This window comes from Magnolia sinica, chromosome 17 (assembly GCF_029962835.1).
Source record: "Magnolia sinica isolate HGM2019 chromosome 17, MsV1, whole genome shotgun sequence".
NCBI classification, from domain to species: Eukaryota; Viridiplantae; Streptophyta; class Magnoliopsida; order Magnoliales; family Magnoliaceae; genus Magnolia; species Magnolia sinica.
The window spans coordinates 876,129-1,117,134 of NC_080589.1; the positions used below are offsets into that span (position 1 = coordinate 876,129).

Consider the following 241,006-nt stretch of genomic DNA (forward strand, 5'->3'; position numbering starts at 1 on the left):
AGAATCAGCCATAAACAGGAAAAAAAAAAAGAAGAAAGAAGTCATTTAACAAAACCCAAATTTAATTTTCAAGAATTGGATTTGAATGAAGTAGAACAAACAAGGCACCTGCTTGTTTAGGCACAGAGCTCCAACAGCCATGGCCATATTTAGTAATATGCCTGAGAAGCTTCTCATCTTCCTCGGGCGACCACAGGCCTTTCCTCAGCTTCTGCTTGTAACAGCAAGAATGCCTCCCCATTCCAAGCAAAACCCTCCCACAGTGCTGTGAAAGGAGCCCAAAAATGCAGTCTTCGTACCAGAATTCAGGTGATTGTCAGCCCAAAGCAGAGAGGTTTTTTCTTTGATAGATTTGGGATGTGGGATGTGGCCTAAATGTGGTGTGAATGTGGGAAAGAGATTGGATGAGAAAATGAAGTGAGAGAGAGATATAGAGAAGGAAGTGAATTAGAGAGAGAGAGAGATCAAAAGAAAAGTCACAGTCAAGAGGGTGATTGGAGCTGAGGTTTTCTCTCTCTTTCTCTATCTATCTATCTCTCTTTCCTTCCTTTGTTTTGGATGTGTGAGGAGAGATGGGGTTAATAATCTGAGTTGCAGATGTCTCATCAAGGTCTGAGAATTAATGTCTGTTATAGCTATGGTGGGCCACTTCTTTCTCTGATATTTTATTGGAGGAAAACAACAGGAGATGGGCGCCATACTTCAAACCCAAGTAAAAACAACAGTAAGAAAAGGCAGTATAGAAAATTCAATAGAAAACAATACAACAAGAAAAACATGGGAATTTCATTCTTTGTATTGTGTCTCAAGAAATCCTTCTTTCCTCTACACTTTCTCTATCTACTTCGTGCAATGACTCTTCACATGCAATACATTGCATGTGAGCTTCACATCGAAGGGATACACACGTGCCGAAATGGCACACATGTATAGCATCCAAGCGGTACAAACTAAAGACATACCCCACTAAAGTGGGGCTAAAGTCAGGGTTAGCCAGCTTGTTACGTGGGCCTCGCTCTATGAAAATGATCAACGGTTTAAATCAGACCTGCCGACGTTCTGATTCAACCTGCATTTGTAGTCTGCCTGATGGGTGGATAGGCCTGATTTTCTCATTGTGTGATCTTCACTGCCGGGCCCAGCTTTCGCCAGGTTTGTTGTTGAACAACACGTGTGCACGTGGGCTCCCGTTGCATGTGATGTTGACATGCAATGCATTGTATGTGAAAGTTCCACCTATCCAAGATTGTAAAGAAAGAAAATACCCCTGCATGGGTATTTTTGCAAAATACGGTGTATTACACATGAAAACAACACAAGCTGGCACTCTCTCTCTCTCTCTCTCTCTCTCTCTCTCTCTCTCTCTCTCTCTCTCAAGTTAGAGATGCTCACATTCAACTGGTTGGACATTAAGTCACCGTCCGACTAGGGATAAAGTCATACCTTTTATGTCTGTGTAGAATCCAAACCATTCAATAGGTTCACACCACCGTAGAGATTGTCTAGGGAAAAAAAAAATCAATCTATTTCACTCGTTACATGGGCCACATCAAAAAAGAAGAAGAATATCCATAAAGTAATATTTGTGTGGCCCACCTTATAGGTGAATGAGACTGACTTTTGCATAAGGTGATCCTCATGATGGGGACAACCTTTTGGACTGGTTGTATGTCAGAAATATAATAGAATGAGGAATATCTACTGGATGTGAGGTCTACGGTCCAACCAGTTCTATGTGAGAATTTATCTCCTGCGCATGCATGAGAAATGTTCACCAGCAACTGGTAGGGGGTGTGGGGTCCAAAGTGGGTTATCACCTCATGCCTTATTTGAGGCATCTGATTAGTCTAACATGGTTGCCTCATCACGAAAATGGAAATGCCCCAAAAATCAAGTGGACCATCACTTTATTTTCAACCTTTTTTTTTGGGTGGTTCTCCGTTGTTTCTTTATCATGTGGCCACATGAGGAATGACTTTTGGGTCTCTATTTTCATGATGGACAAATGGATCAAATGACATACATATAAATACACACACGCACACACAAAGCTTCTCCAGTGTTATGGAGCACCAATCCTTAGTGCATCAGATCGCTTGGGTAGTCTAATCATTGATCTGAACTGGCCATTAAGTCATGAACACATTTCATGGGGATACCATGCAAAGATCACACTGATCTATGATCTACTGTTTTCTTGATTTTACCTTTTTTAACCATCTTTTTTATTGTTTTTACTCCATGGATATGATAGTTATGATTGCCCAGTAAAATGATTCTTTAGAATCATTAGCAATACATTATAATTCTAGACAAATATATTGATCAAATTGTTGATTGGAACTATTTTTATGCGAACAATTTTGATCATCTATAGTAAAGTTTATTATTGATCTATTAATGGTTAATTAGTGTGATGTTTGCTTGGAAAAAAAAAATATATGGAACAACTTGGAGGGTTTATTAAATCACGATAAGAATATAAAGCGTGCAAACTTTTAAAGTCTTTATATATATTAAAACAAGCTCATAAACAGTGACACGGAAAATTCAACCATGTGATGATGTCAAATGAGTTTATGTTTAATGAATGTGAGAGATGTCTTTATAGTTCTAAGATGGCTGATAAATCTAGAATTATAGTATGTTTGTATGTAAATGATCTTTTGATATTTGTTATAGATATTGATGTTATTAATGAAACTAAATATTTTTTGTCTTCTCACTTTGACATAAAAGATGTTAGAGAGACATGTTATTTTAGGGATTAAAATAATTAATGGTGAAAATGGTATAACTCTAACTCAATCCCATCATGTAGAGAAAGTTTTAAGGAAGTATAACTACTTTGATTGTATGTACCCTTTTTAATGCTAGCGTTAAACTAGAACGTAATATTGATGAAGGAATATATCACATTGAAGATGCTAATGTGTAATCGAGCTTGGTGAGAAACTCGGCTCAAAAACCTTTAACTGGGCATATGCACACGTGCACGCCTATGTATACTTATGCGTAGGACGATGCAATCAAACCCCGATTGCTTGTATGGGGCTCCTTAAGTAGAGTCTTGATAGCCCACTTGATAAGGCTCAACCGTTGGATGTAGCCTACTTGATAAGGTCATTTCCATAGTTCGAAATGTGACCATTTCTTCTTAATATATTTATTAGTTGAAATGTTGTAATCGGTTCCCTTATAAAAGAATTAAGGTTAAGGTTTGGCATATTATGGAAAAAATTGAAAAGTAAAAAACCCTTTTCTCCTCGCAATTTTTTCTTCTTTAAAAATAAATAAATAAATCTTCCTACGATTGAATTTTTTGATTTTTCTTAGGCAAAAGAGAAGGTGGTGTGGCATTAGACTTCTCACCGCTTGTGCAAACTGTGGAGAAATCATTTGCTTGATAGTTGTATACTGGGAGATAGCCGCATGGGCCGCCTTCTGCACTGATTCGGCACATCGAGGAGTCTGAACTATCTCAAAGATAACGACTCATACACGCTTCAAGCCAGCGGTTGTTTCGAATAATCGACAATCGATTGTTGCAGACATTTCAAATTTATTTTCAGGTGTAGGGTTTCTTTATTCGCATTATTATAATCAAATATTTCTCATTTCTATTATATAGAATCAATCAAGATCAAGATCATCTTCTCCAAAATAGCCATTAAATATATAAAGGAGAGAGAAACAAGTAATAAAATTGATATTATGGATTGGAAGCATTGCTCATAACATATAAGCAAAAGAAACCTTACACCTTAACTAATACATTTTAAATTAACATTTTAATCTAATCATCAAATGATTAAATTTTACAAAATTATTTAAGATTAATGAACCTTGAGTGATTGACCAAAGTGCGAGGCTTGTTAATAGTTTTTCAACTATATATTTTATGCAAGAAATGGATAATCGAGTATAAAATTATGCCTGTCGAAACCTATAATACATGTTTAGGCCATTTTTACCAACTAACCTAAATTTCTATGATTTCGTCCCTCCATTGAGTTGTCTTTTAATAGTCCTAGATTAGGATTGGACTGAGTCTACCAATGCATCTAGGATCATTGTAGCTTATTGTGATTTTCTCGTGTATGTGTGCATGTGTGTGTAAAATTTGTGTCATTTAGTAATAGGGGTGCAACACATGCAACACATATGGAGGAGACATGAAGAGAAAAAGGTAGAAGAATATGAGGGGAACTTATTTGTTACCCTTGTGGTAAAATCTTAACTATTCTTTTACAAATTTTCCCTTTTTTAAGCAATGAGCTAATTGTAAGGTGAAAAATGCCCCAAGCTAATAGCATTATATGTACTAAAGACGGAGACACGTGTACATGTAACGGGAATAAGGGAGTCGATTAGGTGCACCTGAGCCTCACCCAAGACTGTGTGGCCCTTACCGTGGGGCCCAACTTGATGTATGTATTCTATATCTAAACCGTTGATCCGTTTTGCCAAATCATTTTAGGGCATGAGGTCAAAAACGTAATAGATCTAAGTCTCAGGTGGACTATACCGAAGGAAATAATGGTGATTGCCGATTAAAATCTTTCTGTAGCCCATTAAAGTTTTCAATGAATCTGATTTTTTATTTTTTCCATTCATCTAGGTTGGTGTTACTTTATCAACAGGTTGGATGGAAAATAAACATTATAAAAATAATAACGTGAGCCCTAGGAAGTTTTTAATGGTGGGGGTGTTCATTCACCACTATTTCCTGTAATATGGTCCACCTGAGATTTAGATCTGCTTTATCTCTTGGTTCATGCCCTAAAATGATATGGAAAAACAGATGGCTAGTGTCGATATAGAATATATACATCAGGGTAGCCCCCACAGAAAGGGCCGCATGCACCATCTTAGCTGAGCCCCGCGCCACACCGAATCCGTTCCCAGGGTAAGGGAGGTAGTCCAGAGATGACTTATGCAAAATTGCTTGTCCACAAAAGTTATCAGTATAAGACTCATTTCAAGATGTAGGTCCCACACACAATAGGACACTGAAATAGTTCTCAGGTTCTATAAAAATGATCCTAACGATTTAGAAAGCAGAAGATTTCAATCGTCTATTGATCGAATGGTTAGGATCATTTGTAGCAATCTGCACTTATACTGTGGCCTATCCATGATTGGACCTATCTCTCGAACGGTTTCAACCACCCACGCAAATGGCCCAATAAGAAGACTGAAAATTCACTACAGTAGTCCACATACCACATTGACCCAACTTCATAAAAACCACACATTTTGAATTTCTGACACCTTTGGGGTAATTTTTGGAAATCATGATCACTTTCAAAAGTTTCATCATTATATGGAAAGAACAAAATACGTTTGGACATCTTCTAAAATAATGGGTATCTTTTCTTTCCTTTGAAAAATCGCCGAAAATCTTTGAAACTCCTTTAAACACTTACATTTTTTCTACTTTAAAAAAAAAAAAAAAAAAAAAAAAAACCATATTTAAAAAAAAAAATTTACCTCATTTGCAAGAAACTTTTGGGACACACTTATAACCAAAAGTATTAACCATATAATTACAAAAAGACGCCCGACGTAGTCTTAGTCATATTCTCTCTAAGTTTAAGAAAAATACCAAATAGTCTGCATCATGATGAATTTAAACAGCATCATAATCATGCTTATCATCTTGTGTACCTACTTAATAATAGAGAAAGAGAAATTAATATTAGTTATGTTTTTTTCTTAGATGTTTTTTTTTTTTTTAATCTACCTCCCCTTTGTTATATGACAATTTGATATACCAGCCTTCTATTTACTATTTTTAGCAAATACCTTCCTTCTATTACATAGAACCATTGCAGTTTGTCTCACGTAAGAAATCACCATCTATTAGCACCATTGTCTTTGAGGGAGAACGTTTTACCCTAAGTTTGTTTCCAAATTAATATTGGGACAAAACCAATAACACCCAAGTCACTATACACATGGCCTGCACATACCTTCGATACTAGCGGTTCAGATTGCGGGTCCTACCATAGATGTTGTACAACTTGAAAAATCATATTAGTTCCATCGTTCTAGCCTCTGATTAATAGACATTTACATGTTAATTAAAACTGGGTTGGCATGTTGGTCATCAGGTAAGATTCTTCTAATGCCTTGGGGAGGTATTTACAAAATTGACAAAAAAAGGGGGGGGGGGAGGTATTTGTGAAGTTGACCAAAAACATGAGGGAGTTATATCTAATTGTCATGTAATAGAAGAGATGCAAATGGACCCAAAAAATAAAAATAAAAACATTTTTTAAACACAAATACATGTATTAAAATTCAAAACCATGATATGGGTGGATTAGAAACATTCAAAATAAGAAGAGAAGATTTTGTAATATACAATGTATCTTTGAATTATTTTTGTGTCCTTCAATGATTAGAAGTGAACAATTGCATGAATTCATAAGATTCTCAATAATGCAATCCTTGAAAAATGAAATAAAATGATACAACATGATGTATGTGAACGCTGGAAATTAGCACCCACGTTGATTGGCGTGTTTTGGCTTTGATTTGTGGGGGTGGTTAAGTTGATTTGTGGATCTTGTAGTTGTCATTAGCCACTTAATCTCAGAATCCCACGGTCGGCTAAAACCCACGGAATACGTAAGGTTGGAGAAATCCAAAAACTCTCCTACCTTAGATTGACTCCTGGTCTGCGATCTGTGATTCCGGATAAGGGACTTCGATTACAAAGAGGGAAGGTGTTAGGCACCCTCTCTACCCATACAAATGTACGGTATTTGTTCACTTGCCAAGTATAGGGTTGTGATGTAGTAATAAACTCGGTGAGACCGAGGTCGAATCCCAAGGGACTGATACTTGTACGTTACCTGAAACTAGGTAGAAATAGAACTAGCCTAAGATAAAATCTAAATCTAATATAAAGTGATGAATAATGGTGAGAGATTAATCTAAAACTTAAGAGAAATCAGAGATAAGAAACTAGGGATTTAGAGGATCCACTTGTAGAAATCAGGGAGATCTTATGCCTGCTTCAAAAATCATAAAAATTAAACTGAACTTCCTCTGATATAATTTTAAAGAGATGAAAGGTATATGAATTAGAATGGATTCCATCACCAAACCATGCCCAGGAGACAAAGTCAACAAAAGAATTAAACTAATTATCAACTAATCAGATGATTATGAAGGTTAGGAAGGGTACCGACATCCAACCATGCCCAGGAGACGATGGCGAACAACAGGGCTTCTTGACGTCATAATCAAAATAAGGAAAAAGAAATACTCAAAGCCATTGCAAACCCATTGTAATTTCAGTCACAACAGGCCATTAAAAACTAAAAATATTCTCATAATAAAATTAAATCAAAAACCCCTTCAATCTAAACAAAAGGCACAAGTAACAAGTTCTCCCATCACGCTACAAGCTTCACCTCTTAGCCCTAGCTAAGAGGTTTAGCCTACCATGATTAGGCTATCCTCAAATTAAAAAGATTAAAATAAAAAAAAAAACAGAAAATACAACTAAGAAAAGGGAAAAACTCTCTGTCTTAACTTCTTCAAAGCAACTCCCCTCCCTTCGCCCTCTCTCTCTTTCTTCTTATAGGCAATAGAAAACGGTGCATCTTGTGTGCGTAGCCTTTACGCATAGCAGAAGACGGTGCGTGCGTAACAGAGCTTACGCTGGATGTTGGTGGGCCCCACTTCTTGGTGTCAGGTGAAAGATCCACGCCGTCCATTAGATTCTGCTCGAAAAACTATTTAGAATTGACTGGTTTTGGGTTAGATTCGGTGTGGCCCACGGAATGTTTCATTGCACCGTCCGTCTTCCATTTGGATAAGAAATTCACACGATCACTCGTATGGGACCGGAAAGGAATCATATCCAGTGTCTTGGCCATCCTCTAGAGCAAATGGACGGGTCAGATCATCTAATGGAATGATGGGTGGGGCCCACTGTCAAAACCAAGTGGGAGCACTGGACGTGCGAAACGTCTCTGTTTAGACATTTTGCGCAAAAAATAGGTGGGGTCCACTGTGATGCCTGTCCTAGAAATCCACTCCCTCCATCAACTCTTGTACATAGTGTTGGCCCATGGCCTCTAGTTTAAAGTAGATCTGACTTCAGGGTGGGCCACACTCTTAACCGATGTATGGACAACATTCACCATTAAAAATACAATTGGCTTCACGTATGCCATGCATGGCACATCTATTTACAGATTTGCCCTTCTCTTTTGTTATATCTTCTGCCGTCAGTATCTCTTGATTGCACCATGCAAATGACACAAAATTTCACTAGAATTTGTTATTTTTCATGCTCTTTCTAACGCCTAAGTTTGAGCCTTAATCGCTTATGGATTACCAAGATGCTCTTTAATGGCTAGTGCCCTCTGATCTCTCTATTGGGCCACTTCCATGAGGATCTAATAGCTGAAATTTGACGTGTATGGTTAATTTATGGTCCTCAGGCCATGTATGAAGTTTCGAGCCGAGTAGATGGTGGAAACCCTATGATCTTGCATTCTGACTAACTTTCAGGCCACTTGAGCTTCAGTTTCTCAATTTTCTCAGATCTCTGGCGTGTATATCCATCGATCTCAGTCCCCTAGAGTCCATTCCTTGCTCTGGTGACTTCGGAGCGTTAAATCCATGCTTTTAATACTCTTTTTCAATCAAAGCTCCTTATTACATCCTGTAACAAAAACACGATTAAATTATAATATTAGGCATTATCGTGTACGTAAAATCAGGCAGTAATCGGGGTCTGATATGCAATATTTGACCCTCAACAGTATTTACTTAGTATGGTAAAACAATCTCAAGAGATGGATGATGTGGTCGAGATATGACTAGGCACACACACGAATTTCTGATGCAGCAAGATACAAGATTTTTGGCAAGCCACAGAGCATACGTTCATGGCACATCTAGAAGGCAAATGTAATGATTCTTATGCAAAGAGATAAAGAAAATCGGACTAGATCACTAGGAATTTCTGATGTGATATGATCCGGTGTACGGCAAGTCACAGAGCATATGTTCACTAGAAATCTAGAGGAGCAGGGGGGGTTGAAAAGGGAATAAATGTCATGATAAATGCTTGTGATGCAAACGAGATAATCTTTGGCTTGCTCTTGAGATGGCTAGAATATGGGGTACATCATGGTTAATCCGGGTTGACCTAGGGGTTGAGATGGTTAAGGTGAGGCTAAGAGGTGGTTGGAAAAATCTAAAATTTAAGGCTTGGGAGCTCCCCCTCACCCTCACTCTCACTCTCTTCTCTTCTCTCCCTCTCTTTCTCTCACACTTGAAAAGTGAAAGTTCTTGTCTAAAATGTGAAGAGGAGAGGGCTATTTGTAGCCTTCTCCAATGGTAATGTAATAATTGCTGGGTTTGAGAGGGGTAAATGCTAACATGACAGCTTGGGATTGGTTGAGGAGAGAGGGACGTCATGTGGCATACTCTCATTGGCTCTTGGGTTGGTAAAAAGGTAAATAGTATCGGCTGGGAGGGTAATTTCAGGAGAAAGTTGACTTTCGGGCATAGAGACAGTTGTTGCTCAGAGGACACGTGCGTCCTGCGAGTGGAGGTAATCGGAGTACCGCCGACGGTAGTCAAACTACCGCCCGGGTTGGGATCGGGCCGGGCTTTGTCTGGTGGGCCTCGTTTGGTGCGCTGGTTCGTCTGATAGTCTTCTTTCGGGCTTTTAGGTTCGAATAGGTAGATTTTCATGCTGAATTGTGTGTATATTCTGATTCTAATAGGGTTTAGGTTCAGGTTAGAATCCGGGTTAAGCTAGGTTTAGGGTCTAGGCTAAGGTTAAGCTGGGATTTAGAGGTTCGGATTAGGGTTTTTGGGTTCGGATTAGGGTTTGGGGTTCAAATTAGGGTTTCGAGGTGTGGATTAGGGTTTCGAGGTTTGGATCAAGGTTTCGGGTTCGGTTAAGATCATTGTTCTCGGACTATCTTAGCCTTCTCAAGATATTAACCGGGGTGGGGTGTCTAAAGATGCCCCTCTTTGGCCAAGGTTGTGAGCAATTGAGCGTCAAAGCGAGTAGACACCCCACCCCTCTGGTTAGAAAGGGTAGTGATTCGAATCTATTGCCTACTATTGTATCATTGTCAATTGATTGTTTGGAAAAGAGATAACTTGCACGTATCATGAGGGTTGAGGAAAACGTTGTGATTGTCCCTGCGCGTTCGTGTGGCATTACGGGTCACCAATCACAAGCATTTCACGTCAGATTGTTAATAGCATCGGAGGGTAAGTCTGAAAGTAGGGCCTCTACGTTTACGAAGATTCTTATACTGTTTGATCTGCCGTTTCCTTTACTATGTAATCACCCTAGGAGTATTTGTTCCGTTTAATCGTCAAAGTGGTTAGCTGCCTTGTGCATTCGTGCGGCCTTATGGGGAACTTACTCCACTGACTTGGACTCGATCAAATTTTCTGAACATCTCAGACTAGGTATATGCTGGTAATATTTTGTCATGCAGTCTGCTGATTCTAATACTTTGGTTACAATGGATTGTTGTCACTTCGAGTTTAATTATTCTTTTCAGAGATAGATCCACTCATTTCTATTAGCATTCGTATGACTGTCTAGATATAGAGATCAGGCCAATCGTATATGTATCATGTATGGATTCGATCATCCTCCGGAAAAATCAAAAGGGATTGAATCTCATTTAGCTGTTTGCACTGACCGTAACTAAAGAATATAGAAGATTCCTCAGTGTACTGCGCGCCACGTGCGTTTTTTATTTAAAATTTTTGTTTGAAAACTAATCTCTTTGGAACTAGACTCCTTGGAGATTTTATTTAAAATATTTTTTTGAATTTTGAAAAATATCCATTCGATCTCGCGGGTGGGCATCGTCGTTCAGTTTTTATTTGCGAAAATTACATTGCCTCCACTGATAAGCTGATGGGGCTAATGGTTTGAAATATTTTTGAATTTTTGAACGATCCGTCTAACCTCGCGGGTGATCGTGATCGTCTGGTTTTTATTTGTACGGTTCAAATCAAATAGTCAGATGGCCTCCACTAATAATGGGGCATCCAATCATGATTTATTGGATTTTTGGAATTTTTTCTTTTATTCCTTATATTTTTCAACAATTTATCGTATCAAGATACCTAATTTCTCGCGAGATCTTGAATTTCTCGCGAGATTTTGAGATTGTCTCATGAGAAACAACTTTTATGGGAGGAATCTTTTTTCCTTTCTTTTTGAGCTTTTGTCTAATGGCATCAATGATTGTCCGGTCCTTCCATCAACTCAAGGGAGACAGGCCCGTTGTCCCAAGTGGTTCTGTGCAGGGGCAGCAATCGGATTGCAGCCGGCGGCAGTCCGATTACTGCTGGTCACTCACTTTGTCCGCTAGTTCGGTGTGGAGGCTGGTCCGAGTAATGCACCCTCCTTTCTTATTTCATCTCCATCCGAGGACGTCCAGGGACACCATTGTAGCTCCCTGGAGGATCTTTGGCCATTGATTTTTGTGGTTTTCCATCGCCCTTCTTCCTTCTTCAATCTCGGGGGGATAATCATGAATCATTGTTTGTTTTCGCTTGGAGTTTAGCCAGATCTTCTTTATAAAATGTTTGGAGGAGCCATTTGTAGCCTTGGATTTCCCTTTTGAACTTAGGGAGGTCATGATCGGGATTGTTGATCATTTTGGTCCGATCTCAACCGTTGGATCTTGCTGGATTTTTCGTTTTGGGCCAAAGATTTGGCTGGACTTTTTATTTTTTTGTTAGAGTGGGGTGTGATAAGAAAGAGGGCCCCACTTTTTTATTTGGTTTTTATCTTTCTTTTTCTTCTTTTTGTTTGTTTGTTTTATTTTGTTTTGTTTTTTTGGATGATCTGGACCATAGGAGGGGTGATCTAGAACCTACTTGAGCACTTTGATCGTATGGATCTTGATGGCGGGCCACCACTTATGGAGTGGATCGCACACCTTAGCTTGATTTTTGGTTCCATGTATGGATGAAATCTCTTAAGTGGGCCTCAAATCATGATCCTGATTTGGTCAAGTTGGGATGGACCTTGATTTGGATATGTGAGTCTAGGAGATGGGCTTATGGAAGTGGGCCTGACCTTGGACCTATGGGCTTTGCAAATGGGCCTTGAAAAGGTGAACTTTTAAGAATGGGTCTAGACCTTGGAAATGTGGATTTTAAAGATGGACCTTTGGATGCTGGGCTTGGGCTTCTGGGCCTAGGATTTTTGGGCCTTGATGGGCTCTTGACATTTGGGCCTTTTGACTTTTGGCTTTGGGCTATGGTCTTTGACTTTTTTGGGCCTTGGGTTCTAACTTCTGGCTCTGGGCTTTGTCTTGGGCCTTGATGGGCCTTAAACATTTGGGCCTTGATGGGCTTTGACTTGGGCTTTTGACTTTTTGGTGAGAAGGATACTTACCTGTGAACCTTGCTTGTGCAGCATGCCTGTTGTGGTAGGAATGAGGCCGACCCTTCTCGCCAATCGGTCGATCCCTCTTACGTACCCCGAAAGGGCCGACACTTGTCTAATGTGGCTCGAGAAGGTGGTGCTCCTGCGATTTTGAGGAGGCGTGGAGTTAGGACTTATCGACTACAGCCACGTGACACCTGTTCTGAGCGATTGCATATCTGGATCGAGAGCCTGATCAAGTCCAAGATCTTCGAACTGGGCTCCCTGGGCTTCTGGGAGGTTCTTCACTTCCACAGAGTTCGCCTAGATTGCCGATTGTTGAGTGCGGCTTCATATAATTGGGTTCCAGCGTTGAACCTGTTTTCGTTCAATTATTTGGAGCTGGGCCCATCTTTAGAGGAGTTCGCTCGCTTGTCTGGTCTTCCTCTTGCTCAAGAGCCTTTTGTTCCTTCATCCAAGCCGGTTCATCCCGCCGATCTGGGCCCATGATTCAGATTTTCGGCCGCATTCCCCACCACAAAGAGCGGAGCTGATGAGTTTTCACTCGAGCTTTTGTATGATCATTGTTCGACTGCTCGAGGGGGTCTAGGATCCGATTGCTAGCTTCAGTGTTTGAATGCACTGATCTTTTGCGTCTTGGTAGATCTGTTCTTTTCAAGCTGGTGACAATTGTCTCTGGCGATTATACTTGATGTGTTCCACCGCATTTTAGGTCGCCAGAGCGTTATCTCTGTGATGCTGGAGGATCTCTTTTTAGGCTTGACTGAATGCTCGCTCGGACGTACCCACATCCTCCGGGGCTGCTGTTCATTTCTTCAGGTATTTTTTTGCTTTTCACTGCTCTTTCCTTTTTACTGCTCTGTTATTTGCTTGCAACTTGAGCTCAACTCATACCTTTTTCTAGTTATGGCTATGGGAGCACCTTTACATGACCCCTCCGCTTATGTGGCCTGACTCTCGTCGTGGCGATGTGCTATCTCTATTACTTGATGGCCTTCCTCTTAGTATGGAGGTCACTGAGTCACTGTACCGTCGTATGCTCTCTCAGTTGTGAGGATGGGAGATTAGCTACGAGGTTCCATGGCTCTGTCGTACACCTTTGATCTGTAGCGTATCTCGCACTCCTTTGTTGCTGCTAGGCCTTCGAGGATACTACTCTTATCATCCCACTCATTTTCTCTGGTAGTTTGGCTTCTGGCAGGATGTTCCCGACTTCGCCTCTTCTGGATTTGGACATGCTCCTCTTCCTTCTAGCCTGATTACTCTGTATCGATGAGTCTAGATTTCCTAGCAAGGCTACTTCGATGCGGCAGCCTTGGAGTTCGAGTCTTGAGCTCCTCCTTTAGCGATAGTGCCCTACCGGTAATGGGTGGCAGAGCAATCGCTTTATCGTCACGTCCCTGTTTAGCACTTGGCGGATGAGGCTAATGATCAAGATACGGTTAGTGATACTGCTTCATCCTCCTCAGGCGTTGATGATTCATTTGAGGCATTCGAAGAGCGCCATTTTATTGACCCCTCGTTTTTGCTTGGGATGCACAGCCATCTTATATCTGAGCTTGCCGTTCTTCGTAACTCCTGCAAGGATATGGCCCGTCGACTGGCAGTGGGGAGGCGGTATGATGAGAGCATGCTTACTTTGTAATGCTTGGAGATAATGAAGTCTTCTACCTGCGCATGGAGGTAGAGCGACTTAGGAAGAGATTGTCGATGTATGAAGGGGTAGAGGCTTACCTGGGATCTCTGACTTGATGCTTTTTATTTTTGTTTTTGTAAATGGAAAGACAAATGATATAAAAGACTTTTGAGAAGAAAAGGTTTTTTTGTGTGTGCCAAACTTGTTAATGCTAGCTCATGTTTGGATTTGTGCTTTGGATGATTGGGATTAGAATATTGGGCTCAGCACATGTTGTATTCAGTAGCCTGGGTTGTGTACTAGAGATCTTGGTTCCCTGTGGGTGTGTCCAGGATCGTGTCCTTCGAATCTGAGCAGAGTCTAATAGAATACTGATCCATAATTGGTCCTTTCCTTGTACCTCATTGTTGCGCTGGCGGTTTTAGCTTCTTCTATAGCTGCACTTTTATTTTTATTTTTTTGCTCTTTATTTAGCCATTTTTACTCATTGCGCCCTTTCGGGTTTTCACTATGACTGACTTTCCAATCATTTTTACCCGTAGCGTCCTTCTAAATTTTCACTATGTCCTGAATTTTTTATCTTGCCTGCCCCTTGGCAGCTGTGCTGTTTTTACCCTTGGCGCCTTTTTAGGTTTTCACCAAGTCCGCTACATGCCCGCTGTTTTTACTCGAGCCGTCCTTTCGGGTTTTTAACTCGCCCTTTTTACTTGGGCATGCTTCTCTCTCTCTCTCTCTCTCTCTCTCTTTTCTTTTTCTTTTTTTTGAAGTGCTAGAAGAGACAGAGAGACTTCCTTCATAACTGGCCGACTGATTACTTTCTTATCCTTGTCTTTAATTATAATCGTAAGCTGTTTGATGTTGGTCGGAATGTTTGGGAATATGGGATGATCTAATTTTTCTTCTCCCTTTTGAGGTTTTTCTTCTCTTTTCTCTTTTTCTTTGTTTTTTGTTTTTTTTTTTTTTTGCGGTAGAAGGGATGGATACTCTTCTTCCTTTTTTTATTGGAGAACTGACGGGTATTCTTCTTCTTTTTTGATGGGAGAGATGAAGGGTACTCTTTGGTGGGAGGAGTGATTGGTGTGTGTGTGTGTGTGTGTATTATAAGTTTAGGAAAAATGATGGATGTAGCTTTGCGATTGTAATCATTGATAAAGTTAGGTATGGTTACCCATGATAGATCTTCACATTGTTGGCGTTGATGGGCTTGGGAAGATCTTCTCCTCTCAAACTACTGAGCCGAATAGCGTCTCCTGGGAGTACTTCCCGAATGATCAGCGGTCCGTCCCACAAGGGTTTGAACTTTCCTCTGGGATCTGGCAAGTGCGGCGGTAAGATACGCTTCATGACCATGTCACCGACTTTGAAACTTCTTTTTCGGACCCTTTTGTTGTAGGCCCGTGCGATCCTTCTTTAATAGCATTACGAGTGGCTTAGTGCACGCATGCGCTTTTCATCTGCCAGGTGCAATTGATCGTATCTTGCTTGTTGTCACTCAACTTCACTTTCCAGCAATATCTGAAGTGATGAGATTTCAATTTCGACTGGCAGCACTGCTTCCAATCCGTATGCGAGTTCAAATGGAGTTGCGCATGTAGTAGACTGAACAGATGTCCGATAAGCCCAGAGTGCGTATGGAAGCATCTCTGACCAATCGCGATACGTCTTAACCATTTTCTCCAGTATGCGGATGATAGTCATGTTTGCAGCTTCGACCCCACCGTTCATTTGAGGACGGTAGGGGCTTGACCGATGACGTTGAATTTTGAATTTGTCAAAAAAATTGCCTATCCTTTTATTGACGAAGGGAGTCCCGTTGTCTGTAATAATGGCATAAGGAACCCCATACCGGCTGATGACGTTGTTCTTCATAAACTTGATTACGTGAGATGCTGCGATGGTGGTGTAGGATGCTGTCTCTATCCATTTGGTGAAGTAATCTACCACCACCAAGATGTACTCATGCCCGTTTGAAGCTTTAGGGTTGACTTTATCGATGATGTCAAGTCCCCATATAGAGAAGGGCCATGGTGTCATCAGGTTGTATAATTCGGAAGCAGGCGCATGAATCTGGTTTGCGTGTTCCTGACACTTGAAGTACTTCTTAACATATTTGCAGCACTATCTCCATTGTTAACCAATAGTAACCGAGCCGTAGGATCTTTTTTGCCATCATATGTTCGTTCATGTGTAGGCCGCATAGTCCTTCGTAGATTTCTGACATGATTTGAGCTGTTTCTGTTTCATCCATGCAACGGAGAAGGACTTGATTAAAGGATCGTTTATAGAGGATGCCCCCGGTGATCGTGAACTGGGCCGCTAGCCGCTGAATAGTGCGACAATCAGTTGATGTCACTCCTTCCGAGTACTTCTAATGCTCGAGATATTCTTTGATGTTTGTGTGTCACGACTGATTGTTCGAAGAGGTTTTGGCTTCGTCGATCTACAGGCAGAACGCGGGTTCCCCCTGGAGTTCGATGGTGAGTTCCCATTCAACAACTCATTTTGGAATTTCCAGCATCGAGGCAAAGGTAGCCAAAGCGTCCGCAAATTGGTTCTTAGCTCGGGGCATGTAAGAGAATGAGACCTCTTCAAATTCCTCAGTCAGGTTCTCCAGATAGACGTGATACCGGATCAGCTTTTCATCATTGGTCTTCCAGTCGTCATTTGTCTGATTGATGATGAGTTTTGAGTCTTCAAAGACTCGTAACTTCTTCACGCTGAGGATGATGGCTTCTTTTAGACTAGCGATGCATACTTCATATTCAGCCACATTGTTGGTACATTAAAACGCCAATCGCCTGGAGATGGGATTTGGGACATCGTCGGGAGAATAGAGTATTGCTCCTACCCCACTTCCTTTTGAGTTTGCGGCTTCGTCGAAGAAGAGTGTCCACTCTCCTGCCTTTCTTTCTTCTTCTTCCTCGATTAGGAGGATATCCGAAGAAGGTCTTCAGCAGTTGGTAGTTTGGCAGAGAGTGTGTTGCTAAATGGTCGGCTAGTGCTTGCCCTTTGATTGCCTTCTGAGTCACATAAGTAATGTCGAACTCGGACAACAGCAGTTGCCATTTTGCAATCATGCCTGTTAATGTCGGTTTCTCGAACAAGTACTTTAATGGGTCCATGCGAGCGAGCAGAAGGATTGGGTGAGCGATCATGTATTGTCGTAACTGTTGCGTTGCCCAGACTAGGGCAAGGCACGTTTTCTCTAAGCTAGAGTATTTGGCTTCATAACTCGTGAACCGTCAGCTTAGATAGTAGATCGCTTGCTCCTTTCTTCATGTATCATTGCGTTGGCCGAGGATACATCCAATTGCTTCTGTTGCGACGGAGATGTACAACAGTAGTGGCCTACCTGGAATAGGTGGCATAGGCACTGGAGGATTTAGCAGGTACTTCTTGATCTTGTTGAAAGCCACTTAACAGTCGTCATTCCATTCCTTTAGCGGGTTCTTCCTTAAGAGCTTGAATATGGGCTCGCAGATAGGTGTGATATGTGCGATGAATCGGCTGATGTACTGGATCCTTCTGAGGAAACCTCGAATCTCTTTTTTGGTACTACGCGGCTCGTCCGATAGTCTTCTTTCGGACTTTTGGGTTCGAATAGGTGAATTTCCATGCTGAATTGTGTGTATATTCTGATTCTAACAGGGTTTAGGTTCAGGTTGGAATCCGGGTTAGGCTAGGTTTAGGGTTTAGGCTGAGGTTAAGCTGGGATTTAGAGGTTCGGATTCGGGTTTAGGGGTTCGAATTAGGGTTTTGAGGTGTGGATTAGGGTTTTGAGGTTTGGATCAAGATTTCGGGTTTGGATAGAATCATGGTTCTCAGACTGTCTTAGCCTTCTCAAGGTATTAACTGGGGTGGGGTATTTACAATGTACTATAATATGGGACCTGTTATTTATACCCCCCTAATTTTGATACGTGTTATATCTATCTTTGGTTTGGTGCACCACAATCATGATAATGTGTCTACAAGAGGGTGTGTGTATAGAAAAAGAGAAGTGTAAATGTCATTTGGTTATTATAATAGATATTAACCATGCTTTTTAGTATATTTTAGGAGAGTAATGGCCTCAATAAGATTTTCACACCTATGGTCAAGTAGGTATCTTTTATATTTATGTTGGCATTGATTGCCAAATACAATTTAGAACTGGAACTGTTTGATATAAAGATTGTTTTCCTACATGAGGAATTGAAATAACAAATTTACATGAAGAAACGAGAATGATTCGAGATACAGGAGTCAGAGAATAAAGTTTGCATATTGTGGAGGTTATTGTACGGTCTGAAACAGTCACCTATGTAGTGGTATAAAAAGTTTGATTCTTTCGTGTTGAGCCAGCGGTTTACTAGTAATGAATTTGATCACTATGTCTATTTTATAACACTAAATGATTGGGAATTCATTATTCCGACATTGTATATTGATGATATACTTATTGACAGCCAAACATGTCTAAGATCAACATATTGCAAGCTCAATTATCAAGGACATTCGAGATAAAAGATCTGAGGGCTACAAAGAAGATTCTCGGTATTGATATACACAGGGATAGGGAAAAGAGTAGACTATGATTATCTCAAGAGGAGTATCTTAATAAGTTCCTACTCAAGTTTGAGATGGACAAAGAAAAATCAGTTATCACTCCCCACACTGCTCATTTCGACTTTCTTCAAAAGAATGTCTTACTACAGTGAATAAAAGTAGCGTATATCTCATGTGCCCTACTCGAGTGTTGTTGGCAATTTGATGTATGCCATGGTATGTACAAACTAGATATTTCACATGTAATACGTATTGTGAGCAAATAGGTGTATAACTATGGCAAGAAACACTAGGAGGCAATCGAATGGTTAGTTCATTGCATATAAGGTACAGCGAACTACGTCTTGACATTTGAGAAATTTGAGAAGAAAATAGTAGCCTATATAGACGTCAATTATGCTAGAAACGTGGATGATAGAAAGTTGACTTTTGAGTACTCGTTCATGCTAGTTAATGGAGCAATCAGTTAGATGTCAAAGCTTCAGTCAATAGTTACTTTTTTATGAACAAAGCGAAATATATGGCAGTAATGTAAGCATTCAAAGAAGTGATTTGGTATAGATGTATGATGAATGAGTTGAGACTTTAGCAGGAAGTCGTGTCTGTGAATTATGATAACGAAAGCGTGATCAATTTGGTGAAGAACTCAATATAATATTCTTGAACTAAATATATTGATATACGTCATTGCTTTATCCGATATATGCTAAAGGAAGGCAATGTTACTTTTCAGAAGATCTATGAGAGCATGAATCCGATAGATATGCTTATGAAAGTTGTTCATGCATAGAAGTTCAGATTATGTTTAACTTCTTTAGGCTTGGTGAAAGATTGAATAAAGACAGAGCATGCATAAGAAGCGATGTTAAAGCTATAATGGGGATGATTGGAGATGGAGAAAGTACTTTTAATAATGGAGTAAAGAGATTGAAGCCACAGTGGAGATTGTTGAAATTGGTGCCTTCAATCTGTGCCAAAATAGGGGATTTTAATCGATCGATTCTACCCTCAATCAATCGAGAAAATTCTGAATTTCCCAATTAACTCTCTAGATAGATTTGGACATGTTCGATTGATCGAACATGAAGGATTGATCAATCAGGATAATTTTGAAAATTTAAGTTAGACTCTCTGAACACTTTTGAGTATGTTCGATTGATTGAATATTGTGGCGATGATCGATCGATGGTTAAATCAATTTCTGTGTAAGTGCACGGTTTTGCTTTTGATTCCATATCCGAGGTTATATAGACAGGTGTAAAACAAAATTATGGTATGGGAAACTTGTTCTAAAGAACAACTACATTTTTTAGAAGGTTTTTAATTGAAGTTTTGCATATGTTTTTTTTATTGAAGTTGATCTCATATATTGTAATTTGTTTTCATAGTGGATTACTTGTCACTTTATGCAGTGATTTTTGTTTGCATGAATTTTTTTTCATGTAGAAATGCGTGTTCTCTGAAGTTACTTCCATGCCCCAAACAATTTAGAAGAGAAATTCTCAACTCCTACAAAGACAACTACATTCTATGCATTTTCCAAGTGGCCCATATGATGGAACTTTAGGTGCCGACTCCAAATTATGTACATGTGAGGGCCATGTTTCAGTGATCTAGATCACCGATTTGTTTGGCCATTCTGTTGATGGAAATGCCCCATAACCTTTAAATTTAAGATCCTAACCCTTCAATCAGTAGCCTACGGATAGAAGTAAAAGAAGGCAGGAAAAAGTCGGAACATTCAAGACCATCGATTATCCAAGGTGATGCCAATGAAGTCAACGGCCAGGATTACTGAACGTGTGCCATTCATGTGTTAAAACTGGGACCTTTGCTGAGGCTCACTGAACATGCTGCAAATGTGAATTTCAGGAGCAGAGAGAAAGCGCAGGTAATTTTTATTTTTTTATTTTTATTTTTTTAAAAGGTTATCTCTATCCACAGATAGAGGTCCACAGAGTGGGCCGTCCAGAGCTGATTGGAATATTTTTCGTGTACTTCTCCACCGACAGCACAAAAGAAAAAGGCAATCCCATTTTTTTGGAAATGGCCAAAATGCCCTTAGAAAATTTTATTTATTTATTTATTTATTTATTCTCAAATATGCATTTTTGAGACCCACTTCATTTTGCATTGTAAAAGGGATTTGCTACCTAAAATCAGCCTAATTGATAGATATTCATTTTCCTCTATTTTTAGGTACTTAATGGTACAACCCTGTACCAATTGACTAGCAATTACAGGGAAAAATATTCCTAATTCGCATTTTTAAGACAAAATAATTAGAAATTTGTGGATAAGAATAATGAATTTTCTGAGGTGATGGTTTCTTCTGTTTGAGAAAAAGAAAAAAAAAAAAAAAAACAGAGAGAGAAATTAATTTCCTTTTCATAACTTTTCTTATCAGTTTAAGTAATTTTTTAAAAAAAAAAAAAAGAAAGAAAGAAAGAAAAAGGTGGAGTTATGAGAAATGGTTCCAATGGTTTATTTATTTATTTATTTATTTTTCTTGAACACACTCACACCACATGGGCACTCCGTTCCATGATCTCAATGTTGAAGTAGGGTCTATCTACCATTGTGCCATGGGGTGAGACTCAACTCTTGTGTTTTTGTTGTTGGTCTTTTTACATTTCTATAAAAATAATATTCTTAGCGAAACAAAAAAGAAAGAAATGCTAATGGATCATGCAGTATTTAGTTTTTGCAAATTATATAAGAATAAAGTAGAGCTCTTAGTTATGATAGACGAATTTTGTTATTTCGTTGTTGGCCTTTTAACATTTCTATAATAAAATAAAAAAATCTATTCGACTATGTAATTTTTATTTTTACAAATTCTTTAGAAATATTTCATTTTCATTTTTTTTTATTCTCTCAATCCAAACTGCCTTTTGATGTATAGCATTGCTGAGCACTTGATTTTCACAGAGATTTAGAAGCATTTGACTCAATTGGAGGAAATAGTGTCATTGTCTTGATATCACTAGTGGCGTGATAGTTCTTAAAAATCAGTGATCTCAGCTAGCACTGGAGCTTACATGGGATCTGTGGAATGCCGGTTTCGATATGGTTTTGCACGACATCGCTACTAAATGTTACGTTCGGCATTGCATACTAGAAATGGATGCCACAGCTGTTTATGTGGCGGACTGCACCATAATTTTTATTTTTAATTTTTTTTCTAAAATGTTCAAATTCTCAGCCATCACTATATTTTTAATGATCTTCGTTTAGTTGTTTTAAACAGAGTAAGGAAGACTTTTATAAGCAGCCACCAAAATTTTGTAATGATAGTGAATTTGTCCTGTGGTGTCACTCTTTTTCACGCATGTTATGGGGACTGGCTTTCGGTACAGTTGGTCAACGTGCATGAGATCCATCCCAATCATCAGGTGGCCTGCACCTTAGATGGGCCATTACCCAAAAATCACAATTGCAATTCCACCTGTAGATTTGGGTAAAGATGATAGAAGACAAGTTCCCCTGTCTGTTTCTCTCAAAAGAGAGAAAATCATCCATTCCCCACTGCATGTGAATTTTGGCATGTAGCCCATCCAATGTAGGGCCTACTAGATGACTGGCTAGGATTCTCTGCAGTTTGGCAAAAGGAGAATTCTCTATGATTTCACTTGGTGTAGAAATTTCCAAAGACTTATCTTATTCTTCGAAATAGTATGATGCTTGATACACAGGCATTCAAAAGTTGTACAATTTATAGATATAACTCTAATTAAAGCAACTAAATAGTATAATCCATTGTCACAAAAGGTTTGATTGTTTTTACTAATTTTCTTCATAATGCAAAGAAAATATTTCATCATTATAATTCTACTACTGTGAAATTAAGCCTTGGAACAACTAGTCAAATGTGTATGGGGTTCAAGAGATAAATAATTTGTAATTATTACATCTTTTTTATATAACTATTGTAAAATTTTGAATTCAAACAATGGCATCTGTATGTTTTTTGATGATTAGATGTTAAAGTAATATAAATATATTATCAATAAAATTTTACTACCGATAAATTAAAAATTAAAATTGATGGTCAAATATAATTATTTAATGGAAATAAGTAATTTGTAATCATTGCACATTTCATTTACATTATCATGATAGCCGATGGAACAAACAAGCCCTAAGTCATAGTCTCACTTAAGATTAGTTTAAAAATCCTTACCAATGATTTATGGACACTTGTTTGTTAAAACAAGATTATTGGATATTTTTCATTGTAACCATCCAATAGTTAGATAATTACTAAGCCTAATTTTTTTGTTCATAACACATTTAATTGGGACCCATAACTTGGACAGCTTAGTTTGAATTACATGTACACTACATGCAATTTTAAATAATTTCAAATCGCATGCACATGTGTATCATCCATCACACTCTACCAGAGTACCAACGTTTTTCTCATATTTCTTCCATTGCCTTAAGAAATTAGAAGCATGGGTTTATAAAATAGAAAAGATGCCTTGCATTAAAATAGCCATTTTATAGAGCATATGAAAGGGCAAATATTCCATGCAAGGGTGTGTATGGAATCCCGACAACACAGCTTAGAAAAGCAACCCCCCTTTTTAATTCGTTTTTCACATATTCCCAGCTTTAGAAAATCCCAAAACCCATAAAAAAATCCACCCCTTTCGGATAGCTTTTGTCCCTTTTGCTCATGTATCATGAGGCGTCTTTGACATTAGCAATGTAGTTTGTGTAAGTATGTTCACAAAATAAAATATTATAATTAATTAAAATAAAATAAACCATGAGATGCTCCAAACCCTAGAAAACGAATCACGAATTCCTGACCTTGTCATATGGAAGCACATGACCTCTTTTATGAAGTCAACCATGGATTATGGGCCTGTTTGGGTGCACCCTTAATTGAGAATTGTGTAGAATTCGGTGCCAGTGGGGCGTTTGGCGTGTCCGGTTAAATACGGATGGTGGAATGGGCTGTTTGTTCTCCTGTCTGGAAATACATGGATGGATGGATCAAATTCAAAGATGGAAGCTATGGAATTTGTTCCGATGCCGGATCCATCGCTTAACTTTGTAGGTTAACCTTCACCTACAAATTAAGCGATGCATGGATCACACTTTCATGTGCTCATGACATCTAATTTGTCCATCATGTGTGTCCCTTCATGTTCTCTTTAGACACCCAAAATCAAGCATACCCAAAATTCAAGAGTTGGTATCAGGACGCGTACAGTTAGAAACCTTCCAAATATTTCATGAGCCCCACACTGTCTAGTGTATGTCATTCAATCCATTCAGAAGATGCATCCCACCAAGATAAATGGACACTCTAAAAAACTAGACCATTTCAGAACTCAGGTAGCCACCCTATTTTAAGTGGTGTGGCCCAGCTGAGTTTTGCATTGGTCTGATTTTCTGGTGGCAAGTAGAACATAAGCGAGTACACATGATGGATGTATCGGATGCCTTACACACAAAATGTCTCGACCTAGCATTAATCCGATCGAGCTACCTACAAAGATCTATATAACATATGTAGTAGGTGTGCACGCGGGTCGGTTCGGTCCAGTTTTGGGGTGAAACCGGAACCGAACCATTCCTAACGGTTCTAAGATATTTGAAACTGGAACCGGACCATTAGAACCCTAGAACCGAACCGGAACCAGATCATTAAAACCGGTTCGGTACCGGATTGGTTCCACAATTCTGGGCAAGGACCAATGAGAGAGAGAGAGAGAGAGAGAGAGAGAGAGAGAGAGAGAGAGGGCAGCCGCATCAGGGTCGGGCAGTCAACGTGAATAGGGTTTAGGGTATTAGTTTTTTTTTTTTGTTAATAAATGTTTGATTCCAGGCTCGGTTCCATAGTTTAAATCCACGGTTCAGTTCTACAGATCGGTTCACAGTTCGGTACGATTCTACATACCCCCAAATTGAGAACCAAACCGATGTAATTAGTTCTTTGATTTTTGGAACCGAAACCGGAACTAGTGCACTTTAGAACTGGACCAAATGAAACCGTTTGGTCGGTTCCAATCTGGTTCCACGATTCTAACAGTTCGATGTGTACCCCTAATATGCAAGGTTTTAAGCATAAATGGACTCCTTTCCGTCGAATATTTCAAGTTTACATTTCTAGTATTTCTAATACTCTACACATCGCATTGTAGGTTAAGCTAACCTACAAAGCTTTATAGTGAATCATGCATAGTTAGCTTTTATCTTGCTTATATATGGTTTGCTTGTGTGTGGTTTGTATTATTCAACATTCATGTAACTTGTATTCTTGAACATGGTAAATGTTACTAAACGACACTATTCGAGGTACAGCTGGCTCAAGTGTGAGATCATGGTGGGGCCAGCCCTCTGATAATGATTTGGCCCACCGACAATCGTTAAGATGAGATTATCTAGGATCGATTGGATAATTGCCTCGAAGGATCGTTAGGTGTCTATGTTCATTGCTTTTCTCTCCTCAGGAGAGATCCGTTGCATGAGTGTCCGGGGGCGTCCACCTGGCAATCAATGGCGACGTGGTCCACATGGATGCAACTTGCGATTGGACCATGATTAGACCTGATTTAAGGCTAATGTATGTGTCATGTAGACGATTGAACCATGACCTGATGTGAAGGCTTCTTCTACAACCTAACATGACCAGATGATGGTCTGTCCCTTAGCTCATCTCCAATATTGTGGGGCCTACAATGGTGTCTTACATGTTTCTCATTGGTCCAGATGTACACTTAAGTGGGCCCCATTTCCCAATTATTCATGATCTATTCATCCATCCAAGGATAATGCCAAAAAGAAGCTATTTAGATTGCTGTTTGAGAAGTGAAAGTGGACATAGCCCATGAAAAACCTCAGTATACGGCCGGTGAAAACAGATGAACCCTATGTAATTAACCTCAGTCAAGAGGACTATGTGAGGTACTTTCCATTTTATTAAATGGTGGAAATTCTTCCCCGGTAGGCATCGCATGCATGTAAGTCAATCCAGGTCGTACAAATCATGGGCACTATCATGAATGGAACAAAAATCATAAAGATTGAATGGTCTCGATTATCTGATTTTAGCTTGACCCCTTAGTTTTAGCCGTCCATTTGATGGTCACCAGTTGGGATGGTTAAGATCATCAAATCGGTTGCAATCTTGGGACATTCTCCATCAACAACAAGGCCCAGGATTTGGACAGTGTAGATCTATGAATGTGCATGTAGCAAGCTCTGAAGTGGATGAATCACCACCATTTAATAAACGATGAGAAAGCACAAGTTGAAACAAGAAAAAGACTGATATAGACACCCAATGATATAGGCCATTGTCCTAGCTACTTCTTTCATGGGCCTCCCAAAATAGCCTTTTCTAAAGTGGGCCCCACAAGAGCAGTGCCAATCGAAAAAAGGTGACCCATTCACCATTCTGAGGTTATGTCAATCTCTCCAAAACCAAGTACATTTGCCAGCATACACACTAGAGAAAGAGAAGGAGACGGGTCCATAGCCCAAAAGTACATACAATAATTCCATGACAAGCCAACCCTCGAGGGTCAAGGAACACATCTTGACCGTCCATTCAACATCTTTTTAAGCAACCCATAGCTTCACATTCCCTTCCCTTCCTATTCAAAAACCTCAGACCTTACATAAAACCTCATACCTTACATAAAGTATCAAAAAAACAAAGGCTGTAATGTGTGGAGTGGGGCCCATGATGGGCTAGACATATGGTACATGTCACATGTGTTGGCCACGTTAGTGATGATGATAATTATCGTCGAAGTGCAATGAATTAGTTTGAAGATAAGCCCATGATTAAGTCTGAGATGGAATTATCACCCCAAAAATTCCAAAATCAATACATAGTGTGGGATGGTACCAAAATGATGTTGCTCTTGAAATTGAAATTCATTTACTCAACTTAAACTTGAGTTGGGTTATAATAGCTAGGTTTCATGAAATCTTCGTTCGGGGCCACCATATATATAAATAATTTGTAAATTTTTTGTTATGTCTTGAATTTTAAGTTATTAGTAGTGGGTCCCCCTCGAGGGGTCCGGTAATGGGTTTATATGTACCTTCTAGAGCGTAAAACAAGAATATTTTTATCATGCATATGGTAATTTTTTGTGGGTGAGACTTTTTTTCTTTTTAAGTGAATATATTTATTTTTATGAAGTGTATATATTTGTGAGCGAGACTTGTATTTTGTTATATTAGGGTTTTTCGAATTTGAAATTTTGTATTATGTCATGAATTTTATGTTTTTCCTAGTGGTTACCTCTCGAGGTCATTCATTGCTTTATACACGCCTATCAGAGCGTGAAACAAAAATATTTTTATAATGCATATAGTTATTTTATTTTATTTTTTGTGGGTGAGACTAATATTTTGTATTAGGGTTTTTTTTTGAATTTGGGCCAATTTAGATAATAGGATTTTATAGTAAAAGAAAACAGATCTTTAATGATTATAGAATCCTTTTTCCATTATGTTAGAAATGTCTTGAAATTCCTTTATTAGGATTCCTTGGAGAAGATGGCAATTGTGGTTGGGATAGCGGAATACATAAAAGTATTTATTAAGTTTATTTACAATTAGAAATTTATGATCTAAGAAATAAGGTTCCTGTTGTCTAATAAGTTTAAAATTTTTACTTACCATCTAAACATGATCTCCATTTTAGTATCCTAATGTTTAGGATAAAAATGCAAATAATCATGTATACTCATTAAATTTTCATATCCTCATCGAAAATCACATAAATCTGGTGTTGTTTTCAACTTTATTTCTTGCTTTCATATTTCCATTACTTCTCACCACATTTTGGGATTTCCACTCTTGGTAGATTTTTTAAAATGACACGGAGGGATGCTTGTGAAAGAATTCTTGAATCAAATATAATGCCAAAATAACCTTACCTTAACATTTTAAGAAATTTCACCAAAAGTATAAATATCAAAATAAAAAATTCATTTAAAATATTTTGCAATACCCTTTTTGCCTGATATGTATTCTATATAACTCAAGTAATTTTTTGTTTTTAACACATATGAAAGTCTAAGCAAAAGAGTAAACCCTCCTACATGATATAGTACCTCGTTGTAATCTTTTACCACTTATGAATATTAAACCCCAAGCCCCCATGTTGGAACTCATGAGAAGCTACCACCGAGTTAATGATAAAAATCCAAGTATCTATAATTAGTTTTTTCAATACAAATATTTAAAGAATATGAAAATATATTTTAAATAAAATTGACAATAATCTAATGATTATAAAATAAAAACTCTTACCAGCATAGGGTTTAAATTTTAGCTACACAAAGTTGGAAAACTACTTAAAATTTACCTAGAGTAAAATTCCAAAATCAAAATGGCCATGATCCAAATCCACCATGGATATGTGCCACGTGGAAGGTGATTTTTGGAAAGCACCTTTTAACCGTCATTTTCCATTCGAGGAAAAACTTTTGCAGAGTGGAGTGGATGACATGCAGGCACTTACGAATAATTTAGAAATTGCATATGTCATGCATATGTAATTTAAAATTAAACTATCCAAAATTACGGGTTTTAGATGGGATTGATTGTCAGACTCTGGATTGGACGGTTAGAATTATTCGATGGCCTTATGAACAAGTGTCCACTAATCAGAGGTTTAAAATTAATCAATCAATCTGATTTTGGGATAGTAAGTTAACAACAGTAGTTCCCACTGTTTAATCGGTTTAATTTCACTTCATGCATGCCACGTGTACAATTCATTAGTGCATGTGTATCATGCCCCATATGTTGGCAGAGTATCAAAATAAGTTCCCTTTCACACCCTCCTCCACCACAAAAGAGTTTTTACTTTAGGAAGTCAAACTCAGGAAATGATTACTAATTCCAGACGCCCCATCGCGTAAGAAAGTCGAACCACACGTGCCAATATGGCGCGCGTGTGAGGCATCCAGGACGTCCACAGGTGCACCCCAGTCGTGCATCGGACCAACGATTAACAGAAAAAGTTCGCCCACTCAGCACCTGAACACGTGCATTGATAGAGCATTGGTTATAATTCTTTTCTTACAGGATATTTTTTCGTACGTGTGTGGTCCACCATATCAACGTACCAGATCCATCATGCATGTGCCACGTCAGCAAATGTGATGCCGTTTTGTTTGGCGATTGAATATGGTGCGTCTATAACTACAATTCCTCAACTGAAATATCTTCATTCGAGTTTCTTTTCTAACCCGTTTAAAATAAAATATAAAATAAAAACGAAAGAATAGATATGCTGCCCGCTTTCTGCCTTAGATGCGATGATCCGGAGCGTTCATCTGGAAGCTCCCATCATAAGTGGGCCACAAGGCAAGAATCTCGCTGATCAGAGGATTTCTTCGGTGAGACTTTTTTTTTTTTTTCCATGCAGCACTTAGGATGATCATGTACTATACTAGAATAATCAATCTGGTCCATTCATCAGGTGGGCTGCAGGCGCACCTTTGTGATGGAGTCTTTTGGAACCGTCCAACATTCTCAGACAGTGTGTACTATCTAATGAATTGACGCTTATAAATTTTTCCCAGAGCATGGTCACATTGAAATAGACCTGATGAACGGCAGAGATTAAGTATAATCTTGCCACCTTGTCAAGTATCCCGCGGAGAAAACTTTCAAATCTCACGCTAGCGAGTCTACCAAGCGAACCTGTTAGGAAACATATTCGTGGCATTGAATGCGTTGAGCTGGCTGTGGGGCCCACCTCAGAGGATCCCTGAGAGCATTGTAACGACTCAATGATTGCCGACGGCCTGCTTTTTACCGCAACGTTGGCCGTTTTAACAGTTCTCGCATCCCAACACGTGTGTCGGAGACGTGGCCCACTGTCATCAGAGACAGCCATCTGTACGCTTTCAATCCCGCGTCAAATCAAGTCCGTACGCCACGTCGGACGGAACCACGGATTACTGTCGAATTCTCAATGGATCTGTCCGCGGCTGGGGCCCACGCCCAGCTTGGATGCACCACCACCACACTTTTCTCATCTGCCACGTGGCAGACTCTTGTCCGTCGAAACATCTCCAGACTCGTACGCCAGGCAATCGCTGTCCGCAAATCCTCTTCCGCTTCTGCGCACGTCGCCATTAACGAGGAGCTTTTGTTCCTTCTCGGTAACATATCGTTATCGTTAAATTGATAAAATATCTCGATAAATATGAAAATCTCTTTTAAATATCAAGATATATTGCCGTACGAGATATTAATTCTTTCTCGTGGAGTTATTGTATCCACCCGAAGATGAGCACCGTATGCTCGTGCTTTCAGTTTCTACGTGTGGGGCCCATGTTTCAGTGAACCAGACCGTGGTCTGCTGGGCCCACAACGTGGATGGACCATGCCCCGAAAATATCCTCGACAAGAAAATACTAACCTTCGATCCATGCCCTGAAAATAGACGGTTATAAAGAGATACAACAGCGGTCTGCGTGCAACTGGGAGAAGCCCCAGCCTTGATAGCCTACGATCCTCCTATCTGGGAGATTTTTACCCGAAGGTGCATCCACCGTACGTTTCATCTGATCAACGTTCTGGATTACTAAACCATGGGCCCCACTTGCAATAACTGAGTTCCTTATACCTAAAGGCAGGAACTTGAAACTAGAAAGAGACCGTTCCTTTGATAGAGGAATGCACAAGACAACCATGTGCATTTGCCACATCTCTCCAAAAGTTGGCCCTGCGCATTCAACTTACAGGTGGCCCACATACACTTCAATCTGGACTGTTCAAATCATAGGTCCTAAAATCAATGGAGCAAAGACCCAAAAATCACATTGACCGCCCACTAAGTTCATCCAATTGATGATCACCAAGTTAGACGGTTAGGATCAGATTCCATCATGGGTGGGCCATATAGCCAAAATATTCCATTGGTCGGATTACCCTCACAAAAAGATAGGACTTTTGCTTAATGAATGTGGATAGTTGCTTATTTTTTGTATTCAATGGTCCATTAGTAGGCCATGGTATTAACAGCAATGTTGTCTACAACAGAGCATCTTTCTATGCAGTGGGTCCATGGCATCTAAAATGGTGGGGCCCACCGAATTGGGTTTTCTTAGAACGCAATTAAACTGTCAACCTCCTATTCCATTTTTAAATACAGTGTCATTACAACCATTTGATATTGTTGTAAGATGTTACATATACCTTATCAGGGAATTATCCTTTCAGCTTAAAACTTGTGAAGTTAAAACAATCTCCATTGGGAAAAGAAAATCTAAGTATTGAAAATCAATGGTCCATATTAGGTGATATATACCAGTTTTGGGCGATATATACCGGCTTCATGTACCAATGTGGCACACCTGCGCATGAAATCCATGCCATACACTAGATGAGCCCCACCATGTACATGTCTAGCCCAAGAGGATTGTTACAAATGAAGAGCCCTCCTTATATAAGGTAAGGGAACTTATAATTACTTTACGGATTTGGGAGCTTATAGACTGAGGTAAATGAGAAATGGGATTGGAGGTAAATGAATTGGAATAAATGACTTACTCAATTATGTTTGGATATGAGTAAATTAAATGCATTTGAAATCCAAATATTTGGGTTAGATAGGGCTGTACACAAACCGAGTTAGCTCGGTTAGCTCGCTCGACTCGGCTCGAAAAAGCTTGATTTGACTCGGTTCGAAACTAAGTTCGAGCTGAGTTGAGCTGATTTTTTTAACTTGAAAAAATTTCGAACCGAGAACGAGCTTACCCAAGCTCAACTTGACTTGGATCAAACCCCAACTCAAATCGAACCAGTTCTATGACTTGGTTACTTTGATATTGATATTGCTCACCAAGTGTTTGATGAAATGACTCAATGAAGTGTCAGCTGATGGCAAGGAAGGTATGTATATAAAATAAATACCATTTTTTCTTGATTTTGATGTTGCCTACAAGATATTTGATAAAATACCTGTAAAACCGTTGCTGTTGTTTTACATACAGTGAGAATTTGAAAGTACAGTCAATGTATATGTGAAAATGTTGCACAGGTGAACTAGGCTCGATCTTGGCTCGAACTAGCCCAATTTACTGACCGAACCGAACCGAGCTGGCCAGTCAGGCTTGAGGATCGAGTCGAGCCGAGTTCGAGCTGGGGTCAGCTAGTGGCTGAACCGAGTCAAGCTATGCCAAGCTCGACTCAGTTCTGTTCGTGTGCACCTCTAGGGTTAGATGGGAATAAAAGGGTGGAATTGAAATTGTTGATGCAGAAATCTGCTTAGCCTCATCGGGCTTCATTTTTACCCATAACAGGAATGCATTGGAATTTTTCAATACATTCACAGGAACATATATGATATCACAAATCAACTTTATTATCCTAAATTAGTGTACATATGTAATACTTGAAAAAATAATTGCAATAAGCTCATTGAAATATATGTGTTAGAGAGAGAGAGAGAGAGAGAGAGAGAGAGAGAGAGAACAAGTAATTTGTCAATGTTTTTTAATTATTTATTTAGATGGAAAACCTTTGAATAATTTGAATCATTCTATTAGTGTGATTTTAGTAATGTAGCCCATAGTTAAATTATTTTGGAGTATCATCAGCAGACCGTGTACACACGATGGACATGTGTGTAGAGACACCTTTGTTTACTCATGTGACTCTCCAAGAGAGTCTGAAATGGCATTTCACTCCCATTAACTGACGCAGGGGAGGACATGAGGTCAAGCACCGTCTTCCTCAAGAGGATAATTATTCCAAATCCATGGAACTTCTCTAGACTCCTCACAGAGACTTCTCGAATCCATGAGGAAAGAAAGCAGAAAATAGAAATAAATTCTAATAAATTCAAAATTGATTAATTGATGAACAAAAATGAGTTCACAACCATTTAAATAGGGGTACCAAGCAATGGGAAAGAAATCAGACTCAAACTACAACTCAAACTCCTAGAATCCGAGACTTACTATAAATAGTAAACTTACTATTTATAGATGGTCGTGATGCCTACTAGTGCGCGAGGTTTTTAGCCAAAAATAGTAAGTGTCCTATTTGGCTTCACCAAACCATTCTCCTAATTATTCTAAGCTCTTTTCACGTTGGGCGCAACTCCTAAAGCCCGACGGATGAAGAGTTATAATTAAACTAAAACTTACTATTTATAGTAAAAACGAAATTAAAATAGGGAAACGACTGTTGATCCAAGAGTTTTTCACAATTCCGGGCTGCATAACCCGACATAGCGGGGTTGGTTGGCTAAAGTAGCTCGTTCTACCCCAAAATCATTTATTTTCCGTCAGATAACTCATTCCAGATTGCGAGATACGCCCAATCTAAAGTCCGATGGTCCGGATCACTTCTGTCGTCGATCGGGCCTTTTCTGATCCATCTTGGCCATGAAACTGTCCGCAACCTGCTCTACATCATTAACTTTCAAATCCCTATTCTATAAAAGAGTAGTTCGTTTCTAGACTTATTTACTCTCATTTTATTTTATTTTCATGCATTTACTGCCGCTCAAACACACAACCTCCATTTACTCCAAATTCATCATAATTACCTTCAGTTATTCCCATCCAAATTAATAACCCCCTTATATGAATAGTTAGGATGATGCCTAAGTAGTAATCATCTGATAACCAAGAACACTTTAAAACCCTTGTTGAAAAGTCCATATAACCATCTTCTACCACAATCCACCGAAGAACTCTCTGAAGCTGATGAGGATCTGAACACTATTCTGCATGCTTCTACCACTCTCTAGATACTTCTAGCCTAGTTTAGAAGTCTCTACCTAGACTAGAAGTCTCCACACATCTAGGTACATAGCCTCTAGCTAACATTAGCAATGGGCTGGGTTTGGCCTAGCAAAATCAAAATTTTAAATAGGCCTGGCCTGATCTGATCAGTTCAAAAATGTAGGCCTGGGCCTAGCCCATTGCCAAGCCTACCTCTAGCAAGCAAGAAATGCAATGAATTGGTTAAGTTCCCCATCTAGCCTCTTGAGATTGTATGGTATGTGTGGAAAGTAAAGGGATTTATGGGATTGAAATTCAGCATCTATGATGATTTTCAGCCACAACTTTTTTTAAGATTGGTTTTTTTTCTTTTCTCTGCGTAAGGCTCTCAGTCACATGTATCCACTCATCTTTTTCATAAAGCAATTATATTTCCTTTTTTGATAAAAAGGAATAACTGAAATTTGTGGGGCTAAAATACCAGGATTAGAAGAAGAAAAGCTCTTTTGAAGGATGGTTAAGACAGGGCATGTGATGGGATATTTGTGGGTGAAATTCAGGAGGATAAGGATTTTGAAGATCCTAATCAAATGGTTCTTTGAAATTATCAAGAACCATGATAAAACTGTCTTTGAATAAAATCTGGCTTTATTTCACGATCTTTTGCCCCCATCTCCACAACTAGTATCAGCCCTTAAGGCGACAACTAATTGACAAGAAAGCACAACGAATGACCCGATAATGAGATTAGACTTTAAGTTAAAGTTGTCACCCAGATGGCCCTTAATTCACTAGTGGCCCACCACACCATAATTTTATTGAACTCTACTTACCCATAACAGCTACTAATATCTATACTATATTTAACACAAGTAGCTTTTGGACATTTTTGCCCCTATCATTAGTAACGGGTTGGGCTGAAAGTCTGGAGGGTTGGGTTGGTGCTCAACCCTAGCCCAACCCAAGGTTCTTGTACCTCAACTCTAACCCAACCTCGGGTTGGGAATTCTCAACCCAAGCCCAACCCAAGAAGGTTCGGTCGGGTTGGTCGGGTGGATACATGCTAATATTTTAATGATTGCATTAGTTTATTATATTTTAATACACATCTCATTTTTATATTTATGATTTTATTAATTATATATGTTGTTATTTATCGTAAAGAACTTCATTTATTCTAAACAAACAAGCTAAAATATAGGACAACTACTCATTTAAAAGTCTATGTTGTGTAGCACACAATCTATTTGAGAGAGAAATCCAACATTTCTTGTTAGCTTGAGTCATTGGAAATGATGTGGACCAATGAGACCCGACAACACCAAAATTTCCTATGTCTTTAACACATACGATCCACACTCAATTATATTTTATAAGTAACTTATATATTGATTGGGTTCAAGTTGGGTTGAGCAACCCAAGACGTCAATTCGAGCCCGACCCAGGATTTATCGGGTTGGTGTTTGTATAGCCCAAGCTTGAGATCGGACTCGATACATCTTGCCCAAGCCCAACCCAATGTCGGGTTGGTCATGGGTCGGTCGGGTTCAACCTCCCAACTTTCAGCCCTGGTAACGGGCATCCATGTATTCCTTCAACCAAAGGGTATTTTTGTCATTTTAAATCTTATATAGAGTAGCCTACACTTTTCTTCTTTGAAATGTAGTGCCAGGGAGCCCATGTGACAAAGGCTCAGTGGAGCCCATGAATATACAACATCTACACTACTAGCGTATGTTATAATGTCATCCTATAAAGAAAATAGATCTAAAGCTTGAGTGGGTCACAACATGGAAAAAGTAAGCGTGAATTGCCCATCTTTGAAACATCTTTGTATTCCTCTCATGTGTTGCCCACATACATGTAGCTGCACTCTTTCCTTCAATCTCCATTCTCTCCACGTGTTGCGTGTGCCATAACCCTAGTGATGGTTACCAAGACCACATCCTCGTCGTTTGTATTACTATCATCTAATCCAATACCTATCAACCTAAGACTTCCGAACGATGCAAGGACGACGGCTTTTACCTGTTAGAAACATGACTGCGTGGGGGTTGAACCATGATTTTTTTTAAAAAAATAAAAATAAAATAAAATAAAATAATTGGGACATGAGACGTGCCCTACGGGGCCCAAAGCCTACAACCATAAGGTTTTCCCCTTGTGTATGGGATCCTAATGTAGCATGTAGAGAAGAAAAAGGGGGTTAGCTTTTGATTGATGTGAAGTAAGAGGGGATGATGGGAGGCCCAAATTATGATGGCAATTGACTTTAATAAGAAGAAACACAATACTTGAAGAAGGTTTTTAAGCCCTTTAACCCATCAATTATCAAAGCTTTGTCTGGTTGAAATGTTCATTGTCCCCCGCCCCTCTTTGAATAATTACATTCCTCCTTTTGCCTATAGTGGGAAATGATAGCCACCTTTCATCACACATTACATCATTGACTTGATTTTTTTAGGGGAACTTAGCCCCTAAAACCCCCCCTTTTTTTAATCTCTATTATTTAGAGATTCCTATAGACAACTTTGGTCTTCCCCATAAATGATTATTGTGGGTGTCGAGCTCTCATTCGATCACGATATTCAATTTAATAAAATAAAGGTGTCTAATCAGATGCAAGATTATTAACAGTCCACATAAGTAATTAGTAACTTTGATTATTTTAATCATAAAACATCCCTGTCTCCTTGATTTTTAACCACTCAGATACAAGATTATTAACAGTCAACAAAAGTAATTAGTAACTTTGATTATTTTAATCATAAAACATCCTTGTCTCTTTGATTTCTAACCCCTCCCACATTAGAGGCTGCCCAAAATGCCCCTGATGCAGTATTTATGTCTGTCTGATTAGTTGTGTAATTTCTTATGAGAAAACCTAAAAAACGGATACCCTTCCAAGATGTTTCCAGAATGGGCCACGATCGAATAAAATACCATGGGATTCTTTCCTGTAAACTGTACATTCTGTTTCTAATCCACCTGTCTCAAATGCTGAAACGCGGTAGAGAAACGCACTTTCGAATCCATACACTCTGAACTGATATGGAAGCACAATAGCAAGACAAGATCCAAAGTGGGCGTCCGTGGTATCTCTTTCGGAATGTTACCACAAGCAATGTTTTGAATGTCAATATGTAAGAATTGTAATACGATGTTATGTAGAAATTCCTGAAAAAAAAAAAAAAATCAATAAAATCATGCAGACTGTTTTAGTTTTCTTAGTTAATCTTGATCAGTGACGGTTGTAAAATCCACACCAGTTACAGAACAATACGCGAAATATCTACTGCACTTCCTCTCTATCCCTACAGCAATTTTATGATCGAAACCGTGCTCCCAACTATGAAAATATTACCTATTGGTGCAATCAAAGCCACATGGTAACACCTTGTTAACATAAATTGAGTGAACAGACGAACATATATAAAATATCATTAGTGGTACAATAATAGCATGTGAAATGGAAGAAGCCATCTAATTCTACTGCATGAAAGTGATTTGAAGTCGAAGATAAGAGTGTAGAAAAACCAAGGTGCGTTTCTGAAATACCAAAATGAAAATGTATCTGATATATTTCAGCCAAAAAGCTAAGAGTTTCTGTTGTTGCGTGAGGGGTTGCTGCTTACAATTTTCCAAAAATGGGTGACAGGTGAGGTGAGATACATTCCATTTCAGTAATTCATCTTTGCCCAAAATAATCACCACATTCGAATGTTTTTGTTCTTGCCTGACAAATCGAATCATTCAAGTCCTTGATGTGAGCTAAAAAAACCTCAAAGATTTCCAACCGACTGTGTTTCTTTAACTTGTCAACCCAAAAAAAAAAGGCTCCAAATCTTATAAATCAAAGAAAATATACACGTCATGCTAGAATTCTTTTAAATAGTTATCACAGTCATGGTTTGAGCAGAATTCACTAGTTTCTATCACAGATGAAGGGGGTGAATACTATGATGGAGATCCAGAAAGAGCCTTTATAAGACTTTCCACAAGTACTCTATTTTTACAAGGAAGAAAGAAAATGATAAGATTCAAGGATTTTGGGTGCAATGAAATGGGATTTAGATGTGTACGGGTATCAACCAATCTCTTAAGTGTGACAATCCCACTTAGCTTGCATAAAGGATGTGATTGATATGGGGCATGATAATGGGTCAACATCATTATCATCCTACTAACTTCTTCACAAGCTGTCATTAGTGGTTAAACCATAACTATGACTTCTATATAAAAAAAACTCTTTACTTTATAAGATCCGTTATAGACGAATAAGGATGAATTCAGAAGTTCCTGGTTCCAACGGTTGGCAGAATAAGGGGTGGATTCACAAGTTCCTGGTTCCAATGGTGGCCTAAATGCAAGTGGGTTATGTTGAGGACCTTCCAGTACAATGCCAAGTAGACAAACCACATTAAAATGCGAGTTATTTCCAGTAAATGTACATTTCTTCTTGTGGCACCAGCACAGACACTAGTATGAAAGTAGAACGATCAAACAACTCCCCTTCAACGGAAAAAAAAAAAAAAAAACATTCCTTGCCGTGTAATCTATATTCAATTCACTGCATTTTTATATCTATATACATCCCTAGCATATGTAAAAAGAGTGATTTCATATTCAATATCCACAGACTACTGCTTCATATAAGCTGTGCCCATTTGTGTGGTCACATTTCCAACGTACAGATCTCATTAACAGAGGTGATCATATGAGGAATTTTTATTTTTTATTTTTTGGGAACGAGCAGCATGCTGGTTGGAAGTTATACAAATTCAGTTGAACAGCATCCTCTCAAGGACTAGAAATGGGGAAACATGAATCAAAGATCCCATATGACCCTTTCAAGAAAAAAAATGTGTATATATGGCCATCATCATCATCATCAAACCTTGTCTGAGCTATTTGTGGTACATAAAACTACATATCTTTCAGAAACTGAGTTCCACAAGGTAATTTAACTAATTTGGATGTAACTGGTAAGCCAGATAGGATGGTTTCTGTAGTATTGGATCCAAATTCTCTTGAATCATAGATTCCATCAAGTGATTTATCTACCCTCTTGAGAAGGGTGTTGTACAAGAGACAAGTAACAACAAACTGTTATCTTTGAATATCAAAACATACCAACAAATAGAAAAAGAGAACTGCTCAACTACCAGAAACTGCGCAGAAACTTATAGGCTGTGGTACCATCTTTTCAGCCAACATGCTGCTTATGTAGGACATCTGTATCATGAAAACGGTAGGCCCCACCATTAAGATCACTCTTCACAAAAATCAAATGGATCCACCATGTAGGCCACACCTGTACGTTGAGTCAGATCGATTGTCAGTTTATTCGTTGATCTTAACAGTGTGAGCCATCTGATGAGCAGACCCAGACCATCATGATTTCAAGGAGGGTTATCTTCATGGTGGGACCTACCAATTTCATGGTGCAGATGTCGGACTCATGTGGCATGTTGGCAGAAAAATGATATGGCACCGCCGTGCCAGTAGGTGATCAGTTCTGATAGTAAAAGGGCATCCGCATGAAGATGTTCCCAGCTCACGACCTAGCTGTGGTACCCTCAACGAAAGATATTTAAGCAATCAGCATTAAAAATGGTTTGTTGTGGAACAGATGATGCCCACTACCTTAATTATCGTGCTAGCTAGTATGTTGGACGCGGATTAGCTGAAACGCGGATCCAGCTATGTGGGTTTGATCCTGACTGTGGGGCCCACCTCGATGTATGTGTTGTATATCCATGCCGTCCATCCATTTTGCCAGCTCATTTTAGGGCATGGTCCAAATTTTGAGGAAGACCACACAGTAGAGATTGAATTCCCACCATTAAAAACTTCTTAGGAACCACAAAAGATTTGGATCAAGCTGCTATTTATGGTTTCCCTTCATCCAGTTCTGCCTCACATAATCAACAGGTTGGATGGCAACTAAACATTACAGTGGGCACTAGGAAGTTTTTAATGGTGGGCATTCAATCACAACTGTTTTCCCATGGTATGGTCCACCTGAGATTTAGATCTACCTCATTTTTTGGACCATACCATAAAATGAGCTGGAAAAACAAATGGAATACAAGTCATACATGAGGTCGGCCCCACAGTCAGGGTCGCACCCACTTGGCTAGATCCAGGGACACATCAAATCCGTCTCCCTAGTATGTTACCTGGACGCATGAATACAAGACCAGCATGCAGAAGCAGCAAGATAATCTCAAGGTCTTAGCCACACAATCACATAAACCTCTATTCTTCTATCAGCTAACGAGACTTCATCAAGAAGCCGGCAATGAGCAAGACAACAACAGCCCCTTCTAAGAGAGGGAGAGACCCAAACATTAAGGGTAGGAAATCCTACTCAAATGTTCCATCCTAAAATCCCCCAAATTCATTCAAAACCATCACCTAAGCAACCGTTGTTGCTCACCCCCTCTCAATAACCTGATAAACATTAGCAGGTCTATTCCCAAATGCAATAAGACGAAATCACAACCATAAAAGTCAGCTCTCACAGGATCCACCTCTTACACCCGCAGCACCCAAATCCCACGTTTCTATCAAATTACAAGCCACCCAAGGCATTGCTTAATATAAACCAAATGGGCTTGAAGCAGCAGCACTACACTGTGGCAAGAGAGTGGATGAGAAGATGGTCCACCATCTCCCTGTTCCTTGGACATGGACTTCTAATAAAGAGTTAAAAATAAAAGGCCAGGATTCTATGCAGCACAAGGTTCTTGTTTTCAACTGTCTCAGCCTTCAATAATGTATCAACATGTTACTCGGATATCCATGTGATTGCCATAATTTTGGAAAATGCTATTCTCAGAATAACTAATGAGAAGATCTGATCAGAAAGAAAAGTATGAAGAGACGGTGTCAGAAATTAAATCTCAGTTCTAGGGTTACCATGCAATCTATTTTCAGAAATTATGAAGAAATGGGTATCAGCAAATGAAATCTCTGTCATAAGGTTACAATGAAATCTATTTGCTATTTCAGATTTCAAAATTTTAAACAAGATACCACCTTTGCAACAACCAGATACTTTTCCACAAGCCCAGATCAACTGCTAATGATATGTTATTCGAGTTAAGCTTTTTATTCATAATCAGGGTCTTGGAAAGAATAAGCTAATTGGAAGAGAAAATGAAGATGGTGCATGCAGAAATGACCCACCTCAGATGCACATGCAAGATGTTACAAGCAAAATACCAACAGGATAAGGAATTAAACAACAATTTGATATCATCAATGACTCAATAGGAACAAGCTAAACAGGCATGGCTCCTAAAACCAGTCCTAATAATATTTTGTACATATTTATTTTCATCCAGACCGATCTAAGTTGTAAATACAACAAAATGAAGAACCCCAACAAAGGAAGCTTAAAACACAGAGCTGTCTTCAATGGAGACTTGCTTTCCAAAGGATCTATACCTACCACAATATCAAAATCAGACGTGAGTGAGAACATAAGATGGGAAGACCTTTTTTATGAACATTTTCATATGGTTCCCAGAGAGAATCCACATATTGCAACATAAAAATTATTTCTCACTTGTCAGTTATTGTGTGACTGATCGTTTTGAGGATCAATACTGTCATCAACCTTTGGCCTCGTGTTCATGAGGACCTGTCAATCACGAGATAAATTATCAAGTCACAAAATCAAGGCCAATTAACTGAAAATGGAGGGAATGAAGTGTATCAGTGGAGAATCCATGTGCAGAGCAAAGATGTTTGGAGTTCTTCACCTTCCGAAGCATGGTGTTTTCATTGATCAAAGTCAAAATTTTCTCCTCTAATTTGGCATTCTTGTCTTGCAACTCCCTGGCTTTTGATTCCAGATCATTTACATAGACCTTCTTCCTTTCTCGAGCTTGTTGTGCAGAGACTCTGTTTCGCAGCAACCTGTTCATAGATGCAACTTTTGTCATTGAATGCAAAAGGTTGCTGATGATGATCATCTGAAGGAGCATCAGGCACAGGCTGCTTGAATTCTAACAAGCCATCATGCTAACTAGCCATCACGTAAGCAGAAGTTACCATCATTGATCAAGCACAATGCTTTCACAAGAAAAGAAAAGATATATCTGTTGGTATGTTGGGAGACATAGTGATTATCTAAATTTATGTCCTCAGCAATTTTTCTTTAAAGATCTGTTGGTATGTTGGGAAACATCGTGATGATCCAAATTTATGTCCTCGGCAATTTTTCTTTAATGTTCTGTTGTTACATTGGGAGACATAGTGATGATCTAAATTTATGTCCTAAGTCAATTTTTCTTCAAGTGAAAGAGAACCACGGAAAGTGTCCCAGGATGGGAAATGTCACACATATTTGAGCAGTGTCCAAACAACTCAGCTCAGGAATTGGCTCCTGGCTCCAGCCAAAATGGATTGATGCTTCCTCTTTTTCTTTTCTTTTTTTCTTTTAAAAAAAAAAAAAATTATTTATTATTATTATTATTTATTATTGTTTTTCTGTGTGTGTGTGTGTGTGGGATTTGGAGGAAGGCATCACCAGATGGTTTGGACTTTGTTCGCAGGTGTTTTTGCAGAGTAGACCACTCCTTAATTAGTGTGCCATTCCTGCAGGAGGTCAGGAAGCTGAAAAAGAAGGCTGCAATATGCACAAGTAGACACGCAGTTAGAATGGAATGTCAATTAAACATGTTGGATAACTAAATTGGAATGCGTCCCGGTAGGAAGCTAAAAGGAGGCCACAAAAACATTTTGTGGATTTTGATATAGCCATAATTAGACGGTTGGAGCTTTGCTCACAGTTTTGCCCGCTTTCACCATGTGAAGGTCATGGGGTGTCTTCTAAAGTTTCATCCTAAAGGGGTGACGGTAGTTCCTTGAACATAACTGTAATTAGTGTGCAGCATATGTCCTTTCATGTGAGAATCTGGGGTTCTCTTAGGAGACAGCTTGCTTTAATTTGGAACAATTTAGCAATTAAGAGACTGTTATTGCCTTCAAGAAACCATAGGCTCCAGGAAATCACTTGGGTCAATAGATGATATTCATCATCCCCATCACCATCATCATCTAAGCCTCATCCTAACTAGGGGTCAGCTACATGAATCCTTCTCTGCCATTCCACTTTATCGAGGGCCACAACTTCAGTTAGACCATAGGTCATCAAGTCTTTTCTTACAACCTCCACCCACATCCTTTTGAGCATTCCCCTTGCCCTTTTAGAGCCTTCAACTTGCACCAGCTCACTCCTTTTAACTGACCCAGCTCTTGGTCTCTGTTGCACATGACCAGAACATCTAATTCTACTTTCCCTCATCTTATTACGCATACCAGTGCTACTCCTAAGTTCCCTCCTCAACTTGCCACTCATCCTTCTCAATATCCTCATTTCAGCAACACTGATCTTATGAATATGTTGTTCCTTTACTACCTGACATACTGTCCCATAAAGCATGGCGGGTCTTATAGCTATCCTATAGAATTTCCCTTTCAGTTTGACTGGTACATGGCAATCACATAAAACTCCAGAGGCACATCTCCATTTCTTCCAACCGGCTTGAATTCTATGGGCAGCATCCTTCTCGATCTCTCCCTCTCATGAATTACCGACCTCAGGTATCGAAAGTGGTCATTTTGGGAAACTTTTTGGTCAGAAATCTTTTAACTAATTCCTCAATTTTACTCCTATTATTACAAAAATTGCACTCCATATACTCTATATTTGTCCGACTAATTTTAAATCTTTTGGGTTCTAAAGCAACCCTCCATCAATATACATTTGGTTTCACACACTCCATCGTTTTGTGAATTAAAACAATGTAATGTGCAAACAAAATACACTGTGAGAACTCTTCTTGCAAATGCCTTGCTAACTCGTTCATAACCAATGCAAAAAGGTACAGACCCAATGCTGACCCGCCCTCTAGTGCAAGCCTCCAATACTTGGGAACTCACTTGTCTCTCCACTAGTGGTCCTTACGTTTGTTATTGCTCCCTCATATATATCCGTAATCATGTCAATATATCCTCTTGAAACTCCCTTCTTTCCAACACCCACCAAATTAACTCTTTAGGGACCCTATCACATACTTTCTCTAAGTCAATAAAGACCATGTGGAGACCCTTCTTCCTCTCTCTATATTTCTCCATCAATTGTCTAAGTAGGCAAATAGCTTTGGTGGTAACATCCCAGGCATGAAACCTAACTGATATTCTGATAATTTCGTCTCACATCCTAGTATTTGCTCAATCACTCTCCCAAAGTTAAATAGTATGGTTCAGTTTAATCTCATGATAGTTAGTGCAGCCCTGTATGTCTTGTTTATTCTTATAAATAAGTACTATGATACTTTTCTTCTAATCATTTGCCATTTTCCTCGGTCTAACAATCTTGTTGAATAACTTTATCAACCAAAATAACTGAGTATCTCCCACACACTTCCAAACCTCTATTGGTATACAATCTGGTCCGAGACCCTTTCCTGTTTTCATCTTTCTCAAAATTTGTTTTAGTTCAAATATCCTAATCCTACAAAAGTATCTATGGTCTGCAACATCATTTGAGTTTATGGTTCCTTTTATCCCTATGTTCTCAGAGTGGTGGTCATTCAACAAGTTCTGAAAAAAACTTCTCAACCTTTCATTGATCTTATTATCCTTTACTAGCACCGTTTGGTACTGCATCTAACATGATCTAGGTCCTCACCCACCTCCTCCATCATTTTTACAAGTTTGAAGACATCTTTCTCACCTTCTCTCATCCCCAATCTATTTTAAAGACTATCATAAGCCTTAAGTTTAGCCTCACTACTTTCTTAGCAATCTTTTTGAAATTTCTATATTTTTCAAATTTTTCATTGTTTATAGTCCCTTGCCAAGCTTTGAAACGTGAACATTTCTCGTCAATAGTTTTTTGTACATCATCATTCCACCACCAAGTTTCGTTATTGGATTTTCCCTCTAAATACTCATAAAACATCTTTTACCACTTTCCTAATACACTCAGTCATCTTATTCCACATGACATTCACTTCTTTCTTGACATCCCACTTTCCTTTTTCCATCAATTTATTTGTGAGAAACATTGTTTTCTCCTTTTAAACTCCACCACCTAGTTTTTGGTAACATTAATTTCACTCCCTTTCTTTTATTTTTTAATGTAAACATCCATAACCATAACCTATGTTGTGCAATCAAACTCTCTTATAGTATAACCTTGGAACCCGTACACGTTGATTGTTCCATTTTCCTAATTAAAAAGATATCCATTTCGCTTGTATATGATCCACTTTTGAAAGTTATTAAATGTTCTTCACTCGTTTTAAAGTATGTTTTTGTTAGAGCAAGATTATATGCCTTAGTGAAATTAAGGATAGCATCCCGCACCTCATTTCTTCTCCCAAAACCATATCCTCCATGTACGCTCATATCCTCTATTTCCTTTTCCTACATGATCATTCAAGTCTCTTTTATAAATATCCTCTATGTTCAGAATTCCTTGCATTAGTTCATCCCAGTGTTTTAAATAGCGAATAGCAAAGAGCATAGTGTTCACCCCTTTGAAGCATGAGGCGTAAGCTACATAGCATGTAGCGTAAGCTACACACAACTTCTGGATTTTTAATCAAGGTGCTTCGTTGCACCAATGTCATGATATTCTATACCGGATTAGACTGATTAATAATGAAATTTAACAAAATTTCATGATATTTGGTGCAATAAAATGCAACCTAAAGTAATAGGAAAGGGAAATGATTAAGTATAAAGGCAAAGAAAGAGCAATGAAACTGATTTAATATTGTTATTTAGATTATTTTACTGAAAGCATTAAAGAGGTTAACTAATTTTTATTGGAAATGGAAAAATGTAACAAATCATTGAAAACATCATGTGAGCTACAAAGCGTGTAGCATAGTCTACATAACGTGTACGTATGCAAATTATGATGTAGCGTAGGCTACATGCGACTTAAGCTATTTTCATGAGCTACATAGCGTTAAGGCAATGCTACGCTACGTAGCATAAGCTACACGCTACATAGCATATCTATTTAAAACACCGGTCCATCCACATCCTCCTCGAATTGTCTCTTAATTATATCCTCTTACCCTAACTGTGGCACCCATGCACTAATAACATTGATTATCTCCTCTCATAACACAAGTTTTATTAATAGAATCCTATCATTTACTCTCCTACATCTACAACATTATCCTTTAAATCTTTATCTACCACTGTCCCCACCCCATTTCTATTATTGTCATTTCCCATATGCCAAAGTGTATATCCATCAATTTCTCTCACTTGGGCCCCTTTTCCACTTGGTCTACTAAACACAAGATATGTTAAACTCTCACTCATTTCATCATATCTACTGACTCCATACTCTAACCTATCAATGTTCCTATATTCTATGTGGCAAGAACAACATATTCTCTTGGTCTAGCTTCTTTACACAGGCACGTCCAGAATGGCGTGGAAACTCTTGCCTACATCTCACAGCAACCGGGAGTTGTTGCCACACATCACTTTCGGGGGACACTCTAGCCAACCCCTGCCATTTCTCACTACACCCAGGTTCCAATACAGTGTATGGCTTACACTATATGCCTTAGCATGAGTTTGAAATGTCATATTGTCCAGATGATGAAAGTTATGGCATAAGTTTTATGGCAGCTGCCAACCTGACACAATCCTCCTTTATCCGGGGTGGGGATCGACAATGAGAGCACGGAACTCCCACAGGCGCAACCTTCCTTTTTTTAACCCTTTCTTTTCCCTTGGATTCCACATATCTAACATGTCCTCAGAGTGCAATAGATTTCCTGATACATGTGATATTCCCATGATACCAATATGTTCCCATATCCCAAGGATGTGATACATCGTGCAATACCGATACATAAACTTGGAGTACAATCATGTAAAAATACTACCTAACGATACCTAAGTTGAATTTGTAGCCCAATTGGTATCAATGACTATGAATTGTAATACCTAACAACTCTAGGTTCAAATCCCAAAAAATTTTGAGCACCAGAAAAAGATTTCAGATTTCAAATGTCAAGGGAGGTCCCTCACCTTATACTTTTTTATTGATAAAGAAATTGCCTCGCAAAAGTCTAATGGCCGAAAGAAGTACAAAGATCAATCAAGGCAATGGATTAGAGCCCCCTATACATAAAGAAGATCTATCAACCCCTTAGTTTTTAAGGAAAACAACAATATACTTAGGCTCTCTAGGGATATGACTAAAGCTAATATTCATAGAGCTCGAACATAGCTTACACTCTTGAGAATAAAGGTGATGTCCATGGGCAACTAGATCTCCCAAAAGCCCAAGCAATAGCATTGCCCAAATCACCTTCCACCATCAGAGTCCCTTTCGACCAATTATAAAGAAATTTCCAGCCCTGACTTGATAACCAACAATTCCCCTCTATTATATGCACTATTGTCGAAATCCTATGATCTATTATTCAAATTGAACGATTTGAAACTGCTCAAAATTGCAAAATCTACAATAATTGTATGACAATCATAGGAATTTTATCGAATTGTACAATAACTGTGCACTGTTTAAATAGGGACCAAATTACATTGTTTCTTCTTAGAATGTTGTGCAGTTAACGAACAACTTGTTCATAGGATGAGCGTAGCTGAAAAATGAGGATGTTGAAATGGATGAGTGGCAAGACAAGTGTAGAATTAGAAATGAATGCATTTGAGGGAAAGTAAACTAAAGTGGTTTGCTCATGTGCAGCGGAGACCAAGAACTACACCGCTTAGGAGTGAGTTGGTAGAAGTTAAAGGCTCTAAAAGGGTAAGGGAAGGCACAAAAGGACATATGTGGAGATGTGATGCAAGACAATTAACCACTTGCTCTAAAAGCTTGAACTGTTAGAGTATGGCGAATTAACTTCTTTATCTCATAGCCCAGGCCCTACATCGCATGGGTTAGGACCTTGGCCGAACCCCTTTCCTGTGCCCCAAATCACATGGACCGCACACCTCGAGTGTGTCCCCGCATCCTACGGGCTACCCCACTCGAGCCCGGTGTGAAATGCACATTAATCACCCCCAGTGAGGAGTCTCGAACACGAGACCTCTCCCGTGGGCCCCAAATCACATGGGTCACCCACCCTGAGTGTGTCCCTGCATCTCACAGGTGACCCCACTTGAGCCCAATTTTATTTTTTTTTTAAGATGACTTGAGCCCAGTGTGAAAATGTCCCTGCATTAATCACCCCCGATGAAGAGCCTCGAACACAAGATGTCCCGCTCTGATACTAATTTGATGTAGGACAATTAACCACTTGCTCTAAAAGCTCAAACTGTTAGAGTATGACGAATTAATGCCTTTATCACATAGCCCAGGCCTCACATCGCACGGGTTAGGACCTCGGCCGAACCCCCTTCATGGGCCCCAAATCACATGGACCACCCTCCCCGAGTGTGTCCCCACATCCCACGGGCTACCCCACTCGACCCCGTTGTGAAATCGGTATTAATCACCCCCAGTGAAGAGTCTCGAACACGAGACCTCCTTCATGGGCCCCGCCCACCCCGAGTGTGCCCTTGCATCCCACAGGCGACCTCACTCGAGCCCGGTGTGAAAATGCCCCTACATTAAGATGGTAAGAAAAGACTTGATGACCTATGATCGAACTAAAGTTATGGCCTTTTATAGTGGAATGGCATAAAAGAATTCTAAGTTATGGACTTTTTCCATTCAAGCATAATATGGTCATAATCTTCAGGGTTTTGGCATGAGAAGTGTTAGGGCGTTATGACAATGATTCCGAACCTTTTAAAAAGTGAACATTCTTATATTTTCTTATTGTTGTTCCTTTATATATATATATATATATAAATAATGAATATTCGTTAAACGTAAAGTAAAATTACATCAATGGAAAGTATCTATCTACAAAGATGAAAGTCAAGCATCCTCTATTGCTAGGATATGGAGGAAATGAAATGATTAACCTTGAATTTGAGGTTCTAATCCCATCGAGAACAAAAACCAATCCCCAAGACCCTTTCCTTATGAACCCAAGAGGGAACGAGTTTGGAGCTTCACCTTTTCCCGTTATTGTAATTTTTCTATGATCCACATAGAAACATAGAATGATTGAAATAAGTATCCAATAAAGTTAGAAGCTAAGAGCCAAGCTAGTAGCATGAGCTATGTGTGGTGCAGATCACAAGGTAAAGCATATGAACTACATAAAAAGACAAGCCACAAGGAAATAAATAAAAATGATTTTCCATCATCACAGTTTAAAGTTAGCAATTTCTTCTTAAATTAGGCAGGTCAATTCTTTGAATAGTTTGATTTCTTCGACATCTTGACTCAATTAGAAAGATATGAAAGACGGAACAAAACGCAGAATATGGATGCTAATAAGAAAAGAGATTGTTCTAGAAATGAGAATACAACCAATATTGTCTGCCCGACGCAACCAAAACAATCTCTAACACAGACACCCTTAGTCAACCCTAACAAAACATGTCAAGAGTCCAAATAAAATCAGTGTAGCTAAAGGCACTAGGAGCACGTCATGCAACTACTTTGAACCACCCAAAATGCCCAGGCACTCTTAAATGCATGCCTGGAGATTCCAGGTGCAGTTATCTTTATCACTTGTATGGTAAATATTATTGTTATACAATGTTAAATATATTGATCTTTTAGTAGTTTTAGCTCTAAAACTAATTTTAACACAATTAACAATGAAAAGCAACTAAATGTCAAATACTGAAATTATTAAGTACTTTAGACCGTTAGAGAGAGTCTAACAACCCAACTATCCACAAATTATTCCAACTTGAAATCAATCAAATACAACACCATACAAGGGAAAACCAAAAAATTAATCTAGCAACTTCGTCTTTGATCTCTTGTACAAATGGAAGCTCAAATTACTGTCAAGGAATTTGGCTCTCTGACCTATATATATATATATATATATATATATATATATATATATATATATATATATATATATATATATATATATATATATATATATAATGATTTCTTGAGTTTAGTTAAACTAAGAGAAATTCGGGATAAGAACTCAAAGCTTCGATATAAATAAATAATAGAGAAAAAGGAGTAAGAAATGATTTATAAGCCCCTCATGTGTTTCATGGGTGGTCAAAAGCAGCAATGGGCCATGTTGACACTACAGGGTCAAATGGGCAAAATTAGACATAAGCCCCTCATGTGTTTCATGGGTGGTCAAATCGCCTCACCTAGGGCCTAGGTGAGGCGCAAGTAGGAGCAGCAATGGGCCATGTTGACACTACAGGGTCAAATGGGCAAAATTAGACCAATCCACTCATTAGGTGGGCCACAAATGTCATTGATTCAAATCACCTATTGTCTATTAATTTCAATGAAGCTTGCCCAATTATTGGACCACCCTGATTTTTGCACCATGTGGTCTTTTATGTTGTGACCCACATTTTGCATGGCTAGAAAATTCTACAAAAAAGTAGGCACAAACAAGTTTAGGCCAGTAGTGCGGGCCAAGCTGGGCCATCCATCATTGCCTCAAGCCTGGCCCTTGGGACAAGTTTAGGGGCCCAGGCCCTAGCCCTAGCCCTAGCCCTAACTACCCAACCCATCGTCAACCCTAGGCACAAGTGCCTCAAAACACCTATGTGTGCACCTAGAACACATTTGACTACACTAAATAAAATAACTGTTAACACATTAACCTCTTACCAGAATCTAAGCTACTTCCTACAACTCCAAATTCAATTCCCATAATGATTTTGGTTGATAAAACGGATGTCATGCCACTGACACATGACCTCATACATGGATTGAAATATGATTCAAGACAAGACATATCATATTCTTCACCTAGCAATGCAAAACATTTATGCCTTCCCCATGATGACATTTTACCACAAAAAGTTCATGATCCATTGCTTGAGACTTGCATGTCATCAATGTATGTACATCTCAATCTTTAGAGCCAAAATAATACATGCTAAATTTTAATCATTTGACTTAGCTATGAAAAACCATGCAAAGCCCTTTCTTGAAGCCAATAACTACTCCTAAGTGCAAATAATTATCAACCCAAGAGAGAGAGAGAGAGAGAGAGAGAGAGAGAGAGAGAGAGAGAGAGAATGTTTAAATGACTTGAACTGTTAAACATGACAACCCCTCTTCAGAAAATGTTTTAATAACTTAAACAAGACAACCCCTCTTCTCCCTCTCCATGCCTCCAAAGCCACTTAGATCCCTATTAATATCCCTAATGTGATGAATCCCAAAACCTCCACCTTTCCTATGCCAACAAACACCTTTCCACTTAACTAGATGAACTTCTACACTTCTCGCTGATTCTAGAAGAAGTATTCCTAACAACGTTTCAAATAACCCACTAGAGCCACCACACTTCAGTGGTAGTTAAAAACTGAACATGCATACAAAGCAAAATTTGAGAGGACAGTCATCACAAGGGATATATAATCGCTAAAGGATTGCAGCTCAAAGTTCCACCAAAAAAGAAAAGCAACTTTTCAAGTCAACCAATGTAAGGAGCAACCCACACAAAGAAGGAGACCAAAATAAGGGATAGAAGGAGCCCATATGGCAATTGAGAAACTCCACTAGTTGATTGCAAAATATGAGATGTGGGAAATCCTCGGGTGTGGGACTGCAAGGAAATGCCTGTTTTAAATGTCAACAATCATAAACACCTATGAAGCACAAGAGGAGTAGAAGAAAAAAGGCATAGCTTGTACTTTTGTAATACCAACTGTCATTTCAATGATCAGAGAGTTTAGCAGTCATTGTGAAAATCCCAATCTTGCTGCGGTTAGTATATTACATAGAAGAAAAAGAACTAGCAAAATCTCATAATTTACTATCTACAATCAATCTTAGTACCTATCCATAACGATCAAAGTCGAACCGTGAGCCTATTTATGAAGAAAGGGGTTCTCACTTTCAAATTTTGTCTACAAAACCCAACCTCATAAAAATTTACTCCTTGAGTTCCCAACAAGGTCCAATGAAAATTTTCCGGTTTCTTAGACCAAGCTTCTGAGAAACTCATATTTTCAGCTAACCCGGGACCAACCCGTTGATATATTTCTAGCTCATAGGCCTAGCAATGGGCAGGCCTTGGGACTGGATTTGAAACTGATCAGGCCAGGTTTACTAGGCTAGGCCTATTCAAAATATTGATTTTGCATGGCCTAGGGTTGGCCCCCTACTTGCTGGAGTATCCCTAATCCCACTAATAACGAGCAGGACCAACCATCGTGGGAGTGGGAGTGGCAACATGTGTGGAAGCCTTTGCAACTTTGTGAGGTCCTTCAGCAGATGCATCCATATCCATTTCCATTACAAACCTCTCCATAAATTAAAATGTTGAAGGTATGTACTGCGAAAACATAACATATAAGCAACTCAAGTGGATTACCATAAAATCCAAATGTGGTCGTAATCACACTTATCATCATCATAGCTATGTCCTAGCTATTTTGGTTCGGCCCACTCTAAAGCCTTCAACAATCTCATAAGGGCTGATCTCCAATAAGCATTACTAGTGCCTCAAAAACAATAGTGAATATGAAAGGTGGTGACAGATCATCTCGCCCTAGTTTGAATGAATTGACTGGGTTAACCATTCACCAAACTAAAGCACCACATGGATGAAATGCACAATCCATCACCACCAATTGTGAACCAATCATCCTAACAAGTAATCAGCGAATTAAACTAAACATGGGGGTTCCGACCCTACGTCTAGCATCCAAACCCTCATGTGAAAATGAAGCTTAGCACCTCCCCAAGAATTGCACAACTAACATCATGAGATCTCATTAGCATTTTGTCTTCACTTTGTTTGCACCAAAAAACACAAAGATTAGCATTGTGGTAGCCCTTGAGGTCAAGAATACATCCCCAATAACATCAATCTCAAATTCAATGAATTGACATAGCTATTAGATGCATAATTGAAGTCCAAGAGGTTCATCTTTCAACAATCATGTCATCTGCTAAATAAAGTATCTTTACACAAATGGCACCACCAACTCTATTTTTCTAGGCTACATTTGAATGCACCATCACGCTGAATTGCAAAAATTAGTTTGATAAAGTAGAGAGAATGCAATTATTTGTGTGCAAGCGCACCACGTGTGTTCATGATGCAGCAGCAGCAGCCATCAAATTGCACTGACATTCCTTCCACCTTCAACTTGAAAATAGCATAATTTTAACTTGAGGCACTACTGAATTGAATTGCAATAATTGGTTTGTTAGGGAGGATATGAGAAAGCTGTAATCGCCACAACAATGTTTTCATAACAATTAGCCCTCTAATTTCACTTAAATTCCTTACAAGACCAACTTGAAAGTGACATAACAGCAATTTGGAACCTGGTTCTCAATATCAATTCGAAGAAGCTAATAGCAGTTCGTTCATTTCCACTTCACTGAACAAATTATTGCGATTCAATTAAACAGTGCATCCAAACACAGCCTTGATTTTTCCCTCTAGAACTAAACATTTCTAATTACAAAACAGCATGTCCCAGATCTTCTTTCGATCCATCTACTACTAATACAATATTTGACACGCATCCAAGCCCAGCTATGCAACTTAGAATCCAAACACTATATCTGCATATGCACGTATATATGAACCAGCTTTATTCTCGGGTAAAACGACAATGTATCTATGTAAGTAGGTTATCATCTATATGAGTTGGATTACATGAATTAAACAATTCCATGACATTTGAACGAAAATTCAAAAATAAAGAGAGAATTTACCTCTTCAGCCTCTTGTATTCCTTATCCGCAGGGTTCCTTCCTCTCCGACGCTTCCCGGTAGCAGCACTGCTGCTAGTGCTCTGCTGAATCACCGCCGATGATGCATTGGTAGAATCGGACGGTCGAGATTCCAAGTCCGGGACCGTGAAAAGATCTTCATCGCTCTCCTCTACAAAAAGAAAAGACCTCAGAAACCCTAAACCCTAAAACCCGACGAGGATGGAGAGAGTTGAAAGAGAGAGAAGGGTGCAAAATCACCAACCTACTTTGTTCTTCTGTCGCGACGGAGGGAATGGGTTCGGCCAGAGCGAGCTCGACGCCGCCGGGTTGGAGTCGGGAAGTGACATTTCTCGCCGGGAATCTGACGGACGCCGGAGGATCTCCAGCCGGAAAGATCTGGAAAGAGGAAAGGGTAGGATTTTGGGGTTTTCCTAGGACTGAGATGTAAGAATGGAGGAAAAACGAGCCACGTGGCGTTTTTCATTCTCTTTCTCTTGGATGGCAAAGATGGCGGGTGAGAGAAGAACACGTCGATCTATAGAGACCCGCCACTTTCCGATACTGACATTCTGGATATCGAGCAAAACACCAAAAAAAGAAACGGGTACTTCGTCGGGTCGGGTTTTATGAGAAATCGAGTTCGGGATGCAAATAAAATTCGAAATGCATGTGAAAAAATTACACGTGTGAGGGATCCGAACCGATCACTTGGGCCCTTTTGTGAACATGATCTAGTCCAGTTAGAGGGTAGATTGCAAGGAAATGAGAAAGAACGGACGGATATGTGATGAGTGAACAGATCTATTTTTTTGTGATTGGTGCTGAACCCTATCTAATGAACGGCACTGATCTAAATACCTTGGTGCGAATGGTCTTATGAGGGTCTCAGCTCACTGGGGCCCACGTTCCAAAATGGTCCTACCAATTGAACTGTTCATATTCTCTGTGGTACTAAATCACGCTTCATTTTATAAGTGAATGCGAGCCATTGATATCTTCCTGTCCATTTTTGTAAATCCATCTATAGAGGGTGATGTTTACATTCATCCGTTCAGTTTAATTTTCCTAATATGGCTGTTACTACATGAATTCAACAAGATGGACGGTTCTGATCATCCAAGCACTCAGCACGGGCCCTGCGTACACCGACTGACAGAGGCGGCAGGGTGTTGCTAGTGCACTCGCGCGGGTGAAAATTGCTAGTGCATTCGCCAATACAATCGCACATATGTTGATGAGATCCGAGCCGCTAATTCAGTGGACCAAAAATTTCAGTTTCATGTGCCATAAATCATGCAAATCTACTCATCTAGATGGAAAACTCATTAAATTTGGACCAATGGACGGCATATGTAGACCATAAATATCGTTTGTACATATGGCCCACTGGATGAGCTGTCCAACATGTTTTCTGACGCCGGGAATGTCCGTGCTGGGCTGCACCCGAAAAGAATCTTGGATTGTGCACCTTTGCACGTGAACGATGGTTAGTGCACGTAGCAGGCCTCGTCTTCTTTTATGAGACTGGATTCAATGCACTCAGTCGGGTATCTCTAACACCTCTATATCTAGACCCTTTCTAGACCGTTGATCTAAACCACTTTGATAGGGTAGCTAGGCGTGCCGTTCAACCAAGCGCCATCTTACCGACTGAACGGTACTGAGGACACTGGTGGAAGCCGTGTTCAGGATCAGGTCACTAAGTAGTGGGGCCACAAAAGCATACCCTTGCCCAAAAATCAACATGTTCCATTCCCTCACGGGTCATGTCTGGACCGTTGTCATCGTTTTTGTAGTCGTTGATTATTTTTTCCTTCAAAGTATGGCCCACCAAATCCCTGATCTAGCCCGATTTATGATTTGGGGAATATTAATGGTGTGTTCCACCCGATGACTGGTTCAGATCACGCACGCATGTGACACGACCGCACGTGTTCTGCGAATCGTGTTTTCTGCCTCTCTGTGATGTCCTGAGAGACTTATATTGTTTTGCCTGTGTCGCGACTTAGCATCTAGCGTTTGTCGCGTCCTGCTGGGGCCCACGTGCTGAGTGGTCTGATGATCGGAACTGCCCATTGTATAATATATGCGATACGTGCCATCTTAAGGAAATCTGAACGGACGATTATGAATCTCTGGCTGAATTCATAACAAATAAAAGAAATTTTGCTATGATGGCCATTTGACTCTAAAGATCCATACTTAGGATCGTTACTTAAGCACGATAATGATATAAGAAATTTTATATAGTGTTAAATAGAATATGGACGGTTCAATATATCAGATCATATCATCATGTGGACCCCAGTGATGTGACACACGGTGGATACTAAGTCGCGAAAGAGGCAAAATCAATTCCGTGTTGAATCTTGAGATTTCGGGATTTGCGGTATATCGGATCTACCTCCTCTCGGATATTTTTATGAGGGCCGGTACGGTGTGTTTGCCACCATCCCTTCAACCATTTATTATATGGTGGCAATTCTTCCACCGTTGCATGCATGTACGTCAATCAGAATGGCGCGGATTAGCTACTGACATGTTGAGTAGCGAGACTCGCTACTGAAGTGACGTCACCAAGTTCGGTGGCCCCCACCATGATGTATGTTTTGTATCCACACCTTCCATCCATTTGAAGGGATCATTTTAGGGCAATATGCAGAAGACTGAGTTAAATCCAAAGTTCCAATGAACCCCAACACGGAAAATAGTGGGGTCAATAACGCCCACCGTTAAAAACTTCTAAAGGCCACAAAAGTTTTAGATGAAGCTGATATTTGTGTTTTCCCTTATTTAATGTCTTTTTAAACTTTCGAACAGGTTGGATTTCAAATAAACATTATGGTGGGCCTTAAGATAATTTCAACGGTGTGAATCACTCTCCCCACTATTTTCTGTGGTGGGGTCCAGTACAAATTTGTATCTGACTAATTCTTTGGATCATGCCCTAAAATGATATCTCAAAATGGATGGACAGTGTGGATACAACACATACACTATAGTGGGCCCACAGAACTTGATGATGTCACTTCGGGAGCCGACTCGCTGTTCAACCTGTCAGTATTTAATCTGCGTCCCAATCAAAACTGTTGTGGGTCCCTTTTTTGGGCGGAGAATGATCCTAATATCTCATTATGGAACAATCCTCGCGCATCTGATCCATGGCTAATAAATGAATGGTTAAAAGAAAATGTCAAGAAGACTAAATTAAGGATTCGGGATTGTTACGAGAAGATCCGAGCCACTTACAATTTCGAGGACCGACTTCTCTTTGATTCGATTGGACTAACAATAGTCAACCTAAAATGATATGATGCTACGAAGGGGAAGGAAGATTCATGGCTAGGTTACAGTGGTACTCCCACTCTAAGGCTGACAATTGGCTCGGATTGATCTGAAACCGAAATAGTCGGTGTGGAGCTCGGACCAAATACTCCGGAGCTTTCCTCTATTGCCTGACTAGAAACGAATAACTCAACCACTTACATCAGTCACGAGAAAATTCAACTTGACAGAACAGACCCACCGCCCGCCTTGAAGCTCGAGGAGAAGACTTCTAGAATGCTCAATAGATAAAGCCAAGTTCACATTCCGTCCAGACCAGATCTTGGCTCAAACTCATGACACAATCCGCGTTTTACAAACCAACAGTGAAGGCCCATGTGCACACTATTCAGGGCTTCTTCGGCTAAAAGTCTCGAGCCGAGGCCAGGGAGGAATGTGGACGTTTCATGCGCTAAAACAAGAAACTACCTTAAGCAGACATGATCGATTACCTTGCCCACAGATAACACACGATATGCTGCACAATCCATGGATTACGGACAATATCTCCATGATCCGAAAATCCCACTAATTGAGCAAATCGTGCCGAGATTAACAGATCCAGTCCGTCCGATGGTCAGGTATAATTACAATGAAGACCTCATTATTACAGGTACGCAACATTTCACACCCTCTCTCTACGATCAACTTAAACCTAAATTCCATTGACCTGACTTCGGCATCGGAGGGTTCCTTGGCTTAGCCAGGGGTATCCTTTGCTAACTCTTTATACAGGACCAGGGTTCCTTGGAGGTTCACCACGCCGAGTGGAGGGTAGTCCAAGTTTTGTCATCAACAGGGATCAAGAGGATTACACATGCTTGCCAAAAAGGTAGATACATTTGAAATCTGAGTCATGTATAAGGTGGACCCCACTATGCAGATCAGTTGCGCTCACTGAAGAACGCAACTTGCCTGCACGAAAGCGAATTGGCTGGGTACCTCACACCAGCAATGCAGCTGCTGTATTGACATCAGCAAGTTTCGTCGGTCTGATCATGAGGTATGTGTTACATCTAAATCGTCCATCCATTTGGCTATCTCATCTTAAGTCTTGAAATGAAAAATAAGATAGATCTAATTATCAAGTGGACCACACTGTAAAAAGCAATGGGGGATTCAATTGTCTACCATTGAAACCCTTTTTAGGGTCATAGAAGTTTTGGATCAATATAAAATTTGTTTTTCTCTTCATTCATGTCTTTGTAACCTTATGAACTAATTGGGTGGGCCCTATGAATTTTTTTTAATAGTGAATATCATTATCGCCATTGCTATCTTTGGTGTGGTTCAGATATTCTTTGAATATGATTTATTTTTTGATAATACTATAAAATGATCTTTAAAAATAGGTAAACAATGTAGATATAATAAATACATCACCGTGGGCCATGTAACTTTGATCTCTATAAACTGTTCGTAGGACGTGCAGTTTGAAAAGTGTCAGTGCTCACCTTGGCATGACATGCATTTATCTTTTTCGCTTCAAAGCCTTAAGAGGAGTTCACCAAATGGATGAACGGCTTAGATATAACATATACCTCATGAGTCAACCATACTATTTTCTTGGAGAGCCCACACTACAAACGGTTATGCACACCCAGATCCATAGCTCAACTGGCAGACTGAGCGAAGATACCTCGTTTCAACACTTGAGGTCTTGGTATCGATCCCCAGCAAGGGTGGCTAACATGGAGTTTTCACTTGGCAGAAGTGGGGGCCATGGCTCATTCATCTAGACCATACATCTGTTGTCCCTTGAAGTAGATGGACGACCCCTCGAAAAAATCTCATAGTTTCAAAATTCTTAGCTAACACATCTCGGGCCTTTCGTCAGTTTGAATGTGGACTGATTTCCAGGCCACTATTAGGATTGTCCTGTTACAGAGATTTTTCAAAGCATGCACTGCATGTACTCAGTTCCAAAGAAAGAAAACCAATGGTCTTGATCACTGAAAGTGAGCCCCACTTGTTCAAACTGAAAACTCGAGTACAATTTCCATATCCTTGGGCTGAGGTCAATGCAATTCCTACTCATTAGTACTATGATTATTAAGTGGGGACCTTGATACTGGTCCTAATTAAAATGCGACCACCCATGATTGCCGTATTCCATTAGGCCAGCATGTCCTCTGTTCTTCTCGGAGGTTTACTAATTCCACACGCTTGTTGGATCCGTACACATTTACACCTGGATGCAAGTGGCACGTGTTTGGGATCCGAGACTTCCATCAAGTGAGCTATATTGTTTACATCTTCTGGCATGAAAATCAGACCATTTCAGATATAAGGTGGGCCACAACATATCAAAACAAATTGTAACTGTCAAATTTACTTAGCACATTGTGGCCCAAACTGAAGAGTAAAATTATCTGATCTTTTACAGTGAAGATCGAAGCATTATTACCAGACTTATGGAAAGTTCAGATCTCCCACACACGTTTCATGTTCGGCTGTCTTCCTGCGTGTGGAATTGGCAAATCTATGCATTATCTTTGTAGCATTTAAAAAATAAAAAAAATTTAAATTTTTTTATTTAAAATTTGAAAAGAAAAGAAATTTATAAAAAGCAATCCAATAATAATACACGTCCTTTGAAGACATCAACAACATTAGTAGGATAGTAGCTTTAACTGATTTACTTGTATCCCATAAATAGTTTTACACATAGTTGACTAAGATAGTTTAAGGCCCAAAGTGCACATGATTATTTGATGGTGGTCCACTAAGAAAGCTGCACAAACAATATCTTATTTTCATATGTTTTTTTTTTTCTATTTTGGACCCACATGTAATGGACACTACGTGTGGAACACAGAACCTTGTTCGATGCGCTAAAATTCTAAAATGTGCACATGACACTTATTAGTAGGACATGTCGATGGGTGAGCATGAGTCAAGCAAAATCTAAATTTTGAATACGTCTGGCCCATTGGGCAGAACTGACCAGTTCAATATACGGCCGATGCCGACCGTAGGCTTGCCTGTTGACAGCCTGATGTGTTAGTGAGGACAGCTGCAGATGGGCCAGTAATCAAATGGGTAATTCAGGCCTAGCCCATGTTGTGGGATGATGTTGCACCTAATCATGATTCTAAAAGAAACTGTTAATGTTTTCAAAGGGAAGTGAATTTAAAATAACAAGATAATAGTTTTAAAAGCAAGCACTAGGGTTAAAATAAATAGTTTGTTACTAAGAAGAAATTAACTTCTATACTCTGGAAATGCGTTATGCATCATGCTCATACCCTAGAAATTCTGCACATGGCATATGTTTAATTCAAATTAGACCAAATCGGGCCCACTTCATATGGGTCAATCAAACAAAATAAATAAATAACACTAAATAGACAACCTAATCAGTCGATAAGTTGGCATTTAAAGGACAGTTATACAGTAATCAATGGTCGGGATCAGACAAACATGTGTTTAATCAGAGGTTAGGTTTACTCAATAAATCTGATTTTGTGGTATGATCTATCCACGTCGACAAACGATTGTCCACGAATCAGAGGTTAGGATTGTTCACCTAACCTGATCTTAGGACTCTGACTTTATGAAAATAAGCTCAGCAATTTAGTCGGTTTAACATGAGTTGATGCATGCAGCGTCTACATTTTTTGATTGCCCGCGTATGAAGCTTCAAACGCTGCCTGAGTATGTTATATAACCCCTCTCTTCTAATTAGTCATCAAAATCAGATTTAATAGATCACTGTATTTAATTTCGATGCATTTACCTTCTCACTTAACACGTGGCAAACATTTCAAGTAATCTTAACCGTTGCTGTGATCGGAAGATATGCAGATACACTGTATCTCAGAAAGCAGCCGGATTCGAATTTTATCCGTCCCATAAATGGGAACAGTTGGTGTAGCAATCCACATTCAACCAAAAAAACCTTAACAAAATAAATGGTCAGAGTAGTCCAATTATCGAAGAAGAATTTATATAGTCCATCCAGATGGTGGTCCACTGTATCAACGGTTCAGATCATGAATTAGTATTTTCAGTGTGTTGTATAAAAAGGGAACTGCATGAAACTTCCTACAGCAACTTTTCATATCAGCATTCCTGGTTTTTCGGAATCAACACGCGCCAACGGCACGAGGGAGATACACGACGCCGTCCAACAGATCACACGCACCGTCCTTTGGGCGGCAAATTTGTCCGTTGGTTTCCCGCCAAACTACAATAGTCGGTGATCTTGATGCAGCTCATTCCTCAAAGTACACGTGGCAAACATGTGGGTTGATTGGGACCGTTAATCTGGTGGGTCACAACATAGATGGGCCACCTGCCAGATATCACAGTTATGGGAACTCTTACCATTAAATTATTGTGTTTTGCTGAGCCGCTGATCAGATGGCTACCACAATACTATCCTCTTCTCTTGGCCTTTTAGCCCATGGCATTGGTGGCCCACCAGATTTAAGGCCCCTATTTCTGCACGTGTTTGCCAAGTGTAGCGATGAGGGTACTACGTGGACCTAACCATAATACATGTTGGAATGATCGCATTTCTCGTTGTGGAGTGAACTGACTCGTACGTGTGAGTGAATAGCCCGGTAGATCCAGCCATCTTAACCATCCGACCCACGACCGAATTTGGATCAACGGCTATTTTCCTTTCAGCCGTCCATTTGATGTCCACCAAGGCCAGGATCATACTATAGTCTGATATTTTAAATGGGCTCCATCCATGATGTGGCCCACTTCTCTGGAAGGTTTAGACTGACATACATTTAACCGAGAGTGGTCTATTGGAAACTCAACACATGTATTTCAGTTTTAGAGCGCTTGTAAGGTGCGGCACGTGTGGTTACACGTATACACATCCCGGCACACGTGGCAATATGGTGAATAGGCACGATTTCCGAGATCGCCATCAATTGGGGTCCAATGATTATATCATTTGGAGTGAGAATGGGACTGTTTCACTCCTAAAAACCAACGGCTAAAAACAAGTTTTTCAAGCCATCGACGGCTACGGCATTGAGGCCATCAGAACCGTCCAAATATCCAGAACCACTGTAGATTGGTCACTTCCCTAAACGCAGATTGATTAGGCAATGGTTACCTGTTATTGAAGAGCATTTGTACGTTGAATATGTACCGTTAACTGCCATCTCATTTGTATCGTCCATCAGATGTCCACATACACTCCAGTTAGGATCAGGACCATGTTTCCAGTGTATTTTTGGGAAACGGATTGGCTACTCCCCCTACGACCAGCCAATGACTGATGGTTGGTGCTTTGTGGGCCCCACCATGATGTATGTGTTTCATCCATGCCGTCCATCTACTTTTCTAGATCATTTTTTTATACAAAGCTACAAATGAGGTGTATCTCAATCTCAACTGGACCACATTACATGAAACAGTGTTGAATGAACTTTGACTATTAAAAACTTTTTAAGAGCCATAAAAGTTTTGGATTAATATGATCTTTGTTTTTCCCTTCATCTGGGTCTTTATGGCCTAATCAACAGATTGGATGTCAAATAAATAGTACAGTGGGCATTATTTTAATGGTCGATATCTAACTACTACTGTTTTCCTGTGTCGTGGTTTACCTGAGATTTATATCCCTCGCAAATTTGGTTTCGAGCCCTGAAATGATCTATAAAAATGGATGAAACACACACATCATGGTGGGCCCACAGAGCACCGACCACCAGCCACCGGGCTGGTGGCAGGGGGAGTAGCCAATCCGTTCTCGTATTTTTGCGTCCATATTCCATCTACAGCGTTTCCCAGAATATGGGCGGTTCGGACATGAGCTACAGGCCACGTGTACATTTGGAAGAGAGGAGTTACATGATACTCGGATAGCGTTTGACGCTTGATACGCAGGCGCTCAGAAGATACACGCGTGGCATGCATTTTCGTTAATCACACAGACTTAAGTTTTGGAATCAACAAGTAACATTCCGAAAATAAGATTGTTTGATCAATCCTAACCTTTGATTCTAGGACAATTTTTTTCTTGAATTTGGGCCATTGTATATATTTTATTCTTAACCGTCCAATAACTGTCCACCAATCCGATATTCTATAAAATAATTGTTATGGTTAATGATACAATTAAACATGGATCATTATTTTGGACAGTTTATATGTCGGGCATGTAAATTACAAGCGCCTGCGTATCATTCATCATACTTCCAGAGTACCATAGTTTCTCTTTGGCTAGCACCAATTTCTTTGCCCCTCTTTCGCTGATCAGGACCGTCAGCACGTGTAAACGCATGATCTGAACCGTCCGTGTTGTAGACATCTAAGAAAAGTGGGCCGAAGTCCGAACAGATTCTGACCATCATTGTATGCAGAAAGTTAGAACATTGAAACGGAAAATGTCAATGGATCATATTCATCTCCGAAAATCAAATGTCACAATAGTTTCTTTAGAATGATTATTGAACCGTGAACCCATTCTTGATATTAATAAGAAAGTGGACGGTTTAAATCATCACAAGATCTCAGCATGTGGGCCCAATGGGGCGAAACATGCTGGCAGCACTTTGTCGCGGGACAGGGAATCGCTACTCCCCACTATAAGTTCTCCCCCTCCGACCCTTAAAATACCCCTTTCTTCTCTTTTTTTGTTTTTGTTTTTGTTTTTTAATTTTCCCGCCTCTTGATTTCCCTTCCGGGCCGGCTGCCAAACGCTCTCTCCTTTCCCTCTCTTCTCAAAATCGAACAGATCACGATCGCAGTTCGCAGAAAATTCCGGAATAGCATCTTCGAGGCCAAATCTCCAGAGATGCCAGGTGAAGATCGCCACGATCTCTGTGATACTTGAAAGATTTGGGTTTTTTCTCCCCATTCGAGAGTAAATTCTCCAAAATCCGGTTTTCTTCGAAGTTCTCCCACCTCTTTCCATAGAAGATCGCAGATCCGCTCTTTGATTCTTTAATTTCAGCGGTAGCAGGTAAAAATCATCGAATCTTACGATCCTTGCATTTCTATTGTCGGAAATTCTGCTTCGAAACCCTAATTATGGTCCAAAACATCGAAATCCAATCTCGTTTTGTTTTGTTTTCCTTATAAGATCTCTGTATTTTTCTCGTTTCCAGGTCTTTCATTGCTTGATCTTCGATCGGACGGCAGATGGCGTGCGTTTGCAGATCGGAAGATCCAGATCCGTCCTCGAAACTCCGAGAAGGTCCGGGAGAGAGACGAGAAGCGGTAACCGTTTTCTTGCCTAACGAAGAAGAGACGGCACCAGAAACGGATGCGGAGTGCTGCTGTACGCCAACGGCGAAGGAATGCAGGATCCCTGAGACGGTGACGTGTCCTCCCGCGCCGAGGAAAAGGAGAGCTGATCGGTTTTCGAGTCTTCCATCCGTTCGGCCCAAGGAGTATTTCGTGCCGCACAATCTCGACGCGTTTTTCACTTCGGTGTCGGTCCCAAAGGCGAAGTATTTTCGGTAATTCTCTAGAGTTCCAGGGGTATTTTGGTCCGTCGGTTGCAGAGAATGTCGCAGTGCAGGAGGTGGGGAAATGAGGATTCGGAGGGCATTTTCGTCTTTTCAAAGGACAGATGAGGCGAAGAAAACAGAGGTTCAAATGGCCGGTAGTTGCCGCTTATGTCAGTTGAGTTCGTGTGGCGACGAAGCATGTAAAGCAACACATGTGAGGCATTCCATGTAATAAACGGCGCTTATATTGCACTAAAGTCTGTTGTTTGAAAAAATTTTATACTCTGGCAAAGTGTGTTACATGATACGCAGGCACTTAACAAATTACTTATACATTACATGTGAAAAGCAAATTATTCAAATTGAACTATGTACATTTTGGGTCGTGTGCGTAATCAAAGGACAAGTGCAGTCTTGCCAAAACTGAATGTGCGGCTCAATTTAAATCAAACAACTATGACCCCAAGCGCGAAGATAGGTATTTACGTGATATGTGACCGAAATCGAATAAGATTGGTTATATGATAATCAAAGGATAAGGTTCGTCCTCTAATAATGAATTTATCTTTAAATTCCATACAAAAAGATTTTTCAATACAGATAAATGAATAAGAAATGAATTCTTATAATCAGTCATGGAGTATAGGTATAAAATACCTTTGTGGATGGAGAATTTTGATTGATGCTCGAACTGAATCTAGCATGTGAGCTTAAATTCTAAATTACTGCTAAAGTTAAAGCTACTTGATTAATGTTACGAATCATACTAAAGAATGTAAACAACAAGCAAAAGTACATGATTACACTTAGAAATATAATTAACTAGCAGAAGAGTAAAGAGATTACATTAAGGAATGTAAATAATAGATAATTGAAAGATATATTTGGTTTAATTGGGGTTGGTATGAGATGATTGTTTTGCTGAGTTACTTTATTATTTATAGCTTTAACTCGATCATCTAGATGTTTTTCACGTTTTGACGGTTGCTATAGCTATTTCAACACTACTGATCTTTTGGATGCTCCACATGTTTTAATGGTTGTTATAATTGTTTCAGCACTACATGGCTTTTTGAAGATTTCCTTGTCACATGTCCTAGTAATCACTCTGGGCCTCATTGCTGACTCAAGCGCATTCCACCTGGCCGCTTGATTAAGCTCCTGTATGATTATCGGCCACTTGATCAACCTCTTAGATATCTTTCGGCCGCTTGATTTACCTTCTAGATAACTATCGGCCACTTAGTTTGCTTTTAAATTCCTCTTAACTGCTCCATATTTTGTCATCATATCAGTTGTAATTCCGTAAAAACACTCCAAGCATATATAAAAATCTTTAGCATATAATATCTTTTCCTTCCTATAACACGTGTCTTGTTTAATTGAGTTTTCCAAGAACGGTAAAGAATACGGTACAACATTGTCCCCCCCATATTGCTTCACCTTTAGTCAAAGATAAATGCAATGTTAATTCATTATTTGGCGTAATAATTGTGATTACTCAGTCATGTAAAAACATTGATTTCAGCTATATTAGTCAAACCCGCACATCTTGATCGAAAAAACATAAAAATTTGCTAACTTAATCGAACTCGGCCATCTTGATCGTAAAACGGCAAATTCGGTTGTCTTAGTCAAACTTAGCAATCTTGATCGAAAAATAGTAAATTCGATCATCATGGTCAAATAAGGCCATCATGATCGAAAAACAATAATTCAGTCATCCTGATTTTAAAATGGCAAAATCGGTCGTGATAATGGAGATTGTCAGTCAATCCATTCCAAATAAGGCTTATGGTTAATTAAAGGAGTAATACCATTCCGAACTTAGCTTGCTACTTCCTCAAACATTTGAATAATTTGGTCATAATTCAAACAACGTGATTCGGCCATTAGATGTGATTTAGGGCCTACCTAGTTTTGTCTTAAGGGATAAAATTCCTAACTTATCGCTCTGGTCACCTAAACTCGACGAACGAATGTTCTGTATCTCTTAAATTAGAAACGGATGAATATTTTATAGTGGAAGATGCAATTGTGGTGTTTGCGATACTGACACCAGATTTTTGACATAACTAATATTAACAATTGGTTGAGGCATATTTTGTTGCGACACGATAAGTGTTTTTTCAGAAAACATCTTATTCAGACTTTTGGCTTGGTTAGCCATCCATCCGTCGAAGGTTTCGATCTGAATTTGTAATTGCTTGGCCTGAACTCTTAATTACTCTTTTATATGCTGATTCACCATTTGCATATCACATAGCACAACCATCATTTTCTCAAAAAGATCTGTTGGCCATCTCGCTTTCTCGTTACTTTTAAACTAATTCATGTGATCTATTCCATCGGGTGTGCCAAAAACCTATTGTGGTTTGATTTGCAGTTTCTGTCACATGATAAATGTGGGTGTGCTAGAATTAAATGTGCAGTTCAATTCAAACCGAACAATTATGATCCCAAGCGCCAAGATAGGCAAATACGTAATATGTGACCGAGATTGAATAAGATCGGTTACCTATTGAGTCACTTGCATACTATGTTAAAATGATCAGGTGATAGTTAAAATGATAATAGATGGAGAACTTTAATTGATGCTCGAATTGAATCTAGCATATGAGTGTAGATTCCAAATTATGACTAAAGTTAACAAATACTTGATTAACGACATGGATCACACTAAGGCATGTAAATAATAGGCAAAAGTAAAGGATTACACTACGAAATATAATTGACTGATATAAAAGTAAAGGGATTACAATAAGGAATATAAATGCTGGATAATTGAAAGATAGATTTGTTTTGATTGGGTTGGTATGAGACGATTTGCTTTACTAAATTCATTTGCTATTTATGGCATTAATCCGACCATCTGGATGCTTCACATGTTCAGACGATTGTTTTAACCGTTTCAGCACTACTGATCTTCTGGATGCTTCTCACATTCTGATGGTTGTTGTAACCATTTTAGCACTACAGATCTTTTAAATGCTTCTCACGTTCTAACAGTTGTTGTAACCGTTTCAACACTACACAACTTTCTAAAGACTTCCTTGCCACCTGTCCTAGTAATCATTCTAGGCATATGTGCTTACTTGACCGCATTCCACTTGGTTACTTGGTCGAGCTCCTAAATGTCTATCTGCCACTTGATTGAGCTTCTGGATGACTATCGGCCACTTGGTCGACTTATTAGATGACTATCGGCTATGTCAACTTCCTGAATGACTATCAGTAGTTTAGTCTGCTTTTAAATTTTTCTCAACTACTTTCTACCTTATCATCATATTATTTGTGACTTAGTAAAAAGTACTTCAATCAATTTTAAGGATTTTTAACTTGTAATATTTTTCTATTGTTATATCACAACACATGTCCTTTTCAATTGAGTTTTCCAAAAACGAATAGAAATATGGTGCAATAGGTTCCGGTTTAGATTTAACTTGACCCTAAAGTTACAATTATTGGACTAGGTGACCGTCCCTTTGGTGGCTTAGGAAGTGTGACACTGCTACTTGCTACCAAGCTATACTAGACAGTGATATGTGGGCTCACAATGATGTATGTGCTTAATACATGCCGGCCATTAATTTTGGATCATTATTTTAGGGCATGATTTTAAAAATGAGGCTGATCCAAATCTTAGGTGGCTCGCCTCAAAGGAAAACAATGTTAATTGCATGCCCACTATTAAGAACTTACTAAGTTCCACTGTAATGTTTATTTGCACCTAATCTGTTGATTAGGTCACAAAGACATGGATGGATGAAAAACATATAAATATGAACTTAATCTAAAACTTTTGTGGCTCCAAGAAGTTTTTAACGGTGGACGTTCAATCACCACTGTTTTCCCATGGTATGATCCAACTGAGATTTTGATATAGCTCCTACGTCAATATCAAACGGTTCTACTTCAACTCCATTCAGTTTAGGCTTTCTCGACCAATGTGATTTTGGGACATTGGCTTTAACGAGCATGCCTCATGTACAACTCCTGAGTGCCTGTATATCAAGTGACATAACAGTCAAGAGTATAAAAAACTCCCTGTTGATACTGATGTGCAATCAATTTGATTGGATCTACGTATTGCTGCTAATGTAAGGTTACAAAGGAGGCAGATTGGGTGGTGGGGAGCCCATCTCTGATACCATACAGCCCCACCAATCAAATCTGGCTACATCAGCCCATGAGCTTATGATTTGTGTTTGTTATGGGCCGTCCACTCAGTCCATGAGCTTATGATTTGTGAAGGGAAGCAAATGCCCAGCCCAATTAGTAGTTCTGAAACTCTGGCCTGTCCAATATATCAGCCTTGAGGTTAGCTTGAACTCAACCCATAGTAAGCTTAAATCAAGCCAGGCCAGATCAATTAGCCCAATTGCAACCTAACAATGTACAATTGTTGCATTTAAGGGTGCAGCTTGGTTTGGGTCAACTGGAACTTTAGGGTGGGGTGGGCTTGGGCTGAGATCTTGGGCAACTCAGCCCAACCTTATATGTATTACATATCCATGTGAGCTATGCCTTAAATACATTATATGGACATAAAACTATGATTGGAACCATCAATCCATGGGGTCTACGCTATACACGGTTCATGGGTGGAACCATCCATACGTAGACCGGGCCCACATGCTGAGTAGTTTGATATTTTTTGAACAGTCTATCAAAACATTTGTGGGTTTTTTTTTTTGTTAATAATCAATTTCTTTGATTTTATTGCTTATCAGTGGTAATCTTACCCAACCCGAACTGAGCCGACTTAAACCTAATTATCTTAGGGTTGAGTATTCAGTACCTTGGGTTGGGTTGGGCCTTGGACTAACTCCTCTTGCGCTCGGGCTGGAGTTGGGCACCTCCCGAGTTGCACCCAAAGTGGGCTAGAGGAAGGTCAGACCTGTTCAATTCATGGAAACATTACCTTTAGACACACACGTGTACTTGTACGCACACCAGTTGGCCTCGTCTATGGCTCAAATAAACTATGTGACCAGGACCAAGTAAAAGCAAAGCATGTAACTTGATGAAATGAAGGTTTTAAAAGTAAAAATCAGGTGGCTGATGATGAACATGTAAGCTTGCATTGGCAGATGTCACTGTAATATTGCTCATGCAACATCTCTTATATGGGTGGCAATGGGCCAGCCCAATTCATACAGCCAGAGGTCGGACCCCTAAACTTGGCTTGAGTGACAGGCTCAGACTTGAAATCTAGGACTGGTGTTTGTGCTAGGCTGGGCATGGGCTTATGATGAACTGCCCAGCCTATGGCCCAGTTCAATCATCAAAAGCATGCAGCTATAAAAAAATTTTTAAAAAAAGAAAAAGAAATAACAGTTTAAAGAAACTTCTAAGTGGTTCTCATTCAATGCAGGCATGTGCAGAAGAACTCAATGATAAAGCTATTTATATGATGTGACTTGTCATAAATGGAGGGAATACCACCAAAATTTCTTAGATAGGACTATTTTAAACTTTTAATTATTCTACTCTTTTCCTCACAAGGTTGGCCAGGCTGTCTTAGGTCTAGGGCACTTAATGGAGTAAGTTTGGCTTGCCACCCTTATGTTGAGATGTGGAGTCACATCTAGGCAGCGCCACTTTACAAGTCGAGTGTTCTGCTCGACCGGTCGAGTGGCCCACTCGACCAATCAAGGGCTGACTCGACTCAAAGTCCAGCGATATATGATTTTCTAGGTCCATGGTGCTCGACCGGTCAAGGCTTATATTGGTCCGCTCAACCAGTCGAGGTTACGCAGATTTGGTTTGCGGATTTGATACGGACTGTGGAAATTTGAGGCGATTTCACAAGGGTGCAAAATAGAAGTTGCCTAAACTATAAATAGGGGTCCCTAGGGCTATTCTAGGGTAATGAGAGTTATTCAAAAGTGTGGGCAAAGGGTTTTCTTTATATATTTAAAGGGAAAAGGTTAGTATATTGCTTGTACGTAATCTCGTTTTCTTCATAGTGAAAGTTTTGCACCGTGATTTTTTACCCTTATTGGAGTTTTTCCACATATATTTTGTCTTGTGGTTTGTTTGGAATGCTTTGATTCTACTTCTAGATTATATTTCTTTCTGTTTATCATTTATAGGTGAGACCGGAAATTGGATCTCGGTTCACTAGCGTTGTTAGCGTGTTGCGCAACAACTAGTATCAGAGCTATTGGTTTAGTTCAAGTGGTAGCGATGATGGAAGAAGGGAAGCCTAGAATTGAGAAGTTTGATGGTTCAAACTTTACCTTCTGGAAGATACAGATGGAGGATTATCTGTATCAGAAGGACCTCTATATTATTCTAGGAGGAAAAGAGGAGAAACCAGAAAAGATGACAGATGATGAATGATTTTTTATTGGATCGGAAGGCTTTAGGAATGATCTGACTCTCTTTGTTTAAGAGCGTCGCTTTTAATATATCTAAGGTAAAAAATACAAAAGAATTAATGGAAGCCCTAGCTACGATTTATGAAAAACCCTCAGCATCCAAAAAGGTTCATCTCATGAAATGACTATTCAACAAGAAGATGTCAGATGGTGAGAACGTGGCTGAACATCTAAATGAGTTCAATACAGTCACGAGCCAGTTGGAATCCGTTGACATTGTTTTTGAGGACGAGGTCAGGGCGTTATTGATTTTGTCTAGTTTGCCAGACAGTTGGGATGGTTTGGTAATTGCCGTGAGCAATTCTTCAGGGTCGACAAAACTAAAATTCGATGATGTGGCCGGTCTAATTCTCAGCAAAGAATTTAGAAGAAAGACATCAGGAGTTTCAGGGGACTCGGGGAATGCTCTAAACGTTGAAGAAAGAAGAAGATCGTTGAACAAAGGAAGCAATAAACACGGACATTCTAAGTCGAGGAAGAAGTCCAAAGGGCTGAAAGACAAAGACGGATATTAGCATTGCGAAAAAAAGACATATGAAACGTGATTGCAGGACGCTTAAGAAACAAGAAGGAAGATCTCAAGGCGGGAAGGATTCAGTGAATCTATCCGAGGAGAGCGACACAGAGGCGTTGAACTTGTCTCTTGATGCGAGGAACGAGTCTTGGGTCATAGACTCGGTGCTTCATTTCATGCCACTTCATGTAAGGAAGTTCTGCGTGATCATATGTTAGGTGACTTCGAGAGAGTCTACTTGGGTGATGATGAGCCGTGCAGTATTGTTGGAAAGAGAGACGTTCATATAAATCAAAAAAATGGAACGGTTTTGAAATTGGGGGATGTCAGACATGTACCGAGTTTGAAACGAAACTTGATTTCAGTGGGACAGTTGACCGATACCGAATATGTGATGACCTTCACCCGTGATTCTTGGAAGATCACAAAAGGTGTCTTGGTGATATCTCGAGGCAAGAAGGAATGTACTTTGTACGTGACTTCAGGATAATATAGTTCACTCGCAGTCGCATCAACTGGAGTGAACGTGCAGTTATGATATCAGAGGTTGGAACATATGAGTAAGAAGAGGATGAAAGTACTATTGTCAAAAGGGAAGCTATCAGGACTGAAGTCTATTGACTTGGAATTCTGCGAGGACTGCGTATATGGCAAGTAGAATAAGGTAAGTTTCAAGAAAATAAGATGCGCTCCAAAGACGCATCTATTAGAGCTTGTACACACTAATGTGTGGAGACCGACACATGTATCATCTCTTGGTAGCTCACGTTATTTTGTTTTTTTTATTGATGATGCTAGTAGAAAACTGTAGGTCTTTTTCTTAAAGCATAAATCTGATGTATTTGATGTATTTAAGAAGTGAAAAGTTATGGTAAAAAATGAGACATGTAAAACAATAAAATATGTCAGATCAGATAATGGGGGAGAGTACTATGATAAGAGGATTGAGGAGTATTGTGCAGCAAATGGACTCGACCACCAGAAAACGATTCTAGGGACACCACAACAGAACGGTGTGATTAAGCACATTAACAGGGCCATTCTTGAGAGCGCTCATGAGGCTACATGCAGGATTGCCTAAGACGTTTTGGGCAGATGCTGTGAATACTGCCGCATATCTCATCAATAGAAGTCCCTCAACACCATTGGAAGGTGGGCTACCAGAAGAAACGTGGACTGAGAAAGAAGTAAACCTTACAAATCTCAAAGCATTTGGTTGCACTTCATATGTTCACATTGATGCAGAGCAAAAAAATAAATTGGATGCGAAGTCCAAGCGGTGCACGTTTATAGGCTACGGGTAGCATGATTTTGCCTACCATTTTTGGGATACAGAAAACAGAAAAATCATCAGAAGCAAAGACATAGTCTTCAATAAAAAGGTGATGCATAAGGACAATGTGCAGCAAAATAAGGCCGATGAGAAAGAATTTGTAGAGTTGGAAGAGTTACCGGACACGGGTGTTATAGTGCCACATGATGATTATACATAGGAGCATTATGAGGCAGAGCTACAGACACCGGTTGTGAGGATGTTTACTTGGGAGAGGAGACCCACGGTCCGATACTCATCCTCCTTACATTATCTACTGCTGACAGATAATGGTGAACCAGAGTGTTTTGAAGGGGCATTACAGTCAGATACACGGGTAAAGTGGGAAAGTGCATAGATGATGAGATGGACTCTCTTGAGTCTAATTGTACATGGAAGCTAGTCACTTTACCTAAGGGTAAGAAAGCTCTTCATAACAAGTGAGTTTATAGACTGAAGAAGGAGCACGATAGTTCGTAACAGTACAAGGCTAAATTGGTTGTGAAAGGGTTTCAACAGAAGGCAGATATTGATTTCACTGAAATATTTCACCGGTAGTGAAAATATCTATGATTCGCATGATTTTGAGTATAGTGGCTACAAAAGACTTACATCTAAAGCAGCTAGATGTTAAGATAGCCTTTCTTCATGGGGACCTTGAAGAAGAGATATATATGCATCAGCCGACAGGATACATGGCACCAAGAAATGAGAACAAGGTGTGTAGACTGAAGAAGAGTCTATATGGCCTGAAGCAGGCCCCGAGGCAGTAGTACAAGAAGTTCAACAGTTTCATGCCAGAAAACGGTTATAGGAGATGTCATGCAGACCACTGTTGCTATTTAAAGAAGTTTGATATGTCATACATCATCCTTATTCTGTACGTTGATGATATGCTTGTGGCCGGATCAAACATGAAGAATATCTCAGATCTCAAAAGACAAATGTCTAAAAAATTTACCATGAAGGATTTAGGAGCTACAAAACAAATCTTAGGCATGAGGATAAAGCGTGACAAGAAAAACAAGAAACTAATTTTGTCACAGACAGAGAACATAGCCAAGATACTTGATCGATTCAATATGGGAGGTGCTAAGCCGGTTAGCACTCCATTAGGCAATCACTTCAAGCTTCCTAAGGAGCAAGGTGCAAAGACGTAGGAGGAACGGGACTACATGGCTAAAGTCCCATACGCGTCAGCTATTGGGAGTCTCATGTATGCTATGGTGAGTAAGAGGCCAGACATTGCTCAAGTAGTGAGAGCTGTTAGCAGGTTCATGAACAACTCCGGGAAGGAACATTATGAAGCTGTGAAGTGGATCCTTAGATACCAGGTAATTACTGTGGATGTAGGGTTGTGTTATGGAGGATCGTAAATTAAACTACAAGGCTACGTAAATTCAGATTTGGCAGGAGATATCGATAGCAAAAGAAGCACTACAGGTTATGTCTTTACTCTGGGTAGTGCTGTAGTCGGTTGGATTTCTTAGTTACAGAAGATAGTATTTATTAGTACAACGGAAACAGAATATGTTGCAGCTACAGAAGCATGCAAGGAGATGGTATGGATGCAAGCTTTCATGGAAGAGTTGGGTAAGAAGCAAGCAGATTGCAAGTTGTACAGTGACAGTCAGAGTGCAATACACTTGTCTAAGAATTCAGCATTTCATTCAAGGACAAAGCATATTGACATCAGATATCACTTCATACGTTCGTTACTGGAAGATGGATTGATTGCTCTTGAGAAGATTCATACAAGTGAGAATCCTGCGGATATGCTGACCAAGGCGGTCACACGGGAGAAGCTGAAGCTCTATTCAGCTTTGATTGGTTTTCAAGCTTGAAGACGGGGAGGTGGTGCACTTTGGATGTAGAAGATGAAGGTTTATGACGATTATCTCAAAGTGGGAGATTGTTGAGATGTGGAGTCACATCTGGGCAGCGCCCTCGACTCAAAGTCTAGCAAACTATGATTTTCTGGGTTCATGGTGCTCGACCGGTCGAGGCCCATGCTCGACTAGTCGAGGGTCTGCTCGATCAGTTGAGCAGCTTGCTCGACCAGTCGAGGTTACACAGATTTGTTTTGCGGATTTGATACGGACTGCGGAAATTTGAGGCGGTTTCGCAAGGGTGCGAAAGGAAAGTTGCCTAAACTATAAATAGGGGTCCTTAGGGCTATTCTAGGGTAATGAGAGTTATTCAAAAGTGTGGGCAAAGGGTTTTTTCTATACATCTAAAGGGAAAAAGTTAATATATTGCTTGTAATCTCATTTTCTTCATAGTGGAAGTTTTATATTGTGGTTTTTTTACCCTTGTTGGGGTTTTTCCACGTATATCTTGTTTTGTGATTTGTTTGGAATGCTTTGATTCTACTTCTATATTATGTTTCTTTCTGTTTATCGTTTGTGGGTGAGACCGAATATTGGATCTCGGTTCACTAGCGTTGTTGGCGTGCTGCGCAATACCTTAATCTCTAATTGCGTGGGACATCATCACATAAGATTGTTAATGGATACCCGAACCAGCAAGTTTATAGTTAATGCAGCTTACTGTTTATATTAATCTTCTATTTCATGTAATTAATAAGGAATAATGTAATAATACGTAATGAACTAAAAATCACCAAGGTAATTAAATTGGCATAATGTAGGGTATTTGTGTCAGTGTGTCCATTCCAAAACACCATCTATTAAAGTGAGAAAATCCAACTACACCCATGATTTGTTTCGATAGTGGTATAAATTGATGTAGAGTGGGTCACCGACAATTTCATGGCCAAGATGGATCAGAAAAGGCCCGGTCGACGACAAAAGTGATCCGGACCATCGAACCTTAGATCGGGCGTATCTCACAATCCGGAATGATTTATTGGGAGTAAAATATATGATTTTGGGGGTAGAACGAGCTACTTTATCGCAAGTCGGATTTGCGAAATACCCCCGGATTGACGGTTATTTCCCTATCTTAATTTCGTTTTTATTATAAATAGTAAGTTTTAGTTCGATTATAACTCTTCATCCATTAGGCTTTAGGAGTTGCGCCCAATGTGAAAAGAGCTTAGAATAATTGGGAGAACAACTTGGTAAAACCAAATAGGACACTTATTAATTTTGGCCGAAAACCTTGCACACTAGTAGGCATCATGACCATCTATAAATAGTAAGTTGCGAATTCTAGGAGTTTTAGTTGTAGTTTGCTTCTAATTTTTCTCTCATTGCTTGGCATCCCTATTTAAAGGGTTGTGAACTCGTTTATTTCATTCATTAATCAATTTTGAATTTTATAGAATTTAATTTATTTTCTATTTTTCTTGCTTTCTTTCTCGTAGATTTGAGAAACCTCTATGAGGAGTTTAGAGAAGTTCCGTGGATTCGGAACGGTTATCCTCTTGAGGGAGACGGTGCTCAACCTCATCACGTTCATCCCTGCGTCATAAATGGGTTCAGGTTATTGGGGGGACCGCGGAAGCACACAGAGATGAATCTACAATAGCAATCCAATAGCACCAAGTAGACATAAAGAGAACACAACGATTTAACATTGAAAAACCCTTTTAGTAAAAAATCCCGTCACAAAGCAACAGATGATCACTATGAAATTAGAAATTATAAAGGGAGAGCTTACCCGATTTGAACAACTTCGAATCTCACCATTGCTACACCCTTTGAAACCCTATGACAATTTATAAACCCTTAGAATACCTCCCAATCCCGTTTAAACCCATATATATAGCCTTAGAAAGAATCTTAAATGAAATTGGAAACAAATTCTGCAAAATCGCAGCTTTACGAAAAAATCTATTAATGCCATGGAATCCATGTCGATGACATTGAACTAATCTTGTCAATGATATTAAACTGACACCTCAACTGTCTAGAGACAAAACATGATTTTTCAGAAATTTTCAATTGCATCGAACGTACTCATTGATAGCATTGAAAAGTGCCCAATTAGTCTAACAACTAACTGAAGAAAATTCAGGAAAAATGTGACATCGAACAGACTGTTGATTGCATCGACAGACCCAGTAACATATTCGATTTAAGACATCTATTACAACACAGGTCCGGTACTGATGTATGCTTATTAGGACCTAACTAATGCAGCTCACATTTGGGCCTAGTAAGAAAAACATGAATTTTTCAGTTTTTTCCCAACATACATAAATCTATTAAGATTATTCAAATATGCCTATTATTCTTGTTCTAACATGCGTGTTGTAGGGTTGTAATTTTGGGCATGCATTGGAATATGAAACGAGATTTGCAACGATTTTCGATCGACATTTGGGTCCGTATAAAACATGCACTCCGCATAGTTTTTAAAAATAATAAAAGAATAAAATCAGATAATAGGATACAGGTCCAAATTTTTATTTTTCGAGCATCCATGAATCGGGCTACCCATTGATTGACAGCCCCAAAAACAACGTGAATAACAGCTTGAGAAATCCGTATCATCTCCTATATCATGTGATTCTGACACTTGAACCACAGGCCTATAAATAAGTGGCTGTGGATAAACACATCAACGGTAGAATCATAGATGTCCATTCAAATAGGTCATGTCTTATCAATGGTCCAGTCAACGGGACGGGCCCCACTTGTATAAAATAAGATACATCATGATACTATTCACGTCTTGAAGCATCTGGATCTTATAATTCCCTTGTATTCGATTCATGGAACTTAGAGATGTGGAGTCTTATTAAAATACAGTTGTGTTAAATCATGACTAAGACTTGCTACCTAGCAACTTCAACCGAATCTTTCAGTAATTCTATTTATACGTACTCTTGCGTCATGTTAAGGAATGGTTCCAATTTGGTACGTGTGGGACTTGTGCTTCAGTGATCCAAACCGTTGATATGATGTGTTAATCATTGATGGAGGGTCCCATCTTTCTCCTTCTTTTAGTCTCAGATTATTTTGGGTTATGGCCCATACATTGCAAGGCCATTGGATCAATGGTTTACATTTCTAAATTATGTTTTTATATGACCCAATTGGAATTATAATAAGTTTATGCAACAACACCTTTCCTCTTTATTTTTCTTGGATGAAAATTGTGAAACCGCCATAAGCCTTTCCCTAGCCTAATGAGAACACTCCAGGTGCGCTTATTAGGTGAAGGGTTCGTGGCGAAAAGGAAAACTCTTATGCTTAAAAGGAAGACTTGACTTTTTCATCGTGGGCCCAGCATCAGACAAACACACGCAGACTCTTTCATTTAATTATCTTTGAATTAAAAGAGATTCCTTAACTCCTGGTTCAAGGCATCCACTTTCTTGCAGAGGATTTTGATCTTCACTTGAGATGTGTGGACAGCATGATGTTAAGATTTAGCCCAGCCCTAGAAGGCTCCTACTCCGGTTTGGTTGGACTTGGGTCTAGCCGACACCACAGTTTGGCACTCTTCTAATTGAACCTGACTCAAGTTTGTGTTGGTTGAGACTCGATCAATTGAGTGAGTGAGACAGATGGGACACATCAGTATATAAAAACCTTTTCATTTTTATTATTTTTGTGATTTTATTTTTTTTTCCACTTATTTTTATCTCCGACTCTTAAATCCATGCTATGTAAGTCTTTATAGATGATTTAGGAACTTCAATTGTCATCAAATTGAAGAAAAGCCCCCCCCAAAAAATACCAATCAAAGGTGGTTTAAAAAAAATTGTTATATATATATATATATATATATATATATATATATAAAGAACTCTCAAAATTGAGAAAATTTTCATTATTATCTAAACATAGATCAATGTTTTTCATGTTGTAATCATAAATTTAGTTTCATTTTTAAAGAGATTTGAAGAAAGGTAGTAAAATATGTGAAGCAGCGAATTTCTATATATTCTTTTAAATGATTAAAGATATTTTCAAGGAGTTTTCTTTGGAACAATGAATTTCTATATATTCCTTTAAATGATTAAAGATATTTTCAAGGAGTTTTCTTCCACATACTTTCCAAAAATAGATCAAGGGGTTTCTTTATTTAATCCGACAAAATATCAATTTACCACAAGAAATTATTCTTTTATAAATAAAATGCATATTTAGCACAATGAATTAATATTTATTTCATTGTTAGGTCACACGTTAACTACACGAGAGAGAGAGAGAGAGAGAGAGAGAGAGAGAGAGAGAGAGAGAGAGAGAGAGAGAGAGGATGTGTGGTCTACTCATGTAAAAAAGAGCCTTTTATTAAGGATGTAAAGACATCCAAACTACTTAAATATATCAAGTCTAACATTGTTCATAGCTACTTGCATTTTATCAAATATAGATCCCTAAGAATTTTTTAATTTTATTTTAAATTTTTTTTTTCCTTATAATTTAAGAAAACAGAGCCCACTCAGCCTGACTGGTCCATATGACCTGACTCAAGATCAAACAAGTCAATCCAAGTCACAAATCTTAAAACCATGATCAAAGGGTTTGTAGTGCAGCTAAAGTAGAAGACCTTTGAAGATAGCAGCTACTTCAGCGAGCTCTTTACATCCTTGGACTCTAGCCCATGTCAAGAAACATAAGCCCCTACGCAAACTGGTTAAGCCACCCACATGATAAACCCGGTCGCAACCGGGCTCAAATGGGTTGGCCTGTCATAAAGCTCACCTTTCTTTGAAATTCATCTCAACTAACTCTAAAAACCCATGGCATAATCTCAGCTAGCTGTTAGTTTTCAGACCCAAATATATTTTATATGCGTCTGGACCTATACCCTTCCCCTTCCAACTCAGCTTATCAAACACTATCAAGTCTACAATCCAGCCGGCCTGCATTGCCTAGTTAGGCCTGGTGTGGCCTGGCCCACTCATGTGAAGAAGCCAGACACAACAAAGAGAGAAAAGAAAGAAAGGAAAAAAATGGCAATTTATATAAATGCATGGATGGCCCACACACCAGACACCATGACAAGCACCCAAGACAACATAGCTCCACAAGACAGATTATATAATTAGCCCGAGAGCGATGGGCAGTGTGGCCAACGTGTGAGACTCTAGCCCATAAGCAGAGATGGCATCCAGATTGACCGGTCAGTCATTGTGGGCCATGCCACTTGTGTATTTCGTGACACCCATAAACCGACGGTCAGCGATGCACGTTGGCCATGATTTTGACTTGTCATGGGGGCCCATGAGTCATTGTTATGACATTGGCACGTATACTAATTGCATTCCCATGCATTCAACCGGTTACATTTCTTTTATATATGTATGGTCTATGTTAGGGTCATCACATCAGCAACCATATGGATTTTTCAGTGGTGCGGGATTGCATACATGTGGGGCTGATGGTGTAAGATGGCTGATGTTGTAAGACTCTTACCAGGTGGGTCACACATGATCAGCGGTTTAGATCTGACCGTTGGATTATTTAGATTGAGCGATTAAGTGGGCTTCACTATAGCTGTGATAATTGTAAATAAGTTTGGAGCGAGACACCTGAACTGTGGTCACTATACACGATTATTAAGCCGGATATGGAAACCTATCATGTGGAGACTCCAGATGCGAAAAGATACAAAAAGTGTGATGGGTAAGCTTCTAACCGTCTCTCTAATAAATGAATGTCTTGATTCCTCACCAACACGAGATAAAGCACTAGTCTTTTTCTGCGACCCATCTTGGCCATGTAATTTTCTGCGACCCACTCTACATCAATATCTAAGAATCAAGAATGTCTTTCCAATCATATATGCCTTAAGATTACTGTGTGAAATCTTCATTATTGATGCATGGACAATCCAACAATTCTGTAATACAAATATAAAAGATGATCCATATCTAGACCATTAATAAAATGGAATAATAGACAAAAAAAGGAACCTCAAAACAAAACCAAACAAAAAGAAGTCAAGATCATCTAATTCTAATTAAGTTGATCTTCTATCTGTAGGTCACTGATCAAAGGGTTAGGTTTATGGGAAGATATCACCCATCTAAGGTTAGCCCCTCAGATCAACGGCTGGGATGGTCCCAACATGGATTCCAAAGTGTAGCTTGTACACTACAGTTGGACTAAAGATATATCTTTTGGAGACAAAAAGGTCATGAAACCTGAAGGTGGGTCACATGGGCAAAAGGGCCAGACACATAACATGGGCTCTTACACCCCAACTCATTCTACAACTGTTCTGTGCTTGCTTTTAGCTTAGAAAATAACCTCACATTTCTAAAGTTGTTATTATTTTTTTATTTTTATTTTTTATTTATCAAAGTTGGATGTGGACAGCCATCAACTACAATGTTAGGACACAAGCTGTATACATCATAGTTTAAAAACTCGGCCTGACCAGATTCGGTCAAGACTCGAGAAAAACTCAACTGGTCACGACGCGTCCCGAACTTCACTCGACCGGAAAAACTCATCGTAGTTCAACAAAACTTGAAAAAATACTCGATAACGGTCCACTCAGCATAACTCGACATTGTTTTAGTATGAGTTCTTGAGAGACTCGCTGAGTGGACTCGTCGAGTCGAGTGAGTTTTCATGTTTTTAGACCATGGTATGGATTTGAGAAATGATCATATAGGGCACTGTATTTCTCGCCAGTGTGTCACTTCTCTAGGACATCCGAGCCATGAAAAAGGTGGGCCACCCAATGAAAATCACTGTTGAAATCAATGGACCACTGGTGATCTGACTCAATGTACAGGAGTGGCCCATCTAATGAGTAGATGCGAATGATTCTCACGGCAGAAGATCTTCGTGTGTGGACCATCTTTTTGCACGGCTTGGATGTACTTCCTGTGATCATTTGGCCGTAGATTTATAGATAGAAAACTTAGACAGATCACTGTCGTTGAAATTATCCGTTTCTAACGAAACCAATTATAATAAGATAATCTGTAACCGACCAGTCAAATAACAACTTCGAACGAATCAAATACTAATTTTTAAATATGGTTAGCCTACATGCGTGTGTAAGGAAGCTCGTGTGCACGCTACCACGTGTGCTACTTAATCCAATCCATTCATCACATGGTTCCAGCTACATAGAGACTCTGGCCCACCTATTTCTAACATCTGAGCCCACCTGATGACTGTTGCATATTGATTTCTGTGAAAGGACATCCAAACGGTCTGACCCAGCTTATGGATGGCTTGAATGTCGTACCTTATAACTGACCGTCCGATGCACTGTGTAATGGGCCATGCTTTAATCTAGGATTTATTATGAGGCTTCAGGCAGTTTTTTTGAGATAACCAACCCAGGAAATGATACGGTAGAGCAGGAAGAACAGGAAGATGGTAGAGTGATCTCGCTGTGCTACACGTGGCAAGTTGATGTACAAATCAGATCCGTCCATCTGTAGTTCCCTACCATGGATGGTGTATATCTCAAAAATCAAACTTATTAGACAATCCAACCCTTCTGATCAGCGGGCTTTAACTTGATGGTGCTAAACAAAATAAATTAACAATCAAATATAGAATGGGATAAACTATGGAGAAAGTAAGGGACAGGATTATCTCATGGGTTTTATTTTTAAAATTTAAGCCATCTGTCCTGATTGCATGTGTATGGGTGGACCCGATCGATACATCACCCTGCCACGTGTGTCCCGTGTCGAAATGGATGTACCGTATTCCTTTTGGATTTTGATCTTGAATGGACGGTTGCATTATATGTTGATAATTTCATCAAATGAGTATGAATATTTTCTCTAATTCTCTCAAAAATCCCAAAAGTAGATATGCACATCTGGATAGCACATGTAGATGTGGGGCCCACTAAAGACTCCACACAGTGAGAGTTTCCTTGAAGTTTTCCAAAAGGTTAAAAGCATCAGGCTGCTGAAAGCAACTCGATGGGCCCCCACAAGCTCCACCTCTCTTCTCCAATATCTCCATCCCATCATCTATTCATGTCGTGCCACGTGTATCTCCGTGACAACCCAGACCCTGAAAAATTCTCCCCAAAAATTCTAGATCATAGAGAAAAACTTTATACTCTGACAGACTGTGATGGATGATATGCGGGCACTAATACATGGAACAGAGTAAATCAAATTAAACTATCCAAAATCAATGATCACAATTTACATCTATCAGGAACCAAACATTAGGCTTATTGGATTATCAGACTATCATACTGGCAGACATTTATTGGACGGTTAAAAATGAAAATAAAATAAAATTAAAAACAACGGTCCTATTTCAACAAACAAATGTCCACGAATCAGAGGTCGGGGGTACTTCAGCCAATCTGATTCTTGAACTGTTCCTTAGATTGATGACACGTGTAAATTTTATGAGAGCCTGTGTACCAAGTATCACATTTCGCCTGACTATCATACAAGTGGTCTAATTCACCATTACGTTTTCATACCAAGTACTGATCACCTGCAGGCAATGGTACCATAACCTGTGGTACCGTTCCATTTTTTTTCCTCCAAACCACCTATCTAGGAAATCAGTACCATGAAAACTATAGGCCCCATCATGAAGATTACCCTTGTTGAAAATCAGATGATCTGATGACTAGGTGGGCCACAACTATATGTTGAGTCAAACTATCGGTTTTCCATTGCTTAAAGTGGTGCGACCCACTTGATGAGCGTTCCAGCCATGTGATTTTCATAGAGGGGCCTATTGATGTTATGTAAATGTGACATGTTGGCAAGAAAGATGGTGGGGTACCCCAGCTTGTGGTACATTGTCTGTAGGCTTTTTATTTTATTTTATTTTATTTATTTGGAGGGTTGATGGAAATGGAATGCATGGGTCTCCACTCATATCAGGTCATGTGAGCAGCTGGTTGTTAGTCTTTTTGCTTTTGGGAATGTGGGCTTTTGAGGTTTGAATAGCTCGACATCTCTTCTTCTTATCTTCTTCTCTTGTCTTGAATCTGAAGAAGAGGAAGCTGTTCTTGAATCCATGGCCTCTGAGACTGCACTAATTGATTCTATTACTGTTGATGTAAGTATCAGATTACTCCTATGCTCTTCATCTGTCTTTTTTTCCCCCCTTTTCAAGTACTAAGGACTATGAATCCTGAGAGGAAGGATGCGTGAATTTCACCTCATAAAACCAGGATAGATTCAGTCTTTTTGGATTTTACTGCCATGGATTAGAGTTTTAGCAGACCCAAGTGAGATTTCCTTCAGATTCTAAGTGAGTTTTTTTATTAGAATTATCTGATTCAAGTACTAAGTAATATCTACTGCATCTGGTTAAGAAATTAATGAATCATAAGAAGAAAGGTTCATGACACTCACCTCATAAAACCAGGAAAGATTCAGTCTTTTTGTATTTTACTGCCATGGATTAGAGTTTTTAGCAAAACCCAGGTGATACTTGCTTTTAAAGTAGAAGAAGAGGCATGGGGGAGTACTCTTGGGAAGAATCAGGAGTTTAACCTGGTAGAACAAGGAAAACTTCTTTCTTTTTTCTCGTCTCTTTTTTTCTTTCTTTTTTTTTTTTTAATAAAATTATTTCTTTCATGTTTCCAATATGAATCAGGATATTTTGCAATATCCATCTCAGGTTTGTTAGAATTACAGCAACTGGGTTTGATATTCATGAATTTCACGTGGTATAAACAGGAACATAATTCATATTTTTGTAATTTTTTGGCCATATATAAGGATTTTGAACCATCTTGTAGTTTGATTGAAATACCAGTCTTCATCTTATGAATTCAGAAGTTTCTCCTTGAAAAACAAGGAGGAATCCTCTCTGTTTCTCTCTGTTTTTTATTTTATTTTATTTATGATTCTTATTATTATGATTATTATTTTTGCATTTGGCTGTCATCAATAGGGATTTTCTGCAAACACAGTTGAGATTTGCTTGAAGTCACAGCATGAGATTCTTTAATATGTCGTATCAAGAACTGGGAAGATTCAAACATCTCGCCCTTCTCTTGCATGAATTAGGATCCTTGAAAGCTCAATTGGGGGAGAGATGCAGGAAGGGTGATTATTATTGTTCTGTGCATATGATTATACTGATGGGCCATTAGAATATAACCATCTCTCTCTCTCTCTCTCTCTCTCTCTCTATTGTTTATTTATTTATAACTTATTTTGTTGTGTTTATTCTTGTTTGTTTCCCCGCTGGGTTTCATTGATGGCCTGCAATTCAGAGGCGCTCAGCTGCTCTTATGTTTAATATTCAATTTGTGTGTGTGTGTGTGTGTGGGTTTTTGTTTCAATTTGTGGGGTTTTGTTTCCTGGAATTTGTTTTTTGTGTTTGGCCTGTGTCTCGGTCCCTGCTCATCAATATCTGCAGGGCTTTCTTCTTCTTCTTCTTTTTTTTTTTATCCTAATCAGATGCTTTTATAGATATCTTTAAAAAATTTAAAAAAAAAAAAAAAAAAAAAAAAAAAAAAACTTGGATTTGGAATTGATATCCAGACCTGCCTTGGTCCATAGCAGCACCCTCCTTTATTCTACTTCTGGTGATACCGAAGTTGCAAAAGAGGAACTGCTGTCATGATCTAACCTTTGTAATTTCATGGAAGATAATGATATAATAAAGAGATGTTTTATCAAACGTTTCTTAGCTGACAATCCATTTTGTTGGTAGCTGACCAATTCGAAAATTTGCAGCATGTTGAGGAGAAAAAAGCAAATGAAATAAAAGAAAATGCTCAAGAAGAGAGGGTTTCTCAATCCGATGAAAAAGGGAAGCCTAAGGTTGAGGAATCACCAATTGTTGAAGCGGTTGTAACTGAGGCAAAAGAAAAGACTGAGGACCCCAAAATTGAAGAACCACCAATTGCTGAAGCAGTTGTAACTGAGCCAGAAGAAAAGGCTGACGACCCCAAAGTCAAAGAATCGCCGATTGCCATTGCTGTTGTAACTGAGACAGAAGAAAAGGCTAAGGACCTCAAAGTCGAAGAATCTCCAACTGCGGAAGCTGCTGCAACTGAGCCAGAAGAAAAGGCGAAGGACTATAAGCAGGACACGCCTGCAGTTGAGGCAGTGGAAAAGGTAGAACAGAGTGATAGGGATCCTGTTTCAGTTGGTTCGGTTGATGGTTGCCTGAAAGCGATAGAGAGTTCCGAGCAGATTCCAGTTCCATCTGCTGTTCCAGAAACAACAGTTGAAGTTTGTGAAAAAGGACTGGAGGAACTGCCAAAGATACCTGATGCTGCTGAAGCATCGACTGAAGCTGTAGTAGAAAAACCAGTGGAGAATTCAGAGGTCTGTCCTTCTCAGGAGCCAGAGCTGGAAGCAGGAAAAGAAGTTCCAGAGCCAGCGATTAAAGTGGTAGAAAAGGCGGAAGAGAGTTTGGATATTTCTAATGTTGCAGAATCAGCACCAGAAGAACAGTTGGCAAAGGAAAAACCATTGGAGCAATCAGCAGTAGCTGTTGCTGAAAAGTCAGCATCTGAAGCTATCAAAGAAGTTGAGAAGAAGATTGAGACGCCTGCTGCCAAAGAGAGCGTGGAGGGTGAAATCCCAGAAGATGAGAAGGCCTCAGCAGATAAGGTGGAGGCAGAAACTGAGCCTTTGAAGGAAGAACCGTCTGCAAAGGAGGATGTGAGTTTGGCTGCTGTTTTGGACAAGATCGAAGATGGAACGAGTAAAGTTCAGGAGGATGTTGCACCCCAAAGTTCGGATACTGTTGTTTCTGCCGACCGGGAAGTTCCAATAAGCCAGGCCTGTGCTGAAACTGCTGAAGATGATAAGCTAAAAGAAGCTGTTGAGGCCAAGGTTAATGAGAGTGTGGAGGATACGAAGAAAGAAGAGAGCAGTGTTGGTGTAATTGAAGGGTTGGTGAAGGAAGCTGCAGTAGAGGCAGGTCTGCCAGACCCTTCTACTGCTATCGGTGTGGTTAAGGCACTCGAGACCACTTCCATAACTGAAATTGCTGAAAATTTGGTAAAGTTGGAGGGCAATGCAGAAGAAGAGAAGGAAGTGGAGAGTGTGACGACCAAAACTGTGGATGTGGGTGGCTCTGATGCTGTTGCTGAAATCACTAAAAGCTCTTTTGAGGGAGAGACAGCTTCTAAAGATGTTGAAATTGTTGCTGAGGAGAAAAAGGAGGAGATTGGTAAAGAAGATATCCCATCTTCAATTGATGCCCCCAAAAATCCAGTTGTGGATGAAAATATCGGAATATCAAAGGAGAAAGGGTTGGTAGCGAAGGTGGAGGAAGCTGTTCAGACTGTCATAGACAAAGTGGCAAATGTTGAGGAGAAGAATGAGGAGGCTGAGAAATCTGATGTTCAAAAAGACAGCAGTGACTCGAAAAAAGAAGCAGACGCGACGAAACAAGAGGTGTCTGTCAAGACTGTGCACCGTCAATCGAATAACATAATATCGAAGGTGAAACAGTCAATTGTGAAGGTGAAGAAGGCGATCATTGGGAAATCTCCAAGTTCGAAGACACTCTCGTCAGAAGCCAAGGATGATATAAAAGTGAAATAATGCAGAGTGATACAGTTAAAAGAACGGTTTTCGATTCTGCTTTCCGTGTTGATTTGGTGTGGGGTGTTTGTTTCATATATGTTGTAAATGTTGTTTTTCTGAAGTGCTGGGTCCTCGATGTGCTGATGTGTCTGCCACATGGTGACCGTTTCGGCCCCATAGGGTGTATATAAAAAGATTTCGTTGTTGATGTAGGAGTTCCATTGCTATTCTATTTGTTGCAGGGGAAAGAAAGATATACTGAAGGTATGGGTCAAGCTCTTTTCTCTGTATTTGTGAGTCTTTGTAAGAGATTTATTTGTTTTTCTTCTTATTCATTTCAGCTGAAGTGTATGTTTATTTTATCAGCACTATGTTTTGTTTATTATCCATCTTTTTGTGGGTTTGGTTTTGGCAAAGTGATGTATTATTATAGATTTTGTGTTTTTTATTTTTTGGGTTTGTATTTATTATATGAAATGATGTCATTGAATTTTAAAGAAATTGCTGAATTGTGGTTTAGTTCATTATCCATTTGGTATAGCTAGCTGTTTGGCTCTTTTTTGGAGATAAGAACGACAGATAGGAGTCTACAAATACTTAATGACATTGATAGCATTTATCTTTATCACTAAGGATATGTTTGGATCCATTATAAATGTGAAATGTAATTGTTAGTCTGATAAAGTAGAAATAATCAGATTGCAATTTCCTTACTATTCGTATTGAGTGTATAAGCTCCAAATTGCAATTGGGTTTATTGTCATGTTTGACTTGAACAGAACATAATTGCAATTTTGGGGTTCTATATTAGTACTAGGAAACATCATCTATTCTTGATTAAGCTGAATGTTTGCGATGCAATTCACTTTTGCATTCTAATGCGGCCTAAATGCACCCTCTCGAACTCCAAAGTCTTTATAGTTTTCGAATCCTGAATTCAAAGAGTGAAGTGGAGAATGAGGCCCTTATCTGGATGCAGCATTGGGACCTCATAGGCATGTTTAAAAATTGAATGTGTTGGAATGAGTAAAATGCCCATTTGAAGTGTTTCACTGACGAAGGCTGAGGTGTCAAATGATAACAAGCTGCAGGACTGCCTTGATCCATCGTACTGGAGCAATTCGAGAAGAACGATTAGGGTTATATTCGATCCTTTCTACAATACCCATAGATGAAGTGCTTCGTTTCAGATCAATTCTTCACTGCAATCGCTTCGGTCAACCCCCTCAGTGAAAAACCGTAATACGCCCAAGGAATTCCTCCCAGCGGACTTCCCTGTACTTAAGGTGAAAGTAGTCTAGCCCACTCTCAAAGTCATCAACGCTATAATAATATTTTCGATCAATCAACTTATTGAAACACCCAACATTCCTATGATCCTAAAATGAGAGAATGATGTTGATATGCAGTCTTTTGGGTTCATGGCAAATAGTGAAAGAGATGAACAGTCCCAAATCATTTTAGAAATCAAGGAAAAGGAGTAGAGAGCATGTGTATTTTCTCCTCGAGAATCTTTTATTTATAATGATGATTAGCTACAAGGGATAACTCCTCTAACTCTAACTCGTAGCGGAATAAAATACAATTAGAAAAGATATACCATTATTTTTAAGGGTATGGTGCTCCACATGACCACTGAATATGTGTGTACTCTCACACTGAAATATATTGTAAAAGATGCACATCAAAGACTATATATTATTACACCCTCCCTCAAGTTGGAGCATGGATGCATTCCCTTCTTGCCAATGATTTCAGAAGCTATAGGGGAGAGTCTGATTGCATTTTTTGATGACTTATAGAATGTGAACTATGTCACTTTTGGCTATTGCCAATGGATCTAGTGGCACTTTTGGTGGCCGGGATTTAAATCGTTGGCTCTTCTAGTGGTTAGAATTTGAATCATAGGCGCTTCTGGTGAATGTATAAATGATCCCACAACAAATTGGTGGTGAAAGTGAATATGACTAGAAGTCCGAGGGATCTAAATTAGAGTAGTCCTCTAATAATTTAGTAGTAACCACGACGATGCAGAGGATTGGGATGAGACTTGTATGATGATAATGAGTGTAAATTTATTCATCCACTATCGTACAGGGTCTAAAAAGAGAGGGCAAAACGATAGGCTCTTAAAACAGAAACTAAAAATCAGCCAAAAGGCTCCGATAGCATGTAAAAAATAAGAAAAAGAAAAGAACATGCATATTTTCTCCTCAGGGGTCTTTTATTTATAATCTAATTAGCTATAACAGATAAATCCTCACTAAATAAAATAAAATATACACCATTTTCTCCAAGGATATGGTGCTCCACATGACCACTAAATATGATGCAACCCGATGTGGTTGTAAATATATTGCAATGGATAGCTTAAATATGCTATTAGAACTAGAAAATTTTGCAACCACAAGTTGCCGATGAACCGGGAATCACACGACCATTATGATTGGACTTACAATCAAAGAGAATCACTCAACTTTCTCTTTTGTTGAAAATTTGCAGGAAATAATATGTTATTTTTAAACTCAAAAAATGATATATATATTTTTTTCTCATTGCAAAATAGGTCCCTATATAGATCAATTACAACCAACTCTCTTATAAATATATTAATAACAACTATGGGTTTCATGCATGGAATATCTTTCTAATATAAAATAAAACAAGTTTCAAAATTATGCAAAAAACCTTTCCAAGGCAGACTTAAATTTCAAATTCTACCATTGTCTATGGATGCAAGTCCCCAAAGTCATGTGTCATGAATGAACTTGTGTTGGAAATAATGAGCTAAATTTTTGCTGGCTTGGGCCTGATTCATGGGCTAGCCTTTTCCCTTGAATTGGGCTAGTGGAAGGTGCATCATTCTCCCATTCTTTAAAAAAACTCGTCCTTGAGTTCGAACTTGATCTGATACCATTTTGATGCAACCCAATGTGTTCACAAATAGACTGCAATGGACAGCTTAAATACATTGTCAGAACTAAAATTTTTTGCAAGCATGAGGTGCTGATGAACTGGGAATCATTCGACCGTTATGATTAGACTCACTCACAACCAAAGAGAATCACTCAACTCTCTCTTCTACTAAAAATTTGTAGGAAATAATGCATATATTTTTAAAAACTCAAAAAAAATATATATTTTTTCTCATTGCAAAATAAGTCCTTGCATAGACCAATTACAATCAACTCATAAATATATTAATGACAACTATAGGTTCCCCAATCCATGGAACATCTTTCTAAGACCAAAAAAAAAAAAAAAAAAACAATTTTCAACATGGTCCCAAATTCTTTTCCCTTTTATGCATGCAAGATGGTCCCAAAGCCATGCATCATCAATGCACTTTGGTTGGAAATGATTGGCTAGAATTCCTGGCTTAGGTCTAATTCATGGATTAGGCTTCTCTCTTGAATTGGGCTAACAGAAGGTGCATCAAAATAAATTTGTACTCTTACACTCAAATATATGGCAACATACTTATTCCAAAGATTGCATACTTTAACAATCATTAACAGGACAAGTAGCTTGACTTATTGATTGGAGATTACATAATACTCTTAGGGCGTGTTTGGACGGGCAGCGTGTGTGGGAGTAGCTCGTATTAGGTTGGATAGGGCACTTGAATCCCACAGCGTCAGAGCAGCCGTTTGTTTGGACGGGCAGTGGATTCGCACTTGGAGAGAAAATCCCCTGGATTGCGAGGGATTTCGTCGCTGGATTGAGGGGGTTATCGCCCATACGGTGCAATCCCGCTGGATTCGATGCTGGAAATGGGTTTTTTTCTCTCTGCCTTTCTCCTTCTCGATGTCCATTGTACGGCTGAAATTTGAATCAGTTTCAGGCGCTAGGATTTGGCAGGAGGATCAGGAGGATATGGTGGCAGGAGATGATTACAGATGGCATGAAAGTGGGGTATAAGAAGCCGATTCAGGTCATGATGGCCGTCACCAGTCGAGTCGGCGCTGCCATCGCGAACTGACGGTCTTCGTGGGCGAAGGTAGGCCCTCTTCCTCGCCCAAATGCTATGAGTAAACTCCGATTTTCATTGCATGTTCGATCTTACCCTGATCTGTGTTGTGGTTGAGAGGGATGAGGTGGTTTTGCATGCATGTGATGTATAAATCTTCATCACAGGCGAGACAGGCCCTCCGATATGGAGTCGGCCTGTGTCGTTGGCTGCGACGGCATTGAAAGGCATTCAGGAATATGCGGGGGTGGATTTTCAGATAATACGTCATCTACCCTGATCTTTCGCTTTCTATTGTTGTTGCCTTTCATTGCATGCATCTGATTAAGTAAGGTTTCTTGCTGGATTTTCTGTTGTTGGTATATCTCAGATGGGTTTTCTGTTGTTGGTATATCTCAGATAGTTTTGCATAGGTCTATCTCAGATACTTTTTTTGTTGTTGGTATATCTCAGATGGGTTTTCTATTGTTGGTATATCTCAGATAGTTTCACATAGGTCTATCTCAGATACCTTTTCTGTTGTTGGTATATCTATTGCTTGATTCTCTATTTTGGGTATATCTGAGAGGGATTATACATGATTTCGGATCTCTGAGATGGATTCTCAGATATCCCAGAGGTGGATTTCCTATTGTTGGTATATCTAATGCTGGATTTTCATTGTACATCTTTCATATCCCCTGCGAGTCTGCGACCTGAGCGTCGCATTGACTGGTTGAAGAAAACACTCCATGACCACTTTGGTGATCGAGGTGTTGGATCCATCTGAGGATTTGAATTTCTGGGTTTGCTGTTTTGGCTGTTAGTTGTTGGTCTGTAATAACTTTGAATTACAGGATTTTCTTGGATGATTTCATAAATTGCTTTAATTTTTGGGACTGACACATGGTGGTATATACGAATATGACAAATATGCTATGGCCATAACTTTTATGTAATTAACATGTTTTTTATGGTTTCATGGTTTCACATGCATCCATTGGTTAGTTTATTTTCTTAAGACACTCGAAAACCATACAATCCGCTTGCTTGGAAGGGTACGTATATACGACTGGTTTTTGTTTTCACTTAGTAAGTTAATTTTGTACTTTCTGATGCTATTCGATAGGAGAATACTGCATGTACACTTAGTTTGCGAATTTTTATTCCAACACACGAATCTCGTGCCAATTACGTCCATGTCATTGCAGATGGGAAATGATAAGTATTACGTCATCTTAGTGGGGCTAGGCCTGACATATACATATGTTGGGATGATGCTTGGGTGGAGGTGGAGGGGTTTAGTGGAACGAGACACCGCGCATTCAGGAACTGGAAAGAGGCAATGGCATGCTGGGACGAGCACTTCAGCAAGGCATGTGCACCGTCGAGACCTTGCACGACATCTCAGGCAGTTCAGGTCGCCGCATTTTCAGATGAGCTGGACATCCGCCATTTTTCGTCTTCTTCCATCGACAGACGATGCTGACGGCACAGGCGTCGATGGCCATGGTTTCTAGAGCCGTGTCGACTGATGATCTTCCCCCATTACCTCGATCAGATGGAGAGATATTTTGTGCTCTTCTAGTTCGCGTCGTAGTTCTTTTTCTTGCTTTCCTTGTGTTTTTTAAATTTTAGCCCTATTCAGATGACTGTCACTGTAATTATGTCACTTGTTACTTTTTCTTTCTTTTTCCCACATAGCGCTGGTTCTCATGTTTTCATACATCATTATTCTAGCTTGCCATATATTTTTTGGGATCTATCTCTATCATACCACTGCCACATGATGTGGTCCATGCAGATACGTGGACATGTCCCAAATGTTGATTGAATTCACTAGATATTACCAATTTCATGAGACATACATCGGTAGGCCCCACACACTTTTATGACCTTCGACAACACCAGTGTGGTCCACGTGCAATTCGATATATATTGATATCTGTTTTATATCTCCATCTGGGCCTGTATGGCAGGTATGAACGGATTTGATGTTTTAGTAACTGGTAAAATAAAAGGCTGGGTGGCTATATGTTGAGGTGTTGTGGTTCACCAGAGATATATAGCCCTCTCATTTTTGGAACAATGGTGTAAGATGTCATGTCAAAGATGATGAAGGGCATGGATGAAACATTTTCATCATATAAATACGCAGAAAGCACGGCCTCCCCTGCCATGGAGTTGATGGCAGGACTCCACTGCTAGGGAACGGATTGGCTACTCCCCCTGACTGCAGTTTCAATACTGGTGGTCGGTGCTATTTGGAAACCATGATGTATGTGTTTCATCCTTTCCGTTCATACATTTTTACCCATCATTTTATGGCTTGATCCCAAAAATGAGAGGTATATACATTTCAGGTGGACCACAACATCCGCAAAACAATAATGATTGGACATGCATCATTAAAGTCCTCGTAAGGCCCACTGCACTGTTTATTTGACGTCCAATAGGTTGATTAGGGCGTACAGCCCCAGATGAATGGAAAAAACAAAAATGAGCTTGATCCAAAACTATTATGGCCTGAAATTGTATTTTAACGGTCCACGCTCATTCAAAACTATTTCCTGTAATGTGGTCCATTTAACATTGGGATATAGGAATATATATTTTTTCTCCAATCTTAAAATGATCTGTTAAATTAGATGGACGGCATGGATGAGACATGTACATCATGGTGGGTCCCACGGAGCAGCGACCACCAGCCAAAGGCTATGTCAGGGGGAGTACCCAATCCGTTTCCCCGGTGCAAGCAGATCCATTGGCGGGAGACGGTTATAACCGTCCTTAGCACCTGACATCGTATTGTTGTAGTAGAAGTGCATGGATGGCAACCAATCCCACGCCTGTCCAAACACGCCCTCACTCAACCCAATCCCATCCAGGCCGCCCGTCCAAACAGGCCATAGCTGGGACGCTGGATACAGCAATCCAGTGGGATTGCATGTAATCCACTGTAACCTTATTGGAAGGCGTACAATCCACCCTAATACAACCCAATCCCATCCAGCGTGCTCGTCCAAACACGCCCTTAGAAACATACCATCTATTTTATACATGAATAAGATGTAGAAGGATAGGAAGGCCAAACTGTGCCTGCAAAGTAGGTTTGTTGATTGGCGCATGCTTATATTGAGGAGAAAGGGTGAAAGTAAGCCTCTGAAGGATCATGGCAATCACCATCTTCGCTTCCATCATTGCAAAGTTCTGCCCAATGCATACTCTTGGGCCCATTGAGAATGCCAATAAAGCATTCGGATGCCTCGCTGCCCTCGCGATCCCATCCACAAATCTCAATGGTTTGAACTCATCTGCATCCTTGCCCCAATACTTCTTGTTCCTCTGAATCATCAGCACTGGAATTGATATTTCAGTGTCCTTTGGGATCGAAATATCTCCCAACTTGATATCTCTAGAAGCCATTCTCGTCATTATGACTACTGGGGGATATAGCCTCAGGGTTTCTAGAAGAACCATAATGCAAAATAAAAGCATCATCTTAGGTTTGTAATTTTCAAATTATATAGATTTAGTCTTCATTCATTTTTTATGACAAAGAAAAGAGATTATCATTTGTAATGTAGTTTTTTTTTTTTTTTTATTTAAATGGAGGCATTTTAGTGTTCTTCAAACACTATTCCTGATGAACAATCTGAATCTCATTCATTGACATTATAGAGTCCATGCATATGTTAGGAATGACAATATGGTAGGATATCTTTTAGGATATTAGGATCTATTTCTCTTTGATTTGATGCTTAATTGACTACATTTTGGAAATTTTCTTTTATATGCCATTAAGGATAACCAGAATATATAGTAGAATCATGTATATGAATAAGCATCAAACAAAAGCTAGACATATCCTAATATCCCAGAAGATATCCTACCATGACTCTGTTCCCAACACCATGGTTGTAATCATCATCATCATCATCATGGAATGTGTGCATGATATTAAAATTAAGAGGAAGAAACAGATGTGTCTCCTTACCAATTTCAGCTTGCTAAGCTTGTCAGCATCTGGGATTTCCATCCCAAATTCCCTTAACACTCGCTGTGTGAGCTCAACAATAACATAGTCCAAGTTAGTAACCGAGATATGGTCTCGTGTCCGGCCACGAAGAATGTCTTGCACTCATCTATTATCTCATCCATGTCTAGCCGATCGCCTTGCTTTCTACCGTATTTGGCCATCGGCATTCTCAACAACAATCCAAGTAGGTCATCCCCATAGCTGGAATCTAAGCTTTTTTTCATCCTCTGAATTCAGTTTACTATCTATGATGTGCTTAAAAATATTGCTCGCTCTTCTTTTGAGTTTCCATGTACAAACATTCCACCTAGTAGGAATATATCTGTAAATAAAAGTAGATACATATCAGAAATATCATGAAATATTCTTCTAAAACTGAATGGAATGGTCATTCAAGCCCCCCCCCCCCCAAAAAAAAAAAAAAAACGGAGAAAAAAAAAATCAAGGCCAAAAAAGAGAAGATAATCTTCTCGATTGGGTTTCTTATCCGTGCTGCCCCAAACACTTGGGGAGTTTAAAATGTACTGTTCGTACAGGACAATTCAACAAAATATCAATGTGGGTACTTCAAAATTTCACTTGACATGGACCGTCCTGTTTCCATGATACAATCTGCAATATTGGTTTCCTGAGAGGTGCCATGTATGTCACTACGATCAGCGTTTCATTGAGATTTGTTTGAAAAAATAAAGATTTAAACTAGTGAAAAGAGTTTTAAAGTGAGGTAATTACTCGCTACCAGGGATGAATATATTAGTACTGGAAGCTGCAGCCCGTTGTAGAAGCTCCTTTTGAATTTCAAAGACTTCCTTCCCTTCTATGAAACTACTTCCAAAAGCTGTATGGGCGATTATATCTGCAGTAAGTTGTGGAAATTCTTCACTCATCTCTATTTCTTTATACTTGTCCTGGTTTGAATCACCTGCTCTTGCCACCCATCAAGCTTGGATAATGTGCAAGCTGCCATTTTCTTTGTCATCCCCTTTCATTATCCGATGCCACAGATAAGAACTTCATGTTAGTTCAACTATGCTTTAAACCAAACAATACGAGATTCAAAACAAAATATGCACATTCAGTGTTCTCTGCTATTACTTTGACATTATCATCCGAGTGGTAAGAACCAAATGCTATGAGTAGAAGGGAAATAGGTATCTGTTTGACATCCGAACGGTCTCTGAATGCCCAACACTTAGTGCACGTTTGGATGCACTATTGAATTGAATTGCAATTTATAAATTTACTATAGTGCAACATCACTGATTTTTGTCATGTTTGCAAGTCGAATTCACTTGTGCATCCAAACACGGGCCCTGAAGTAATCAATAAGCGTCCATGATGCTCATGAATGTGGTGGATTGTGTATGTCTCTCTGGGATTGCGGTTAGTATAAATACTTTTTTAGAAGTTTTGCTCGGCGGCTTGGATGGACTTGTTCAGTCCTAAGTAACAAAAATTTACTTTTCTCAGTAATGAATAATAATAAAAAGGTTTCCTTTTTTTTCCAAGATATATCAAATTGATGGGAATGTATGAAATCTGATGCTATCCTTTAGTACTCATTTTGTCAATAAAGACACTTCCATGTATCCCTATAAATGGACAATACTATGCTATTTCCTCTACTTGTATTGGTTCTATTTACTTTGCTCATTGGGTCCATAGGAATTCCTTTCGATCAAGTATGAATGGATTTTGATATATTATTGAAATGGTTAACCCCATTGATAAACTTTTTACATCAAAATTCAAACTATTTTGTGGATTGGTATGAATTTGTGACAAATGCAATTTATTCAGTCAGTGTTGCCTATTCCAGAATATTCATAGCATCTCTTTTGTATGGGTCTCACGACTCACCCAAGTCAGTAGTCGACTCATCTAAGTCAGGCCGAGTCAGTCGTATATGCAGATATGCACTGCTGACTTGTGGTGTCAAAGCGGATTGACATAACTGAGTCGAGTCAACTCGGACAAGCATCCATCCATGATAACTACATTCAACACAGGATTGCAAATGCGCCCAGATAGGAGCCAAGCCATGTCCAGGTGTGACCCATCGGCTGAGAACCCATTTACAACCTGATTGCGGCTGGGAAATTGGGTCAGGATGGTTTGGGCTGGGATGAACTTTTGTGCCTTTACATAGAGCATTTGTGGGTGGGTTTCAGGTGAAATCATGGTGGACCATTTGATAGGAGGGGTGGACCGTTGATTTTATATGGCCCCAATGTCGCTCTGATTGGATGATCATTACCATTCAAAAAAGGGCCTGAAAAATGTATGGTATGACTATTTTTACACTTTCCATCATTTTTGAATTCCCTTGCTTGTACTTTGTGAATAGAGAAAAAAATGGGCCAGGCTCGGATGGTTTGGACCCACAATTTTAACAGATCACGGTCCAGTTTGGTCGGACCCATCCAGATTTGCTTAACGAGGAATGATCATGTACAACCATTCCATGCTAAGCTTACGATGTGGGACCTATTTTCAACGGCCAACATGTGACATGGCCGTTGAACATCCAAGCTGTGAAATATGTGGGTCCCGTGGCATGAAGATTGGGATGATCCACTCATCATGTGGGCCACACATTTCTTCATCATGTAGATTTGGATATTTTTGCCAGGTGATCTTCAGAAGGGGGTCCACCTTTTCTGATGTCCTACATGTCTTCAGAGATCCTGGTGGATGGGACACGTTTCAGAGATCAGGACCGTTCATCGGGTAGGGGACAATGTGGACTTAAAAAAATAAAAAATCAGGGTAGTATAATTCATCAAGTGATCCACACATTTACGATGAACATGGACTGTTGGAATTTTTTTTTTCCCCTCTAACCATCCATTTTTGTCATGTCCACACAGTAGATGAGTAGCCCGGATATCTCACACGTGTGTCACCCGACAAGTCGGTCGTCCTGATTTTCAGGTCACAGCACATGTACAACGTGGTCCACCTTGTGAACGGCCTGGATTAGATATAAGTGGGTTTCGTACCTTCAACCTGTCCACGTTGAAAGCTGGGTTGACAGCCCTCCGTTGCCTGACCCAATCAAGACCTTCGGCCAGAAGCAAACCCTCGCCAACAGTGGCAACTATGGAAGGGCGAACCTTGGACCTGACGTAACCGAACCTGTTAGATAGGACTTCCTTGGCTAGCTCTGGCTCTGATATGCACACATGGTTAGCTCTCAAACCAATACAGGAACATTTCTCCGGTTCAACATTACATTACAGTCGTTTACAAAATCATAATATTGAGAAAAGAAAAGGAAAATAAAAAACATAAAAAATTGGGGCCTGTTTGGATGACAATTAAAAAACATTCTTACTCTTTTTGCCCGAGATACGCATGATTTATGTATCAGTGTCCATTGGATATGTCAACGTGCGGTTCAGATTGACCGCATTGTTCTTGCCACCTAATCAATGGATGAACATGATTATTCATTGAGGGGCTAGTCACGTGATGTTGTGATTAATGGACGGTTTGGATCATGTGATCTGCGATCGTACAATGTGCTGGCACGTGTGGGGGTTGGCAGTAAAATTGTGCCATTAAGACGGGGATTGACAGGAAACTAGGTGGGGCCACCTTGATGTTTACGAGAAATCTACCATTACTCAAGCATGTAAGTACGACACCCAGTCTCAAGAGTTTGTGGTAGACTCTCGGGAGTTTCACCCGATCAACGGTTCGTGGCGTGAGTGTGTGTTAAAAAAAAAAGAAAGTTATGCAGTACGACAATAAATAAAGAGGATCAAAGGTGAATCACTGAAACATTTGCCGGGTTAGGAAAGTTGTGTTAAGATAATATATATATAGGAAAAGGTATTATGCGCTCGACCTCACGATAAGCTCCCGTGAGGTCGAGCTGTGTGGGCCCCACCGTGATGGTTATCGACCATCAACACCGTGCATTTGATGGCTCCCCTCTAAATTATGGGATATCCCAAAAATCATCCGTATACGGAACTCAGGTGGGCCATACCATCTAAAATCATGTGAAGGCACCGTTAAAACATATAAAAGCACTTGGTGGGGCCCACCTGAGTTTTTAATGCTGTTGAAACTTGGTCTGAACCCTCATCCAAGTGGGACACACATAATGGATGGGCTAGATTTGCAAAACACATCTCGGTGGGCCCAAAAAACTGATTATGAATGTTTTAATGGTGCACAGTCCCTCCTCACTTCTGTAAGTGGTGTGGCCCACACAAGTCACGGATTAACTTGATTTTTGAGACCTAGGCCCACGATGGAATGGTGCATCTGACTGATGGGGTAAATGTTCGAAACACATCACGATGGGGCCTACACAACTCAACCTCATGTGATGGACTCGTGAGGTTGAGCGCATAGTACCTTTTCCCTATATTAATTTTCAGTTCATCTAAGTAGAAATGACTTTATGAATTATATGGCTAGTATACATACATCATGGGACCGACGTAGGTTTCAACCATAGGCATTTACCCATCCACTATTTCTCCTTACCTAGCCCACTTGAGTTTTTGGACTGTAGTTGCGTGGGCTAACACACAACACCAACATTGTTACCGTGTGGTGCTGGAAAAGCTCTATGAATGGGGTACAATATACTTTTGGATCAAGCTAATATTTATATTTTAGCTTAGCCAGGCCATGTGACCTTATCTATAAGTTGGATGGCAAATAAATGTTACAGTTGGCCCCTAAGAAATTTTTAATAGCGAGTATTCAATTGGCTTTCATTCTTTTTTCCCTTCTTTCTTTTTTCACGAGGGTAATTTTGGGGGCTATATCTTATATTTATTGGAAAAAATATATAATATTGATGGAAAAGTCAGAAGCAAAAAATGATTTTGGACGAATTATTACCCTAAATCTGAAATCATACATCCTTTTAGGTTTGTTTGTTTGGAAGCGGTGACCCCAACACCACCAATATCCCGGTTGATCAGATACATACTGTGGGACTATCCATGATGTATGTGTTTTATTTGTTCATTTATTTTGCGAGCTTAGCTTAGGGCATAGCCCCAAAATTGAAGCATATCCAAAGCTCAAGTGGACCACATCACAGGAAATAATAAGGATAATGACATTGTCATTGAAACCTTTATAGGGCCCACTGTGATGTTTATTTTATGTCCAATCATAAGGTCATATAATCATGGATGAAGGAGAAATAAAAATATCAACTTGACCCAAAACTTTTCATGGCCCCAAAGATGTTTTCAATGGTAGGCATTCAATCTATGTAGTCTACTTAGGCTTTGGGTACACATTAATTTTGACTCATGTCTAAAAATGAGTTAATAAAATAGATGGATAATTGATGCAGGGATGAACACGATGAGGTCAACCACCGCCTTTCTCAAGGATAACTACTTTGAATCCACGGAGCTTCTCTGTACTCCTTACAAAGACTTCTCGAATCCACGAGAAAAAAACAAGGAAAATAGAAATAATTTCTAAAGAAAATTTTAAATTGATTGATGATCTAAATAAATGATATTACAATCCTTTAAATCGGGATACTAAGCCATGGAATAAGTTCGGAATTAAACTACAAATAAAAATAGTACGTATCCTATTTGGTTTCACGACGATATTCTCCCAATTATCCTAAGCACTTTTCATGTTGTACTCTTAAAGCACAACTGATGAAGAGTTATATCAAACCAGAACATAATATAAATAGTAAAAATGGAAATAAAATAGGAATTCTACCATTGATCCGATGGTATTTCGTAAATTCGGCGTGCACAACTGTAATAGCAGAGTTGGGTGGCTAAAGTAGCTTGTCTTATTCCAAAATCATATATGGCACGTCAAATAACTCATTCTAGTTTGCGAGATACGCCCGTTTTAATATCCCGACGATCCGGATCACTTCCGCCTTCGATCAAACTTTTTCTGATCCATCTTGGACATGAAACCGTTCGCGACCCACTCTACATCTCATGGCCTCATCTAACCAAAATTTTTTAAACAAAAGCATGGAAAGGAAAATAATGGGAAACACTATATAATATATTCTTTTTCATATTAGGTACGAGCATGTCATGTTAGTTGTGTATGATGCTCATCAGCTTGATTGATTTGACAACTTTAACCTCATAAAATTTAATGATTCTTATAAATGATCGTGGTGTATATCACCAGAAATGCTCATACTAAACTGGTTGCACGACCAACTAATTGACATGTGCGGCCCTATTTTGCATGTGTGAAGTCTCACCCATATCACAAGGTTGCCCTATTATGAAAATGGGATGCCCCAAGCAACAGGCTCCTTTAACTATCAGGTGAGCACACCTTAGAAAACCATGAACAAGCATCTCAAAAAACTCTATATTCATGATATAGGAATGACCTGATTTTTGGAGCATCGATCCTATTTTCTATTTTCATGGCAGGATTAACTTATTGGACAGGCAAATTATTTTACAAATATATTATGGTAGACCCCACATGCCCTAGTTGGACATGCAACTAGTTATGCATGGTCATTTCTCTATATCAATTGTCATTTTCATTGGTTTATTTATAAATTACAGAGGGTAGAGAATCCTCACTGCTGGGTAGGCAATTATTATATATGACTGATATAATCTACCAAATGCCATCTTCATGCACACTATAAAACATTTGTATGTAGATTGGGTAATGACTATCACCAACTTCTGTGGTGGGAGTCTGTGGGTCCCACTGTGGGCCCTACACAAAACTATGGGTAGACATACCATCCTAATTGTTTCCTATGGTTTGGCCTACCTGAATTTTAGATTCCAAAGCCAACATGAGTCATTGTATCGGATGGATGGGATGGATCTAATGAAAGTTCCACCCACGTGCCGTTCGACTAGTCGGTCGGAGTGCACGCTGGTGCAGTTCACTTAGAAAGAAGGTAGTGCTATAACACGTTCCTAACGGGCCCATTGATTATTAGATCAATAGCTACCTAAGTTCCTGATCGTAGTCGTAACGATTCAGACCATCTAACCACATGGAGCGGATTAGCCGTATGGGGCCTACATTGATAAACTTGTTTCATATCCACCTCGTCCATCTGTTTTTTAAGCTAATTTGAGGACGTTATCCCAAGATGTTATCAGATCAAAATTCTTCGGTGGATCGCACTATTAGAAAAGTGGTAAATGATCATTAAAAGCTTTTTTAGTCCACAAAATTTTTGGATCAAGCTAATCTTTATATTTTCCCTTTATCCAGTACTGTTGGACCTTATTAACGGGTTGAATGGAAAATAAACATTACAGATCTGCTTACAATAAACCTTGGGATGTTTTTACTAGTAATTGTTCAATTATCACTTTCTTGTAGTGTGGTCCACTTGAGATTTGGAGATGTTTAATATTTGGGACCAGGTCCTAAAATGGGCTGAAAAAATGGCTGGACGGAGTAGATATAGAACTCATCATCAAGGTGGGCGTTATGGCAAGGGTAACACCCTATGTTTGGAAGCGGATTGCTGTTACACACCACAGACCTCCTTAATGTGTTGACGTCACTAATTCTATTACCGCATCTAATGTATATGTATGTGTGATATCCATGCGGTCCATCACTTTTGTAAAACCCTTTTAGGGCCGGCATGAGTGACGCAGGGATGAACGTGATGAGGTCGAACACCATCTTCTTCAAGGGAGTAGCTATTTGAGAAAGAAAGTAAGCAAAATAGAAAATAAATTTTATAAAATTTAAAATTGATTAATTAATGAAATAAACAAGTTTACAACCCTTTAAATAGGGATGCTAGGCAATAGGAGAGAAATCAGAAGCAAACTACAACTAAAACTCTTAGAATTCGCATCTAATTATAAATAGTAAACTTACTATTTATTGACAAGGTTTTTGGCCAAAAATAGTAAGTGTCCAATTTGGCTTCACCAAACCGTTCTCTTAATTATTCTAAGCTCTTTTACATTGGGCGCAACTCCTAAAGCTGAAATTAAAATAGGGAAACAATCATTGATTCAGGGGTATTTTGCAAATCTGGCTTGCACAACCCTGCGTAGTAGCTCGTTCTACCCCAAAATCATATATTTTATGCCCGATAACTCATTCTGAATTGTGAGATACGCCCGATCTAAGGTTCGACGGTCCGGATCACTTCTGTCGTCGACTGAGCATTTTCTGATCCATCTTGGCCATGAAACTGCCCGTGACCCATTCTACATCAATGAGCCAAAAAAAAAAAAAGAGGCATATCTAAAGCTTAATTGAATCACTTAATAGAAAAAAGGGTGTAGGATTGATCTTCTACCATTGAAAACTTCTTAAGGGCCACAAGTTAGGGATCAAGTTGATATTTGTGTTTTCCTTTTTTCGTGCTCTGTATGACCTTATGAGTAGGTTATATGACAAATAAAAATCATAATGGGCCATAAGAAAGTTTCGATGGTGGGCATTAATGTCTCATTACTTTGTAAGTTAAGCTTTGTATTTGACTCATTTTTAGGCTCATCAGTCTCACGAAATGGAGGTACGGTGTGGATATAATACATACATCATGGCGGGGCCTACAGATCTTTGTGAAGTCAACACACCACTGAAGTTGGTGGTCCACTTCCCATTTAAATTCTTAGCAGCCGATTTAAAATAATAATAATAATAATAATTAACGGTCTCAATCAATGCAGGAAAAGTGAAATGAACCAATTTTTAGATTATCAACAACGTGCGACTCTTGAAACATGGTCACTGAAAACATGACCTAAGTTATTGACTGCAGCCCCATGATTTGATTGTGATTCGATCCCGTTTGTGTTTTTTTATACTGGAACTGTCGGGAGGTCTGTTAAGTGATAACTGAAGAGAAAACGTGTTTGAAGTCGGTATCGAACCCTACAGTAGCGCGTCGGTGCTGAAAAAGCTCCATGGGCTCATCATGAAATATTAGTTTTATCAACACCGTCCATCTATTTTTCCAGCTTATTTTTGGGATGAGGCCCAACAAGAGGCAGACTTAGATCTCATTTGGACCCACAATGGAAACAACCGTGATTTAATGGTCACCGTTAAAAACTTCCTTGAGTCACTGTAATGTTTATTTGCCATTTAACTTGTTGATTGGGTCAGACCTAGATGAAGAGAAAACACAAATAATAGCTTGATTCGAAACTTTGGTGGCCCCCAAGAAGTTTTTAATGGTGGGCATTAAATCACCCCTGTTTCCTATGGTGTGGTCCACATGAGACCGTGATCTACATCATTTTTGAGTTCATGATTTAAAATGATCTGGTAAAATAGACTCACTGTGGATAAATCATATACATTATGATGGGCCGTAGATCTATTCCAGCACTGACTAACATGGCCCTTAGTACCGGAGGGGTCATTGCCGAATCCAAGTCGGAAGAAAACGGCTGGGTCCTTTCTCGGGTGGTAGACTCTTGGGAGTTTCAACACCCAGTCAAGTCGGAAGAAAACGGAAGCAGATTGCACTCGGATTGCAAAGAGTAAGTAATGTGGCAAAACTCCGTGGGCCCACTATGATGTATTTGTTCTTATCCATACCGTTCATTCATTTTGTCTATTTTACGGAAACAGTCCAAAAATGAGGCAGATGCAAAGCTCAAATAGAACATTCCACATGAAGTGGTGGGATTGAATGCCTACCATCAAAAACTTTTCGAGTGCCACAAAAGTTATGGATTAATATGGTATTTTTGTTTTCCCTTTGTCCGTCTGTGTGACCCTATGAACAGGTTGGATGTCAAATAAACATCATGGTGGGCCTTAGTAAGATTTCATTAATGGGTGCCTACTCCTTCCTCTGGCGTGACCTGCCTCATTTTTGCCTCAGAGTTGTCAATGGGCGGGGCTCGGCCCGAAAAATCAGAAATTTAAATAGGGGTGCCGTAACAATGTAAAATCTGAGCTGAAACCTACCTCAGGCCTGTCCCATGATAGTGTTATATATTTTAAGTTATTTTAAAATAATTTAGTGTTTCAAACTATGCATTGAGACGGGCTATGGTTGTGGCCATAGGTGTCCTATGGATGTATATTTTCACTTAAGTATGAAAGGTTACATCATTTCATATTTTGTTTTAAAAAGTTATGTCTTTTGAGGCCTAAGGGTTGCACCACTTGAGTTTAAACCCAATAGTCACAACTCTTTGTGAAAGGGTGTCTCTACACCCTTAAGGATATGTCTTCACAAAGTCTATAAATAGACTTCTGATTTTAAGTTTTGGAATGGATTAGAAATTTGGTTTTCTCTTAAAAAATTTTGTTTAAATATTTTCTAGTTGGGGTTAAGACTACAAGTGGTTCGAGCCTGTGTACAGTGAGTGCACCGTTGGGACCGGGTCATAGTCATTGTATCCTGGAGGTCGATTGCTCTGGAAACCTGTTACACTTGGGACGCTGTCCAAGGGGAGCAAATTTGATTTCAAGCTGAGTGACTCACCTCACGCCTCGACTTCTATAAACTGATAAGTTTTCTCTTTTTCTCAATTTAAATTTATTTTATTTAAATAGTTTTTTAAACTCCAGATCCCAATAGACAGCCTTAGCCTTACGGCTTAAAATAATTTGACAAAATGAATGAACTGCGTGAATGAAACAAAGATCATGGTGGGGCTCGCAAAGGTTTGCTATATATACAAGTTGGTGCTGTGTTCTATGCTAGGTAATATGGACAAATTCACTCAGGCAAAGGCTGCATGGGGCCATTATGATGTGTGGTTTTTATCTACAAAATCCATTCATTTTTTATATAATTGCAGAGAATCAGCCCAAAAACTGAGGTAGATCCAAATCTTAGTGTAGACTAGGCAAGAGGAAAATAATAGAAATTGAATGCTCACTATTTAAAACTTCCCGAGGCTCGCTATAATATTTATTGCTATCTAATCTATTAATAAGGTCACACATACCTGGATGGAGGGAAAACACAAATAGTGTAATTCAAAACTTTTGTTGCCCCTAAGAAGTTTTTAATAGTAGGAGTCCAATCCCTCCAATATGGTCCACCTGAGGTTTGGATCTACCTCATGTTTGGAACCATGCCCTAAAATAAACGAACCATGCCCTATATATGTATAGCTGAATGCTCAGCTAGCTGTGCACTCATTTGCACGGAACTCGTGCAAACCTTTTGAGAACTCATCATACGTGATGTGAGTCCAAAATCTGAATAGTCCATGTGATGTAGCACCCCATGAAGCCCTCAGGGCTTAACTTTTACTTTGATCCAAAACTTTGGTGGGCCATGAAAAAAGAAAACAGTTTCCTCCCTTGATTTGCATCTCTCTTTGCTATGGCCCACCAAAGTTTTATAAGATCGGGGTGAAAGTTGGTACCGGGGAGGTTTCACGGGATGCTGCATCACATGTACTGTTCGGATTAGAGTCCCATGACACATGTGCAAAGGTGCATCGGTGTGCATGTGATCATGCCTTCATCCACTTTCAGAAGGATAACATCCTCTAACTGGCTAATTCCGTTGAAGGGAGGAAAAGCATGATTTTGGAGTCGAAATGCCATTTGATAACGAAGAGTGGCGATGTGACTACCATCACTCATCTCTTCCAACAATCTAGACTAGTGCTTTTAGGGCTTGGAGAAGGAACATATCATGAAGTACGGATTCTAGTTTGGAAACAAGGTGAAGAAGACAAAATAAAAACCTTTTTTATTTAATTTTTTTTTTTTTTTGCTTTTCATTTGCTACATTGTCGCTGCACACACTTGCTGTAATCGGCTACACAATGTGCCTTTTATAGGCTTTTGCACCTAATGTGAAATACCTAATATGCCCTCATTTATACCATTAACTACATTTAATCCATCAGTTTCAGAAATCCACCAACCACAACACGTGCAAAATGTGGAAATTTCAATAAACACAACATGTGGCGTTTCAAATGCCGTCCATTTGGTTTGGACGTTTCAACACTCCCCTTCAAACCAAAACAGGCTTCATTACAAGCATCAATCTTAATCATCTGAAAGTATCAGTCGGTAATGCCTTGGTGAATATGTCCGCGACCTGTTCAGTGGTGTGACAGTACTCCAATTTCACCATTTTCTGCTTTACTTGATCTCTTAAGAAGTGATACCTAGTATCAATGTGCTTGCTCCTTCCATGCTGCACTGGATTTTTGGCAAGTTCGATTGCCGACTTGTTATCCACATATATAATGGTGGATTCCTCCTGTGGATGTTTCAGCTCTTTTAGTATATTCTTCAACCATATTGCTTCACAGACTATGGACGATGCTGCCACGTACTCTGCTTCACATGTGGACAAAGCAACAACACTTTGCTTCTTTGAGTTCCATGTGAAAGCAGTCGATCCAAGATAGAAAACATATCCCGTGGTGCTTTTCCTTTTATCTTAGTCACCTCCCCAATCACTGTCTGAGTATCCATACAGTATTGCTTCATCTTCGTATGAATAGAAAAGACCAAATTCCATTGTTCCTTTGACGTACCTGAAGATTCTTTTTGCAGCTAGTCAGTGTGATTCTTTTGGCGCTTCCAAGTACCTGCTTAGAAGTCCAACATGTAGACGATATGTGGCCATGTGATTGTGAGATATCTTAGGCTTCCAATCAAACTCTTAAATAGAGTCGAGTCCACGCTTCTTCCTTCTCATTCTTTTGTTAGCTTCAAGCCTGTTGCTACAGGCATGTTCACGGCATTACAGTCTGCCATCTTGAACTTTTTAAGCAACTCCTTGGCATACTTTTTGTGATATATAAATGCCGCTGACTTGTTATTTTACTTCGATGCCCAAGAAGAAGGACATCAATCCACCATCAGTCATCTCGGATTCATTGAACATAGCATGCTTGAATTCTTTAAACATCGCCTAACTGTTTCCTGTGAATAGCAGATCATCAACATATAGGCATGCTATGAGGATGTCGCCATGAGCATTTTTCTTGATGTAGACTGCATGCTCATATGGACATTGGGTGAAGCTGTTCTCTTGAAGATAGTTGTCGATGCGTGCATTCCAAGCACGAGGAGCCTGCTTCAACCCATAAAGGGCTTTCTTCAGTCGATACACTTTGTGTTCCTCCCCTTGAATAACAAAACCTTCAGGTTGGTCAACATAGACCTCTTCTTCCAGAATTCCATTCAGGAATGCAGATTTCACATCTAGTTGGTAGATCATCCAACTATGATGGGCTGCAAGGGAGATAATCATCCTTACAGTGTCAAGGCGAGCAACAGGAGCGAAGACTTCTTCATAATCCACCCCGTATTTCTGTTTGTAACCCTTTGCTACGAGCCTTGCCTTGTAGTGATCAATTTCACCATTAGCATTTCGCTTGATCTTGTACACCCATTAACGCCAATAGTTCTTTAACCTTGAGGAAGTAGAGTCAGATCTATGTATTGTTTTTCTCAATGGCATGGATCTCCTCTTCCATAGCTGTCCTCCAACATTCTTCTTTTATAGCCTCCTCAAATGTAAGAGGCTCGTGGTCCGCATACAAGCAAAACAAATTTACTTCCTCAGTTTCGGCGTAGATATCGTTTAGGCTCCTCATTTTGATAGGAGTCAAGGGTGAAGGAGAACTGGATGATGACGTGCTGGCTGAATTTTGATTTGATGGAATACTTCTAGAGGAGATGGAACGTATCGCTGGACTTCTGCGTGCAGACGTTTCGGCGGAAGAGGGTGTTGCAGGTGTCTGCTCTTGGTTCTCATGCTTCTCTTCTTCATGTTCTTCAACCGTGACTTAATTTTCTTTGGCCAAATCTTCCTCGTTCCATTTTCAAGCATCTTCCTCGCAGAATACTACATCTCTACTCACCACCACTTTATTGGTTAGGGATTGTAAAGCTTGTACGCCTTCGATACTTCACTGTAGCTGATGAAGATGCACTTCTTGCCACGATCATCATGCTTTTTCCTTCTCGCTTCTAGAACTTGAGCATAGGCGACACACCCAAAGATCTTTAGGTGCGCCACACTTAGTTTGTAGCCACTCCATGCCTCCTGTGGTGTCATGTTTCTTACGCTCTTGGTTGGACACCGATTGAGCAAGTAGGCAGTACATGCAACTGCCTCTGCCCAGAAGCTTTTTGGCATGCCTTTCTCTTTGAGCATGGTTCTTATCATGTCGAGGATGGTGCGGTTCTTTCGTTCCGCAATGCCATTCTGCTGTGGCGTGTAGGCTGTAGTGTGCTGTTGCTTGATTCCTTGATCCCTGCAATACTCTTGAAAGGCATTTGAGGTGTACTCTCCACCTCTGTCAGATCTAAGGGTTTTGATTTTAAGACCACTTTCTTTTTCAACAAGGGCCTTAAAATTTTTAAAAATAGTAAAAGTAGCAGACTTTTCTTTGATTACATACACCCACAATTTTCTACTGAAATCGTTAATGACGGTAATAAAGTATTTATTACATCCAAGAGAGATTGGCTCCAATGGTCCACAGATGTCAGTGTGAATCAACTGAAATGGTTCTCTTACTCTTCGGGATACTCCACTCGGAAAGGAGTTCCTTTGTTGCTTGCCGAGTGCGCACGCCTCACACACATGTTCTGGAGCTTCAATAGTGGGCAATCCATACACCATACTTGATGAGGATAAGAGTTTAAGGCCACTAAAATGGAGATGCCCAAAGCGAAGATGCCATCTCCATGAATTATTCTTCACGAGTCCATAAAGACACTTCTCAGCCTTTGTGTTAATATGGAGCGGAAACATGCGATTCTTTGTCATATGGACTTGAGCCACAAGTCTCCCGTGTGCATCTCTTATAGAGAGAGAATAGTTTTCCATGTGTATGACATACCCCTTCTCAAGGAGTTGGCTGATACTGAGGATGTTACTTTTCATGTTTGGTACGTAATACACATTGAAGATAAAATTTAGTACACCATTCTTCTGATAGATTTTAACTTTTCCTTTACCTTTCACATGAACTTTTGATGAGTCTCCTAGACTTACATTGCCACGAGCATCTTCTGCCAGTTCCACAAACAGCTCCTTCTTTCCACACATGTGGTTACTCGCACCAGAGTCGAGATACCACACGTCATGTTGATCATATGCTTCTTCTTGTGCAAGAAGAAGTGTGGAGTCTTCTTTTTCATGATTTGATGCTTCTGCATAATTAGAATGGTCATCTTGATCTACTGGTTTGCTCCAGCAGACTGAAGCATAATGACCGAACTTGTTACAATTGTAACATTGAATATTTTTTGTATTTCCACGTCCACGTATAGATCGACCTCTACCATTTCCTCTTCCACATAAATTGGTAATCTTTTGGTGATTTTGTGATTGGCTTGGATAATATCCACGCCCTCTGCCTCTTACACGATTGCTAGTGCCACGGCCCCCTCGTTGTGTATGACCATTCTTTTGTTCATTTAGAGTCAACTTAGACTCTAAGGCATGTTCAAGCATTGAACCCGCATTCTTTTGCATTCGTTGCTCATGTACTTGCAACGAGCCCATCAATTCTTCAATGGATAGATTTTCTAAGTCCTTTGATTCTTCTATGGCAACAACCACATGTTCAAATTTGGTTGTGAGGAATCGAAGTACTTTTTCAACAACTCGTACATCTTCGATCTTTTCACCATTTCTTTTCAAGTTGTTAACAATAACAAGTAACCTTGAAAAAAAATCAGAAATGGTCTCACCTTCCTTCATGTGTGAGGTCTCGAATTCGGCTCTAAAAGTTTGGAGACGAACCTTCTTCACACGATCAACTCCTTTGAAGATTGTGCTAAGAATCTCCCATGCTTGCTTGCATGTTGTCGCTTCAGCGATCCGTTCAAAGGTGGACTCATCCAACCCTTGATAGACAAGAAACAGAGCCTTCTTGTCCTTCTTTCTTTGATCTTTGAGGACCGCCCTTTGATCAGCGGTATAGAGAGCTTCTTCTTCCATTGTGGGTTCTACATACCCATCACTGACGATATCCCATAGATCTTGGGATCCGAACAAAGCCTTCATCTGGATGCACCAGTTTTCATAGTTATCCTTAGATAACTTTGGAATCTGCGGCTGGATGGACGCCATCACTTTTTCACACTACAGTTCAACAACCCTTTTTCTTGGTGTAGCAGTGGCAACACCTTGATCACACGATCTGAACCTTCAAATGATACCTGGTCCCACAGGATCGTCTTGCTTTGATACCAATTTGTTGGCTGTACTAGCCAGAACTATTCTTGAAAGCTATAAAAATAAAAACCTTTTTTATTTAATTATTTTTTTTCTTCCTTTTCACTTGCTGCGCTTGTGCTGCACTCACTTGCTGTAATCGGCTACACAATGTGCCTTTTATAGGCTTTTGCACCTAATGTGAAATACCTAATATGCCCTCATTCTATACCATTAACTACATTTAATCCATCAGTTTCAAACGTTTGGAAATCCACCAGCCACAACACGTGCAAAATATGGAAATTCCAATAACCATAATGTGTGGCTGTTTCAAATGCCATGAAAATTGTAGCATCTGAACCGTCCATTTGGCTTGGAGAAGGAACATATCATGAAGTACGGATTCTAGTTTGGAAACAAGGTGAAGAAGACAATTCTGCCATTGAGAGTTGTTTAAATATCTCCGATGCAAGCCTAAGAATATATATTTCTTGAAGCCAGTATGGAGGAGTGAAATCTTTGCTGCAACTTCCATGCTAGGACGACCATGAAATGTAAGAGCAACCTTCAAGGCTCTTAGATGGAGGTGTATCCATCACAGATCCAATCAAAACGTAGGTCTAGGATTACCAATGTGATAAAAGTTTCATTTTAGCTAGTATGGATCAGATGCTCGTTGAACTTAGAGGCCATAACATGCTTAAGAAGAAATGAGTTTTTTGAAAATTTTTTTTGATAAGACAATGAGAGAGAAGATGTGGTATAGGTTAAGGATGGGAGAGAAGATGTGTTAATGGTATATACACATGAAAACCTCAATCCTACAACCTAGACCCTTAACCCATGACAACATCGACAACACATGACAACCTAACATCCTCGATCCAGACCTCGTCTGTGGGGCCCACCATCGAGTATGTGCCGAAGTCATTCGAGCGTTGGATCTACCTCATTTTTACACTCATACCTTAAAATGATACGAGAAAAGGGATGGCCAGTGTGGATAAACATATACATCATGGTGGGCCTCAAAAAGATGTGTTGTTCGTGGTTAGTTACTCGACTTGGCACATGGGTACAAAATCCAGGCTGCTCATCATTAGATGGGTCCACTATATGTACAACATAATGCCCAAAAATCATCCTACTTCATAAGGCATAAATAACAGTTTGATCCAAAACTTATGTGGCCCAAGGAAATTTTCAACGGTAAGCATTCAATCCCCATTGTTTCTTGTTGTGTGGTCCACTTACGTTTTAGATTAGCATCATTTTTGGGCTCATACCTTGAAATTATCCGAGAAAAGGGATGGATGGCGTGGATAAACAGATACATCACAGTGGGCCCCAAAAAGTTGTGGCATTCTTTGCTGTAGATGGGTGGGAGTAGGATGCAATCCGCTTGCCTGGTGGATGCGGATTTCAACTGTGCAAAAGCATTTGCAGGAAGTTTCTAGCCATAGCAACATGTGGGGTCCACTGTGATGTTTGTGAGAAATCCACCATGTCCATCTATTTTGCAAGCTCATTTTAGGATACGAGACAAAAAATGAGAAAGATGAAACACTCAAGTGGGCTCAATTTCTTTTCTCGGTTTCAATGGTAAGCATTTCTTTCCCTATTTTTCCCTCTTGTATGGCCCAGGTAAGTCTTGGATTTGGATTAGGATGGATTTCTCGCAAATATCAGGTTAGTCCTCAAATAAGTTCCCAAAGTAGGAACTTTGCAAAAAAAAAAAAAAATCCGCAAATACGCAGCTCCTGCCGCATTCATTGCATGACTGTCGCGGCGCTCAAGGCTTTCATTCTTCTTCTTCTTCTTCTTCTTCTTCTCTCTGTATTTTTATTTTTATTTTATTTTTTATGTTTCAACTTTTGATCCTGAAATGAATATTTTAGAAAAGTTTTCCATTTGAAGCATTTGGTCATACCACGGGGCACGAGGCCATTTTGATCAAAATCCATTTATTAATTTATAATGATAATGAGCTACAAAAGATAAATCCTCAGTAAATAAAATAAAATCAGAAAATATGGAACATTCTTTCTAAGGATATTGTGCTCCACATGACCACTAATATACTCAAATATACGGCAATGTATGTATACATAAGGAAAAATACTATAACAGTCATTAACATGAAAGGTAGCCCGCCTTATAGATTGAAGATTTTGTAATACTTAAAAAACATACATATCTATTTTACCCATGAAGAGGTTGTAGAATGACGGGAAGGCCAAACTGTGGTTGCAGGGTGATTTTGATTATTGGCGAATGCTTATATTGAGGAGAGAGGGTGAAAGTAAACCTCTGAAGGATCATGGCAATCACCATCTTCGTTTCAATCATGGCAAAGGTCTGCCCAATGCATACTCTTGGGCCAGTTGAGAATGCCAATAAAGCATTCGGATGCTTCGCTGCTCTCGCAATCCCATCCACAAATCTCATGGGTTTGAACTCGTCTGCATCCTCGCCCCAGTACTTCTTGTTCCTATGAATCATAGGCACTGGAATTGATATTTCAATGTCCTTTGGGATCGAAATATCTCCCAACTTCATATCTCTAGAAGCCATTCTTGTCATTATGGCTACTGGGGGATATAGCCTCAGGGTTTCTAGAAGAACCATGTTCACCTACAAAATATTCACAGTCGTTATTAATGCAAAATAAAACCATCATCTTAAGTTTATAATAAGTGAATTATATAGATATTAGTCTTCATTCATTTGTTCTTGATGCAGAAGAAAAGATAGATTATTATTTGTAAATTTCACTGGTATTATAAATCTTAAAAATCAAGGTACATGGAGGAAATCTGAAAGATTTCCCTTGTATGTAATCATGGTTCTCAAACTTGTTGACTCCAAACTCGGTCAAATGACTCAACATTCCACATTTCGAGTTAACTCACTTTACAGACTTAGGTTGGCTGATTAATATAGAAAAAGAAATAAGGTTTATTCTTGACAACCTCTCTCTGTTTTTGTTAAATAAAAGCATTTAGTGTCCTTCTAACATTATTCCCTATAAATAGTATGTATTTCATTTGGTGACATCAAAGAGTCCATTTATTAGGTATGGTGATATTGTAGGATATGTTTCAGGATTGGATAGGATAGGATCCTTCTTTTTGAATTGATTTTTAATTGATTACATTGTGCAAAGATTGTTTTTCTTACCAATTTCAGCTTGCTGAGCTTGTCGGCATCTGGGATTTCCATCCCACATTCCCTCAACACTTCTTCTCTGAGTTTCTCCTGCCACTCATTGTGTAAGCTCAACAATAACGTAGTCCAAGATAGTAAATGAGATACAGTGTCATGGCCCCCAAAGAAGAATGTCTTGCACTCATCTATTATCTCATCCATGTCCAGCTGACCGCCTTGCTTTCTACTGGATTTGGCCATCGGTATTCCCAGCAAGAATCCAAGTAGGTCATCCCCATAGCTAGAGTACTCTGAGTGTCTTCCATCATCTGAATTCAGTTTTTTCTCTATGATACGCTTAAGAGTATTCCTTGCCCTTCTCTTTAGTTTCCACGTTTGAACATTCCAACTAGTAGGAATATATCTGCAAATAAAAGTAGATACATATCAGAAATATCATGAAAATTTCTTCTAAAACCGAGCTGATCCATGGTCATTCAAGGCAAAAAAAAAAGGATAATCCTCCCAATTGGGTTTCTTAATTGTGCCACCCCAAACACTTAGAGATCTTAAAACGTACGGTGGTTCATACCAGACAGTTCAACCAAATATTCATTTGATACTTCAAAATTTCATCACATGGACCATCCCATTTCAATGGCACAATCTGCTATATTGGTTTCCTAAGAGGTGGCTGCTATATTGGTTTCCTAAGAGGTGGCATGTATGAAACCATGATCGTCGTTTCATTGCAAGTTGTTTTTAAAATACAGATTTGAACTAGGAAAAAGAGTTTCGAAGTGATGTAATTACTGGCAGCCGGGGAAGAAGACATCATGAAGAGAAGCTGCTGCACGTTGTATAAGCTCCTTTTGAACTTCAAAGACTTCCTTCCCTTCCATGTAACTACTTCCAAAAGCAGTTTGGGTGAGTATATCTGCAGTAAGCTGTAGAAATTCTTCACTTATATCCATTTCTTTATACTTCTCCTCGGTTTGAATTGCCTGCTCTTGCCACCCATCGAGCACTGATAATATGCAAGCTGCCATTCTCTTTGTCATCACCTTTCAAAACCCGATGCCGCAGATAAGAAGTTCATTTTAGTACAAGAATCAAAACAACATATGCACATTCAATGTTCTGTACTCTTGGGGAAAATTCCGTCTTATGAAAGATTGATGGACATGTAATAATTATGAGATTGCTGCTATTACTTTGGCATCATCATGTTTGACATCTGAACAGTCACATGCCCAACACTTAGTGTACGTTTGGATGCACTGTTGAATTGCAATTTCTAATTAAGTATAATTCAAAATCACTAGTTTTTGTAACGTTTGCAAGTCAAATTCACTTGTGCATCCAAACATGGCCCTAAGTAATCAATAAACATGGTGGCGTTCATGAATATGGTGGGGCTGTTTGTATCTATGTCACATTGTGGTTACTGTAAATACTATGTCTTTTTTTTTGACTCAGTGACTCGGATGGACATGGTCAATACTGAGTTGAGTCACGACTCGCCTCAGTGAGGAGTGACTCATCCAAGTCTGGCCTATATGCAGTTTTGCACTACTGACTTGTGGCGTCGAACTGACTCAGATTTGACTGAGTCCAAATACATGCAACACAATTAGGATAGCATGTGAGAGAGCCCGGAACTAAGCCATGTCCTGCTCTGACCCATCAGTTGAGGACCCATCTACAAGCCGGCTGATGTAGAGAAGGCCGGATTGGAGGCGGAAGTGATTAGGACTGTCGGAACACTAATGCAGGCATATCTCGCAAACTGGAATGAGATATTCGATGTACAATATATAAGTTTGGGTAGGAGAAGCTATTTTTGCCAACCAACTCTGCTACGCCGGGTTGCGCACGCCCAATTTGCGAGATTCCATTAGATCATCAAAAGTCCATTTTAATTTCGTTTAAGTTCTATCATAACTCTTGATCCTTCGTTAGGTGTCTTGCCCAACATGAAAAAGGGCTTAGAAAATTTAGGATTTTGACCAAAAACAATGAAGTCTAGTAGAAATCATGACCATCTATAAATAGTAAACTATAAGTCACGTTTTTAGAGAGTTTGAGTTGGAGTTTGATTCTGAAACTTATTCCTAGATTTGATATCATTATTTAAAGGATTGTAAATTCATTTTTATCATCAATCAATTAATTTTGAAACTTATTCCTAGATTTGATATCATTATTTATAGGATTGTACAATCATTTTTATCATCAATCAATTAATTTTCAAATTTCTTATAACTTATTTCTATTTTCCCTCGTGGATTTGAGGAATCTCTGTGGGGGGGGTGGGGGGGGTCTAAAGAAAGTCGGTGGATTCAGAGTAATTTTCCCTTGAAGAGATGGTGCTTGACCTCATCACATCCATCCCTGCGTCACCAGCCCATCTTGTGCTTGGATAATTTGGCCGACAATGGCTTGGGCCCACTAGTAAAATGCTTAGCCTAACAATTTTAGATAGACCGGGCTAGGGTGGTATGAGCTTTCAGGCCTTCACAATCGGATGGGGTGGTATGGGCTTTCAGGCCTTCACAATCGGATTCATAGGTGGGTTGAGATCACAGTGGATTTGATAAGAGGGGTGGACCGTTGATTGCACATGGCCCCATTCAAGTAAGGGCCTGAAATTTGTATGGTATGACCATTTTTTACTTTTGCCAACAATTTTGAATTCTTGTGAATACAGTAGAAAATGGGCCAAGAGTGGATGGTTTAGGCCCATAATTTGAATAGATCACGGTCCACTTGGGCAGGGTTCATTCCAATGCTTGATTTCATTAGATGCAGCTCGACAAGGCTGTCCTGATTTTCAGGCCACAGCACATGCACGAGATGGCCCAATTGAAGAACGGCTTGGATTAGAAATAAATAAGTGGGTATCGCACCTTGATTTTGTCGACATTGAAAGCTGGGCTGACAATCCTCCGATGCCTGACCCAATCAAGACCATTGACGAAAACCAAACCCTTGCCCAGAGTGGCAGCTAAGGGAGGGCGAGCCTTGGACTTGGGGTAGAAACCGAACTTGATTGATAACACTTCCTTGGCCAGCTCTGGCTCGGTTATGCATATACGTGGCTGGGTCCCAAACCAATACAGGAACGTTTCTCCTGTTCAACCCACCATACAGTTTACAAAGTAGCATCATGTTTATAATAATAATAATAATAATAATAATAATAATAAAATAGCTTAGTGCAATATGGATGACAATGAAAAGCCACTCAAATTCTTTTTGGTCCGACCGGCACGATTAATGTGTCTCCATTTGTTGGAAAGGTTAAAATGCAGTTCATATTTTTTTTGAGAACCATAGAAACACTTAGACAAATCAAGTAAAGTACACGCATTCACACAACCAAGTCTAAACAAGAACAATCTGAATTTTATGTGAAAAAATATTTACGGAAAAAAACCACGGCACAAAACAATAATGATCCACTATGAAAGCAAAAATTATAAGAGAGAGATTTCTGATTCGAACACACATTCAATCTTCCTCACAAGCCAAGCTATATCCTTGAAACCCTTAGGAATGAATTTAGAAAAATTAGAACACCTCTCTTGCTTCCGAAATCCTAATTATACACATATATATAGCTTTTATGAGAATCACAATCGAAATAAAAAACAAACCCGCACTTACCTAATTTTGCGCATGTGTTTGATGGCAATTCAATGGCATCGACAGTCTGTTGATAACATCGAAATCCTTCGATGACATCGACAGTCTGTTGATAACATCGAACTCCTTCGATGGCATCGAGAAATTATCAAAACGTTCCAGAAAGAAAACATAGACTTTTCAGATTTTTCTGATGATATCGAACACTTGTTCGATGGCATCGAAATCTGCTCGATGGCATTGATAGGCTTTATTGCTCACAAATTGAAGGCATCAACAACAACAAAACCATAAAGGAACATGATACAAACATGATACAATACAGCCTACTATGCAAATTGGATAGAAGTGGTTTGGCGCGGCTTGTAGATGGCCCTATATCAAGCTAATTAGGTGATTACAGCTAGAGCTCGGTAGAATCCGACCAGATGCAGCGGATCCGACCTGATTCGGCGGATCTAACCCGATCCGAACCGAATCAAAGGCCTAGATCAATGCGGTTCGAGTAGGACCACTCAGATCCGATCGTACATCAGATCGAGTTCGGATCGTGATCAATCCGGGCTGATTCGATCTGATTCGATTCGATTCGGTCGGGTACTATATAAGTAATACTTTTTATTTTCATTGTTTTACTACACGCCTCACCTGAATGAAACCCTAATCCCTCCCTTCTCTTTCTCTGCTCGAACGGCGCCACACCCACCCATCTCTCTCTCTCTCTCTCTCTCTCTCTCTCTCTCTCTCTCTCCTCCTTTCTCTCCTTCTTTCCCACCTCTCCTTCTCTCTTCCTCTCTCTGCTAATCTTGATTCAGCTCGACTGGACAGACTCAACTCAATTCGACTCAGTTCGGTTTCCCTAACTGAATCGGACTCAGTTTGGGTCAGGCCAGCAAGGATTCAGATCAGATCGAGTCAGTCCTGCTGGATTCGGTTCCGGATCGAATTGAGTTTGGGTCAAGTTCTTGGAAAAATCGGATCAAACCAAGTTGGACCCAATCTGATCCGACTCGACTCGATGCCCACCTCTAATTACATCCATTCAAATTTCAATGAAACCTTTGTGATAATGGCAGTACTATGACACACTTCCTGTACATTTTTCATGCAATCCAGGGTTCATTCCTCCTATCAACAGATTTGTTGATCTTGGTGGGCCACCTGGCCACACTATTTACGAACTTGCTCGGGAATAAGGTTGGAAATGCGCCAACTGGATCATAGCTTATGCATGCAGGCACTCCACTTCGGTAGCGCCTAGTGATCCCTGCTCGGTACTGGCCGGTGCTGGAAAAACTCTGTGGGCCCAACCATGATGTCTGTGTCTTATCCATGCCATCTGTCCATTTCCAGTCCCTGCTCGGTACTGGCCGGTGCTGGAAAAACTCTGTGGCCCAACCATGATGTATGTGTCTTATCCATGCCATCTATCCGTTTCCAGTCCCTGCTCGGTACTGGCCAGTGCTGGGAAAACTCTGTGGGCCCAACCATGATGTATGTGTCTTATCCATGCCATCTATCCATTTCCAGCTCATCTTAGGGCATGATCCGAAAACTGAGTCAGAGCTAAACCTCAGGTGGACCCCATCTGAGATTTGCATCTGACTCAGTAATGAGATCATGTCCTAAAATGACATGGAAAAATGAATGGACGGTATAGATAAAACAATTACATCATGGTGGGGCCCACGTAACTTTTTCCAGCACCAATCAGTATGGGAGGGATCACTGCCGATTCCGAGTCCCTGGGACATTTCATCACCATTTCAAAAATGGTGCTGTCATCCGCCGTAAAAGATGATATATATACTTGTACGACAATCCAGACCATCCAAATCACCAATCTGGTTTTTATGGTTGTATATTGACCACTCCCTATCTTATATTTAACCATTCATTTAAAACCCACCAATTGGATGGTTAGGTTGGGATGGTCATTGTGATATTTGAGCTATGCTCCATCTACGATGCACCTCACGATTTGGATGGCCTGGATGGAGGAAGCTGTGGGACACATGTAAGGATCAAGGAAAAATAGTTAGAGAAGAGAAGGGAGAAGAAAGTGACCATGCAGTGAGAGCCATTTGCAGTAGTGAGGCAGGATCTTGGGGATGATGTCTTGTGTGTGAGTGTCCAGAACCTTCTCGCTTGCAACCTTCTTTAGGTCCTTTATTTCTTCAAAAGAGCCTGATATGAAAAAGTAACGTGGGCCTGTTATCCCTTGTTTCTCAAACCATCTTGTCAAGGCATAAGGCCTCCATGCAAGCTTTTGGAAGACCTTCCAAACTGGGAGTAGTGCAAGCACTACCAAAGTCACCCAAAGCATGTCCATGAGCGAGAGAGAGAGAGAGAGAGAGAGAGAGAGAGAGAGAGAGAGGTGATTATTTGTAGGAGCTCAGGAAGGTGGTGAGGTACGCAAATGCGTGGATTGGTAAGAGAGAGACACACGGAGAGAGAGAGAATTGCGAATCCTGGGACGCGGATTTCCTGGGAAGCCTTTTGGCAGGAAGTTCCTGCGCGGTAAACTTACATGGGGCCCACCGTGATGTTTGTGAGAAATCTACCCCGTCCATACGTTTTACGAGATAAATTTAGCAGTTGAAATCAAAATTGAGAATGATGAAAGAATCAAGTGGGCCACACTAAAGGAAAAGGTGGGTAGGGAAATTTCTACCGTTGAAACCTCCCTGTGGTCGACAGTGTTGTTTAAATGCCATCATACCGTTCATAACGACATTACTAATGGGATGAACTGATAACAAAATTATTATCCTTATTCAAAGCTTACGTGGCCCCACGAATATTTCAACTGTGTACGTTGAATCCTCACGTTTTGGGTCCACTTGAGTATTGGATCCGGCTTATTTTTGGTCCCATGCTCTAAAATGATGTCACGTAAATAATAGGCGGCGTGGATTTCTCAAAAACGTCAATGTGGCCCCACCTAGATTTACAGTGCAGGATGAAGTCCGCGTCCCGAATACTGTTGGTAACTTCCTTCCTTGGTTCTATCGAAACGAAATCGGACTGCGTACTGAGTTACTCAGTACGCTCTCGTCGTACTGTGTAAGCTCTGTTGGGCCCACTGTGAATGTATCTGATCTATCCATGTTGTACATCCGATTTTCCATCTTATTTTAGGAGTTGAGACCAAAATTCATGCATACCCAAATATCAAGTGGACCATATCATAGGAAACAGTTGGAATAATGACTTCCACCGTTAAAACCTTTATAGGGCCCACAGTGATTTAATTCTCATCCAACCTGTTCAAAAGATCACACAGGATGAAGGGAAAACACAATACATCACACAGACCTGGATGAAGGGAAAACACAAATACAAGCTTGATTCAAAACTTCCGTGGCCTCCAATAAATTTTCAACGGTAGATGTTCAATTCACACTTTTTCCTATGGTGTGGCCCATTTGAGGTTCGTATATAATTCGTTTTTAGTCTCAATCCTAAAATTATCTGTTAAAATGGATGAACAGAGTGGATAAAATACATAAATCACGGTCAACTCCACAGAGTTTACTCCGGATTACTCAGTATGCAATCCGCTTCCTATCGAAATCACTCATCTGATGGAAGCGGATTGGCAGGTGTACCACACATCAACTACATAGCTGGTGTATGTAGGTCAGCAAGTTATGTGGGTTTAATAATGAGGTATGTGTTATATCCAAGCCGTCCATCCATTTTGTGAGTTCTTATTAAGTCTTGAAACAAAAAATAAGACTGATCTAACTATCAAGTGGACCATACTGCAAAAAGCAGTGGGTGATTGAACATCTACCATTGAAACCATTTTAGGGGTTACAGAAGTTTTGGATCAATATGAAATTTGTCTTTCTTATTCATCTAGGTCTTTGTGACCTTATGAACATATTGGATGGAAAATAAACGTTATGGTGGGCCTAAGAAATTTTTAACAGTGAAAGTCATTATCCCACTGCTATTTGTGGTGTGGTCCAGTTGATCTTTGGATATGATTCATTTTTTGGATAATGTTCTAAAATGATCTTGAAAAATGGATGAACAGTGTGGATATAATAAATACATCACTGTGGGGCCCATGTGACTTTGATCTCCTTTGAACCGTTCGTACAACTCGGAGCTCATGGAGCGTCAGCGTTCGTCTTCGCCATACCTACACCAGCTATATACCTGGTGTGTGGTACACTAGCCAATCCGCTTCCTCATCTGATGGCCCCATCATAGATGGTCCATCTTCCTAAAATCTTTGCCCCCATCATGGATGGACCATTCTCCCAAATTGAAAGATCCTAGCCATTGAATCTTTGGCCTTTCCTCCACTATATGGGCAGAAACTGGGTATGCTAAACCCCTGCCGGGACCTAGCTAGAGATCATCGATAGTCTTGTGAGGGGCTTTGTGGGCCCGTTGTGATGTATGTGTTTTGGCCCCACCGTCCATCCATTCTGACAAATCATTTTACGTGATGAACCCAGAAAGGAGGCAGGTTGAATGCTCAAGTGGGCCATAGCAAACGAAATAGTGGGGATTGAATACCCACTTCTAAAAACCTCTTGGGGGCCACAGATGTTTTGGATCAAGCTGATGCTTATGTTTTCCCTTCATCTAGGTTAATGTAACATATTATATGGCAAACAAACATCACTGTGGGCCTCATGAAGGTTTCAATGTGAGGGTCATTGTCACCACTACTTCTTTACTTGGTCCACTTGTGCCTCAAATCTGCCTCCTTTTTTGATCATGGTCTAACAGCTTGGATAAAACACACATATATCACAATGGCCCCGTAACGTGTTGCGCAGCACGCTAACAATGCAGTGAACTGAGATTCAATCTCCGATCTCACCCAAAAATGATAAACAAGAAGAAATATAAACCAGAAAAAGAATCAAAGCATTTCAAACAAACCATAAGACAAGATATACATGGAAAAATCCCAACAAGGGTAAAAAACCACGGATGTAAACTTCCACTATGAAGAAAAACAAAGATTACAAGATAATATACTAACTTCTCCCTTTGAAGTACAGAGAAAACCCTTTGCCCACACCTTAGAATAACTCTCATGATGCCTAGAATAGGGACTCCTATTTATAGTTTAGGCAACTCTCCTTTCGTACCTCTGTAAAAACTGACTCAAAAGTCCGCAGTCCGCATTAAATCCGGAAACGAATCTGTGTAACCTCGACTGGTCGAGCATGGGCCTCAACCAGTCGAGTACCGCGGAACGAAAAAATCGATGCTCGCTGGACTTTGAGTCGAGCCAGTCCACGACTGGTCGAGTGGACTGGTCGAGTAGGGCATTCGACTGGTCGAGCGGCCACCTAGATGTGGCTCCACATATTAACAATCTTCCACTTGGAGATAGATTGCCATAAACTTGAAGACCAATCAGGAGTTTTCTCTGTACTTCTTCATCCGGAGTACACCACCTCCCCGTCTTCAAACCTAAAGACCAATCAAAGCTGAACAGAGCTTCAGCTTCTCCAGTATGACCGCCTTGGTCAGCATATTTGTAGGATTCTCACTTGTATGAATCTTCTCTAGAGCAATCGATCCATCTTAGTAACGAACGTATGAAGTGATATCGATGTCAATATGCTTGGTCCTTCAATGAAAAACTGAATTCTTAGCCAAGTGTATTGCACTCTGACTGTCACTATATATCTTGCAATCTGCTTGCTTCTTACCTAACTCTTTCATGAAACCTTGCATCTACACCATCTCCTTACACGCTTCTGTAGTTGCAATATATTTTGCTTCCGTTGTACTGATAGATACTATCTTTTGTAACTGAGAGACCCAACTGACTGCAGCACTACCCAGAGTAAAGATATAACCTTTAGTGTTTCTTCTGCTATCGATATCTCATGCCAAATCTGAATTCACGTAGCCTTGTAGCTTCATTTTCGATTCACCATAGCACAACCCTACATCCTTAGTACCTACTAGGTATCTAAGAATCCACTTTACAGCTTTCCAATGTTCCTTCCTAGGGTTGTTCATGAACCTGCTAACAACTCCTACTGTTTGAGAAATGTCTGGTCTCGTGCTCACCATAGCATACATGAGACTCCCAATAGCTGACGCGTATGAGACTTTAGTCATGTAGTCCCGTTCCTCCTACATCTTTGCACCTTGCTCTTTAGATAGTTTGAAGAGGTTGGCTAATGGAGTGCTAACCAGTTTTGTACCTCCCATATTGAATCGATCAAGTACCTTGAATATGTACTCTACTTGTGACAAAACCAGTTTCTTGTTTTTCCTGTTAAGTTTTATCCTCATCCTTGTGACAAATCCTTCATAGCAAATTCTCTAGACAGTTGTCTTTTGAGATTTGCGATGTCCTTCATACTTGAACCGGCCACAAGCATATCATCACCGTACAGAAGAAGGATGATTTATGACGTATCAAACTTCTTCAAATAGTAACAGTGGTCTGCATGACATTTCCTGTAACCGTTTCCCAACATAAAACTGTCGAACTTCTTGTACCACTTCCTTAGGGCCTGCTTCAGGCCATATAGACTTTTCTTCAGTCTACACACCTTATTCTCCTTTCTTGGTGCCACGTATCCTGTCGGCTAATGCATATATATATATATATATATATATATATTTCAAGGTCTCTATGAAGAAAGGCCGTCTTAACATCTAGTTGCTGTAGATGTAAGTCCTCTATAGCCACTATACTCAAGACCATGCGAATCGTAGACATTTTCACTACCGGTAAAAATATTTCAGTGAAATCGATACCTGCCTTTTATTGAAACCCTTTCACAAGCAGTCTGGCCTTGTGTCATTTCAAACCATCGTGCTCTTCTTTTAGTCTGTAAACCCACTTGTTATGAAGAGCTTTCTTACCCTTGGGTAGAGTGACTAGCTTCCATGTACAATTAGACTCAAGAGAGTCCATCTCATCATCCATGGCCTGCTCCCACTTAACTCGTGTATCTAACTGTAATGCCTCTTCAAAATACTCTGGTTCACCATTATCTGTTAACAGTAGATAATATAAGAAGGGTGAGTATTGGACCGTGGGTCTCCTCTCCCGAGTAGACCTCCTCACAACCGGTGTCTGTGGCTTTACTTCATAATGCTCCCGTGCATGATCATCCTGCGACGCTGTAACACCCGTGTCCGTTAACTCTTCCAACTCTACGAATTCTTTCTCCTCGGCCTTATTTTCCTGCACATTGTTCTTATGCATCACTTTTTCATTGAAGACTACATCTTTGCTTTTGATGATTTTCCTGTTTTCTGTATTCCAAAAACTGTAACCAAAATCATGCTGCCCGTAGCCTATAAACGTGCACCTCCTGGACTTCGCATCTAACGTGTTTCTGTGCTCTACATCAATGTGAACGTATGAAGTGCAACTGAACACTCTGAGATGTGCAAGGTTCACTTCTTTCCCAGTCCATGTTTCTTCTGGTAGCTCACCATCCATTGGTGTTGATGGACTTCTATTGATGAGATATGTGGTAGTATTCATAGTATCTACCTAAAACGTCTTCGGCAACCCTGCATGTAGCCTCATGCTCCTGGCGCGCTCAAGGATGGTACTGTTAATAGGCTTAGCCACACCATTCTGCTGCGGTGTTCCTAGAATCGTTTTCTAATGTTTGATTCCATTTGCTGCACAATACTCCTCAAATATCTTATCATAGTATTCTCCCCTATTATTAGATCTAAGACATTTTACTGTTTTTTGTCTCATTTCTACTATTACTTTCTACTTCTTAAATACATCAAATATATCAAATTTGTGCTTTAAGAAATAAATCCACAGTTTTCTACTAGCATCATCAATAAAGGAAATAAAATAATATGAGCCACCAAGAGATAATACCTGTGCCGGTCCCCACACATCAATGTGTACATGCTCCAACAGATGTGTCTTTGGAGCGCGTCCTGTCTTCTTAAAACTTACCCTCTTTTACTTGCCATACACGCAGTCCTTGCAGAATTCCAAGTCAATAGACTTTAACCCTGGTAGCTTCTTTTTTTTTTCTTTTTCTTTAATTATAGAAAAATAGGCAATGCATACGATTCATTGATAATCTCAGAAGCCTGTGCAGCCCTCTGAACCGCCCCCAACAAAAAGCTTGGGAGGCAGCCTATCATATACCAGCGCAGGGACAGGACAAGATAGGAAAAAACAGAAAAGATGCCTTAAGAAATGCGAGGAAAGACCAAAGAGCTGCCTGTCCAAACACCACGCATTAGACTCGCAACGCTCCCAGGCCGGCCCTATCCAGGACAAGACAACCCCTAATGCGCTTGGGCAGCTCCAAGGGAGAGAGAGAGAGAGAATTGGTGCAGCCTTTAGAAGCCGTTCTGGCTAATGCATCTGCCACCGCATTGCCCTCGCGATAAATGTGCACGAAAGAAAGGGTCAGGGCCCTGCTTAGTTGGTGCATGGTCCCAATGCTGTACCAAATGTTCCACAGGTAGTGGCCAGCAGGGTTGGTTGCGGCTTCCACAACTATCTTCGAGTCCGATTCCACTACGATGTTCGTGAGACCCAGACAGCCGCAGAGGATGATCCCGTCCAACATGGCTTGAGCTTCAGCTGTCGTGTTCGTAGCGGTCCCATAATACCTATGAAAAGCAAAGATTAGGTGGCCCTGGGAATCCCTACAAACTCGCCCTTCGCCACTATCTTCCGGATTACCTTGAGAGGAGCCATCAACATTGAGCTTGACCCACCCCAATGGAGGACAAAGCCATTTGACAAGAAGAGGTTTGCCAGTAGGGCTAATGCTACCGGCACAAAGATGCAAGGCATTGGTTATAGCTGACTCCATGAAAGAGGGCGATTTTGTGGCAGGCAACGAGTTTCCAATTCCCCACAGCCAGCCCATCACCCGAGCAATGACCTGACGGGCTGACATTCTAATTCCATCGAAGCGAGAAGCATTATGACTGATCCATAACTCCCATGAAATGATCGCAGGGGTAAAGCCGAGCAATAACTTGACACGCGATGAAGAGGAGGCCCTCGCCGACCAAAAGATAATACGCTGCTGAATTGTGTGAGATGAGATAATAGGGACATCAAAAATCTGGTGGAAATGGGACCACATATCAATGGCAGTTGACCCCGTGCAAAGCAAGTGATCTAGGCTCTCCACACTGGCCACATGGAGGCGAGCACCCTGACTAATCGAGGGAACACGGGCCAGCGGGGAGACAGCCTAGGGCCGAAAAGACAGATGCTGCGGAGGCTCTACCACGCTGGGACGATGGCTTCCAATCAGACCTGCAGATAGACACTGGTAGCTTCCCTTTTGACAATAGCACTTTCATCCCTTTCTCACTCATATGTACCAATCTCTGATGCCATAACTGCTCATTCACTCCAGTTGATGTGACTGCGAGTGAACTATACGATCCTGAAGTCACGTACAAAGTACATTTCTTTTTGCTTCGACATATCACCAAGACACCTTTTGTGATCTTCCAGGAATCACTAGTGAAGGTCGTCACATATTCGGTATCGGCCAACTGCCCTATTGAGATCAAGTTCCATTTCAAACTCGGTATATGTCTGACATCCTTCAATTTCAAAGTCGTTCCGTCTTCCTGATTGACATGAACGTCTCCCTTTCCAACAATACTGCACGACTCATCATCACTCAAGTAGACTCTTCTGAAGTCACCGATACATAATTATACAGAATTTCCTTACATGAAATGGCATGAAACGAAGCACCCAAGTCTATAACGCATGACTCATTCCTCGTATCAAGAGACAAGATTAATGCCTCTGTATCACTCTCCTTAGATAGATTCACTAAATCCTTCCCGTCTTGAGAGCTTCCTTCTTGTTTCTTAAACGCCCTGCAATTACGTTTCATGTGCCCCTTCTTGCCGCAATGCCAACACCCATCTTTATCTTTCGGTCCCTTGGACTTTTTCCTCGACTTAAAACGTCTGTGTTTATTGCCTCATTTGTTCAGCGATCTTCCTCTTCCTTTAACATTTAGAGCATTCCCTGAATCTTCTGAAACTCCTAATGCCTTTCTTATAGATTCTTCGCTGAGAATTAGACCGGCCACATCATCAAATTTTAGTTTTGTCGACCCTAAAGAATTGCTCACAGCAATCACCAAACCATCCCAACTGTCTGGCAAACTGGACAAGATCAATAACGCCTTGAGCTCGTCCTAAAAAACAATGCCAATGGATTCCAACTGGCTTGTGACTGTATTGAACTCGTTTAGATGTTCAGTTACGCTCCCACCTTCTGACATCTTCATGTTGAATAACTATTTCATAAGATGAACCTTGTTGGACGCTGAAGGTTTTTCATACATGGTGGCTAGGGCTTCCATTAATTCTTTTATAGTTTTCACCTTGGATATATTGAAGGCGACGCTCTTAGACAAAGAGAGTCGGATCGTTCCTAAAGCGTTCCGATCCAATAAAAATCATTCATCATCTGTCATCTTTTCTGCTTTCTTCTCTTTTCCTCATAGAGGAATATAGAGGTTCTTTTGATACAAATAATCTTCCATCTGCATATTCTAGAAGGCAAAGTTTGTGTAAGTGCTATAGTTTATATCCCTATAAGTTGTCAAATTTGTGGTGACAAAATCTCTGTTATGTTATATATAACGCTTAAGTGAAGCTCTCTCAAGGATCAACATACATGTACAAGCTAAGCTCACATCAAGCAACGCTCTCAAGTACAAGACTCAAGATCTTGAATAAAAGAACTGATCACAAGACAAGACTCTTGAATGCAAGAGCTGCTCTCAAAATAAGACTCAAGCCGAAAAGAAAGTACAAGGCAAGACTCAAGCTGAACTCAAGACTCAAGCTGAAACTCAAGCTGAACTCAAGACTCAAGTTGAAACTCAAGCCACTTTCATGATTGAGCTACTTCAAGGTTTAGTCTACATCAAGACTTCAAGGATCATTCTTCATGGTCTCTTGTTTCAATGTCCATACTTCATGATTGAGGTTTGTTTGACCATAGGATGACCTTAGAAGTAGGTCATTTCAGATACATAAGTCGAATGTTATTTTTCATGTGATTGGTCAGTTCTCGACGAGTCTTAGGTCTGCTTCGACTAGTCCTAGACTTGCTTCGACCGATCTAAGAAATTCCTGGATCGATCGTAAGTTTGTTACAAATTCCGGATAAAATGCTAGCCTTCGACTAGTCACGGAATGCATTCGACCGATCGTAGGAAGCAGTTTACGCATCTTCGACCGATCGTAGAATCTACGACTCGAAGTCGAGCGAACTTGCAGGACCTACGACCGGTCGAAGGAAACCTACGACCCGATCGTAGGTGACCTACGACGATCGTAGGAGGGCTACGACCGATCGTAGAAGCTGTCTGCGCTTATCCCGCCTAATCTTTCAAATATATATTAGAGCTTCGACTAGTCGTAGAGCACTCTAGACCCAGTCGAAGACAAGATCTTTTCACCTATAAATAGTGCACGAATCTCAGAAGAAATTATCGATTTAATTATAGTATTCAAGCCAATCTTCGTCGAACTTCTGAGAGATAATTCTGTGCTCCATCTAAGCTAAGTGTGCTTATTTAATATCTTCTTTCCTTAGCTTTATTTTAATTGATTTTGTTTCTGTTATTCCAATCTGATTTGAAAAGAGGAATTGTTATTCCCTTTCTTTGGAATCAAAATCAATTAAGGCAAGCCCTGTTTGGTTTAATTTAAAATCAATTAGATCTAGAACCATTGTAATCAAGTACTGGACATTGAACTTGGACATTCAATCATCTACTTTGATTTGGTTCTACCGGGCTGCTACAACGAAGAAGATATTCAGGTATTTTACATATTGTAAATTCCTTTCTATTATTTTGGTTTCTTTCAAGATTTGCCAAAAAAATCTTGTTATTTTGGTTATCTGAGGAAAGCCAGGAAAACTCCGAAGTGGGGTTTTTTTAATTGTGTAAGCCCACATACAAAGACACAATTGTAAGGGTTTTGGGTGAACTGGGAAAACCTATTCGTTAGTAAACGCTAATATCCCCTGTGTGAGGATATTAGGAGTGGAGTAGCTTTTTGTGTGGCTGTTGTTAAACGGTTGGTGAACACACAGGCGAGCCACTATAAATCCTTTGAGTTATGGTTGATTGATTTATTCTTTTAATTGTTTTTATTCTTTTTGTGGGATGTATGTATGGTGGTGAATGTTGTAATTATTTCAAGCTTTGTGAGAATGTTGTAATAGCTTAGAATTTACTTCTGCTATTCCTTTATAAGCTTGATTTTCAATTTCATTTGAAAGTTGTTCCAATAAAGGTTGCCTGCCATTTTTATGGTGTATGGTGTCCCTAGAACAATACATCTTTAATTACAAGTTATTTCAATTCACGTTCATATTTGTTTTTGTATTCCTCTTCGATTTGAGACTTGATACAAAGACCTTTTTAGAAATAAGGTTGTCCTACCATAAACTCTGTTTTGGTGTAAGGTTGTCCTTAGAATAACGTTTGTATCAACCTCTCAAGATCTGAATTTTGAGGTTGTTTTTCTTTCTTGCATTATTATTTAATTTGGCTATCATTTTCTTTATTATTCCGCTGTTATAAGTTTTTATTTGGCATTGTCCTATTCACCCCCTCTAGGACATATAGCTTGGCCTTTTCAAGTGGTATCGAGCCTAATAGCTCCTTTTAATTCTTGGATTTAATTCATGAGCTAACGATTTAAGCTATTTAAGATGTCAAATTTTGATAGCCTTTCAGTCACGAGGCCTCCACCCTTTGATGGCTCCAACTATGCTTATTGGAAAGCCCGAATGAGGATCTTCCTCAAATCAATGGATGAAAATGTGTGGCAAGCCACAGTGACTGAATGGAATCCTCCTATCATGGAAGTTATTGGGGTTGATGGTTCAAAGTCTATGAAAACCACACCATATTACCAATGGACCACCCTTCGAAAAGTGAGAGTAGTGCAAATGCTAAAGCACTAAATGCAATTACTTGCGCACTATCATCACCGGATGAGTTCAAAAGAATCATCTCTTGTGATACCGCAAAGCAAGCTTGGGATATATTAGAAATGACACACGAGGGTACTACAATTGTCAAAAATCTAAAGTCCAACTCCTCACAACCAGATTTGAAGAAATTCATATGGAGGAAAATGAGATGTTTATGGACTTTTACACTAGATTGAATGACATTGTAAACTCAATGTGGGGTCTTGGCGATAAAATCCCGAGAATGTAAAGTATGTGCAAAAATATTACGCTCACTTCCTGAACGGTTCAATTCTAAAGTAACCGCAATCCAAGAACTTCGTGATACGGATAATATGAGGGTTGAAGAACTAGTTGGTTCTCTACAAACCTATGAGTTAAACTTTAAAGCTCCTAAAGGTAAATCTATCGCTCTAAAATCTTCTAAATGTAGTTCAAAAGAAAATTCTGATTCAGAAGATGACATTGCTCTTTTAGCTAAAAATTTTATAAGATTTTCAAAAGCAAGAAAAGAGTTGATTTTCAAAAATCAAATGACAAAAAGAAGTTTAGACCCAAATCTCGAAAATCTTTAAAAGATAGTCAATGTTACAACTGTCTAGAATATGGGCACTTAGCAAATAGATGTCCGAAAAGGTAAAAACCCAAGACTAAGGGAAGGTTGGCTACATGGGATGAATCATCCGATTCTGAAGGTTCTCCTGAATCAGAAGTTCTGAAACTGAGTCGGGCAATGAGGTCAAAGCTCTTATGACTCTAGCCAAATTCACATTTTCAGATAATGACTCTACAAGTGAAGAAAATCTGAATAGTGAATGTGAAAATGAAGATGATCTTCAAGACGCTTACAATGCCCTATATAAGGAAAGTTGTAAAATTGCTGTCAAACTTAAACTTCAAAAAGAAAAGTTTTCTAAACTCAAAAATTGTTTTGAATCGGTTGTCTTAGAAAAATCACAAATTTCAGATAGTTTTGAAAAATCAAAATGTGATTTGGAATTCAAAAACTCCCTAATTGTTGATTTAAAATCTGAAATTGAGAATCTTAAAACTGAAGTATCTTCTCTTCTAAGTTTAAAGGACACATGGAAATATGCCCAAGGTGATCCAAAGTTAGAAAAATTGTTATCCGGATCAAGAAAATGTGGCGATCGATCCGGGTTGGTCTATGATAAAAATCAACCTCCTAAACAAAAGTACACTCCTCCTATATTTGTTAAAGGAGAGTCCTCAAACTCAAAAGGGAAAAGTACTTATCAAGATTTTTCTAAAAATTCAAAAACTTTTCAAAAACCTAGAAACAGCCATGTCAACTTTAATCAAAATCGAAATCCACTAGCTGAAAAGATAGTTGATTTACTCAAGGAGCTATTAAAATCTAACTCTATAGGTCATTCCTACAAATATACACAAAAGAAGACCAACTATGTTCCTAAACCCAAAACAGTTATGAAATGGGTTCCTAAAGTCACCTGCTTGGTTGCTCACACTGCTTTCAAAGCAACAAGTCATTCAAAGTGGTACCTAGACAGTGGATGCTCCAGGCATATGACAGGTGACAAAGCCTTATTCACCGATCTGAAAGATATGACTGATGGTTCAGTCACATTTGGTGATGGAAGCAACTGCAAGATTTTAGGCCAAGGTACGGTTCAACTTTTTAATCTTCCTGTGTTTAAAAATGTTTTATATGTTGAAGGCCTAAAGCACAACTTGCTTAGTATATCACAAATATGTGATAATAACCATAATGTTCGGTTTTCTAATCAAAGCTGTGAGATATTAAATAATAAGGGTTCTGTAATATTAACTGGACGTAGAACGTCTGAAAATTGCTATATTATTAGCGAATCCAGCTCATCTAATCAAACATGTTACATGGTCCATACAGACGAGACTGATTTATGGCACAAACGTCTTGGACATGTACATTATCGAAATCTATATCGATTGAGCAAACGAGAACTTGTAAGAGGTTTACCCAAACTTCAGAAATTAGATAAAATATGTGGTGAATGCCAGATAGGCAAACAAACAAAGAACTCACACAAAAAGGTGAATTCAAATACCACATCAAGACCACTCGAACTTCTCCACATGGACTTGATAGGACCTACCAGAACGGAAAGTCGTGGTGGTAAAAAGTATATCTTGGTAATAGTTGATGACTTTACCAGATTCACTTGGGTAGTCTTCTTAAGGGATAAATTTGAAACCCTTGAAGAAGTAAGAAAAGTTCTCAAAAGGATTCAAACTGAAAAATCTTCTCAAATCAGTAAAATTCGTAGTGATCATGGATCTGAATTTGAGAATAGCAATTTTGAGAAGTTCTGTACCGACCAAGGAATATTACATGAATTCTCTGCTCCCAAAACTCCACAACAAAATGGAATTGTAGAAAGGAAGAATAGGGTGCTTCAAGAAATGGCTAATGTCATGTTGAATAGCATGAAGCTCTCTAAAAATCTTTGGGCTGAAGCAGTCAACACAGCTTGCTATATTATTAACCGAGTCTACACAAAAAAAGATAATAATAAGACGGCTTACGAATTGTGGTTCAATAAAAAGCCTACTGTTGTTAAATACTTTTGAGTTTTTGGCAGCAAGTGCTATATTTTATGTGATCGTGAAAATTTGGGAAAGTTCGATACGAAGAGTGATGAAGGTATTTTTCTAGGATACTCTTTAAACAGTCGAGCTTATAGAGTTCTGAACAAAAGGTCTGGTGTGATTCAAGAATCCATTAATGTTGTCATTGATGATCATTTAAACACACCAACTTCTAATTCGATAATGATGAAGTACTAATCATTGATAAACCCGATACTTCATCAAATCAAACTGATTCGAGTTGAGGATTGTTAAAGATCATCCAACCACACAAATTCTTGGAAACCCTCTCACCGGTGTTCGCACCCGTAGACAACTTGAGGATATATGTAATTATGTATGTTTTACATCCCAAATTGAACCATCTAACGTAAAGAAGCTCAGGCTGAGAACCGGATTGTTGCGATGCAAGATGAACTCAACCAATTCATAAGAAATGATGTTTGGTATCTCGTACCAAGACCTAAAGATAAACACATCATTGGAACAAAATGGATTTTCAAAAATAAGTCCGATGAACGTGGAAATATAATTAGAAACAAGGCTAGACTGGTGGTATAAGGTTATACTCAAATTGAAGGGATTGATTTCGATGAAACCTTTGCACCAAGTAGCACGTCTTGAATCTATCGGACTATTTATATCCATTGCATGTTTTAAAAAGATAAAGATCTATCGGATGGATGTAAAAAGTGCTTTTCTAAATGGCGATTTACATGAAGAAGTCTATGTTGAACCAATGGGATTTGAAGATTCCAAAAATACTGATCATGTATATCGGCTTAAAAGGCACTTTATGGATTAAAACAAGCACCTAGGGCATGGTATGAGAAACTAACAAAATTTCTTTTAACTCATAATTTTCAAATGGGATCTATTGATAATAGTCTGTTTGTTAATAAACAAAATGATCATATCTTAATGGTACAGATTTATGTTGATGATATCATTTATGGATCAACTTGTACTGACTTGACTACTGAGTTTGCAGATTTGATGAAATCACAGTTTGAAATGAGCATGGTTGGGGAATTGACTTATTTCCTTGGATTGCAAGTAAAGCAACAATTTGAAGGAATATTCATTTCTCAATCTAAGTATGCCTTGAATCTAATCAAGAGATTTGGATTTGAGAATGGCAAGAATTTCGATACTCCTATGAGTACTACCCTGAAACTATCAAAAGACTCTAATGGTAAAAATGTTGACTCAAAACTTTATCGGAGTATGATTGGTAGTTTGTTATATCTAACTGTAGACCCGATATTTCTCTAAGTGTTGGTATTTGCGCAAGATATCAATCGATCCAAAAGAATCTCACTTGATTCTTTGTCAAGCGAATTATTAGATATGTCGCAAGTAATGCTGTAAATCTTGATCTCTGGTATCCTCATGAAACCAATGTTCAATTAGTTGGGTACTCGGATGTTGGTCTGGTAATCTAGATGATAGAAAATCAACCGGTGGTGGTTGTTTTTATTGGAAATTGTCTAGTTTCTGGTTTAGTAAGAAACAAAATTCTATATCACTTTCAACAACTGGTAATTGCAGCCGGTAATGCATGTACACAACTTGTTTGGATGCAACGAATGCTAAGTGATTATGGAATTAAACAGATTCTATGTTATTACATTGTGATAATTCCAGTGCGATAAATATTTCAAAAAATCCTATTCAACATTCTCGTACTAAGCATATTGACATTAGATTTCATTATATAAGGGAATTAGTAGAAGAAAAGTTATATCTCTAGAATATATTCCTACTGAAGATCAACGAGCTAACATTTTCACAAAACCTCTTGATAAAAGCAAGTTCAAAAAGATGAAATTTGATCTTGGCATGTGCATTTTAAATTGATAATTTATGCCTTCTTGTATAATATTGTATATATTTGCTAGATTGTATTTCAATTTTTGTTTAAATTGCAAGATAATTCATGCTATCTCAAATGGTACTCAAATTTGTTTGCCATCCTTAATCTGTCATTTCATTCTTCAGTTTCGACTCCATCCTGGTCATAGTGTCATTCCATTTGCATACTTTATGACTGTATTGGCTACTCATATGTTAGTCGATATGCCTGTTGATGAAGCACCAATCCATCATCTGATCTTCAACAATACAAATATTAATAAGATGAAGTTGGATCTGCTTCGTGAACAAGGTGGTTGTTGATGGTGGTTCTGAAGAAGCTGGTGTTGATATTAATATGGATGATATTTTTGAGGAAGTGGATTCTGACTCTGCTAATGATCCGGATTTTGTACTCTTCATTTGATGCACGTCGAGTGCATTAGAAGATAAAGTTGAGAATATTAATGTTAAGTTGGAGAACATGTCATTGCTCATGATTTGCAATTCAAATACATGCGCAAATACCTAAGCGCTTGAACAAAGGCATGCACCAACTTGATCCTTCTATTCTGCTCCATCTTCAAGTTCTAATTCGACTAGTTTCTACGAGACTTTTGGTATGTAATAACTTTATTACTTTGCTCTTGTTTGATTGAGTTTGAGTTGGATTCTATGCTGTTGGATATTTGTTCTTGATGTAATATTTATGTTGGATATATGTGATGCTATCTTGAGTATCTCTATGACTCTTTTGCTATACTCTATTTCCTACTCATGTTTACTCTCATTCCTTTATTTAGTTCTCCTTTGTCATCTTGTGACAAAAAGGGGAGAATGGTTTATTGTTAATGTGATTGTGAGAGGAGTAGCATTGGTTATGTTATGTTACTCAGGGGGAGTGTTACTCAGGGGGAGTGGGGTATCAAGAAGAATATATGTTTGCTCTTGTTGAATGTTGAAACTGGTTGAATGTTAAATATTGATTATTGATTTGCATGTATTAACCAGTTGTTTTACTTTTGTTTGGTTATGTGTTTTGTCACTAATTTGACAAAGGGGGAGATTGTAAGTGCTATAGTTTATATCCCTATAAGTTGTCAAATTTGTGGTGACAAAATCTCTGTTATGTTATATATAACCTGCTTAAGTGAAGCTCTCTCAAGGATCAACATACATGAACAAGCTAAGCTCACATCAAGCAACGCTCTCAAGTACAAGACTCAAGATCTTGAGTCTTGCCTTGTACTTTCTTTTTCTTTTCAGCTTGAGTCTTGTGAGCGGTTCTTGCATTCAAGAGTCTTGTCTTGTGATCAGGTTCTTTCATTCAAGATCTTGAGTCGTGTACTTGAGAGCGTTGCTTGATGTGAGATTAGCTTGTACATGTATGTTGATCCTTGAGAGAGCTTCACTTAAGATCCTTGAGCGAGCTTCACTTAAGCAGGTTATATAAAACATAACAGAGATTTTGGCACCACAAATTTGACAACAGACAGGGATATAAACTATAGCACTTACAATCTCCCCTTTGTCAAATTAGTGACAAAACACATAACCAAGATAAAGCAAATCAATAATCAACATACATTCCACAAGATCAAACATATATTCTTCTTGACACCCCACTCCCCCTGAGTAACCTCCCCCTGAGTAACATAACCAATGCTACTCCTCTCACAATCACATTAACAATAAACCATTCTCCCCCTTTTTGTCACAAGATGACAAAGGAGAACTAAATAAAGGAATGAGAGTAAACATGAGGAGGAAATAGAGTATAGCACAAGAGTCATAGAGATACTCAAGATAGCATCACATATATCCAGCATAAATATTACATGAAAAACAAATATCCAACAGCATAGAATCCAACTCAAACTCAATCAAACAAGAGCAAAGTAATAAAGTTATTACATACCAAAAGTCTCATAGAAACTAGTCGGAATTAGAACTTGAAGATGGAGTAAGAATAGAAGGATCAAGTTGGTGCATGCCTTTGTTCAAGCGCCTTAGGTATTTGCGCATGTATTTGAATTGCAAATCATGAGCAACAGACATGTTCTCCAACTTAACATTAATATTCTCAACTTTATCTTCTAATGCACTCGACGTGCATCAAATGAAGAAGAAGATTGGATCATTAGCTGAGTTCGAATCCAGTTCCTCAAAAATATCATCCATATTAATATCAACACCACCTTGATCAGACCACCACCACCACCACCTTGTTCGGGAGCAGATCCAACTTCATCTTATTAATATTTGTATTATTGAAGATCGATGATGGATTGGTGCTTCATCAACAGCATATCAACTAACATATGAGTAGCCAATACCCATAAAGTATGCAAATGGAATGTCACTATGACCAGGATGGAGTCGAAATCGAATGATAAATGACAGATTAAGGAAGGCAAACAAATCTGAGTACCATTTGAGATAGCATGGATACCATTTGAAGTGAAACCCGTGCTCCACGACTGGTCGTGGGTATCTACGACCGGTCGTAGTACGACTGGTCGTGTATACTCACGACTGGTCGTATAAACCCCAAAAATTCAATTTACTTGCAAATTTTACAAAAATTGAAATACAATCTAGCAAATATATACAATATTATACAAGAAGGCATAAATTATCAATTTAAAATGCACATGCCAAGATCAAATTTCATCTTTTTGAACCTGCTTTTATCAAGAGGTTTTGTGAAAATATCAGCACGTTGATCTTCAGTAGGAATATATTCTAGAGATATAACTTTTTCTTCTACTAATTCCCTTATATAATGAAATCTAATGTCAATATGCTTAGTACGAGAATGCTGAATAGGATTTTTTGAAATATTTATCGCCTGGAATTATCATAGTGTAATAACATAGAATCCTGGTTTAATTCCACAATCACTTAGCATTCGTTGCATCCAAACAAGTGTAGCTCAATCTTTTCAACTTTAGTTGTTGAAAGTGATATAGAATTTTGTTTCTTACTAAACCAGAAACTAAACAATTTCCAATAAAAACAACCACCACCGGTTGATTTTCTATCATCTAGATTACCAACCTAGTCAGATCCGAGTACCCAACTAATTGAACATTGGTTTCATGAGGATACCAGAGACCGAGATTTACAATAGTATTTGCGACATATCTAATAATTCGCTTGACAGCAATCAAATGAGATTCTTTTGGATCGATTGATATCTTGCGCAAATACCAACACTTAGAGAAATATCGGGTCTACAGTTAGATATAACAAACTACCAATCATACTCCGATAAAGTTTTGAGTCAACATTTTTACCATTAGAGTCTTTTGATAGTTTCGAGGGTAGTACTCATAGGAGTATCGAAATTCTTGCCATTCTTAAATCCAAATCTCTTGATTAGATTCAAGGCATACTTAGATTGAGAAATGAATATTCCTTCAGATTGTTGCTTTACTTGCAATCCAAGGAAATAAGTTAATTCCCCAACCATGCTCATTTCAAACTGTGATTTCATCAAATCTGCAAACTCAGTAGTCAAGTCAGTACAAGTTGATCCATAAATGATATCATCAACATAAATCTGTACCATTAAGATATGATCATTATGTTTCTTAACAAACAGAGTTTTATCAAAGATCCCATTTGAAAATTATGAGTTAAAAGAAATTTCGTTAGTTTCTCAAACAATGCCCTAGTTCCTAGTTTTAATCCATAAAGTGCCTTTGTAAGCCGATACACATGATCAATATTTTTGGAATCTTCAAATCCCATTGGTTGCTCAACATAGACTTCTTCATGTAAATCGCCATTTAGAAAAGCACTTTTACATCCATCTGATAGATCTTTATCTTTTTAAAACATGCAATGGATATAAATAGTCTGATAGATTCAAGACGTGCTATCGGTGCAAAGGTTTCATCGAAATCAATCCCTTCAATTTGAGTATAACCTTGTACCACCAGCCTAGCCTTGTTTCTAATTATATTTCCACATTCATCAGACTTATTTTTGATAATGCATTTTTTTCCAATGATGTGTTTTTGTTTAGGTCTTGGCACGAGATACCAAACATCATTTCTTATGAATTGGTTGAGTTCATCTTGCATCGCAACAATCCGGTTCTTCATTAGTAAGCGCTTCTTTTACGTTAGATGGTTCAATTTGGGATGTAAAACATACATAATTACATATATCCTCAAGTTGTCTACGTGCGAACACCGGTGAGAGGGTTTCCAAGAATTTGTGTGGTTGGATGATCTTTAACTGTCCTCAACTCAGAATTAGTCTGATTCGATGAAGTATCGGGTTTATCAATGATTAGTACTTCATCATTATCTGAATTAGAAGTTGGTGTGTTTAAATAATCATCAATGACAACATTAATGGATTCTTGAATCACACCATCCTTTTGTTCAGAACTCTATAAGCTCGATTGTTTAAAGAGTATCCTAGAAAAATACCTTCATCACTCTTCGTATCGAACTTTCCCAAATTTTCACGATCACGTAAAATATAGCACTTCCTGCCAAAAACTCGAAAGTATTTAACAGTAGGCTTTTTATTGAACCACAATTCGTAAGTCGTCTTATTATTATCTTTTTTTGTGTAGACTCGTAAAAGGAGCTATTAGGCTTTGATACCACTTGAAAAGGCCAAGCTATATGTCCTAGAGGGGGTGAATAGGACAATGCCAAATAAAAACTTATAATAGCGGAATAATAAAGAAAATGATCCAAATTAAATAATAATGCAAGAAAGAAAAACAACCTCAAAATTCAGATCTTGAGAGGTTGATACAAACGTTGTTCTAAGGACAACCTTACACCAAAACAGAGTTTATGGTAGGACAACCTTATTTCTAGAAAGGTCTTTGTATCAAGTCTCAAATCGAAGAGGAATACAAAAACAAATATGAACCGAATTGAAATAACTTGTAATTAAAGATGTATTGTTCTAGGGACAGCCATACACCATAAAAATGGCGGGGCAACCTTGTTGGAACAACTTTCAAAATGAAATTGAAAAACAAGCTTATAAAGGAATAGCAGAAAGTAAATTCTAAGCTATTACAACATTCTCACAAAGCTTGAAATAATTACAACATTCACCACCATACATACATCCCACAAAAAGAATAAATAAAAAATATTAAAAGAATAAATCACTCAACCACAACTCAAAGGATTTATAGTGGTTCTCCTGTGTGTTCACCAACTGTTATCCAACAGCCACACAAAAAGCTACTCCACTCCTAATATCCTCACACAGGGGATATTAGCGTTTACTAACGAATAGGTTTTCCCAGTTCACCCAAAACCCTTACAATTGTGTCTTTGTATGTGGGCTTACACAATTAAAAAAACCCCAATTCTGAGTTTTCCTGGCTTTCCTCAGATAACCAATATAACAAGATTTTTTGGCAAATTTTGAAAGAAACCAAAATAATAGAAAGGAATTTACAATATGTAAAATACCTGAATATCTCCTTCGTTGTAGCAGCCCGGTAGAACCAAATCAAAGTAGATGATTGAATGTCCAAGTTCAATGTCCAATGACTTGATTACAATGGTTCTAGTTCTAATAGATTTTAAATTAAACCAAATAGGGCTTGCCTTAATTGATTTTGATTCCAAAGAAAGGGAATAACAATTTCTCTTTTCAAATCAGATTATAATAGAAACAAAATCAATTAAAATAAAGCTAAGGAAAGAAGATATTAAATAAGCACACTTAGCTTGGATGGAGCGCAAATTATCTCTCGAAGTTCGACGAAGATTGGCTTGAATACTATAATTAAATCGATGATTTCTTCGAGATTCGTGCACTATTTATAGGTGAGAAGATCAGTCTTGTCTAGAGTGCTCTTCGACTAGTGAAGAGATATTTGAAAGATTAGGCGAGATACTCAATCTAATCAAGAGATTTGGAGTTGAGAATGGTAAAGTGTAGGACATATAGCCCGGCCTTTTCAAGTGGTATCGAGACTGATCTTCTCACAACCGGTCTATTTATATTTGAAAGACTGATCTTCTCACAATATAAATAGAGCACTTACAATGCTCTATTTATAAGTGAGAAGATCAGGTCTTCGACTGGTCTAGAGTGCTCTACGACTAGTCGAAGCCATAACAGATATTTGAAAGATTAGGCGGGATAAGCTTTGACCGTTCTACGATGGTCGTAGCCCTCCTACGACTGGTCGTAGGTTTCCTTCGACTGGTCGTAGGACCTGAAAACCTTCGCTGGACTTCGAGTCGTAGATTCTACGACTGGTCGAAGATGCAGAAACACTGTTCCTACGACTGGTCGAACAGATTCCAGGACTAGTCGAAGGCTAACAGATTTTATCCGGAATTTGTAACAAACTTACGACTCATCGAGGAATTTCTTAGACTGGTCGAAGCTACTATAAGACTAGTCGAAGAAGGCCTAGGACTAGTCGAAGAACAGACCAATCACATGTAAAATAACATTCGGCTTATGTATCTGAAATGACCTACTTCTAAGGTCATCCTATGGTCAAACAAACCTCAATCATGAAGTATGGACATTGAAACAAGAGACCATGAAGAATGAGCCTTGAAGTCTTGATGTAGACTAAACCTTGAAGTAGCTCAATCATGAAAGTGGCTTGAGTTTCAGCTTGAGTCTTGAGTTCAGCTTGAGTCTTGCCTTGTACTTTTCTTTCATTTAAGATCCTGAGTCTTGTACTTGAGAGCTTTGCTTGATTATGAATGTTGATCCTTGAGAGAGCTTCACTTATGCAAGTTATGTATAACAGAGTATAATATTAAGCTGGTTATATATAACATAACAGTGATTTTGGCACCACAAATTTGACAACAAACAGGATATAAACTATAGCACTTACAATCTCCCCCTTTGTCAAATTAGTGACAAAACACATAACCAAACAGAAGTAAATCAACTGGTTAATACATGCAAATCAATAATCAACATTTAACATTCAACTAGCATGCAAATCAATAATCAACATACATTCAACAAGATCAAACATATATTCTTCTTGACACCCCACTCCCCCTGAGTAACATAACCAATGCTACTCCTCTCACAATCACATTAACAACAAACCATTCTCCCCTTTTTGTCACAATATGACAAAGGAGAACTTAATAAAGGGATATTTAAAACTGGTTGAATGTTAAATATTGATTATTGATTTGCATGTATTAACCAGCTAAGTTGTTTTACTTTTGTTTCGTTATGTGTTTGTCACTAATTTGACAAAGAGATTGTAAGTGCTATAGTTTATATCCTGTTTGTTGTCAAATTTGTGGTGCCAAAATCTCTGTTATGTTTTATATAACCGCTAAGTGAAGCTCTCTCAAGGATCAACATTCATGACTTCATGAACAAACTAAGCTCACATCAAGCAAAGCTCATATTACAACATTCTCACAAAGCTTGAAATAATTACAACATTCACCACCATACATACATCCCACAAAAAGAATAAAAACAATTAAAAGAATAAATCAATCAACCACAACTCAAAGGATTTATAGTGGTTCGCTTGTGTGTTCACCAACTGTTATCCAACAGCCACACAAAAAGCTACTCCACTCCTAATATCCTCACGGGATATTAGCGTTCACTAAAGATAGGTTTTCACAGAAACAAAATCAATTAAAATAAAGCTAAGGAAAGAAGATATTAAATAAGCACACTTAGCTTAAATGGAGCACAAAATTATCTCTCAAGTTCGACGAAGATTGGCGTGAATACTTTAATTAAATCGATGATTTCTTCCGAGATTCGTGCACTATTTATTTCTGATAAGAGAAAAGATCAGGTCTTCGACTCGTCTAGAGTGCTCTACGACTAGTCGAAGCTCTAATATATTTGAAAAATCCGGGATTTGCTTGATGAGTTCTCTACGGTTTAGCCTCCTACGTGATCGTGTCACCTACGATCGTCGTAGGTTTCCCTTCGGTCGTAGTCTGCAAAAGTTCACCGAGTCGTAGATTCTATGACTGGTCGAAGATGCAAACATGCATTCTACGACCGGTCGGAAATGTATTCCAGGACTAGTCAATTAAGGCTAATTTTATCCTAATTTGTAACAAACTTACGATCGATCCAGGAAATGTTAGACTGGTCGAAGCAAGTCTAGACTAGTCGAAGCAGACCTAAGACTGTTCGAAGAACGCAGACCAATCACATGTAAAAATAACATTCGACTTATGTATCCGAAATGACCTACTTCTAAGGTCATCCTATGGTCAAACAAACCTCAATCCTGAAGTATGGACATTGAAACAAGAGACCATGAAGAATGAGCCTTGAAGTCTTGATGTAGACTAAACCTCGAAGTAGCTCAATCATGAAAGTAGCTTGAGTTTCAGCTTGAGTCTTGAGTTCAGCTTGACATCTTGAGTTTAGAAAACTTTTCTTTTTGAAGTTTAAGTTTGACAGCAATTTTACAACTTTCCTTCTATAGGGCATTGTAAGCATCTTGAAGATCATCTTCATTTTCACATTCACTATTCAGATTTTCTTCACTTGTAGAGTCATTATCGGAAAATGTGAATTTGGCTAGAGTCATAAGAGCTTTAACCTCATTGCCCGACTAAGTTTCAGAATCTTCTGATTCAGAAGAACCTTCATAATCAGATGATTCATCCCATGTAGCCAACATACCCTTCTTCATGAGTTTGTCCCTTTTGGGACATCTATTTGCTAAGTGCCCATATTCTTAACAGTTGTAACATCGACTATCTTTCTAAGATTTTGGTGTTTTGGGTATAAACTTTTTTTTTTAATTTGATTTTTGAAAATCAACCCTTTTGCTTTTGAAAATCTTGTATAACTAAAAGAGCCATGTCATCTTCTGAATCAGAATTTTCTTCTGAACTACATTTAGAAGATTTTAGAGCGATAGATTTACCTTTAGGAGCTTTAAAGTTTAACTCGTAGGTTTGTAGAGAACCAACTAGTTCTTCAACCCTCATATTATCCTTATCACGAAGTTCCTGGATTGCGCAAAACCTCTCGATAAAAGCAGGTTGAAAAAGATGAAATTTGATCTTGGCATGTGCATTTTAAATTGATAATTTATGCCTTCTTGTATATTATTGTATATATTTGCTAGAAATTTCAATTTTTGTGTAAATTGCAAGATATTGAATTTTTGGGTTTGTACGACAAGTCGTGAGTATACACGACCACGACCAGTCGTGGAGCACGAATTTCACTTTAAATGGTATCCATGCTATCTCAAATGGTACTCGGATTTGTTTGCCTTCCTTAATCTGTCATTTCATTCTTGAGTTTATGCCTCCAACTATGCTTATTGAAAGCCGAATGAGGATCTTCCTCAAATCAATGGATGAAAATGTGTGGCAAGCCACGGTACCGAATGGAATCCTCCTATCATGGAAGTTAGGGGTTGATGGTTCAAAGTCTATGAAAACCACACCATATTACCAATGGACCACCCTTCCGTAAAAGTGAGAGTAGTGCAAATGCTAAAGCACTAAATGCAATTACTGCGTACTATCACCGGATGAGTTCAAAAGAATCATTTCCTGTGATATATAGCAAGCTTGGGATACATTAGAAATGACACACGAGGGTACTACAATTGTCAAAAATCTAAAGTCCAATGATCACAAGACAAGACTCTTGAATGCAAGAACCGCTCACAAGACTCAAGTGAAAAGAAAAAAGAAAGTACAAGGCAAGACTCAAGCCGAACTCAAGACTCAAGTTGAAAGTCAAGTGAACTCAAGACTCAAGCCGAAACTCAAGCCACTTTCATGATTGAGCTACTTCAAGGTTTAGTCTACATCAAGACTTCAAGGCTCATTCTTCATGGTCTCTTGTTTCAATGTCCATACTTCATGATTGAGGTTTGTTTGACCATAGGATGACCTTAGAAGTAGGTCATTTCGATACATAATTTGTAATTTTACATGTGATTGGTCTGTTCTTCGACCAGTCTTAGGTCTTCGACTAGTCCTAGACTTGCTTCAACCATCTAAGAAAATCCTCGACCAATGTAAGTTTGTTACAAATTCTGGATAAAATCAGTAGCCTTCGACTAGTCCCGAATCTGCTCGACCTACCGTAAGAACAGTGTTTCGCATCTTCGACTGCCGTAGAATCTACGACTCAAGTCCAGAAGATATTCAGGACCTACGACTAGTAAGGAAACCTACGACCAGTCAGTAGGTGACCTACGACCATCGTAGAGGGCTACGACTACCGTAGAACGTCGCGCTTATCCCGCCTAATCTTTCAAATATTTATATGGCTTCGACTAGTCGAAGAGCACTCTACCGAAGACCCGATCTTCTCACCTATAAATAGTGCACTAATCTCAAGAAATCATCGATTTAATTATAGTATTCAAGCCAATCTTCGTCGAACTTCCGAGAGATAATTCTGCGCTCCATCCAAGCTAAGTGTGCTTATTTAATATCTTCTTTCCTTAGCTTTATTTTAATTGATTTTGTTTCGGTTATTCCAATCCGATTTGAAAAGAGGAATTGTTATTCCCTTTCTTTGGAATCAAAATCAATTAAGGCAAGCCCTATTTGGTTTAATTTAAAATCTATTAGAACTAGAACCATTGTAATCGAGTACTGGACATTGAACTTGGACATTCAATCATCTACTTTGATTTGGTTCTACCGGGCTGCTACAACGAAGGAGATATTCAGGTATTTTACATATTGTAAATTCCTTTCTATTATTTTGGTTTCTTTCAAGATTTGCCAGAAAAATCTTGTTATATTGGTTATCTGAGGAAAGCCAGGAAAACTCAGAAGTGGGGGTTTTTTAATTGTGTAAGCCCACATACAAAGACACAATTGTAAGGGTTTTGGGTGAACCTGGGAAAACCTATTTTTAGTGAACGCTAATATCCCCTGTGTGAGGATATTAGGAGTGGAGTAGCTTTTTGTGTGGCTGTTGGATAACAGTTGGTGAACACACAGGCGAACCACTATAAATCCTTTGAGTTGTGGTTGATTGATTTATTCTTTTAATATTTTTTATTTATTCTTTTTGTGGGATGTATGTATGGTGGTGAATGTTGTAATTATTTCAAGCTTTGTGAGAATGTTGTAATAGCTTAGAATTTACTTTCTGCTATTCCTTTATAAGCTTGTTTTTCAATTTCATTTTGAAAGTTGTTCCAGCAAGGTTGTCCTGCCATTTTTATGGTGTATGGCTGTCCCTAGAACAATACATCTTTAATTACAAGTTATTTCAATTCCATATTTGTTTTTGTATTCCTCTTCGATTTGAGACTTGATACAAAGACCTTTCTAGAAATAAGGTTGTCCTACCATAAACTCGTTTTTTGGTGTAAGGTTGTCCTTAGAACAACGTTTGTATCAACCTCTCAAGATCTGAATTTTGAGGTTGTTTTTCTTTCCTGCATTATTATTTAATTTGGCTATCATTTTCTTTATTATTCCGCTGTTATAAGTTTTTATTTGGCATTGTCCTATTCACCCCCTCTAGGACATATAGCTTGGCCTTTTCAAGTGGTATCAAAGCCTAATAGCTCCTTTTAATTCTTGGATTTAATTCTTCGATGATTATTAAAATCTAACTCTATAGGTCATTCCTACAAGTATACACAAAAGAAGACCAACTATGTTCTTAGAAAGCCGGAATGAGGATCTTCCTCAAATCAATGGATGAAAATGTGTGGCAAGCCACACTGACTGAAAGGAATCCTCCTATCATGGAAGTTAATGGGGTTGATGGTTCAAAGTCTATGAAAACCACACCATATTACCAATGTACCACCCTTCATAAAAGTGAGAGTAGTGCAAAAGCTAAGGCACAAAATGCAATTAATTTCGCACTATCACAGGATTAGATCAAAAGAATCATTTCCTGATACCGCAAAGCAAGCTTGGGATACATTAGAAATGACACACGAGGGTACTACAATTGTCAAAAATCTAAAGTCCATCTCCTCACCACCATTTTTGTAGAATTTCTTATGGAGGTATATGTTTTGTTTATGGTCTTTTTCACTTGATTGAATTACTTTGTAATCTCAATGTGGGGTGTTGGCGATAAAATCCCGGAAAGTAAAGTATGTGCAAAAATATTACGCTCACTTCCTGAACGGTTCAATTCTAAAGTAACCGCAATTCAGGAACTTCGTGATACGGATAATATGAGGGTTCAAGAACTAGTTGGTTCTCTACAAACCTACGAGTTAAACTTTAAAGCTCCTAAAGGTAAATCTTTCGCACTAAAATCTTCTAAATGTAAAGAAGAAAGTTCTGATTCAGAAGATGATATGGCTCTTTTAGCTAAAAAATTTTACAAAATTTTCAAAAGCAAGAAAAGAGTTGATTTTCAAAAATCAAATGACAAAAGGAAGTTTAGACCCAAATCTCGAAAATCTTTGAAAGATAGTCAATGTTACAACTGCCTAGAATATGGGCACTTAGCAAATAGATGTCCTAAAAGGGACAAACCCAAGAAGAAGGGTATGTTGGCTACATGGGATGAATCATCCGATTCTGAAGGTTCTTCTGAATTAGAAGATTCTCAAACCGAGTCGGGCAATGAGGTCAAAGCTCTTATGACTCTAGCCAAATTCACATTTTCGATAATGACTCTACAAGTGAAGAAAATCAATAGTGAATGTGAAAATGAAGATGATCTTCAAGACGCTTACAATGCCCTATATAAGGAAAGTTGTAAAATTGTTGTCAAACTTAAACTTCAAAAAGAAAAGTTTTCTAAACTCAAAAATTGTTTTGAATCACTTGTCTTAGAAAAATCACAAATTTTAGATAGTTTTGAAAAATCAAAATGCGATTTGGAATTTAAAAACTCTTAAATTGTTGATTTAAAATCTGAAATTGAGAAACTTAAAACTGAAGTTTCCTCTCTTCTGAGTTTAAAGGACACATGGAAATATGCCCAAGGTGATCCAAAGTTAGAAAAATTGTTATCAAGATCAAGAAAATGTGGCGATCGATCCGGGTTGGGCTATGATAAAAATCAACCTCCTAATCACCAGTATACTCCTCCTCTGTTTGTTAAATGAGAGTCCTCAAACTCAAAAGGGAAAAGTACTTATCAAGATTTTTCTAAAAATTCAAAACTTTTCAAAAACCTAGAAACAGCCATGTCAACTTTAATCCGAATCGAAATCCTCTATCTGAAAATATAGTTGATTTACTCATATATCTATTAAATTCTAACTGTATAGGTCTTTCGTACAAGTTTAGACAAAAGAAGACCAACTATGTTCCTAAACCCAAAACAATTATGAAATGGGTTCCTAAAGTCACCCGCTTGGTTGCTCACACCGCTTTCAAAGCAACAAGTCATTCAAAGTGGTACCTGCAGTGGATGCTCCAGCATATGACAGTGACAAAGCTTTATTCACCGATTCAAAGAGATGACTGATGGTTCATCACATTTGGTGATGGAAGCAATCGCAAGATTTTAGGCCAAGGTACGGTTCAACTTTTTAATCTTCCGTGTTTAAAAATGTTTTATACGTTGAAGGCCTAAAGCACAACTTGCTTAGTATATCACAAATATGTGATAATAACCATAATGTTCGGTTTTCTAATCAAAGCCGTGAGATATTAAATAATAAGGGTTCTGTAATATTAACTGGACGTAGAACGCCTGAAAATTGCTATATTATTAGCGAATCCAGCTCATCTAATCAAACATGTTACATGGTCCATACAGACGAGACCGATTTATGGCACAAACGTTCGACATGTACATTATCGAAATTTATATCGATTGAGCAAACGAGAACTTGTAAGAGGTTTACCCAAACTTCAGAAATTAGATAAAATATGTGGTGAGTGCCCGATAGGCAAACAAACAAAGAACTCACACAAAAAGGTGAATACAAATACCACATCAAGACCACTCGAACTTCTCCACATGGACTTGATAGGACATACCATAACGGAAAGTAGTGGTGGTAAAAAGTATATCTTGGTAATAGTTGATGACTTTACCGATTCACTTGGGTAGTCTTCTTAAGGGATAAATCTGAAACCCTTGAAGAAGTAAGAAAAGTTCTCAAAAGGATTCAAACTGAAAATCTTCTCAAATCAGTAAAATTCGTAGTGATCATGGATCTGAATTTGAGAATAGCAATTTTGAGAAGTTCTGTACCGACCAAGGAATATTACATGAATTCTCTGCTCCCAAAACTCCACAACAAAATGGAATTGTAGAAAGGAAGAATAGGGTGCTTCAAGAAATGGCTAATGTTATGTTGAATAGCATGAAGCTCTCTAAAATCTTTGGGCTGAAGCAGTCAACACAGCTTGCTATATTATTAACCGAGTCTACACAAAAAAGATAATAATAAGACGTCTTACGAATTGTAGTTAAATAAAAAGCCTACTGTTAAATACTTTCGAGTTTTTGGCAGGAAGTGCTATATTTTACGTGATCGTGAAAATTTGGGAAAGTTCGATACGAAGAGTGATGAAGGTATTTTTCTAGGATACTCTTTAAACAATCGAGCTTATAGAGTTCTGAACAAAAGGATGGTGTGATTCAAGAATCCATTAATGTTGTCATTGATGATCATTTAAACACACCAACTTCTAATTCAGATAATGATGAAGTACTAATCATTGATAAACCCGATACTTCATCAAATCAAACTGATTCTGAGTTGAGGACCGTTAAAGATCATCCAACCACACAAATTCTTGGAAACCCTCTCACCGGTGTTCGCACCCGTAGACAACTTGAGGATATATGTAATTATGTATGTTTTACATCCCAAATTGAACCATCTAACGTAAAAGAAGCGCTCACTGATGAGAAACCGGATTGTTGCGATGCAAGATGAACTCAACCAATTCATAAGAAATGATGTTTGGTATCTCGTACCAAGACCTAAAGATAAACACATCATTGGAACAAAATGGATTTTCAAAAATAAGTCCGATTTAATGTGGAAATATAATTAGAAACAAGGCTAGACTGGTGGTACAAGGTTATACTCAAATTGAAGGGATTGATTTCGATGAAACCTTTGCACTAGTAGCACGTCTTGAATCTATCCGACTATTTATATCCATTGCATGTTTTAAAAAGATAAAGATCTATCAGATGGATGTGAAAAGTGCTTTTCTAAATGGCGATTTACATGAAGAAGTCTATGTTGAACAGCTAATGGGTTTTGAAGATTCCAAAAATACTGATTATGTGTATCGGCTTAAAAGGCACTTTATGGATTAAAACAAGCACCTAGGGCATGGTATGAGAAACTAACGAAATTTCTTTTAACTCATAATTTTCAAATGGGATCTGTTGATAAAACTCGTTTGTTAAAAAACAAAATGATCATATCTTAATGGTACAGATTTATGTTGATGATATCATTTATGGATCAACTTGTACTGACTTGACTACCGAGTTTGCAGATTTGATGAAATCACAGATTGAAATGAGCATGGTTGGGGAATTGACTTATTTCCTTGGATTGCAAGTAAAGCAACAATCAAGGAATATTCATTTCTCAATCTAAGTATGCCTTGAATCTAATCAAGAGATTTGGATTTGAGAATGGCAAGAATTTCGATACTCCTATGAGTACTACCCGGAAACTCTCAAAAGACTCTAATGGTAAAAATGTTGACTCAAAACTTTATCGAGTATGATTGGTAGTTTGTTATATCTAACTCTGCTAGTAGACTGATATTTCTCTAAGTGTTGGTATTTGCGCAAGATATCAATCGATCCAAAAGAATCTCACTTGATTGCTGCGAATTATTAGATATGTCGCAATACTGTAAACTCGGTCTCCGGTATCCTCATGAAACCAATGTTCAATTAGTTGGGTACTCTGGGCGGGTAATCTAGATGATAGAAAATCAACCGTGGTGGTTGTTTTTTTATTGGAAATTGTTTAGTTTCCTGGTTTAGTAAGAAACAAAATTCTATATCACTTTCAACAGCTATATCGCAGCTGGTAATGCATGTACACACTTGTTTGGATGCAACGAATGCTAAGTGATTATGGAATTAAACAGATTCTATGTTATTACATTGTGATAATTCCAGCAGTGCGATAAATATTTCAAAAATCCTATTCAGCATTCTCGTACTAAGCACATTGACATTAGATTTCATTATATAAGGGAATTAGTAGAAGAAAAGTTATATCTCTAGAATATATTCCTACCGAAGATCAACGAGCTGACATTTTCACAAAACCTCTTGATAAAAGCAGGTTCAAAAAGATGAAATTTGATCTTGGCATGTGCATTTTAAATTGATAATTTATGCCTTCTTGTATATTATTGTATATATTTGCTAGATTAAATTTCAATTTTTGTGTAAATTGCAAGATATTGGATTTTTGGGGTTTGTACGACCAGTCGTGAGTATACACGACCAGTCGTACTACGACCGGTCGTAGATACCCACGACCAGTCGTGGTGCACGGTTTTCACTTCATATTGAGAATAAATCTGATTTAACTTCATTTATGGTTCGTGTTATCCATGCTATCTCAAATGGTACTCAGATTTGTTTGCCATCCTTAATCTGTCATTTCATTCTTCAATTTCGACTCCTTCCTGGTCATAGTGACATTCCTTTTGCTTATTTTATGACTGTATTGGCTACTCATATGTTACTCGATATGCCTGTTGATGAAGCACCTATCCATCATCCGATCTTCAACAATACAAATATTAATAAGATGAAGTTGGATCTGCTTCCTGAACAAGGTGGTGGTGTTGATGGTGGTCCTGAAGAAGCTGGTGTTGATATTAATATGGATGATATTTTTGAGGAACTGGATTCTGACTCAGCTAATGATCCAGATTTTGTACCATCTGATGTTGATGCACGTTTGAGTGCATTAGAAGGTAGAGTTGAGAATATAAATGTTAAGTTGGAAAACATGTCTGTTGCTCATGATTTGCAATTCAAGTATATGCGCAAATATCTTAGGCGCTTGAACAAAGGCATGCACCAACTTGATCCTTCTATTCCTGCTCCATCTTCAAGTTCTAATTCTGACTAGTTTCTATGAAACTTTTGGTATGTAATAACTTTATTACTTTGCTCTTGTTTGATTGAGTTTGAGTTGGATTTTATGCTGGATATTTGTTCTTAATGTAATATTTATGCTGAATATATGTGATGCTATCTTGAGTATCTCTATAACTCTTTTGCTATACTCTATTTCCTCCTCATGTTTACTCTCATTCCTTTATTTAGTTCTCCTTTGTCATATTGTGACAAAAAGGGGGAGAATGGTTTGTTGTTAATGTGATTGTGAGAGGAGTAGCATTGGTTATGTTACTCAGGGGGAGTGGGGTGTCAAGGAGAATATATGTTTGATCTTGTTGAATGATAATGACTGGTTGAATGTTGAATATTGAATATTGATTTGCAGGTATTAACCAGTTGTTATCCTTTTGTTTATTATGGTTATGTGTTTTGTCACTAATTTGACAAAGGGGGAGATTGTAAGTGCTATAGTTTCTATCCCTATGTGTTGTCAAATTTGTAGTGCCAAAATCACTATTATACTCTGTTATATATAACTTGCATAAGTGAAGCTCTCTCAAGGATCAACATACATGAACAAGCTAAGCTCACATCAAGCAAAGCTCTCAAGTACAAAACTCAAGATCTTGAATGCAAGAGCTGCTCACAAAACAAGACTCAAGCCGAAAAGAAAGTACAAGGCAAGACTCAAGTTGAGACTCAAGCTGAACTTAAGACTCAAGTTGAAAGTCAAGCTGAAATCAAGACTCAAGCTGAAACTCAAGCTACTTTCAAGATTGAGCTACTTCAAGGTTTAGTCTACATCAAGACTTCAAGGCTCATTCTTCATGGTCTCTTGTTTCAATGTCCATACTTCATGATTGAGGTTTGTTTGACCATAGGATGACCTTAGAAGTAGGTCATTTCGGATACATAAGTCGAATGTTATTTTACATGTGATTGGTCTGTTCTTCGACCAGTCTTAGGTCTGCTTCGACTAGTCCTAGACTTGCTTCGACCAGTCTAAGAAAATCCTCGACCAGTCGTAAGTTTGTTACAAATTCCGGATAAAATCTGTTTTCGACTAGTCACGGAACTGCTCGACCGATCGTAGGAACAGTGACGACTCGATCTATGGAGAATAAATATGATCAAGTCCAAGATATTCAGGACCTACGACGATCCGAAGGAAACCTACGACGATCGTAGGTGACCTACGACGATCGTAGGTGGGCTACGACGATCGTAGAACTATCTGCGCTTATCCCGCCGGATTTTTCAAATATCTGTTACAGCTTCGACTAGTCGAAGAGCACTCTAGACCAGTCGAAGACAAGATCTTTTCACCTATAAATAGTGCACGAATCTCAAAAGAAATCATCGATTTAATTATAGTATTCAAGCCAATCTTCGTCGAACTTCTGAGAGATAATTTTGTGCTCCATCTAAGCTAAGTGTGCTTATTTAATATCTTCTTTCCTTAGCTTTATTTTAATTGATTTTGTTTCTTATATTCCAATCTGATTTGATAAAGAGGAATTGTTATTCCCTTTCTTTGGAATCAAAATCAATTAAGGCAAGCCCTGTTTGGTTTAATTTAAAATCAATTAGAACTAGAACCATTGTAATCGAGTACTGGACATTGAACTTGGACATTCAATCATCTACTTTGATTTGGTTCTACCGGGCTGCTACAACGAAGGAGATATTCAGGTATTTTACATATTGTAAATTCCTTTCTATTATTTTGGTTTCTTTCAAGATTTGCCGAAAAAATCTTGTTATTTTGGTTATCTGAGGAGAGCCAGGAAAACTCCGAAGTGGGGTTTTTTTAATTGTGTAAGCCCACATACAAAGACACAATTGTAAGGGTTTTGGGTGAACTTGGGAAAACCTATTTTTAGTGATCTCTAATATGTCTGAGCTTATCCCGCCTAATCTTTCAAATATCTGTTAGAGCTTCAACTAGTCGTAGAGCACTCTAGACCAGTCGAAGACAAGATCTTTTCACCTATAAATAGTGCACGAATCTCAGAAGAAATCATCGATTTAATTATAGTATTCAAGCCAATCTTCGTCGAACTTCTGAGAGATAATTCTGCGCTCCATCTAAGCTAAGTGTGCTTATTTAATATCTTCTTTCCTTAGCTTTATTTTAATTGATTTTGTTTCTGCTATTCCAATCTGATTTGAAAAGAGGAATTGTTATTCCCTTTCTTTGGAATCAAAATCAATTAAGGCAAGCCCTATTTGGTTTAATTTAAAATCAATTAGATCTAGAACCATTGTAATCGAGTACTGGACATTGAACTTGGACATTCAATCATCTACTTTGATTTGGTTCTACCGGGCTGCTACAACGAAGGAGATATTCAGGTATTTTACATATTGTAAATTCCTTTCTATTATTTTTTGGTTTCTTTCAAGATTTGCCAGAAAAATCTTGTTATTTTGGTTATCTGAGGAAAGCCAGGAAAACTCAGAAGTGGGGTTTTTTTAATTGTGTAAGCCCACATACAAAGACACAATTGTAAGGGTTTTGGGTGAACCTGGGAAAACCTATCTTTAGTGAACGCTAATATCCCCTGTGTGAGGATATTAGGAGTGGAGTAGCTTTTTGTGTGGCTGTTGGATAACAGTTGGTGAACACACAGGCGAACCACTATAAATCCTTTGAGTTATGGTTGATTGATTTATTCTTTTAATTGTTTTTATTCTTTTTGTGGGATGTATGTATGGTGGTGAATGTTGTAATTATTTCAAGCTTTGTGAGAATGTTGTAATAGCTTAGAATTTACTTTCTGCTATTCCTTTATAAGCTTGATTTTCAATTTCATTTGAAAGTTGTTCCAACAAGGTTGCCCTGCCATTTTTATGGTGTATGGTTGTCCCTAGAACAATACATCTTTAATTACAAGTTATTTCAATTCAATTCATATTTGTTTTTGTATTCCTCTTCGATTTGAGACTTGATACAAAGACCTTTCTAGAAATAAGGTTGTCCTACCATAAACTCTGTTTTTGGTGTAAGGTTGTCCTTAGAATAACGTTTGTATCAACCTCTCAAGATCTGAATTTTGAGGTTGTTTTTCTTTCCCGCATTATTATTTAATTTGGCTATCATTTTCTTTATTATTCCGCTGTTATAAGTTTTTATTTGGCATTGTCCTATTCATCCTCTATATACATATTCTAGAAGGCAAAGTTTGAACCATCAAACTTCTCAATTCTATTCTTCCCTTCTTCCGTCATGGCTTCCAATAAAACTAAACTAATAGCTCTGATACCAGTTGTTGTATAGCACGCCAACAACGCAGTGAACCGAGATCCAATATCCGGTCTCACCCACAAACGATAAATAGGAAGAAATATAAACTAGAAAAAGAATCAAAGCATTCCAAACAAACCACAAGACAAGATATACATGAAAAAACCCCAACAACAGTAAAAAACCACGGATGCAAACTTCCACTATGAAGAAAACAAAGATTACAAAGTAATATACTAACCTCTTCCCTTCGAAGTACAGAGAAAACCCTTTGCTACACCTTCGAATAACTCTCATAATATCTAAAAAAGCCCTAGGGATCCCTATTTATAGTTTAGGCAACTCCCCTTTCGCATATCTGCGAAAACCGACTCAAAAATCCGCAGTCCACATCAAATCAGGAAACGAATTTATATAACCTCGACTGGGTGCTCGACTGGTCGAGCATGGGCCTCGATTGGTCGAGTACCGCGAAACTAAAAAACTTACCGTGGAACCAAAAAACCGATGCTCGCTGAACTTTGAGTCGAGCCAGTCCACGACTAGTCGAGCAGGGCACTCGACTGGTCGAGCAGCCATCCAGATGTGTCTCCAAGTGGGAGATTGTTGAGATGTGGAGCTACATCTGGACGGCCGCTCGACCAGTTGAGTGCCCTACTCGACTAGTCGAGTGGCCCACTCGACCAATCGTGGACTGACTCGACTCAAAGTCTAACGAGCATTGGTTTTTTAGTTTCGCGGTACTTGACTGGTCAAGGCCCATGCTCAACCAGTCGAAGGTCCGCTCGACCAGTCAAGGTTACGCAGATTCGTTTTCGAATTTGATACGAACTGTGGATTTTTGAGTCGATTTTCGCAGAGGTGCGAAAGGGGAGTTGCCTAAACTATAAATAGGGGTCTTTCGGACTTTTCTAGGCATCATGAGAGTTATTCCAACATATGGGCAAAGGGTTTTCTCTGTACTTCGAAGGGAGAGGTTAGTATATTGCCTTATAATCTTTATTTTTCTTCATAGTGAAAGTTTACATCCGTGGTTTTTTACCCTTATTGGAGTTTTTTCACATATATCTTGTCTTGTGGTTTGTTTGGAATGCTTTGATTCTTTTTCTAGTTTATATTTCTTCTTATTTATCGTTTGTGGGTGAGATCGGAGATTGGATCTCGGTTCACTGCATTGTTGGCGTGCTGTGCAACATAACGCTCTTCAACGGATTGTCCATCTCTAGCTAGCTAGTTCTGGTAGGGGCGGGTATCCATTCATGGCTCACTGGTAGACTCACAAGAGTTTCAACACTGAGACCAGGATCGAGTGTACATGTGATGTGAGTGAGTGATGTAGAGCGGTTCGCGGATAGTTTCATGGCCAAGATGGATTAGAAAAGTCCTGATCGGTTGATGAAGAAAGTGATCTAGACTGTTGGAACTTAAAACAAGCATGACTTAAAACAAGCATATCTTGCAAACTGGAATGAGCCATCGGACGTACGATTTATGATTTTGGGGTAGGACGAGCTACTTTAGCCACCCAACCTGTTATGTCGGGTTGCCCATGCCGAATTTGTGAAATACCATTAGATTGACTGTTAAATTCATATTTTAATTTTGTTTTTACTAATTATAATAAGTTTTAGTTTGAGTATACATCTTCATCCATTGGGCTTTAAGAGTTGCGCCCAACATGAAAAGTGCTTAGAATAGATAGGGACAACTGGTGTGTGTGTGTGTGTGTGTGTGTGTGTGTGTGTGTGTGTGTGTGTGTGTGTGTGTGTGTGTGTGTGTGTGTGTGTGTGTGTGATGTAGAGCGGGTCGCAGACAGTTTCATGACTAAGATGGATCAAAAAAGGCCCGGTCGATAATAGAAGTGATCTGAACCATCATACCTTAAATTGGTTGTATCTCGCAATCCGTAATGAGTTATTGAACATAAAATATATGATTTTATGGTAGAACGAGCTATGTTACCCACCCAACCTGGCCAAGCCAGGTTGCGTGGGCCGGATTTGCGAAATACCATCAGATCGACGGTCGTTTCCTTATTTTAATTTCATTTTTAATATAAATAGTAAGTTTTAACTTGATTGTAACTCTTAATCCGTTGGGCTTTAGGAGTTGCACCCAACGCGAAAGGTGCCTACAATAATTAAGAGAACAGCGTGGTGAAGCCAAATAGGACACTCACTATTTTTGGGCGAAAACCTTGTGCCCTAGGAGACATCATGACTGTCTATAAATAGTAAGTTTACTATTTATAGTAAGTTGCGAATTCTAGGAGTTTTAGTTGTAGTTTGATTTTGAAATCTCTCCCATTGCTTAGTATACCTATTTAAAGGGTTGTGAACTCGTTTATTTCTTTCACCAATCAAATTACGAATTTTACAAAATTTCTTTGATATTTTCTTGCTTTTTCCTTGTGAATTCGAGAAGTCTTTGTGAGGAGTCCAGAGAAGTTTCGTGGATCCGAAGTAGTTATTCTTGAGGAAGACGGTGATCGACCTTATCATCACGTTCATCCCTACGTCAGGGCCTTAACTAAGTTCCTAATGCATGAACTTTGTGCAAAGAAATCTTCATCCCTTGCTGCACTCGTTGCTTGACTAATGCAGTCCCCACCCTCCCTCCCTTTTTTTTTTTTTTTTTTTACAACTTCTCTGTAAGTGGACCATGAAAGGAATATTTTAAAAAAGTTTTTCTTTTGAGGCGTTTTGTTATACCATGAGCCCACTTTGATCAAAATCCATTTATTTATAATGATAATAAGCTGCAAGAAATAAATCCTCGGTGAAAAAGCTAAAATCAGAAGATATAGAACATTCGTTCTAAGGATATTGTGCTCCACATGACCACTAATATACTCAAATATACTGCAATGTACGTATACATAGGGCTAAGCACTGTAACAATCATTAACATGACAGGTAGCCCGCCTTATTGATTGGAGATTTCGTAATACTTAAAAAGCATACATATCTATTTTACTCATGAAGAGGCTGTACAAGCACAGGAAGGCCAGACTGTGGTTGCAGGGTGATTTTCATTATTGGCGAATGCTTATATTGAGGAGAGAGGGTGAAAGTGAACCTCTGAAGGATCATGGCAATCGCCATCTTCGCTTCCATCATCGCAAAGTTCTGCCCGATGCATGCTCTTGGGCCCATTGAGAATGCCAATAAAGCATTCGGATGCTTCGCTGCCCTCGCAATCCCATCCACAAATCTCATGGGTTTGAACTCGTCTGCATCCTCGCCCCAGTACTTCTTGTTCCTCTGAATCATCAGCACTGGAATTGATATTTCAATGTCCTTTGGGATCGAAATATCTCCCAACTTCATATCTCTAGAAGCCATTCTCGTCATTATGACTACTGGGGGATATAGCCTCAGGGTTTCTAGAAGAACCATGTTCACCTACAAAATATTCACAGTCATTATTAATGCAAAATAAAAGCATCATCTTAAGTTTATAATAAGTGAAGTATATAGATATTAGTCTTCATTCATTTGTTCTTGATGCAGAGGAAAAGCGAGATTTTTATCTGTAAACCTCACTGGTATTATAACTCTTAAAAATCAAGGTACATGGAGGAAATCTGAAAGATTTCCCTTGTATGTAATCATGGTTCTCAAACTTGTTGATTCAAAACTGGGTCAAATGACTCAACTTTCCACACAGACTTAGGTTGGCTGATTGACATAGAAAAAGAAATAAGGTTTATTCTTGACAACCTCTGTATCTCTGTTTTTGTGAAATAGAAGCATGTTAGTGTCCTTCTAACATTATTCCCTATAAATATAGTCTGTATTTCATTTGGTGACATCAAAGAGTCTATTTATTAGGAATGGTGATATTGTAGGATATCTTCTAGGATAGGATAGTATAGGATCCTTCTCTTTGATTCGATTTTTAATTAATTGATTACATTGTGCAAAGATTGTTTTATATTCCATTAAGGATAAGGAGCTTATATGCAAGTTCAATCCATGTAAAATGACATAAATAAATAAGCATCAAATCAAAGAGAAACATATCCTAATATCCCACAAGATATACCACCATATCTTTTTTCCTAACAACATGGTTGTAGTCATCATCATCGCGTAATGCGTGCATGATATTAAACCGTAGAGGAAGAAACCGAAGTATTCGTACCAATTTCAGCTTGCTGAGCTTGTCGGCGTCTGGGATTTCTGTCCCACATTCCCTCAACACTTCTTCTCTGAGTCTTTCCTGCCACTCATTGTGTAAGCTCAACAATAACGTAGTCCAAGTTAGTAAATGAGATGTAGTCTCATGGCCCCCGAAGAAGAATGTCTTGCACTCATCTATTATCTCATCCATGTCGAGCTGACCGCCTTGCTTTCTACTGGATTCAGCCATTGGCATTCCCAACAACAATCCAAGTAGGTCATCCCCATAGCTAGACTCTAAGTGTCTTTCATCCTCTGAATTCAGTTTTTTCTCTATGATGCGCTTAAGAGTATTCCTTGTTCTTCTCTTTAGTTTCCATGTTTGAACATTCCATCTAGTAGGAATATATCTGCAAATAAAAGTAGATACATATCAGAAATATCATGAAAAAATCTTCTAAAACCGAGCTGAATGGTCATTCAAGGCAAAAAAGAAAAAGAAAAAAAAGAAGGATAATCCTCCCAATTGGGTTTCTTAAGGTGGTTCATACCGGACAGTTCAACCAAATATTCATTTGATACTTCAAAATTTCGTCACATGGACCATCCCATTTCAATGGCGCAATCTGCTATATTGGTTTCCTAAGAGGTGGCATGTATGTTGTAGTTGTGAAATCCCTTGATATACATTGATACACCACAATCTGACGGCATAAGCTTCTGGAGTAAATGGTTGTTTGACATGGTATCGGAGAGGAAGGTCCTATGTTCGAATCTCCAGAGCAACAAATATGCCTCTCCAAAATATTATTCTCCCCAGGAAAATCAGGTCCAAGCCCGGCATATTTATGGTCGTTTCATTGCAAGTCGTTTGAAAAATACAGATTTAAACTAGCAAAAAGAGTTTCGAAGTGTGATGTAATTACTCTCTGCCAGGGAAGAAGACATCATGACTAGAAGCTGCTGCACGTTGTACAAGCTCCTTTTGAATTTCAAAGACTTCCTTCCCTTCAATGTAACTACTTCCAAAAGCAGTTTGGGCGATTATATCTGCAGTAAGCTGTAGAAATTCTTCGCTCATATCCATTTCTTTATACTTCTCCTCGGTTTGAATTGCCCGCTCTTGCCACCCATCAAGCATGGATAATATGCAAGCTGCCATTCTCTTTCTCATCACCTTTCAAAACCCAATGCCGCAGAAGTTCATTTTAGCGCGAGTATGCTTTAAACCAAGCAATACAAGAATCAAAACAACATATGCATGCACATTCAATGTTCTCTGGGAAAATTCCATCTTCTGAAAGATTGATTGACATGTAAGAATTATGAGATTGCTGCTATTACTTTGGCATCATCATGTTTGACATCTGAACAGTCTCAGAACGACATGCCCAACACTTAGCGTACGTTTGGATGCACTGTCGAATTGAATTGCAATTTATAATTAAGTATAATGCAAGATCACTAGTTCTTGTAATGTTTGCAAGTCAAATTCACTTGTGCATCCAAACACGGCCCTAAGTAATCGATAAGCGTGGTGGTGTTCATGAATATGGTGGGGCTTTTTGTATCTATCTGACAATGTGGTTACTGTAAATTACTTTTTTTTTTTTTTTGACTTGGCGAGTCGGATGGACATAGTCAATACTGAGTTGAGTCGCGACTCGCTGAGTGAGGAGTGACTCATCCAAATCTGGCCTATATGCAGTCGTGCACTGCTGATTTTTTTAAAATTTTTTGACAAGAAGAAGTCATCAACCCCCTAAAATAAAATTACCTTGATAGCAATCTAAAATAAAACCATTTCCTCTGTGGCTTTGTTCAAGATTCCCACCGAGATTTTTTTTATTATAAATTATTATTTAAAAAAGAAGCAGTTGTTTCATTAATCTAAAATGGCCCTTTACAGATGACATACAATTTCAGGCTGGACCTCCAATATAAAAAGTTGAGGCAGCCTATCGTATTGTAGATTGAATATGAACATATCCTCATTTCGATTCTCTTACTATACCTAAACCCGCTCGTCGAGAAGGAGGTCCACTTCGGTCATAAGCGGGAGGTCCTCATTGTGCAGTACTGAGTTACGGTGTTGAAATGACTCAGATTTGACTGAGTCCAAATCGACTCGAGCATCCATCGATGATAAATACATGTAAAACAAGTAGGATAGCATGCAACGCAAGTAGGATAGCATGTGAGGACCCATCTACTGGCCAGCTGATGTAGAGCGGGTCGCAGACACTTTCATGGCCAACATGGACTAGAGAAGGCCCAATTGGAGGCGGAAGTGATGAGGATGGTCCGAACACTAATGCAGGCGTATCTTGCAAATTGGAAGGAGATTTCGACGTATAATATATGTTTTTGGGCAGGAGAAGCTACTTTAGCCAACCAACCCCGCTATGCCGGGTTGCCCATGCCAAATTTGTGAGATTCCATCGGATTGACGGTCGAAAGTCTATTTTAATTTCATTTTTACAATTTATAGTAAGTTTTAATTCGATTATAACTCTTGATCCTTTGAGCTTCAGGAGTCATGCCCAATATGGCTTAGAAAATTTAGGAAAGTAATGTGGTTAGGCCAAATCGGACACTTACCATTTTTGGCATAAAACCATGAACTCTAGTAGAAATCATGACCGTTTATTATTTATAATAAGTCACGTTTTTAGCGAGTTTGAGTTTGAGTTTGATTCCGAAACTTCTTCCTAAGTTTGATATCACAATTTAAAGGGTTGTAAATTCATTTTTATCATCAATCAATTAATTTTTGAATTTCTTAGAAATTATTTCTATTTTTCCTCATGGATTCGAGAAATTTATCTGAGAAGTCCAGAGAAATTTCGTGGATTTAGAGTAATTATCCTCTGAGGATGACGGTGCTTGACCTCATCACGTTCATCCCTGCATCACCAACCTATCTTGTGCCCACATAATTTGGCCGTGGATGGCTTGGGCCTACTAGTAAAATGCTTAGCCTAACAATTTTGGATAGACCGGGCCGGGGTGGTATGAACTTTCGGGCCTTTACCATTGGATTTATAGGTGGGTTGAGATCATTGTGGATCATTTAGTAAGAGGGGTGGACTGTTGACTGCACATGGCCTCATTCAAATAATGGCCTGAAATTTGTATGGTGTGACCATTTTTTTACTCTTGCCATCAATTTTGAATTCTTGTGGATAGAATAGAAAATGGCTAAGAACGGATGGTTTAGGCCCATAATTTGAATAGATCGCAGTCCAGTTTGGCAGGGCTCATTCCAATGCTTGATTTCATTGGGCCCAATGCAGCTCGTTTACAATCCTATTTGGAAAGGGTAATGAATGGGCTTGCGTCGTTGGGCTCTTTTTAAGTGGGCATTTTACCTATTGCTTGGACTGACTTCATGAGGAATGAATGAATGATAGGCGGATGCTTCACCTCTTATATTTCCTCATGAGAATCTATGGTTATAGACCAACTGCAGGAGTTATTTCTATTGGATATGTGAGGATTTGCTAACCTTTAACTTATTTTAAAGGTTTCTACTAGACTGAATTTTAAATTTCCACTCATCAATCGTTGGGCCAGACCGTGTATGGTAATGGGCCCTTTAGGGGAATTTTTTTAGCATCCAATCTTTCCTACATGTATGACCCACATCACGACAAGGCTGTCCTGATTTACAGACCACAGCGCATGCACGACGAGGCCCAATTGAAGAACGGCCTGGATTAGAAATAAATAAGTGGGTATCGCACCTTGATTTTGTCGACATTGAAAGCTGGGTTGACAATCCTCCGATGCCTGACCCAATCAAGACCATTGACGAAAACCAAACCCTTGCCCAGAATGGCAGCTAAGGGAGGGCGAGCCTTGGACTTGAGGTAGAAACCGAACTTGTTTGATAACACTTCCTTGGCTAGCTCTGGCTCGTTTATGCATATCCGTGGCTGGGTCCCAAACCAATACAGGAACATTTCTCCTGTTCAACCCACCGCATTTCATTACAGTCGTTTACAAAATAGCATCATATTTATAATTATAATTTAAAAAAAAAAAAAAACACACTTGGTGCAGTTTGGATGGAAGCGGATTGGCTAGTGTACCACACCAGCGATATAGCTGGTGTGGCTAGCGCTGACGCTCCTCGAGCTTCGAGCTGTACAAACGGTTCAAGGGAGATCAAAGTTACATGGCCCCAAAATGATGTATTTATTATATCCACACCGTTCATCCATTTTTCGAGATCATTTTAGCGCATGAGCCCAAAAATGAATCATATCCAAAGCTCAAATGTACCACACAATCATGATGTATCTGCCTTATCCATGCCATCCATCCATTTTCCAGCTCATCTTAGGGCATGATCCAAACACTGAGTCAGATCCAAATCTCAGGTGGAGATATATCATCTTTACAGTGGATGTCAGCACCATTTTTTAAATGGTGATGAAATGTCCCAGTTACTGTACGAGGGACTCGGATTCGGCAGTGACCCCTCCCGTATTGATCAGTGCCGGAAAAAGTTATGTGGCCCCACCATGATGTAATTGTTTTATCTACACCGTCCATCATGGTGGGGCCACATAACTTTTTCCGGCACTGATCAATACGGGAGGGGTCACTGCCGAATCCGAGTCCCTCGTCAGTAACTGGGACATTTCATCACCATTTAAAAAATGGTGCTGACATCCACTGTAAAGATGATATATATAGTTGTACGAAAATCCAGACCATCCAAATCACCAATCTGATTTTTCTGGTTGAATATATATTGACGACTCCCGATCTTATATTTAACCATTCATTTAAAACCCACCAATTGGATGGTTAGGTTGGGATGGTCATTAATCGTGATACTTGAGCTATGCTCCATCTACGATGCACCTCACGATTTGGATGGCCTGGATGGAGGAAGCTGTGGGACACATGTAAGGATCAAGGAAAAATAGTTAGAGAAGAGAAGGGAGAAGAAAGTGACCATGCAGTGAAAACCATTTGCAGTAGTGGGGCAGGACCCTGGGGATGATGTCTTGTGAGTGAGTGTCCAGAACCTTCTCGCTTGCAAGCTTCTTTACGCCCTTGATTTCTTCAAGAGAGCCTGATAAGAAAGAGTAAGGTGGGCCTGTTATCCCTTGTTTCTCAAACCATCTTGTCAAGGCATAAGGCCTCCATGCAAGATTTTGGAAGAGCTTCCAAACTGGGATTAGTGCAAGCACTACCAAAGTCACCCAAAGGATGTCCATGAGAGAGAGAGAGAGAGAGAGAGAGAGAGAGAGAGATTGATTTATGGGGTGGAGAGAGAGAGAGAGAGAAAGATTGATTTATAGGGTGGGGCCAACGTGATCGTTGGGCCTCTCCCTAGGCTGCATCAAGATCAGGTCCTTTTGGAAAGCCTCATATAGCTATGTGGATAACTTTGCTGGGATATGGTATAATTAATTATGAGTTGCGAATCGTGTTTGGAACTTCCTTGGTTCTATCGAAACCACTCACCTGATGGCCCCATCATAGATGGACCATCTTCCTAAAATCTTTGCCCCCCATCATGGATGGACCATTCTCCCAAATTGAAAGATCCTAGCCATTGAATCTTTGGCCTGTCCTCCACTGTATGGGCGGGAATTGGGTATACTAAACCCCCGCTGGGACCTGGCTAGAGACCGACAGTCTTGTGAGGGGCTTTGTGGGCCAACTGTGATGTACATGTGTTTCGTCCCCACCGTCCATCCAGTCTGACAAATCATTTTGGGTGATGAACCCAAAAAGGAGGCAGATTGAATACAAAAGATGAAACAGTGGGGATTGAATGCCTACTGCTGAAAACCTGAACGGGGCCACAGAAGTTTTGGATCAAGCTGATATTTATGTTTCCCCTTCATCCAGTTAATGCAACATTATGAACATATTAGATGGCAAATAAACATCACTGTGGGCCTCATGAAGGTTTCAATGTGAGGGCCATTATCACCACTACTTATGGCGTGGTCCACTTTGTGCCATGGATCTGCCTCCTTTTTGTTATCATGCTCTAACAGCTTGGATAAAACACATACATCGCAGTGGCCCCGTAAGGCTCTTGAAAGGACTGTCCATCTCTAGCTAGCTAGGTCTGGTGGGGGTGTGCAGGTGTCCATTCATGGCTCACTGGCAGAGACTCACAAGAGTTTCAACACTGAGACCAGGGATCTCGAGTGTACATGTGATGTGAGTGGGTGATGTAGAGCGGGTCACAGATAGTTTTATGGCTAAGATGGATCAGAAAAGGCCCAGTCGACGACAGAAGTGTTCCGGGCTGTTGGAATTTAAAACAGATGTATCTCGCAAATCAGAATGAGCCATCGTACATACTATATATGATTTTGGGGTAAGATGAGCTACTTTAGCCACCCAACCTGCTATGCCGGGGTTGCTCCAAATTTGTGAAATACCATTAAATCGACAGTTGAATTGGTGTTTTAATTTCATTTTTACTATTTATAATAAGTTTAAGTTTGAGTATAATTTTTTATCCGTTGGGCTTTACCAGTTGCGCCCAACATGAGAAGTGTTTAGAATAATTAGGAGAACCATGGTGAAGCCAAATAGGACACTTACTACTTTTGACTGAAAACCTTGCGCACTAGACATCACCATGGTTTATAGTAAGTTGCGAATTATAAGAGCTTAATTTAGCCGTAGTTTAATTTCGAAACTTCTTCCATGGCTTAGTATCCCTATTTAAAGGGGTGTAATCTCGTTTTTCATCATCAATCAAATTATTACAAATTTTCTAGAATTTATTTCTCTCTCTCTCTCTCTCTCTCTCTCTCTCTCTCTCTCTCTCTCTCTATATATATATATATATATATATATATATATATATATATATATATATATATATACATACATATTTGTTTCTTTTCTCGTGGATTTAAGAAATCTGTATAAGGAGTCTAGAGAAGTTCCATGGATTCGGAACAATTACCCCCCATGAGGAAGACGGTGCTCAACCTTACATCCTTCCCTGCGTCCATGGGTGTGTAAAAAAAAGAAGAAGAAAAAGTCATGGTAGGAGTTAGAGGTGGGCATCGGACCGAGTCGGATCGGATTGGGGCTAACTCGATTCAGTCCGAAATCTAACTGAACTGACCCAAATCTGATCTGATCCGGGATTGAGTCCCGAACATAGGACTCGATCCGACCAGGCACACGGTTGGCCTAACCTGAACCGAGTCCGACTCGGTCAGGGAAATCGAGTCAGATTGGGTTGGGTGCGATTCGGATCATTAAAAATGGTGAAAATCATTATCTCATTGCTATTTTCAGTGTGGTCCATTTGAGCTTTAGATATGATTTTTTTTCTTTTCCAAATGATCTAAAATGATCATGAAAAATGGATAAACAGTATGGATATAATAAATACATCCTTGTGGGGCCCATATGAGGTTGATATCATTTGAGCCGTTCATACAACTCGGAGCTCGAGGCGCTATAGCTGCGAACGTGCTGTGCATGGTAGCTGCTGTAACTTGTTGCCCATGAAAAGATGACTTTGATGTTACCAAGTTATGTAGGCCTGATCATGGGATATGTGTTATATCCAAACTGTCCATCCATTTGGTGAGCTCGTGTTAAGGCTTGAAACAAAAAAATAAGATAGATCTGACATCAAGCGGACCACACTGAAAATCATTCTCTGTTGCTATTTGTGTGTGGTTCAGATGATCTTTGGATATGATACATTTTTTTAGATAATGCTCTAAAATGATCTCTAAATATATATTAGTGGTGTAGATATAATAAATACATCACTATAGGGCCATATAACTTTGATCTCCAAACCAATGGTAAACTCACAGGAAATGGTTAATGATGATTTCCTTAATTACAGCAGCTGTACCAATGCTTGATACGACTCTTGCTTGTTTTGGCACTAAAACCAATGATGCTGTGAGATATATGTGGGGCCCACGGTGATATGTGTGTGTTATCCACACTGTTCATCCATTATCCCAGCTGAAATTATGGCATTGTCTAAAAGGATGAGGAAGATCTAAACCTCAAGTGGGCCACACCACAGGATTTAGGAAATCAAACACTTACCTTTAAAAACTTTTTAGGGCCACTGTTGCCTTTGGTGTGGGTCACTTGAGTGTTAGATCAGCCTCATTTTTTGACTCATGCCTCAAAATGTTTTGCTAGAATGGATGGACGGCACAGATACATCATATATATCACAGTGGGACCCACAAATTTAAACCAGTCCATTTGGATCAGTTTCCAAGCAGAAATACCGAATATGTCTGAATTTTCAAACAGGAAACTTAAAACCGCTTTTCCAACCCATTGTTTTGTTCAAAACCGCTATAGCGTGGGTTGTAGTTACGAGAAAATTTAATACTCTGGTGGAGTTTGATGGATCATACACAGGCACTTAGAAATTGTAGACGGTCTGGATCGGGCCGGTCTGAATCGGATCCAATCGGATCGGATTTGGGATCGGGTTGGTTCGGAACAAAGCCTATCCGGATTCGACCCGAAAATAATTCGGATCTGAATTATGCTATCCGATCCTGACTGATCCTGACCATCAGTTCTGTTCGAATCAGGTTGGATCGAGTCTAATCGGGTCAGATCCACCGGTTCAGGTATAAAATGCCCAGCTCTAGTAGGAGTAGTACCTAATCCGCACCCCACTAAATATTCCTTCTTCCACTTAAGAGGATATTATGAGAGTTATGAATGAGGAAGTTCCTTGTTGGACTTGGCCTCTCGTTATGATGGATATTACTAGTGTACTGGGGAAGTTCCTTGCTAAACTTGGCCTCTAGGTATGATGACAAAATTACTTCATGTTTGATAGTGACACCTACCGGGATAAGCTGCATCTAGTGCATGTGCAAGATTTGAACTTTTCATCAATTAAGCTTCCATCCTATCCTATAGGGGGTACAATTATATCTGATGGGTTCAATTCTTTAGGATATGATCTTGTCCATTGCATAGTACAATATATGAATATATGTCATGTTTATATACATTGAATGCTTGATAGCTTAGGTATTAGCATGTAATAGCATGCTTTCTCATATTGGCACATGTGTGAGGGAGGGCAAGTGTAATATTTTGGTTATGAATCACACATACGTAGCATGAAGTCTTAGACCTTATTTTTATCAAATGGTACAGCTTGCAGAAGGCCCAAAAAAGTAATCTTGACCGTTGATTTAATTTGTCCCACAATGTTTTGACCATGACCAAAAATCATTTCAAATTGAGAGATTCAGAATACTTGGATGTAGGCATTTGTTTTATTTTTCTTCTTACCATTCTATCTGTTAGCCATAAATTGCAAGTTTAGAATGTCTTAAGAATGAGCTTTTGAATTATGTTGTGTATAAAGTGGGTCTGCCAATTTGGATGGTTTATTTTAACTTAAGGTATGAGTTCTATACCTTTTTTGAATAAATGTGTACAAAGCAAAGGAGTCTCTTTACCATGACGCGTTGGGATTTAATTGGATATTAGCTATGCTTTTGTACTAGATGGGGACCTAATTGGACACAAATAGGGATGTCGATTGGGTATTGCCCCTTAATGGGGATATCCTGCGCACACGCGCACGCATGCCGGGTCCCCTACGCACGTACACCAGAAGAAGGAGAGCCCCACCATCGATCTGTATCGATGACGATGTCTAGGGAGGGCTTCCTAGTTAGAAGATGAAATTTTGGTTCATGAGAGTGGACTCGATAGCCAAAAAAAGCCCATCGTGGGATCTCATGATTGTGGCCCACTAGTCAGATTAAGTTCGTATTTTAGGTTTTGCTTATTTATGTTATTTAGAACATCATGAACGTTTTAGATTTATTTGTTTGATTTTTATTTTGGTTTACTTCATCGCCAAGTAATAGGTTGCGCACATGGCGCGAGTTTTGGGGTATAGAGTTTTCTTATAAATAGGCATCTCTTGTAGCTTTTTTTCATTCATTGAAGATTAATAAAATTTTACATTTTCTTACTCTCTGAGTTGTAAAGCCTAATTGGGTGCGAAGCCCTATCTTCATCGAAAGGTTAACTACCGTGGTGCGAAGCCACATCTATCCTGATTCGCCCCCATTCATCGCCATCTCTACTATACATCTTCTACCATCTCTTCTTCTCATCTCACCCCATTATCTACACATCAAATTAATTATCTATTGCAGCAATTCTCCTCCCCACAGTGAAATTTCAGAATCTGGCCCTACAAGAGGACTGAAACTTCGGCGGAGCACCATTCACAAACCGTACTTCGGATCAAGCTGAGATTTAGGGATTTTGGAGTCCATCACTGGCCGATTAAGGCCAAGGTGGCTTTTTTCTAAATAGTGAGTCCCACACACATGCGGCCGAGATCACACACATGTGCGTCTGGGTCATTGTTGTTGTCCACGCGTGCGGTATTTCTCTGGTTGTTCTCTCTCTTCTCTTTCACTCTGATTTCATCTAAAATCCCTAAATCTAACCATAAGTTACTCAAATCTCTAATTTTATGCTCATTTTCTCACCCTTAGGTTCCTTAATTTGAAATTGGTGAATTCTTTGGATTATGGACTGATTACTATGCATGTGTGGATGATTATTTCTTATTTTTTAGTATCGTTTGATTCATAATTTTTATTGATCCAGCCCTATCATGTGTAGGCCTGGACCTGCATAAATTCCCCTTAATTGAATGTTTAGACTTTCATGTGAGATATGAAATTTGTATAATTTTTTTTTTTTAACTAACGTGATCTTAACCCTGAAATCTCGCATATCATATTTAATTTTCATGTCCTACATCACCCCTACTTCTACAAGCATCAACAAAGGCACAATGAGGTGGGATTTGATTGGATGGTAGGTTATTGTCTAAGATGAGCTCGTTACTTCAGACAACTTTCAAACATGCTTTTTTCGATCATATTTCTAACAACAGCTTAGAGTCAAATCAAATCCCTCTATGCTGTGCCTATAGAAACTTTGATACGAATGGAGGGAGAGGATCCCGTGAAAATTCAACCCACGTGGCTCTCGGTTAGTCGGTAAAGTCAAGTTTGCCAACGCAAGGTATGGTCACATGGAAAGAAAGTCATGCCATGAAATGCGACAAACGAGCCCGTGGCTGGTCTACTTCACACCAGCGACCTCGCTGTGTTGACATCACCAAGTTCTGTGGGCCCCACTATGAGGTATGTGTTATATTCAAATTGTTCATCTGTTTTTAGAGATGGTTTTAAGGTGTGATCATGAATATAAGACAGATCCAAAGATCAAGGCGACCACACTGTAGAAAGCAGTGGGAGGTTTAACATCTACCGTTGAAGTGTTCTCGAGGGTCATGGAAATTTAGGATCAATCTGATGTTTTTTTCTCTTTATTTATGTTTTTGTGACCTTATGAACATATTGTATGGAGGAAATATATTATGGTGGGCTCTATGAACATTTTAATGGTGAAAATCATTGTCCCACTGTTATTTGTAATGTGGTCCAGTTGAGCTTTGAATATAACTCATTTTTGGGGACTTATACTAAAATGTTCTCACAAAATGGATGAACGGTGTAGATATAATAAATACAGAATGATGGGCCCAAAGAATATTGATTTTCTTTCCATGTTGGCTCTTCTCCATGCGGCAGGTATATTCATCAGCGAGGTCGCTGGTGTGCGGTGCATCAGCTAATTCACTTCCACTGGGTGTTTAAATAAATCAGAACTCACCTCACCACTGATGTAGCGATCCAGGGTCCCAAAAAAATAAAATAATTAACGGTCACAATCTGTCCAGGTAAGTGAAGTGACTCATTTTCTACTTTTCAATTATGTGTGACTTGAGCCCACGGTGCCGCCCTTTGATGTATGTATTCTTTATCCATGCCGTCCATCCGTTTTTCTAGGTCATTTTAATGCATGAGCCCAAAAATAAAATTGATCCAAATCTCAGGTGTACCATATTTTAGGAAACAGTGGTGGTTGAATCTTCCACCATTAAAAAATTCCAAAGGCCCATCGTAATGGCTTTTTTTTTTCATTTAATTGGTTCATAAGTTCAGAAAAGCTAGATGAAGGGAAACAAACAAATTAATATCAGCTTCATCTAAAACTTTTGTGGCTGACAAAAAGTAGCTACTGGATCACTACTCTTTCCTATGGTGTGGCCCACCTAAGATTTCAATCTATTTTATTTTTGGGCTTATCCCTGTTGGGCTTATCCCTGAAATCATCTGAAAAACAGATGGATTGCGTGGATATAGAATACACGCATCAACATGCCACCACGGTAATGGCCGCAGCCTCTTGGGTGGACACGGATTTCCAGCAAATTCATGCATTGGGAAGCTAGGTGTGGCCCACTGTATATTTGTGAGAAATCCACCCCGTCCATCCATTTTGCAAGCTTATTTTAAGATGCACCACCAAAATTCAGGTGGATCCGAAATTTAAGCCCATATGAGAAGGAAAACTGGAAAAAAAAAAAATGCCTAGAGTTGAAAGCTTCCTGGGCTCTCTATTTTGATGTTTATATGTCATTTAAACCGTTTATAAGATCATTCCCACTAGGATTAACTTAATACAGAAAAACTTAGCCTCAGACAAAACTTTTGTGGCCATAAGAATGTTTCCATGGTGGTCCTCCAATCCCCACTATTTCTTTTCACGTGGCTCCCTTGAGTTTTGATTTAGCCTAATTTTTGGCTGCATGTTCTAAAATGAACTCAAAAAACGGATGGAAGGGTTGGATTTCTAACAACATCACGGTGTGCCCTATCTAGCTTCTTAGCAAAGAAACTTATTAGTAAAGGCTCTAGCAGGAAGTGATCGGAATGAAGGCTAGGCTCACCGACCTCACCTCATCCAGTGACTCAACCAAAGAAACCGGTTATAAAACTACAAATGAATATGAAAACTTGGAATTCTCATCCTGGGTGAAGCAATGAGCACTCAACCTTACTTATAAAGGGAGAGGGAATTTGATACAGAGCTATCCCTCCCTCTCTGGTAGGTGATCCAGAATGAGTACGTAGGCAACATCTCGCATCTCAAGCATCAAGCGTTGGGAGGCACGGAGTATCAAACCTTTCCCGTCCGCAAGCCCACCTAACGCCTTCTAACATTTGAATTGAGAAAGAATGGGGGGGTTCCGACGCATTCGAACGGACCCCTCTAACATGTATATGAGACTGATGGGTGGGGATTTCATCGACGACTCGAATCACCCCTATCAATATTAGAGGGGGCACGCTAGTGGCCGTAAATCCGCTGCGCGCGGATTAGATGACAAGGTCAGTATCAGATCGCTACTGAAGTAACGTCACCAAGCTCTGTGGACCCCACCATGATGCAAAGTTGTATCCATACAGTCCATCCATTTGGAGAGATTTTTTTATAGCATGAGAAAAATAATGAGATAGATCTAAAGTTCAAGTGGACCCCACCATAGAAAGCAGTGGGATAAGTCACACCCACCGTTCAAAACTTCTTAGGGGCCACAGAAGTAAAGTTAGGCAGTCCGCATCAGATATGTGTTATATCCACAGCGTACATCCATTTTTGTATATTATTATAAAAATATGAGGCCAAGATGAGGTAGACCTAAATATAGATAAAATACAAATATCAGCTTGATCAGTCCCATGATGCTTTCAATGGTAGGTGTTCAATCTACACAGCTTTCGGAGGTGTGGTCCAGTTAAGGTTTGGATCTACCTTATTTTTGAATCATATTCTAAAATGAAATCGAAAAATAGATAGGTAGTACACATATAATACATACATCATAGTGGGGCCATAGAACTTTGACACGTCAATCCTCGGAGAGGTTACTGATGTATGCAGAATGTATTTAGACGGTCCATCTATTTTTCCAGATCATTTTAGGGCATTATTCTAAAAATGAAACATATCAATTATCAGGCGGACTATTCCATTGGAAACATAAGTAATTGTTAACCATCATATCATTAAAATCTTAGAGTTTATTTACCATCCAATCCATTGATAAGGTCACAAAAACCTGCAAGAAAGGGAAAAAATAAATATTAACTTATCCAAAACTTCTACAGGCCATTAATGATCAACCAAAACTGTTTCCTATGATATGGTCTACCTGATAATTAGATCTGTGTTAATTTTCAGCTTATGCCATAAAATGATATGGAAAAAGGGATGGATGACATGGATACATACTATATGTATCAAGGTGGGCCCCACATTAACCCTACAGTAAGGGCCTCACTTACTTGTGTGAGGCTGGGTCTCACCTTGTTATAGGTGTTACCCTAATCATGTGGGGCTTACATAGATGTATTTTTATTTTTATTTTTTTATTTTTTATTTTTTGTATATCTATGTTGTCCGTCTATTTTTCCATATCATTTTAAGATGGGGTCCTAAACCTTATGAAGATCCAAATCTCAAGTGGACCATACCACTAGAAATAATAATGAATGACCATTAAAAACTTTTTGTGGTCTATGAAATTTTTGGTTTAAGTTGATCTTTGTACTTTCCCTTCATCCACTTCTTCTTGATATTATCAATAGATTGAATGAAAGGTAAACATTACAAAAACCTTAAGATGAGTCCTATAGAATTTTAAATAGTGAATCGCCCAATCACCAATGTGTCATGTGGTGCAGTCTACTGAGATTTGGATATGCTTAAGTTTTGGGACACTACACTAAAATGAGCTGGAGAAACAAATGGACAACATGGATATACAAAACATCATCAAGATAGGCCTCATAGTAAAGATAACACCAACTAAGGTGTTACTTGGTCCTTAGACCGGGCTAGGTCTTAATAGGAGCTTTGTGGGCGAACATGATATGTTTATTTTATCCATGCTGGCTATTTATTTCTAGGGACCGTTTTAAGGTTTGGGAATAGTAATAATAAAAATAAAATCCAAGGCTCAAGTCGGCCACACAATAGGAAGCAGAGGGTGATAATGATGCCACTGTTGAAACCTTCTTAGGCTTTAGATGAAGAGAGAACACAATCAGCTTGATAAAAAAATAAAACATCTGTATCTCTCTTCTTGTTTTTAATGGTAATATTTCAATTCTCACTATTTCTTGTGGTGTGGCTCACCTAAGCCTATGATCTATGTCCTTCTTAAGCTCATGATCTGTTAAAATAGATAAACGAACAGGTGGATTAATAAAATACATACAACATAATGTGCCCTACATAGCCCTTATCAGGATAAGCCCATCCTACCGATACTAGGTACCAGGTACCAGGCAATCGGCGTCCTTACCTGCCGGGAGCTGATTAGGTGAGACCCATGTTCACTCCATATGGTACAGCCCTTATTGTGGGGGCTATATGGATGTATGTATTCTGTATATATGCTGTCCTTCTGTTTAATTTCTAGATTACTTTAAAATATTATCCAAAAAAATAAAACAGATCTAGTAATCAGGTAGACCAATCCATAGAAAATAGCGGTGATGATCATTAATGGGTCACAAAAGCTTTGATCAAGCTGATATTTATTATTTCCCTTCATCTAGGCTTATGTGACCTTATCAACATACTTGATGGTAGTTATAAACTATGGAAACTTTAAAGTGCCCTTTGATAAGTTTTTAACAATAGGGAGTTCAGTCATTACTATTTCCTATAGTATGGTCCACTAGATAATTAGATTAACTTTATTTTTTTGGATAATGTTCTAAAATTATCTAGAAAAATATATCAACGGAGTAAATATATAATACATACTTGTAGGAAATAGTATGTATATTAAATAGATAGACGGCGTAGATGTATATTAAATAAAGCCCCACGCGGTTGAAGTAAGGCGTAGATGTATATTAAATAAAGCCCCACGCGGTTGAAGTAAGGCGTAGATGTATGTTAAATAAAGCCCCACGCGGTTGAAGGCGTAGATGTAAATTAAATAAAGCCCCACGCGGTTGAAGTAAGCTTAGATGTATATTAAATAAAGCCCCACGCGGTTGAAGGCGTAGATGTAAATTAAATAAAGCCCCAAGCGGTTGAAAAAAGAGAAAATAACCACTGTAAGCGATACCTTATATCCAGCGTCTGTTATGAAGAGTTCAAAACTTACTTTCCCAACCTAGACCTTTCATGTATGGACAAAGCATTTCAGTACGAAAATACCCTTACTTTTCCCATAGCATTGCACGTACGGACATAGGTATTTTCGTCCTCAAGTGCCCTATCCGCACGTACAAGGTTAAGTTGTGAAGGTAAGTTTTGCACTGTTCATAAAAGACACTGGATAAAAGGTGGCATCTACAGTGATAATTTTCTCTTAAAAAAATAAAAAGGTGTTACCCGGTAACACAGCTAATCCACTCCCTTCCTCTACCGCGTGAGCATTCGTACAACGATTGCCTAGTGAGGTTATTTGTGGGCCCCACAATGATATGTATGTTTTACACGCACCGTTCATCTATTTTGGATCATTAGTTTAGGGCATGAACCCAAAACTCAGGCAAATTCAGATGACAAGTGGACCACGCCACATGCAAACAGTGGTAATTCAACGCTCACTGTTGAAAACTTCCTAGGGCCCATGGTAAGGTTTATTTGCCATCTAATCCGTTGGTTAGGTAACAAATATCTAGATGTAGGCAAAACACATATATCAGCTTCATTCAAAACTTTCATAGCCTCCAGGAGATTTTAAATGATATGTATTCAATCACTAAAGTTTCATTCAAAACTTCTGTAGCTTCCAAGAGATTTTTAATGGATCTTGGCGCTAGTAGGACCTCCTCAATGGGCCCTTAGGTAGAGGTTATGTAAATTGGTGATTGTTTCACTGGTCCCATATGATAGGCGCCCCAGAGCCCCAGATTTTAGCTGTAGGGGTAGACCAAATTGTCTAGCAGCTGATTCCCTAAAATGATCTGGAAAATAAAGAAACGGTGTGGATAAAACACAGATCATGGTGGGCCCACAGCGCACGGTCTAGTAGCTGGTAGTGTCAGTAGGCAAACCATGTCCGTGAGCATCACCTCTAGTACTTCACACAAATCCAAAACTAAATTATTTAATATATCCTAACTTCATATTCTTTTTGTTGAGGGAAAAAAATATAACAAGTCCTTGAGTCGGCTTGAGGATCAGAAGGGTAGTAAAGCAATGACTCGGATTCATTGGACATCGAGTCCGAGTAAGGCCCAAATTCCATAAGAATGCTAAATTGAGAGACGTAGCTTGGATCGTGAGGTACCTAACCCGGCCGTAGCTTAAGCATCCCGAGTCACAAAGCAAGACCTCTAAGGGAGGAAGTGCATCTCAAGGCTCAATTAGAAGCCTCACGGAGGAAAGTCCAAACCGACTTAACGTGAGTCGGTTCTAGAGCCGTCCAAACTTTAGTTCGACTCAAAGATTGGGTCGGCCAATAAAGTAAACAGATAATTAGCTGTAAAACCTATCTCGGCACAACCGTGCTAAAGAGAAAGAGTCGGCAGAACTATTCGCCCCATATCCGGAAGTTACCTAGTAAAACTCTGGATTTCTACCCGAAATTCTCAGGTAGATAAGATTAAGATCTCTAAGAATCAAGAAATATCGGGAATTACGGATCTCGAAGAGATTGAGATCTACTCTAATTCCATAATCTACTCTAATTACGGAAACCCTATGAGGTATGACAGACTTATAAATACAGAGTACCTTTATATGGTAAAAGGTATGCAAAAACTCTCGCCCTAAAAACCTTTCAAAAGAGACCTAGATTCTGATTTTAGCATTAGAGGGTTCCCTGGCAAGACCAGGGTCACCTTTTCCTTCTTACGTGTGTAGATTCCAGGGTCATAGAAGAGGCGAGCCCAAAAACAGCATCAACAGTTTGGCGCCGTCTGTGGAAAATGATACGAAAAGTCATTTTCTCCGGCTACAGAGTACTCTCTAATGACAAGAATAAGGAGAACCGTCCAGAATGAGCCCAGTGAAGTCCCAGTCACCGGACCACCGGTGACCGAAGGTCCCCCTGGTACAAATGGAGCTCATGCCCAAGCGGCCCAGAACCAACATGATAATCGACAAGGTTCTGCGGCCCGTCAAGCAACCTCCGTTTCAACCATACATATGCAACGAAATCGTAGCAATGGACGATTAGATAAGGAGGTCCAAAATCTCAGGACCGACCTGAATTATATGAAGCAGATGCTGGAACAAATTCATCGTCAATAGGTCCCCCCCCTAAGGAGATGGCTGGGCTAATGTTCAGCGCCAATTTGTCGATCCTCAGCTCGTCGTGCCTCGAAGTGTCCCTTAGCAAAGCCAGCACCAGATTCTAGTTGAACCGGCGCCGTCTCATGTCTCTGTGACCGCTCCACTGGCTGCCTCCGATCTACGACATGAAATAGATCGGAGAAGGCGCAATAGGCCCCCTGTTGAATACACAGCTGATAGTGACGAGCCCTGGAAAGCTGATATGTAGGACCTATGGAAAGAAATGCGGGAGGAAATCGCAGATATGAAACAAAACCGCTACGTCAATTAAATCGGACTCGAGGCAAAGGTGTCCCCGTTCACGGAGGAAATCATGCAAGCTCGGTTATCCGAGCGATTCCACCTTCCGCAAATCTCGCCTTTTACTGGCAAAACCGATCCAACCAAGCACGTTGAGTCCTTCCGGACGTACATGGAACTGCATGACGCCTTAGACGCCATGATGTGTCGAGCCTTTTCTCTCACCTTGGCTGATGTAACTCGGCTTTGGTTTAAATAGTTGAAACCGAAGTCGATCAGATCTTTCACCAACTCAGTGACGCTTTCCTTGCCAATTTCATTGGTAAGAAGAAAAAATTGAAGTCATCCGCGCATTTGAACAATATAATCCAAAATGAGGGAGAGCTACTTAAGGATTATATCAAGCGCTTCAATTTTGAATCGCTCTAAGTCCGGAAGCACTCGGACGAGACAACTCTCAATTCAATTATGCAAGGAGTCCGAGACAAGCCGTTTCTTGCATCTCTGGATAAGAACCCGCCCGCTACTCTAACCGAATTCATAGCTCGGTCAGACAAGTATGTAGATGTCGAGGAAACCCGAATCCTGTGCAAGGCCGCCCAAAATGCCAAAACCCTAGCCGAAGAGCCAGCCAAAAAAGAAGTTGACTAAGCTAGTGGTAAAAAGCAAAAAGATGATTGGTCTCGCGATGAACATAGGTTGGAAATATGGCTTGATCATAAATTTTCGATGTACACCCCCCTCAACAAGCGAAGGTATAAGATGAAGCTTAATCCGAGCAAATGTGCATTCGGCGTAGGCTCAGGAAAATTCCTCGGATTCTTAGTCAATCAAAGGGGAGTTGAAGCTAATCCAGAAAAGATTAAAGCTCTACTTGACATGGAGTCCCCTAAGACGATCAAGGACGTTCAGTGACTGACTGGAAGAGTAGTGGCCTTAAATCGCTTCGTTTCTCGAACTACTGACAGGTGTCTCCCCTTCTTCAAACAGTTGAAGGGTCGACAAATTGTTGACTGGACAGAAGAATGCGAAGGCGCCTTTTAGCAGATCAAGGAATATTTGGGATCACCAACGTTGCTTTCTAAGCCCGAGCCAGGCGAGTCGTAACTAATCTATCTAGCAGTATCTGACGCGGCCGTAAGCTCAGCCCTGATCTGAGAGCATGAAGGCAAACAACTCCCCGTCTACTACATTAGCAAAGCTCTCGTCCCAGTGGAGACAAGATATCCAACCCTGGAAAAAGTGGCCCTAACACTGGTTATATCGTCCCGACGCTTGCGGCCATATTTCCAAGCTTATTCGATCACCGTCATGACCGATCAGCCTTTACGTCCAATACTACAGAGACTAGATACTTAGATTCCAGGCTTCTAGCAACATAGCTGAATATGAGGCTCTCCTCCTGGGACTTCGGCTAGCGGCTAGCTTAGGGGCCACTCATCTGAACATGTATAGCGACTCTCAACTAGTCGTCAACCAAATAGTTGACATATATCAAGCTAGGAAAGAAAGACTAAAAGCTTATCTTGCAAAGGTCAGAGAGATGATCACTGAGTTCCTTTAATGTTTTGTTACCTGGATTCCAAGGGCCGAGAATGCTAAAGCCGATCTACTAGCAAAGCTTGCCTCAGCCAACGAAGATGATATTCCCAGATCCATTCCTATCGAATTTGTGGCCGAGCCAAGCGTTGGCGGAACCGAGTCTTCCTCATTGCTCTCCATCGATTCTGAATCATCTTGGGTCGATCCAATCGTCAAATACTTGAAAACTGGCGAACTCCCTGAAGATCAAGCCGAGGCCCGACAATTGAAGGTTCGTGCGACCCGCTACATTGTGCTTGGCGACGTTCTATACAAGAAAGGATACTACGCGTTGCTCCTATGATGCCTGAGTCTTGGTGAAGCCGACTATATTCTACGTGAAATTCATGAAGGCATTTGCGGTAATCACTCGAGTAGCCAATCCCTGGCCCATAAAGTCATTCGACAAGGATATTATTGGCTGACCATTCAACAAGATTCTCGAAAACTCATCAAGAGTTACGATAAATGCTAGAGATTTTCTATCATCCCTCAATAGTCACCTGAAGAGCTGACGTTAATGGTTGGGCCCTGGCCTTTCGTCCAATGGGGAATCGACATCATCGGACCATTCCCTCTGGGGAAAGGACAGACAAAGTTTGCTGTCATCGCCATCGACTATTTCACCAAATGGGCCGAGGCCGAACCCCTAGCGAAGATAACCGAGCAGAAGATCACGGATTTTATTTGGAAAAACATCATCTGCCGATTCGGGATACCTCAGACTATTGTCTTCAACAACAGGAAGTAGTTTGACAACAACCGGTATTAGGAAATGTGCAGAAATCTAGGAATCAGGAACGTTTACTCGTCCCCGCATCATCCACAGGCAAACGGACAAGTTGAAGCCGTCAACAAGGTTATCAAACAATACCTCCGGACTAAGCTGGACTGAGTCAAAGGAGCATGGGCTGACGAACTTTCCAAAGTCCTTTGGGCATACCGAACTACAGCCTGAACTGTGATAGGAGAAACCCCCTTTTTGCTAGTCTTTGGCTCGGAAGCGGTTGTCCCTGTGAAAGTCAGCCTACCTACCACCCGAGTAAGTTCATATGATGAGCAAAATAATGAGGAGCTGCTAACTCTCAACCTCGACCTCCTAGACGAAATCAGAGAATTGGCTCTGCTTCGGATAGCTGCTTATCAACGATTGGTGTCTCGGTCTTACAACGCCTGAGTTAAAGTTAAGCGATTCTGAGCGGGAGACTTAGTCCTCTGAAGAACGTTTCAAAACACTAAAGAAAGTGGAGTAGGAACGTTGGGTCCCAACTGGGAAGGCCCCTACGTAGTCGCCAATGTTATCCGACCAGGTACTTATCAATTGAAAAACCTAACTGGTAGCTCCTGCCTCACCCATGGAATGCCAAGCACCTTAAGATATACTATCCATAACTCGGCTAAAAGTGATCCATGCTCGGCTTAATTATTTAAATGTTTACAAAATCAAAGAAAGAAAAATGTGTAGAATGCTGAACAAGTAAAAAACATATATTCATTGATCAGTAAAGTGTTACATTGGTCAGTTCATTGATTTCAATTACGTTGGAATGATACAACGATAAGCACAACATTTGGATAATAGTAAAAGATAGCGCTCGACGCTGTTGATTCGCTCGACCTCGAAGCTCAGTGTGCTTGAAGTGCTTGAAGCAGATGTGGGGAACAGAAAGGAATTTTGCTCCACCACACTAACTTCAAGGCTCGGCTCCGCCCGCTGCACCAGGAGCTAACCTAGGAGATGCTGATGGAGTTGCATCAGGAGCAGTAGCAGAGGTGTCATAAGTATATACCTCGGGGTTAGCTGCCGCCTCGCCACCGGACCTCAACTCGCCCTGGTTAAAGTCGGACAGATTTAGGTGGGGAAAAACACCCTTCATCACTTCGATACATTTAGCGTAACCCTCTCGGTAAACGAGGGTCTGCTCCTCCTCGAAAGCCGAATATGAAAGGAACTCTTCCATTGCCTCCTCTCTCGTAGTCGTAAGGGCGGCCTTGGTCCCCTTTGCGAGCTCCTAAAGCTTCCTCTGAGCCACGGCCCACTCTAGGATAGCCTGTTCAAAGGCCAGCCTGGCCTCTTCCAATCTCGAGGCCACACGATCTCTTTCCGTTGTGACTACCACAAGATCAGCCTTTGCTTCATTGAGCTGGCCCTCCGCAAAGAGAGCCCGAGACTCGACAAATGACAGTCAAGATTTCGCTTCTGACCGTCGAGTCTCAATATTTGACAGCCTAGCCTCCGCTTCTACAGCTCACCTAGTTAGGGTAGATACTTCGGCACGAGCCTTCAGCATACAAGGGGCGAACTGCACATGGAAAAAAACTCTTTTAAAATGATAAGCATGTGACATTACCTCGAGCAACAGCGTTCCAATCCTTCTAAGCATGTTGTTCATGAAAGCCACCTTTAGAAGGCCGAAGAACTCCCCTGCGAATATCTGCCAACTCGCCCAAGGAAGGATCTCTTCAACCTTCTGGCGGAAGGCTATCCTCTCTTCCTCAGCTGCTCTCATCCTTCATGGCTCTCTCCTCAGCTCTCGGAGTAGTGGAGGCTTCAGCCGGCTCAGATTCGAGAGCCTCTCGAGGTACCTCAGAAGGCACCGCCTCCACTTCAGTTGCCCTTGCCTCTGGGGCGGCCATTTTCTTCCCCTTTGCCGCTTCCGTGCCTTCATCAACCTTGATAACAGTCGAGGGTACAGTGGGGGTAGTCCTTATCGGGCCCTTTGAGACCACCTTATGTCTCTTCGAGGCCCGGGAGCCCAAGCAAGGCAGGGGTCGGATTTGAGACGGCGGACAGAGAGAAGACCGAGCCTCAGACATGTTTGCATTCAAAGAAGGGTGAACATTAGCACAGTCGGATAGACAGAAATACAAAAAAGGCGAACAAGAATAAACTCCTTACCGGTCACTGCGGAGTTGAGGCCCCACTCGAAAAGAAGCTCTGGCTGAAGAAGCCTCTTACAAGATCTCCTCTCCAGATTAAGGGCTTGAAAACTCTAAATCTGAGTTAGAGAGCCCAAGTCGAGGTTCGGAGGATGTTTCGGTATTGTTGAAAAATAAAGAAGTCATATCCATGAGTCGGTGAAAATACGCTAAGTAAAAAGCAGTAAATCGTGTCAACTCTACCTGCCGTACAAAAAGCTCGAGGAACGAAGGGGTGGATAGGTCCAGTTTCAGCCGACTCCCATCTACCGAGGGCCCAAAACCACTTATCCCTCCACTGCTTATTCGATGGAGGGTCAATTATTAAGGGCCCACTAGTGTTCCGCTAGGAGTAGAAGAAGAACCAGCCAGGGTGATGAGTGTGTGCCCATACTTGATATAAGTGGAGAAATTCATTCACATTTAGCTCGGGCTGCCGCATCTCGGCCCAGAGCACCTCACAACCAAACAAGTCCTTCCACCTTTTCGGTACAACTTGACTCGGGGTTATACACAAACTGCCCAGCAGTTCCCGAGCAATCCTCTGAAGCGGCAATCGAAGACCACATTGTAGTGCGACATGGAAAATCGCAACTACCCTGGGTGGTGGTTGGTCAGGCAGTTCTCCAGGCCGAGGGAGAGCCAAAATGACCTTGTCCGGAATATGATATCTAGACCGAATCTTAGATAGCTCCTCTGCTGTCATTACCGATGGCATAGGTTATTTAACCCGTTTTTCGGCCTCGACTTCCTCCTCGCCACCCTCCTCAGGGTCAGAACGACCAGAGGAGCCCTCAACGACCACCTTCAGGAAGCGACTCCACCAGCCTCTCTACCGGAGGGTCCGCAACCCTCTGCAAGTGGCGAAATAGGAGATTCACCTCTCCAGCAACCTCCGTCAACAGTGAGGGTGATTCCGAAGCCGCCCAAAAGCTGCTCGCTTCACCCTCACCATTGTATTCTCTCTCCTTAGGGCTTGTAGGGCCTGACATTATTAAAAGAAAAGAAAGGGAGGAAGAACGAGCTCACCAGAAGAAATTCAAGAGTACTGAAAACGGGCAGTGGCGCAAAGGGTTTTACAATGCCAGAATCTGCAAGAGAGGATTGCGAGAAGGCGGGAGGAGAAAATTGAAAGAGGGCACGAAAATGGCTGAGGCTCGTTGAGGGCGACCCTTTTTATAAAGGTGCCACGTAATTCCAGCATTTAATGAGGAGCCGAAGCGACGCCTTCTCGAGTGCCCCGACTCTACATGTGGTGACTCCCCATGCATCGCAGCCGAAAGTCTTGCCACGTGTCTGACCTTTATACGCCTTGACGCTGCAACGACGGCTGCTCCGCTTGTGCGGTCTTGATAATTGAATCGACGTGTGGTCAAATGAAATGACATATCTTAAAAGTCGCACAAACCACCATACATTCAATAAATGCTTCGTCATTGCTCAGCTCCAATGCAACTTAACTCAATCCTGAGATACTCTGCAATCACATTAAAGCGATGCACGGAGTAGGGGGCTTACTGTTGGGGGAAAAAATATAACAAGTCCTTAAGTTGGCTTGAAGATTGGAAGAACAGTAAAGCAATGGCTCGGATTTGTAGGACGCCAAATCTGAGTAAGGCCCAAAGTCCATAAGAATGCTAAATGGAGAGACGTAGCTCGGATCATAAGACTCGGCCGTAGCCTAAACGTCCCGAGCCACAAAGCAAGACCTCTAAGGGCGGAAGTGCACCTCAAGGCTCAATTAGAAGCCTCGCAGAGGAAAGCCCAAACCGACTTAACGTGAGTCGGTTATAGAGCCGTCTAAACTTTAGTCCGACTCAAAGATTGGGTCGGCCAATAAAGTAGTCGGAGAATTAGCCGTAAAACCTATCTCGACACGACCGTGATAAAGAGAAATAGTCTGCAGAACTATTCGCCCTCTATCCGAAAGTTAGTTAGTAAAACTCTAGATCTCTACCCGAGATTCTTGGGTAGATAAGATTAAGATCTCCGAGAATTAAGAAATATCGGGAATTATGGATCCCGAAGAGGAGATCTACTTTAATTGCGTAATCTACTCTAATTACAGAAACCCTATGAGGTATGCGAGACTTATAAATACAGAGCACCTTCATAGTAAAAGGTATGTAAAAACTCTCGCCCTAAAAACCTTTCAAAAGAGACCCAGATTTTGACTTTAGCATCGGAGGGTTCCCTGGCAAGAGTCGCCTTTTCCTTCTTACGTGTGTAGATTCCAAGGTCATAAAAGAGGCAAGCCCAAAAACAACATCAACACTTTTGCTAATGATTGTTTGTTGGAATAGGGCCATAAATTTTTAGATTTATTTGAAGTACTTGACATCACATAAATAATTTAGATAATGTTGGGATATCACAAGATTTGATTAGGTCACATGTCATTGTTAGAAAGGGTCAATAGTACATTTTTGTCTTCCCTCTGACAAAGTCCATATATCCATACTAATAAGCTGGATAGAAAATAAATAACACCGTGATGAACCCTAGGAAGGGTTTCAATGGTGACTTCATCATCACCACTTACTCCTATGGTGTGGTCCACTTGTGCCTTGGATATCTGCTTCTTTAGAATGATATGTTAAAATGGTTACACTGCATAAGTCGGATTGCGTACTGAGTTAGTATGCTTTGATCATACTGTGTAAACTCAGTTGAGCCTACTGTGAATGTGTGTGGGTTATCCACGCCGTCCATCCGTTTTTCCAGCTCATTTTAGTGGTTAGAGCCAAAAATTGAAGCATGCCCAAAGCTCAAGTGGCCCACACCACAGGAAAGAGTGAGAATAATGACTTCCACAGTTGAAACCTTCGTAGGGACCACAATGATATTTATTTGTCATCCAACTTGTTCATAAGATCACACAGACATGGATGAAGTGAAAATACAAATATCAGATTGATCCCAAACTTCCGTGGCCCTCAAGAAATTTTGGATACGGTACAATTTCAATTCACACTGTTTCCCATGGTGAGGTCCACTTGAGATTTGGATATACTTAATTTTTGGGATAGAGCTTTAAATTATCTGTTAAAATGGATGAACGGAGTGGATAAAATATGTAAATTATGTGGACCCCACAGAGTTTACTCAGTACGCAATATTCTGCGTCCTAGACTGCATGGGTAAAATACATAAATCACGATGGGCCCCAGCCCTTACCAGGACTGAGTCCCTGCTTACTGTGAAAGTGACACACCACCTTAAATATTAATTAAAAGTAAGCCGACAAATCAAATACTCAAGGCGTGCCGCATGCAAGGAAAAAAAGAAAGATTTCCATGTAAAAATGACAATTTTGCCTTTCAATTTCCAAGCAGTCCAAAATTAAATTGTCTAAGAGATCCTCACTTCGGATTCTCTTCTGCAGATGCTAGTTCATTGACATAGGACCACTATCCCTTACAATGCTGGAGGCCGTTTGGCTAGTGTCGCTGACACTAGCCACCGGGCTAGTGTTCAGTGCTCTGTGGACCCCACTATGAAGTATATGTTTTATCCATGCCGTCCATTCATTTTTACAGATCATTTTAGCTTTTCATTCTAAACTTGAGAGGCATATAAATCTCAGGTGGACCACACCACAGAAAAAACAGTAGTGATTGGATGTCCACCATTAAAATCCTCCTAAGGCCTACTGTACTGTTTATTTGACATCCAATCTGTTGATTAGTTCATTCAGACCTAGATGAAGGTAAAAAACAAAGATCAGCTTGATACAAAACTTTTATGGCTCTAAGAAGTTTTTAATAGTGGATGTTCAATTAACACTATTTGCAGTAATATAGTCCATTTGAGATTGGGATATACCTTATTTTTCGGGCTCATACCATAAAATGATCTAAAAAATATAAATAGACGGCATGAATGAAACACATGCATCACGGTGGGGCCCACATAGCACCGGCCACTAGGAAGCAGATTGCGTACTGAGTAACTCCGTGCGCTAAGCCTACTGAGTAAACTCTGTGGACCCCAATTTCATTCATGCATTGTATCCACTCCATCCATCTCTTTTAAAAAATAATTTTATTGATTTATGCAAAAAATGGACCATAAAACCTCAATTGGACCACACCACAGGAAACAGTGTGAATTGAACATCTACCGTTGAAGAATTCATGGGGGCAGCCAAAGTTTTAGATCAAGCTGATATTTGTGTTTTCCATTCATCCATGTCTTTCTGATCTTATGAACAGGTTGGATGACAAATAAACATCACTAAAGGCCTTAGAAACTTTTCAACGGTGGAAATCAATAGTTCCACTTTTTCCTGTGGTATGGTCCAATTGAGCTTTGTATATGCATCAATTTTGGGTTGAACCCCTAAAAGGATCTGGAAAAACGAATGGACGGTGTGGATAAATCACATGCATTCACGGTGGGCCCAAAAGAGTTTACTCAGTACGATAAGAGCCTACTGAGTTACTCAGTACGCAATCCAATTTCCGACCACTAGCTGTTGGGGATGTGGATTTCCTGCGAAAGCCTTTCCCAGCAAGTTCCTGTGCTGGGAACCCAGGTGGGGCCTACATTGATGTTTGTGAAAAATCCTCCCGTCCATCCCTTCTGTGAATTCATTTTGCGATATGTTGCCAAAAACAAACCGTATCCAAAGCTCAAGTGAGCCGAAGAAGTAATAATTAAATGTCCACAGTTAAAATATTCGTGGGGCCACAGAAGTTTTAATTCATGCTAATATTTTTGTTTACAGTTCATCCCAATAGGAATAACGTTGTTAACGGTATGGATGGCATCTAAACATCACTGTTGAACTCAGGAAGATTTCAACAGTAGGAATTTCTCTAACCACGTTTTCCTTTAGTATGGCTCACTTGAGCTTTGGATAAGGTTCGTTTTTGATAAAATGTCTTAAAATGAATTAACAAACAGATGGACGGGGAGGATTTCTCACAAACATCCCAGTGGGCCCCACCTAAGTTCCCAGCGCAGGAACTTCAGCGTCCAGCTATTAGCTAGAGGCAGGGTCACTAGCCAATCCGCTCTCTACAATGCTTGTCTTACCCATCACGCGGAACACGCAGGCTTTATAGGCCGCACCACGTACTACATCTAAAATCCATTCCGTCCATCATCAGATTCAATCCTCAATTCAAAGCATTTAGGAAACAAAAGAGCCAGATGCACAATCCAAATGGGCCCTACCATAGGGAACAATGGAGATGGAATGCCAGTCATAGGTCTGTTTGCGGGGCCACCATAGTGCATGTCTTTCATCAAAGCCGTTAATCAGGCGTAACTATCTGGCCGAAGTGTAGATATAAAAAATCATCCTAATCAGGCGTAACATCAAAGCCGTTGTTTTATTATTATTATTATTATTATTATTTTTTATAGTGTCGTAGGCTATTCCAGTTGGTTAAAATAATACCAATTGATAATTTTCATTTAACTGACCAATAAATGTCAGCCAATCCAATGGCCACATAATCATGTCAGTGTAATTTTTGGTTTATGGTACATCTACAGTGGGGCCCATAAATTCTTGGCTTTATTTGGATTACTTGATGCCATGTAGGCAATTTTGAAGTAATTTCTAGAGGGACACGTATTGTGAAGTGAACAAAACACCAAGATCGGTAGTGCTGGATGTGACAGGATTTGAGTGGGCCAAGTGCCACTATCAAAGAAGGCCTTAATTGAGTATGTGTTCGACCTAATAACTTTTAAAAACGCTTAGTGTTTACATTTATTTTTGGCGCCCTGACGTGGATCAATCAAATGTGGCTGCATGTCGACACCACTGGACCATAACTGGCGTGAAGTATCATCATTTGATTTTCCTTTGTTGATACGCATTTGATTATTATTACGAAAGCATGAACCCTTATGCATGCCTTTAGGAGATTAGCGCATGCCACGTGACTAAATTTATTGTGACCATTGTTGAGGGTCGAATATTGCATATCAAATCCCGATTACTGCCTGATTTTACGTACACGATAATGTCTAATATTATAATTTAATCGTGTTTTTGTTGCATGATGTAATAAGGAGCTTTGATTGAAAAAGAGTATTAAAAGTATGGATTTAACGCTCCGAAGTCACCAGAGCAAGGAATGGACTCCAGGGGACCGAGATCGATGGATATATATGCCAGAGATCCGAGAAAATTGAGAAACTGAAGCTTAAGTGGCCTGAAAGTTAGTCAGAATGCAAGATCACAGGGTTTCCACCATCCACTCGGCTCGAAACTTCATACATGGCCTGAGGACCATAAATTAACCGTACATGTCAAATTTCAGCCATTAGATCCTCGTGGAAGTGGCCCAATAGAGAGATCAGAGGACAATAACCATTAAGAAAGCATCTTGGACATCCTTGGGAGATCTGGACCCAAACTGAACTGATGGAAAGAGCACGAAAAACGGTGGATATTTGCCAAATTTCACTTCTTTTGGATGGTGCAGTAGGGAGGAACGAACGACGGACGTTTCTAGAAGGCAGTGTGGCAATTCTGTAAATATAACGAAATCCATATGCATGCATGCACGTGACTTAGAAGAGGCTTGCTTCAACGATGGGTAGTGACCCATCACATGTGGATTGTGTGGCCCACCTAGTGTTCAGATCTACTTTATACTTTGACTTATGGGACTACATGTAACTAAGAAGAGGATGAACGGGGTAGATCTCTAAGAATGTTATCAGAAGTGGGCCCCACCTATTTTTTGTACAAAACAGGCAAATAGTGAAAAAACGTCCAGTGACGGACGTGCTTGTGATTGGGTTTTGACAGTGGGCCCCATCCGTCATCCTTTTTCATGATCTGGACCGTCCAATGTGTCCTAGTGGGGGGGCTTGACCCTCTCCTAGGTGGAGGAATTATAGAAGATAGCATGAAGCGGATTTCAACCATTCAAACGGAGGACGGACGGTAAAATAGAAAATCAAGTGGGCCACATCAGAAGAAATTCAAAACTATCCATCTCTGAACGGTTTTTCGAGGAGAAACTGATGTACGGGGTGGATTTCTCTGGAAAGTCCGACCATGGGCCCCACCAAATTATCAGCGCAAGAAGTTGGCGAAGATTGCTGCGTCCATGAAAGCCGGATGATTCAGCTCGATCAGTGGACGATCCACACCGTCCAAAATCACAGGACGTAAGTCCCAATCTCGGCCAGGACGTCGGATCAGGAAGGCCTGATCATTGGGCCCCGTAACAGCTATTACATGCGAACTGTTTTCGCATTTTCAATGCGCAGAACAGAGTGCGCACGCACTGGCCTCCACTGGGAACTGTTGTGGACCATTTCTACGATCTGAGTGTAGGATCCGGACCATCCAGATTATAGGGAAGGAGATTTGGTCTGTCCCCATGCTGACAGATGGGATCGAAAGTACATCAGTGGACAATAACGAGCGTCTGATCGCCCTTGTGTAGGAAACATGATACGCAGAAATGGAATCCAACTCCTGGTTGGAACGTGACTTGTGCACGAATTCTTTCTATAAATGACACCTTTCCATTCAATTACAGAGAAGGACGGATCGGTTTGGCTTGGATGATTGCACAAGAGAGAGTAGTTGGAGTTTGGTATTTTTTATTCATTTCTTTTTCTTTTTATTTTATTTTGCTTTGTTTAAGGGATCCAGCCGCATCATGCCTGCGATCGGCTAAACCTCTTAGCTAGGGCTAAGAGGTGAAGCTTGTAGTCTGATGGGAGAGATGTTGTTTATGCCTTTTGTTTAGATTGAAGGGGTTTCTGATTTAATTTTATTATGGGAATACTTTTAGTTTTTAATGGCCTGTTGTGACTGAAATTACAATGGGTTTGCAATGGCTTTGAGTATTTCTTTTTCCTTATTTTGATTATGACGTCAGGAAGCCCTGTTGTTTACCATCGTCTCCTGGGCATGGTTGGATGTCGGTACCCTTCCTAATCTTCATAATCATCTAATTGGTTGGTAATTAGTTTAATTCTTTTGTTGACTTTGTCTCCTGGGCATGGTTTGGTAATGGAATCCATTCTAATTCATATACCTTTCATCTCTTTAAAATTATATCAGAGAACGTTCAGTTTAATTTCCATGATTCCTGATACAAGCATAAGATCTCCCTGATTTCTACAAGTGGATCCTCTGAATCCCTAGTTTCCTATCCCTGATTTCTCTTAAGTTTTAGATTAATCTCTCACCATTATTCATCACTTTATATTGGATTTAGATTTCATCTTAAGCTAGTTTTATTTCTACCTAGTGTCAAATAACGTACAAGTATCAGTCCCTTGGGATTCGACCTCGGTCTCACCGAGTTTATTACTACATCACAACCCTATACTTGGGGAGTGAACAAGTTTTTGGTGCCGTTGCCGGGGACTGACGGTTGCAATTCTCTGAAATTAATTAGGTTTAGAATTAGTTAAGATTAGAATTTGACTAACTTTAGTTTTAGATTTTTTAATTTTTTAATTTTTTTTTGAACTAACTTGTTTCCCTGTTTTGTAGGATCCTGACATAAGTTTCTAAATTGGTAATTCCTTCCTAGTTTTTCTATTTTTTCTACTTTTACAATTAGGGCTTAAATTTTAGAAATTTTCTAATTCTCGTATTGTCCTACTTTTAGGAAATAGTTTATTTTTAGAAACTTTCCTCTTTTTGTTTTTAGAAAGTAGGATAGTTATTTCCCTTTTTAGAAATTCTTTCTAATTTTGGCTCTTTTAGAATCTAACTTAGTTTCCTAATTTATTTTTAGAAAATTTCTACTTGTAGACTTTTGGTTTAAAAACTAACTTTCATATTTTGTAGGCCTTTAAGATAGAAATTTCTAATTCGATAAGCTTTCTTTTTTACTTTCTATTTGTCAGTTCTCTTTTAGTAATTTACTTTCTAGATTAGAACTTTCCTAATTTATTTTAGAAATTTTCACTTTCTTATAGGAATTCCTTCTTTTAGAAATCAGTTTACTGCCATCTTTCTTTTAAAAGATTTTTCTTTCCTTTTTAGAAACTAACTTTCTATTTCAATTATAGGAACTTTCTAACTTTAGACATTCTATTTTAGAAACTAATCTCTTTTGTTTTCTTTTACAGAATCTTAAAATAGGAACTTCTCATTTGGTACTTTCTTTCTAACTTCTCCTCCTCTTACTTTACACATTGCTGTAGGATCTTTTCTTCTGTTTTTCTTAAAATTAAATTCAGATTAAGGGTTTCATCATGTATATGCACGAGTGGGAACGTCAGTATGCTGAGAAGAATAACCTATTTTGGGATGATGAAGATATAAATCAACTTATACCTCAAAACTTTTCTGAAACTATCAGTGAGAACCGATCAGAATATAAAAATCTACCGGTTAAGAAGTCCTTACGTGATTATATGCAGGAGAACAATTATACCCCACGGATTAACAAAACAGTACGTGAGTGTTAGGGTTATCATAATTATGGTTGTGAGAATTATTATCACCCATCTGATAAAAAGAAAACAATGCGTGATTATATCATGAGTGATAATAAGTATTACCAACCAGTAGATTCTCCCACCTATGATCAGTATGACTATAACCAGTGGGAACATCAAAATTGGATAAATGAACCATCAACATGTTATAATAATTCTCTTGGATCCCATACCTTTGAAATCCAACCAGAAACGACCCAAGAGGATTCACTTCAACATGACATGGCCTGTCTTGCGGAAATTAGAAAAATAATGGAAACACTCACTTCGCGCCTCGAAAGGATAGAGGAAGCTTTCTCATCCCAACCACAACCCAATCGAAAAATACAATGCTAGGAAAGTGATCCTCACTCACTTTTGAAGGAATCTAGAATTTGGAATGAGGAGTTGGATTCCATTAATGAGCATACGGTTCAATCTCCTGATGAGAAGATCTCGATGATTATTCAAAGGAATGGTGAAGATACATGGGTGTCTTTTAAATATAGTGATGATGACACACCTTCCTTACATAACACACAGGATTTCAATGATGAGGTAAAGGTTAGTTTATTTGAACCTCAACCGAATTTAGGAATAGAATGTGAGGAAGGCGATCCTATCCCAAATGTGCACTGCACTGAACTAGAATATGATGAATATTGGGACGACGATCCTGAATGTGCAACCACAGTTCCCCTGAAATTTATCTCAAGTTTGGTCCAGATCAATGGTCAAGATGTACACAAAGTGGTCGGTCATAATGAGTCACTCCCCTCACCTGACATGTCTGATTTAAAGGTGAAGGATAAGCTCCTTACAACCGACCCTTCTAACTCTTGTGAAATATGTTTGAACCACACCTCTGAATCGAATGATGACGTGATTCAGGAGAAAGACGATTTGCTCGCTACAACCCTGGAATTTGAAACCACTCAATTGAGGCCATCATCTGAGCTGTACACGTTTAACAATTCAACGCCTTGATTGAGTAGTTTCAATAAACAAAGTGATCACATTGATGCTTACCCTATTGATTTTCAATCTATCTGTGTAGGATTGGAGGTAGAAAGCGTACATCTGGCTACTTTCAAGGATGATAGTTTCCTTAGGCAGATCATCGCGAGTTACAATGTGAAAAATAAGTCACACTCAGCTAAACTTTCCAACTCTTTGGATGATTGCTTGGCATACCTTGCAGATTCAAACGATCCCATGTCAAAAGATAAAGTGGATGCCTTGCAAGACGACATCTCGGTAGTCATCACTGACCGAGAGAACCCTTATTCTGAAGCCCCTTCTTCCCCTGATCCTAAACGTCTACCAATAAAGGAAGAGGAGCTGAAAATTGAACCGAAGTTTGAAACTTCGGAATGTGTTGAGACTACATCACTTCTTAAGAAGTTTGCTAAACTTTATTTACTTGTAGTCTTTGATTCACCATGGGATACTAACGTTGAAACTTCTTCTGTCACAGGTGAATCGTATATACTCTGGATACCTTAAGCAATTCAATGAAAAATTTCTTATGAGGTACATAAGTTTCTCTGGAAAGTCATGCTCCAGAGCGTCCAAGCCTATTGTAAAAAGGGCTTTTAGATGATCCTGTTGAGGAACTTACTAAGAAACTTATCAAGATATTGGCCGGAAGAGGAACCTTGCGGTATGATCGAGTAGTTTTTCCCTGCATTCATAGGACTAGGGTAGTTTGCTTCATGTTATTCTAAGTTAATTTGTTGTCTGGCTGAAGGTTTAAACTTAGCGCTCCTGGGAGGCAACCCAGCTTTTCATTCCATTTCATTTTCCTAGTTAGTTAGTTCAATGTTTGTGGGTAACATTGCTGCAAATCCTCACGAGACTACAACTCGTCCACTAGGGGTAACCTAGGGGTTTAAAGGCTTATCGCATACGCTAAATGTAATCGAGAGCACCTGCGAAAGTGGTGTAGGTAAGATTGTATTTTTATTATTTTTATTTTTCTTCTGTTGGTTTCTCTCTTGTGCTGACCCGCTCTTACGTAGATATCTTTGGAAAGCCTCTTGATTCTTTCGTCCAGGTACTATCTTTCCATCACTCCTCTTATATTTTCGTTGTCCCATGTGCATTGCATGCTGATTTCTTTTACATTGAGGACAATGTAGATTTTTAGTTGGGGGTAGGAGATTAGGCTACCTAATCAGTGTTTTCTTGGTCCTGAGCAGAAATTATGAAAATTTTTAAAATTTTCTAGAATTTCGTATGAATTTAAAGTGATTTTGACGGCCATCTTGGATTTAGAATTACAAGATAAGTGATGTTGGTAATTTATGACTCTTGGATTCAGTATCTTTTAGATTTCACAGTTAAGTTTGAATTGTTAATCCATGATTAGAGGTTTTAAACATTGATTGAGTCATGATTTCACAAGACACATCTTGCTTTCACATAAAGGTTTCAGTTTGATATGGAAGGGTTAATTTGGTAATCACTAAGCATGTAAGGAACCAGCCTGAAAAATTTGCCCGTCATGATCAATTGAAGAAAAAAAAAATACCTAAAAAAAAAAACACAAATACCTTTGTAAAGGGTTGTACAAATAATCTTCACCATATGTTTACTCCCTATAGGTGTAGATTTAATTCCCCATGAATGATATGTGAAAAGGGTTGGGTGTACGATCTTTACCATAGGTTTGCTCCCTATAAGTGCGCATTCAATTCTCCTCTCCCTCGATGGAAAAATCAAAAGCGAGAAGAATGAAAAAGAAGAATTGTAAGGCAAGTTCTGGTTTAGGTTTTGAGTGTCCTAAATGCTCTTTTGATTATCAATGTTATCATAGAAATTATCTATTGGATTTCTTAATGATGATAAGCCGAGATTTCATTATACACTTATGGTACTCATTGTTTAGAATTGTTCTAATTAATGCATAAATACTTTAAACTTGATTATGAAATTTATTGTGCGCTTGATTCCAGGAGGAAGTAATGCCCAACATTCATGCATCTTAGAATTTTCGTATCTAGATTAATTTTCAAAAATCACTTGAGTTCATAGAGATTGTCCTGTAATTCTCAACTTATTTTTCGCATACTTTGCTCGGGACTAGCAAAATGCTGGTTGGGGGTTGTGTTGAGGGTCGAATATTGCATATCAAACCCCGATTACTGCCTGATTTTACGTACACGATAATGCCTAATATTATAATTTAATCGTGTTTTTGTTGCAGGATGTAATAAGGAGCTTTGATTGAAAAAGAGTATTAAAAGTATGGATTTAACGCTCCGAAGTCACCAGAGCAAGGAATGGACTCCAGGGGACCGAGATCGATGGATATATATGCCAGAGATCCGAGAAAATTGAGAAACTGAAGCTTAAGTGGCCTGAAAGTTAGTCAGAATGCAAGATCACAGGGTTTCCACCATCCACTCGGCTCGAAACTTCATACATGGCCTGAGGACCATAAATTAACCGTACACGTCAAATTTCAGCCATTAGATCCTCGTGGAAGTGGCCCAATAGAGAGATCAGAGGATAATAACCATTAAGAAAGCATCTTGGACATCCTTGGGAGATCTGGACCCAAACTGAACTGATAGAAAGAGCACGAAAAATGGTGGATATTTGCCAAATTTCACTTCTTTTGGATGGTGCAGTAGGGAGGAATGAATGACGGACGTTTTTAGAAGGCAGAGTGGCAATTCTGTAAATATAACGAAATCCATATGCATGCATGCAGGTGACTTAGAAGAGGCTTGCTTCAACGATGGGTAGTGACCCATCACATGTGGATTATGTGACCCACCTAGTGTTCAGATCTACTTCATACTTTGACTTATGGGCTTACATGTAGCTAAGAAGAGGATGATCGGGGTAAATCTCTAAGAATGTCATCAGAAGTGGGCCCCACCTATTTTTTGTACAAAACAGGCAAATAGTGAAAAAACGTCTAGTGACGGACGTGCTTGTGATTGAGTTTTGACAGTGGGCCCCATCCATCATCCTTTTTCATGATCTGGACCGTCCAATGTGTCTTAGAGGGGGGGCTTGACCCTCTCCTAGGTGGAGGAATTATAGAAGATAGCATGAAGCGGATTTCAACCATTCAAACGGAGGACGGACGGTAAAATAGAAAATCAAGTGGGCCACATCAGAAGAAATTCAAAACTATCCATCTCTGAACGGTTTTTCGAGGAGAAACTGATGTACGGGGTGGATTTCTCTGGAAAGTCCGACCATGGGCCCCACCAAATTATCAGCGCAAGAAGTTGGCGCAGATTGCTGCGTCCATGAAAGCCGGACGATTCAGCTCAATCAGTGGACGATCCACACCGCCCAAAATCACAGGACGTAAGTCCCAATCTCGGCCAGGACGTCGGATCAAGAAGGCCTGATCATTGGGCCCCGTAACAGCTATTACATGCGAACTGTTTTCGCATTTTCACTGCGCAGAACAGAGTGCGCGACTAGGTTGCGCACGCACTTGCCTCCACTGGGAAATGTTGTGGCCCATTTCTAAGATCTGAGTGTAGGATCCGGACCATCCAGATTATAGGGAAGGAGTTTTGGTCTGTCCCCATGCTGACAGATGGGATCGAAAGTACATCAGTGGACAATAACGAGCGTCTGATCGCCCTTGTGTAGGAAACATGATACGCAGGAATGGAATCCAACTCTTGGTTGGAACGTGACTTGTGCACGAATTCTTTCTATAAATGACACCTTTCCATTCAATTACAGAGAAGGACGGATCGGTTTGGCTTGGACGATTGCACAAGAGAGAGCAGTTGGAGTTTGGTATTTTTTATTCATTTCTTTTTCTTTTTATTTTATTTTGCTTTGTTTAAGGGATCCAGCCGCATCATGCCTGCGATCGGCTAAACCTCTTAGCTAGGGCTAAGAGGTGAAGGTTGTAGTCTGATGGGAGAGATGTTTTTATGCCTTTTGTTTAGATTGAAGGGGTTTCTGATTTAATTTTATTATGGGAATACTTTTAGTTTTTAATGGCCTGTTGTGACTGAAATTACAATGGGTTTGCAATGGCTTTGAGTATTTCTTTTTCCTTATTTTGATTATGACGTCAGGAAGCCCTGTTGTTTACCATCGTCTCCTGGGCATGGTTGGATGTCGGTACCCTTCTTAATCTTCAAAATCATCTAATTGGTTGGTAATTAGTTTAATTCTTTTGTTGACTTTGTCTCCTGGGCATAGTTTGGTGATGGATTCCATTCTAATTCATATACCTTTCATATCTTTAAAATTATATCCGAGGACGTTCAGTTTAATTTCCATGATTCCTGATGCAGGCATAAGATTTCCCTGATCTCTACAAGTGGATCCTCTGAATCCCTAATTTCCTACCTCTGATTTCTCTTAAGTTTTAGATTAATCTCTCACCATTATTCATCACTTTATATTGGATTTAGATTTCATCTTAAGTTAGTTCTATTTCTACCTAGTTTCAGATAACGTACAAGTATCAGTCCCTTGGGATTCGACCTTGGTCTCACCGAGTTTATTACTACATCACAACCCTATACTTGGGGAGTGAACAACCATTAATAAGGCAATGGACACTAAATTTATTGCGATCATTAATGTATCCAGCATGTTTATAAGAAACCCGTTAAGAAACTCTATTCATGAATTTAGTTATGATCTTCTTGGTGAGGTCATCTCTCGGATACATACGAAGAAGCCATAATGTTCGAGAAGATTCCAAATATTTGAAGATCAGGCCCATCAATGTCCAATCGAACCCAACTACAACTCGAACTCAGATCCGAAAGAAAGACACATTGACTTGATGAAGCCTTCTGCACTGTACATTAATCAGAATTAAGAGAATTGGAAACTAAATCAAATATGGGCTGATGACACATCTGTGTTGAGTGTGAAATCCCTCCATCACTCCAAACAATCACCCATGGGATGGTTAAGTGCAAAAGGAGGTTTGATTTGGACTGTCCAACATTTTGAAAATGATAAGGTGGGTAATTAACAAGAGATGTTGAGTGACTGTGATCGATAGGGGTCAGGCCTTTGGCCTAATTGTCATCAGTAGAGGAATCTTGGCATTCCGAGGCCTGATCTGGCGGCTCATATACAGAGAAACTTCGGTGGTCATAGCCCTAGTCAATGTAACGGACCACGAACATCTCCATGAAGGATTAACCATGAAAAGAAGATCCGCCAAACCAGAGAGTTCGGATTTAGCTGGAGTCCTCTCTTTCCGAGGAAAGAATATAACGTGCCTAAACTCTCCAACTAATTTCTTTATCATTTTGTTAATTGTGATATTTATATTTTTTTGCTTTATCTCTTCATTAGAATCAACATCAAATTAGACAAAAATTGTCAAAACCGAGAATGTTGGTGCCTTTGATTTTATTGCAAGAGTCACCAAAAGCTTTTTTTAGAGAGAGAGAGAGAGAGAGAGAGAGAGAGAGAGAGAGAGAGAGAGAACTTCTAAAGATGTCGAAATTTTCATTGAAGAGAAAAAGGGAAAATTGGTAAAGAGGATGTCCCATCTTCAGTTTAAGCTCCCAAAGAGATGTGGATGAAACTATTGGAATATCAAAGGAGAAAGTACTAGAAGAGAGGGTAGAGGAACCCATTCAGACTACCGTAGATGAAGTAGGAAAGGTGGAGGAGAAGAATGAGGAGGCTGAGAAAGCTTATACTAAAAAAGACAGCTGAGACTCAAGAAGAAGACACGATTTAAAAAAAGGCATCTGTCGAGACTGCGCACTACCAATCAAATAATATAATATTGAAGGTGAAGTAGAAGGTGATCATTGAAAAATCTCCAAGCTCAAAGACATTCATGTTGGAAGCCAATGATGACATAAAAGTAAGATAATGTGGTGTGAGACAATTAAAAGAATGGGTTTCGCTTATATTTTCAGTGTTGATTTGGTGTGGTGTTTGTTTCATATATGTTGTAAATGTTGTTTTTCTCATGTGTTGGGTCATCGATGTGTTAATGTATCTGCCACATGGTGCCCATTTCATCTTCTAGGCTGTGTGTGTATGTGTCTTTGTCATTGATGATGTAGTTCTGTTGTTGTTCTTTTTGTTGTAGGGAAAAGAAAGACATACTAAAGGTATGGGTCAAGCTATTTTCTATGTGCCTATGGGTCTCTATATAAGAGATTTATTTGTTTTTATTCTTTTTTATTTCAACTGAAGTATATGTTTATTTCATCAGTACTATGTTTTGTTTAGTGGCCATCAATTTGTGGGTTTGGATTTGGCGAAGTGATGTACGATTATACATTTTGTGCTTTTTTTTTTTTTGGTTTGTAGTATATGAAATGATGCCATTGAATGTTAAAGAAATTGTTGAAAATTGCAATTTAATTCATTATCTATTTGCGATCTATTTGGCTCTTTTTTGGAGATAAGAATGATAGATTAGAGCCTAGAAATACTTACATTGATGGCATTTATCTTGATCTGGATCCACTATCATAGTGAACTGTAATGGTTAGTAAGATAAGCGGAAATAACCATATTGCAATTTATTTACTCTTTGTATAAGCGTGTAGGCTCCAAATTGCAATTTATTATTATTATTATTTTATTTATTTTTTTACACATGCACACACCCCCACACACTCACGCCGTAGTGGGCTTTCACCACCTATGGAAACTTGAACCTTGACTGGGTGTTGAAACTCCCGAGAGTCTACCACCCGAGCAAGAGCAAGGATCCGAATTGCAATTGGGTTTATGGTTATGTTGGACTTGAATTGAACAAAATTACAATTTTAGGGCTCTGTATTTTAAATACAAGGAAACATCACTTTTTGATAAAGCTGAATGTTTGTGATTCAATTCACTTATGGATTCAAATGCGGCCTAAATGCAACCTCTTGAACTCCATGGTCTTTAGAGTTCTCAAAGCATGAATTCGAAAAGTGAAATGTATGGACTCTTATCTGGATGCAACGTTGGGACCTCATAGGCCCATCTTTTACACTGGAAATCAAAGTGTTGGCCATCAGCAGGTTGGATGGCAAAGAAACATCGTCTGGAGCATGTATGCATGCCCTGCTTACCATCCTTTTCTGAAGCTATAGGAGAGGTTGATTGTGTTTTCTATTACTTTTGGAATTTGAAACATTGGCACTTCCGGTGATTGCCCAAGGATCTTAAGGCACTTTTATTTATTTTTACACACGCACCCGACACACACACCCACACATGCCGTAGTGGGATTTCACCACCTATGGGTATTGAACCCAAGACCTCGTGTTGAAACTCCTCAGAGTCTACCACTGAGGTAAGGACTCGAACCCAGATCTTAAGGCACTTGTGATGGCTGAGTTTTAAATTGTTGGTTCTTTCACTAATTACAATTGATGGATAAGGTTTAAATTGTGGCACTTGTGATGGCTGAGATTTAAATTGCAACAACACTTCAAGTGGCTACAATTTGAATTGGGGGCACTTTTGGTGCCTCTATAATTATCCAACAGCAAACTGGTGATGACACCGGTTATGATTTGAAGCCCAAGAGATCTGAATTAAAGGAGTCTTCTAATAAATTAACAGTAATGGCAGGGCTCAAGGGTTGGAAGGGGGACTAGTATGATGATAATAAGTGTAAATTTATTCTTCCATCAGCATATAGAGTCTAACAAGAGAGGGCTGGATGGTAGACTTCTAAAATAAAAATGAAAAATCAGTTACCAGTTCTAATACCATGTAGAAAATGGAGGAAAGAAGAGAAGAGAACATGCATATTTTCTCTCCATCTAGAATCTATCATTTAAAATGATAATTAGCTACGAGAGGTAATTTCTCACTAAATAAAATAAAATCAGAAAATATACACTATTATCTCCAAGAACATGGTGCTCCACATGACCACTACATAAATAAGTACAGTTACACTCGAACATATGGCAATTCATACATATACCAAATACTGTAATAAAAATCATTAACATGATGGGTAGCCCGCCTTATTGATTGTAGATTACATAATACTCTCATAAACATTTGTTTCTCTTTTAACCATGAAGAGGTTGTAGGAAGATTGGAAGGCCAAACTGTGGCTGCAGAGTAATTTTGTTCGTGGGTGCATGCTTATATTGAGGAGAGAGGGTGAAAGTAAACCTCTGAAGGATCATGGCAACCACCGTCTTTGCTTCCATCATTGCAAAGTTCTGGGCAATGCATACTTTTGGGCCCATTGAGAATGCCAATAGAGCATTCGGATGCTTCGCTGCCCTTGCAATCCCATCTACAAATCTCAATGGTTTGAATTCGTTTGCATGCTCGCCCCAATACTTCTTGTTCCTCTGAATCATTGGCACTGAAATTGATAATTCGGTGTCCATTGGGATCGAAATATCCCCCAACTTCATATCTCTAGAAGCCATTCTCGGAATAAATATTGCTGGGGGATACAGCCTCAAGGTTTCTAGAAGAACCATGTTCACCCACAAAATATTCGCCATAGTTCTCAATGCAAAATAAAAGCATCATCCAAAGTATGTAATTTGTGAATTATATAGATATTAGTCTTCATTCATTTGTTCTTGATGCGAAAGAAGAAGAGTTATGTGTGAGGAAGAAACTGATGTGTGCATGATATTAAAAAGAAGAGGAAGAAACTGATGTGTCCTTACCAATTTCAGTTTGCCGAGCTTGTCAGCATCGGGGATTTCTGTCCCACATTCCCTCAACACTTCTTCTCTGAGTCTTTCCTGCCACTCACCGTGTAAGCTTAACACAAACACAGTCCAAGTTAGTAAATGAGATGTAGTCTCATGGCCAGCGAAGAAGAACATCTTGCACTCATCTATTATCTCATCCATGTTGAGCCAAATGCCTTGCTTTCTAGATGATTCATCCATCAATGTTCCCAACATCAATCCCAGTAGGTCATCCCCATATCTGGAGTCTGAGTATGTTTCGTCCTCTGAATTCAGTTTACTCTGTATGATGCGCTTAAGAGTATTCTTTGCCCTTCTGTTGAGTTTCCATGTTTGAACATTCCACTTAGTAGGAATATATCTACAAATAAAAGTATATACATATCAGATTTATCATGAAACCTTCTTCTAAAACCGAGAGGAATGGTTATTCAAGGCCAAAAAAAAAAAAACAGGGGCGGCAATGGGCTACATGAAGAAAAGAAGGAGAAGAAGAAAAACACAATAATCTGTGCAATTGGGTTTCTTCTTCGTGAAGCCCCAAATACTTGTGTATTTTATAAAGTACTGATTCTACTGGACAATTCAACCAAATATAGATTTCAGTACTCAAAATTTCACAAGACATGACACCACCATCTTTGTTTCGTTGCAAGTTGTTTGAAAAAGCACAGATTTGAAATAGTGAAAAGAGTTTCAAAGTTAGGTAATTACTCGCTGCCAGGGATTGTGATATCGGTACTGGAAGCTACTGCCCGTTGAAAAAGCTCCTTTTGAACTTCAAAGACTTCTTTCCCTAACTCGTAACTACTTCCGAAAGAAGTTCGGGCAATTACATCTGCAGTAAGCTGTTCAAATTCTTCACTCATTTCTATTTCTTTATACTTCTCCTTGGTTTGAATCGCCTGCTCTTGCCACTTATCAAGCTTGGATAGTGCGCAGGCTGCCATTATCTTTGTCATTACCTTTCAAAACCCAATGCCATAGATAGGAAGTTGATTTCAGTGTGAGTATGCTTTAAACCAAACAATACAACAATCAAAACAACACATGCACATTCGATATTCTCCGTTCTTCGGAAAATTGAACAAATTACAAGATCGCTGCTATTCCTTAGGCATTGTCGCCCGATTGGTAAGAGCTAAATACTATGAGTAAAAGGGAAATAGATATCTGTTTGACATTTGAACGGTCTATGCCCAACGTCATAGCATTTTTTTGTTAGCTTGTTAGTACACCCCACTGTCAGTTCACACTACACTGTTAGCCACCCCCATTAGGGAATCGATACTGAGACCTCAGTGTTAAAATGAGGTATCTTTCACTCAGTCTACCACTTGAGCTATGGGTCAGGGTGTTCCCAACGTCAAACGTCATATCATATGTTTGGATGCACTATATATTGAATTGAATTGCAATTTATTAGTTTAGTATAATGGAACATCAACATCACTAATTTTTGTCTTAGGATAGCAAATGAGCCCACCTTGGAGCTAAGACAAATCCAGGACTGACCCATCAGCTGAGGACTCATTGACAAGCCTGGCCCGTCTTGCAGTAAGGAAATAGGGTCCAGGATGGTTTGGGTCTACTAGTCTAACAGTTTTGGATAAATCAGGCCTTTCTGGGATGAACTTTCTGGCCTTACAGACCCCATTATTTGGTGGGTTTCAGGTGAGATCATTGGTGGACCATTCGATTGGAGGGTTCCACCTTTGATTTGCACATGGCCCCAATGTCACTTTGATTGGGGTGATCATTACCATTCAAGTGAGGGCCTGAAATATGTAGGGTATTACCATTTTTTACTCTTGCCACATCAATTTTGAATTCCTTAGCTGTTCGTTGTGAATAAAATAGAAAATGGGCTAGGTGGTTGGTTTGAGCTCATATTTTGAACGGAGCAAGGTCCAGTTGGGTGGGGGCCATTATAATTTTAACTTCATTGGGCACAGCCAAGCTCATTTACCTTCCTTCTCAGATTGTTTAGTGATCTGTTTGCAGAGAAGGCTTGGTTGGGAGTAGTAGCTTTTCTCAAGTGAAGTGAGCTCCTTTCAGAAGCAGGTGTGCTATGGATCAGGTAGTTAAACTTTCTAAGGGAGTTTGTGGAGTGTGCCAGCGGTGGTGTGGCACAAATATCCAAATGTATCCAAGCTCAAGTGATCCTGGTTAGATTTTCTCCATCATTCAGTTCATGGAACAGCCTATCATAAACCCCTTGCCATGGTTTTTATTCTCTGTTTTGTGTTCTGTTCAAGCGTATGATTAGCTTTGTTAATAAAAAATATTAAAAATAAAAAAAAATAAAAAAAAGGTCTAGTTTCAGTTTTGGGTTTGAGGCGGTTTTGATAGGCAGGTGCAGGATGTTGTCTGCGCCTGCTCGAATGTGTTTATCTTTGTATAACTCCCTCTTGTTCAATGAAATGAACCATTCTTAAAATGAAAAAAATTAAAAAGAGTTCAGTGAGGCCGTGACTGTGGGGCTCACATTGGTGTATATGTTTTATTTCCATACCGTTCATCTATTTTGAAAGCTCAATTTAGGGCTTGGTCTCAAAAATGAAGTAGATCCAAATCTCAGGTGATCTACTTCATTTTTGGGTCCATGCCATAAAATGAGTAGGCAAAACTGATGAACAGTACAGATATATAACAAATACACTAAGGGGACCTAAGGTCATGGCCTCACAAATACACATATCAGAGTTCCGGATCAATCATCAGGTTGGGGACATTGCACTACCAAAAACAAAGGCAATGCAACTCATCAAGTAAGCCACACATGTACAATGAATATGGACTGTTGGATTTTTTCTCCCACCACTCATTTTTAATTATCACGCAAGTTTGACCTGAGTGTTCAGCAGACCAATATTAATTTTACTCCATTGCATGTCCAGAAGAAACTAATGAATGGCCCAGATCTCTAATATGTGTGACATCCGGCCAGTTCTCCTACATGTGCTCTATGGCCCCACTTGAGGGGTCCCATTGCATCATGGACAGATCTAGGCTATTGAACAGGAGGCCAGAAGGTGCATGGTAGTGCCCGAAAATAAGGTTGCGTTGGACGAATCTTTTTGCCCATCCAATCTTTCCTACATGTATAGTCTACCTGACATCATCCTGATTTTCAGGGCCTTATGCATGCATAACGTGGACCACCTAATGAACGGCTTGGATTAGAAATAATCACCTTGAGCTTCTCCACGTGGAAAGCCGGGCTGACAATCTTCCGATGCCTAACCCAATCATCACCCTCAATTATAGCCAGACCCTTGCCCATAATGGCAGCTAAGAAAGGGTTAATCTTGGGCCTGGGGTAGAAACCGGACTTATTTGACAAGACTTCCTTGGCTAGCTCTGGCTCCATTATGAACAGGCGGGGCCGGCTCCCGAACCAATACAAGAACATTTCTCCTGTGCACCACATCACCTCTTCACATTACAGTCGTTTACAAAGTCGCATATATATATAGAGAGAGAGAGAGAGAGAGAGAGAGAGAGAGAGAGAGAGAGAGAGACCTAAGCACATGCGCACTTTTATACACGTGTCATCGGAGTCTAATCCGAACGGTCCATGTGATGTGGAATCACATGAAACCCCAAGGGACCAATTTTTAACCTGATCTAAAATTCTAGTGGGCCATAGAAAAGACAGATGCAAAACAAGGGAGGAAACTGTTTTGTTTTTTCATGGCCCACCAAAACTTTAGATCAAAGTAAAAATTGGGCCCTAAGGTTTTCATGGGGTGCTGCATCACGTGGACTGTTGAAATTTTGGACTAACATCACATATGATGAGTTCTCAAAAAGTGCGCAGCCGAGTATATATATATATATATATATATATATATATATATATATATATAAAGATGCTTGGACCCTCTTTCGAGGACAATGAAAAAACATTCAAACACTTTTTAGTAGAGAAAGGCATAGGAAAGGAAAATGATGGGAAACACAAGGATTTATACTTTTTAGTAATGTTGCTTGAGCACATGATTGATTTTGATAACTATTGATATCTGAAGACTTAACTATTCTTATAAATTACCATGATATTGAAAATTTTTGACCTCTAAAGATTTATTAAATCTTATAAATATAATTAGTTGTATATATGTTCAACTAGTTGGCATGTGCACCCCCATGATGTTTTTATGCCATCTGGCCCGAATAGCAAGGATAACCTGTCACAAAAATGGAATGTCCTAAATACCTAACAAATTTAATCATCGGGTGAGGTATACCTTACAAAACAATTAACAATCACCCCCAAAAACTCCGAATTCATATGAGACGTCTTATTTTCATGGTATGACTGCCTTATTGGACAGGCAAAATTTTATACAAACAGCATGCATGGTAGACCCTGCACACTAACTAGTTGGACGTATGAATAGGTGTTTGTAGCTTTCCTCTATATCAACTATCATTTCATCAGTTCATCCATAAACTACAGAGGGTATAGTCTTCACTGCTGGGTCGGCAATGGTTATGACTTATGTAATCTTAACATCTTCATGCACTATAAAACATTACCGACCTCCATGGTGGTAGGACTATTGGGCTCACCGTGTGATATGTGTTTTATCAATACCCCCGCCAAACAACCACTTGGTGTGAGAGTGTCCTTCCACCCTTATCCAGTATGCTCCGGTACCGAGTTTCACTCTATGGTGTGTGGGGGAGTGTTAAAGCCTTACATCATCCTCTAATGTCCTGAGCATTTAGAGAAAGTGGTTATTTGACACCACCCGTCCATTCTACCAACTAATTTTAAGTCATGAGCCCAAAATTGAAGCATATCCAAAACTCAAGTTGATCCCACCAAAGGAAATTAATGTGTGGATTGAAAGCCTCTTCAAAGCTTCTTGGGGGGTCATAGAAGTATTGGATTAAGATGATATTTGTGTTTTCCTTTCATCCAAGTCTGTGTGACCTTATAAATAGGTTGGATCACAAATAAACATCACTATTGGCCCCATGAAGGTTTCAACGGTGGATGTCATTGTCCCCAATGTTTCCCATTAAGTGGTCCACTTGAGCTTTAGATATGCTTGAATTTTAAGCTCATGGCCTAAATGAGATGGAAAAATTGGCGGACAGCTTAGATAAAACATATACATTTTGGAGAGCCACACAAATTAAGTATTTCCACCATGAAGGTCACGTCTCCCTACTTAGAAATTAGACCATTAAACTTAGAACCTGATCTTTTTTTTTCTTTCCTTAACACATGCATATAAAGTCACCAAACAATTACTCTAACCATCAAGGGAAATAATACAATACAGTCTGTTATACCAATTAAATAGGAGTGATTTAACATGGGTAGCAGATAGCCCAATATCAAGCTACTCAAGTGATCACAGAGAGGAAAGAAAGGAGGAGTCTTCGTGTCCATAATCAGAAACTTTGAATGAAAAAATAAAAATAAAAATGGATCGCAGCTATAAAATTTTTAAATAAATATTACTCACGAGAAGGGCAGTAAGACACACCGCCCATTTTTCATGCAATCCAGGGTTCATTCCTCCTATATATCCAACAGATTCCTTGATCGTGGCGGGCCACTTTACCTCATAAATTTGCACACGAATTAGGTCCGAAATGTTCCCACCGTATCATAGTTCATATATTAACTGGGACATTTCACCACCATTTTTGAAATGGTGCTGACATCCACTGCGCAGATGACATATACTTGTAAGGTAATCTAAACCATCCAAATCGCCAACCGGATTAAGGATGGAGCATAATCCAAAACCACACTTACAGTCGATAAAAACTATCTTATTTTTCTGGTTATGTAACCATTCATTTAAAACCCACGAATTGTAAGGTTAGGTTTGAACGGTCATTGTGATAATTAAGCCATGCTCCATCTACAATGCACCCCATGTTCTGGATGGAGTGGATAGAGGAACCTGTGGGCCACATGTAAGGAGCAAAAGGAGGTGAGTTAGAGGAGTGAAGAGAGTAGAAAGTCACCATGCAGTGAGAACCATTTGTAGTAGTGAGGCATGACCCTTGGGATGATGTCATGCGAGTGAGTGTCTAAAACCGTCTCGCTTGCAAGATTCATTAGGCCCTTGATTTCTTCAAGAGAGCCTGATATGAAAGTGTAAGGTGGGCCTGTTATCCCTTGTTTCTCAAACCACCTTGTCAGGGCATGAGGCCTCCATACAAGATTGTGGAAGAGTTTCCAAATGCCTGTGAGTAGTGCAAGCACTACCAAAGTCACCCAAAAAAGCATGTCCATGTGACGAGGATGGGTGAAGTTGTGGAGAAGAAAGAGAAAATGAGTGAGGATGTGGAAGAGAGAGAGAATGAATGAGGGTGGGGAGGAGAGAAAATGAGTGAGGATGTGGAAGAGAGAGAAAGAATGAGGATGTATGGAGGAGGTGTACCGGTATTCATGTGGTGAAGCTCACGCATGCTGACATGGCTTGGACGGTGGTGCCGTAAGCAGATGCGTAGCAATATGGAACATATATTAGTTGCACAGTGAGAGATTGAAAATCGTCCAAAATTCAAATTAATCAAAATTTCCTAACCATTCAGCGGGATGCTATCTAATCAAATTTTGCCATGTCATGCTTGAACAAATGTCAGCCAAAGTGAAGTATTATCCAATCTGCCTAATAGATTTTTCTAACAAGGTGCAAAGATTTCCTGTGCCACCCCATTCATCAGGCAAACCACTACTTTTTTAGCCCCTGCTCTAAAAAAAGGTGGTTGATTCAACACTATGTTTAAATTTTTACGAAAATCATAAAATTCTTCCACTTGAGTTTTCAAATAATGGTATTATTGGATAATCCTTCAATCTCGATGAATGAATATTGGATGACACGTAAACATAAAAGTAGCCCTACACAACTATTGGTAGATGCCCTATCCTAATTGTTTCGTTTGGCGTAGGCGGGTACCTGAATTGATTTTAGATCCAAGAGTAGACATGATTCATTGTACCCAATAGATGGATGGGGAGGATATCATGATTCAGTGTACCTGAATTGATTTTAAAGTTCCACCCATGTGCTGCTTAGTTAGTGCCTGGGCGAGGTTACCCATCTGGACACATTGTCTGCCACCACCAACCTCCATGATGGCAGGAATCCATGGGCCCACCATGATTTTTGTCTTTATCCGTGTTATCGATTTGTTTTTCCAATTCATTGTAGGCCATGAACTTAATATTGAAGCATATCGAAATCTTAAGTGGACCACACCATAGGAAATATGAGGGATTACACACCTATGTTTGAATCAAGCTATATTTGTGTTTTCCCTTCACCCAAAGTCTGTATGACGTTATGAGTAGGTTAAAAGACAAATGGACATCACTGAGGGCCTTAGAAAGGTTTCAATGATGGATATCTTTATTCTCACTTTTTTTTTTGGTGTGGTCTACTCGGCCTTTGGATATGCTTCAAATCTTGCCCATGGCCTAAAAAAAGCTGTAAAAACTGATGGTCGATGTGGATAAAATACATACACCATGGTTGGCCGCGAAAATTCCTGCATCACAGAGGTCGAAGAGCATTCGGATTGTCTCCTAGCCTTGCTTAGACGGACTTAACCCGTGCAGGGTCTTTGTGCGGCCTCCAGTGTTGTATTTGTTTTATCCACACCATCCATTCATTTTACTAGATGATTTTAAGGTACGATTCCAAAAATAAGGGAGATCCAAGTTCAGCACGCATTAGAGATTGAATGCCACCATTAAAAACTTCTTTGTACCTGCAGAAGTTTTGATCAAGCTGATCTTTGTATGTTTTCCCTTCATCTAGGTCTATGTAATCTTATTAACGGGTTGGAGGGCAAATCAAGATCACAGTGAGCCCTTGGAAGGTTTCAGCTGCGTGCGTGCGTCGTTATTTTCACCATTGCTTCCTGTGGTGTGGTCCACCTGATCCTTAGATCTGCTCATTTTTGGGCTTATACAGTACAATGGCATAGAAAATTGGATAGATAGCATCGATAAAATACGTACATAACAGTCCCCCAATCCTAATCTGCTCCATTGTGGCGGGTTTACCAGGCAATCCGCGTCCTACCCACAGCTAGCTACGGTAGTGCAGTCACATAAAAAAGAAAGTAGTCTCCTGACCGGTTCCAAACGGGTCTATTGATTGTTACAGGGCCACGTACCGTAGTTGGATCTATTTAGTCATCATCAAACCATATATATCAGCGTTTATGTTGTGAGCCATGGCCTTAAAATAATGATTTAAGGTCCCCATCGATGCAGGAAGGTGAACCATTTTCTAGATCATCAGTTACCATCGAGTCTAGAAACATGGCCCAATTCTTAAATGTAACCACGTGATCTGATTGTGACTGGTTATCTTTTCTTGTTGTTTTTTGTGTGTTTTGTTTTTTTTTTCTATCTATGGAAAAATAAAGGACCATCTTCCCTCCACAAATGTCTAAAGTCGTGTCTAGACTGACACAACCATTAATTTCTGACATGTGTCCATTGAAAATAAAAGGGCACATAAACCAACATCATAAAGGACAATACCTTGACCTGTCACCAGTGTACTTATAGAGAGAGAAAACAAATAAGCTGTCTTTCTTTGAAGAGAAGAAAATTAATTGACATAAGTGAAGAAAACGAGAGTGAAAGTGGCCTTGCGCAACCGACAGGCAGGAATACGGATGCAAGTGGGCTGGTGACAGACAGGCAAGAATAGGGATGCAAGTGGGCTGGTGACAGTAACAAGCACCAGCCAAAAAAGGAAAAAAAGAGAAAGAAAAAGAAAAAAAACAGATGTAAATCCAAGTTCAATTGAACTACACCAAAAGATATAAGAGGGATATTTACATTTATTGTTGAAACCTTTCTAGGACCCACGGTGATGTTTATTTGTTATCTAACCTATTGGCAAAGTCACGCGGACCCAAATGAATTGAAGAAGCGAATATTAGTTTTATCCAAAATTTCTGTGACCTTTGAAAAGTTTTCAGTAGTAACTGTCCAATCCTGTTGTTTACTGTGATATAGTTCAGTTGAGCCTTGGATTAGTTTTTTTTTTTTCCATTTCTTTCTTTTTTGCTCATGCACTAAGTTGAGTTGAAAAAACATGAGTGGATAGTGCGGATAGAATATATACACCATGGTGGGGACACAACTTCTGCATCCTAAGAAGTTCCCAGTATAATGTTTGTAAGAAATTCATTCCGTGCATCTATTTTTCCAGTTCATTTTAGGATATGAATCCAAAAATGAGAAGGATCAAACGCTCGAGTGGGCCCTGAATAGGAAAAGGTGGGTAGGGAAATGGCTACCATTGAAACTTCCCTGAAATCACCATAATATTTATATTGCATCCAAGCCATTGATAAGGTCATTCTTGTTGGGATGAACTGAAAACACAAAATATTAGCCTGATCGGAAACATTTGTTGCACCCCAAATGTTTTAATACTGAACATTCATTCTTCATTGTTTTTTATCATGTGCACAACTTGCCTTTTGAATTCGCCTCATTCTTGAGCTTAGGTCCTGAGTATGATCTGGCAAAATGGATAGACAGAGTGGATTCCTCATTAACATTACAACGGGCTCCATTTAAATTCTGAAGGAAGATTCTAATGCCCTGGATTTCATAGGCTAACCATTGTGCTCCCAAATACCGAGTGTTATCTTTAAAGAAAATTCTCAATACATGTAATCTCGTTTAACATTCATAAAGTAGCAGGCACCACAATATAAGTAATATGTGCATTGAGTAAATTGTCCAAACTAAACATCCAAACATGTCCACATATTCTAGTCATTGCCTTCTCGTTCACTCTGAAAAATCGTTGGACGAATTCTTTACTTGGGTCATCATCTGGTCGTTCACTTTTAGAACTCACCAGGTGACACCATTATTCGGGTCATCATATGGCCATTCACTCTTAAAACTCATCAGATGACACCATTATTCAAGTCATCGTTTGGCCGTCACTCTTGAAACTTGCCAAGTGACACCGTTATTCGGGTCATCATCTGGGCATTTACTTTTAGAACACATCGGATGGCTCCATTATTCAAGCCATTGTCCGCCGTTCACTTATATAGTGGGTTCTACTCACAATTGTCAGTTGGGTGTGCATCCCTAGATCTAGAGAACATTTTATACATTCATGCACACTACAAGAAAATAGGCCTTTACCGGCGGTCAAAACCGCCGGAAAATACCCAGAAAACCGCCGGCAAATATTTTGCCCGCAGTTGGCTAACAGCCGGTAAAGCCTCAGTCGGTAAAGGCTTTACCGGCGGTCAGGACCTTTCCTGACAATTGTGCTGGACGCCGTAAATTGTCAGCTTTTTATTGAAATGCTATCAAAAGCTACGGATAAAATCCGTATCTAATAATAGCTACGGTTATAGTCCGTAGTACAGCCGTAGCTATAGTTTTAAAAACATATGCCTACGAATTAAATCGGTTGCTATAGAACTCATGGCTACTAATAACCCGTAGCCATAGAGCAAATCTTTTTCATCAGCAAGACAAAAAAAAAAACACAGAGAGAGAGAGAGAAGAAAAGGAAAGGTGACACTCATGTATCCTAGTTATTTTTTTTCTTCTTTTTATGCTGCAAATGTTATCATCCTTTTTTTTTGCTTTTTATGTTGCCAATGTTATCATCCTTGCTCAGGCCTTCTTTTTCACTGGAGATGTTATCAAATGATGCAATGTGATTGCTTGGACAACTATGCTTAGACCTGAACCCTGGGAGCGGATCGAACCAGTGCGCTTGAGGCTGAAATTCCTCTCATTGCCCTTGTGTAGAAAACGTCGCAGTGGCCATGGAAGGACCGCCACCAAGCACAATGAATAAGGCTGGTCATGGGCCCAATGAGCATTGAATCCGTTGAAGCCTAGCAAATCTGTCCGACCTGCAACCCACAAAATGAGAGAAGACCATAAATGAAAGGACTAAGAAAGGGAAATGGAAATCATTTAATATATTGAAATGAATAATCATATAAATGAATAATCATATTGAAAGGACTAAGACCATCCCGCACTTGAAGGGAACAAGAGAAATTCTCACAAGATATAGCAATAAAAGAAACTCTTCAGCTTCAACATCCGTAGATTTCTGCAAAATGGAGGAAGCCACATCCCTTGGGACCCTTCAAGCACAAAACATCCATTCATGGTGATATCCAAATCCACCACCTTGCAGGCCAAATTGGGGAACTGATCTTGCAGCTTACACTCCCCTAACCAGAAATCCTTCAAAAACTGAGCCCTCATCCCATTCCCCACCCAAAAACCAAACGCTCATCCCGTTCCAAATAACCATAGTCTACACCAACAAACTACCATCCCAACTTTGAAGAGTTTGAAGTTCAAAACTGATGGAGAAATAAATACCAAAACAAAGATCGCTGTTTCTTCACAAATCATTATGAATGCTGCAACTTCCTTAGAAAAAGTGTGTGAAGAAAATTAACGGTCTTTCAACAGGATGATATTCTAGTCAAGAAAATCAGGAAATATACCAAATAGCAACAGTAAATACACATTGTAATGTTTTGTAAGCAGTGTTCAGAGTATCAGTATCATTATGTATCAATGACCGAGGATACAGAAACATGTATCAGGACATGTTAAGAGACACATGTTTAGACATGTAAAAATAAAAATATCGTAAAAGACAACTATATATAATAAGTTTCCTGCACTTGTCCAACCTGAATCTTCCTTTGTATGTTTATTAAATCTTCGAGGCTAGAGTATGTGTTTGAGTTTTCATAATTTTCCATTTCTAGTGGTAGCTAATCCTAACAGGTTCTATAAATCTATAATGGTTAAATAAAGGAAGATATATCAAATGGAGCATGGTTTTCACAATCTAATTTCACAAAAAACCAGTCCATCCTCGCATGTGGGCCCCATCAAGCCACAATCTAATTTCACAAATCATGCCAAACCAAGTCAACAAACAAAGTTGGCAGTGAAAATCACCTTGAAACATAACAAGGCGAAGATAGTTACACATTCAACTTATCTGCACAAGGGTTAATGAGAAAAGAAAAGTAAATGGAAAAGAAATCAATGAGACTAAAACAAACAAGGGTGGTTAGCATTCAGCTAGGCAAAAGATACAGATATCGTAAAGCTCTAAAAATTACTTTGTAAAATTTCCATGGACTTCGCATTATTTGACATCCTTCCAAGAATCTGAACACTCCAAAGATAGTGATTGACCAAAAGAAACTGCAGACAAGCTGGGTATGTGACCAATTTCTATTTAATTCTAAATCAGTTTTTATTTTTTTCATAAATGAGTGGCCCACCTGATGAGTTGTCGTACTTGTTTTTGTTATGATCACATATGCATTAGAACCATCATCTGGACCGCTCGTCATGAAATCCATTGTTTTGAGTACATTGTTATTGCAACATGACATCTTAAAAGACAATTTAGGGCATGTTTGGATCAAATTTAATTACGATTACTAGTGTAATGAATGGATTTTAACTTGAAACTACCAAGCTCTGAAAGCAGGGTAAAAGCTGTTCAAGGGAAACAAAAGATTAGACAATGGCAAAAAGACACTGTTACCTTTTTCTAGTGATGATGATAAATTTTAGAAACACATTGCATAAGAGAAAATAGATACTTGCCTGAACAAGGTAAGTTCATCCACATGATATTTGTAACGAGAGGTTTCCTGAGAAAACAGATAACAAACTGTTATTCATCAAAATTATAAAGAGCAAAGGCTAGGAATGATTAAAAACACTATCAATATCCTCATCCTTAATATCATATAGGCTCAGAATCTTGCAAAATGCAACACATAGAAGGCAAATTTGTCAATCTACTTCCATGAAACAACAATTTTCATCTAGCGTAGGAAAGTGAAGAAGATAACAATGATAAACAACCACAGTAGAAAGAAGTGCCGAAAAACTTCCACATGATAAGCTAAATGATCAATGCAAGTCATAGTATAGAAACTAACAAAAAGAAAACCAAATTGAGGAATGGTGCAAAGTTCCTGGACCAAAAGATCACCAAAAATGAATTTTGCATGGACCAAAAAGTTAGAGAAAGAAAAAAAGAAAAAAAAAATGAGAAAGAGCAAAACAAGCTTACCATCTCTAAAGAGTTACATTCCAATAGGGAAGCACAAGGATAGAAGCAGAATTGCCAAATCAGGTAACCATACTTGACCTGACCAATTCCAACCAGAGGGTCAGCCCAAGCCCAATCCAGCTTAAAGAGGACCTAACTGCAATTTTACATTCATAAAGAAGTCGCAAACATTAGCAGTTAAAATTAGCTCACACTCCAAATCACCATTCATTGTGTTTCAGACCACCAAACAATGATTGTTGATTTGTCGGGAAGTTGTCCCTTGCAGTCCGACTTTCCAATATGGTGAAAACAAGCTGGCTGATTCCAGAATGTGATGAGACATGTTCAGAGTCAGTTCAAAGAACACAAGAGATACAGATATTCTTATAGAATTCTCTAAATACAAAGTACCTACTACATAACTTGTAATGATACACATCTGATAAATTACAACTTTTAGCTGTTCAGAAATCCAGATTGTCCAAATTGCTGACCCAATTGTAGATGAAGCTATACATCACTGTCAGATCTTGTGGGTTTGGTGGTATCATAGGTCCCCACAAAAGAGAAGAAAACTAAGGGAAAAGCGATAAAGCTTTTGATTACTTGCTGTCACCAACAAAGTCAGTGAAAACCACATCATCTTCAATTAAAAAACAATCAGTTGGTGGCCAAATATCAAGTTATGAGCTGACCTAGCAATATCAAGAGAGAATCTCAGAGCTTTAGAAGGCTGTAGCCGTCCTTTCTTTTGAAGGTAATTTGCCAAATCTCCCTGAAATCCACCGAAGTACAAGAATCCATATGGTTTAATGACATACATAAATGTTACCTAGACAATGCAGTCTTTTAAATAATATTTTAAGTGATGCCATATGTATTATCAACATCAATGTAAATATAGAAATAAATAAGACAGGCCACAACAAGTGCCACCTGATGTCCAGTAAAATCGCAACCTGTTAACAGCTTGTAATATGGCTGAAATATGTACTGGCAAAGCCTTATGTAATAGAAGGTGACGAAGAACCTGTGTATATGTTCCAATCTAGGGTGAGCCTTTTTATATCAGACAAAGCAAATTATAAATCTAATCATGCAATAAAATAAGCACCTTAAAAATGATAAGAATAACAGTTGTTTGTTCTTCAAGAGCTGCTTTGTTCAACCATGTCGCTAAAATCATCATACCACCTTTGGTCAAAAACCCGAAAAATAAATTTTAGAATGACTACATTCAGATAAGGGAACCAACTTTCTAACATCATCAACTAAAGCTCAGAAACAAGGGATGTAAGTACAAGGTAAATGACTCCATGTACTCTGTTTCGAAAATCTCAAGCATAAATGCAGTGGTAAAAGTGTTGGAGCTGGCCTTAAAGGTAAATGACTCCATGTACTCTGTTTCGAATTTTGTCCTTCTATATACTAGTAATATCCTTGTAATTTGTTGTCTGATTGTGCATCTGGATTTTTGCATATGCATGTGGATCAAGTCAGTGAAAGTTAGCATCATTTCCACTATGGTAGCTCACATGTACGCACACATGTTCAAATGCACATGCATATGACCATATGGGGCCCTTTAGTGATGTGGAAAACCTAATTACACTCAAACCCAAACCCACTGGCAATAAAATCAAACTAGAAGATGATAATCCAAACACCAAATTCAAAATTGGATCTGTTTCCTATAGTGTGGTCCACCTGTGAATTGGATCTACTTCATTTTTGGGCTAATACACTAAAATTATCTGGCAAAATGGATGGACGGCGTAGATTTACAATAAATATATCAAAGTGGGCCCCACAGTAAGGACCGAACCTAATCTGCTCACTATATCCACCTTTTTTTATGGATATGGGTCCGAATCCGAAAAAGTGCGAGTGTGGGTCATGGTAGAGGAGGACTACCAAAATAAATACTCTTGCATATGCTGGCATCTCAAAATGCAGAAAGCACCCCATACACCGAACCGAAATTGCATAAAATAAATAAAATAAACCCCATACACCGAACCGAAATTGCATAAAATAAATAAAATAAAATAAAATAAAAACAGAGATTCAACACTAACACTCCGAAATCTCAGTGTATGATGGGTTTGAATCCGAAAAATTAAGATAGGAGAAGGTCATGTCAGAAGTGGACTACCAATGTACATAGTCATGCGCATACAAAAACCAAATTACACAAAATACCCCTTACTACAGAACCGAGATTCACGCACATACACCGAAAATTCAGTGTACATATCAGCACCTTAGATGGAAATGAGGTTTGGATAGCAAGAACGCCGTCTGATGATGAAATCTCAGCTGCAATCTCTCATCGCTCTGCTATCTTAGATCTGCAAACGGAGAGAGAGATTGAGAGAGACAGATGGCAGAGAGAGGGAGAGTGTCGGTGATGAGTTCGAGAGTGGAGAGGGAGGGAGAGAGGTAGAGAGAGATCGAGTGGAGACGGAGAGGTGCAGAGAGAGAGCGGAGAGTGAGATCAGGCGCAGAGAGAGAGAGAGAGAGAGAGAGAGAGAGAGAGAGAGAGAGAGAAATGAGGCGGCCGGTTAGGGCATTTGTGATTTTGATCAGGGCATTTGTGATTTTAATTAAATAGGAACACTTTGCCTGCAGTCGGCTTTGATTCCCGCGGGCAAAGGGTTCCACCAAGTGTCGGTTCTGCCCTCCTTTCTTGTAGTGGCGCACTTAAACAAAATTATAATTTTGAATTGTTTGTTGTGTTATATGTATTATTTGTGAATTATGCTTGACCATTATGATGGGAATATTTCTCACTGAGATGACCACTCATGGTTTTGATATCGACAAACAAAAACAGGCAGTGCAGATATGCGAGTGCGATGGAGTTTCTCAAGTTGAAATAACACTAAAATAGTTTTCATTTTAGTATAACTCTGAAATGTAATATTTTATTTCAAATTGTATTCAGTCTTCAGATGGGTTGGCATTTTTGGGATTTGAGTTGATTATGCAACATTTGGACTCTAATTGCAAATTCAATTTGTCTCTCTTTTATTTTGATGTATACCGGGTGAATGCAAATTGTGTAGTGTGTGTGTATGTATTTAAGGAGCATTCTCTAATTAATTAGTTAACACACTCGAATTCGGAGCCTACCTGTGTCACGTTACTTGGGTGTTGAGTTTTTGAGTGTTACACCCTCTCTCTTAAAGGTGATGGTGTATATGTGTGTGAAATGAAATGGTTAGGATTATTTATAGGTAGATATTGGATTGGGGTGAAAGGTGAGTTGAAAGGCTGTGATTGGTTGAGGAGATATGAGTGCCACATGGAACCCACTCATTGGCTAAGGGGTGTTAGATGGATGGTAAAAAGGCAGTGCACCAAGGGCATTTTTGAAATTTTGGTGCACCCAATGAGGTGGAGGTAGATTTCTCTCTCATTCAGCGTGGCTCACCTCAATTTGAAAAATGAGACATGTAGGGAAAACGCACTCTGTGCCCCCCACCTTGTGTCCAACTCCCAAACTGCTAAAGGGGCTCCGGTGAACCTTCGACATCACTTTGGGCTTCTGGGTTAGACCGGGTCCTACTAGGTTCGGGCTTGGAATTGGGCCTAAATTTGGGCTTGAATGTAATCTAGATTTGACTTGCATTTAGCCTAAATTTATATTGCATTTGGCTTAGGTTTTGGGCTTAACTTTAGCTTTGAGTTTGGCTAAGCTTTAGCTTCTAAATTTGGGATTAAGTCACACTAGGGTTTGGATATGGTTTAAGGGTTTGGATTATATATGGGAGTTTGGATTGTATTAAGGTGCGGGACTTGGAGCTGTTCATGTATCAAGTACGAAGTTGACCATGTTGTTCATCTTGGGTGGGGTATCTATAGAAGGCCATAATCCTGTTAAGATAAATCAACCTATTGCATCTATTGTCATGCCTTAATGGTAGACTCACAACAAAATTTAACACCAAGTCACAGGTTTGAGCACCCCTTGTGGTGAGAATGTGCGGTGTGTGTGGGTGTGAGGTGTGTGTGCATGTGGTGTGTGTGGGTGTGCATGTTAGACAAACTCACATATACCTTGTATAGCTAGCATACCTTGTATATATAGTTCGTTTCCATAGGTATAGGATTCTGATTTTATTATTTTCCTTGTATAGATGTTGTAATCTATATATATTCAACCCCTTTGGGTTGTCTTAAATACATAAAAGCTTTCAGCTCATCTCTATTTACATGGTATCAAAGCTTCACTGATCAGAATCTGGCACCACCTGTCAGATCCGACTATCTCTGCTGCGTCCGGCCACCATCCCTACTCGTCCGACCACCCCTGCGTCGTCCGGCAACCCTTGCTGCATCGTCCGACCACCCCTGCTGCGTCGTCCGACCATCACTATGTTATCTGACTACCCTACAGCATCGCCCCTACTCGTCCGACCACCCCTCTACTCGTCCAGTGCCCCTGCATCGTCCAACCACCCCTTTGCTTGTCCAGCACCCCTGCGTCGTCCGGCCACCCCTATTGCTCGATCTGTTCGAGTTTCAGTAACCCCTCGCTTTTCCCGATCCAGCGCCAAATCTCGATTTTCCAGATCTAGAGCCCCTGTTACTGATCTAGATTTTTCAGATCCAGATCCACTATTGCTGTTGCTATTCCGCCAGATCCAGATCTAGCTTTTCCAGATCCAACAATCCCTGTTGCTATTGCTATTCCGTCAGATCCAGATACTGCAACCCCTTGGGTATCTCCTGCTGTACGATACATCTAAAACACTCTTCTGCTGTAACTCTTTGCGTGCTTTACATTACTTTCGATCAATGGACAAGAACTCATCACGTACAGAGGCCCCACGTTGTAGTTTTGATGGTACCAACTATTCGTTATGGGCTATCCATTTTCAGAACTTCTTCAAGGGTCGTGGTTTGTGGGGACTAATTGATGGATCTGTTACCATCCCCACTTCCACAGATGCCGACAAATTGGCTGATTGGGAAATGAGTAATGGATGGATTATTACTTAGATTCTTGATTCGGTCGATCGGTCCATTGCTGTTGGCCTCACACCTTATCGCACGGCTAAGGCAATGTAGGAGCATCTTCAGACAATTTATCAAAAGAGTAATGCGGCCCGGTTATACCGTCTAGACCAGGATCTCGTTAACCTTACTCAAGGTGATGACAATGTTCAATCATTTTACTCTAAAATTGTCACAATTTGGACTAAGATGGTTATGATAGATTCAACATTTCCTCATGACTTTAAGATTTTCCAAACTATGCGCGAGAGTGCCCAAGTTTGTTAATTTCTTATGAAGCTGCATCCAGAATTCGAGCATTGTTGGGCTGCTCTCTTGAATTGTAGCCCTACTCCTTCATTGAATTCAGTTATTAATGATCTATTGGCTGAGGAACAACAACTTAAAGTTCTCTCTTCCTTCCTCAACTCCGAGATCCTCTGATATGGTGCTTACTATGTCCACCACTACACCTACACGTGGTTCCACTCTTTTGACTTGTCGCGGCTGCAATAAAGTGGGTCATGTTGTCGCTCAATGCAAAGACTGTTGTACTTATTGTCGATGGACTGGTCATGGTATTCAGTACTGCCGTACACGTGTTTATGCATCTTCTTTCGGCCGTGGACATGGTGGTCCTGGTCGTGCTTTTTCTGGTACTGCTGCCACTATTTCTTCCAAGCCATCTATTAGTAATCCTGCATCTTCTGCTGAAGGTCTTTCATCATATTTAACTCCTACAATGCTCCAGCAAATTGTTCAGGTCTTTCCTGCAGTCGGTATGTCAGGTATATCCCCATCTTCTTCATGGTTCTTCGATTCGGGTGCTTCCAGTCATATGACTTGTGCTGTATCCCATCTTTGTGACATTCATCCCTACATCGGCAATCAGGCTATTTCTACTACAGATGGCACTAGACTACCTATTTAGTCCGTTGGATCATTGACTTTCTCTCATTCTACTCATTGCCAGTTCACTCTTCGTGATGTGTTTCATGTCCCTAACCTTTCTTCCAATTTAATTTCAATTGGTTAACTCACATCCAATAACTTCTCAGTTATATTTCTTCCCAATTGTTGTTTTGTGTAGGATCTGGTGACGGGAAGGTACTTAGGATGGGTAGGCAGCATGGTTGTCTGTACGTGCTAGACTTTGATCCATCAATCACTCCGGCTCGTTGTGGAAACTATGACACTTTCGCCTGGGTCATCCACATTCCAATCGGTTAATTCAGTTATTTTCTTTTGGCATGTTAAGGAACGTTTCTCTTAATAAAAAAGATTTAGATTATTCTTGTTTATCTTATTGTCTTTTAAAAAGTAAATGTATTCATTTTCCTCTAAGTATTATAAAATCATCTTCTATATTTGAACTTATGCATACAGATGTCTGGGGTTCTTCACCAATTATGTCACTCTTTAGGTTACGTTACTATGTTAAATTCATTGATGATTTCACACGTCACACCTGAATTTACTTTCTGCACTCAAAGTCATAGGTTTTTGAAAAATTCAAGATATTTCACTCTACGGTAGAGACTCAATTTCGGGTTCCAGTTCAAACTCTCCGCTTTGACTCAGGAGGGAATATCTCTCAACCGATTTTCGTACATTTTTTTAGAGTCATGGGATTATTCATCAGACCACCTATTCTGATACTCCACAACAGAACGGGGTGGTTGAACGAAAAAATCGTCATATTGTTGAAACTGCCAACACCCTGATGACAACTATGAGTATTCCTCATTTTTTCTGGGCGGAAGCAATGTTATATTCAGTCTACTTGACTAACCGAATGCCAACCTACGTTCTGAACAGTAAATCTCCGTACTTTGCTCTCCACGGATTCCCTCCTGCATATTCCACATTTCGTGTTTTTGGTTGTCTGTTATTTTCACCTGGCTTCACGTGAGCGTAACAAACTATCTCCCAAATCGATCAAATGTATGTACTTGGGATTTGGAAAAACTCAGAAGGGTTTTCGATGTTATGATCCGGTTTCTCGTCGTATTCGGGTTTCACGACATGTTGTTTTTCTTAAACATATTGCCTTTCATTCATCTCTTCTTCCTCCGCACGCCCCAAAATCTCTTGGTCTAACCACCTTTCCCGGTATTCCTTTTGCCTTGAGTACTCTCCCTCGTCCGTTGCAAGTTTACTCGCGTCGATCACGTACAACTTCACCACTTATTACTTAATCTGAACCTACTGCACCTGTTGCAGATCTCGAACCTACCTCGATACGTCGTTCCGATCATGTACATCGAGCGCCTGATCGCTTGATATGCTCTATGTCTGCCATGAATGCTACTCTGGATACTGTTTTTATTCCTACTTTATACTCTCAGGTAGCCACTCATGATTGTTGGAAGAAGGTTATGGCAGAAGAACTTGCGGCATTGGATGATAATCATACGTGGGATATTGTCACTCGACCCGCTGACTAACAACTAATTGGTAGCAAATGAATTTATTCTATCAAGCTCAAGTCTGATGGATCATTAGATCGATACAAGGCCCGACTTGTCGCTCAGAGATACAAACAGGAATATGGAATTGATTATGATGAGACATTCGCTCCCGTTGCCAAAATGAAAACTGTTCGTACTCTTTTGGCAATATATTCCGTTCACTCTTGGCCACTTGCTCAGATAGATGTGGAAAATACTTTTCTTCATGGAGACCTCAAAGAAACAGTATATTTGAAACCTCCTCCTAGGTCTTTAATCCCTGATAATAACGTATGTCGCCTAAAGAAAGCCTTATATGGCCTCAAATAGGCATCTTGGGTATGGTTCCAACGCTTTCATGATGTTGTTACCGGTGTTGGCTTTACTCAAAGTAGTCATGACCCATCCTTATTTTTGCGCACCACTGCTCGCGGAATTGTCATTGTTCTCGTTTATATTGATGACCTACTTCTGACTGGTAGTGATGCTACTAGTATCTCGGCTTTAAAGAAAGTTCTGCAATCCTCATTCAAGATAAAAGACCTTCGCCATCTCACATATTTTCTTGAGCTTGAAATTTCATGTTTTAAATGTGGGATCTTGGTCAGCCAGCGTAAATATACCAAGGATCTTCTCGCCATGGCATCATTGACGGATCAGAAGACTGTTCAGACTCCCTTAAAACTTAACATTCAATATGGCCGTGACGATGGTGATCTACTTACACAGCCCGACTTATACCGTGGTTTGGTTGGGAGTCTGGTTTACTTAACTATGACTCGCCCTGATATTGCTTACGCTGTCCAAGTTGTCAGTCAGTTTGTTTCTGCTTCTCGGACTCTTCATATGACTCCGGTGTTGCGCATCATACGGTACCTACATGGAATTCTATATCGGTCACTGTTCTTCTCCTCCACGGCGACTCTGGACCTTCGTGCTTATTCAAATGCTGATTGGGCTGGTTGTGCTCTCACACGAAGATCTACCACTGGCTATTGTGTTTTTCTCGGCACCTGTCTCATTTCTTGGAAGTGTAAGAAGTAGGCAACTGTTTTTAAATCAAGCATAGAAGCCGAGTATTGGGCGATGTCCGCTGTATGTAGTGAGCTTGTCTGGTTACGTGGACTTCTTTTCGACTTGCGCGTTTCTCTGCAGAATCCTACTCCACTCCATATTGATAAGCTAAGTGTCATTTAGATTGCCTCTAACCCGGTCTTTCATGAACGGATGAAGCATATTGAAGTTGACTGTCACTTTATCCGCGAGAAATTTCAGTTTGGGCTCATTTCTCTTCCACATGTTGCATCCCATGATTAGATTGCAGACATTCTCACTAAGTCCCTCACTTCTGTGCGCGTCACTCATTTTTAGTTGGCAAACTATTACTTGTCGATGACCCGCATTAGTTTGAGGGGGGATGTTAGACAGACTCACATATACCTTGTATAGCTAGCATACCTTGTATAGTTCGTTTCCATAGGTAGATGATTCTGATTTTATTATTTTCCTTGTATAAATGCTGTAATCTTTATATATTCAACCCCTTTGGGTTGTATCAAATGCACAAAAGCTTTCAGCTCCTCTCTGTTTACAGTGCGTAATAGAAAAAAAAAAAAACATCCAATATGCCCGGTCCTCAAATAATAATAAAATGATGTTTATGCAACATAAAATTTATTTTGTACATGGGCAAACAATGAAAGAGATGAACACGCCCCATGTCATTTTAAAAAATAGATAAAAGAAGAAGAGAGCATACATATTTTCTTGTCCTCTAGAATCTTTTATTTATGATGATGATTAGCTGCGAGAGATAATTCCTCTTCTTCTTTTTTTTGGTATGGAAGAGATAATTCCTCTCTAAATGAAATAAAATCAACAAAAAAAAAAATACACCATAATCTCGTAGAATATGGTGCTTCACATGACCATTAAATATATGTGCACTCTCACATTCAAATATATTGCATTGTATGCCTATTGAAGACTGTATATTACAACATTCTCTCTCAAGGTAGAGCATGTATGCATGCCCTGCTTAACTTCAATATCGGAAGCTATAGGAGAGGTTAATTGTGTTTTCTATTACCTTTAGAATTAGAAACATTGGCACTTCCGGTGATTGCCCAAGGATCTTGGGGTACTTGTGATGGCTGGGATTTAAATTGTTGTCTCTTTCAATAATTACAACCGATAGCTGAGATTTAAATTGCTACGACACTTCAAGTGGCTAGCTACAATTTGAATTGGGGGAACTTTTGGTGCCTTTATAATTATCCAACAACCAACTGGTGATGGCACCGGTTATGACTTCAAGCCCAAGAGATCTGAAATATTGAAGGAGTCTTCTAACAAATTAACAGTAATAACAGGGCTAAAGGGTTAGAAGGGGGGACCAGTATGATGATAATAAGTGTAAATTTATTCTTCCATCATCTTATAGAGTCAACGAAGAGAGGGCTGGATGGTACACTCTTAAAATAAAAATTAAAAATCAGCGAAGAGATTTTAACACCATGTAGAAAATGGATAAAAGAAGATAAGAGAACATACATATTTTTTGTCCATCTAGAATCTATCATTTAAAAATGATAATTAGCTAGAAAGATAAATTCTAGAAAATGGTCTCCACATGACTACTACATAAATATACACTATTATCTCCAAGAAAATGGTTCTCCACATGACTACTACATAAATATACACTATTATCTCCAAGAAAATGGTTCTCCACATGACTACTACATAAATATGCACTCTTAGACTCAAATATATGGAAATTCATACATATACCAAATACTGTAATAAAAATCATTAACACGATGGGTAGCCCGCCTTATTGATTGGAGATTACATAATACTCTCATAAACATTTGTTTCTCTTTTAACCATGAAGAGGTTGAAGGAGGATAGGAAGTCCAAACTGTGGCTGCAGAGTAATTTTATCCATCGGCGCATGCTTATATTGAGGAGAGAGGGTGAAAGTAAACCTCTGAAGGATCATGGCAATTACCGTCTTCACTTCCATCATTGCAAAGTTCTGGCCAATGCATACTCTTGGGCCTATTGAGAATGCCAATAGAGCATTCGGATGCTTCGCTGCCCTTGCAATCCCATCTACAAATCTCAACGGTTTGAACTCGTTTGCATCCTCGCCCCAGTACTTCTTGTTCCTGTGAATCATTGCCAGTGAAATTGATAATTCGGTGTCCTTCGGGATCGAAATATCCCCCAACTTCATATCTCTAGAAGCCATTCTCGTCAATAAGATTGCTGGGGGATACAGCCTCAACGTTTCTAGAACTACCATGTTCACCTACAAAATATTCACCATAGTTCTTAGTGCAAAATAAAAGCATCATCCAAATTATGTAATTTGTGAATTATATAGATATTAGTCTTCAATTATTTGTTCTTGATGCGAAAGAAAGAGAGTTATGTGTGAGGAAGAAACTGATGTGTACATGATATTAAAAAGAAGAGAAACTGATGTGTCCTTACCAATTTCAGTTTGCCGAGCTTGTCGGCATCTGGGATTTCCATCCCACATTCCCTCAACACTTCTTCTCTGAGTCTTTCCTGCCACTCACTATGTAAGCTTAACGCAAACATAGTCCAAGTTAGTGAATGAGAAGTTGTGTCGTGGCCCGCGAAGAAGAATGTCTTGCACTCATCTATTATCTCATCCATGTCAAGCCGAATACCTTGATTTCTACTGGATTCGGCCATCATCGTTCCCAACATCAATCCCAGTAGGTCATCCCCATACCTGGAATCTGAGAATCTTTCGCCCTCTGAATTCAGTTTACTCTCTATGATGCGCTTAAGAGTATTCTTCGCTCTTCTGTTGAGTTTCCATGTTTGAATGTTCCACCTAGTAGGAATATATCTACAAATAAAAGTATATACATATCAGATATATCTTGAAACATTCTTCTAAAACCGAGCGGAATGGTCATTCAAGGCCATGAAGAAGAAGAAGAAGAAGAAGAAGAAAAACACAATTATCCGCCCAATTGGGTTTCTTATTTGTGCAGCCCCAAACACTTGGGGAGTTTAAAAAGTAATAATCCTACTGGACAATTCAACCAAATATAGATTTGGGTACTTCAAAATTTCACAAGACATGGACCGTCCCATTTCAATGGTGCAATCTGCAATATTGGTTTCCTAAGAAGTGTATGACACCACGATCATTGTTTCGTTGCAAGTTGTTTGAAAAAGCACAGATTTGAAATAGTGAAAAGAGTTTCAAAGCTAGGTAATTACTCGCTGCCAGGGATTATGATATTGGTACTGGAAGCTGCCCCCCGTTGTAAAAGCTCCTTTTGAACTTCAAAGACTTCTTTCCCTTCCTTGAAACTACTTCCGAAAGCAGTTTGGGAAATTATATCTGCAGTAAGCTGTTCTAATTCTTCACTAATTTCTATTTCTTTATACTTCTCCTTGGTTTGAATCGCCTGCTCTTGCCACTTATCAAGCATGGATAGTGCACATGATGCCATTGTCTTTGTCATCACCTTTCAAAACCCAATGTCACAAATAGGAATTTGATTTCAGTGCGTGTATGCTTTAAACCAAAAAAATACAACAATCAAAACAACATATACACATTCAATATTCTCTGTTCTTTGGAAATTAATTTGCATCTTCTGAAGGATCGATCATCTTGTAAGAATTACAAGATCGCTGCTATTACTTAGGCATTGTCGCCAGATTGGTAAGAGCCAATTATTATGAGTAAAAGGGAAATAGATATCTGTTTGACATCTGAACAGTCTATGCCCAACGTAATAACATATGTTTGGATGCACTATATATTGAATTGCATTTCAATTTATTAGTTTAGTATAATGCAACATCTCTAATTTTTGTCTTAGGATTGCAAATGAGCCTACCTTGGAGCTAAGACATGTCTAGGACTGACCCATCAGCTGAGGACTCATTTACAAGCCCGGTCCATCTTGCAGTAAGGAAATAGGGTCCAGGATGGTTTGGGTCTACCAGTCTAACAGTTTAGATAAATCAGCCTTGCTGGGATGAACTTTCTGGCCTTTCAGAGCCCATTAGTTGGTCGGTTTCAGGTGAGATCATTGGTGGACCATTCGATTGGAGGGGTCCACCTTTGATTGCACATGACCCCAGTGTCACTTTGATTGGTTGATCATTACCATTCAGTTCATGGAGCAGCCTCTTGTTAAGTCCCTTGCCATGCCTTTTACTCTCTGTTTTGTGTTCTGTACAAGGGCATCATTAGCTGCGTTTGAGGGGTTTATGATAGGCAGGCATGTGAAGTTATCGGCTCCGGCCGAATATGCTTATCTTTGTGTAGCTCCCCCTTGTTCAATGAAATGAAATGAATCCTTTCTTAAAAAATAAAAAAATAAAAATAGTTCAGTGAGGCCATGACCGTGGGGCTCACCTTGATGTCTGTGTTGTATATCCATTCTGTCCATTATTTTTGAAAGCTCAATTTAGGGGGTCCTCGTTCTTGCTCGGGTGGTAGACTCCCAGTCAAGGGTTCGAGTACCAATAGGTGGTGAAATTCCACTAGCGTGAGTGTGTGGGGTGTGTGTGCATGTGTAAAAAATAAAAATAATTTTTTTTAAAAAAAATAAAAAAATTATATTAAAAAAAAAAAAGAAAAAAAAAAAGAAAGCTCAATTTAGGGCATGGTACCAAAAATGAAGTAGATCCAAATCTCAGGTGATTTGCTTATTTTTGGGTCCATGCCATAAAATGAGTAGGCAAAACTGATGAACAGTGCAGATATATAATAAATACAGTAATCAGAGATCCGGATCACTCATCAGGTAGGGGACACTGCACTACCAAAAGCAAAGGTAGTACAACTCATCAACTAAGCCACACATCTCGGTTAGACCGGAAAACCCTCTCGTTGGAAGCAACAATTGCACGAATGAAGTGGTGGTGCAATGTGCCGGACATAGTCATCCAGATGCCCAGGCCTCGGCCCATGGGCACCGATCAAAATCTGGCAGGGCAGGGGCTTTCGGCCCAGCTTCCTCAGAGGGGTAGATAGAGATAGTCAGGTGGTTAAAGCCACCCAAAGGATGGGTGAAGCTAAACAGAGACGGGTCGGCTAGAAGCAACCTTGGGATGTCAGGAGGAGGAGTCTGCAGAGGGGATAAAGGAAATTTTATTTTTGCGTTCTCGGTGGGGTACGGGTTGGGTTCAAATAATAGAACAGAACTTCAAGCGGTTTGCGACGGTTTATCTCATTGTTTGGATCCGGGACTGGATAAGGTAGAGGAAGAATCAAATTCGAAGGTTGTGGTGGACCTCCTAATCAGAAATCCCAGTTAGCTTGGACATGGAAATACTGGATGGCTAGAATTACAAAGCCGAAGGTTAGAGAGCAGTTTATTTTTAGGCACATACTGAGAGTAGGGAACAGCCCGGCGGACGGGATGGCCCAAATGGGGAGTGAGCTCCAAATCTCTTCCCTGATAAGACGTATATTCAGACCTCCCGAAGCAGGTGCGGGGCCAAATTTTTCTAGACAAAACGGGGCTGGGCTTCATTAGGAAATCCCGGAGTGGTTCCTAAGTTTCAGCTAGTACGTAGGCTTCTGTTTTACCGGGGCGTCGATTCCTCCCTCAAGGGTATGTACCTGGGGGAAGTTGTTTTTCTGCGTCCAGTAGGTTGTATAGCTTATACGTGGAATGAAATCAAATCCGAAAGTTAAAATAAGAAAAAGAATAGAAAAGAAAAAAGTAAGCCACACATGTACAATGAATATGGACTGTTTTCTCCCACCGCTCATTTTTATCATGCAAGTTTGACAGCTCATGCGCGATGTGGACCACCTAATGAACAGATTGGATTAGAAATAAGTGGGTATCATACCTTGAGCTTCTCCACATGAAAAGCTGGGCCGACAATCTTCCGATGCCTAACCCAATCATCACCTTCAACCACACCCAGACCCTTGCCCATAACAGCAGCTAAGAAGGGGTTAATCTTGGGCTTGGGGTAGAAATCGGACTTCTTTGACAATACTTCCTTGGCTAGCTCTGGCTCCATTATGAACAGGCGAGGCCGGCTCCCAAACCAATACAAGAACATTTCTCCTGTTCACCACATCACCACTTCACATTACATTACAGTTTCTTACAAAGTAGCGTTATATATATATATATATATATATATATATATATATATAACCCACGAATTGGATGTTTAGGGTTTGCATGGTCATTGTGATAATTGAGACATAATTGTACCCCATGTTTTGGATGGAGTGGATAGAGGAACCTGTGGGCCACATGTAATGAGCAAAGGAGTTGAGTTAGAGGAGAGAAGAGAGTAGAAAGTCACCATGCAGTGAGAACCATTTGTAGTAGTGAGGCATGATCCGTGGGATGATGTCATGCGAGTGAGTGTCCAGAACTGTCTCGCTTGCAAGCTTCATTAGGCCCTTGATTTCTTCAAGAGAGCCTGATATGAAAGTGTAAGGTGGGCCTGTTATACCTTGTTTCTCAAAATACCTTGTCAGGGCATAAGGCCTCCATGCAAGATTTTGGAAGAGTTTCCAAATGCCTGTGAGTAGTACAGGCACTACCAAAGTTACCCAAAGCATGTCCATGTGATGAGGATATGGAGAAGAGAGAGAATGAGTGAGGATGTGGAAGAGGTTTGGAGAAGAGAGAATGAGTGAGGATGTGGAGGACGTTTACCGGTATTTATGGGTGAAGCTCACGCTGCCTGCCGACATGGCATGGACGGTGGTGGCGTAAGCAGGTGCGTAGATTAACTGCACACCACTCGTACACGGCAAGCATCGAGGGAAGTGGGTGACGTTGTCCAGTGATGTAGAATCTGCAGCGCATTGATTAATGGCTAAAATAGACTACAGTAAAAAAGTCAAAAACGATCGAGCATACTTAACATAGTTTGATTGGTGACTATAATGGTTGACCGGTGGATGTTCTAGAATTTATAAATTTTTGACTGCATGTTTTTTTTTGCATATTTTGACAAGTCAACAAGATCGGATGGATCGATTGAGCCGGACTCCTTATTGGTGGTTTCGATTTTGACCAGCTCCTCCCAGTCAAACTGGCGGTGGAAATACTGGCTTCGGAGGATTCAGCGGTTGTGTGAGAGGGCCGTTGGGTCCATTTCCCATATTTTTAGAGAAGGAAACCAACCGGCAGATAGAATGGCCTGTTGGGGCTTAGGATCCCAACGCTTCTTCATCTCAGCCTCAGCTAGTGATCTCCCCCCCAGAGGTCAGGGGTCTTTTGTTCCTGGACGAGGTTGGGTCGGATGATCTTAGGCTGGTTGCTAGGAGGGGTCTTCCTTTGTATAAGTTATATGATCGGCTTTGGTCTCAGGTCCTTTTTTCCCGAGCTGGCTTGAAGTGTGGATGTGTTGTATAGCACTTTTCTGGGATGAATATATATGTCCTTTTAAAAATAAAAATAAAAATAAAAATAAAGGCTGTACAATTATTCCTGTAAAAAAAAAAAAAGTTTGAAAAGTCGATAAATCAGGTCGACAGTTTAAAAACCACATAATTCTTGGTTTGGACACTTTTTGCTATTTCGACATATTAACACGACCATTTGACGATAGGTCGATGGACATAAAAAAAAATTGCATGCTTTTCTAAATTTATTTCCTAGTTTGATCAGGACTCTTTTAATATTGTTTAGGATTATTTAAAGGGTGTTAAACTCATTTTTATCACTCATTCAATCAATAAACTCCTTATAAATTTTTTATTTCTCTCGTGGATTTGAGGAAGCTCATGGATTCAAGGTATTTATCGATCGAGGAAGACATTAATCGACCTCATCACGTCCTCCCCTGCGTTAGTTGGCATCAAAGCGAGGACTCCCCTCGGGCCGATGGTGACTAATGACGGAATGGACTAAAATTCCGTGGACAATGATTCAAGAATTTATCTATCAGAAAGAATGGAAGTTTTCCACGAGAATAGTTAGTTGACTATGCAATGGATGCAGACAATCCTCGACCGTATTACAGACGCGCTAATTCTACCCTCGGCCCAGGGCGACGCCCAGCCACCTATGATCATCGTACACCACCACCCCAATTTCTCCAGATTGCTTCTGGAGGCAAATCATAGAGTTATCCCAGATGAGTCGAGCTCCAACGATGAGGATCTCAATGGCATCCTTGCCTGACTGTCATTCTATGAAAGTTATCAACTAGATCATGTTGAAAGAGACTATCAAGGTAAGGTCGAAATTCTTAATTTTAATGGCCTATTGCGTATTAAAGACTTCCTCAATTGGTTAACCGAAGTAGAGTAGTATTATAATTACATGGATGTGCCGAAAGAAAAGAAAGTGAAGTTGGTTGCGTACAAATTGAATTTCAGTGCTTCTGAATGGTGGGAGCAATTACAATTCTCAAGTGCTTGATAGAACAAGGGGCACATCCGATCATAGCTATGGATGAGAAGCCTTCTTCAACCAAATTCCTCCCAGTGATTATGAGCAGGTGTTGTTCCAGCAACACCAAAATTGCCGCTAGGGGAATCGGGTTGTCATAGATTACACCGAAAAATTCCAGTGGTTTGGCAACATGGAATGATTTGTCGAAGACTAAATTGCTGAAGGTAGCATGGTTTATAGGTGATTTACAATCAATAATTTAGGACCGAGTTTAGATACACCCAGTCTGGACCGTAGATGAAGCGGTTTAGTTGATGGGTATGACGAAAACGCAGCTTGTAAGGGTCCCTACTTTGCCTTATCCTTCAACTTGGGCCCCCATGAAAGGTCCCACGTGGGATTTGATGCTAGACAAAAGAAAGGAACCAATAAGAGGTCATCATCAATCTCCTACAGCTGCAAAACCATAAAATGAGGAGTGGTTCATCTAGGCCTCAGTTGTAGCGCTTATAGAAGTGGGTCCAAGCAGGGTTCCAAATCCTTATGGCCAGCGACCATTGTTTCCACTGTGGCCAACCGGGCCACTTATCGAACACCTGCCCTTAATGCCCCACAACCCACTTGGCCGTTAATGAAAGGGGCGCTGAAGATGAGTCAATGGAAGAGGGCTCTGGATTTAATGAGAATAAACAAACCACTGAAGGAGCTGGTGATGAAGAATGGTTGCCTAAGAACCATGACGAATACTTGGTTGTGTGACAGTTATTGTACACTCCAAGGAAGGAGTGCACCCGCAGCGGCACAATATATTCCATGTGTGGTATACTGTTAATGGAAATGTCTATAACGTAATCATAAATAGTGGTAGTAGGGAGAAGATCGTCTCAAAAGTGATGGTGGACAAGTTGTGGTAGCTTATGACAAAACATAATTCCCCTTACTAGATTGGCTAGATAAAAATTTAAAAAAAATGAACGAGACCAAGGTAAATGAATAATGCACTACCTCGTTTTCAATTGGAATGAATTATAAAGATTAAGTACTTTGTGATGCGGTTGATATGTAAGCATGTCATATATTTCTTAGTCGACCATAATAATCAGACCGTGATACAACCCACCGAGCATGAGATACTATCCACGTCTTCATCAAGGATGGTTGTAAGACGATCCTTACCCCTATGGCACTAGAGAACTACCTTGAAACTTCTACAGTGAAGGAGAGTTCCTTCCTGCCCATTCGATATTTTATGGAGCATTCTAAGGAAACCAACAATGTGTACACCGTAGTGGTAAAGGGTGAGGAATCGGAGCCCTTAGACATTCTTCCAAATTTAATGTTGTTTCTTAACAAATTTAAAGAAATCTGGCCCGAAGACTTACCCAATGAATTACCCCCATGTAGGACATCCAACATCATATAGACTTTGTCCCTGGGGCTGGCTTGCCCAACCACCCTCACTATCGGATGAGTCCAAAAGAGTGTGATATACTTCAGAGGCAGGTGGAGGAATTAATCTGTAAGAGTCTTTTGAGAGAGAGCATGAGCCCATGAGTCATGTCAGCTTTATTAAAGCCAAAGAAAGATGGGTGTTGGCGCATGTGTATCGACAATTGGACAATTAACAAGATTACTATTAAATATTAGTTTCGGATACCGTGGTTAAACGGTATGCATGATATGCTAGAAGGTGCCAATGTATTCTTTATACTAGATCTGGGGAGCGGGTACTATCAATATTCGTATCTGGCCTGGTGATGAGTGGAAAATGACATTCAAGACCAAGGGTTATATAAATGGTTGATCATGCCCTTCAGTTTGTCGAACGCATTGAGCACTTTCATGCATCTGATGAATCAAGTGTTAAAGTCATTCATTGGCCAATTTATGGTAGTATATTTTAATGTTATCATAATATATAGATAGGGTGAGATGGAGCACATGGAACATCTCATGCATGTGCTACAAGTTTTGGTAGTTAATAAGTTATACCTCAACATGTAGAAGTATAGTTTTCAACGGATAACTTATTGTTCGTAGGATTTTTTGTGATGTCCACGGGTATTCATGTGGACGATGAAAAGGTTTGAGTTATCAGGGAATGTCCAATTCTGATGAACATTCATGAAGTGATGAGTTTCAATGGGTTGGCAGCATTCTATCATCGATTGGTGCAGAATTTCAGCACTATAGTCGCAGCTATTACATATTGCATAAAAAAGGGGTTGTTTCAGTGGACTATAAGGCTGACAAGAGCTTTGCTGAAATTAAGCACCGATTATGCACAATACCTGTAAGACCCGTATCTTAGTTTGTATTGTTCCGTCAACTGCCCGATCCTTCCCGTCGAATTTCGGCAACCTGCGATGTATAATCGATATTTGCATGCGACCGTTAGTCGAATCCTTTAGATTTGAGTCGGATTAATCTGAGACTTGTACCATTGCGACCACACTGTCGCCGGGTTCCAACGCCGCGACTCGTGCACTGATCTGATACCCTGGCTAAGAGATGTGAGCCGGTGTTTATTTCAAAGAAAACGCCGCGCGTTTGCAATCCCAAGAGAATCTCTACAACATGTCAAATCAATCCCATCAATCACCTTATGTCAAGTACAAAGTAACCCATGCTTTCTTTCTCTAGAAGTCCAGTAAACCCAAAGTCAACCAATCCATCACCTCACCCATCACTCACATCCATCACCCATCTCCAATCACTTCTCTTTCAATCTCTCTCTCTCTCTCTCTCTCTCTCTCTTCACGAATTCCAAGCAACCAAATGAGCTCACGTCCAAGCTCTTCCATGAGAGAAAAGTGAGTTGTATGGCTCACTTTTCATCCCAAAAATCCATCATCTTAGCCCTTCATTTCTCATCCTCTCTATCAAAGTGGAGCCGTATCATGCATTGGCGGAAGAAGGAAGAAGAAGATCAAACGGGTAGTGCTTTTTTAGGCTAGTTTTCATGTTTTTATGATGGGCCAAGTGAAGTCTACCGATTAATGGTATGGATCTCACTTTGGACCCTAAGATGTGGCCGATGGCCCACCTTGATTATCATGGTCATTCTATGATGGGGCCATTCTCCATAGACCTCATCATGATATTTACTTTCTAAGTTTGAAAAATGGGTCATCTAAACCTTCTATTTCGGTGGAGAAAGGATCTCTACCGTTGATTGTGATCGGTGGGCCCATATGGAATGGGACCCACTCGATGTATGTTGTAAATCATGCAAGGGAGGGCCCATAGTGGCGGGGTCCCTCCATCACTCGATCTCTCTCCTTCTCTCTTTTTCCTTGTTGTTGGCCCCTTGATGTATGCATTTTATCCAAGCCATCCACCTTCGTGGGACCCACTTGATGGACGTGTAAGATCTACCCCGTTTAAACCATGTGGGCCCTACCTTAGGGAGATGGAAAAACACAAATATCAGATTGATCGAAGTGGGCCACGTCCCCGTGGGACCCACCTTAATTGCATGCGCACCGTCTAGCGTCCACTGGACGTGGCTGCAATTGAAGAGTGAACTGTCAATGTAGTGTATTGACGAGCTAGTAGAAAAAAAATAATAATAATAATAACGTATATATTTTATTACCTTGATTCAAAATTTCTGGTGAGCCACTCCTATAGGCCCCACTTTAATAATCCAAGCCGTCCATTCCATTCCTCAAGTCATTTTAGGCGTTGAGCCAAAAAATAAAATAAATCCAATTTTCTGACGGGCCATAGCATAGGAAATAGTGGTTTTCGCCGTTAAAATGCACTCTGATGTTGCTGTACCCCAAAATATATCGAATATTGGGCTTGTTTAGCTTGTCTTGAGCCATAAGAAGTAATGGCTGGGTTGGATTCCCCTGATGTGGGCCCCACCTAGGAAAAACCTCAAATTTTCATTATTTTTCAAAAATAAAATAAAAATAACACAACAGCAGTAGCCGCTGCTGTTGCTGACAACCCAGGGACAAGCAGGGACGTGGGTCCCTTCCATGGGCCCCACCGTGATGTGGTTTGAGTATCCACACCATCCATTTTGTAGGCCCCCTCAGGGCAGTGGGCCACCCCAGGAATCAACCGTAAACATAGCTTAGGTGGCCCACATCATAGGAAACAGTGTGATTGAATGTCTACCATTGAAACCCTTTTGGGTATCACAAAAGTCTTAGATCAGCATGAAATTTGTTTTCCCTCTTCATCTGGGTCCACGTGACCTTATCAACGGGTCAGATGGCATATAAACAATACGGTCGGCCCCATGTGGGACCCACAGTGAGGTATGTGTTTTATTCACACCGTCCATTGCCGTGGACGGTGGAACCCACCATGGTGTATGTGTTCTGTCCACACCGTCCACAGTACTAGACAGTGAGACCCACCGTGATGTACGTGATTTATCCACGCCATCCAGCCATTGATCAGTTGGGCCACTCAGCAGGAAACGGTGAGGATTTAATGTCTGCCATTGGAACCCTTTTGGGACAGAAGTTTTGGGTCAACATGAAATTTGTTTTTTCCTTCCATTTAGGTCAGCGTGACCTTCTCAACAGGGTGGACGGCATATAAACATTATGGTGGGCCCCATGTGGAACCCTCATTGATGTATGTGTTTTATTCACACCGTCCACCACTGGACGGTGGGACCCATCATGATGCATGTGCTGCATCCAAACCGTCCAGCCACTTTGAAAGCTCATTCTATGGCATGGGCTAAAGAATGAGTTAGATCCATAGTTTAGTGGACCCCACCCTTGATGCATGTGTTGCATCCAAACCGTCCAACCATTTGGCAAGCTTGTCTTAACAGGCTTGAGACTAAAAATAAGACAGATCTAAAGTTCAAGTGGACCCCACCATTTAAAGTAATGGACAATGACGTCCACCGTTCAAAGTTTCTAAGGGCCATAGTAGTTCCCTATTAAGCTGATATTTGTTTCCACTTCATCTATCACTATGTTAATTTATGAATAGTTTGGATGGAAAATATATCTTATAGTGGACCTTAGGAACTTTAAATGGTGGAAATCATTATCACCTTTGGTGTGGCCCATCTGATATACATAAGGCCCATCTTGATGTATTTGTGGCCCGTTGTTGAGGCCACTTTGATATATATATATATATATATATATATATATATATATATGAGGCCCATGTTACGAGGCCCATTGTGATGTATTCAAAGGCCCATGGGATATGGCCATTGCAATGTACATAAGGCCCATTGATGTGGCCCATTTGATGTATCTGAGGCCCATGGGTCGAGGCCCAATGAGATGTATATAAGACCATTGCCATGTGTAATTTTACCGTGGTATATACAATGATGTTTTATGGCGGGCCATGCCTTGGGAGCAGTGTTGGTTTGACGTCCACATTATAAGATTAATGTTGGTTAAATGTCCACATTATAACTCTCCCTAGGGCCCATTGATAGGCCCATACTTGTTATGTATTAGCCGTTTAGGCCCATTCTCGTTGGAAGGATAGTTCATCACCATATAACATGCTTAGTATAGCTCCATAATGCATGCCCATACGCATCATATGTATGCTTGATATGAGGAATGTTTGATCATAGCATACGCTATTGGGCAGACTATTTACGGGACTCCTTATAAGACGGAGTGCCCACATTATCGCGCCGTACGCGTAGGATTGTTGCATGACTAGATAGTGTGACTGATGCATCTCGCATATATGTGACTTGATCATTGTATGCCCTAGCAATATCAGGGTCGTGGCCTCTACAGACACATCATGGATGGCCAGATTGGACACTGGAAATACTTGGTTCTAGCACTATGGGCACGTAGGATGTCCTTTGGTGAAAATCTCAGAACCTCCTTGATACCAGGAGATGCTCCAACGTCTAGATTGAGTAGAATATGAGTGCCAGTGCCTATACCATGAGGTCGTGTCTCCCACTGTGTCGTGGTCGGTTGGAAGGGGGTGTGGCCCTATCCGCCCGAGTGAGGGGGCTATAAGCTAGGCTGAGTATGACCAGCTCGTAAATGGGCCGCTATCGACTAGCCGAGTAGGTATTGGCAGGCTGCTGACTAGGCAGATAGTGAGGTCTCTTCTACTCACTGGGCTGTGCAGCTAGGGAGGAGGCAGTTGGTGTGGAGTGTAATAGACCCCGATGATTTTTTCAGAGAGCAACCGTACTAATATGTGGACTTATTGAGCAGGAATTTTATATCCATTTATTTATTCATTCACTATCCACTCGGACTGGTGGTGCGTAACTATTTGTTACATGTACCATCGCATGGCTAGGATTTTGGTTGGGTGCCCGACTAACCTGAGATCGGGAGTTTACCACATTGAGTCTGACTATCTAAATTTAGGTATGGGACTGGTTTGGATAGAAGTTCCCTGTGGTGGACCCCATAGCCTGCGATACTACGTACTATCATCCCGACTTCACATTCCAGCATGGTCATTGCATTCGCACCGCATATTGCATTGCATCATCGGCATCTGATATTTAGCTTCTACATTTGCATAGTCGATCCGCATTGCGTATTCTGTTATTGTATGATTCATGGACTTACCAGCAAATTTTTGCTTACTCTGATATCGTATGATTCATGATCTTGTCAGTATTTTTGCTTATTCCAATGATGTATGATTTATGGGCTTTATGGTATACTTGGCACTTATCTTGGGCACACACTTTCACCACCCTCTAAGCTTTTGTAAGCTTATGCACAATAGATGCGTGCAGGTGGCGTTATGTTGCAGCAACATTAAGCTTATACTGCCCCAGACAGCAGTAAACTTCACGGGCTCCCAACACCGAAGTATATTCTTTACTTAGAGGATATCACAAAATTCGCACTTGGTAGATTAGTAATGCATAACACACATATATAGGAGTGTTCACTCCCCAAGTATAGGGTTGTGATGTAGTAATAAACTCGGTAAGAACGAGGTCGAATCCACAGAGACTGAAACCTGTACGTTTCCTGAAACTAGGTAGAAATAGAACTAGCCTAAGATGTGATCTAAACCAAATAGAATTTAAGAAATAATTGTGGAATAATTATCTAAAACTTTAAGGAATTCAGAGGAAGGAAACTAGGGATTCAGAGGATCCACTTGTAGGGATCAGGGAGATCTTATGCCTGCATCAAGGATGATGGAATTCAAACTGAACTTACTTGATCTGGTTTTCAAGAGATGAAAGGTATATGAATTAGAACGGATTCCATCATCTAACCATGCCCAGGAGACAAAGCAAATAACAGAATTACACTAATTACCAACCAACCAACAATGTATGAAGATCAGGAAGGGTACTGTCATCCAACCATGCCCAGGAGACGATGGTGAACAACAGGGCCTCCTGACGTCATAAACATCAAAAGAGAAAAGAAATATTCAAAGCCATTGCAAATCCATTGTAATTTCAGTCACAACAGACCATTAAAGACTAAGAAAAATATTCATTTAATAATCAAACTACAATCAAGTTTACTTCACAATGAAATAATTAAATAAAGTCTCCCATCTCAATACACGCTTCACCTCTTAGCCCTAGCTAAGAGGTTCACCCACTCATGATCACTATTGACAAAGAAATAAAATAAAAGGAAAAGAAAAAAAAGAAACCTCTTTCTTCCTATCTCCTTAGCTTTTTCTCCTTTTCTTCTGTTTTCTCCCCCTACGTGCCGCAGCATCCAAAATTCTTTTTCCTTCCCTATCAAGCTCTACAGCAGCACCCTCTTCACGTCCCTTTTTTTTTTCTTTAATCCTCACGTTCCAGCCGTAGGAAAAGCCACACCTGTCTCCCGTTCCCTCACGCTGATCCCTTCCAAACCAGCCTGCTCGTCCACTCCTCAAACCGATCGGAACTCAGCTTCCACTCTCCTCCTCCCTTATAGGCAGGTGCGTATGGCCGTGGAGAGGCTGAGTCCGAGAAGGAATAGGCTGCGGAGGATGTATTTACGCAAGGTTGGAGCGTAGGGGCGTTTTGCAGCCAAGAAAATGGAAGGAAAAACTTCCACTTCCATCCCATTCTTTCCAAATAGATGACGTCCCTTGGGAGATCTCTGGACGAGATACACGATGGATGGTTTGGATCAAGCCTCTGATCAACTATGGTGGGCCAGAACCGCACGGAAAACCCGGGTTTTCCGGAAGCAAAAACAGAGTAGCGTCCTTTGGCGCTGTGACGATGGGGGAGCCCACTTCACTGCTTTTCTGGGAAATCTAAGCCGTCCATTAGTTTCAGGACGAAAAACTGTTTAGGAAGGGATGGTTTTGGTTAGATTTCAGTGTGGCCCACAAGCTGGTTCAGTCCACCGTCCATCTTCCGTTTTAACGTTTGAAAATTGATTTCCGATGTATCTCGAATTTTCTCTGCCTAAGCCATGGTAACATGGACCCTGGGAATAGGATGAATGGTCCAGATTTTCCATCTGGAGAGCGAGTGGGCCCTACTGTTGAAAAACGGATGGACGCTGTCCGTCCGCTGTCGTGCGTGATCGAGAAGGAGAGGGAGACGAGTCTCCGTTGCTGACCGGACGACTTTCGGTCCGGTGCACAGCGGGTGTACACCTGCTGTGTGCACGGGACGTGTAAAATGGGCCCCACCCTAATGTCTTATGCAGAATCCAATCCATCCATCCGTTTTGCCATCTCATTTTAATCGTTGAACCCAAGATTGAAGCACTTTCAGACACCAGGCGGGCCCCAGTTCACTGATTTATAGGCTGATCTGTCTGTTGGGCCACTTCCAGGGGGATCCAATGGCTGAAATTTGACATGTACGGTTAGTTTTTGGTTTTTAGGCCATATGTGAAGTTTCGAACCGAACGGATGGTAGAAACCCTGTGATCTTGCATTCTGGCTGACTTTCAGGCCACTTGAGCTTCAATTCCTCGATTTTCGCGGACCCCTGGTGTATAATTTTGTTGATCTTGGATCTCTTGAGTCCGTCCCATGCTTTGGTGTCATTAGAGCGTTAAGTTCATGCTTTAAGCACCCTTTTCGATCCAGGCTCGTACATACACTCTGCATTACAAACACGATTAATCAGGCCATTAAGCGGTATCATGCGTGTAAATCTATGCAACAACTGGGTCTGATATGCAATATTTGACCCTCAACACAACCCCCAACCAGCATTTTGCTAGTCCCGAGCAAAATATGCGAAAAGTAAGTTGAAAATTACAGAACAATTTATAAACTCGAGTAATTTTTGCAGAGTAATCCAGATATGAGAATTTTTAGATTCATGACTGTTGGATATTACTTTCTCCTAGACTCCAGCGCATGGTAAACTTCATAATCAAGTTCAAAGTATTATTCCATTAATTAGAAAAATTCTAACCATTGAGATCTATGAATGTATAGTCTAATCTCGACTTGTCAACATTAAGATTCACCTCGATATTTAAGGATATCATTGGTAACAACTAAGAGAATTCACGATAACTCAACTTGGCTTACACATTATCTTTTTATTCTTTTAATTTTTAATTTTTTCATTATAAGTAACGCCAAGAAGAGGGATCAAATTCTCACCTATAGGGAGCAAACCTAAGGTAAAGACTGTACACCCAACTTTTTCACATATCATTCATGGGGAATTGAATCCTCACCTATAGGGAGCAAACCTATGGTAGAGCCTTCGCCCAATCCTTTCAATTTCTCAGGTTGGTTCCTTTCAAGCTTAGTGAGTACCAAGTAAATCTTTCAATATCAAACTGAAACCTTAATGTGAAAGCGAGAGGTGTCCTGCGAATTCATGACTCAATCAATGTTTACAATTCTAATAATGGATTAACAATTCAAACTTAGCTGTGAAATGAGCAACTGAATCCAAGAGTAGTAAATCACCAACATTCACCTATCTTGTAAT

The 241,006-nt window shown here is 39.6% G+C and overlaps 6 protein-coding genes, 2 long non-coding RNA genes and 1 pseudogene across 14 annotated transcripts in view; 2 read left to right on the forward strand and 7 right to left on the reverse strand.

The window, feature by feature from the left end:
• Positions 1-556, reverse strand: part of LOC131231471 (transcription factor MYB61-like) — a 2,183-nt gene extending 1,627 nt beyond the window's left edge. The window contains exon 1 of one of the 2 annotated variants that reach the window (XM_058227672.1): positions 109-556. In XM_058227672.1, the coding sequence (XP_058083655.1) occupies positions 109-241 (133 nt within the window). In that variant the 5' untranslated portion in view covers positions 242-556. The remainder of the gene's footprint in view (positions 1-108) is intronic. The other variant, XM_058227673.1, reaches the window with a different exon arrangement.
• Positions 557-40,537: 39,981 nt separating this feature from the next.
• LOC131231289 (transcription factor HY5-like) lies at positions 40,538-53,675 on the reverse strand. The gene is made up of 5 exons (XM_058227431.1): positions 53,398-53,675; positions 53,136-53,304; positions 41,095-41,251; positions 40,899-40,973; positions 40,538-40,777 (listed from the first exon to the last, which is right to left on the reverse strand). The coding sequence occupies exons 1-4, from the start codon at positions 53,480-53,482 to the stop codon at positions 40,902-40,904; spliced, it is 483 nt and encodes a 160-aa protein (XP_058083414.1). The 5' UTR covers positions 53,483-53,675; the 3' UTR covers positions 40,538-40,777; positions 40,899-40,901.
• A 9,028-nt stretch (positions 53,676-62,703) lies between these two features.
• LOC131231505 (uncharacterized) lies at positions 62,704-64,188 on the forward strand. Its single transcript, XR_009164394.1, has 2 exons — positions 62,704-63,393; positions 63,539-64,188. It is a non-coding gene; the product is annotated as an uncharacterized LOC131231505 (long non-coding RNA).
• Positions 64,189-82,844: 18,656 nt separating this feature from the next.
• Positions 82,845-86,991, forward strand: LOC131230635 (uncharacterized). The gene is made up of 2 exons (XM_058226526.1): positions 82,845-83,029; positions 84,664-86,991. Exons 1-2 carry the CDS (start codon positions 82,988-82,990, stop codon positions 86,488-86,490), a joined length of 1,869 nt encoding a protein of 622 aa, XP_058082509.1. The 5' UTR covers positions 82,845-82,987; the 3' UTR covers positions 86,491-86,991.
• A 6,469-nt stretch (positions 86,992-93,460) lies between these two features.
• LOC131231903 (cytochrome P450 709B2-like) lies at positions 93,461-94,858 on the reverse strand (annotated as a pseudogene).
• A 17,691-nt stretch (positions 94,859-112,549) lies between these two features.
• LOC131231900 (cytochrome P450 709B1-like) lies at positions 112,550-207,482 on the reverse strand. Of its 5 annotated transcripts, none has more exons than XM_058228259.1 (5): positions 207,196-207,482; positions 116,622-116,845; positions 114,526-114,776; positions 113,746-114,136; positions 112,550-113,199 (listed from the first exon to the last, which is right to left on the reverse strand). In XM_058228259.1, the coding sequence occupies exons 1-5, from the start codon at positions 207,464-207,466 to the stop codon at positions 112,768-112,770; spliced, it is 1,569 nt and encodes a 522-aa protein (XP_058084242.1). In that variant the 5' UTR covers positions 207,467-207,482; the 3' UTR covers positions 112,550-112,767. The 5 variants fall into 5 exon arrangements, with proteins under 5 accessions (XP_058084242.1, XP_058084245.1, XP_058084244.1 ...); XM_058228262.1 differs by lacking the exon at positions 207,196-207,482 and adding an exon at positions 164,145-164,449; XM_058228261.1 differs by lacking the exon at positions 207,196-207,482 and adding an exon at positions 119,428-119,731.
• On the reverse strand, positions 201,061-202,256 carry LOC131231902 (cytochrome P450 709B1-like). The gene is made up of 2 exons (XM_058228266.1): positions 201,913-202,256; positions 201,061-201,559 (listed from the first exon to the last, which is right to left on the reverse strand). Exons 1-2 carry the CDS (start codon positions 202,158-202,160, stop codon positions 201,061-201,063), a joined length of 747 nt encoding a protein of 248 aa, XP_058084249.1. The 5' UTR covers positions 202,161-202,256.
• A 6,286-nt stretch (positions 207,483-213,768) lies between the features above and the next one.
• On the reverse strand, positions 213,769-215,590 carry LOC131231904 (uncharacterized). Of its 2 annotated transcripts, XR_009164561.1 has the most exons (4): positions 215,413-215,590; positions 214,994-215,073; positions 214,317-214,394; positions 213,769-213,888 (listed from the first exon to the last, which is right to left on the reverse strand). It is a non-coding gene; the product is annotated as an uncharacterized LOC131231904 (long non-coding RNA). The 2 variants fall into 2 exon arrangements; XR_009164560.1 differs by having other exon boundaries at positions 214,994-215,590.
• Positions 215,591-224,466: 8,876 nt separating this feature from the next.
• LOC131231901 (cytochrome P450 709B1-like) lies at positions 224,467-229,449 on the reverse strand. Its single transcript, XM_058228265.1, has 5 exons — positions 229,091-229,449; positions 228,620-228,843; positions 226,019-226,269; positions 225,251-225,638; positions 224,467-225,065 (listed from the first exon to the last, which is right to left on the reverse strand). Exons 1-5 carry the CDS (start codon positions 229,356-229,358, stop codon positions 224,634-224,636), a joined length of 1,563 nt encoding a protein of 520 aa, XP_058084248.1. The 5' UTR covers positions 229,359-229,449; the 3' UTR covers positions 224,467-224,633.
• Between the last annotated feature and the right edge of the window lie 11,557 nt (positions 229,450-241,006).

Excerpts from the sequence above, each read along its gene's own strand:
- LOC131231289 (XM_058227431.1), bottom strand. The coding sequence starts at position 53,482 with ATGTCACTTCCCGACTCCAACCCGGCGGCGTCGAGCTCGCTCTGGCCG. Across the intron at positions 41,252-53,135 it reads GAATACAAGAGGCTGAAGAG|GTTGCTGCGAAACAGAGTCT; the intron begins GTAAATTCTCTC and ends ATCTATGAACAG. Across the intron at positions 40,974-41,094 it reads AAAACACCATGCTTCGGAAG|GTCCTCATGAACACGAGGCC; the intron begins GTGAAGAACTCC and ends CGTGATTGACAG.
- LOC131230635 (XM_058226526.1), top strand. The coding sequence starts at position 82,988 with ATGGCCTCTGAGACTGCACTAATTGATTCTATTACTGTTGAT. Across the intron at positions 83,030-84,663 it reads TTGATTCTATTACTGTTGAT|CATGTTGAGGAGAAAAAAGC; the intron begins GTAAGTATCAGA and ends GAAAATTTGCAG.
- LOC131231902 (XM_058228266.1), bottom strand. The coding sequence starts at position 202,160 with ATGACAAAGATAATGGCAGCCTGCGCACTATCCAAGCTTGATAAGTGG. Across the intron at positions 201,560-201,912 it reads ATCACAATCCCTGGCAGCGA|ATATATTCCTACTAAGTGGA; the intron begins GTAATTACCTAA and ends TTTTATTTGTAG.
- LOC131231900 (XM_058228259.1), bottom strand. The coding sequence starts at position 207,466 with ATGGACATGCTTTTTTGGGTGACTTTGGTAGTGCTTGCACTACTCACA. Across the intron at positions 114,777-116,621 it reads TCAATGTCGACAAAATCAAG|GTGATGACAAAGAGAATGGC; the intron begins GTGCGATACCCA and ends GGGTTTTGAAAG. Across the intron at positions 113,200-113,745 it reads AGCTCAGCAAGCTGAAATTG|GTGAACATGGTTCTTCTAGA; the intron begins GTAAGAAAAACA and ends AATATTTTGTAG.
- LOC131231901 (XM_058228265.1), bottom strand. The coding sequence starts at position 229,358 with ATGGACATGCTTTGGGTAACTTTGGTAGTGCCTGTACTACTCACAGGC. Across the intron at positions 226,270-228,619 it reads TTCATGTGGAGAAGCTCAAG|GTGATGACAAAGACAATGGC; the intron begins GTATGATACCCA and ends GGGTTTTGAAAG. Across the intron at positions 225,066-225,250 it reads AGCTCGGCAAACTGAAATTG|GTGAACATGGTAGTTCTAGA; the intron begins GTAAGGACACAT and ends AATATTTTGTAG.